This window comes from Lissotriton vulgaris, chromosome 6, assembly GCF_964263255.1.
Source record: "Lissotriton vulgaris chromosome 6, aLisVul1.2, whole genome shotgun sequence".
NCBI lineage: Eukaryota > Metazoa > Chordata > Amphibia > Caudata > Salamandridae > Lissotriton > Lissotriton vulgaris.
In genome coordinates, this window is record NC_141694.1 from 1,170,772,425 (window position 1) to 1,171,060,782 (window position 288,358).

General features: G+C 43.6%; 1 protein-coding gene across 1 annotated transcript; it reads right to left on the bottom strand.

Annotated features, from left to right (window-relative positions):
- Positions 1 to 11,276: 11,276 nt before the first annotated feature.
- LOC147708593 (uncharacterized) lies at positions 11,277 to 209,633 on the bottom strand. Its single transcript, XM_086927264.1, has 7 exons — positions 209,435 to 209,633; positions 125,099 to 125,225; positions 102,454 to 102,561; positions 88,623 to 88,736; positions 82,575 to 82,682; positions 65,486 to 65,596; positions 11,277 to 14,985 (listed from the first exon to the last, which is right to left on the bottom strand). Exons 1-7 carry the CDS (start codon positions 209,480 to 209,482, stop codon positions 14,102 to 14,104), a joined length of 1,500 nt encoding a protein of 499 aa, XP_086783390.1. The 5' UTR covers positions 209,483 to 209,633; the 3' UTR covers positions 11,277 to 14,101.
- Positions 209,634 to 288,358: the final 78,725 nt, after the last annotated feature.

Below are 288,358 nucleotides of genomic sequence, written 5' to 3' on the forward strand. Positions count from 1 at the left end.
TCTAGTAGCCAAGTATATGCCAAGGCTCCACCCATTGGCAGGTCTATCCCAGGGCTCTACCATGGACAGCAAGGGGTTCACTGAGTAGGCCTTCAAGTATCGGTGTCACAGTAGGTGGTGATCAGAGGGTAAGCACAAGGTATTTCATGGGGTCACAAGAGGGCAGTCCAGGTTCTATCATGTTTCCACCATGGGCAGCAAGGGGCCAGGGGGGAATACCGATCAGACTCCTTACTCATGAGCCTTGACCCAGGCTATGAGCATCTAAACCCAGGGGCAGTGGTACTCAGCTTGTCTCAGTACTAGACCATGTTACTGTCCCCTCAGTACAGCATCAGAGTTGCCTCCACACGCCACTTTCAGTGCAACTCAGCACATCTCATGTTGCTGTGTATTGAAGAGGACCAGGTTGCAGCGGAGCTCCACTGACTTTTGTGGCAGAGTGCCAGAGAGTCTATCTGCCCATGTGCAGGCAGACTCCAAGCTCATTCTCCGTGGCTGTAAGCATTCATCGAAAGACGGCATTTCAGTGAGGGGCGACAGAATATGGCAGCTGCCTGGCTCAAAGTCGTCAGCTGACTGTATATTCATGCTGGATGTCTATCGGGACATGCCGAATGTCCCGTTCCTGTGTGTGGGGAACCGTGGCTCCAGGCTAGACCCCACGGTCACCTCCTTCCTCTCTCTAGCGGCAGCGGATCCACCAAACACCGAGAGCTCATTGATCGGCATGCAGCAAGGAGAAGATGGCTACTGACGAGACCCTTATCTCATTTGCACTGACCACAACAGCGATCCTTGGCTTCAGGATTTCAGCACCAAGCTCCTTCCGTCGACCATCTTTGTTTGCACTGTTTTTGAAATTGGAATGATACATTTTAAAAATGCTATGATTTAAAAAACTAAACTTAGCAATACACACAGATAAGTTGTAGGATAGCAACTCAAAAATGTGAATTGATGTCTTCTATTTAACTTTCATTCAAACCTTTACACTGTCATCATAATACTGCTTCAAAACCTTATTTCTACTGTTTCATGATAGGTAACGCTTATGATGTACTTATTGTCAAATTTGTGTGAGTTTATGTGTAAATTATAATACAGTGTCAATTCTTGCTGTAAACACAGACTTCAGTGTTTGCAACACCATACAACCATATAACAACAAAACAAAGGTCATTTTATAAACCTCAGCATAAGAAATTAAATACAGATTCAATCAACATTCCTGACTTAACAGAAGATATACACCAGGGTCTGCAATTATTCCTTAAAATTAACCAATATGTAGCTTCAATGGGATTCAATCTGGTAGTTCTGGGATACAATAAAACTTTAAAATCGGAATATATTAACTTATTTTACAGTGGAACCTAAAAGTAAACCATTAGGAATTCCTAAATACGAATTTCAAAAAATAAAAAATGTCAACTGAGAGGTAAAGATAAAGATTATGGGGCTTATTTACAAGCCCCTTCTGCTGCCATTACATCACTTTTTCCCATATTAAAAATGACGCACCAGCGGCACAAAGAATAACCTATATTGTTAGGCACTGAAAACAGCTGTATTATTGTAAACCTGATTTACTGGCTCTTTGGTGTCCTCTATAACATTACATATAGCAATGTTATCTCTTTCATTTCAGGGTTTTGTATAGTTCTCCAGTCATAAAACAGCTGCTTATGGTAAGAGGAGAGCAAAGGGCGGGATATGGAAAGAGGTATGAAATGCTCTATCAGAATAAAGGCTGCGGGGGACCAGTACTCCTTTGGAATCCCCAAATTTGCGGACATGTTAGTATCAGTTGGTGTGCTCCTCTGCTCCAATTGGGATTGACCCTAAAACCCATATTATGAATATAAAAAATATGGAGTCGATTACTCCAAATACATGTGATATGATATCCTATGGGTATGCTTTTATGAGTATTGCATTGAAGAGTCAAATGCATTACTTGTTGTAAAATCCAGCTTCAATGTTTGTGCAATATATATCAATTTGAAAGCTGTAGATACTAAGCAGACACATTTCTACAAAATGTGCCTGTCCATGATTGTGGAGACGCACCAACAGAGTAGCATTCTGATACTCAGAATGCATTCTATTCTGTCAAATAACTGGTGAAAACAGACACTGCTAGAAGTGTTACAACATGTGACTTAATATAGTCATGAAAAAGCCACAGGCAATGATGGGCCAGTCAGGTAACAACAGCAGACACAATATTTAAGTGGTTGATTGATTTTCAGTCATCAACATAACCCTAGGAAGGCCATTGTGAGGGGAGAATGAGGCCTGAAAACTCTAGAATGACTAGCCTTGTCTGTGAAATCACAAAATTGTTACTTTTTATTTTTAACTGAATCGTACCTCTTTTTATGATACATCCATATTGACTATTCCCCATCATACATTTACATACTGGCAGTCCAATTGTCATTGTAGCCCAACAGCATAGGCATATCATTGTCAAATATAGAGAATAGCACGTCAAGTAACCACGAACATATGATACACTGCTATGCCCAGTAAGTGTACCCAGGCAGTACATAACTCACACAGAGAAGGATCTAAGACTGCCAGGTTATGTCTCCCACGAAATCATCAAACAACCCACTCAATCAGACACATTACAAACCCCTGCCCTGCCCCCTGGAGTGCCTCCCACTCTCCTAAAGCAACTCAGTGGATCACAACTTGGGCAAGTGTACCCCCCTGTGCATTCCGTGTCAGTCAAACCCCTCCAGGTGTTCACCAAGGCAATGTAAAAGGTGAGGGTGATAAGTAGGGGCGAACGTCGGCCACTCAATCGCTCACTAAGGGATTCATCCCCAGTGGGCATCCTAGCCAGCGCCATCTCCATCCCTTTTGTCCCTGCCCCCTTGGAAATCAGCAAAAATTGTGTCCCACGCTCACGTAAACTCTATGGGTCTTGGGCCCTGCCGCTCGTCTCGCAGCAGTGCCGCTCCTTCCGACCCAGCCCAGTGTACAACATCCGCCGTGCATCCCTCAGCTTGGAGTCCCTCAGGACATATACAGTGCAAAGTAATCCGGCATTTAGCAAGCGCCAGGTCAATAAACCAATTAGTGACTTTATGCTTGGAAGGGATATGAGCCCAACTGGATGAGCCTAGACCAGGGGGTCAATGACCGCTCCATACCCTCTGCCAATATGTGCACCATCTAAGACCAATATGGGGCAAAGCGAGGGCAGCCCCAAAGCATGTGGAGAATATCCCTAAGATCATCATGCCATTGCGGGCCGTTCAGTGGGGTAACCGGGAAATAAATGTTGAGTTTTAGGGGTGTTGGGTACGATCAATGCAGGACATAAAAGTGCATGAGCCTAAGCCTGGAATTTCGGGACATCCTACATCTTAGCCCAGCCATCACGGGGGAGCCCAGGTCGTCAGTTTCCCAGTGTTAGCACAACGCTGAAAGGGGAGAGCATAGGTCTCCCTGCAGAACACCATATAGCCTTAAGACCAGCCGGTATGTGTCAGTGGCAGCGCAGAGGAACTGACAGATGCGGACTAGCTACAGCGCCACTCCTCTTCTCCCCCAAATTCTATGTACTGCCACAGTCAGAGTACCATAGAGTAGAGGCAGGAAGGTCAAAGTTGGCACATAAATCCTCAAATCACCGCAACATACCATCCATACACACTGCACCCACTGTGTGTAGTCCTGCCACTTCCCAGTCCTTCAGACATCCTTCCTCCACTCCCTCTAGCTGGGCAACAAGGGCCCCAAGCGGGAGGCCTGGAAAATAAATGGCCCTCATTCACACCTGTCTGAGCATCCTCTGCCAGCAAATTCTACCAAGAGGTCACACCGGCCCACACAAGGGGACCTCCGCAGCCGAAGCAAAAGGGACCATAACTGTGCCACGTCAGGGGGATCTGGAAGCCTCTACATTCTGAGTGTCCCCCACCCCAGAAGCCAGCCCATATATCATTGCAGCTGTGCAGATAGGTAATAAGAATCAAAATCAGGAGCTCTCAGCCCACCATCCAAGGACGCTCACTGCAGTTTGGCCAATGCCACCCGTCGCCAGCTCCTGTTCCAAATTAAATCGATTAGGATTGAGTCCAGTCCTGATACATATACATTGTATGTTTGAGGGAGGACCATCAGAGTGCACTAAATCCTAGGTGATTGAGATTATATTGGAGATCGTAGATCAGACGATTTCCCTCTGCCTGGATTGTACTTATTGAGCCTAATGTCAAGATCAAAAAGACCGGTATTTAACCAGATTTGCTGATTCAACTTTCATACTTTTTAAAAGTTGCATTGCCATGGAATGAAAAGCCATTGGTGCTCCCCATATAGGGTCCTTGTTACGAGATGTGTATAAACAGGCCATGGCCAAATCGAATGGCCTCACACTGGCTCTGAAACAGGGAAGTAGCGGCTCGGCTGGGACTATTTGGGATTTGCACAATACAAAACTAGAGGCAAAGAATGACAGCGGGCCACCTTGAGAGCATAGATATAATAACCCAGTGGAGGCAGGATTAACCATACTGTGACTGTACCTCCATGAAATATTTTCAATATCCTTGTTTTGCCAACCTCGAAGTGTACCAAGAATACATGATCACAAACTGACCTTTTCCATCTCACTACATGTTCTAAACCGAGTGTCATACCAGGGTAATATTGTGGAGGAACCTGCAAGACACCTGTTGTTTCAACAGATAATTGATAGGAAATGATCTAAGGAAATGAAGGCTCTGAGAACCTTTGTACACTTAATCCGCTCACTGCTTTGTTAATGCCCCCCGCTTTTTACATTAGTTTCTGTAAATTTCAGTATTGCTGCTGGCTCTGTTGATTGAAGTGTCTTACTGAGATGGTCCCGTATTGATAGAATTTCCGATGCAACTATAGATTGGTGGTGATGTTCATACTACATGATACTGTTAAATGTATGGGCTATAATGACCATAAAGATATACAATCACAGAAAACCAATAAAAAAAATACTAGAGGACAAAAGAGGAGTAGTCAGCAGAGAACAAGGAAAGGAACGAGGATGGAAGTTCTGGATGTAATAGAATGGGGAGACTTTAATAATAAAGTGAACAGAGTTAGACGAAAATCCAGCTAAGAGTAGGTATTCTGGCCAGTTGTTTTGAGTGGCATTACAGAAGCACGTCAGATATTTCTCTAGGCTCTGAATGACCCTTTATGTCTGCCCGTTTGACTGTGAATGGTAACCTGAGGGCAGAGCTTGATGGATACCCAGGGTAAAGCAGATTGAGTGCCAGAATCATGAAATGTATTGAGAGTCCTTTTCAGTTATTATGGTATCCAAGAGCCCATGTAGGCAAAATTAATCAGTCGAAAATATCCTAGCCATCATGCTGGCTGTCAGATTCTACGAAATAGGGAAAAGTGAACCATCTTGGAAAATTGGTCTACAGTGACCACAATCACTTGGTCTCCACCTGACAGGAATAGGTCCACAATAAAGTTGGTGGAAACTGTGTGCTATGATGAGGAGGAACGGGGAAAGGCTTAAGAAAACCAATTGGCTTATCATGGACTGCCTTGGCATGTACAGATTGAACAGGACTTCGCATAGAGCTCTACATCTTAACAAACTATAGGTCATCAGAAGGAATGCAAAGCAAGTACTGAGGTTGATTTAACTCCATAGTGGCCTGCTACTGCTTATTCATTTTGACACATTTCCAGAACCTCAGTTTGGAGCCTCTTAGTCGGAAATTAACAAAGCCTTTTGGGAAAAAATATAGATTCTGTCAGAAGACCAAGGGGAATTGACTCAACAGATCATGAAGGGCTTCAGGAGATCTCTCAGTGTGAGCGTCCCTCATGTGCTGTAAGAAAGACCTTGCCAGACAGATAACTTTGTCAGATAGCAAAAGGACAGGTGTCTCTCAATCCTCAACCATAATGTCCTGTCTAGACAAGGCATCAGCAAGAATTCTCGAAGTGCTGCAGATATGAGGAACAAAAAAGTCACATTGTAAAAAGAAACAGGTCCAGCGAGCTTGTCTGCGATTTTTACACTACATGCTATGCAGAAACTGGATATTTTGATGGTCTGTCCAAACCTCAAAAGTTGTAACTGTTCCCATTAAAAGACACAACCCCTGCATACAGGCATGTTTCAAGTCCAAAAGCTCACAATCCAAAACAGAATACCTTTGTTCACAAGGGTTCAAAACAAGGCAGAGATAAAAGATGTCCCCCAGATTGTCCTTCTCATGGAATTGAAGCAGAACTGTTTCCACAGAAGAATTTAAAGGCATCAGTTGCCACAATAAATGTCTTGGGTGGTCATGGGTGCCTGAGACTAGGGGCGTGGGTGAAAGCCTTCTTGAGCTTGATAAAGGCCTCCTGAGCCTTAGGAGTCCATGAAGAAATCTTTAGTTGAATTCTCCTTCAGAGTGGCAGAAATGTGACTGGTCATTTCAGCAATTGTAAGAAAAACTGTGTGAAAAAGTTAGACTCTCACAAAAAACTGCATCTCCTTGGCAGACTTGGGGTTTGGTCAATCCAAAATTGTATAGATCTTTAAAAGGTCCATAGATGATCTACCCTCTGAGAGAAATACTTCACTTCTGTTCTCTCAAACTCACACTTCTCTATCTAACAGGATAGATGATTTTCCCTGAGACGAAGAGTGAAGGGTGTCTGAAAGGCCTTTGTCCACTCATCACCTTTCTTAATCTGGAGCAGATAGTAAGTTTTGCACAGAACTAACTGTGTGAAATTTTTTCCACCATAAACAGACGCATGTATGCCTTTGATGAGTGGAAGCAGGTAACAGTCCTTTATGGTGATCTTATTTAACACATGATAATCAATGCTTAGGTCCCAGCTTTTTGAACTTCATAGCGACGAAGACAAGTGAAGCTCCACCAGGTGATGTATACTGGGGAATAAGACTGTTCCGAAGACTCTCATACAAATACTCCTTCAGGACTTGCTTCTCATGTTGAGACAAAGAGTAAACTCTACAATTGGGAATTATGGCTGCAGGTATGGTCAATATGACACAATCCAAATCTCTATCAGAAGGGAAACACACAGAGCTAAGCTTCAGAAAGGGGGAACATCACTTACAACACATTTTTTACAACGCACTACCATTACATCGCAACCATTACAACGCATACCATTACAACGCATTGCGCTGAGGGGCGCTCTAGGATAGGGAATATATTTAATTTACTATCCAACACCTTCCCTGCTATCCACGGGGACTGGAGTTGGAATAGTAAATTAAATAATTCACTATCCAGCGCCTAAAAGCATTATGCGTTGTAATGGACTGCGTGGTAAAAACCGCGTTGTAAAGGCATGCGATGTAAAAGCATGCGTTGTAGTGACACCAATCCTTCAGAAAGACATCAGAAAATTCCTGGTAAGCCCCCGGGATGGACAAAGGCTGACCAATAGTAGCTTGAGACTGGTCATCAGAACAGTCTTGTAGCACAGAAGCCCAATAACTCCCATCTAAGCAGCAGTTATCTCTGCAGAACCTTGATGATAGAGGTACGATTCAGGTCTCCAAATTGACATAGAAATTGTATTGTTTCTGCCGGGGTATCCCAATCACCATGGCATACTTAGTACACATGATTAGATCAAAAACAACCACCTCTTTATGAATGCCTAAAGATGCCAAGAGCGAACCATAATAGAGGTCACAAGACCTAAAGTCAAAGGAGATCCTTCAATTGTTTGTATATGATCTGGAGAATTACTGCTTCTTGATAGGAATTTGGAGTCTCTGGATATAACTCAAGTCCATATATGCTGGTACAAGGGAGTCTTTCATGGCAGGAACAGAAACAGACTGCCCAGGATGGACTTAAGGAACAAGTATGGATTTTATCCATCAGAGGAACTAAAATACTTTAAGGAGAATGGTATCTCCCAACCCTTTCTGTTTACAAACAACAGGACCTGGTGTTATCCTGTGGCCTAGAGGGTCAACCAGCACAGTTGCACAGCAGATGGTTAGAACTTGCAGAATAAAGACACAAACCTCTTTTTCATCTTCATTCTTTTTCAGTGTTAGACAAGGGCCCTCTAGCAGATCTAAGCTGCATCAGTTCATCGTGCACCTCAGAAAAAGGAACAACTAACTGAGTAATTGGCTCAGTCCGCATATAAATGTGGCAACAAGGAGTAAAAGTGAACTTCTGGCTTCTCTGTTTTTCTATTAACCTTTCTTTAAATCAGTGTTCAGTCAGATGTTCAGTCAGGAGAACTTGGTCCAGAAGTTCAGAAAACGAGGAAGCCATAAAAACTCTTGCTAATAATAAAATATTTCATAAAGTGCATAGCTATCTCACATGAGGTGTCATAGCGCTGACAGCAGGTCTCCGCCCCTACGTATCACTATAATTCTCAGACCTCCTGCCTGAAAAAACAGGTTTTAAGGCTCCTTCGAAAAAGCATTTCAGATTGCTCTTGACAAAGCAACAGGGAAAGTCATTCCATTGCCTTCGCACTAGGTAACTAAAAGAACTACCTCCAAAGCAAACTCTCTTTTCCCTAGGAACCGTCGCCAGGACCTTCCCTGCTGACTTTAAGTTCCTTAAAGGTATGTCCGGTTTCACTAGGGATTGAAGGTATCCCAGTCCTTTGTTGGCTACAGCTTTGTGACAATAACGCAAAGCTTTGAAACTGATCTCTGCTTTATCAGTAGGTAATGTAGTTTCCTGAGCACGGACCCAATCGATGCACGCCTCCGCAAATACAAAGGTAGGCGTGTTGCTGCGTTTTGTACTCTCCGGAGTTTTTTTAATTCTTACCTGAGTAACTCCAAGGTACACGACATTGCAATAATCAAGCAGTGAGATGATTAAGGCTTGAATAACTGTTGTTTGGCGGACTCATCCTTTAACCCTCTCCGTAATAAAGCTATCTGAAAATATTTCACCCAGGTGGTATAAGCAACAAGCTCAAAAAGCTGAGTTCAGTTTGTCAGTACTTTGGAATCTATCTCGCAAAAGGGGTCCCCGACGGATACTGAAAGATCTGGCCTCTCAAACATCTTCTTAAACGTTGCAAGCAATTGGCATAATTATTCAGGCAAGGATGTCCAGCTGTAGCTAGAAGAGGAGTTACCCAGGCAAGAACTGCACCTGCCAAGGAACCAATTAAATATCACACTTTTAGATTGTTCAGAAGAAAATTGTTCAAGTTGAAAGTCAAAATAAACCACCAGGCTGTCTAAAAACTCCTTCAACCCCGCAGGATATGGTGTTTAGGAGCTGATGGATCAGATTACAAGATCTGAATTTAATTGCTTGACAGCAATATCGGACCCCAATTCCAGGGTCTGTTACTAGAGGAGAGCAGCCAGGCCATTACCAGGATCCATGACTATCCCAGCCATTCCTATTTACACTTGCCTCATTGAACCAATTGCCCTGTTCATGCAATAAATATTTTGAGGGAAATGTCAAAGTAACAGTCATTTAAAATTAATAAATCATATTGCACTGTTAACATTCTACTGATACAAATTCTGCTTATATTACCAACTCACCCCTATTATTGTCATGAGCAAAAGTAAAGAATTGTTGCTTATATCCCTTGATAAGAGCAAACAAGGGCTGGTAAAGCCATGCAAATAATAGGGAGAGCAACTATTTTACTCTTAAATTTTGGATTGAAGTTTTGGATAACAATGTAGGAATTGAAGTTATGAATTTGATAATCTTTTGGATTTTCTGTTTTAGCAACCTTATGTATACATTTAAAACCAAGAAATGGCCATAGAAAAGCATCAAGAGAACGTCTCCAAGTACTTGTAAGCATACTCCCTGTGTGTTACATCAAGGCATGATTCCAAAATAACATTAACAATCAGTTCATGCAGACATCTGTGTCCGGATCTGCCCACCATCAATGATCTCATCCTCGGCTTACCAAATCAAAATGAGTGACTGTGCCTAGTCTCTGGCCTAGATTTTCTATTAATGAATATAGAAATTGAGTTATAGTTAAGTAGTAGGTAAAGATTCTGGTTGAGGGTGTAATGAAATGACTCAACAGGCGAATCTTTATGAAAGGGGTCGCTGGTCTTAATAACATTAAATTCAGTGGTTGGTGAGGTAATGAAGGATGAACGCACAAACCTCATATACAGTATATTCAGATAATCTCTATAATATGATATTATGGATAACATGACTGTAGAGACTGGGACTGTCAGATGTTATAATGTTAGATTTGCTAATTTTCTATCACTGACAAAGAAAGTAATATTTGTTTTTGTAGGATTGTTATGTTCAACAGTCATGAAGAAGTGACTGTTGTCAAAACACACTTGTTGGATGTTTGTCAAAATTTGTTTTTTTTAAGTTATGAAAACCAAGATCAAGATTTAAAGACATCAATGAACAAAAAGGACTTTTTATAAAAATTATAACAAGAATAACATTTGCGTTGTATGCACTACTTGCAGAATGATTTTCTTAAACAAATACAAATATATATTACTTCTTTCTTCTATTTCCATTGCGTTAAGGAAAACTGTATTATATGTTGGTCTACATTTAAGCTTGTGTACAATTTAAAGAGTTAGTACGCTAAGATAGCTCTTTTAGGATTGGTGAAAGAGATCCCTAAACGTGATAGAAATTCACTGCATTGTTGCTTTTATTAACCAAAAGACAAGTGGCTTGCCACTGGGGCAGAGGCACAGTTATTAGTTTGAGGCAGTGGTTGAAATCTTATGTACTGTAATGAACAGCTCAAGATATATGCGGAGATGCTGCTGTCTTCCTCCTGGAGCAGAGATATCTGGGGTCCCTTGAGGTCCTGCCCACTGTCAGCGACTGCACAGGAATATTTAGAGTAATATGGAACATTTACTTGGAGTGCTCTCAGAGTCTATACATCTGTACTCGAGAACTAATAGCCCTCCTTAATTCATATTAGCTACACTGATGGGTGTGCTGATCTATCTATCAATCCCCCAACTCTCATATTTTTGCTGTCTTCCCTGGCATTCTCACAAGCCATGAAGTGGAATACTAAGATGTTTGTTAACATACTTGTAGCAAAGTGTATGATTACATCGTGAGGTACACTCTATAACCTCACTCTACGCTTGATAGGCTCAGTAAGGTTCGTCTCAGTAACACTGCTCAGTCCTGCGTAGCTGTGGCACTGAAGCAGACCAGCTTACTCAAAGAAACGTGTAACACATTTACCCACACAACAATAACTCAACAAATTAAAGTAGGCGTCACAATAAAATAGGGACACTATTTTATAAAACTAGATGATATTTTTATGAATGGTTAGACACTTTGAAATTTAAAACTGAATGGATGGTTCTGCAGATGCAGATTTTTAGAACATTTAAAAATACAGTAAAAAGTCACATAAAGTGCAGGTTAGCTGTTGCAGAGTCTCGTGGTCCTTGGAGAAAAGTGGTACCTTGCTCAATGCGGTCCCTGTGTGCATCTTAGGACCACAATGAGGGGCGAGCCCCGATCATATCCTGGAGTGAAATGCTGTTTTAAGACCTAGGGGCATATTACCAAGGGGGGCGATAGGCAATTATCGCCAAATTAGTGGCCATTTTCGGCCGCTAAGCGGCGATAATTCTATCGCCCTATTAGCAAGCTGTCGCTAACTGATGTTAGCGACAGCTTTTAGGCGATAGCGAGTGGTTTGGGGCCCGCTTTGTATGTCAGCAATGTTTATCGCTAATGACATGCAAAGTGGGCGTACCCAACCAGTTATCGACTGAAAGCAGTCGCTAACGTCGCTATCGAAAGAAAGGCAGGCGTAGCGTTGGAAATATTCGCGCTAAGCGCAAATATCTCCAAATACTAACACCTGCCCAGACCAGTTCTTAGCCATGTTATCCAATGGGAGGTGGATAACATGGCTAAGAGCATTTCGTTTGCTAATGCGTGAATATCGCTGTATTCTCAGCGATATTCACGCATTTAGCCGCTATCGCTGGATATTTTAGCACAATGGAGAAAAACGTTGCTAATAGCATGTTTTCTCCGCTAACATATCCAGCGATAGTCAGCGATAAAAAAATCGTCGCTAAGCCTATTTAGCGATAAATATCGCTACTTGTTGGTAATATGCCCCCAAGTTCTGTATCTTGTTTGGTCCAGTGGTACCAGAGTGGTCCTGATGCTGCGCTGGGAAGCAGGATCAGTGAGGCTTGTGCCCACTGTTGCTGAGGATACCAGAGGAGTCTTCTGGTTCCCAACTCCTGTGGATCTCGATGTGCACAGCAGTCCTGGGTTTTGAGACTCGCTCGGTCTCTCCGGGTCCTCTATGAGGTTTAGCTGGTGACCAGCCCCCACCTGGTCCTCTGGTACTGTAGGTGCTTGAGTGATGGGTGCAGAGGAATCACTCCTCTGAAGCGCCTCCTGGGGGTTGGTGCAGGCAGGGCTAAGCCTCCGATGCTCCTCAGGGGTCAAGACTACAACTCCCATGATGCACTTGGTCGACAAGGATGATTCCCCTGGAGGGCAAGGTGCAGGGTAGTCCAAGGAACCTGTTGTAGGCCTGTGTTTCAGGCAGGAGCTAGGAGCACTAGCCCTTGGGATATTCGCTGGGGTCCAGAGTTGAATCCTTGCAGTTGTTCCAGCAGATCTGTGTTTGGGTGTGTCCACTTTAACCCTAAGTCCAACTCGGTGAAGAGGGGGTGCCTATTAGCCAATGGACTAGTCCATCCCTGCACAACCCTTCCCACCTGATGACCACTTCCCCTAAACAAAAAATGGCAGAACCCTTCTCTGAGTGTGCAAACATCCCTAGCCTACCCTGGGGGTGTGGTTGGCAGGTTTACTGCTTACCCAAATATACCAGACTGTCTGGAACTATAATAGCAGTAGTAGGAGCAACATTTGCTCACCTGAGTCCGCAGCTTCTTTGAAGCCTGGACTCTTTTGACTCCTTGCCACACGGCATCCTGCCTGGGGAGGTGTTGTGATCTGCACCCTGCCAGCCCTTTGGTCTCCCACCAGAAGGGTTGTTAGCACCTTGGCAGGTGGGAAAACAGCTCAGAGACAGCCGATATAAACTAGCCAAGCTACTGGCAAGCAGGGGCTACTTTCTAAAAGTGCCATTGGTAATAAGTGTACATTAAATCTGATTTCAGGAGGGAGTTGGGTTTTACGAGACATTTTTTCTGATTCCAAAAAGTAACAGTTTTGGTGGACTCTGCAGAGTTAGTCCAGTGGGCAACTCTCATGTTACCCAATGGGGCTATGGCCTTGATAAAGCAAAAACAGCTTTTGGGGAGTTTTTGTTGCTGAGATAATAAAATATGCATTCTATCTTGCACGTTGGCCGCTGGGCACCACAGGCTTTCCTTAGGGGTGAATTACAGGTAACATAAGGAAAGGTTTGGGCTTTGCCACTGGTTTAAATGGCAAAGCTGAGTTGGAAGTTTATAACTGCCTCTGAAGGCTGCAATAGTAGCCTGTCCGTTTTGTCTTGGTCAGCATCGTGGTGGCACAATTGTCGCAGCAGTCCACGTGTGACACATGGTGGACAAGCCCTAGGTACACAGAGTACCACATACCAGGAACTCACATGTAAGTAAGGTCAAGGCAATTGGATGTAAACAATTCTCCTGAACAGTTTTAGGGGTCAAAAGCAGTGGCCCTGGGTCTTGTTAGCAGAGCCAAGGGTACTGTCAGAGTCAAAAACCATTGGAATCAGGCAAAAAGTGAGTGTAACCATGCAAAAAGAAGGAATTTCCTCAGAATACTGGTCCCTTATACTGAATATCACAGGTTTGCATTGTAATCAATATATATAATAATTTTGATTTACATTTATGAAGTTATGCTGTAAAGTTAAAAAGAAAATAAAGAAATATGCTATTAATGTTTTTTAACGTAAGAACAGGCATGTATTAGCGCAGTGTTAGTATCCACCATTATTTTTGTGGTGATGCATTCTTAAAGTACACTTCATCCCACGTTCATTCAAAGTGTTCTGAATTTTCTCTGAACATTTTGTATTGTGTTGTTTTTTACTAAATAGTTTATTTAGGACCAAATAACTGGAGTGTGTTTTCTTTATAAAAAATTAGGTAACATAACCTATTTGATTAGTTCTTGAGCTTCTTCTGAGAGTCACTATATCTGTAGGAGTTAGTGCATTTGCTCTGGCCAGTCATGTGAGTCCTCTGATGTCCAACAAGAGTTTGCTTCCAGCGAAATCTCTTATCACATAAAGTACACTGGTAAGGTTTTTCCCCTGAATGTTTTCTCTTGTGCAATATAAGACTTTGTTTAACAATGTAGCTTTTCTCACATTCAGAACATTGATAAGGTCTATCACCCGTATGTGTCTTTTGGTGCGCAAGAAGAGTTTCCTTGCGGGTGAAGCTTTTTTTACATTCAGCACACTGATAAGGTCTCTCCCCAGAATGTGTTCTCTGATGTCGTATGAAATGTACCTTCTGGCTGAAACTTTTTTCACATTCAGTACACTTGTAAGGCTTCTGTCCAACGTGTATTGTCTGGTGCCTGAGAAGATTTCCCATCTGAGTAAAAGCTTTTCCACATTCACTACATATATATTGTCTACCTTTATTATCTGATTTCTTATGCTTAGCAAGATCGTCTATATAACTGACTTGTTGCTTATTTTCAGTGCCTACGAATTGTCTCCAGTTTTGAGGGGTGTCTTGTGCAGAGATGTTCAAACACCCTTTATCTGCGCATGCACTATATTCATGTGATATCTCTTCTTGGGAACTTCCTTGGAGTAAACTGGAATATGGCTCTTTTCTTAAACAAATTTCACCCTCAATATTTTCAACTCCTTCAAATTCCAGAATATTTTCTGCAGGAAACTGGTATATGGCTCTCGGCTGAGAATGCTGTTTCACCTTCCCATCATCTTTGACTGTTGAAACTTTGCATGACGGTGTTTCAGTCATTTCAAAGGAACTTCTAGTTTGCCTTTTTTTTCTCATTGATTGATTTCCTGTTGGATTAAAAGTGACACGTCATTATCTTTTTATGCATGCATATAAAGGAAATCAGTCATGTATTATAATGTTTTATTATTAGAGATGCATTCCCTACCCATATTTTATATCTATGTTAATGAGAGAGTGCAGATATTAATCACTGACTAAATATTCTCCAAAAAGTTTACACATGTAACACAATACAAGTACAGGATGCATATGCTATTACCCTCCAAGGATATGCATATATTAATTGAGAGTTTTATGAAGTGAAAACATGATCCAAGAAATGAGAGTGCTGTAGAGAATAAACAAGCAAAAACAAAAGTCACATGAGGGTGGTTTAAGGTTGTTATTGCAGTAGAGGGTAGGGCAGATGCAATATTTCTTTGGGGGGTGGGGGGTAGTCCTTAGCTGTAATCCTTATTTATTTAAGCCCAGTCAGTTTACTAAGCATCTTTCAAACATAAGAGATTTCACACTTGTCTTGAAAGTCAGAGACAAAGGATTTGTGCCCATCTCCTGCAACCGGGAGTCCCATTTCCTGGGTGGACTACCAGTTAAGGAGCAAGAGTAGGATCTCTCTTGAATCTGGGCATCTCAAAGAGTAGAGAGTTCAAGCTTCTCTGGAAGTGGTAACCTCCAGAGATGATGAGTTTCTGGGTAAGGTATTTCAGGGTACCAGAGTGAAGCACTTTCGGTGATACAGGCTATCTTTAGAATGCACCGTACTTTTATCAGGAGCCAAGTGAGTGTGAGCAGGGAGTGAGTGACATGTTAAAAGCAACTAACTCCAAAAACTAGTCTGGTGCTGCATTGAGTGACGCCTTTACTGCAGGCAGGTGAGGTAGGGTGTGCCAGTTAGAACTGCATTTCCATAGTAGAGTCTAGAGAAAACAAGTGCTTGTACCACATTTGGAAAGTCAGTCATTAATATAAGGCTAGATTTTTTTGAGTATTTGAGTTGGTATAAAGCGAATCTTGGTAGAAGAATTAATATGAGCACTCATGCGTTGCTGTTTGTATAGACAGATTCCAAGTGATTTGATACAGTGAATGGCTTTCGGGCTGCATTTGAGAGTGTTTAGGCAATTGAGGCAATTTTGGATTGGAGGAGCTGTAATAGGGAGATGATCAGGAATTCTGTCTTCAGTGGGTGAAGTTTTAGATGAGTGTTTGACAGCCAAGATTGTACTTGGATTAGGGTTTAGTTAAGAAATCAAATTTAATTGTATTCACTGTTCGATGAGTTAAAATCATTACTGTCAAAGCATACATTTATGCGCCTCCTACCCTCCACCCTTACAGTTTAAACAAAAAAAAAATAGTGCCAACAAATGAACAAACAAATCAATAAATCGTCGATCAACATTTGATTGCTCAATTCATGTTTGTACACTTTCTTTGGCAGGAGAGGGTCTCATTACTGCCCTAGATGTAACGGGTATCCTCAGTGGAGATTGCATATCAATCAACGGGTTTTCGGTGGATACTGCACTAATCCCATTATTGCACTAGGCATTCTTGACACCTTAGGGCCCTTTTCATTCCTTTCCCTTGTCAGTGGACAACTGCTACGCCATGGTCGTTTGCAGACTGTTTGGAGGCCTCCTAGGGCATAGCACCCCACCCCACAAGCTCCCTTCCATCTAGCCGCCCATATATTAACTTGTTCAGGGCTACAAGATTCGATAGGTTCTAATTTAAGTTGCTTCAACCATGCTTCTTCTTCTTAACAGTATACCTATCTATGCGGCCCATTTTGCTTGCCTGTCTCAACTTTCTATGCCAGGTTTCAAACCTGGTCATGTCTTTATTCCTTCTTTCCAGGGTCTACGTCGAAGTGTCTCATGAGGATTTGCTTGTACCATATGAGGCGGCTTGAGAGCTGGCATGATTCGCATTATAAAAAGCAAATGATGTGTTCCTGCAGGATCGGATGTTTAAAATACAAAACATTGGTCGAAGACAGAGTCTCCTCAGTTGAAATGAACTCTCACAAATGCAGCTCACACTTGTCAGTGTCTCTTCTGATTTGCTACACAATCTGCATTGCTTGTTTGTTTCTTCATTTTGTCGTCCAAACGAGTTAACTTCCTTAAGGGAGCAAGCTAAATCGCTATCTCATGAGGCTCATGTTTGCTCTGATGGTCAGTGACGTGCACAGATAAGTAGGGAGGCAACCTGGTGAATATAGTTCTGCTGCCCAAATACCATGTTTTTTTCACTTGCATCTTCTAGGTCTTCTATCAAGGATAAGGACTTAGCATTCTTAAATGCAAGTTTGGCAATGGTATTCATCGGGAGGCCAGAATTAACAACGTTTTCTAATTCCAGAACCTGGATGGCTTTCTTTAGGCATGCCCCCAATTCAGATTTTGGATCCTGGATTTTCTTCCATAGCAGCTGTAGTTTTAAGCAGTACACTGGCCATGTCGCATGCAGAACCAGGGTTTGCTTCAAGATGTTGAATTCTAGCCTGATTTGGGATTGGCTGCTGCACTCTAGCAAGGCAAACAGTTTTCTATATTACGCGCAGTGCAGCTTATCTAGTAGCTCGAATAAGTGACCTTTGAACATTATAGTGCCATAAGATAGGGTAGGCATTACTTTAGAAGCAACCACGGTCAGCAGATGTTGCAGGTTTGGGATAGCCAGGTTCCTTTTCAGCTGCCCGACTGCCCGTTGTAAATGCATGGCAGTGGTCTTTACTGCATCCTCTTGAAACCTTTTTCCTGTCGAATATTGTTGTTTTTATTTTATCCAAGTTGATTCTGATTGAATTGATGTTTCAATACTGAACGGTCAGCTAGGTGCGGGGCGCAAGCTCTGGCGCTGGTCAAGTTACTTTCCAGATCCACCATGAAAAAAATAAATAGTTGAAGAAGCAAGGTTGCAACCTTGTTTAAGGCCTTTATGAGCATACTTGTTTTTTAGGTTGACCAATTTGTTGTCAGGTTGATTTCTACACAGGAATCACTAGATAGGGACTCCAAGGCTTTGAGGTGGAGAGCAGCGATTCCCGAGCCCTTCAGCTTGCTCAACAACCGTGCTCTTGGTACATTGTCGAAGGCATTTCTGAAGTCAATAAACGCCACGTATAATGGCAGGGCATTTGGCCCGGTAGGGTCCTCTGTCAAACAAGTAAGGGTTAGCAGATTATCTTCTATATGGCAATTTATTTGGAACTAAGATTAAAACCAAGGGATCAGTTGTTTCACATTTGCCCAAGCTTCGAGATCTTCATTTAATAGTCAGGTGTATCCCTTCCCTTCTACATCCAAGAGAGCTTTCTTACTGTTGTTACTTGGACCTTGGTGACAACTTTTCTTGTATATTGGGACCAGAATGGACCCCCTCCAGCTGTCGGGGACTGAGCTAGTGCAAAAGCAGTTGGCATATACAGATGTCAAAATGGGGGCCCATACAGAGGGGTCTGTTTTTGGGAGGGCGGCAGGCACGCCCTTTTGAACCAGGGGCGCTTGACTCTCTTAGTCTGCTTAACATTTCTTTGACGTTTTTTACAATGGGCCATTGCCATGTGACGTCTGAGATCATGTTTTCATGAGTGCGGTGGTCCCTCTTATCCAGGGTGCCTACCTCTGTATCCCCAGCTTTGCAGGCCATCCTGATTAAGTCTGCCTTCGATATGGCCAGTTTAGGAATGCTGATCTCCCCCTGAAGCACCTGGTTATCCTGCCTTCTCTGGTCGCTCTACTTTTGTGATGATATCCTACTTGGTATCCACAGGGGGGTTGGTGTTTCATATAATTGTTGTAAATATCTCCTCCTCTCCTTTGGCGTGATGTTACATTTTCTTTTTGTTTTCCCCGGGTGAGAATGCTAACAAGTCAGCAAAATGTGCTTGAGTCACTTAGTTTCCTGACTGCATGAAGTCCTGCCCAACTAAGTTCATCTTTCTTTACCTTCACCATTCTTATTATTTCCTGTATGTTTGTCTGAGGAGTTTGATCTCTTGTTTCAAGCCCCCACATGTGCCCTGTTCCTTCTATTGGAACGCAGGGTTTTATTTAATTCATTCTTCAACTTCCTTGCTTCCAGCTCCCAGTCAATGAGCTGTTTATGCTCAGGTGGTCTTTCCCCCCTTTGGGGTTACTGGTGGGTTCTTGAAGGACTGCTATCACACTTTCTCACTATCCCTCTTACATTCCAAAAACATATGTTTAATGATGTACTCCAGGGCTGTACACCTTGTTTCACATCAGAGACTTGAATTTAGTGATCTGGCCAGCTAACCCCAGTTTGGATACTCCCCTGGACAATTGCTCTGGGCTATGCTTTTTCTCTCCCCCATCTTGAAAGGGATTTCCTTCAAGGCACATTTGAATGCTTCATATTTGGCCTGGTGACTTTATTCAGCACCCCAGGGTTTTCTGTCAGAGTTGATGGTTTACCTTTATGCTGCTCCATATCTAGTGAAAAAAGTCCCTCCTTTTTTATGTCTTGCGCCTAGCATTGCAGTGCGCAGCATTGCTAGCGCGAGAGACCTCATGTAGGGGGTTTGAAAACGGACCTAGGAATAGCACACGCTTGTGCCTGTACTTTTCCTTTTGGCCCACGCTATTGGCCTTTGCGTGCGTCTTTTTATCAAAGACAGCACGCAATTGTCCAAAGGCGGGCGCATTGCTCCTCCCATGGCCTATTGGTGTATATTACGAGCACCGCTGCCATGTGGTTTTAATTACCGTACCCAGACACGGGCGCGATAATTGAAACCACATGACTCGCTGTGGCGAGCACCCGCGCACCACTCGCGGGCTTGTTCTTTTTTGGATCGATTTCACAAGGAAGAAACTAAATGAAAGAACCGCTGACGTCTCGTTTAAGTCGAATGTGGCCATTTTGCTGCCGTTTTCACCAGCGTGTCTGCCATAAAGAAGGACTAAGCACATTTCCTAATGCTTATTACATGCCTCGTTTAAAAGTGGTCAGTGAGCAACTCTGGGTGTCCATATTTTCTACACAACGTCATGTATATATATATATGTTCGCACATACAAAGTCACATCATATGCAACAGAAAAATAAGAGTCAAGCAAAAAGGTGATTCAATAAAATTCTGTGCGGCGTTGCCTGCCCCTTCCATTTTATTTTATGTACTTGCATTTCTCTTATTTTATCCTTTTCAGCAAATATTGCGCTTGTTTTGTGCCTTTAGAGGCGTTTTTATTGAGAACAATTTCTTTTCAGTTGTTATGGTTTACATTCAGATCACTTTTTTGTGTGCAAGAGAAGCTCAACGAACAAGACCTTACATGTCAGAAAAGAATCAAATGAAACCTGGGGTGCAGAAACCGCGACTTCAAACACTGTGCTGATGAGCGGCACATTCACATTCGACTGCTATTTGATTTCCGAGTTCCTATGCCCTGTATACGCATGGAAACACGATCTTCTGACTGGAGGTCGGGTGTAATATATTCTTCCCATGGCCCTCTAGCACAGAAAGAGCGCGCTGTAGGGCAAACTACAAGGTGTGAGTGTGCATCCCTTTGGAAAACACCCACTCTCATTCATCTGCCATCCTGTGGTGATTTGATGTGCGGGCGCCCCACTGACTGACTATTGTTGAAACGCATTTGATGTGTCTGTGTTGAACGGTGCCTGGGGGTAACACCCTCATTCTTGTGCTAATCTGTCCACCTGTTCGCCAATACAGATGAACAATCACTGGAGTAAACACTTCTGTGTACTCCACACCGGGCTACAATGCAGAGCGAGAGACAGCAGGAACCGAGCAAGACAAAGGGCGGCTGCAAACACGAGGAAGGACAGGGTAGCCTATCAGAGAGACAATGCTATCTATCCTATTAGCGTATAGGAAAGTGAGACAATATCCAGCACCATTTATAATTACAACAAAATTACGGGTAGGGGTATAAATGATGCAGCTGGTGCAGTGGGGCCGGTACCCCAGGCTGTGGAATGCCCACTGAAGGTCAATTATGGGGCCCTGTTACAACCAATCGGGGATAGCGGCCTATTTTTGTTTGTATTAGGGCCCATTGTAATATAGTTACATCACAGATCGCAGTTTAGTCGTACTACAATGCATTACGTCCTTACATTTTACGTTTTTCATGCTTTGCTCGAGCAGAAGCGAATTCCAAAGTGAAGGGGAACCAAAATCCATGGCTAGGGGACTGTCTGTTGGGTCTGTTAATAAATATAGTTTTTATTCAATGTCTTTTCAGTCATTCCGACATCTATGGGCTGTGTTATTTACCATCTGTAGCTCTGTGATGCTCACCTTCTATAATCAATGGAAACAGAAGCAACCTGAATGCACTCGGGTAAATCACTTAATCACTTTGGGTACTAGTAGAAGTACAAGTCATCAATCTTAATCAATTGCGTGCCACAAGGAAAAGGGTCCTGCAAACCCTTTGTCGTTTCAATCAAAAAGAATACTGGACATGTGTCGAAGTAGCCTTGTGCACTGCGTAATCACTCAAAGGAGTGTAAATCAAAACAGCTTTCCAATGATGTTCATTTGATCAAATAATAGAAACTGAGTGCTGTACATATTGTACAATTGAAGACCATAAAAAATGAAACCAATAGTTGTAGTTCTTATTGAAGAATTGTATTGATGCAATCAAAGGAACTTGTAATATCCAAGGACAATGTTGCAATTTCACAAAATCCAGGACATATTGTCACAATCTTCAGATGTGATAAATAAGCAAATCCCAATGCATTTCGGGCTTGTAAAAAAGCCCTTCATCAGGGGATCTAGAGAAATAATAATAAGGCAGTTTTAAACCTCAAATATTTTAAAGCTAAAGACTCATATCTACTCAAACAAGGGTGTGAGGAGACGCATGCCAAGTTGTTGACAAAGAAAACCACATGTGCAAAAACGGCGTGATGAAAATACAAGTGCAGGAATGGAACACAAAAAAGTGTACAGAAGAAGTTGATAGTATGTGTGTAGTAAAAGAAACCATCACAAAAAGAGTAATGGAAGCAAAATTCTCAGTGAGGTGTTGAAACCAAAGAAACAACTGAACCATAATTGCTCAAAACGTGATAAAAACACGAGTGTAGAAGCGATCAGAAACGATGTGTACACATGTCCACATACAGTACAGTGAGCGCGTGCAGGCGCGTGTGACCCAAATGAGCAAGTGTGTATGCGCAAGAGTGGTAACAAATTAAACATGCTGTAATGCAGCTTACTATACAAGTCGGGTGACCGGGAGCGAACGCCATGAACCACTCGCGGTGCGCTGAAACGTTAAAAAAACACAATGGGTGCCCCAGTTTATCAAAATGATGCCTGGACAGTAGTGCAGCTGAAATAGAGCATGCCTGTGACTTACCGAAAGATACTGCGGAACGCGATGAAAACAAACCGGTGTAAGCAAAGAATGAACATGCACGTCATTCAGGCGCCCGTGATATACGTAAGAAGTGAGCCAAGAGGGCGTAGTAATAGAAAAAGGACCCATGTGAAAGTGTTCCTATTCAGCCATATTGGAGTGGGGAAAAGGTGAATAAAACAAAGCAAAACAATTGCCCTGAGGTCCATAACAACCAACAAGCGCCTTATTGGTAAAAATGAAAGTGCAAGCGTAGTATGAGTTAATCAATATGATATGGTGAGCACAATAAAAAAAGGAGAAAGATGATCACTAACAACAATGGGTCTGAGCAAATGGAAACTAGTTAGTGATGAAGCGTATTGAAGCACTTAAAAAACACACTCATAACATTGCCTAATACAGAAACTATCAGAAAAGCAAACTCATAATTCAACCTGTTACAGAAAACATGCCAGTTCAAATGTATCATTAAGACCCAGTGGGGTCAGGGTCTGCATGAACCAAATCCAGTGTGTCTCGCGTTGGGACAAATATTTATTGCAGTCTCTGTCTGGTCGTAAGTCTATTACTTCAAGTACCCCACATCTCAATTGCGCAATATTATGTTTAAGGTTACGCCAATGTTCAGCAATAGGAGAGCTCGTAGTTTGAGTCCTGATTCGGCTTTTATGTTCATTGATGCGTACTCGTAGAGGTCTCTCAGTTTTGCCTATGTAGAATAGGCCACAAGGGCATTTATTAAAGTACACAAGATGATGACTAGTGCAATTGGCATTGAATCTGAGGTGATCTGGTAAACCCATTCACCTCAGATTCAATGCCAATTGCACTAGTCATCATCTTGTGTACTTTATTAAATGCCCTTGTGGCCTATTCTACATAGGCAAAACTGAGAGACCTCTACGAGTACGCATCAATGAACATAAAAGCCGAATCAGGACTCAAACTACGAGCTCTCCTATTGCTGAACATTGGCGTAACCTTAAACATAATATTGCGCAATTGAGATGTGGGGTACTTGAAGTAATAGACTTACGACCAGACAGAGACTGCAATAAATATTTGTCCCAACGCGAGACACACTGGATTTGGTTCATGCAGACCCTGACCCCACTGGGTCTTAATGATAAATTTGAACTGGCATGTTTTCTGTAACAGGTTGAATTATGAGTTTGCTTTTCTGATAGTTTCTGTATTAGGCAATGTTATGAGTGTGTTTTTCAAGTGCTTCAATACGCTTCATCACTAACTAGTTTCCATTTGCTCAGACCCATTGTTGTTAGTGATCATCTTTCTCCTTTTTTTATTGTGCTCACCATATCATATTGATTAACTCATACTACGCTTGCACTTTCATTTTTACCAATAAGGCGCTTGTTGGTTGTTATGGACCTCAGGGCAATTGTTTTGCTTTGTTTTATTCACCTTTTCCCCACTCCAATATGGCTGAATAGGAACACTTTCACATGGGTCCTTTTTCTATTACTACGCCCTCTTGGCTCACTTCTTACGTATATCACGGGCGCCTGAATGACGTGCATGTTCATTCTTTGCTTACACCGGTTTGTTTTCATCGCGTTCCGCAGTATCTTTCGGTAAGTCACAGGCATGCTCTATTTCAGCTGCACTACTGTCCAGGCATCATTTTGATAAACTGGGGCACCCATTGTGTTTTTTGAACGTTTCAGCGCACCGCGAGTGGTTCATGGCGTTCGCTCCCGGTCACCCGACTTGTATAGTAAGCTGCATTACAGCATGTTTAATTTGTTACCACTCTTGCGCATACACACTTGCTCATTTGGGTCACACGCGCCTGCACGCGCTCACTGTACTGTATGTGGACATGTGTACACATCGTTTCTGATCGCTTCTACACTCGTGTTTTTATCACGTTTTGAGCAATTATGGTTCAGTTGTTTCTTTGGTTTCAACACCGCACTGAGAATTTTGCTTCCATTACTCTTTTTGTGATGGTTTCTTTTACTACACACATACTATCAACTTCTTCTGTACACTTTTTTGTGTTCCATTCCTGCACTTGTATTTTCATCACGCCGTTTTTGCACATGTGGTTTTCTTTGTCAACAACTTGGCATGCGTCTCCTCACACCCTTGTTTGAGTAGATATGAGTCTTTAGCTTTAAAATATTTGAGGTTTAAAACTGCCTTATTATTATTTCTCTAGATCCCCTGATGAAGGGCTTTTTTACAAGCCCGAAATGCATTGGGATTTGCTTATTTATCACATCTGAAGATTGTGACAAGATGTCCTGGATTTTGTGAAATTGCAACATTGTCCTTGGATATTACAAGTTCCTTTGATTGCATCAATACAATTCTTCAATAAGAACTACAACTATTGGTTTCATTTTTTATGGTCTTCAATTGTACAATATGTACAGCACTCAGTTTCTATTATTTGATCAAATGAACATCATTGGAAAGCTGTTTTGATTTACACTCCTTTGAGTGATTACGCAGTGCACAAGGCTACTTCGACACATGTCCACCTTCTATAATCAGCAGCCAGCCTCCCGCAGGAATAAGTACTTCAAAATGAAAGTGGGTGAGGTCGAGCACTTTCTTCCTCACACACGTCGTTCCGTTTACATTTGTATGTGTGTGGTAGGGGTCATTGGTGCAGCAGGTAGTGTGGCACCGGGGCCTAGAGGTCTGAGGGGCGCCTTAATAGTAATTATTTTATCATTCAAACAGTAGCCGGGGAGCCATTTCCTCTCTTGCACCAGGGTGCACCCTACTGGTGTAAAACATCCTACTTTCCAACTAATTTTCCAGATTATCACCTATTTTAATATTCGAGGTGCTGTATGGTTGGAGCATATATAAATGAACAGGGGCAAGGGGCTAGCACGCCTACCGTACTAATTAAATAGGAACTAAACACAATGAATCACAAATATGTGGAATAAACACTTTTAAACCCTTCACTGCCATTCTCCACTCTACCATTGCTCGTTTGTTGTTGTTACTGGTCCTATTTAACAATGGCAAAAACATTTAAATAAAATGTCCATCACAACGTGATGGTGCATAAGTGTGTCTGTGTAACGACGCACGCATGTGTGTACATCAACAATCTTGGACCAATAATTTCTTAACGCTTTTTTAAAAACAATTTATAGCACAGGCGCCAAACGCAATTGCGATAGTTTAAGGTATTGACATTGTAAATGACAATGCCTTTTATTTGTCTGTTTTAAAACAACACATAAATAAAACGCTTTGTCATTTACAATGCCTTTTAGCTGTCTGTAGGCAAATTCCTATTGTAGCCCAACATAGTTTTTTTGTTGACACTTATCTGCTCTATATTATTGCATATAGGTCGAATATTTATGGGTGCCTTTGCGTGCGAGGAGTCTATTTATTATTGCAAATAAAAAAGCAAAAGTAAAAAGCATAGTCATTTTCAATGCCAACAGCTCTAACTGTAACAAATGCGAGACCTATTGCATTGCAAATGCTTGTTTCCTTCTGAGGCTGTTCCCCTCCTACAGCCTTGTGGGCAGAGAGACTGGTGTGCCTCCTCCCGCCCAGTGTTGTTCCATTTTTATACTTGTGCGCCTTGAGCGTTCTTCGAAATTGAGGGTAATTTCCCCAAGGGTTGCTCCCTTCAGCAGTATTCTCTTTTTCAGGGAGGGATTGAGGATTGCTGGATGTCGCTCATTCTCGTGACGTTGAAGCTTTATTCCCGAGGACGCCAACAGGGATCTGTTTTGCTCAAGTGTATGCACTATTTGCTTTTCCCTTAAGACTATGTCAGTTTGTTCTTGGAGTTCCACTGGACCGGGTGGCTCAAGGAGGGCATATTCAATGTCCTCAGACCTCACGTACCCCAGGTCCTGGATTTTTTAAGTCAACCTGAGAATGTTTTTCCTGTTGTGGATGTCCCATTTGCAGCCGGAGGTACATTCTGGTTGAAGGATTATTGGATGGGTTCTTTTTTGTTGGACTTCTGGGCCAGCTAAACTCTTGGGGTTTTCTTATAGTATGTGCCCACTCTTTGCTTTCCGGGCCGCCTGTTGCCCGCTCTGGTACAGGTGTTTGTACGCGCCCCTGTGTAGAGGAGAGCCTCCCTATCTCTCTTAGTTCTTCATTGATCGGGCCCTCCTCTGGAGTAGGGAGATGGGCTGTGGTTGCTACTGTGCTGGGCTTTTTTCAAGGGTTACTATTAAGTCTGCCCATTTCAGCACTTCAGTAAGCTCGTCTGTTCCCTTCTCCTCTCCCCTTTATTTCTTTGGGTGCTCGAGTCGATATGGGGCCTTAACGCAGGCGCTTACAAGTTCTCCTGACCTTCTAGCCGGGGCTGGCCTTTGTCTTTTTGGCTGCGGCCCCTGACTTCATCATCCAAATCCAAAACGAGCACCTCCTTCTCTGTCACCTGCTTCACGGCCAGGTCCTCTGTGGCTTTTTCCTCTCCCTTCTGCTCGAACATCCTGCTTCCTAATTAAGCCAGTACATGTTTTGCGTGTGCTCTTTTAGTTCAGTTTCTTTAGTCGTTTTTTGTTTTTCCTTGATAGGCCTTCCCAGTTATCCACCTGCGTGTAGGTTTCATTATTATTGTTGGACCCATGAGCCATTATTTCCCCCTGTAGGTGCATTTGAACTACCTTCTCCATCCTCTGGGGAGGTGACGGTAAATGTCATGATAGCTCCTGAGTTCTCTTTTTGGCTGCATTTTCTCTTCTGTTTTTGAGGTTGTTTTAGGGTCTGGCTATCATCGAGGCCTCTATTGCACCCTCTAGTTCCAGGTTTGTAGTCTTCCCTCTCCCTCTGTGGCAGGCTCGTTTTTCTCGGGTGCTCTTGAGAGGACCCACCTTCTGTTTTTGAAGCTTAACTGGGTCTCAATCCTTAAATCTTGAATAAGAAGGGACATTACTTCTGGTACTTTGGAGATGTTCTCCATTGTCAGGTCTCATTGGCACCAAACCAGCTTATCTTTCGCAAACGCTTGAGCCTATTTTATTAGTTGGGTCAACAGCTCCAGCTTTTTATCACTCTTCATGATAAAGTTGGTGAGTGTTTGAGGGACCTTAATCTGGGTGTCCAGTTTGTCTGCTTGGAGTTTACTGGTGTTTGCGATTTCTAATAGGACTCTAGACAGAGTCTTGTTTCATAATGTGGAGTTTCAAATCGCTTCATTTGTTGCTCTTTCTTTCGAGTTTCTTTCACTTGCTCATGGAGCACTGCACTGTCATATACACCCGCTATGAAGCAAAGGATTTATCTTCTTCTTTCATCCATTTCGTTAAGGACCATTCATTGCTGTTTCCCATTTGCTCACTTCGTAGCTGCCGCTGTTGGGCAGTGAGACTACCGAAAGCCACATTCAGTGGCGTTGTCTTTAGCACTGGCGACATCTGTAGCAGAACCTTGCTGTCCTCCTGTGGGAGTTTGTGTGGACGCACAGTTCTCTCTAATTACTCTTACAGGTGACAATCGAAACGGGGGTGTCGGGAGAATTGTCATCGAGGTTTCATACGCACACTTATTTGGCTCGCCTTCAGAGATACCAAGGCTCATTCCTTACCCATTGCCTTTCCCCTGTGTTCCTATCCACTTCTCCACAGGCCTTGCCCAACAGGATGAATATGGGGTGCTCGCTGGAAGCCCATCACGAGGTTCTCCTTCGAACTTGGAGCCCTAGCCTCTTCCTTCCCACAGGAGTTGTGTCAGGCTCTTCTTTCATTTCAGGTTATGAAGTTAGCTTGAAGAAGTCTTTAACCACTGGTAGGTATAGTTGTTTTGCTTTAAATACTTAAGGTCTCGGAGACCAAAGTTCTGTCTCAGTGGCGTTTTCCATGCTAGTTGTGGAGCCAGCAAGGGTGACCCCCCCTTTTCCTCTGGCCGTGTTGGTTTTGCTGCCACTGCCTTGAGGAATAGAGAAGTTTGGGATTTCATCCGACCCCCTCCCCTGGCCTTTTGGAAATCCTGTGAGAGCAGTCCTCTCCAAACCTCCATTGGAATTATAGCTCCACTCAGTGTGTTGAAGCTCTTACACTGGCAGCAGAATCGTGGGAAGCAGGTAGGTACTGTGACGCTGTGAAGGCCTCTTTGACTTTTTAAGGGTGCTTAAAACTCTGAGCAGACTTCAGAGGCGTTGGCTGTAGAGAGGGGAGTGGAGTGTGCAGGGGCCAAGGCCCGGGTGTGCCTGCAGAAGCCACCCCGAGTACGAGCCGCACTTTTGCTGGTCGATTCCGCGGTACTCGGGAAGCCTGCAGTCTGTTGCTTGGCACCTCCAGCCACCCTGCTGCTTCCTGCTGTTCCTCCGGCGTCACACTGCGGCGCTGTCTTTCCAAGAGCCACCAAGAACACTTACTCTGCGCCTAACTTCCACTTGGGCTCACCTCACTGAAGGGGCCCTGCTGCCTCCAGCCTGCGCCTGCCTCACCCCGATGCTGTCGGCGCCGATCTGCTCTCTACAGAGAAATGATCGCGGTGCCAAGAGCGGTCGCGCGGGCAGCAGGAGGCCCCTACATGACCCTTTGTGGCCCCAGGTGAAGAAGCAACCAAAGCTATGGTCCATGTGGGCGAGCAGAGTTCACCTGGGCCATATCTTCCTGGGCGGCATGGTGGCAGAACAAATGAGCAAGTAATTCGCGTTGCAAGCTCCGAATCTTGGTGGGTGGGGCCAACACACGTGTCCGTCTCCGTTTGATTAAGGAAAAGTATATCCCCTAGAGAAGAGATTTTTGGATAAACCAATTGTATTATTTTCTCCACAACCATTAATACAACTTGTTTTGTTTCCGCTACGTTAATAGCAAACCTGTGCCAATACATTACATCTTGAGCTTTAGCCCTGACACCCAACCCCCTCAAGCCCATAGTATGTCCACCACTTGTCCCAGACCTTGGTGTGTTTTTGCGGGCAGCCCTGTGCTTGGTGAATCAGCTGCTCCATTTGCATTTCCATTCGTGGGCAATGTCTCTTATAGCCATGACTGTGGACACACCACCTATAAACCACTCACATCTCGGGCCGCCCAGGTCCTCCAGTGTGCAAAATAGGCCCACCCATGGAATGAGTTCTACATATTTGTCCAAGACCTCTGACAGTGTTCTCTTCACCCCATTCCGGAAACCTATGACTATAGGAAAAATTCTGCGTACGATTGGGGGCAACGAAAACAGCTTGGTTGGGATAGTTTTCCAGCGTGCCATAGACATTTCAGCGTAAAATATGAGGTATGAAGATAGGGAAATTGGTTCAGCCTCCTCATGCGGCAGATAACAATTTTACACGAGGCTAGTCGGTCGTTGTATCAGTCTACCTCATTCAGCAGACTCACCCATTCCTCCATTTAAGGATGTATTTGTGAATACATCAGGCGCATGAATCGCCAGTGTAAAGTATATTCGGGATGTAGCCACTTTGCTAAGGAGGGCCAGGGGTTCGATAGTGAGGGCGAAGAGAAGTGAGGAGTAGGGGTAACACTGACTGTTTCTACTACAGACTAGGAACGGGTCAGAAAGTATTCCATTCACTCGGACCTTGACCATTGGGGCATTATATGATAGTCAAACATAGGCCTGAAACTTAGAGCCGAAGTCCATGCGATCCAGGATAGAACCAAACAACTGAGTCGAATGCCTCCTCAAAATCTTTAAAAAGAATGGCACTTGGATCTAGGAGGGTCACAGCTTGTGCCATACCTACTTATATAGTTCCAGGTACTAGGGTTGGGCATGAAGCAACACCGGTCAGAGTGGATCAAGATGGGAAGGACCCGCTGAAGGTGGATGGCAAGTATTTTCGGCTAGCCAAAGAACATCGCTCAGGGGGTTGACCAGCCTTCGGCAGGACCACTATTGTGGCCACGTCCAGCTCCGTGGGGAACCATCCAGTACCTAAAGCCTCATAAAACATGTCTAAGAGTTAAGGGCTAAGCAAATCCTGACATTTTTTGATAGAACTCTGGTGGGAACCCATCCGGCCCTGGTGTTTTCCCCAACATCATACCCATGACTGCATCTGTGATTTTCACCAATGTCATTGGCCATTCAAGACTTTTGCAGAGACCTGGGGGAAGTCTCAATAGTGTAATATCCTTGAGAATCGGATAGTCTCTTTCTACCAGAGAATGGGGTTAATGAGCATAAAGACAGTGAACGTAATTAGCAAAAGCTGATGCAAGCTCAGTGGCGGTGCGTCTATGAATGTTCAGTGGGAACTATTTCGGGAACAATCCTAGAGGTCGTTTCTCAATACATAAGTGTTTCACTCTTGTCTCCCCATTCCTATACTAGCTGCATGGACGCTCTCCAGCATACCAGGCCTCCTGAAGTGCGTTTTTTCTCAATGAGGCTCAAAGGATGCGTAGTTGCCAATCTAGACTCATTGATGGAGCGAGTGAGACTTGTTTCTCCGTGTACAATTTCTGGGTCTCTACAGAGGTTATCTGACTGAGTTTGGCTTTCTCTCTTTTTTTATAGATATCTTTTTATTGACTAAATCAAAAGAACATTAATAAATATAAAAAACAAAAGCAGTCCCCAACCAGTTGACATAAAGGAACAGGTCATCACAGCTGGTGCCATACATTGATACAGAAGTATTACACCCAGTTCAAACTCCTCACCAAGCATGGTAGAAGTCATCAAGTATCAGTAGAGTTCACTTCCTCATCTGACGTGAGTAGCTGTGAGCCCCCAGGGCCCCCAGCAGCTTCCCAAATACTCTCAGGTCCTCCTCAGCATTGGCATCATGTCTACACTTTATGATGGACACCTCTGCCACAGCCCAGTCAGCCACATCCTTCGCCAAGCACGTTGGGGCCATTTTGCCCCATCCAGGTAATCGCAGCCCTTCTCTTAGCCAAAAGTAACAGCAGGTGTAAGAACGTAAACTAAATTTAACGACCCTTATACCATCAGATATCTCCCAACAAGCAAACACCCGGTTCTGCCTCAATCAGTGTTCTCACTATGGTAGCTACATGTGCCACAACAATCCTCAGAAGGCATGTACCATTGGGCAGTTCCACGCTAGATATAAGAATGTTGCCATAGGAGTCTGGCAAACACTAGGCTTGTTGGGATCCATTTTCTAAAGAAGTACTGGTGTCACATATGTACGGTGCAAAACATTGAAGTGTAGTAGCTTAAACCTGGCATTACAGGAAATAGATTAGACCAAAGCACAGACACTATGCCACTGAGTGTCCTCTAGTTGTATCGGAAAATCTCTGTCCCATGCCCCCTGGGAAGGGTATGGGGGGCTGGCCAAACATCCGGCATGGCTTCATAAAGAAGGGAGGCCAATTGTATGCTCCTGCGCAGTTCTACTAACCCCCCCGAAAGGTAAGGGATGTGGTTGGAGCAGCAGGGAAGGTGGTCCATATATCTCTGACCATGGCTGCTTTGCTGGCATTTGTTAGCAATTGCCCAGGACCTAATCTTAACCTCTTAAGTGCTGCTGACGGCCAACGGTCGTCAGCAGCGCTACCTCCCCAGTGCTGCGCACGTCCATTGGACGTCCATTCAGCACTACTTCCAATGGACAGCGCAGCACTGGGGAGGGATATTTACACGCAGCTAAGGTGTTATGTCTTCTCATGCTGCCTCGATGGTAATAAACTCCTTATTGGGGTATAGGTCTCCCAGGGTCTCATAGCTGCTCTCCTTCCAGGCATTTATATTCACCCAGTCAGCAAGAGTCTGGAATGCTGGTAGGTCTCAAAGTTAAACTCCCTAATGAAGGGAGCCCTCCCAAAAACCACTATGACAGTCCTTTCCCAAATGGAAGCCGTGTGTCTGACAAGGTATGGTGCAGAGGCTCTATCCCATACCTCCCGTCATCAGCAAATGCAGGAGAGAAGAAAGAAAACGAGTTACTTACCTGTAACTTCAGTTATCCAGTATTGGTATCTTTCATAGATTCACATGCTTAGAATCTTCCCCGCTGACGAGGTGGGAGTCTCGCGGTACAATACACTACACTGGCCTATCTTAGTCCTTTTTCTAAAAGAACCCAACTTGGAGGCCAGCCAATCAGGCATCAGCCCCTCCTAGACCTTCCCCACAGAGAGGCAACCCCTCAGATTTTAATAGCACAAGTGACAATAAGTCTGCCATAATGATAAGGTAAGCCTCTCCGGGGAGGAGGGTGGGTCGCATGTGAATCTATGAAAGATCCCAATACTGGATAACTGAAGTTACAGGTAAGTAACTCGTTTTCTTATCCAGTATTGCGGTATCTTTCATAGATTCACATGCTTAGAAACAGAATAGCTAGCAGTAAATAATACTTATAGACATAGTGGATGGTGGGTATCATAAGAAGTTCAATAGTTACCATGTCAAACTATTGCAATGGTGATGTTTGCCACTGCTGTTTGAAGAATAAATTGCTTCATTGAAAATTGGGGCTCGGCGTCTTTTCTTACGAATCTGTAAGGATACTGTGCTGGAAATATCTATCTATCTATCTATCTATATATATATATATATATATATATATAGAGATATATATATATATATATATCTATATATATATATCTATATATATATATATATATATATATAGATATATATATATACACACACATATATATTTATATATATATATATATATATATACATATATATATATATATATATATATATATATATATATATATATATATATATATACACACAAACCTATACTGTGAGAAAGAGTAAGTCATACATATACACATCATGATTGTATACAATAAAGACTATGTATAATATCAGAAACAAAATATTTTTGCCATCAGGCTTACCTTATTTAAAGGTGTTTCTTAGTACTGCTTGCCCAACTGCTGACTCAGCTTCTGTTGCCAGATTCAGGCAATAATGCCGAGTGAAAGTATGCACTCTCTTCCAGGTTGCAGCTCGGCAAATCTTGTCCAGAGACACACCAGCAAACAATGATGTAGATGAGGACATAGCCTTGGTGGAATGAGGTTTAGGCTTGCTTGACAATGGATGATCTGCCTTGCAATTGCAGAATTGAATGGCGGATGCAATCCACTTCGAGATAGTAGCTTTTGTTACAGCTGAGCCTGGCTTGGGTCCACCATACGAGAGAAATAAGTGATCACATTTTCTGATGGACACAGTCCGAGACATGTAGAATTTGATGCGTCTTTTGACATCCAAGGTATGCAATGACTTCTCCGCTACCGAAGTCGGATTAGGAAAGAATGTTCGCAAAATTACCGGCTCATTGAGATGAAATGAAGTAGGAACTTTAGGTATAAATGTGGGATTAGTCCGCAGGAGGACATAATCATTAGCAAATTTCAAATATGGTTGCCTTATAGTAAACGCCTGTATTTCACTCACTCTTCGGGATGAGATGAGCGCCAACAGTAGAGCCGTCTTCCATGAGAGATACTTGATATCCGCTTTATGAATGGGTTCAAAAGTATGTTTCATCAGCTGTTGTAAAACTAGATTTAGTCTCCATTCCGGAGGAGGAGTTCTAATAGGTGGGAAAGTTCTGAAAAGTCCCTTCAGGAACTGCTTAATGAGGCGATTGGAGCAGAGTGATTTCATCCCAGAAGATCTTCTGTATGTAGAAATAGCAGGTAAATGCAATTTAACCGATGCGAACGTTAGACCCGACTTCGAAAGGGACAAAAGATAAGGCAGAATCTTTTCGGGTGGACATTCCAGCAGATGCAAGCTGTTGTTAAAACACCAGTTACAGAATCTCTTCCATTTTAAGGCATAGGTCCGTAATGTAGAAGGGGCTCTTGCTTTATTTAGAATGTCCCTGCATTCTTGAGGTAAGTCTACATCCCTAAAATCTGTGAGTCTAGGAACCAAGCATGGAGTTGCAGTTGAGCTGGGCAAGGATGAAGAATCTGGCCTTTGCCCATTGTTAATAGATCCGGCAGTATCGGAAGGCGGAATGGCTTGCACTTGGAGAGAAGGAGAAGCTCTGTGAACCAGTGCTGACGTGGCCATTTTGGTGCAATCAGAATCATGCAGCAGGGTTCCTTCTTCATTTTGTGCAGAATTCTCGGGATCAGAGGAACAGGAGGGAATGCGTAGGCAAAGATTCCCGTCCATCTCATCAGGAAAGCGTTCCCGCATGAACCTCTCTCCGGCTCCCAACTTGCGAAGAACAGGCACTTCCGATTGTCTTTGGTGGCAAAGAGATCCAGATTTGGTTTGCCCCACTTTTGAAATACATTGTCTAGTTTTGTTTGATCCAGCTCCCATACTTGACACGATTTCTTTGTCCTGCTGAGAGAATCTGCCCAGGTGTTTTGGGTAAAATTACCGAATATGCTATGTGGGTAGCCAATTTTCCATTGGCACATGGCTTACAGAATCGGTATTTTACCATGGAATACAAATCCATGGTAAAATACTGATTCCTGTGTACATGCACATCTGTGCATGTACACATGTGCCATGTGACAGACAGACGTGCCCTTAGGGCATGTCTGTGTGCCACATTGCACACATGCCCGTTTTGGGGGTGCTAGAGGGTGTCAAAGTGACACCCCCTGCACCCTTGTGAATTCATTAATTACCGATTCGGTAAATACCGAATCGGTAATGCCTAATCATTCCTATGGGCTTCAAAGCCCATAGGAATGAATGGGCATTACCGATTCGGTATTTACCGAATCAGTAATTAATGAATTGTTAAGGATTCGGAAACGAATCCAGATGTTGGGACCTACATCCCATTTACCGATTTTGAAATACCGAATCGGTAAAATTCGGTATTTCAAAATCGGTAAATGGGATTTACCTACATCGGGCCCATAGTGCTGGAGAAGCCACTTACAGAGGTTTTGAGCTACCTGGGACAGAATTTGAGACCTTGTACCACCCTGCTTGTTTAGGTAATGCATGCAGGTGGTGTTGTCGGTCCCGATGAGAACTGTAGATCCTCGGAGACGAGGTAGAAAAGACTGCAGGGCCAGTGAAATTGCTCGAAGTTCCAGAAAGTTGATGTGCATTTTCGCCATTGCTGAAGGCCACTTCCCTGTTACGCTTAGATCTTGAAGATGCGCACCCCAACCTTCCAGGGAAGCATCTGTGGTGATGATAAAATCCGGAACTGGAGGCTGAAAAGTGAGCCCTACTGAGATATTCTTGAAACACCTCCACCAGGAAAGCATTTTTTTCATAACTGGAGTAACTTGAATCATGTTGTCAAATGAACCGGAGATCTGGAGCCACTGTTTGTCCAGCACCTCTTGAATTGGTCTCATCTTCAGCCGTGCCTGAGGGACTAGCAGAATTGCTGACGACAAATCCCCAGAAAAATTTGATAATTCTTACTGAAGCGAACTTTCTTTTTAGGAGGTTCGATGCTAGAGAGAGAAGACAAGATATTCTGTATATGGATAAGAATGCCTTGTCTTGAACAGTGCCCTTTATTAGCCAGTCATCCAGATATGGGAATAGTTGGATTCCTTGCAACCTGAGATGAGCTGCTACTGGAGCTAGAAATTTGTTAAAGACTCTTGGAGCCGAGCGCAGGCCAAATGGAAGGACTTTGAATTGGAAATGTGCACCTGCCACAGTAAATCTCAGAAACTTTCGATGTTTGGGGTGAATAGGGATATGAAAATACGCATCCTGAAGATCCAAGGTTGTTATGAAATTCGCATGGTCTAGAAGCTGAAGAATTTTCTGAAGTGTTACCATGCGCAAGGATTTCTTTTGTAGGTATTTGTTTAGCATTCGCAGGTCTAAGATCGGCCTACAATCCCCAGACTTTTTCTTTATCACTAAAAAACGAGAATAGAATCCCTTTCCTGCTTGAGAGTGAGGAACTCTTTCTATCGCCCCTTTTCACAACATTGATTTTACTTCTTTCCTGAGTAGAGAAAGATGCGGTGGATTTTTCTTTAGAGGTGGATGAGGGGGGGAAATTTGGTGAACTCCAGGGTGTGTCCGAATTGTATAATGTCCCACTTGTCTTTGATTATTTTTATCCAATTGTTGAAATGTTGGGAAATAATAGGAATCTTGAATGTTTGAGGCATGTCTGAAGCAGGTGCAATAGGAATGTCACTGCTTTCTGGCAGAATCTCTGCCTTAAGGTTGACGCTTCTTGCCCTGTTGCCTATAGGCGGCTGTTGGAGGGTTTCTGTAGGTTTGCTGATGTTGCTGGTACGAATAACCGTATCGACCCTGATTCCCCTGCTGTTGGTATTTCTGGTAGCCTCCTCGAAAGGAGTAGGAACCTCTACCTCTTGCTCCTCAAAGGGTGTCTTCCAATATTGCAAGGAACCCAATGATCTTGCGGTCTTGGTGTCCTTCTTTATCTCTTGTAGTGCATCGTCAATATGCTTACCGAACAAGAGATCGCCATCAAAAGGCATGTCCAGGATTTTCGTCTGGATCTCTGGGCGAAAACTTGTGACTTTCAGCCAGCCCTGTCTTCTAAGAGTAGCCGCTCCTGCTAGTTGATGGAATCCAAGAGAAGCAATATCCATTGAGATATCAATGATCTCGGAAGCGGCTCTTTCACCCTCCATGAGAATTTTCCTTGCCTCCATTCTCTTATCATCTGGCAGATCTTCTATGTAGGGAGAGTTGTCCGACGACAGTTGATGGTCATATCTGCTGAGAATGGCTAAACAATTTGTATCTTGAACAGTAGCACCCGCCATTGTGGTAAATCGCTTGCCTATATTGTCCAGGCTCCTTCCATCCTTGTCAGGAGGAGCGGTTATTGGAGCTGAGGGGTTCCTTGATTTTCTTTGAATTGCCTGAGAAATAACAGAGTCAGCTTTAGGGTGACCTGAAAGGCAGGCAGGTGCATACTCCAGCGCTTTGTACTTTTTGTCAATCCTAGGGAGGATTGCCGGAACAGAGAATGGAGTTTTCATAATTTTTATTCCCTCTTTCCATATGTGATCAATTATGGGAATAGAGCGCGTAGATTTCATGCTTTGGTCTTTAAAATCGTATAAGAGGCACTCCGTCGTCTGTACTGGCATGCTTGGATGAAACCTTGTAGAAGCCCTTTCCATAATGGCATGGAATCCTCCTATGTCCTCAGGAGGAGAATCTGCAGCTGGAGGGATCGGTGAAGCTGGAGCCGGAATTAGATATTCATCCCATTCGTCTACGGTAATGGGCAAATTAGGAATTTCTCCAAACCCTTAGCCACCGTGTCCCCGTCATCATCCTGTAGCAGCCGTGAAGGCAACGTCACCTGGGGCTCAGAATTTGGTGTTGCAGGAGTCACCGGTTGCATTTGCACAGGAGAAGGTTGTTGCGGAGGTGGAGCTGGAGGAAAACGGCTGTTGTAGTCCTTCAGCATTGTCATCAGATCTTGAAGCAAGGAAGCAGGCATTTGACCCACTGGCTCTTGATGGAAAACTTCTTGAGGCTCCCTTAGAGACTCACATGGCTCATAATATTCTTCTTCTTCATCATCGTCTTGATATTTTATCCTGAGTTGTGACGGATCATGTGCCTGTTCGTGGGGGTCATCATCATCTTCTGATTCCTCCAAGTAATGGCTAGGAGGCAAAGGTGAAATATGCGAAACATCATGATAAAATTGTCTGGAAGACGACAATTTAGAACTCAAAATAAGCGTAAATTGTAAAGGCGTAGGTCTTTTACACTTCAAAGTGGCAGAAATATATGTCGATGGTGATTCATACTCTGCTGAAATGCTGTAACAGACGGCGACATAGTCGACGATGTGGTCGTCGACGTCATGGCTGAAGTTGTCGTCGACGGTGGACTTGTCGTCGAAGGCATAATCATCGTCGACGGTGAGATTGCCGACAGTAGTATCGTCGACGGCGGGCTCGTCAACGGTATCATCTTCGACGGATGGCTCATCGACGATAGCGTCGTCGACGGAACATGAAGCGTCGTCGACGGGATATTCGTCGATGACGGGATAACTGTTGTCGACGGTGGATGCATCGTCGACGGGATTTTCAACGACGAAGCTGCGTCGACATGATGTGAGTCGTTGATGGCGTATGGACACTCGTCGTCGATGCCGTCGACGGGGATCTCATCGTCGGTATACTTTTCTTCGACGATGAAGATCCACTCACCTTCTGCGGTGCTTTTTTCATCGATGAAGATGTTCTACTCATCGACGGAGGATTTTGAAGAGATTTTGAGGTAGTTTTCTGAGAAACCTTCACCGTATCTCTTGATTTTACCTCAGAAGGGACCTTCTCTTTTTTTGAGGAAGAGTGAGCCACTTCAGAAGAGGATGATTTCAAGGATCTCCTGATCTGTCCCTCTTTTTTGACACAGGGGTGGACACTTGAGGACTGACACTTTCCTCACCTTCAGAAACGACTTCAGATGATGCTGTCAACTTCTCCAACCAAACCAGCAGACGACTCTTTCTATCCTTCAAGGTCTTGGCAGGGAAGATCCTACAAATCCTGCAGTCCTTGACCTTGTGTGCTGGGTAGAGACAATAGATACACTTCTTATGAGGGTCCTAAAAGTGCAGCCTCTTCTTTCCACGTGAAGACCAGGCCAAAAACAAACTCTTCTTAGAATCAGACATACTTTCTTCAAAGAAGTAAAGCTTGAGGAAAAAAACTGAGCAGAGCTCATGGAGTCTCCCTAACACACGAGGTGCGGTAGAAAATCTGAGGGTTTGCCTCTCTGTGGGGAAGGTTCTAGGAGGGGCTGATGCCTGATTGGCTGGCTTCCAAGTTTGGTTTTTTTGCAAAAGGACTAAGATAGGCTAGTGTCGTGACTTTGCTATCTACTATAGCCTATGGTGTAATGTTATTATTACTATAATGTATATATTTTATTTTACCGCGAGACTCCCACCTCGTCGGCGGGGATGATTCTAAGCATGTGAATCATTGAAAGATATCCCAATACTGGATAACTTGTGTCTTGTCTCCTATGAGCGACTGCTCCCAGTTTTAACTGGGAGCAGTCGCTCTTCAGACAGCCAATGCACAGCATGCTGTAGCTGCAAGGCCAAATAATATAGTTCCAGATTGGGGACTGCCAGCCCCCTCCATTAAGGGAAGAAATAGGAAGACCCTTGCCACTCTGCTCCTGCCTCCAGCCCTTATCAGAATAGGAAGAAGGGAGTGCAATCTCCAAAATACCACACAGGTAAGGGTGTCAAGCGAGTGCTGCATAGTATACAAGTAATGAGGTATAAACACCACCTTGGCCTGGGTGCCCTGTATTCCCGCACCAAGAAAAAAAGACTTATTGGCCCGACACTACACACGGTGCAAATTTGGCATCTGGCAAATTCGAGGCTGGGATGGGCTGACGTTCTCACTAAGGCAACACCAGTATGGTGCGCCCAGAAATTGGGCATGCTCTGCTATCAACCAGAGGTGGGATGTAATAGTCATCTCGTCAGTGAAAGATGTGGTTAAAAAAGGTGCAATACTCAAATTTAAGGATCTCCAGAAGTGCTACCAACTGGCTCCAGGAGAGGTTTTCAGATACCTGCAAATGAGGAACGCCTTGATGGCAGCCTTTTCGAGCTGCGAGGACATACCGGACTCGTTGCCTCTGGAGGATCGCTTGCTAGATGGGCCACTGCAGTCTAAGGCGTTCTCCCTAACTTATAAAAAACTGAGTAATAATCTGCCAGATTTATTTGGAAAGCTCAAGGAGCAATGGGAGAAAGACCTAGGGCCAATTGACGAGGAGGATTGGCGACTGGCTCTTATGTCACCCAGGGAAGCGGCCATCACGCTCTGATTTAGACTAATACAACTCAGGATTTTGCACCGCTCCTACCTGACAGGGATTACGCTGGCCAAAATAGGCTCTAGGCAAGATGAGTTATGTTTGAAGGGCTGCCGGCAGCGAGCTACCTTTTATCACACACTGTGGGAATGCCCGCCGATGCGGGATCTTTGGGAGAGGGCCACGATTTATATGCAGTCTGCACTGGGGAAGGCAGTGACCCTGACGCCCTGACTCGGATTGCTCAACATAGGGGAGGACACAGACCTGACTGAAATCGAACAACAACTGGTGATGTTGGGCTACACATTGGTAAAAAGGGAATTGGCTAGGGGATGGGGGGGAATGGCACCGCCTACTGTGTCGGTGTGCCTGAAAGAGCTTGACAGGTGCATGGTAGCAGAGAAAGAAATCGTAATAACCAGGGGATGCCCGAAGAAATGGGATAAAAAATGGCAGAAGTGAAACGCTTACAGGGGGGAGATCTGTGTGTCGCCTATGGTGGAACTTGATATGCAAAGAAATATGGGCAGAGATGCAACTGTTCAATGTAATGGTTTCCCAAAGCCCGTAGCCTATGAGGTGATTAATGTAACCTGCAGATATTCTGTGTAAGAACTGTATACGTGTCTGATATGTCTCACTATCAATAAAACCAATTAAAAAAACACCACCTTGGCAACGGCCACTCAGCCCATAAGCGTAAGGGTGAGGGTAGCCCAAAAGTGGAACAATGCTCACAAACCCCCAGGAATCCTTTCTATGTTATACTGCCTGTTTTATTTGTGGTGTGTGTGCCACAAGGCCTCCCAGATAGCAGAACTGATCAGTCTCCAGCATAGGTGCAATAGCGGCAGAGAGGTCAGTTCCTGGGCAGCCAAAGCGTCCAAATGGAACACCACCAATTTTCTAGGGTTAATTGTAAGACCTGTACGTTCCTTAAAGGCATCCAAGTCTTGCAATAGAAATAGAAGAATCCTCTGAGAGTCTGAGAGATATTAAAGGGTGTTATCCGCGTAGATGGGCACTAGATGGTTGGCAGCCCCCACTCTGATTCCCTAGTCAGGCATGACCTGTCAGATCTGTTATACCAGGGATTCCAGTCCTATATTGAAGAGAAGAGGGAATAAAGGGCATCCCTGATGTGTGACCCTGCCCACTACCCGTGAATTCGAGCATAATCAACCAACCTTCACCCTAGTTTTTTGTTCAGTATATAGGAGACGCACCCAGGCCTGGAAATGCACACCAAACTCCATTTCCTCCAACACCTTCATAAGGTAGTGCCAGTCCACTGTGTCAAAAGCTTTAGCGATGTCAATGGAGACAACTGCAAATTCCCCCTCTACCCTCTACCTCATGGAGGACATGCATCAGTCGCCTTAGGTTCATAGTGGTACTAATACAAGAGATAAAACCACGTTGGTCCTCCTGGATCAACTGAGAAATCACTGGGTGCAGTATAAGAGTTAGAACTTTACAAAGCACCTTCATATTGGTGTTAATCAACGTGAGTGGGCAATAGAGGAAGGGATCTGCAGTGTTGGAGTCAGGCTTCAAAACTACAGAAATGAAACCTTCATGCATAGATGGGGGCAGCACTCCAGTGTCCCGGACTTCCTGGTACACTTCAAGCAATCGTTGCGTGAGCACAGGGGTAAAAGCATGATAAAATTTGGCAGGGAGGCCATCACTAACAGGCACCTTCCTCCCGGGCAAATAGGCAAACGCCATCCAGATCTCCTCTAGGGTAAGAAACACGTTGATTTATTCGATTGCAACATCATCTAATCGCCGAATAGGCAGGGCAGCTAAAAAGCCAGCAATGCACTATAGGTTAAGAGTCTTGGGCTACGACACACCTGCTCCAGATGTCCTTTAAGGATTTCACCAATATCACTCTGTGTATAAACGTCCCACCCTTGAGAGGATTTAAGGTGAAGAGTAGGGTGACAGGATGCTGTCAAACCTGCTAATGGTACCATGTGTTGGAGAGTGACATGTATATTTTCTTGGAGTGGAGTGGGAAGCCCGTCAAATATCACAAATCCCCAGTTTTGCTATAGCCTATCTTAGTGCAGAAGTTTTTTTTGGCTTAGTGTGAAGGCGGGGAGGTTGTCGATCAACGGCACCATCCATTATGGAATTAAAATCCAGCCCACAGGACTCAGGAATCCATGGCAGGGGAGACAACAACCAGCAACGTTAAATAAAAGGACTCGTTGTCAGTATTAGGTCCCGATGGGTTAACAAATGCCACTACATTAAGTCTTCTCTGGAATAACTTGTAACATCCGCCACATCAGCCTCCATGTAGGTTAGGGTAAAGGGTCCCCTAGGAACAAACCAGATCAATACACCCTGTTAGAAAGACAAGTTATTGGCATAGTACTCCTACCCCCCTCCATTTCCTTGCCAGCTTAGCAGCCTCTGCATCCATAAGGTAGGTCTCCTGGAAGCACGCTACGTCAACACTGTGTCTCTTAAGGATTGAAATTACCCGAGAACACTTTTCATAGGATCCAAGCCCCCACATATTCCAATGGAGGAGTTTACAAGTTCTAGACATACTCGTCGTGACCTAACACAATCAGCCAAAACGACTTACCCTTCCTCATGTCAAAATGGCAATGAACCCATGAAAAAAGAAAAACAAATACCACAACGTAAACAGTATGGGGTATTATTCCAGGCCCTCAGTGCTTTAGACATGGTCAGCAAACTATGCCACCGACCAGAGACACAATTCTGCCCTCCTGTTGCTGAGCCAAGTTCGAGCAGGGGAAGGCAGGACAATAGGTTTCCTATCACAGACAGGACTTAGTGTTTTGGGACCTGGTGGGGGTGCTTGCCAGCGCCATTAGACTAAGCAGTCATTTAGTGCCCTCCTTGCACACTCCAGTTGAAACTAGTTCTGGGAGCCGTTGGCTCCCGCTCTGGCACGAAACTGGACAAAGGACATGGGAGTATCCTCCCCTCTGTTCAACCCCTCCTCTGGGAGGGACCCCTGAATCGTCCCAACCCTTTTCTTAAGGGACTTAAGTCTTACCTGTGCGTAGGTCCCTAGATTTGACATGGGACAAGATTCAGATTCAGATCTGAAACCACTTCAACTTCAACCATTTGGACACTTTGGACTTCGATTTTGGGAACTGAGACTGCAACTGAGAAGACTCCTGCATGCTCCTGGTCTCGTCGTCCTGCCAGTTTTTTGCAACGTCAGTCCCTGTGCTCCATACAGGTTCTTCACAAGGCCTGTGGACATCCAGGACACCCGAAGGAATCTCCCTTGGAGTGAAGGAGTCACTGCTCCGCACCTGCAGGCACAGCAACAAACCTGGCCTGTCTACTTTTCCTAAGCTCCTATGGACTCAGAAAGGTTTGCAACACAGGTTGTGGTTCTGCAACTCCCTCGAGGCCTGCACTGTCTTCACAGAACGTTTGAGGCCAGTATCGCTCATCGGAACAGCAGGAGCAGTTTCCCCTGGCACTGCATCGACTTGCTGTTGCCAAAGCTTGTTGACTCTTCTCCAGAGATTTTCATGCTCCAAGAGGCTCCAGTCTCAAGCATGTCCTGTAGCCAAAATCGCTTGCACCTCACACTTTGCAGCGTGGACCTTCATCCTTTGGTGAGCTACTCAAGGTCCTCTTGGGAGTCCTGTAGCTTCGGCCCGTGGGTCCTCTCGAGAGTCTTCTTTGGTTCCAGTGGGCTCCTCTGCTTGCTTGCGGCCAGCTCTGACCTACCTGCTCATGGTGAGTCACTTGGACCTTGCTAGTCCCAACACTGCACCTTTTTCTACTACTAGGTTGGTTGCTGTTGCCGAGGCTTGTTTGTGTCCTTGCTAGACACTGATCCCATGTCTCTTGACATTTGACATGGGACAGCTCGTGAACGGCTCCTGGTCTTCCATAGCATAGCCGGGTCAGCACAACTGCAACTTCAAAAGGACTGTCAACTCTCCTACATCCCCAAACTCAGTGGGCATCCGTCTTCCATGCATCTTGGTCACTCCTGAGTGGCATTGACTCTGTGCTCTCTGCTTGCAGGTACTTCTCATCTTAAATCCACCTTTGGGTTCCACCGACTCTCTAACCTTCTTCACCAGCGGCATCTTTCCTAAAATTCTCCACTGTGGTCTACGGAGGTTTGTGGCATTACTTCACACCTATGCACCGGCTTCCCTGGTGTAGGTATCCTGGTGCCTGGGGTATCACAGGTGGGTTGACTTACCAACCTCCATCTTCTTTAAAACTGAAACCGCAACTTACCCATTGACTTGCATTGAGCACATAGTCATGTTCCCACTCTGCACATGACCTCCGTGGGGTTCCTAGATACTCACCTTGGGTGTTTCCTTGGGTCTCTAACTCTTCTACGTCTCTGGGTCCATTCTCGATATAGGTCGTGGTTCACTTTCCACTATTTTAGTATATGAGTTCAGTCTCCCCCTGGAGACCACTGTGTATTTGTGCTACTTACGTGTTCTATTTCCAAATTATTCTGTGTATTGGGATTATATCTCCGGGTAGGAGACATTGCAATGAGTCAGTGAGTGTTAATAATAAATACATATTTTTTAAAACTACACTGTACAGTTCAAAATCGATCGCTCCTTCATCCAGAGCACTGCAATCATCCACAACCCCCCAGTAACCTCACCTTTCCGCTGGTCTTCTTTCCAGCCGGTCGAGGTTGAAATGATAAGCAATCTTATCGACGCAGCGAAACCCTCCTCTCACTCTCTCGATCTACTTCCCTCGAGACTGACCAAGGACTTGAAGCTCACCCTAGCCCCAATCTGGGGCAAGATCATCAATAGCTCCTTAAGCGAGGGCCTCATCCCTGACTGCCTTAAACTAGGACAAGTCACTCCTCTGCTCAAAAAACCCGGCCTTGATCTCACAGACATGAACAACTTCAGACCGGTCTCGAATCTTCCGTTCCTAGCCAAAATTCTGGAAAGATGTGTGCTTTCACAATTAAACCAACACTTAGAGAATTCTAACCTACTGGATCCTCTCCAATCCGGGTTCAGAAAGGGCTGCAGTACAGAAACCGCTATCCTAAATGTCCTTGATGACTTGCACATGTCACTTGACTCCAACCAATGTAGCCTCTTCATTCTCCTTGAACTCTCGGCTGCGTTTGACACAGTTGATCACTCCCTCCTACTTAATGTCCTCCGAGAAAGAGCGGGCATCGAAAACACAGTCCTAAAATGGTTCGCCTCCTTTCTTAACAACCGCTCTCAAAGAATAAAGATCAATAATTTCGAGTCAGACCCCCTCCCCATCAACAGAGGTGTTCCCCAAGGATCAGTACTCTCCCCGCAACTTTTCAACATCTACATGGAACCCCTCACCTCTCTCCTAAGGAACTCTAACATCCCCTTCCACCTATACGCGGATGACACTCAACTCTACTTGGAAACCACTTCGATCGCTGACATTCACAGACTTAATGCTACACTCATGGAGGTTCAACACTGGCTCTCAGCCAACCACCTCAAACTGAACGAAGAGAAAACGGAAGTCCTCCTAATTTCGAACAAAGATGAAAACCCACAAATAGTGGAATGGCTCAAAGCCTTAAATGCCCTCAATGTCTCTCTTACTCCAACGGACTCAGCAAAATCACTAGGAATCACTCTCGACCCCAAACTGGACATGAAGAAGCACATCTCCAATACCGCCAAAAGCGCGTTCTTGAACTTGAAACTTCTCTACAAAATTAAACCCTTCCTCCCCCCCAAAGATCTGAAACATGCCACCCAGGCACTTGTGCTCTCAAGAATTGACTATGGCATTGCTGTACTGACTGGAACAGCCAAGTCACACCTGGGACCCCTCAACTCCACCCTCAACGCTGCCGCAAGAATGATCACAGGAACAAAGAAATTTGACCACATCTCACCGGCACTCAAAGAACTGAAATGGCTCCCGATTGACCAACGAGCCAACTTCCGCACAGCTTGCCTCACACATAAAGCCTTGCATACAGGCAAACCAGAATACCTGGCCTCTAAACTCAAAAGGGCTGGACAATCCAGGAACCTCAGAAGCTCCAACACACTCCTGCTCATCCCGCTGAAATCACAGAAACGCAAGACCTCAAACAAATCTTTTGCGGGGAACGCTCCCAGGATTTGGAACTCCATCCCCCCACATATCAGAACGACCGCCTCCTTCCCACAATTCAAAACGCTACTCAAAGCCCTCTTCCTTGAACGCTCCGGTGCTTAGCGAGAAGCCCATCTCCCAACAGCAGAAATCTGATAGCCTTTGCGGAACTCAGAACTAACTGATTCGCCCCCGAACTCCGTCTCTTACTGCGTTATTATTGTTGTTGTTCTGTTGGTGTACATGCTATATTTCCCTCCTATCGTTTCTGATTCTTGTTTTCTATGCTTATTGCCCTGGTTGCATCTCTCTATTTGCTGTGAAGCGCTCTGATACCCTCGGGTCCAGCTAGCGCTATACAAAACTTCAATAAATAAATAAAATAAAACCTATACCATAAGATTAAGTACTGGTAAAACAAGCTGCTTTACACTCCTTCCAGTCTAAGCCTGAAGGCTGCTCTCAACACCTACCACTTAGAGAGCTTCCTAAGGTTGTTGAAGACCAAAGAAATCACCATAAGGGTTGTCTGGATTAGTGCAGAGTGCTACACTTGCATAAGTTAGCACCATATACTAAGCAAGCCTCCTACAAGCATATATCTACGATCCATAACTCGCATCTGCTTCTTGACCTCCAAGAACGATTTGCGGAACTCCTGCACTTTCTGTATGTAGTCAGGGTAAATCGCAATGTTTCTATTCTCTAACAGTGGAACAGGAGCCTCCCTGGCAGGTCTCAGAATTGCATCCCTGTCTCTGTAATTCAATATGTGAGCAATGAGTGCCCTCGGGGGCGACCAGAGGAGGAAGCGGCAGCAGGGCCCTGTGCATCCTTGCTATAACAAAAATGGCAGACAACCCCATAGGCCGCAATTCTCTTCTCACCGATTGTTCCAGGAAGTGTTCTGCAGACTGTCCTTCTGCCCTTTCAGGAAAACCCAACAGGCAAAAATGATTCATCTATGAACGGCTCTCAGCGTCCTCAACTCAATCCTCCAAAGTGCCAGTGAATGTGTTTCGACATGTCACATGCTGTTTAAATTGTCGTACCTTCAACTGGAGTGAAGCAATGTTGAATTCTCCATTGTCAACTTTGTCCCTCACTTTGTGCAAATCCACTTGGAGCAGATTAATTTCGATATATACCCCTGCAATTTGGCCCTCAAGCGCTACTCTAGATCCCTGTATGGCTTCCAAGAGGGCAGAACCAGATGGTTCTTCCTGGTGCTCCGGGAAATGCTCTAGGATGCCCCCGCGCTTCTGTCAAATGATCCTCTGGGTAGCCTGGTGCAGGGTGGTCTATTGGATGATGGTGTTTCCCTGCAGTTGCCTCTGTGGCCTACACTTCCCTTTATGCAAGATGTAGGCACTCTTTATGCACTTCACTCTGAAGTCCAAGATGTAAGTGCCCCCAGAAACCCGCACAGGCAGGTAGCAGTCACTTGAGGGATAAGAGGACATTGTGAGCACCCCAAAACACTGGCGACCCATGACCCCTCCAGTAATCTGACCTCAGGCGCAAAGGTACAAAATGCTGGACCCCAGGGGAGCAACCACAGTAGTTGTCAGATGGGACATCCACTCAGGGACCTGCAAGGAGGTGAAAACATCAACCCCAGAGCGGCACCTAGGGGATAGTTCACAGCCATCTCCAGGTCCAGTAGGTCACCAAGTTCTAAAGGAGAGCCAGGAACGTTGGGTAACGGCGTTCTCCCTTTTCCCTCTCCCACCAAGGGTCAACAGGGAAGGAGCAGAGAATAGAGCCTAGGGGAGAAGGGACAATGCTTAGTGTAGCACACCTCACTGGATCACAGCCCACTGAGCTCCAGGATTCCCCCACACCTGATATCCTGGTGAGGCGAGCTTACCACTTCAGAAGGTCCAGCACTGACTGTCTACATTCCGGTTCCTGCACTACTATTGCTATCAGGGCGCTGTGGGATCTGCAAGGGAACTCCTCCTGGGCCTCAAAAAAGTATGGGGGGGGCACCAACTGGCCTCTTCTTTTCTCTTTCTTGTTCTTTTTTTCCTTTCTTTTTTGTTATCCTGTGTGCTCACAGAGCTCTTCTCCGGTGCAGTCCAGACCCCTGCAGCAGGCACTCCACCTCTGCTGGCAGGAAAACGGGACCAACAGATCTCTGCTCAGGACCCACAGTGTAAAGGCACCGCTAGTGCAGAGGGACATCCCCACGTGGCGAGTGAGACTAGCTCCCAGCCACTGCCCCGAAGCATGCCGCACCAGTAGCTCCAAGTTCCAGAAGGGCTGTTTCGGGCCTTGGGGGAACTGTAACCAAAGAGCGGGGGCAGCAAATACTCAACTACCCACCTGCAAAGCTCTTATGTCTTGCAGTGGGAGCCGGTACAAGCTCCCAGTCACTCCTCTTCACCACTTTGGGGTCCCCCAGGACCGACAGCCAGCTGTCACGTTTGGGAGGGTGGGCCTGTGCCGCCCAGATGTCCAACCTCAATCCCACGGGACCCCTGTCATCCACTTCGTCGGAGGGTGGGGCTCACTGTGCAGCTGCAAAGAGAGCTGTGACAGATGCTGGGGTAGGGCCAGGATCATGTTTGCTGCTGCACCACTGGAGACTGTTCTCTACTCCCCCGGGATGAGGGTGCAAATCACTGCTTGTTTGCTCAGGTATCACACAGGAGCAAGGGGAAGCAAGCCACGATCAACGGAGTCAGGATGACTGTCCGTAATCAGTAGGATGTTGCAGAGTTCAGTGGTGGGGAGACAGAGCTCCCTAGAGATGTGTTCTGTATGCCATCTTGGATGGCCATGCCCCACTTGGCTTTCTATTTACGTCGCAGAAAGCTCTGCCCTAGTCCCGTAATGGTAGCTTTCCCCGCTCCCCACAATGTCCCTGCAGATGTGACTGTATCCCTATTATGTGTAAAGTAGGCTTGAAGTCTAAACTGTAGAAAATTGGAGCACTAAGAGTCAACCAGATGCCAGGCTTTAAGTTGCGAAATGGGGTGGAACATGCTACTCTGTTGCCCAAAAGAGGCAGTGATCAAAAATTCCTTGAGGGAGGATTGTAACGTCTGTCCAAAGCATGTGGAGAATATCCCTATGATTGTCATAGCATTGTGTGCAGTTCGGGGGGTCGGCAGGAAATAAATGCTGAGTTTTAGGGGTGTTAGGTACGATCAATGCAGGTCATAGAAGTATATGAGCCTAAGCCTGGCATTTTGAGAGATCTTGGGCGTAGCCTTCCACATCTTAGCCTAGTCTCTGTCCCTCAGGGGGAGCCCAGGTCGGTTTCTCAGCGTTAGCACAAACCTGAAATGGAAGAGCATATGTTCACCTGAAGAGCACTATTTTTCCCTGAGACCAGCCAGCACGAGTCAGTGGCAGCGCAAAGGTGCCGACAGATGCAGAATAGCTGTAGTTCCACTCCTCTTCTCCCCCAAATCCTATGTACTGCCGCATGCAGAGTGCCAAAGAGTAGAAACTGCCTAGTCGGAAGGTCAAAGTTGGCACATGAATCCGCAAACTGCGGTAACATACTATCTATATATATACTGTGCCGAGTCTGTCTAGCCCTGCAGCCACCCAGTCCTCTAGGTTTCCTTCCTCCACTTCCTCTAATTGCCAACAAGGGCCTGAAGTGGCAGGTCCAGAAAATACAGGGGCCGTATATTTGCCCACCTGAGCACCCTCTGCCAGCAACTTTTAAGCACCGAGAGGTCATGCTGTCCCACACAGGAGGCCCTCCATGGCCAAAGCAAAAGGGACTACAACTGTGGCACATCAGAGGGGTCAGGTAGCTTTAACATTCAGGGTTTCCCCAGCCCCGGAAACCAGCCCATACACCATTGCAGCTGTGCAGTTAGGTAATAAGAATCAAAATCAGGAGCATCTGGAGCTTGCTGCAATTTGACCAGCGCCACCCTTGTTCAAAATGAACTCAATTAGGATCAAGTCCAATTACCTAAATGTAGTTCGAGGGCATCACTAGCAGAAGGACCACAAAATAATAAAGGAGGCAAGACAACATCACCATTTTAGCCACCACTATGAGGCCTGCCACCAAGAGCAGCAGGGTCGCCCAGAACTCGACAGTTGATTGAACAGTCATCACTATCGTCCCTATATTAATCTCCAAGAAATCGGGGATTGTGCAAAAAACTCAGATCCTCAAATACCTTACCATCAGCCAGTTTAGTGCATAGGTCGTGCAGGTAGAGTATAATATAATCCGCATTGAGTGAGATGTAGTGGGGAATCCCATGGGTCCTTTCTGCTCTCGAGTGAGGGAGCGACTGATATTCTACATTTTGCAATACAGCACAATAACAAGCATTTACAATGCAACGGTTTCGCCTTTGGAAAAGTTTGAGCTATTGGCATTGTAAATGACAACATTTTTATTTATGTGTTGGTTTTGAAAACAGATAAATAAATGGCATTGTCATTTACATTGCCAATAGCTCTAACTTTTCCAAAGGCGAAACCGTTGCATTGTAAATGCTTGTTTGCATGAGCAACCACGACTAGTGTCCACCACCAAATAGTTGGGAAAGCGATTAAACTGTAACAACATTGTGACTGTGGTAGGGCCCACAAACAGGCACCCTAAAGACCCCTAGCCAAGTGCTCAAAGTGGTTCTTCTTTAAAAACAAAAGTAATACTAGTACACAAGAACATCATGTTCTTCCCAGGATTTGCACCTTCCTAAAGGAATCTGGTAAAGGCCGATATATTCCTAGGATAAATAGGCAGATGCTGCGGTTCCACCGGAAATGGTGACAATCGGAGTGGCTTCCTGTGTCCTGGGCCCACACGACTAGTTGATCCCGAATTGAATTACTAAGTACTCCCCCTTAGCACTTGACTACGAACAGCAAAAAAACAGAGCAGTCCAAATGTTACTGAAGGAAGTCATGAGGCTTATACACTTAGACCACAGAAAAACACGGCAGTGCCTCTTAATGACTGGATTGTCATCAGTGCTTTATTGTCATAAGAAAGCACTTTAATGCACATGAACTGAATGCAGCACATATAGTATAGATACGCAAAAAAACGGTATTCTTTAGCTCCTTACCACCTAAAGATCTAACTCCAGACATTATAGCATCTGCATGCTAAGAACTATGGTGCAGTCTATGGCCAGTGTTGGTTCATGAAGAGTTTCACGATCAGTTGCTAGCTTAGCGAGCACAGAGATCAGTCTCACTGATTTTTGCCTCTTTTCTTTGTGGGGCCCTTTACATGATGTGCCTGCGGCAGTCTAAAGCTGCATGCACAAGCTCATGCTTCCCCTTGAGACTGTTCAAGCAGCTACCAATCAGGTTGCTAGACTAAACAAACTGACTGTATCTCTTTACATTGCTGAGATGTGTACTGCTCTTCAAAGTGATTAAGGGTTTGTTGTATCTGCATCGAACCCCAGTCAACACAAGGCAAGTATTGCACCCACTAACCCATGGACCGTTAGCACTTCCGGAGTCCCTTACACTTTCTTTAAACATTTTGCAGCCCTAATAATTTTGCATCTGGGGCAACCGCCACTGTGGCCACGCCCACCCTATGCCACCGATTGGGGCAACACCTAGTCTACAGTCTCTGTACACGGCCAATGAGTATATTAGCTCAAAGGCTGCAAATGGGGGGCTAAGGATGGTTTGTGTGCCCATACTCTGGAATCCCGACTGAGGGAACCAGATATTTAAAATGCTGTATGTCTTGTGAATCGCTGGCGTGGTACGAATTTTCCAGTGGCTAGAATCTCCCAGGTCTGTGGATCAAACTCAGACAAAACTGTGCGTTTGAGAGTAGTTTCCAATGTGACTATGTCCAGAACCACTTAATGTGTTCTGAAGCAGTCAGTGGTTCTAGACTCTGAGTGAGGCCGCCCAGCTACCTGTACAAGTCCCCAGGCCATGGGTGGCAGATGATCCTCAAGGTTGTAGAAGGAAATTGTGGGAGGTGCGCACAGTTTAAGTGCTTCACAGATGGGGTCAGGGATAAACTCTGACTTCTTTAAGCCCACGAAATCTCAGATGTGCATAGACTGTTGTAATTCCCCGTCACTCACACCACTGAACGGGTCCATTATTGCACAAATCTTCAGTCTCCCTAGACAAACACCCACTCCATCTAGCCATCGTTAAACTAGTTTCCTATTTATCGCAAACCGATTTGTGCAAGCGTTTTATCTGTGCCTTTTCAGACTATTTACACTTCCACCTTTTTAACACTTACAAAACGTTGCACGTTCCTCACACTTTGGACCATCTTCTCGTTGCATCCAAACCGCCACTTCACTCAGTCCTACTCACTAATCTGTCCCCTCCACTGGAACATGCGCCCTCCTGAGGTACTAGATCTGTTCCATCCTCACATTCAAGTTTGCACTCAAAGTACACCTGACCCATATTGTAATAGAACGACTTTTATGTCAGTGGCTTTGATTTACTGTGGGAGAAGATATAGGGGTGCGACCAGAGCTGCCCGCTTTGGAACTGGGAAACAGGTTGGAGTCCCTACGTTAGCATAACATCTTGTCATTCTGGGTAAATCACTTAATCTTCTTGTACCTTTAAATAAAATCTGACTTCATTTAATGTAATCTGTTGCTGAATTAAAGCGCTCCAATGCCCTTGGGCCGAGTTTACGCTGTATAAAACTGCAAAAATACCCCGAATCGCTCTTGAATTTTTAATTTGCACCTCCTCATGGAAAGGTGCTTTGCGGATAAGGTTCTGAAAGGTAGTGACTTAGGATTTCAACCAGTGGGAAAGCCAGTAGTCATATGCCCTTGTGCAGGGAAGGAAATGTGTCCTTTGGCTGCTGCTTGAATTGAAAACCACATAATTAATCAGGAATTGGCGGCCCCCTGGGCCCATCGCCACTGAACTTGCTGCACCAATGTCCAGCTATGGCCCGGTCTCCAACCCACACATATCCCTCACGACCGTACCGGATTCTGACTGACCGCCTGATCTCTGTAAATATATAATGTAGTGTAAATACGAAGCACCTCCAGTTCTATTCTCACATCGACGCCCCCCACCCCCACTCCCCTCCTCATCGCTGAGAGCCTCTTTTAGTTTGCTGCTCTAAATCGAACAGTAACAAAGGCTGCCTCGGGCCCTCACAAGAGTTGACCTCTGCACTTTGCACCTGTTTTTCACTCTGTTTTGTCACCTGCTAATAGCTAGCTGTTGGTAAATCAAAGCACAAATACGGAGTGAGGAGAATGTGCGTGCATTCTCGACTCACGCTTGGTGCAAAGATTAAAAGTGAGCACAGGCTACTTTTAAGATACTGTGTGCCCTGTTCTGAATGAGGCCTTCCATTGAAGTCCTTTCGCTCTGAAATGTAAGCCTCTGTGTGGCATTTCTGGTACACACGTCCCTGTTGCTGTTCAGATAATTAAATCTGCATTCTTGCAGGTTTCGCTGACCGCTCACATTGTCCATCCAACTATACCTCCCTCCCCCGTTATTTGCACACTGTCTGCGTTGCAAGCACATTTTCGGATCTTTCCATGGCATGCTTCCCTGTTAATCATTGATGAAAGCTTCGTTAACCAATGCGCCTGTTAGAGACGCTATGGTTGAGCTCTAAACTGATAGACCGCTGAGGAAAGCTGGCCCCTGTATTGTAAAAGAGTGACCTGGTGAGAGAGGTGGATGGGCGCTGGCTGCAGGGTAGTATTGGTACTACTTGCTTTTGGAGGAGGTGGGTGGGCGGGAAACCCAGAGCATAAAATTCCATTATTGTCGACATAATAAACGACTTGGCAACTCTATGTGGCAAACATTATTTTACAAGTTTAATGATTATGCAGGTCGGGTTAGTTTACTGGCGATCCAGGTTATTTTTTTCTTTTTTATTGCGGGGGCAGTCCGACAATCACAGGAGGATTACTCGAACCCGGTCCCAGCTTTGAGGTCGACTGCTCTGGCCCTTAGGCCACATCCTACCCCTACGTGACATTCTGATCCCCATGTACTGTTTCGGTCCACGTCCCACCCCTATGGAGTCTCCTGCGCACAAAATGAGTCCCTCCTGACTGTCAGGGAAGCAACAGTATGTTGCTGTCCTCTCAATGCCTCTCTGCAGGGACGTGGCCGGCACCTGCCCTTCTTCCTGCCCAGTCTGTGGCAGATCAGACGAGGCGTATTTCGAACCCACACATGAAAGCGCCGGGAAGCCCCGCCGGATCCGCCTTTGTAAATGGCCCCCATTGTCCAGAGGAAATGTTTGTTTCGGCGCCTCAGTGTTCTAGCCGCAGATGCTCTGCTCGTCAGAGTAAAAGGCGCCTTTCTAGTCCCCAGTCTCTGTAAATGCCTGTGGTTCCTGAAGAGATACTGCCCTAGTGTCTTCAGACGCACCCGGAAGCTGCACGTCCTTCCTCTGCTTCACCTCCTGTCTCTAACATGATTACTTCTCTCCTTTAACTCTTTCCTCTCCACTTGCCTCCCTCGCGTTTCCTTTTCTTCCTTTTCTTCCATACTTATTTATTTCTCTTACCCAATCCTCTTTCACATCTTTTCACCATTTCACTTCTTTTTCTTTCTTTAGTTCAAGTTTACTCCTAGTTTCTCCTACACGCCTTGTTGTAACAGAACTCATACTTAGTTTCCGATCCGTGAATCTCACCTTCTTACTTTGGTCGATGTTTTCACCTTTGCCCCGTATATCCTCGTCCGTAGGTTACCGATCCACTCGCCCGCGAGTTTGGGATCCGAGTGTTAACAATGAACACCTCGACAGCCTCTGGTATGAGATGCCCGCAGATGCTGCGGGGCGTGGCATGCCCCTAGTCCCACTCAAGTCTCGCGGTTTATTCTCTAAAATACCAATGCCAGCCCCTGCCTGCAGCGCGCAGTGTACCCGATTTTAAATGCTTGTATTGAGTGAATCTGGCTTCACAAAATGTGTCGCGGGTAGAGCTGCAACGTCTCATTAGAGGTAGCAAGCGCTATATAAATGTAAATGCAGAAAAAAAAGTTCACTTTGACGTCACGTGATGTTTGTGTTTCAAGTGCTCTCGTCGTCGAAGCATCGTAGCACTGAAGCAAAGAAACAACAACAAAAATAGACGCATTCTTTGGAAAGTTAGAAGAGCTGCTTTTAAAGGACAATGTATACTTTGTTTGGCAACCTATCATATGCGCTAGTTTAATCATGGGTCGAAGCCACGGTCGCAAGATAGGGGTTAAGTCTGCCAGGCAGTGTGTGGAATAAATGTCAGGACACTTTAAAAAGAAGGGATGCTAGACTGCGGGCCTCTCTGGCAGAGTGATGGCAGTGCCTGCTGTAGTGTCAATCTGACCGCACACCATTCAGCGCCCTTCTCGGTGGACAGCGCCTCGACATTAAAGGGCTCCTGTTGCAGCAAGGCTCTGTGTCCAGGCTCTGTCACAAGTAGATGTGACATACACAGAGCCCGCAGAACCCCTGCCGCTTCACCTCTCGTAAACATGCACTCTCCGGCAGTCCTGTGCCAATAAGTGACAAGCTCTCACTCCCTCAGCCCCTAATACTTGTTATTGTGTCACTGTGTGCGGCGTCAAATGCTTTTGAACATTTCGGCGCGCTCTTCTATATTACCCTTCCGGTTTCGGCAATGTTTATGCTATATTTAGAGTACATATATGTACATCTATACAATGATCAAAATGCGCGTGTATATACATTATTCATATTTCATTTCTCTGCAACAAAAAGTGCAAGGGCCTCATCGGTCCCAGTGCTGCTCTGGATGTGGTGCCTCGGGTGACTGCTCTGAAACAAACAAGCACCTACGAGGACACGGGGGGGGGGGCGGGAGAGGAACGGACGGCGGGAGGGGGGCTGGAGAGGACACAGGGGGCGGGAGGGGGGCGGGACAGGACACGAACGGCGGGAGGGAGGCGGGAAACGTGCACAGGACAGCGAGGGGAGGGGGACGGCGGGAGGAGGGACACAGAAGAAGGCAGGACAGCAGCAAGCACGGCCCGGCCGGACCAGATTCAGGGGCGTTCCCGGCTTTTGGCTGACGTAGCCAAAAGCCAAAAATTCTCGGGAACGCCCCCGAATCTGGTCCGGCCATGACGGACGCCTCTCTGTTCCAATGGCTAGCCTCCATTTATGGAGCTAGCCAATGAAGCAGAGGGGCGTATTCAAGGCACCCATACTAGAAACTACAGATTTCTCTGGAGGCGGAGCTTACGCTCCGTTCCCCAGCGAAACCTAAAAATGAATATTTTGCATTTCATTTTTTAGAGGTGGAGTCATGCAGCCCGCTCCCCGAGGCTAATACAGTTATGTAGCACAATATCCTTGGTACAACAAAATCAACTGTTGCATGGCTAAACACTTATAAGGCGGCGTTTTGACACCGTGAACCATCAGGTGTTGATTCAGCGGCTGGCAGAGGTAGGGGTGTCTGGGGTTGCCCTGCAGTGGCTGAGGTCATTTCTTACCGGACGAACATACCAGGTCTGGGAAGGCGGTGAGCGGTCTAAATCGATCCCCCTCCAGTGTGGAGTGTCACAGGGCTCCTCCCTCAGCCCGACATTATTCAATGTATATATGGCCCCCGTGGAGGACATAGTTGCCCCGTATGACATCAAAATCGTCAGTTATGCGGATGACACGCAGTTGGTGGTTTCTTTATCCCAACTGGCGGAGAATCCTGACATACTGCACTCCTGCCTGTCGGACGTTCACACTTGGATGGAAAAATCAGCTCTTAAGCTGAATGGCTCAAAGACGGAAATAATGCTGTTAGGGAGTAAAACTCCTCTTCTCCCTTTGACCAGCTGGCCGAGTTGTATGGGAGACCTTCCGGACCCTAAAGAGGTGATCAAGAGCTTGGGAGCCTGGTTAGAGCAAGACTTGTCATTTAGGACCCAAGCTAAGAAAACTGCAGGAGTGTGTTTCGCCCTGTTACGGTCTGCCCGTAAAATGTTCCCTCTTCTACCTGTAATATCTAGGAAGCTGCTGATTCAGGGCCTGATTACATCTAGACTGGATTACAGTAATGCTATCTTTTTGGGCGCTCCTCCAGCAGGTCCAAAATGCGGCGGCAAGGCTGCTCATGGACATTCCTAGGACGCAGTCAGCTAGACCTGCCCTAAAGGCGCTGCACTGGCTTCCAGTGCGGGAGAGAGTCATATTTAAGACACTCTGAACAGCCCATAAAATTCTTTTGGGGAAAGGCCCCCCAATATTGAAGAATTTAGCGGTCCCATATAAAGCGAGCAGAACGTTGCGCTCCGACCATAAACACCTTCTTTTAGTCCCCAGAGTTAAAAGGGCCCGCACTGGCGGGAGAAGATTTTCGGTTAATACGGCGAAGCTGTGGAACTCGCTCCCTTTAAAATTACGCGCCAAGCCTTGTGCACTGCGTTTTCGTAAATGTCTTAAAACCTATCTGTTTCCTGCTTGAGTGCATTAATCTGGCCGTTTTTACTATCTGATGGTGTCTGGATAAGCGCTGGGATGCCCAAGGGTAACTGCGCGCTATATAAAATTTTAAATAATAATAAGGTCCCAAATGCGAGACCTATTGGCTATGCCAATGCTTGTTTGTATTGTTGTAATATCAAATGTGTTTTGATGTGTAGAGTTGAACTTCTTGTTTTAAAACAAAGTGTTGGCCAAACTTTCCAGTGCCACTGTGGGGTCTGCTTCCTCTAGGGGCAAAATGTTAAGGGAGGACAGGCCAGAAAGGGGTGCCTCAGCCGGAGCTCTAGAGAAACACGCCCTACTCCATGCGCAGCTGGCCACACCCCCAACAACATTTTGCACTTTGCTGGACAGATGTCATTTAGGTTAAGGAAAACTAACCTTAGATGACTGGCCACCAAGTAGGATCTGAATATCTTGCAGAGGTAGCCAGAACAGTGCTTGTGTATAATTGAATCGAAATGTATTGTGCTATTTCTTTAATTTTTGCAGTGGACTTAGGCCTGTTAGATTCCAGTGCCTTGTGCTCTGTTAAAATGACATGACTTTGTGTTCCCAAAGTAGACCATGATTTGAGTCTCCATGCCAATGTCTTGTAAAATAGCAGACAGTACTAGCAGCATCTCCAGGGCTCCATGTGAAAGATTGTAGTAAAACTGACAGCTTGTAATTAGACTTCTGCACGATTATCTTTGGCGAAAAGATTGTGTGTTATGACTATTTGAAACAAGACTTATTTCAATAAAGTCATGGTCATGGAACAAAGTACATTTTGCAATACAGCACAATAAAAATGAATATTTAGCATTTCATTTTTTAGGGGTGGAGTCATGCAGCCCCCTCCCCGAGGATAATCCAGCCACTGGGGACACCTCCCTGGGGCAGAGTACTGTATTGGAGGAGGGGGCATGCAGCCTTCTCCCCAAGCCTCTGTAAGGCACTAGGGACACCACCACCAGGGCTAAACTAATATTTTTCGGATAGGCAGGTAGCTCTCTCTCCCCAAGCCTCAGAGGCTTCAGGCATTCCAAACTCCAGAGACAGTTTTTTATGAGGAGGAGCGTTAATCCCAAACCGTACACATCCTCAGAGACCCGGTCTCCTGAGTTTGAACAATCAATGTACTGGGACCCTCTACCCAAGGACACTACTGTTCCATGTTCAGAATAGAGTAGAAGTGTTTAACCAGGAATAATGATTCATAGATGTGTCCATTTGTGAGTGGCTTCTGTTCTTTATTAGAAAGTAGATGGTTTGATGTGCGACGAGAATTGAAGAACAGCCAACACGTGTTTCACCCCCTCAGGCTAATCTGAACAGCGACTTACAACGGATATGAGGCTGCATAGCCGGACGGTCCATATACACAGAGAAATGTAACTTTATATTGACTGAGGAACGTGAAGAGGTTAACTTACACTACTGTTCCATGCCTCGGAAAGTGAAGGCAGGGAACACAAATTTAAATCCCTGACTATTATCTCCCAGACAGAGAACAAAACCTGCTTTCACGTGACAGGAGCAGAAAAAAGCTGCTCCCACCTTGGCAGGAGCCAAGTGATAGTGCCAGCTTCTACCACATCCACTATGGGGGCTGGCTGAGGAGCGGCAACGACCGCAGGGATTATGGGGGTCCCCGTGGCTCCCAAAGATGACCATGTCCCAGTAGTCCAGCAATCAACTATAGAAAAGCACCATCTGTGAGCAATGCTCTGGTAAAGAGTAGCCCTGAGATAACAGAGGTTAACACCTGGCTCTCACCAGGAAAAGGCTTTTTCAAGTGTTCAACCTACCGAGCATGTAGATTTGAGATCAATAAGACGACATACACAAAACCCTTCAGTGACAAGGACTTCGGGCCGATTCACAAAAGTAATCTGAGACAAAATCCTAACTTTACGACTTTCGGTATTCACAAAATGCATTTAGGAGTAGCAAAGTTAGGATTCCTAACTTTACTACATTTAAACTGAGAAAAATCCGAACTTTACAACTTTCGGTATTCACAAAAGGAATTTAGGAGTAGTAAATTTAGGGTTCCTAATGGGATGAAGTGATAAAAAGGCATGAGTAATCTATAAACCAACAGGCAAAAATTGGGAGGGAATACAGGTGAACACCAGCGGACTTGGTGACTCTGAACACCCGATATGGAGACTCATACCAAACAAAAATATTTGAAAAAATGTATCAAATGCACCCAATTTAAAAAATTGAAACATCAATAATGGTACATCCCCCAAAAGTGCTATGTATTATACATGAGCCATCATAATTTTAATCAGGTAACCCATAAGGAATATATAACGGCCCCAGTGGGCAATCACAAAATAGGTCCCATTCTGCTTCTTTTCTTTTCATGTTGTCATGTATTCCAAGATGGTGTTCAAGATATATCTATGTATCTATGTGAAACGGAAACCAAAATTGGGGTTTGCACATGCAATCAAAAAGTACCAAGATACAGTGGGAAACAACAGGTAATTGAAATTAACACTATTACTGTATAGGTAATCAAGGATTTCTCACTTATCCCGCATGAATTTCTAATTCTTCATCTCTGTTTAATTCCAAAGGATGTTTAGTTCACAAAACAATTATGTATTTTGGCTCAAGCTGTAAAAGTGTCCTTATTCAATCTTGGACTTTTGGTTGATGCCAGGGCCTATCATCCCATTTGACATTGTGTCTCTCTTTACTATATCTCCAATTTCTGCGGGGCATGCAGGGATTAATATAAAAAGGGAGGGTGGGGCACCGGGCCTCCCTCCGAGGGCTTAAAAATGCCCGGGGACCACCAGCTCCACAGGGCTTCTAATTAAATGCTGGGGGAGCCTTGCGGACCCACTGAGCCCACCACCTCCCTGGGGCTTTTAAAAAAATGCTTAGCGGGGCCGTAGGGACACCCCTGCCCTGGGAACCACCACCTCCCTGGTGTTAACTTAATTATGGAGTGGGGGGCCACGCAGACCACCCTGAGTTGAGAAAATGCTCTTGCTTGCTGGAAGAGGACGTTTCGTCTTTTTCCCTGCCTGTTGTCAAGCAGGCGGGGAAACAGACGAAAGAATTGCTCTCACAGACAGAGGCCAGCATGTTTAGCAGTTCCCTTTCTGTGAAAACACATGCCCGCTCACTAACCCATACAGCCTCTCAACATAGCCCCTCACTCACCTATACAAGCACTCAAGACACACTCACTCACACCCCACACAACCACTTACATATCCATTCACACATCCATGCAAGCACTCCCACATCTGTTGACTCACCCATACAGCCCTTTACATACAGAAACACTGCAATGCAGCCAGTCACACACCAACTCATTTAACCAAACATCCACTAAAGTAGCCACTCACTCACCCATACAGTCACTTATACAACCAGTCACTCTTTCATACAGCCATTCATACACCCACCTACAGTCAGTCACACACCCACTCACCTACCCATACAGCCGCTGACACGCCCATTCACTCACCAATACAGCCACTCACTCACCCACAGAACTACTTACACACCCACGTATACACACATGCAGCACTCACATGCCAACTCACACACCTATACAGCCACTCAGACACCCACTTACACATAATAAATGTTAGAAGTAGTATCACCCATTATTTGTACACTTAGCATACTAATTTAACTTTTGTAGTAGCCTATAATATATATTTATCAAACAAATTCTTAGTAAAAACACTAAAACTCACTGGATGATGTCATCGGGGATGTAACTGACCATGTCATGAGTGATGTAATATGTAAGGTCATAAGCTGTGCATTACGTGGGCGTACATTATAGTTAGCTCAGGTTACTATAACTGCTGAAGTTCTTTGGTTTTGTAAAAGAGAAATGTGAGCCTAACAATAACATCACTGTAACCTTTGTTTTTCCCAGTGAATTTCTAAGTTTTTTAAATTATATTCCTTACTATAACATCCCTGTAACCTTTGGCTTTTTGAGTGAAATATAAAAAAACCCAAGCAGCTTACTACTCGCTCACTGATAAAACCAATAGGCCCACTTTTTATATTTCAGTGTTTAGACTCTTCGACAGAGTCAGTTAGTCGGCATGGGTGCTGCCAGGACTTGAGCGACCAAATGCATGCTGGGCATGTGTAAAGGCTGTACGTACCAGGGGTTTGAAGGCTTGTGAGGGGCTGAGCACAGGGCCTGGAGTCAGGCTGCTGGCCTCAGAGGTTTTGTATGCAGGACCTGGCTGTAGCCCTGGCCACAGGCCACGCCCAGCGCCCAACCCCATGCCGAACACACCCGAAGGCTCTATGTGGGATGGGGTTGACTGTCCACCAGGGGTTGGACGCAGAGCCTGGGCACGGGCCAGGCCCTCTAGCCAACCCTGTGCCATGGATCAGTGATCCTAAGATGCAATACGTGGATTTGTATTCCTAGATATCTGAACCGACTGTGCATGCACTGGGTTGGCTGGAGGACCAAAGGCTGTGCAGGACTTCAGGTTGGTGTTACGTATGGTAATAACATTTTTCTTTACGTCAAAAAAATACCAGAAAGTCACTGAAAACAACAAAGGTTAAAGTAATGTTATAGTTAGGAATGATAGTAATATTGTAATTTGCATTACAAAATCCCTTAGAAATATAGTGCTAACTACAACTTGTGCCCCCGCCAGGCACTACTTATAACCTCACATATTACATCACTCCTCACGTTCTATGTCATCATCACTGATAATATCTCAAATGACATCATTAAGGACTTCCCTGATAAAAGATAGCGTTTTTGGTACATTGGCACCCAGGATCTTATCTATGGATCTCTTAGGGAGATATATGGCACAGGAGTTTCCTTAGATGGGTCTTGCAGTTACGCGTGTTCCTTAGCCGGATTTTTAGATAATCAGGGGGATTCTCTATAGATTGTTTTACAAGTCAGTTTGAAGATTTGGAAGGTATCCTTTCTTGAATTGGGGAACAATTGTATCTTATATGAGTGATGTGCTGTCTCTTGGGCATATTCTGTACTGACATAATTGTTGATTCTTTTGGCCTCTCAAGCTTCCTGATGTTGAATTTCACTGAACCACTGTATAGATTCTGAGAGAATTCTTAATATACTCTGATGATTGTTATTCCAATCCTTGCACGAGGTCTCTCCTGTAGGAATTGTTTTCCTTGCATCAACAATCCATGTGGCAGGAACTATTCTGAAAGTACATGAGATCCTGAGAGAGTAGGAGATTTGAGTGTGGGGCACTTGGCATAAAAAACTGAAAGCATGGGCCTCAAAGGAGAAGATATGTGTCCTTAGAAAGGCAGTTAAAGGAGGAGGAGAGCCATGAGCTAAAACCCTTATAACAGGAGCCCTCCTTGTTTATCCACAAGATAGTTCTAGGAGCAGGATTGCTAGAGCCAGGATCAGGACACACATCCTCAAAAGTGCATCACTTCAACACAGTAAGACAGAACTGGCTGGGCCCACTACGAAGAGCTTCCACTAAGATGGTGAAGAGAATCAAGATAGTGTAGAACATGGTGCATTGTATCACTGGTTGGACAGTAATCTTCAATTATTTAACAAAGATCATGAGCACTGGCTGCCTGGAAGATTTGTCCCCTTTTTAACGACCACCATTATGCCTTATAGGGCATAAGAAACACATGAATGCTTGCAGGACCCAATACCGCACCCAGATCTGAAAATCTATCTAGTTTTTGATTCCTAAGATGTATCATGCTAATTGAGTAGTCAGCTCATTCAAATGTTATAATGAATGTCTAAAATGCATTATATCCAGAAATCTGAGATGCACCCACTTCTCAGTGTTTTTGAACTAAGTGCATGAACCATTATTAAGTTTGCCATTCCTCCTGATCACAAGTGATTTATTTTAATTCTGTGTTTTAATACATTATTGTCTTTTCATGTTCACTGTTGCAAAAGGACTGTGATGGTCCATTTGGTGGAAGTAGTCTGTACCTAATGGAAATACATGATGCAGACTTGACTGTTAATGATTGTTCTTGACGATAAGGCCAGAATACATGTTTAGAGATTATAGGTGTTAGGACAGGAATGTCCATGCATGGTGTGCAGGCAAGTTCCCCTAAGTGCCCAACTGCATGTATCTGGTATCTTTTTTTTGGGCCTTGGTGTCACACTAATCTAGAAGGTGCAAGGAGACCTGGGACGCTCCCCGACATGAATACCACCCTGGACTTGTCCTGTGACCTGAAGGGCTACACCAAGTGTGGCCTCATTGGCTGACATACTGTCCCACTCATGTAAAGCTCCACTTCTATGTGCTTACCCAGGTACTTGCGGTAAAGTCTAGAGTGTGTGTTATGCTCCTTAATATGCTTAGCCTAAAAGGTACATTCCTGCTGTGCGTGTGAGTGAACAGTTTAATGGAGCCTGTGGGATGGATTTTAGATACCCTTGGTCTGGATTTGCACAAGTGTGAGTGTTGTTTTCCCAGACAGTAGCAGTTTATTGCTCCCATTCCTGAAAGTAGAAGGAGGAAGATGTGAAGGGAATGGAGACAGGGCTCCTTTAGATATTTGATAAGGACTTTTTACATAGAATGGAGCCGCGAATTAGTCTTCCTGATCACTGCCATTTGGTGGATGGTAGGAACGAGGGGTGGGACCGCAAACTCTGTTGTGCAAGGTGAGGAAACCTTTAGGTGAGACCTGTCCTTTTGTCTTTCTCTAATTACTTCTTCAGTTGGCTGATGACAGCCAGGCACAGAAACCCTCACACCTCTTTGTGTCTGTACTGTGGATTCTCCAGGCTGGAGACTACCCTGCTGGGAGAAGCATCACTCTACACAAACTCTGTGTCTGGAAAGGACAAGTGAACCATCCTAAAATGATACTACGACTGCAGACAGTGAATACGCATCTCCTGTCTGATTATGGTGATAAAAAGAGGAACCTCACTACCCCTGTCATTTGTCCAGTTCCAAGACCTCCATGACCAAGGAAAGGGGTGCTCCACAGAGTATTCAGAAGGCTGTTTTGCAACAGATCAATATCATGAAGGTGAGGGGATGTTGCCTGAATCTCGACCTCTTGCCAGAAGAGCTACATACTTGGCCTAACGTGCCTAGAATTCTGACTGCTTGCTGCAAGAGGAAAGGACCCTGTTGGAGGAGTGTCTATCCATGAAGATTATGGTGCAGCACGTTCCCAATGCCTGTGGCGCACCCAGAAGAGAAAGACTGTGCACATGATCTGTTGGACTCCAGTATCGGTGACCCCCGTCTCTCCGTGCTGGTTTCAGGCAGGAATTATAATTCTGTGACTGCAATTGCCGAGGCCTGGTTTGAATTCAGCCTGTGCAACTCAGAAACTACCAGCCAAAGATCGCCTGTGTGTGTGGGCATTTCACCCTGCCCATGTCTGTTACTGCCAAGTATTGTGACTGGCTTGTGTGAGGCCACAACCACCCAGTATAGTGATTGGTCTACGCTTTGTTGCAACCGTCAAGTTTTGCGATCAGGCTGAGACTCTCCTGTGTGGCCTGCCTGCGCGGGGGCTGCAACTGACTATTGTACCCAGCCTGAGCAAGGATGTCTCTACCGAAGTTGTTATCATCAAGAAGAGGCTGGGTTCTGGTCGAGAGTGAGGGACCATGCCTGAAAGCCGGGTAGCGAGGCTGACCTACCTGCATTAGTTCCACTACTGAGTTGTCGGAACTGTGAACTAAGACTGATGGCACACATATTGAGGGTGATTTCAAACTGCTTCTGAGCTTAATTCACTGTACTACTACATACCCCATGGAAAAGGGGGGGCAACTAGAACTAGTGGAGAGCCTGGATTGAGGGGACCTAGGGAGAAAGCAGAAAGAGGTGAAGCACTACTCAAGTAGCAGTATTGTGCACACAAAAGAACAGGATGCCACCTGGGTATCTGATACAAGTAATGATAAAGATATGAGCAAAATAAATTCACCTTTGCTGATACGTGTTGGCACTCTTCTCTCGGGGTCCAGGTGGTCCATGGAATAGAGCTCGTCCTCTTCCTTAATTCTGAATGAAGTTATAGTTATCGTAGTCTCTTGTCCTGTAGAAAAAGAACATGTCAAGTGGATGTACAATTCCACATTTCACTCATTATTTGGTGTAGTTTCAAAGAAAGAAGGAACAGTGCTGCATAGCATCAAAAATCCCACCTGCAAGCCTTCTTTACAGCATATGTCAGTTAATTGAATACAGGTATTTTATAGCTATATTTGATTGCAAATGTGTGCTCTTAAAGGGTGTTACAAAACTGGGCACACTGAAGTTTTGTAGTCTTGGTTATTCAATAGTAATACTCAATGTTTCAGCCACAATTTTCTGAAAATTTAGGAACTTTGCATTGAAAATGTAAGTTGACTCATTTCACAAAGTCTATATTCCATTTCATTCTGAAATCCTGATGCTTTCAAAGGACAAAATACCCGAATAAAAGTGGTATTTGGAAAGGAGGGGGCGGCTATATTACTGACCAGACATCTGGTTGCAAAAAAAAAAAAAGTAATGGTGCACAATGATGAGACTGGAGCCTTTGTTTAATATGGTAAATTGTTGGTGTATAAGGGGAAAGAAATATAATTATATCTTTACTATAAATATGATTTAGGCCCCGATTATGAGTTTGGTGGTAAAAACCACCAAACTTGCAAATAGTGTAAACACCTCCTGGGGAGGAAATTAATTCCTATAGAACAAAAACAGCCAGAGCAATAGATAAAAGCCCCATGGCACACCCTGAAAGAACACTAATAACTCCTTCCTGTGTGGGAGTATACAGACATCCAAGCACCTTGAAACAAGACAATCAGAATCCACTGCTATCCTTTGATATCTCTCAGTCATTACTAGCATTAACCTGGTAGACTCTTTAATTAGGGAGCCAGGCAGAGAAAGGACCTATAAGCTTACTGGATCCTGAGCTGGAGGTCCTGGTTAAGGCGATGATATGACCCCATGACTGTCTTATGTGCCATCTCATGCTGAAGATGCCACCAAACATAACCAAAAGCATGCCTGAGGAAGGGGATAATGGACAAAATCAATACTGAATCAATATATCAACATGGTATATAGAGCATGAAAAACCGGTTCCAGTACGGGAGGAATACAACCTCCACTGCAGTCAGTTTTACTTATATCCTACTGATATGCTTTCACGTCTTATGTTTCTGATCTAGCAGAGCTCCTTGACTAAACTCCAATGGAAGCCTAAGGAACTGACAATCACACAATTCCTGATATTTATAAATCACTCATGGTTAATACACCGGATTCCTTCCCTTTTACAGAAATTATTGATTACGCAGCGTGGGTCCCCTTACCAATGTCGATGGGCAGGAAACCCTAGGATCTCTGCATGTACCCCCTATTACTTCACAATTCCATTCTGTACAGTTGAAGTATCTACACAGGGCGAATTACACATGGGACAGACTGTGGAAAATGTGAGTGACCACTTCACCGCTTTGTCTCCAGGATTCCTTCCAACAGGGGCATCTTTTATTCACCATTTTGAGTAATGGGAGAATAGCTACATTTTGAGAAGTTGTTCTCGAGTGCTTGGAAGAGGAACTGGGCTGGATTCTCCCTAGAGACCATGAACTCATCTTACTACACATCAAGACAGTGTTGACTGTAATAGATACAAAAGGTCCCTGCTCTTCCTCAGTTTGGCAGTAGCCAAGAGTAACATTGCTAGGGCTTGGAAAGGCACAGCCACTCCATCCCTGAAGGGTTGGAGGAGTGGGGTGGACCGTTGCATGGGTCTGGTGAGACCCATCTACATAGCCAAACAGTGTCCCTATAAACATGACGGGATCTGGCGTAATTGGGGTCAGTAACATAGGATATGGCTTAAACCTTGCAGCAGACGGCCAAGGACTCTGGCCAATAGAGGGTTTGCCTTTGAAGCTCATAAGGCCTCAGTTACTGTGTCAGTTGAGGGGGAGGGAGGCAATGGTTTGTAAATTATCCTACTGTGATTAGGCTGACCAAATGTGAGTTTATCAACATAAAATTATCTTAGCTCCTTATGCATTGGATTCTGGTGCTGAAAACCATCAGTTCTTATGGTTACTGGTTTCGAAAATGTCAATAAAATATCTAATTTTTAAAAAAAATGTTCCAAACCACTAAACTAAAGCATGGCAACGAGTGGTAATTATACTCACACAAAAAAGAAGTAAGGATTCATGAGTTCATAATTTTTACTGGTAGCAATATACAATAAAGTGTAGCAACAGCTCAATTACTTTGTAAAAACTGCCCTCTCCCACAAAGCATTGTGGCATGTTTCATCATAGGGCTGCTGCGACGCCTAAGCGCAGACCAACACTTGAGGCGAGCAATAGGGTGGGGGAGACAATACAAACAAGTAAAAAGGAAGAGAATACCCCCCCCAAAAAAAACGATCCAACTGAAAAGTGTAGATTATGAATCGTAAAACTAACTATGGAATATCCTAATAACAATTTTATTCCTGGATTCCCTTGTCAGGGATAAAAAGGTAATTCATATCCTAGGATGGTGGTGAAGTGAGTGTTTTATGCACCCTACACCCCTCCGTTCTGAATGAAGGTGGACATGTTTCTGCCGGAATCCGTATCTCTACCGGCTTTCATCAGCACTGTCGGATCCCTTTGCTAAATTCCTTTCCTGTCCCTAGTATATCAATGTACTAAAGGTTACTCCAGCTGTATTATGTGGTGTGGTCCAGTACACATACTCTTATTTGAGATCGAGTTCAGCCCTACTCTGTCGACCCTTGCTCTTATCCTGAATTACTGCACCATTTGAGGTAATTGATTGGTAGCTTGCTGCATGGTGGTGGCGAAGTGAGCTAACGAACGCTGATGGATTCAACCCAGATCTTTGACTGGGGGTGAGTTTCTAAAAAGCTTCAGCGCTCCGTCCATTATCTCCTTGTGTTTGCTTTGTTTACCCTACGTTTGCACGGTGGGCCTAGACATGGGTCCCTTGCTCACTTTGCCACTGGATACAAGCTAGCTTGGCTGATGAGGGGTGGTACCCCGAAATTGGTCCCAGGATGCTTGTTTCCAGTCCAGGGAAGACCTGGCTTTGCAGTTCAGGCTGGACTGTTCCCATGAGGAACAGGGTCATGACTGATTTGCATATGGCTGGGTCTGAACTGGGGTGGTGAGGTGAGCTAAAGAACGATGATTGATTCAAACCAGATCTGTGACTGGGAGTGACTGGGAGTGACTGGGAGTGAGTGTCTGAAAAGTTTTAGCGCTCCATCCATTATCTCCTTGTCTTTGCATAGTTTGCTGCAGCACAACAGGGATCTGGCAACATGATATAGTGGTCTAGCAGTGCTGCATCCATGTTGATGCACTGCAGAATGGATGTGTGAGCTCCTGCAATGACCCTTTGAGAGCTTCACCTATCCATGGCTGTTTATGCAGGTCTGGCTCAGTGTGCAGTTGTGCGGATAAAAAAAAAACTCAAACAGAGTATCGACTATTTTTTTAACATTACTATGTTGGTATTTTTTGGGGATTACTTCACAGCTTTTCTTTCATTCCCTACACTTTCTGGAATTTTTAACACCTCATTTTGATTTTCTATTGGATTTTAATGACCTCTAATACTTGTGATTGGGTGTTATTAACTGCATGTTATTTTTACATGTGGTAAATGACACATGCAGTAAATAGCACATGCATTAAATAATGCAAAAGCACTACAAACATATTTTGTAGCACATATTGCTGGTGATCAGACAATTCAATAAAGTTCAGCAATATTTAGTCTGGCATTCTGTAATCACCACTAGGCCTAACTCATAATCAGGGTCATAGAATTCATTTTTAACCAACATTGCACACAAAATGGCAAGACTCCCTCTTATGGATAAAAAAAACAACACAAAAGTTAAAACCAGCATTAACAAAGCCAGTCGGTCTGTATTTTGTAGAGGAGGACTGGCAAAGTTCAATACAAGCAATACAAAGTAAAACTGGTGAAAGTGTGGAAATACATTTAGTTCAGACACTAAGACGCAGGGCATTTTTCATAAGGGGCAGTGCTTGTGGTAGGTGACTGTACATAGAATGGAGGATGGGTGATAAGAGCCCCTTTGGTGCCTTTCTCTGTGATGGATCAGTGGTCCTAAGATGCAATACCTGGGTTTGTGTTCCTAGTTATCAGTACAGTATGGCATTCTACAGTCCCCAAGACGCAGTTCTACTAACGCTCTGGAACAGTGTAATGACTGTCGCTGTTATGCAGTGCAGTAAAGTGGGTTAATATCCTTATTATGCAGTGAAAGGACTTTAAATCTCCAGGATACCATGCAATTTGGTAGGTTTGAGTCCACAAGATGTAGTGTGGTTGGTAGGTGTCCCTAGAGGGCAGATTAATGTTACTAACATGCAGTGAATGTGGTGTTTTAGTGCCTTTAGGCTACAGAGTGGGATTATAGTTTGTCTCTGAATGAAGTGCAGTGTTGTGTTTTAGCATTCTTTGGGAGCAGTGGTTGACTAGTGTCTTTAAGAGGCATTGTAATTTGGTGGGTTAGTCTGATGTGTTGGTGCATCAGGAATGTAATGCATGTATTGAGTGTTCCTAGTACGCACTGACATGGGGCAGGTTACTGTTACTAGGGTGCAATGTGATAGGTCAATGTTCTTAAGTTACAGTGCAGTGTGCATGCAGCACAATGTGGTAGGTTTTTCTGGCCATGGTACAGTGTGGTGGGTTAGTGTGCAATGCAGTGTTTTGTGTTAGCACCCATAGGGTGGTGTGGTGAGTTAAGGTCCATATGGTGCCATGGAATGTGGTCGAGTAGTGTCATTAGGTTGTAGAGAACTGTGCTGTATAAGTGTCTCAAAGATTTCACGGAGTATGTGGGTATTGTGAACCGAGGAACCGGTTCTCGGTTTTAAAGTCCCAACGAATTAATGAAATGTGTCAGTGGCTCTCGGATTCAGTGGTCCTGTGGTAGGTTAGCGTTGCTACAATACCGTACCATGTGGTTGGCTAGGGTCTGTAGGGGTCAAATTGCAAATCACTCTATAGTGGTACATTTACACGATTTTTTCCTTTTTACCCTTAGGGTTCTAACTGTATTTGTGCTGGAGGGAATAGTATGTAGCCCTCCTCACTGCAAATTAGTGCTCTTTGGGTCACCTAATGTTGGAAAAGGAATGTTCTCGACATGCTGTACAGTCGTGCTTCCCTGTTCTTAATGCCCGCCTGTAAGTCTATGCCATGCTGGTTTGGGATTTTCACCCTAACTATTCGAGCATCTGTGCAGAGGTGTACGCTTTTCACTTGTCCGGGGCTTGCAGTGTGACCTGGATGGACATATCAAGTGTAACCTCATCGAACAGACAGTGGACTACTGTCTATGTCATGGCTTTAGAACATAGAGTTGTGGAGGCAGAGCCTAAGTTTTGTGAATCCAAAGCTATGATCCAAGTTTTTTTCTCTCTCACTGGAGTGGAGGTCTAGTGGTCGGCATCAATGCGTTTACCCAGATTATAGCATCCTTAGACTTCACACCCTGAAGTCTAAGGAGAGAGAGTATGTGTGTGGGACTGTCTCCTGCGTGGAGTGAAACCCGATTCATGATGGTCAGTGGGATCAATTTTGATTACTCTTGGGTTTCCCCCTTGCACAAGACAGAGGTGAAATTGTTTTCCAGGACAGTGGGAGTGTACAGCTTAAGTTCCTGAAGCTGGAGGGAGGAGATTTAGATATCAAGATAAGGGTAGGGAGGGGTAGGAGGGGAACTGTGCATTGCAACTGAAGATCGCAGAAACCCAGTCGAGGCTGTGATCTGAGTTGACTCGACATGAAGGGAGTGATGTATACGTGACTGATGTGCTAGAAGAAGGCATGCCCTCACCGCTGCCCACACCGGAGACCAGTGAGGGTCCTTCTGGCCCAACTGAGATTGGTCTATGCATGGCCTCACAGCCTTGAAACTGGCATGCGCAAAGCTTCACCAGAAGCATAAAATCGGCCTGGGCTGGATTGCACCCATCACAGGGCATCAACCCAGCTGTTTAGTGTGTGATCTAGACTGCTGGGAAGATCGAAGTCCCAACCTGCAAGACCGCCACTACAGCCAAAGGAAAACATAAAGCATCAATTTTGCTGGATGCATGTCTACTGCGCGGGTGCCCAGGGCCACAAATGAGGCCCAATCATATCTGCTGGTTAGTGTGATCTCGCAGAAGCTGAAGAGGTGAACAACTTGGACAAAGCCAGACAGCTACTAAGGATTGACGACTGTACTGCAGAAAGAGCAACCAAGCATTCCCCATTAAGAATAAAACCTGAATGGAAAGAGACTCAGTGCACTTTAGTATAAAGAGGGTAATCTAAACACACTATAATTTTGACTGGTGGGGCAGCTGGGGAATTGCCTAGACCAGCAGGGGGAAATGGAAAGTAGAAGGTAGATCTGTAGCCGACCTCAGCGCCCAGGACTCTAAATTGCATCTTACCAATATTGTGTGTGTAGTACTTAGTTCCTCTGTCCCTAAATTACTTACTTCTTGAAAAGTAAAGCAATAGGTTGGACAATCAGTTATTGCGCTAATGTTTCAATGTTGAGTGCAGAACTCAAGCAACCCCACACTCGAACGGGCCTTGAAAAAGAGACAAACAACATCAAACCCCATGCTTGAGGCCCTGGAGCCTCTGTTTTTCTTGCGATTCCCTAAACGGTCTCATATCCCATAAGAAGAACCCACAACTTGACCCCCTCTGCATTAGCCCTGGCGAATGACACCATATCCACTGGAACAGACGCTACAATATGCATAGCAATGGCAAATGAAAGGCAACGTAAGTGACGTTTCCTATGAGAATGAAACTGATGACCAGGTTTACGTTAGGAAGTTTGTATTACATTGTGATACTTACAGTAACGTTTTCTAAATTAAGAAACACATATCACAGCGACCTCTTTGTAGGTAAATGATGTGGTGGTGTGTGCGTGCATATCAATGTGCAGCTGAAGAGTTTTCGTTTTAGTTTTATTTTTACGCTAGGTGACCCCATCGTCCCACGTTTCCCACATTGTCTATGTGAGAAACTGACAAATTTTACCATGTGTTATGATGTTTCTATATTTCTCTCTAACCCCTCTTCTGGTTCTAGAATCGCGTCTGCATTGAATGTGTTGATACAGTTTCAACCCTAAGCAGGTCTGTACCTTTAATTATATTTCTGTCCAGATTGGCCAGAAGTCTGTAGCTGGACTTGTGAGTGTAAGATCCTTGGAAGTCGACTACTTGTAGGCAAATGATATAAGGGCATATGTATCAACCGAATTTTGATTCGCAAACACTGCGAATCGCAAAAAAGCAGCGTTTGCGACTCAAAATTCGGAAAACGGTATGTATGAGGATAATCTCAATGCAAATTTAAGGAATCTCAAAATTTGCGATACCTTAATTTTGCCTAAGCATTTAACCCCTTCGATGCTGGTGACAAAGCCAGCTCCTCATGGGCGTTACCTGCGCTGCGCGCATGACGAGCTGGCTTTGTCACGTAACGCGTATTTTTTTAATTTTCAGCGCGCAGCGGGAAAACCCGCTAGTGTGCATGCGGTTAAGGAATCGCAAAGTGCGATTTCTTAAATGCTATGCAGCAACCATTGAAGTCTTGCGATTTGTGAAGGTGCCATGTGGTGCACATACATGCCCTTAGGGCATGTATGTGCGCCATATGCGCACACATGTACATTTCAGGGGAGCATCAGGGTGTCCCTATGACACCCTTGAAATTATTCTCAATTTGCCATTCTCAAATTGCGAATCGCAAATTGAGAATAACTTCCCATTCATTCCTATGGGCCTCCTGGCCCATAGAAATGAATGGGAAAGTATTCCTTTTTTTTAAAACAAATTTTTATTGGGTTTTGTTACACATAACATACTGATTCAATTATGTTTTCTATGCTTCTCCAACATCCAATAGGGCCCCATAGTTACGTTCTCAGGCATTAGAGCAGGATGATAGTCAGACCATGTATGTGAGCCCTCCTACATATACACCCTAGTGTGCCTTCGCCCAGTAAACTAACAAAATATCCTATGTTCCCTCCCCCCTCCCCGAACCCTCATTATTGGTGGTTACGGTCAGTGTCCGTCAAAGCAGTGTGGGTGCACAGGAGCCACTGGGAAGTGCTCTATGTGATGTACCTGTCATGTCTTGGGGGAGTGCTCTGCTCAGACTGTTAGTCCGCCGCTTCGTCATGTGTATCATAATCGCGCAATGCTTGTACTAATGCGTCCCAAGCCTGAGCTGTTTCCAATGCTTTGCCATTACGTTGTCTCAGTGCAGTGTGAAATCTTAACATACTTTCGCCCTGAGTCCACTTAAGAAACTCGTTTCTCCATCTAGCGCCATTGGGTCCTGCCGCTGCCTTCCAGTGTCGCGTAATTTCTCGCTTTGCTAATATGAGCCCCATGCCTATAAACTTACTAGTGACCTTATTCTTGGGGGTATGAGGGAACCAGTGTAGGACACTCACAGCCATGTCAAATTCTAAGCCCCTTTCTGTGATTGTGTTCAAAGTGTCTCCCACCTCCTTCCAATACATCTCCAAGATCGGGCATGTCCACAACATATGGCCTAATTCTATGCCTAGTGTTGCACACCTAGGGTACGCTGCGGTATCTGCGTCAAAATACTTTTTGATCTTTCCCGGCGTCAGGTATGCGCGGTGGAGGACGTAGAAGTGCACTAGCTGGAATCTTGCATCGTGTGTGCTCTTCCAGGCCCTCCGCACTATCTGTGCCCACACTGTCTAAGGGATGTCCTTACCAATATCGGTTTCCCACTTTCCCTTCAGTGTCTCTAGGAGTGAGCCCTTCATTAATCAATCTGGAGTAGAGGCATGTGACTGCCTTGAAGGTTCCCGCGGCCATCATGGCATACTGGCAAGCCATTGTTGTTCTCGGCTCCGTCAGACCCTCTTTCCAATGCTTCTGTATCGCTTGTATCAGTGCCGCATGTAGCAGGAAGCCCCCCTAGGTAGGTTGAATCGTTCCAGAAGTATTGGATAGGGTATTTAGAACTACCTCTTCATATAAGTCCCCTACTACTTGGATACCCGCTTCCTCCCAATCATGTAGTTGTGACCAATCGCCACCATGCGGTAGTGCCGTCAGCATCCCCAATGAAATTTCGGGGGCATATGGATGTAACACACCCGCCCTACGCTGTAAGCGATTCCAGCAGAGTCTGATCGTTTTTTCTTCTTGTATTAGGTCTCTAAGAACTAATTTCTGTTGTAGTGCTATAAAGGAAAGAACATGGCGAGGAATACCTCGGCCCCTGGTATGTTCTGGGCCCCTGAATTCTCGAGCTACCTCTTGCGTGTAGACCTGCAGTTGAGCTGCCAAGTAATATAATTTCGAAATCAGGGACCGCCAGCCCCCTCTCCGTCTTAGGTCGCAGCAGTGTCGTTAATGCCACTCTCCGGCGACCCGATCCCCAGAGGAAGGACACAATCATGGACCTCAGAAGTCGGAAGGCAGCAGCAGGTACCCATACGGGCAGCGTCCTGAAGTAATAAAGGAGTCGTGGAAGAGCCACCATCTTCAGTAGCGCTATACGGCCCGCCATGGATAGTGAGAGGGTGGCCCAGAAGGACATGCTGCTCTTCAGGGCTCTTATTCCGCGGCCTATATTGCCTTCCAATAAATAGGCTGGCGTGTGGTAAATGTACACGCCCAGATATTTCAGGCAACTGGGCTCCCAGCGTACTGATCTGGTCGTGGATGGTTGGGTTTCCCCTTGGCGTACAGGGAATAAGCACGTCTTGGCCCAGTTCACTTTCAGGCCTGATATTTCGCCAAAGCTCGTTAGCAAGTTTTCAGCTCCCACCAGCGCCTCGTCGGCATCTTCGAGAAAGAGCAGGAGATCATCCGCGTATAGTGATATGTAGTGGCGCCCAATCCTACTTCGTAATCCTCTGTAGTGTTCTCCTGTCCGAATAGACATTGCTAGAGGTTCTACTGCCAGGGCGAACAGCAGAGGCGACAGCGAGCACCCCTGCCTTGTGCCCCTCTCTATTGGGTATTGCTGCGATATCAGCGTGCTCGTTTTCACTTAAGCTACCGCTGAGGTGTAAAGCACAGTCGTCCATCTCAGGTAATCCTCACCCACTCCGAAGCGTCTCAATACCGCGTAGAGGTATTCCCATCCGAGGCTGTCAAACGCCTTTTCTATGTCCACCGATAATATCATTGGGTGTCGAGCCTCAGGGTGGTCTCCTTCCAGCAATGGCAGCAAACAGCGTATGTTCGAGGTCGTATTTCGCGTTGGTATAAATCCAGCCTGGTCTTCATGCACCAGTGAGGTCATGTGTTCCAAGAGGCGAGACGCTAGGATGCTACTAAGTATTTTGTAATCAGTGGTTAGCATCGAGAGTGGTCTGTAGGATGCTATGTCTCCACTTTCCCTTCCTGGTTTCAGTAAGGATATTATCAGCGCTTCCCGCATGGAGTGTGGTAGTCGCCCCAATTGTTTTGCTTCTCTATAGACCTCCAGCAGTCTTGGCACCAAAAGGTCAACGTCCCCTGCCATAGAATTCAATGGGTAGCCCATCTAAGCACGGGGTTTTGTTATGTGCCATGTGCTTTATGGAGCGTCGTATTTCCCCTAGTTCTATATCTCTGCCCAATCCTCTTGCCTGGTCATGATCTAATTCTGGGAAGTAGAGCCCTTCGAGAAAGGCCTCCATGCCTGGAGTGCCTGCTGCCAATTTGCTCTTGTATAGGGATTCATAATATCTCGTGAAGCAATGCAAGATTTCAGTCTGGGTGTAGACCTCCTCGCCATCCGTTGTACGCATAGACACTATAGGTGTTCCCCTCTTCGTGGGGTTGGCAAGCCAAGCCAGTAAGGTCTCAGCCTTGTCGCCCTCTGCATGAGTCCTGGCCGTATACGCTTTATAATCGAAGCTACGCAAACGCTCTGTTTCTATCGCTACCGCTTCTTTAGCCTCGCTGACCCTTCCCTGTAGCTCGGGGTGACCAGGTCGTGCAAGTTCTGCATCGCGGAGTTTCTTATCCGCCTTATCCAGATCACGTAAGAGAACTTTTCGCACTCCTCCCTGTTGCCCTATGCAAAACCCTCTCAAGACTACCTTGAAGGCGTCCCACTCCTTCGCCCGTGCCTCAGTCGTGCCAGCATTGTCCTCAAAGTACTGTGTAATTCTTTCCTCTAACGCCTCTTGAAAAAGGGGTCCTCCAATGTCTCAGGGCGCAGCCTCCAAGTGGGGACGCTTGACGCGCTAGGGAACCACTGAAAAAGCAATTAACAAATGATTATGATCTGATACCGCCCTTGACAAGTATTCAGTTCTCGTGATCATTGGCACTAGGTCTGGGGAGCAAAGCATCGTGTCCAGTCGCACATGGAGCTCATGCATACCCGAGAAGTGGGAGTAATCTCGGGTGTGTGGGTGTTGTGCACGCCAGATGTCTATCAGGCCCCATCTCGCTTGCCATTCCATTCTACCCTTGGTGATGCGGTGTGTCGGGGAGTCAGTCAGACAGGGGTGCGACCTATCAAGTGAGACATCCAGTACTGAGTTATAGTCACCTCCCATTAGTAATGGTCCCACCAGAAAGTGAGCTAGGGATCCGGACAACCTCGCCAAAAAAGTCAACTGATCAACGTTGGGTGCATAGACACTACAGAAGGCTATGTCTTTACCCCGCAACCTTCCTGTTATTGCTACTAATCTACCCTCTGGGTCTACAAGTTGTTTGGTTAATTGAAATGGGACCCCAGCTCTGATCCAGATTAAAGCGCCTCTAGCAAACGCCGAGTAAGTAGTATTAAATACTTGTCCCCTCCACCTGCGCTGCAATGCTATCCCTTTGGTCTGTGTCAAATGTGTTTCCTGAAGCATTGCAACTTGCACTCCTCTACGCACTAAGTAGGCATGAATTTTGTGTCGCCGTGTCATGGTGTGGAGCCACCGCACATTCCAGGTTATACATCTCAAGTTAGTCAGATCATCCATTGTCCCACAATGCCCTGTGCATTCCACCATACCCACATCTTGGTCTCCCTAAGCGTGGGAAAACGTCAGCATCGATGATGAGCCCTCCCCCCAACATCCCGAAATAAACCAACACCCCCCCCCAGAACAGGACCTAGCAACCTCCATCTAGTTCCCGTCCAAACATTCCCAATTAACAACATTTGACTAACCCAACAGAAGTCACTGTGGGTATGCCTTAAGGGCAGTACGGGAGGGTTGGTCGCCAACGGGGAGCCGCTCAAGCACTAAGCTCCTTATTAAGCGATCGAGCCCCAGTTAGTGGAACATCTCAAAGACCAAGCGCCTCCCAATCCTAATCAAACAGTCCCTCCCACAATATATGGTGAGTCATCTGCTACAGTCCATATTTGGAACTCATACAGCTCACCGGGTACTTCTAGTCTTCATCTATCATTTCCTCCGCCGTCGCCGGAGTAACCACTGGTAAAGGCATACTGTCAGTTTCAGAACACTCAGTGTCCGATTGTTCACCTCCCTTTACAGATTCCTCGTCTTCATGCGATGGCGAATCTTGTGTTCCGGATAGGGCAGTCACCACCTCCAGGACCCCCAGCCGCTCCGCCGCCGTCTCTGACTGCGATGGCCCTCTCAGACCACTCCTCCTGTTTCGGATCCGCCGCGATTTTCATTGCAGCAACCCTTCGGCGCCCATCCTGGGCCGGTGATCAAGGACGTCTTTTCCGGATTTGTACAGTTCTAGCCAGGCGCAGGCATCGTCAGGAGTGTCAAAGAACCTGGTGGTATCATCCACAATTACTCGCAGCCGATCCGGAAAGAGCAAGGAGTACTGTAGGCCCTCAGCTCTCAGTTCTCTTTTGACCGCCAGGAAAGAGGTCCGCCGTCGTTGTGTCTCATATGTGTAATCCAGAAAGATAGTGATTTTACTGTTCTCCACCTGAAAAGGACTGTTCAGTCGTGCATTCTGGAGCAGCAAATCCCTGTCCCGATAGTGTAACAGTCGGGCGACCACCGGGCGTGGGGGTCGGCCCTGCTGCGGCGACTTGGCCGGGACTCTATGAGCCCGCTCCAGTGTGTAGAGAGGGGAGAGACCCTCTGGTGCCACCGCTGTCCGGAGCCATTCTTCAAGGTAGCGTACCATGTCCTTCCCTTCCACTTTCTCCGGTAAGCCAACTATCCTGATGTTGTTCCGGCGATTACGCCCTTCTGCCTCCTCTGCCCGTCTCTCCAGCGCATCTATGCGGTCCAGCATGTTGGTCATAGTGGCTGTGAGGTCTTTTTGCGCCGGCTCTAGAGTGTGAATCGTGTCCTCCACCAGCTTAACTCTGTCTGTCAATTTTCCATGGTTGGCCCGCAGTAGCCCCAGGCCGGTGGCCACCTGTGCAATGTCCTGCTGAAGCGCCGCGCGGGAGTCCGCTATTACTGACAAAATGTTGTCCAACTGAAGTTGTAATTGAGGGTCTCACGACTGTCCGGAGTCGGTGTGGTCCCCCTTGTCCGGTGCTTCGGTATCCGACGTGGGTTGAGCACCGCTTTTGGTCCCCTTGGGTTTTCCCATGCTGAAGGTAGGGAAGCTCAATCCGGAAGCAGGGGGCTCCGTATAGCTAGCCGCTCTCGAGTCCGTATCCCAGGAGCCTGTTGAGCTGTGGTCCAGACGCTTGGGGCGTAGGGTCCCTAGCAGCAACGCTGCTATATGAATCCAGCAGGAGCCGACGACGTTGCAGTGATGTGGGTGCCAACTGCGGGAGTTCGGGGTAGGATAAAACGCGCTCCAACAGTGTGGCTAGGTGTCAGCTGCAGGCCCTCCCCGGCGGTATGTAATGATCAGGCCTATACCATCCATGAGTACCTTCACCGGCCAGCCAGCAGCGCAGTGCCTGCCCAGGGACGGTCCCCCACCGGGCTAGTCGACGTGTGCCCTTCAGTTGTGTTGCAGTAGTCTAACGACTTCCGTAGTAAGCTCCGGGAGGGCCACCCTCTACAGCAACGCTGCGCACGCTCGCCTCTGAGGTCCATAGGAGTAGGCCATATCTCAAGGGCCTATGGCCAGAGGGGGAAGGAATGAGCCGTGTGCTTCCAGTAATACCAAAAGGCAGCATCAGACGGCCTTCAGCAACAGAGTTCCTGCAGAGTGGTCGTTGCGTGGTTTCTCTCCGCTCGCACGCGAGATTGGGGCCGTGCTAGTGCATTCGCCAATACCTCAGGCCACCGTGTAACACCCACAGGGATCTCCAAGATTGGCCTCATCTGCCCATGGTCGGTGTCCGGGTAGTACCAGGAGCTGTCTCGCGGGGTCCCGCCACCCGTCTTCCCATTGTGCCGCCGTGGGGCCTCACTACTTTGTCCCACCTCCAATCTTCGGAGCGCCTCACCACAACCTCCGATCTCCCCTTAGTAGTCTCAGCTATTGCCCTTAGACAATGATGTCCGTCCCCCTGCCGCAAGTCTGGGGGTAGATTTAATGGAAGCGCTGTCTCACCTCCGGGTCCCAGATCGCCTCCGACCGAGGGCGCCCTCCAGCGCCTCCCCGGAACGCCCAGCTCGCGGGCCTCGCAGTTCAAAACAATTCTGTTGAGTCAGTCCCTCCAAGACGGCGGAAATTAAGCGCAGGGAGCCGCAGGGGTCCGGGGGAGCCACACGTCCGCATTTCAACCGGATTGTAGTGCCACCACCTCCCTCGATTCGGGGATGCTTAGCGTCTCTCTTTCGCTCCGCAGCGGCCCTTGGGGGAGGGGGAGGCCAACGTCCACATTCGCCAATAAGGTAAGCGGGGCTCAATCCCGCAGGACGTAACCCCCACTCCGCCCTCAGCCCCGTAGAGACCGTGGATCGGCAGGGCCCCCCGCAGCTCCGGGCATCCAGGGATTCAGCCCGTCTCCGTAGCCGCCATTTTAGGTGCGCCCTCAGTCGGGATACTCCGGGCAGCTCGCCGGTGATTTTCAGCGTTGTTGGCAGTTTTGATACAGCGCTCTGTAGGTCCGCCGCAGGGGAGACCCTTCTCCCGTTGTATTAGGCGGACTGGGGGTCAGTAAAGTCAATAAAGCAGGATTTATGAGGGCTCGATCGCGGAGCCCAACGCTCAGGCGGCTTCCCCCATCGGCGCTCAAGCCACGCCCCCCATGGGAAAGTATTCCTTAATTGCGATGTCGCAATTTGCTAATCGCAATTAAGGAATATATAGAAATCACTAAAGAATTACGATTTCTTTACATACATCCCTTTTTGCAATTCTCAAATAGTGATTTCTAAAGAATCGCTATTTGAGAATCGCAAATGAGGATGTTGATACATATGGCCCATAGCCTGTTGTTTTTGGGCCCGTTTGGCAATGCTTTGGTACATTAGTGGACTCGACCCTTTGTTGTTTTATACAGGTGATCTGAAATCAGCTTTCCTGGTTGAAGGTTTTTTTAAAAGGCGCCGTCTTAAGCATTCTAGTCTTGAATATGTGATTTTTTGGGGATTTGGAGTGCCTGTTGACACACCGTTTGTTGGACGATCTGGGCAAATTTGCTAGCTCATAATACTCTCAACAGGACAAATTAAGGACCACCTTCCGTAAATGGACGAGTCTCTTAGCCCCAGATGCTCTTGTGTTGGTTCAAATGGCCATTGAATTTCTGAAGCAAATAAATCCACCACAATTCATGCATTTGACATTTGATAGTTCACAGTGAATTTTTTGTTATTGTTCACTGTCAGATCACTGTAATCGTAAATCACTTTCTTTCTCTATGCAACCTTCAACCTACATGTATGCATCCCACCTATACACCCACACTCTTCTAATCATTCACCCTAAATATTCACACTTATCCACCTATACACTCATCTGTTTCCCTTCCATTCATGTTCATCCACCCCTCCGCCCCTAGGTATCATACATCAACCCCCATGCTCCCATTATCCGCCTTCTTTCAAGCTATATAGCAATCACCCGCAACCAAGCACACATTCATCAAGCCACAACAAATCTGTTATCCACCCAGGGCTCGAGTCGGGGGAACCACGTGGGTGGACGGCGTCCCCCCACTTATTATACTGGGTGGACGCCGTCCCCCCTGCCCAAAAGCTACACTTTCAATTATGGTGCAATAGGAAATGTGATTGCTTAGGCTACCATGCTAATTATATCCAGCCGATCCTGGGCCGTGGGCATGACTGTAGTCCTACAGGCATCCTGCTTGTACAAGTATTCCCCTTAGCAGCTGCACTCCATCTTCTTGGAGCACAGCTCTCCCAAGACAGGGACTTCCTTCTTGGCCTTCGTGAAGTCCAGACACAGCAGATGCACGAAGCAGCAGGAGGACAGAAGCCATGTTCGGAGCACCAGGCTAACCTGGGCCATGACTGGGTGTCCGTCTTCTGTGTCAATGCCTAGTAACTGATGTGTGGCGCGCTCTGTAATGAGAGGTGACTACCTTCCGTGACGTCACTTCCTGTCGTGACGTCACTTCCCGTTACACCACTTAACTTTGAGCGTCCCCCACTTCTTTTTTTAGGACTTGTGCCCTGCATCCACCTACATTTAAATCTATCGAGCTCTGCACTTAAAGCCATCTATATCAACACCCACCAACCCTTGTGTTCACCCAAAAGTAAATAAGCATCAATTTATCCTCATATACAACCAGAGACACCTATCGACACATGCATCCAACTTACAGCCACCTGCGTTTACATGTACCTATATGTGTGCCGTCTGTCCTCATATGTATCACCATGTGTAGTGTGGTTGTGTATGTTCACCAGGTTCTTTTGTGTGCATAACTGTGTCTCTATTTGTGTTTTCTGTTTGTACCTCCAAACATTTAATGCAACCTCCGACTAATATAACAAAAACATTTACACCTAAAACAAACCAGACCTTGGGGCTGTGTCAATACTTATTTTCAATGTACCTTTAGTGTAAAGTAATTACTGACTGCCATACCTCTGCAATTCAACTATCTCTGGAGAGCTGATACCCTGGGCACCCATTAGCTCAAGAGTTTACGCCCATTACCTGAGCTGGTGGTGCTTTCTGTTACATCTGCATCGTCATGAGTCATCAAACTTGATGCGAGTTCATGTTCCGCCTTCAAACCATTGTCGAAATCGAGAACCGGAAAGGCTGTTGGGCAAACAGAAACTTTATTTTTAAATCTAAAATTCCATTAAAAGTCAGTTTGCTGGAATATATCAGTTTTAAAAAAAGTGACAAATTCCCTCTGCGCCTTCCAAGAGTTCTCTTCCGCTTCCCATATTTCAACATGAAGAAACTCTCTCACATTACAACGTCCTTCCTCCTCCAGCCTCACGAATCAACCACATTCAAAATGGCCGTTACCTTTGGCCCCTGCATATAAATAAGGCTACCCTTTATTCCAAGTGAGAATCAGGCGAAGAAGGTGATAAAAATACAACCCCCTATGGATTTATTGGCTGTGCTAATTTAGCTATTTCTGTCAATCCTCCATAATAGCTAAAGTTCCCGAGATGGAAAAAAGGGGCCTACTGAGATGAATAATAATCCAAAAAGATATTTAATGAATATAAATAAGGAATTATTGTATGAAGGTGGGTATTAGCGTAACGAAGCAGTGTCAAATAAGCAAAGCACATACAAAAAAGAGATAAAATAGTTGCAGATATTGCAATATTTTCGCTCCACTTAAGCATTAATAATCCATAACGAAACATTTGACAACGTTTCAACACTGTACACAGAAACTAGCAGGGTCGACTGTAGGACAGGGTTGATGTTCCACCTACAATTTGGAAAGAGCCTTATGTAGAAAGGGAAACTATCCCAACTTGATCAGAAAAGGGAAAATCAAATGCAAAATTGAGAAAGGGTGCCAAAGGTTGAGCTCTTGAAGTGATTCACAAATGACAGTAACCATTTTCCCAACAACTAGCTGCAGAGTGACAGAACTCAGGACTAGAGCAAGAATACCCTCTCAAACCAACAAAGCACTTCCTCCCTCTCCACACACTAGCTCTACTTGGTACCATGTACACCCACTATCCACAAACATCCCAAAACATTAGCCTCACAAAATAACCACACCCTGCAATTTTTAATCAAAACACCATACAGGCTAAACAAATTAGTACCTCACATTATTACGCAAACAGCCAGGGGAAAGAAAAGCACATCCCTAACACACATTCACCAGCAACCTGAAGATTCCTCACTTAAACCATCTGTTAATGAGGACTACAGACTCACCATGATGCACTCCTGGTGCAATCTTCAACATGAGCCCCCTCAATACAGTAGCTCCACCTACAACTCTACCCTGACACCGTCACTACATTATTGTTTCTACGAAACCAAACAACCCGGTGAAATTAAAAAATAAGGAACCAACAAAAAGACAAACTTGGCTATGTGAGGATCAACATTGATATAAAAATAAACAATATCCCCTTCAACATAGATCAGGACATTTTTGTTTTCCTAGACTCTGAATCTGGTCACACTGACATCCCAAAGGAGAAAGGGATCCAAGTAGTAGCAAGCTGGCAGAACAAGAAACCCCCACTGATGATGTTTCCCACAGAATACTTGATCTCATTACTACAAATAGCTTCGAAAGAAACTACGTCCAATTCAATGCCGAGTATTACCTTCAAATTAAAAATAAATCCTTCAATTCGCAGACTTGTCTGAGCTGCATGCATTCGAGGAGTGTCACACCTACAGGTTAATAGGGATACATTTGTGGGGCTCCTGCCTCCAGGACTGGTTGGTCAGAGCCTGGGGGAGTGCCCAAAAATGACACTGAGTTGAGAGATGGGTACATTTTGGTATTTAGGGGCCTAGGTAAATGTAAATGTGGGATTCTTGTAAAGCGCACTGTTACTCTACCCGAGTGTCCTGGTGCTGTAGACGGCTGGGGAACCCGTCCTGGTTTTCCCTGTGAGATGCTCCCTTTCTGGGTATCTCCAGGGTGAAACCAGGCATCCCCGGCGTCTGTGGGGGGCCGTTGTAGAGATGAGGCAAGCTTAACGCCCAGAGATACCGAGTGTGTTCCCTGGTTAGAGTAGGCACTGAGGTGAGAATTATCGAGTCCGTTGACCTTGGTCCACGACCCTGCCGCGTCGGGAATTGAACCCTGGTCCCGGGCCGTTCTCTGCTTACAGGTCTGCCGCCTCTAACCAGTGACAAAAACAACAAGTGATGGACCGAATGTGGATCAATGTCACACATTCCCCCAGTCAAAAGATCTGGGCCCAAATCCATCGTTTTTTTGCACTCCACACCACCCTGGGTTAGACAATGGCGATATGCAAATCAGCTCTGACCCTGTTGCCCCATGGGAACAGTCCAGTCCGAACTACAAAAGCCATGTCCTTCCCAGAACAGAATCAAGCATCCGAGGACCGGACCGGTTTCGAGGTAACACCTCTCATCAGCCCGGCTAGCTTGACTCCAAGTGGTGTGGAGTGCCTGGGACCCACGTCTGGGCATCCCCAGCGCACTTAGGGCGGCAATTGAAAAAACAGCAAGTGATGGACCGAATGTGAATCAATGTCACACATTCCCCCAGTCAAAAGATCTGGGCCCAAATCCATCGTTTTTTTGCACTCCACACCACCCTGGGTTAGACAATGGCGATATGCAAATCAGCTCTGACCCTGTTGCCCCATGGGAACAGTCCAGTCCGAACTACAAAAGCCATGTCCTTCCCAGAACGGAATCAAGCATCCGAGGACCAGACCGGTTTCGAGGTAACACCTCTCATCAGCCCGGCTAGCTTGACTCCAAGTGGTGTGGAGTGCCTGGGACCCACGTCTGGGCATCCCACCGTTCTGGGAAGGACATGGCTTTTGTAGTTCGGACTGGACTGTTCCCATGGGGCACAGGGTCAGAGCTGATTTGCATATTGCCATTGTCTAACCCAGGGTGGTGTGGAGTGCAAAAAAACGATGGATTTGGGCCCAGATCTTTGGACTGGGGTGAGTGTGTGACATTGATCCACATTCGGTCCATCACCTGTTGTGTTTGCATATTCTGCCCTAAGTGCGCTGGGGATGCCCAGACGTGGGTCCCAGGCACTCCACACCACTGGAGTCAAGCTAGCCGGGCTGATGAGAGGTGTTACCTCGAAACCGGTCCGGTCCTGGGATGCTTGATTCCGTTCTGGGAAGGACATGGCTTTTGTAGTTCGGACTGGACTGTTCCCATGGGGCACAGGGTCAGAGCTGATTTGCATATTGCCATTGTCTAACCCAGGGTGGTGTGGAGTGCAAAAAAACGATGGATTTGGGCCCAGATCTTTGGACTGGGGTGAGTGTGTGACATTGATCCACATTCGGTCCATCACCTGTTGTGTTTGCATATTCCGCCCTAAGTGCGCTGGGGATGCCCAGACGTGGGTCCCAGGCACTCCACACCACTGGAGTCAAGCTAGCCGGGCTGATGAGAGGTGTTACCTCGAAACCGGTCCGGTCCTCGGATGCTTGATTCCGTTCTGGGAAGGACATGGCTTTTGTAGTTTGGACTGGACTGTTCCCATGGGGCACAGGGTCAGAGCTGATTTGCATATTGCCATTGTCTAACCCAGGGTGGTGTGGAGTGCAAAAAAACGATGGATTTGGGCCCAGATCTTTGGACTGGGGTGAGTGTGTGACATTGATCCACATTCGGTCCATCACCTGTTGTGTTTGCATATTCCGCCCTAAGTGCGCTGGGGATGCCCAGACGTGGGTCCCAGGCACTCCACACCACTGGAGTCAAGCTAGCCGGGCTGATGAGAGGTGTTACCTCGAAACCGGTCCGGTCCTCGGATGCTTGATTCCGTTCTGGGAAGGACATGGCTTTTGTAGTTCGGACTGGACTGTTCCCATGGGGCACAGGGTCAGAGCTGATTTGCATATTGCCATTGTCTAACCCAGGGTGGTGTGGAGTGCAAAAAAACGATGGATTTGGGCCCAGATCTTTGGACTGGGGTGAGTGTGTGACATTGATCCACATTCGGTCCATCACCTGTTGTGTTTGCCTCTAACCAGTGAGCCACACCTCTCCACTGACCCATACAGCAGTGAAACAATACTTCTATAATATGGGTGAGGTGCTGGACGGCCTTAGGTCCTCATTAGGATTTTAGAATATGTTTCTGTTGTAATTATTAGGAAGGATAGCCATTTCTAATATGATGTTTCTCCCTTTCCTCCCACCTCAAAACTCGATGTGGCCGATACTTTCAATGAGATTGGCAGTCTTCTGAGCTCCCTGGGAAGGACGGGTAAAAGAAGCCAAGTAGGCCTGGGGATCCTGGAACCCGATAAAGAAGAAGGATGTCTCAGGTTGCCTGACCTGGAGTTATATTACGTGGCAGCGCACATACAGCATGCCACCAGGTGACGTGGGCATGGAGACAACTAGGAAAAGCGACTTCTACTGGGGTTTCCTTGGGTGGAAAATCTCCCAATGTGCCTAATGGCATGGGGCAGACAGAAAGAAGGATGCTTGTATGTGGTGCAGCAAGTGGCTGAGGTCTGGGTGACGCCTGTGAAAAAAAGGTTCTCAAGATCTCTGTCGATTTGGAGGTTGCAGCCATTCTTGCAGACAAAGATATGTCTATGGCCAGGTGGAGAGAGGGTGCAGCAAGACCCTTGAGGGGGGTCGATAACTTGATCACAAGATAGTGCGACAACGACAAGGAAATTGAAAACAAGAGTAGCGGATTGCAGAAGGTTCTAATTCTACTGTAACCCTAGTTGGGAGGTGAAACGGGAGGGAAGGGCGAAGAAAGGAGGAGAAACAGCATGTAATGTAGAAAAAATAAAGTGAGCAAAAGAGAAGAAACACGTGGAGGCTGAGTGGGCACAGAACGTCAGTGACTGTTCAACAGAAAGGAGAAAAGAAACGCAGCATTATGACGCAAAAGGTCAGAAAGGAAGATGGGGAGAATATGGGGTTTCAGCCTGCTTCCCTGTAAGTAAAAAATAAATAAAAAAGCGAGAGCAATCGAATAAACACAGAAGGGGGTGAAGGAAAGGAAGAGGTTGTGCAGGGCACGGATTTGATTGGAATGGGGGCTGGAGTTGACATCTACTAATAGAGGACAGAAATACAGGGAGAGGAAGCAGAAAAGCTAAATATAGGTGACCTTGAAGGAGGATATTGTCCCTGAAAGAGACAATCCTAAGATGTACCTAGGTGGCCCATAACGAAAATTGAACCTGACAATCCTTACATCATGAAAATCATTTGGTAGGTGTTTAAAATCGACAGGTCGAAATAGTCTTTAAGAAGACCTTCGTTTACATCACCTGGAACCAAAGAGCCCAAAGACCGTTAGAAAAAGTGTGTTATCTTTTGGGCCAAGTCAGAGAAATCTTTGCTTAACTTACGTGACATTTTAGGGTGCAGAGATTGCTGTCTGTGCAACCAAATGACATCACAATTTAGAGGAACTCTTAGCAACTACATACTTAGAGGGAAACTAAATCTGTGGAATGTCCACTAGGTACCTGCGTTTCCTGCAATCATAAATTTAGTTTAGGTGTGGGAAAATGGGATTGCCCACAAAACGTTCAGCTGAGCCAATTATGTTGGAAAACATAAACCCAAGCCTCGTGAGTATTGTGAAACATTTCCTTAACAAGTAAAACAGTTGTTCTCACCATTAGTGGAAAAATACTCAGAAAAAAGCGTTGAGTTAAAAGTGCATAAGAGTTGGAAAGTTCATTAATCTGTAAGCACGCTGCTGTAACACATGGCTATAAAAAACATTGACAAAGCCAAAAGATCTAGCATATGTGAGACCTATTGGCTTTGCCAATGCTTGTTCTGTAATTGAATCAGGCTTACTCAGCTGACAAGGTAGACGTTAAACCATTCTAGAGAAGGAGGGCTGGCACAGTGAAGCTAAGCCTGCTATATGAGTGCTCTAGAATTTGTTTAGCTAGATATTTACTTCACTCCCAGGAATTAAATTCAATTATTTATTCTTTCTATTCAAAACACTGTATTTATTTTTGTATGAAAGTTTTTACCAGTACTTGTAAATTCTGTTTTATTAAAGAAAGTTCTACCAAGATGTGGATTTGCACTCACCTGTGCTGAAAGAGTCATTGGTTATCCTTTCGTCTGTTTCCTGGCATTCCTTCAGATATTGGCTTTCTTCTTTGTTAACTTCAAATCCCATATCAAAGTGGTCCATTTTATCCTCTATTAGACAATAAAACATATCAGTGTTACATCTCAGATGAAATAATTTCCTATTGCTGTTTATTAGCCTTAATTTTCCCCGTGAAGACCAATCTTATTGGGGAATTCTGACAATATGTTTTCGTTTTATCTTATAATTGTATATACACAGACACACACACACAACAACACACACAAGCAGAATTGGAATGAGCAAACCCTGTGTAGTTCCCATGATTTATGTATGGAGCAGCTCCTTGATATGGAGATCCTCGCAACACCGACACCCCAAGTCTGCTCACCTCAAATGCCTGTTTTTTTCTAGCAGAGTTTTTAAACTAAGGATTTTCACAGTGCCAACCACACCAAGCATGAAAAACAAAAAAGCTCCACCCCCAAGCCCAACACCTCACAGAAGGCCAGGCCCCTGCTGGACACAGTCTTTGAACCCATGTGGACGGAGTCAGTAACAGAGGGAAGCCTTTCACGGGACCCTACCACCTCACATTCTTCCTTTTATTTAGTTTTTCCGTTCCATTGGGAGTCCCTCAGTAGCCAGGGGGTGGCTCTCGTGGAACTCCCCCTGGAGTATCCAGGGCGAGTTGGCTCCCATGGGACTCCTGCAGGATCTCGGTACACCCCAATATATTTATTTTTTAAATGCAACCCCAGGTAAGGATTCCCCCACGCCCTAGTCCGGGGGATCAGAGTACAGGGCACCATGCCCTCTTATATCATTTAAAAAAAAAATTGTAGGACACAGGTCCACGTTCCCCAATATGGTTTGAGAGCCATAACGTTTTTGTTCAGATTAATGCCAGTCAATCACAGCGTGAATGCCTGAACGACCGTTTTACACCCATGGGAGCAAAACAGACAAATCTGTTGGGAAATGGGAACTTTTTTTTTTTAATTTATGGTCCCACGGAACTCCAGCTGTCAATATACTGATTTTTTTTCAACCTTAAATTCTCAAAAACTACTGAACAGATTTTCACCAACTAAATCGCAAAAAGCACATTTCCTGAGTAAAGAACTAGCCTTCTACCAAATTCCGTTTAATTCTGTTCAGCCATTTTCTCTGTATTATTATCTAATTTTTACTATGGAAATTGCATGGGGAAATGTGTTTTGGAATCCCTCTTTTTCTCTGCCTTCACGTGATTGATCAGCCAGAGAGATATGGCCAGGCCCCAGGAGATAGGGTCCCCGGGACCAAAATTAGCCCATGGAGGGGGGCCGCACAACCCCCTCCCCACTGAATTTTGGCTGGTCCCAGGGGATGGGGCCCTCAGGGCTTAAATTGGCCCGGGAGGGAGATCGAGCTGCCCCATCCTCCATGAAGTCATGGCCAGGCGCTGGGAATGAGGTCACAGGGGCCGTTCTGGCCTGATGCTCATTTCACAGAAAATAAACCTCAAAAGGAAGCACTTACAAATACAAACACAACTGGTGGCCCAGATGAAGCTCCACTTATGTAAAGGGCAAATTATCCTAACTCTTGGGCTTGGCGGAGGCAAAGCAGGTGTGTTTTCTATGCAATTCCATATTAAAAGATGGTTTGAAATGCTTTATGGAGGTGAATGCATCGTTGATCTACTGGAGCTCCATCTGTTGTGAACGTGATGGGTAGGTCCTTGGAAGCTTCACCGTTTGGCCCCGCCCACCTAAGTAGTATGCAAAGGTCTTACCGCCTTTTACCAGGATGATGGACGGCTTAACAATTTTGATGAGGTGTTGTTGATGCCGAGGAATATGAGCAAATCTCCACCAAACAAAGAAGCACTTACTTCATATAGTTAAGAAAAAAGACCCTTGTTTGGTGGAGATTTACCTCTTTGTAGTCTTGATCCCTTCTCTATAGGAGGCTTTATGTTATCACAAATTTCTGGATAAAGATGCAGCAGGAACAATCACATTGCCAAAACGCACACAAGGTCACTGGTGATATTTCCTCCTGCTCCATTACGCCGCTATAATGTAGAATATGTATTTAACATTTACCCAATGAGGTAGTACTTAGTAAATAACTGGCAGAAAATACTCCACTTGGGTAGATATTTTGTGCAAAACTGTGAACTCTTGTTGGTTAAAGGGGCAGCTGCGGTTCCTTTGTGGCCCACTCTCTCACACAGATACAACCACACAGAGACTTAGACACCCACTCACACACAGGCACCCATAAATCCATTGAGAGACCCGTCAGAAACCAACTTAGACACTCTCACATGCACTCAGAGACCCACTCAAACACTCATGCATCCAATCACAGACGTACTCAGGCACTCATAGCCACTCACTGAACTACTCAGACACCTCACAGCCGCCCACAGACGCATTCAGACACTTATGCACCCATTCACGGACCCACTGACACTCATGCACATACTCACAGACCCACTAAAGAAACTCATGCACTCACTCACAGACTGACTCATACACTGATGAAGGCACACGCAAACCCACTCAGACACTGTGACAACCACTCACAGACCCAGACACCCACTCACACACCCACTCATATACCCACTGACCGACCCACTCAGACACACTCACCCCACTCACAGACCCACTGAGACACTCATGCACTCACTCCTACACTCACTCTCAAAGGTTACAGTTAGGAAATAAAATGTAAAAAAAACCTTAGAAATTCACTCAAAAACAAAAGGTCATAGGGACGCTACAGTTAGGAAATAGAATTTAGAAACTTTGTTTTTTCAGAGAATTTCAAAAAGGTTACAGGTATGTTATAGTTAGGCTTAGATTTCACTCGTACAAAACCACTGAAATTCAGCACTTAGAGTTTCCTGAGCAAACTATAACTTACGCCCCCGCAATGCACTGCTTATGACCTCAAATATTCCATCTCTCATGACATGGTCAGTGACATCACTGATGGCATCTCAAATGACATCACTGATGACATCATCCATAGAACCACTCACTCACACCCCTATGTAACCTCTAATACACCCAATAACACATGCACACAACCACTCACATAGTTATTCACTGACCTTACAAGTACTCACACAACCACTCATTCATTCATAGAGCAACGCACATAACCATTTACTCACCCATACAGATACTCATACAGCCACACACTCACCGTTATTCATGTTTACAGCCACTCCCACTCCCACTTATTCACCCATACAGCCTCTCACCACAGCCACTCGCTCACCCATACAAACACTCACACACTCATACCACTTACATACTCCATTCACACATCAATACAAGCTCTCCCGCATAAGCTCACTCACGCATACAGCCATTCACACATCCAGTCACTAAATTATACAGCCATTCTGATACCCACTCACTCATACAGCCACTGACATACCCACTCAATCATCAATACAGCCACTCTCACCCACACAGCTACTTACACACCCATTTATACACCCATAAAGCCACTCACACACCAACCCACACATACATTCAGACATTTGCACACTTACCTATACAGTCACCCACACAGCCACTACCACACCCACACAGCTACTCACACACTCACTTATATATGGATACAGAGAGTCACACAACCACTCAGGCCACATATGTTGGAAATAGCACCACTCATTAGTAATACAGAAATAATAGCAATTTAACTTATGCAGTAGCTTAGTATACATATTTAAGTCTCAGTCATTTGAGATGTCATCAGTGATATCATTAACCATGTCGTGAGTGATGTAATATGTGAGGTCATAAGCAGTACATTGCAGGGGTGGAAGTTATAGTTAGCGCAGATAACTATAACTGCTGTATTTCAGTAGTTTTGCACGTGTGAAATCTGAGCTTAACTATGACATCCCTGTAACCTTTGTTTTTTTCCAGTGATCATATACAACTGTGAGCAACACCTTGTGGTCGAAACGCGTAGGTGGTGGTGTGCTGTTGAAAATAAAAGAAATTGACACTTTAACTTCCTGGAGTAGTGTGTTAATCCTTTGGTGTAAAAGATTTTCGGGGCCTGTCCGTCTCTGATGCCAGCATCAACGACATGTGTGCCATGTCATGGACCAATTTGGTGTTATATATATATATAGCCCCACCCTATTGGGTCCCATAGACACCCTCACTGATCCGGCCCCAGTGGATGTGGTCCCCAGGGCCCAAAAAGGGTTCGGGAGGGGGGCTGCAGACCCCCTCCCCAAATAAAGTTTATCAGCCCAAGAGGATGTGTCCCCGGGGGGTCTAAGAGGCTTGGGGAGGGTGGCTGCACACACTCACTCCTAAATTTTACAATCACCCCAGGGCCTCAAAAAGACTCGGGGAGGGGGGCTACCTGCCCCACCATTTATTAACCTATTGGGCACGGGAGAGGAGGTCCCTATCTGCCCAGTATCGCTGTTCAATTTTCCTATGGAAAAATAAAAAGGGGAAACACATTTTGGACCACGCACCCCCTCCCCCTTTTCTTGATCCCTGCTTGACAGATCGCTATGAACATTTCCAGGAAGGAGTTGAGATGGAATTTTAGAAAGTTTGGTGAAGATTCTTGAAACGGCACAAAAGTTATGGGCATACTAAAAAAAAAATCAATTGCCAATGGAAGTATGGTCCTAACTAGAACTACCCGGTGGCAAGTGAATCTGGGTAATATATAACTGTGTTTTTTGAGTCACCATGGAAAAGTAGATTGCTCTTTGAGTAAGTGTCTTGGAGGGTATGGGCTAGGCAGTGAATTAAAACAGCAGTAAATCTAGAGATAGCCAAGGTGGCATTAAATAATGGCAACAACGTGCTTCTCTACAATAGCCGTTTCAAACCCTGAAAAAGGATTGGGATTGTCAAGTGAACGAAACAGCACCAGTTATCATATTACTGAACACACCAAAAGTTATTGTCTTGGCTGAAGGTGTGGATTTTCCCCATAAGGCCCTCAATACAAGTTGGGTGGAATACGGTGGAGTATTTACACACACACACACACAGATAAATGGGGAGTTAGGCCACTCTAAGGTATCTGGCAGAATGGCATCCACCCTATGCTCTATAGGATAGGCAGTGCTAGGTAGGAGTACAATTATATGTATTCATATAATTATTGAAAAAATTATGTTAGTTGAATTATTCATCTTCACCATTCTTGCGATGCTGGTTACTATGCTTTGTTTTCTTCTACTAATCGTTGCAGCACACGTATTCTACACAAGAATTCAACAGCTTCAATAAATACTTGCTAACTTGTGTATTTCTTGTGTCTTTCTTTGTGCATGCCAGAGTTAACAACGAAAGGGTAGATCTGTTTTACTCGATTTCCTTGGAGGAATCAGGGTCATCATGTTCTGAATTTGCAGACACCATCAGGTACCATGTAAGGTTTTGGGGTCCAGATGGCGCACTGTGAGCTAGCCAGGAACTAGGTCAACATATTTTGATGGTATGAGCGGACACAGTCCCCCATAATTTTGATGCTTATGTTTCTCAAACCCACAGTCTAACTGAATTAGTAGGAACCGTATGACAGCAACCTCATTGAAACTCCTTTTTGGATTGACAGAGCAGCTGTCTGCATGCTCTAATGCTTACAATACTCATAGAGTTCAATTTGGACCAGCCCGTTTAAACTATTATCTAATCTGATTCAGAATATTTCAGATATTGGTTTGAGTCAATACCATCTTAGATCAGCCCAGATAACTATTTATCTCTCATCTCAGGCTATTGCTGTTTGGTGTATTCTTCCTCCTTTTATTGTGTGCTTACACTGCAATGCAGAAGGGATTATTTTACACATAAAAACTACAGGTGCACATCATTTGTTTTGGCACTTTCAATTTGTTATCTCATACATGCATTGTCTACAGAAAACAACCTTTTGTATCCTAACAAGGACCACGAATGCCACAACTTCCACCAATACCACAATTTATCACCAATACCCCACTAATACCACTACCAGTACCTGATATTACCAATACGACACTACCAATACCATCACTTATAACATCACCAACAATACCATCAACACAAATATCACCCAGGCTGATATTACCAATTCTATCAATACAAATACTGAAACTATATACTCCATCAATACCAACAATATGACCTGTATCACCACCACTACCAAGATGACCAGCAATACCTCCAAACCCAGAACCTCTACTACCACCAATACTACTTCCAGTACCATTAATACCCCCAATGCAACACCACCAATAAAAATGCCAGAAATACTGCTACTACCACCCATACCACCACCATTAACATACTAATGACACTACTAATTCACCGCTACAAATACTACCAACAATAACATCAATACCACCACCACACATACCACCTTCTCTACAAATACCACCACTAGCACCAATGCCACAAAGTAATCAAGACCACCAATACCATCATCTATACCACAACACCACTACAAGTACCACCAATAGCGACACAACAATGCCAAAACCACCAACAACATTACCACCACACAACCAATTCTATAGTCTTTGCCAATACATTAAACGTGGTCGCCTTGCTACACACTAACATACACCGAAGTATAGTAATGAAAATCTTAAGTACTGATATAGTTTATTTATTTCACAGTTCTGGTAAAATTGTTATAATCTGTAAATCTAAAACTAGGTTTAAAGTCAAGAAAAGTAGACTCAGGGCCTCATTTAGAAGAGGGGAGTAAAGGGATAGCCACAAAAAAGGCCTATGTGCTGTCCATTTACCTTTGCATTCTGCTGCCTCAATTAGAGGGTGATGGAAAGTGGTGTTCCAGGTGGCAGGGCCGCCATCAGTTTGACCAACATCCATTTAGTGGACTTGATACTATCGGAAACGGAAGTGCATGATCCGCCCAATTTAGGGTAGTCTTTTGAATGCCATTTTTAGGAGTAGTTTCTGTCCTGTAACTCCAGTTCTGTAGTAGGGGTATCTCTGTTATAGTCATAATCTAGTGAATAGTCGTGCTCATGTGCGTGGACCCCGGCAATCAAAAATAATCTCTTAAGTTGTCAAAAAATGCAGAACTGCAAGACACTTAAGAGAAAATTAAAGACAAATAATGCAGCCTATATCCACAGGCTACACTATCCAGTACTTCAACTAGAAATTCCACCAAAACACCACACACAATACAGCCTGCCCAGTTTCTTTCATAGAGAAACTTGCCTCTACCAGTAAAAGCCTCTGGAATGATAGAGAGGAAGGCATGGACAGACAAGCCCCATAGGCTGCCATTATGTGGCTTACAATAGGATACTGTGCCTTTAAGAGAACTTTCCAGAACTTTTTCCCAGTATCCCAGAATGCACAGCAGGTCCCTTTTACTTTCAGTTCTTTTTGAAGACGTAGCACGCCAGACCTGTGGCATTCCTTGCATGAATCTGTATCTCCACCGGGGAGGAGGGCGGGCGCTTATGACTATAACAGAGATACCCCTACTACAGTACTGGAGTTACAGGACAGAAACTACTCCTTCTGTAGTAGGGGATCTCTGTGTATAGTCATAATCTAGTGAATAGAATGGCAAGCCCATCCCCACACCAAAGCGGCGGTGGAGAGAAGAAAATCAACACCACTATTGTGCGAACAAATTCCGCAGCGAAGCCTGTCCAACCTGAGCATCCGCCCTGGCATCAGTGTCCAGGCAGTAATGCTTAGCAAAGGTATGAATCGACTTCCAAGTGGCCGCCTTGCAGATCTCTGCAATCGGAACATTACGGAGTAAAGCTGTTGTGGCAGCTTTCCCCCTGGTGGAATGAGCCTTAGGCTTACCCCCTAAGGTCTTATTAGCTTTTTGGTAACACAACTGTATGCAGGACACAATCCACCTAGAGATGGACTGCTTAGAGGTAGCAAGACCTGTCCTGACCGATCCATAATTGACAAATAATTGGTCTGACCTACGAATATCTTTGGTCTTATCCAGATAAAATTTCAACACCCTTCTAACATCCAGGGAATGCAGAGACCTTTCCGCTGGAGATTAAGGATTTTGAAAAAACATAGGCAACGTTATAGTCTGGTTGACATGAAAATCAGAAATAACCTTGGGAAGAAATTTAGGGTGAGTACGCATAACAACCTTAGCAGCATGAAATACAGTATAAGGTTCTTGGCAACACAACGCCTGAATTTCACTCACCCTGCGGGCCGATGTAATGGCTACGAGGAACGCCGCCTTCCAGGATAGGTGCTGCAACGAAGCCTTATGAATGGGTTCAAAAGGCTCCTTCATCAATCTGGACAGCACCAAATTCAATTCCCATGAAGGCGAAGGAAGCCTGACAGGAGGGAACACTTTCTTCAAGCCTTCCAAAAAATCTTTGATCACAGGGACCTGGAAAAAGGAAGTCTGTGAAGGGCATTTCCTGTAGGCAGTCAATGCAGCAAGATGAACCTTAATGGAATGAACATTAAGGCCAGATTGTGCCAAATGCAGAAGGTAAGGAAGGATGACATCTTCCTTGCACGTCGTCGGGTCATAGTTCTTGGACTGACACCAGATACAAAACCTTTTCCACTTGTAAGCATAGGAAGTCCGAGTGGAAGGTCTCTTAGACTCCTTCAGTATGTCCATGCAATCTTCGGGCAGATTAAGATGGCCATATTGCACTATCTCAGGAGCCATGCCGCCAAACTCAAAGACGAGAGGTTGGGGTGCAACATCTGCCCCCCGAACTTCGTGAGAAGGTCCGGCCTGCACGGCAGCTGAATGTGAGGAAGGAGAGACCGGTGAAGCAGGTCCGTAAACCACCACTGCCTGGGCCATTCCGGGGCGATCAGGATCATCCGAGCCCTGGACCGGGCCAGCTTGATGAGTACCGCCGGAATCAGGGGAATGGGTGGAAAAGCGTACAGAAAGCTGTTCGACCAGTTGATCCATAACGCATTCCCCAGCGTCCCCTGCTGGTAGTACCTGGAGGCGAAATCTCGGCATTTGCTGTTTTCGGCGGTGGCGAACAGATCTACATCTGGAGTTCCCCACCTTGCGAAGACGTCTCCTAGTACTTCGTCGTTTATGACCCATTCGTGGTTTTCCTGAATCAGTCTGCTCAGTGCGTCTGCCTGAACATTCTGCACACCTGGCAAATGGGTAGCCGTCATCGTCAGTCCTCTGGCCAGAAGCCAGTGCCAGATCGCCTGCGCCTCCTGCGACAGAGTGCGTGATCTCGAACCCCCCTGCTTGTTGAGGTAATACATCGTGGTGGTATTGTCCGTCTGTACAAGCAGAGAGTTGGTCTGGAAGGACGGAAGAAAGGCCTTCAGTGCCAAGTGAACAACTCTGAGCTCCAGGAAATTGATGTGATACGTGGCCTCCATCGGGAACCACGTTCCTTGAATCTGTAGACTTCCGGAATGCGCTCCCCACCCCTGGAGAGAAGCATCCGTCACGACAGTCTGCGTGGGAATATCCTTGTGGAAGGGAACCCCTCTGAGGAGATTCTCCGCCGAACACCACCACTTCAGAGACTGAAGAGCATGCAGAGACAGTTGTATCTTGTCGTCCCAAGATCCTTTCTTCTGATCCCACTGGTCCTCCAAGCACTCCTGCAGCGGTCTCATGTGCAGCCGTGCGTGTGGCGTCAGGAAGATACAAGAGGCCATCGATCCCAGTAGAGAATACACTGTCCTCACTGTTGTAGATGGATTGGTCATAAGAGCCTGAGCCTTCCGAAGGAGTGATAATCGTCGCTCCTCCGAAGGAGACACGCTTGCTGACAACGTATTGATGGAGGCTCCCAAGTACTGTATGCATTGGACTGGAGTCGGGACAGACTTGGACATGTTGACATGCAACCCCAGTTTGTTCAAAAGAACGCATGTCTTCTGGAAGTGTGCTCGCGCTTCCGAGAAGGAGGATGCCTTGATTAACCAATCGTCCAGGTACGGGAAGACAAACACCTTGTTCTTTCTCAGGTGTGCCGCTACCACCGCCATGCAATTCGAGAACGTTCTCGGCGCAGATTTTAGTCCGAATGGGAGTACTGTGTACTGATAATGATTGGCGCCGACTTGGAACCGCAGGAACTTCCTGTGTTTGTGTGCAATGGGTACATGGAAGTAAGCATCCTGCAGGTCTATAGCACATAGCCAGTCTCCTTGTTGCAACTGAGGGTAAATCTGATGCAATGACAGCATGCAAAACTTTTCCCTGCGAATCCATCTGTTTGCCTGTCGCAAGTCCAGAATGGGCCTGAACTCGTTCTTGTCCTTCTTGCGAATCAGGAAGAACCGGGAGTACAGACCTCTTCCTCTCTGAGACAGAGGTACGTCTTCTATCGCCCTTTTCCTTAACAGGATATCTGCCTCCTCCTGGAGCTGTTGATACTGCGAGCTGAATGGAGGGATTAATGGAGGCGGGCTGGTGAACCGAAGACTGTATCCATTGCAAACAATATTCAGCACCCACTTGTCCTGAGTAATTTTTCTCCACTCTGCCAGAAAAAATTGAATGCTTCCCCCTACCGGAGTGGGTAACAGATCCGGGGGAAGTAGGTTCCTACGGCCTAGACCCAGCCTGGCCCTTGGTCGCTGGAGCCGACTGCTGGCCTCCTCTGCCCTTCTGGCGTTTCTGGAACGGCTTACGGAACTGTTGTTGTTGTTGCGACTGTCCCGAAGCTTGGCCACGTCCCTTGCCCTGCCCACCGAACCGCCGTTGGAATAGGCGGCTTATCCTGGGGACGAGGTTTTGGAGTCCCCTTAGGTGGAGTAGGGAGAAGCGGTAGCGACACCGATCTCGGCGGAGGGACAGGGGGTATCACCGGCCGAGGGGTGGGCCCATGCGGCGGAAGCGGTGGTGGTGGCTGTCTGATGGTAGAGGAGGCTTGACGGGAGGATTCTCCTTCGGTATAGGAGGAGGCGGAGGAGGAGACCTTGGCAGGGGTGGCGTATATACCACCGAGTACACCGAGCCTGGTGACTTCTTCGGAGGAGGGGACTGCGAATCAGCCCCTCCAGTACGTGATCGTCGCCTCCGGCGGCCTCCATCAGACCCAGCGTGACTTCTGGCGCCAGAATCCCTTCTGCGCCGCTTCGGGGAGTGCGAACGGCTCCTCGACGCTGACCTCTTTCTCCTCGACTCCGAACGACGTTGTTCCGGTGTCGGATGTCGCCTCCGTGACTCAGGTGTCGAACGTCGCCTCCGCGACGTCGAACTATCCTTCCTCGACGTCGAACGCCGCATCCGAGACGTCGACCGATCCCTTTTCGACGACGAACGTCGACTCCTCCTCGACGCCGTCCTCTTCCTCGAGGTCTTCGACGCCGAAGATCCCCTCGACGGCGACCGTCTTCTCGACGGCGACCGTCTTCTCGATGGCGATCGTCTTCTCGACGGCGATCGCCTTCTCGACGGCGATCGTCTTTTCGACGTTGACCGTCTTCTCGACGGCGATCATCTTCTCGACGGCGAACGGCGGTGTCGTCTTGACGACGAGCGCCAACGCCTGTCTGTCCTCCCTCGACGCTGACGTCGACGATGAAGACACCGTCGACGGTGGGCCCGACGGCGGCCGAACCAGGCTCGACGTCGACCTCTCACGCCTTCTCGACCCGGAGCCCCGGGGAGATGGGGAACACACCGCCGTCATCCCTCTCGACGCCGTCGTCGAGGCAATCGACGCCGGCGGAGACTGGGACCATTTGCTGGTCTTCCTGCCCCTGGGGTATCACAAACACTTTTTATCCAAAAAGTGAACAAAATCCAATAAACCCTTGAAAAAGGGGAGAGCTCAATGCCAGGGTCCTGTTAGCAGGAGCCGGAAAAAAGAACTGAAAGTAAAAGGGACCTGCTGTGCATTCTGGGATACTGGGAGAAAGTTCTGGAAAGTTCTCTTAAAGGCACAGTATCCTATTGTAAGCCACATAATGGCAGCCAGTGGGGCTTGTCTGTCCATGCCTTCCTCTCTATCATTCCAGGGGCTTTTACTGGTAGAGGCAAGTTTCTCTATGGAAGAAACTGGGCAGGCTGTATTGTGTGTGGTGTTTTGGTGGAATTTCTAGTTGAAGTACTGGACAGTGTAGCCTGTGGATATAGGCTGCATTATTTGTCTTTAATTTTCTCTTAAGTGTCTTGCAGTTCTGCATTTTTTGACAATTTAAGAGATTATTTTTGATTGCCGGGGTCCACGCACATGAGCGGAACTATTCACTAGATTATGACTATACACAGAGATCCCCTACTACAGAAATTATGTTCTCTTTTGTGTAGGTTGGCCACTGAAGTAATAGAGGTCTTGGAAAAAAATCTCTGAAAATTGTCCCTACATGTTTGCAGACAATTCCCATAGCATCAACAAGATGTGTTATGTGGGCCCTGGTATTGGACCCTCACTCTCAGATTCTATCTCCACAAACGATATACAGCATCATTTCCACCATTCATGACAGCATCATTTCCGCCATTTATGGCATGGCAGACATGCTTTCATAGGCTCTGAAGCAATTACCGACTGCCCCACTTTGGAAGAGGGTAGAGACTCCAAACAAACCACCACCACTACTACCAATAATAATAAAACTAACACCATACTAGCAATGCTACCACCAAGCTAGTGGGAATTGTTTTGGGTCAAACTGCCTGTCACAATTTTGCACAATGAAAAATCTGGCTATCAAAGGCAAAATGAGGTCATTAGTTTTTAACCACCAAGGTTGTGTAATAGTAAAAACAATGTTTGTTAGAAGAAATTAGGTGTACGAAAATAAAAACGTATATAGAATGAAAAGCAAAGATTGAACTCTGAGAGTTCACATGTTCAGCTTTGAAGAATATTAATACACCCGCTGCAATACTTCACCTTGAATGGTGAATGCTTATCTTCAGGCTCTGTACGGATGCTACTCCATGGGCTAATCACTAGACAACATAGTGTGTTACTGGTGTATTGATACGTTCCACTCTGACATCTCTCTGCCTAAAATTGACTCTCCAAAGACTCCCAGAGTTTGCTTTATCTGCTTTGTGTATTATCATGCAGTGTGCTATCCTAAGCTTCTCTGCATATGTATTCCTTAATGTAAAGCATGTAGGATCAAAGTACTACAAAGTACACAAATCATCATATTTTTCCTAGGTTTTTATATTGCTTGTAGTTACAATTTATCAGACGAATGATAATAAACACACCGACTTAGCTGATGTCTCGCATGTTTGTGGATGGACAACTAGGGGGTTGACACACCCTTCTTTCTATTAAAATGATGGGTACATATTGGATGGGAACGTGCCACAGCAGCAATGACTACCCTAGTAACCACATCAAATGGAAAAGCCAAAACTAGGAAGGAGAAGCTTTCCTAACCTTATCTATCACTGATTGTGTTACAAAACAACTCATGGGCTCTATCTGAGTGAGAGCTGCAATATTGCACTTTGCTAAAGGCACCATAGAGGCAAACTCAGGGGAAATTTCATCTGCACTATAACTTGAATTGGGATCTCTACTCCAGGGTTCAGGAATACCAAGAAAGCACTTCCTTTTTGGAGACTATTTACGTTCAAACATGTGGATGTTACAGGAATAAGAACAAAATAGAGTGCTAATAGCAATGTATATAATAATGAGAGAGAACTCAAATAATGATCTTTCTTAAAAAAGAAGGTATGTGTGTTTCTTAACGCTCATGTTTATCCGTATGTGTGTATTTGTCTAGATTTTTATAAGAGCGCTTATAACCAATGATCTTTCTTTTGTGACTGGGTAACTGTTAGGAAGGTACAACTAAGTCTTACTATGTTTTCTCTACTTATACACATTTCACTTACGTGGGGAACAATAACCACCATGTGCCCTCTCAGAATCCAATTCCACATGATATCTATCCTCCTTTTCTTGACCCCTCAATGAAAAGACAGAGGTGGCAATTACAGGACCTGTAAGTAAAGCAAACGGAAATTCACATTTAATTGAATCATGCAATGGAAGGTAAAACATTTGTTCAATAAAGAATAATTTTCAGTTTGAAAATTATACAATTGATCGATTACAATACTCCAAATCCAATGAAAATATATTCAAAAGATTTTCATGATGCTGCATAAGTTGTTCCTGTCACCATCGTTAACACATTCATGCAACATACTATCCTAAGCTTACCGTGTGAAATAGCTTACCAGGGAAACCCCCTAGTGGGAGGGCACTTACCTGTGCAAGGTGGCCGAGCTGCAGGGGTTTAGACGCTGGCACTTCATAGGAATCTCTAAGTTAGGTGATGCTCTCGACTGGAACTCTATTAAATCTTTTACTGATCTGCAAGTAGAATTCCAGCTTCATCAGACCCAATTTATAAATACTTGCAGCTTCGCCACGTTCTTACACTGTATGTCTCACAATAGAAACTCACACTTGAACATATACCAGAATTTAGTCCTTTGGAAGCTAAGATACTGATTACCAATATCCTGCAACACAAGATTTCTGTCATATACCGCTCTCTGATTGCTAATGCCATGGACACCATTATGGCCCTTGACTTGGACTCAAGACCAGGGCCCACTGAAGGAGGAAGAATGGAGAGAAGCTTTGGCCTCTCCCGGTGAGGCGGCCATAGCTTTCCAGCACTGCATCATTCAACTGCGCTATATCCACAGGGCTTCTTACACTAGGGAGAGGCTGTGGAGGAGGAGACTAATTGAATCGGCCAATTCTATGCGCAGTCTACCTAAGACAGGAGTCTTTGTACATATAGTTTGGGGTCGTGCGGTTCTTGCCCCCTTCTGGGGTGATGAATTTGACTGTTTAGAAGGAGTACTGGGCCTGACCCTGCGGCGGTCTCCGCACATATTGCACATTTCAGATGATATTGATGGGAATAGACACCAGAGGGCACTCTTGTGGCTGGGCACTACTGTAGCAAAAGGCAGGGATGTAACAAACAACCCCGCAGCCCCCGCGGAACTGGGAGCCCCCAGTCTTCAGTGCGTGAAGAGGCCCCTTCAGATCATCTGTAGAGAGCTGTGTGTGTCTTGCTCTAAAGCAGCTGCAGAATGCAGCCTGCTTTGAGCTCCTCTGCGCTGACCCAGGACTGAAGAGAAACGAAGTAACAAGTTACATTGTTTCTCTTCAGTCAAAGCCAGGCCCGGAAAAAGAATGGGGATGAGGGCCCTCAGAGAGAGCATTCTCCACAGGGCACTGCTCCTCTGAGAAGGGACGAGGCAGCACAATGTTGACTGGGGCAAGAGAATGTTTGCAGCTCCAGGAACATTGGCATTGTAAACGACAATGCCTTTTATTTATTTATTTATTTGTTTAAAAAACAACACATAAACAAAAGGCATTGTCATTTACAATATCAATAGGTCAAAGTATCTAAAATACGAGACCGACTGCATTGCAAATGCTTTTTCTAGTTAGTGTTGTACTTTGCACAAATATTTGTCATTTCCATGCTTGCTTGCTAGGGGGCACTGCATGTACTACCCCCGGATAGTTATGTATTGACACACACAGTACTGTATGCACGGAACACCGCAGTGAGCCATGTACTCACTCACTGCACACACATAGTTTTAACATTGGCACATACAACGTTCCCAGTGAGCGCTGTATGTACCGAGTCCGGATAGGTTTACATTAACTCAAAAGCCCTGTATGCACTGCACTCAGATAGGTTCACATTGCCATACACATCTTCCCTAGAGAGCTCTGTATGTGCTGTGTCTAGAGTTGTACATTCACATGTCTTCTCTAGAGAACTCTGTATGATCTCTGACAAGAAAATGTTAAGTTGACACACACAGCTTTCCTAGTGAGTGCTCTACGTACCGTGAGCAGAATGTTTTCTATTCACACACAAGGCGTGTGCCCAGATAGTTTTACTTTCACACACAAAGCACTGTATTCACACACAAGGCACTGTGTGTGTTGTGTCCATATAGTTTTACTTTCACACACAATGCACTGTATTCACACACAAGGCAATGTGACTGTGTGTTTTTGCCCAGATAGTTTTGCATTCACACACAGGGCACTTGCATGTGCTGTGCCCATATAGATTTACATTGGCATACACATCTTTCCTAGTGAGTGCAATGTGTACTGTGCCCAGATAGTACCACATTGACAAGTTGTCTCCTACTGAGTGCTGTATGATTGCAACAAAATAGTTTTTCATTGGCATACACATAGGTAAACTCTGTATGTTATGTGCCTAGTTTCTCATTTACATACACTTCCAGTGCCATGCACATGTCTTCTAGCAGGTGTAAAATGAACTGTGCCTAGATAGCTTCACAATGACATGCACGTTTCTTGTGATTCTACTGTGCCCACATACTTTTTGATTTGTCCTGCACGTCCCCTACAATGTGTCTCTTGCTAACAAATCTTTTACACAACACATGATTCCTTTTGTGTGAAGAGTGTAACCCCCTCCTCTGGCTACTTTTCTAGTTGACGAACCTCGAAAGGAGAAGAGCAGGGTATATTCGAAAAAAGAATTATGACCACAGCGAGTCGCAGCGGAAGCCTGAAGTGTTCCTCTCGCTCCTTCAAGATTGTTTTATTTCTTGAGTGGTACAGCAGACGATCATCAGGGCAGCTAAGTCCTATCAGACGCAAATACACAACATACAGTTCACTCGGCAAGCTTTTCTGATGAATGCCATGGTGCCACCGCCGATGGGAGAGGAAGGGAAAGAACTAGGGCAATGGCAAACGTGATGCCCCGCATAAACAAGCATTTGCAATGCAATAGGTCTTGCATTTACAGGAGACCTATTGCATTGCAAATGGTAGGCTTCATGGACAAAGGGAGAGAGGGCAGGGGAGAAGGCACGGACAACGGGAGGGAGGGGAGCGAAGCCACTGACAACGGGAGGGGAGAAGTCACGGACAACGGGGGGACGCAAGATAATGAGAAGGAGATAAATGGAAAGAATGAGAGTAAGTGAGGCAGAGAGAGAAAGAGAGACAAAGGGTGCGAGAACTAAGAACAGAAGAAGAAGACTTTGAGAGAGGGAGAAAGTGAGAGAGAAGATACAGTAAGATCAAAAGAGAAAACATGTTTTGTGATCTGTTGTTCATGAATTTGAATCTCAACTAGGCCAAGTCATAGTTTCATCATTTTGAGGTTGGTAAATTTGTACAGTAATGTCTTTGAGACTGTAGAAATACAGAACAAAGAAACATTTTATTTTAAGAGGTGCCTTGAGGTGAAGAGTTTTGTCAGAGAGTTCTTCAGGCCAAAGGTGAGTGAAATAAGTGTACAGTGTTTGAGAGTAACTGTGAAAATATAAGACCACAAATCTGAGAAACCTTCTGTTGATGGAATATTATATTAACACTGTTAAAATTTAAATATTTTGCCGACCCATTGATCTTTTATGGTTCAGATCTTTTTATTAATTTATCCAGGAACAAATACTCTTGCCTAAATCCAAAGGCCGAATAGGTAGAATAGTGGGACATAACAGTGGGAGAACAGAAGAAGGAGACAGATGGCAAGGAAGGGAGGATACCATGGGGGACTGGGAAATGAGGGAGGGGAGGGATAAAATATCAGGGGTTGTGACCCAGGGAGCATAACCTCTCTCACCAGAATTAGCACTTTCGCAACGTATTCAGTGTCAGCCGTCTGGGTCTTTTAGTAAGGTGTACCCACTGCGGTAAGTCTTTGCCTTGCTGATCAGGCGTGCACCCTCGTCCTGTAAGCTGGTGTACCCATAAGCAAAGAGGACACGTTCCCAAAAGTCCTGTGCCAGAGATTGGATGCATGGGCCCCTCATTTTGTCAAAGTGTAGCAACTTGTTCTGCAGGAAAGCAGTAAGCTTTTCCATCCCTGTAAGGTCCCACAGTTTATGCAGCCAAAGTGAGACGACAATGTACCTGCGCCCCGTTTAGCTTTGATGACATGTTTAGCCCCACACAAATCCAAAGCCATTATCGTAGCCTTCCCTTTGTTAGAATGTAGAGGGTGTGTCAGCATTGGGAAGTTTCTTTAGGAAGTAGCTAGAAAGACAGGGTATATCTGTTGCAAACATTTCATTGATATCTTTCTGCACGGCCTACCGGTAGCGTTTGAGTTTGGGACAGAGACAGAGGAGAGGAGTCAGTGTGTCTGGGTGGCTGAAGTTGCGCTAACAGCAATTAGGACTGTTGAGTTTCCATTTCACCTTTTGGCTGGGGTGTAGTACCAATAGTGTGTAATCTTAAGCATTGCGTCTTTTCCAGAGGCACAAAATGAGGAGGTGTGCATTTTGTGGAGTATGCCAGTCCATTTCTTTAGGGTGAAGTGAAAGTCCAGCTCAGCCTCCAAGCTGCGGGGCTAGAATAGTGGCACAATTCCCATGTTTTAAATTGTGTACCCAGACCCTCCTTCTCCAGTATTTCTCACAGAAAAAGGCCAGTGCACTCAATGAAATGCACTCACTCTACAGTGAATGTGAGTCTGTCTGTCAGTCTCTCAGACACCCTGGAAGAGCAAGCTGCACAGTGTGAAAGGTTATGTTTGTGACTGGTTCTCTTTGTCTTTATCGATTTAGAGAAATTTGGGGAAGACACCTTGGATTGTTTCTGCAGGACAGTAGGTTGGAGAAGGAGGTTGGTCTTAGTTTTGGGCTGATGATCAATAAACCAGTAGTTGGGAAAACTAGTGAGTCTTGAGTAGCGGCATCACATGTTGGTAGGTTGGGTGTTGGCTGGAGATCCTTGAGTTGTTCTCTGAGAGTAGCAGGTTGCATGGGTGTGATGCTCTACAGGAAGTCTGTTTCAAGGGCTGATGTCAAACATTAAATGGATCATCCCTCTGTGGAGTATTTTAAAGTGAGTTATTGAGAAGACGGTGTGAGGTTGGAACACAGCAATTTTTTTTAGGTGACTTTGTCCTTGATCGATAGTGGTGCTTATCAGTAAATGGCTTTGTGGGGTAGTGGCGTGGAAGTTGAAAAAGAAGCAAGAGCAAGTTGTTAGCATCCATGGAATACAACAATGGATTGTGTAAATACATATGTCCAAGAATGGTAACAGACAGTTGCATGTGTTAAAAATCTTAACCCTGCCTGGTCTTTACAATTTATTATCAGAGTGTGCACACAAATGAATGAGCAAAATTAAAAGACAGCAGGGAGAGATTCCAAGACAAGGTTTACTAATGTCACAGCTGATGGAAAATGTTGATACACGTACTCTGACCACAAGAAAAGTCTACATCCTCTTTAAGCCAATGTGCGGACCTAAATGATGCACCTCAGGCAGTATACTCTTTTTTACCTTTTCCTATGTGGGAATATGACTGGGGGGCTTTGGGAGTTGTGTCAATGTGGATGTCTCTATATATAAGGTATTGACCTGCTGGGAGCTTTTTTTTGTTTGCATAAGAGTCCACAACAACATTTCGATGTCACTGTACATAAAACAACAAGAATGCTGTATGTGTGATAAGGGAAGTGAAGGGGTTTAAACAAGGCTATTATACATGGTCCAAACCAAAAAGTGCTTGTAATGGGTCAGAGGTAAGGATGTGTCCCCCACTCCAGCAAAATCCTCCCCTCCATCAGTGGCCTTTTTGTATGTGTGTGTGTGTGTATGTAGATGGAGAGAGAGAGAGGTTCAAACATTTTAATCAAACAACACTGATTTACTATAAAAGGTAATTGTACAATTTAAAGTGTGTGGCAAGGTGCAGTGTCTTTTTTTTCGGTGTTGTCACCCATACATTGAGCAGCTGTGATGGTGGGCACTATGGGAGCCAGGACAAACAGCACGGAGGCACTGGCACCATCAGCCCTCTCTAGAGACACAAGTGAAGACTCTGGAGTAAACAAATACAACCTTTGAGGTTAGGGGTTCTGGGAGAGTATGAGGAAGAAGAAGGGTAATAGGATCTCAAGATGAGAGATCCAGGTCTGCACAGAATTGATGAAGAGCATAGTGGTAGAAAAGAATGCACTGGAAGAGCTAATCAAGGGACACAGTGAGAAAGTATGCAGGAAAGCAATCACAAGGTTCTATAAGGACAAGGCCAGCTGGAACTCTGATAAGGAAGAGAGGGTGAGGTATAAAAGAGGAAATTAGAGAAGAGAGGTAGGGAGTTGAGAGGGTGACAAAATGGACGAAGGAAATACAAAGCAGATAGCAGAGAAAGGGAGAGAAATATGCACATGAGATAGTAATGCATAGTGTAATGATTTCGACAGGATGGGAGAGATAAAGTTGGAGATAAAAGAGACAGAGAATAGAAAGAAAAAGGCAGGGGTGAGCATGAAGAGAAGATAGGCTGCTCAGAAATAATGGAAAGGAAGAAATAGAAAGCAAGCGAGAGGAAAGAGGTGTGAAAGAGAAGGAGCAGTGTATGCACTTTTAGCAAAATGAAACGATGAGTGGGCCTGATGTTGTATATCATGACAGGAGTCTGCATCAGGAAACCCACCTAAAATAGTGCAAACTTCCCCGGAGTACTCATGGCAGGGACCCTGTAGTGGATAGACCAACACTTATGATAGACTGCTGGCAGACTAAGCTCAACCCTCAAGGGTTACTTATAACGGGTGAATTGGTGACAGTGGCGTCACAAAAGCCCTGCAGCCCCTGCAGTATGGCGGGTCGCTAGCCTGAGAGCTCTTGTCTGGTGCGAAGAATGGGGGGGCCCACCATGTACTTTGCAGGGGGGCCTCCTCAACGTTTGTTACGCCAATGGCCAAAGGGGGACATTGCAAGGGCCTGAAAAGAAGCACTGGCCCCATCATTAGATGTTTGGAAGGAGTGTTTGGATGAGTAGGCCTAGAAAGTCCTATTTATATTGCCAGAGGCTGCCTTAAGAAGTACTTAAAAATCTGGGAGTGCTGGGCTGATTACAGTGGGATGAGGCTGGAACCGTGCTCTCAGCAGGGGGAATCTCTGGAATCTCTGAAATCAGAGCGCTTGTATCCTGAACACCTTACAGAATGGGATTGGGCGGGTGGATTGTGATGCATGGAGCACTTTCTTTCTCAGCACCGACAGTGGATGCCGTGTGGCTGTTATTGTTAGGTCGAGCCTAGCGCAGCGCTGCTCTATGGGGAGGCCTCTTGGAATCACTCCAGACTTTCTCAAAACTTGTCTGTGTGTTTTTTCAACTTCCACACATTCTATTGGCCTTTGCGTGTGGCTTTTAAAAATGAAAGCACGCAATTGGCCAAAGGTAGGTGCAAGTCCGGCCTTTTCTCTAAAGGTTCCATTCCACAGCCTTTAGGTCATGGGAGCAAGCAGCGGCGCGCATTGTGCTAGCTGCTTTCCTCCTTATTGTGGCTCATGTTACAGGGCGTTCGCTTTCACTTTTGCGGCCACGCTTGTGTTTTTTTATAATTGTTGCAAGTGAAAATAGTACAAACGCAGTATTTTCCTTCCGTCGCTGATTCTTTTTAATTTTGGCATTCCCTCTTACGGCTTTAGGTTAGAATCCCTCCTCCCACCCTCCAAGCACTAACGCAGTCCATTGTTTTATTTGTTGCTTTAGCCCTCCCACCTTTTCGAGCACAAATGCATTGTTTCCCTTCCCCCACCCTTTCCGAGTGCTTCAAGTTAGGCAGCAAGAGGCCCGGGCACCCACTCAGCCTTGGATCACTTTCACAGTGATCCAAGGCTGAGTGGGTGCCCGGGCCTCTTGCCCCTTGTACATCTATTATTCAGTCTGTCTCTGTTCCCCTGACCTCTCTGTATGCACCTCTGTTTGTAACCCCTCTATATACTCGCAAATATTACGCCTCTTCTCCCCTATCACCAGTCCAAACTGAAGGAACTACAAATATACTAGAATCCTTGCCCCTTGAAGCAGTAGTGAACTCTGGAGCAACTTCACACTTTGGACCTGAAGCTAATTCTGAGCACCCCCAACAGCCAGGGAAACTGGAGCACCCTCGGCATCTGATTAACTTACCACCCCGGCGCTCCCACCGCCTTGTGTGTAAAGCTATACTTTCAGTGAGCAAGAGTTCAGACTGTGTTTGTAAAACCGCAGACCAGAGCCAACTGCACTCACTTTTATAGCCAGGATCCAGCAGTTTAAACACATTGATACCCATTTATTAGCTGATTTGTACAACATTAAACCAGAAAACCTGGACACATTGTGCCTTCCTCACTTAAATTGTGTTATCAAGCAAATTATTTATTTAACTAAAAATCTTTTTTTCTTCGTTATCTCATATGAAAGCACTTACAGATATGTGATGTCAGAGTACCAGTTGTACAACAATAACACTTTAAGTACTTCCCAATGCAGTGCTATAATGTACCTATTAGTGCCAACGCGTCCACGTTAAAGAACAGTACAGGATGTAGCACCCAGAGTAATGTGCTGCATGGCTAAATACTTATAAGATCCCATAGGCGAGACCTATTGGCTATGCCAATGCTTGTTTTTATTATGCTTATTATGTTTCATCGCTGTGATGAAGATATTCACAACCTACCATACTGCCAGGCAGGATGGCCCTAGAACTCCACTCAGTCAATATTTTTAAGTGTCGACTGTCAGTACACAATGTACCACTTTCTGTTATAAAATCTAATAAAATGTCTTAAAGAAAAGAAAATTGACCATGAGATATTTAGGCATTGTCTATACAGCAGAACCATGTCATAGTCCATCATGTTCTAGGCACCAGTGATGTCAGGAAGAGGCAGATGGATCAATTGGATTCTTAATTATTTCCTTAACAGGATCCTCAGCAATATTTTAGAAATGAAAAGTTATTTATAAAGGACTCCATTACAAAACAAGCATTTGCAATGCAATCTGTCTCGCCTTTCGGACCTTATATGTATTTAACCATGCAGCACATTAGCCTGGGTGCTGAAACATCTACTGTTCTTTCACATGGAGGGAAAATAAGCACCAAACTGCGTGACACGCCAGGTATGGGAACACATGGAGAGAAATATTGCCTTTCATATGGAAATGGTATAGTCCAAAGCTCTGTTTTTAATATAAAATCAGGGCCTTTGGTGGTTATATTAGTGAAAATACAAGATTTAAAAAAAAATATTATTGTCTACAGGTGCTCATGGAAGACAATTTCTATGGTGTGGAACCTAGAGAATGCTATAGTGACTCTGGTATATTACTGACCTTTGCTGGTAGTTTTCTATCAAGAAAGTTTAATCGAGTCAATTGCCAGGAAAAAAGGGAAGGAAAGTCCCTAAGCAGAAAGCAATTCTGGTATTTTACTGACCTCTGCTGGTCGTTTTCTATCAAGACAGTTAAATAGAGGCAGTTAAACAGAAACAAAAGTCCCTAAGCAGAAGCAGACATGTCCTGGAGCTGATCTCCGGAGCCCACAAAGTACATATACATTTAAGTATACTAAAGTATATACAAGAGGTCTCCAATGCTCAACCTAAAAACTGGACCCAGTGAATACTTTTGCAGTGCTAATCCACTTAGGTCTAGGGGCGTGGCCAAGCAGGCTACGATAATAGACGTGCTTTAGCAGCGCACTGTGCCATCCACCCTGCCATGTGCTGAACCTGAGCCCTGGGACTGGCATCTGTGCTGATTTCGGCCCTTAGGAGGTACCCCACACTTTGGAGGCTCACCAATTTTGAGTTTGGCTGTCTTTTGCCCCTCCCTCTTAGCTATTGGCCGGATCGTAGGCCGCACCATCTGCAAGATGGAGGCTGGTGCTGGGATCTAGGCAGCGGCAACTATGCTGGTGGGCTCATCTCACTACCACTTCCTCCCACTCGGCCCCCGAAACCTGCAGCAGGGCTCTACTTCCACCAAGCCTTAGATCCGGGACTCATAGCAGGCCTATCACAGCAATGGGCCTTAATTGAGCTTACCTACATGCTCACCCTTATGATGCGGTGGAACCCCCGCCTAGCAACCCCCTGGGACGTCCTGGCATCTGTGACTTTCGCCACAATCAGGAAAACTACTGAGACTTTCGGTGTCCAGGTCAGGACATGCAGGGACAGTTCTTTACCCCCTGGAGCATTTTAACAGAGCAGGCTTATGCATACAGTAAGCCTTCAGTCGCCTTCCTCTTGGTGGTAGCCTTGGAGAACCCCTCTCTCACCACCGCTTATTATCATTAGGGATCCCCCGGGGGTGCTGGCTGTCTCTAGCCGCCACGGGGGAGCCGGTAGCTGCCACAGCTGGGCTTTGGACCCTGCTGCAATGATGCCCCACCTCACTGAGGTGCCCCTACCTTCAAAGCTCTCCATATTTCACACACTCGCTCCTATACTGTTTAACATAACCCTGTGGTTCTGCGCCCATCCTCCTGCAACAAATCCCAGAGGTAGGGGAGTGCATTCCTGAGGCAAACAATCAAGGGCCGTCTGAAAGCCACCACCCTGTCTCCAAAATTGGTGGTACTTGACCCTCCGTCAACCATACTAGACAGTACACAGCTGGAGAATATGGACGACCTCCCTGAACCCCCATGACAAACTCGATCCGTTGCTAGCGGCCATAGAAATCTCTCGGAAATCTACGGAGCCCGCCCTTGGGTCCCTAATGGCAGAACTCAGATTCCTACAAAATGACCATAAACAACTCACGGATCTGGTGGCCAACAGGGAGAAAACCCAAGCCATGTTACAGCCTCTGACGTCGGACAATCAATGTGCTATTCGTGACCTGCAGGACCGTGTTCCTACACTGGAGGAACATCCGGATGATGCCGAAGGACGCTCATGTAGGAGCAACGTTTGGATCCTGGGACTACCGTAGGGACTGGAAGGCAAAGACCCCATGTCATTTCTGGAAACCTGATTTCGTTCATTAGTCCCTGCCTCAAACCTCACTACTTTCTTTTCACTGGAAAGAGCGCATCACATCTCAGCACACTGACAACCACCAGGAGCCAAACACCAACACACACTGGATAAGCTACTACCCTATTGGGACTTTGGACGTCATCCTAAGAGCGGCTCGGTTTGCATGTCCCTTTAAACTGGAAGACAAACTTTTTTGCTATTTCCAGCTCGTCTCAAAATTCTTGACCAAGGCAAATCTAACTTCTTTACCGACCCCAGAGAAGTCTAGGATTGGATAGATAAAACAATCTGACTCATCCAAGCCCCGGGAAGCAGGGGGACAGGCCTCAACCCCCACACCAGGCCAAAAAAGGCAAGACCTATCCCAGTGGGGCTCCTTCCCGAGAAGACCACCCCTAAAGGCCCGGCACTGGAGCAAATAATAGAAGACTGCAGACAAGCCATCAAGGCTGCAGCCAGCCTGGGGGTGGAGACTGGCCCCTCTGAACTGGACAGTGGCCCACATATTTTTTCCTTGGATGGCAATTCTGGCTCCACTCAGACTACACCCCTACTTCTGCAGGCAACACCACAAACAGCAGACAGTATTATATGACAAAGACACTTACTCCATGCTTGCTGATTACAAACTCATTCACCCTGACATTTGTCACTTGTAATGGCCAGCCGATCCTCCTCACCGCCCAGACCTCATTGCACCCCCCCCTTTTCCCCTTCCCTATATGCACCTTTACATAGCTTGAATATGCAACTCCTGCCAGGACACGGACGGCCACACCACTACAGGCTCACTTTGCCCCAGCTAACACCTTCTTTTCTGTTGCCTGATGGCTCCTTCACCTATTCACTAGTTTTTATGATTTTCGCCTAGATACATCTGATCGACAATCTCAGAGTAGTGACATTCTGATTCATAACGCTCACACCGCCAAGCCCAGATCAACCATAATGCTGACACACAGGGTGGACCACTCTTGCACCCATCTATTCCTCAATATGGCCACCACCCAGAGTGTTCAGTTGGTTATCCCTAACATACAGTTTGGGCGTACCATGCGTTGCGGTAGGCTCTACGTGTTCTTATGTGCATACCTATTCCTACATGTCACCCTTACCTTTACACCACCACGGAGGCAGCCATACATGGGACATTATTTGAGGTGCAGAGAGGCAGACATGGCTGCATGGAGATGCTTATTGACCTTTCCCAGGTACCTTGCGATAGATCACCCATGCATGACATGTAATGGCTCCGCCTACAACCACTAGCTTTCTCGCGCTCACTGTCGGGAATGCAAACAGCACGAAAGCGTTAGTCCATTAACTCATACCTCAAAAGGCAGCAGGCGCTAATCATTTTTCCTTAGGAAACTGACACTACCACAATAGAATTGCAACACCTTCAGAAACATTGGCGTGGGTCTGTTTGCGCTTCCAGTTACTCAGCTTACACCAGGGGGGCCTAGATGTGGATTAGTCAGAGTGTTCCCTTTCAGATAACAGAAACAATCATTGACATAGAGGGGCGTTAATTGCTGCTCGGGGACAGCTAGATGGTATCCCTGTTCTCCTTGGTAGCATATATGCCTTGAACTCCAACTAGGACACATTCTGGATAATACTCTCAGATGTCTTGGCTCACAAAACTCATTTACTGTGGATTCTGGGTAGCAACTATAACTGTCTCCTTGATTAATACGTGGACCACTCCCACTCGCCGCTACCACGCATCCCCCTTCACACAGACAGAGCGCTTTGCCGGCTGGGTAATGACAGATGCGTGGAGAGCCCTTTACTCCTTACCATCGATACCTTCACAACCTATATGTGCGCTTTGAGTGCATGCTATGCTCATAACTCTGTGGCCCTCGATCCGTACTGCAGACTACTTGGGCCGAGTGGTCTCAGACCACAACGCCCATATAGTGGAAATACAATGTGGCGTCCCCCAACCTCCGACCCCCACATGGTGTCTCCCCCGAGATTGCCTGGATGACCCTGTCTTCCGAGATATCCAGGAGTCACACATATGACATTACTTTACAGGACACTTGAGTGGGACGCCTTTAAGGAAGTCATCTGCGGCATTTGTATCCAAGAAATTGGAGGGGTCTGTTGGACCCTTCACAGGGAAATAACGGAGACAAAATTTCGCCAAACTTTGCTGGAGCGACAGGCAGAGCAGGACGCTTCACAGTGGGCCATGATGGATGAGGCAAATCGCAACATGCAGCTCTCTTGGAGCGTCTATGATTCTTTAATCTTACTGCTTATGTGGCTACGGCCCACATGAAAGGATATAATTCTAGTTGCCTCCTTGCCTGGTTGATTCATCAGGAGCAGAGAGCAACTTCCATCCTCAAGCTCATCTCCCCCACTGGCATAACCCTGAGTGCGCAACAATACCCTACAAGAGTTCTCCAGATACTAATTTGAAATTTATACCCATATTAGGAAGGGGTGAGGAATTATTCTTATCACACCTATCTCTACCGCAGATATCTGCAATCCAATTTAAAAGCCTGGATACTCTGATTACCGCCGCCGATGTAATGCAGATGATTCAAGATCTTGCTAGAAATAAAACCCTGGCCTCGATGGCCTTCCTATTGAGTTCTACAGCACGTTCGTTGGCAGTCTGGCACTTTGCTTAGCATATTGGGAAGGGATGAGGAATTATTCTTATCACACCTATCTCTACCGCAGATATCTGCAACCCAATTTGGAAGCCTGGATACTGTGATTACCACCGCCGACGGTATGCAGATGATACAAGATGTTGCTAGAAATAAGACCCTGGCCTCGATGGCCTTACTATTGAGTTCTACAGCACTTTCATTGGCAGTCTGGCACCTCGCTTAGCCCAAACGTACGAGGCTATGCGGTAGGGTGAGCTTCAATTCTCTCTTCAGGAATCTTTGCTTGTTTCTATTCCCAAGCCCAACCAGGACCCTACATGCGCATCCTCATACTAACCTATTGCTATATTAAGGGGAAATTATAAAATACATGGAAAAATCTTGTCCTCTAGGTATGCACAAATCCTTCCAGAACTTATCCACCCAGACCAAAACAGGTTTGTCCCTGGTAGCAGCACTTCCCACAACCTTCGGGGTATTTTGTACGTGCAGGATCAGATACAGTGGCGATTCCCATTAGAAGCCTCCCTGGTTCTCAAGTTCGAGAAGGTGTTCAATTTGCTTGACTGGGAGTACTTATTTAAGGTCCTTGCACAGATGGGTATAGGTAAGCATCTTCTAGCCTATAAGCTGCTCCTGTATAAAAGGCCTCTGTCTCAGGTCAGGTTAGGCTGTTATATCTCCTCCCCATTCTTGATAGAATGTGAGCGCCGGCAGGGGTGCCCTCTCACTGCCCTGCTATTCGCGATAGCTATGGAACAACTCACCATCTGGCTGAGGAGGGATGGTCAACACTGGGGTATCCCCGGTGCTGACCGAACTCACGCAATGTCATACGCGGACGATCTCCTACAGTACCTCTGCAACGCCCGTGCAGACCTAACCCTGTCCATGACTCACTCCAGGCGTTTGCCAGGCACACAGAACTTGTGATCAACTGGGACAAATCCTATGTTTTCCCGCTCCACCCTGACTTGACCCCACAGGAGATCTGTTTGGGTGGGATACCACTTGCCTGGTGGAACTCTGCAGTCCAGTATTTAGGAATTTGCCTATATCACTCCCTGACTGATCTCTTAGATGGCAACATGAGACCCGTACTGACAGCACTGAAATCAGTGGTACATTTCTGGAAGAGAATGCAACTTGCTACCACAAGGAAGATAGCTTTATAAAAAATAGTGAATGACGCCCTTTCCTAACGCTACTTATAACAGAATTCAGAGAATTTACCTGCCCTAGATACCTAAGATTACTGCGTCTAGCGGACACGCCAATCTCACAGGAGAATCCTAAACGCAAGTCCCATAGACCGTGATGAATCACATCATGTCTCGCACTTTCTGTGTACCCTTCCAATTGTATTTACCCTAGTGGACGAGGGGAGGGGGGGGGGGCGGATAGTTGGGGGTCTTTCTTTCCTTTCCCTGTCATTGTATTGTTTCTTACTGCACTACGTTCTGTTTATTTGTAGGCCCGCTCCAAGCACTTACTGAAGTAATATTGCCCAACGGGGCAATTGTTGTCTATATCTAGCTGATCCTGGGAGCCGGGGGCCATGTGCTCTGTTCTATTCTCTGTTTTTTGAATCAATAAAAAGATTTAAACCATAAAAAATAGTGAAATTACATCACCTTTTATGTTACTTTACCAACCTACCGATGATACGTCCCCACAGCTTCTTCCGCAAACTCAATTCACTGTTAATAGAACTGGGGCAGCGGTGAGGATTGCTTAGGCACGCCTCCATCTGAGGCCTTCTTCCAGGTGGCACAATTGCAATGGTTTGCCAGGTGGTTGGTCGGCCAACCACAATCTAGAGGAAACATACCATGGGTCAAAGTCCCTCACAGCTACCACTTTTCAGGGCTTCCTGCTCCCACAACTCTTACCGGATTCCCTACACTCTCTACAATACAAGTGTAGGTTGCGCACAAATGTATCACCAGAGCGTGTTTTCCCATCCTCCATTTGCCCCCGGGTTTCAACTGCTAGCTCCTCATTACCCAGGAACTAACTCTACCTCAGAATTGCATAGCTGACACAACCTACTTTAAGAACCCCTAGTGGAAATCCTCCCGGCTATCCACTCTCGACAGTCTACACTCCCTAGACCTTCTCTTCCTCTCCTCGTTTACACATATTGGGCCTCTCTCGCCGCTCTGCCTACCCTGCTATTTCTATATTATGTGTACTGCCCTCCACCTTATCACATTTTTGCCTGCCTACCCCACCAACCTCTAGTTGTGGATTTTATCCCCTGAAGTTGTATTGGTTTTTGTCATAATGTACTTTGATTGGACCTTGTTGTAGCATGCCATATATACCGGTTGTTTTACTATCTTCAATCAATCAATCAGGGAGAATATAAGCGCGGTACTCACCCATGAGGGTCTCAAGGCGCTGGGGGAAGGGGGTGGGAGCAGCTCTGGTTATTCGAAGAGTCAGGTCTTGAGGGTCTACCTGGAGATGTGTAGGGTGGAGGCGCGCCTGATGTTGATCAGCAGCTCATTCCAAGTCATGGTCGCAATGTAGGAGAAGGTTATTCCACCAGTTCTTGCTCTGCAGCTGCGCGGGGGTTCAGCGAGGGCAAGGTCAGCGGATCGGAGGTTCCTCTTGGGTACGTGGAAGGAAATTGTGTCTTTGAGATATTAGGGTCCGGTGTTGTGGAGGCATTTGTAGGCGTGGGTGAGCATCTTGAAGGTTACTCTTTTCTCAACAGGGAGCCAGTGGAGGTTACGCAGGTTCTGGGTGATGTTTTTGTGTCGGGGGATGCCAAGGACGAGTCTGGCTGCGGTGTTCTGTGTGGCTTGGAGTTTGCGGAGCAGAGATTTGTTCATCCCGGCATAGCGAGCGTTTCCGTAGCCCAGTCTGTTGGTTATGAGTGCGTGGGTGACGGTCTTCTTCGATTCGGGGGATCCATTTGAAGGTCTTTCGGAGGATGCGGAGGGTGTTTAAGCAGATGGAGGCAACGGCGTTGACCTGTTGGGTCATGGAGAGGGAGGAGTCAAGTACGATGCCGAGGTTTTTGGCGTGGTCCGTGTGGGTGGGGGGGGCTGCCGAGGGTGGTAGGCCACCAGGACTTATCCCATGCAGAGGAGGAGGGTCAGAAGATGAGGACTTCTGTCTTCTCCAAGTTGAGCTTCAGGCAGCTGCTGCTCATCGAGGATGCAATGTTTTTCATTCCTTCCTGGAAGTTGAGTCTGGTGGTGATGGGGTCCTTGATGAGGGAGAAGATGAGCTGGGTGTCGTCGGCGTAGGATACTATGCTGAGTCCGTGCTGTCTTACGATAGCAGTGAGGGGGGCCATGTAGACTTTGAAGAGCGTGGGGCTGAGCAACGGTCCTTGGAGTACTCTGCAGTTGATTTCCGTCGATTCGGAGAGGAAGGGTGGAAGTCTGATTCTTTGGGTTCTGCAGGCGAGGAAGGAGCGGAGCCAGTCGAGGGCAGTTGCCTGAATGCCTGTGTAGTCTGACGGTGAGTGTGCAGTGGGAGATGGTGTTGAAGGCTGCAGAGCGGTCGAGTAGGATCAGGGCTGCGGTGTGTGCTTGGTCGAGGAGGGTGCGGATGATGTCTGTGGCGGTGAGTAGAGCAGTCTACGTTCTATGGTTGGTGCGGAATCCAGACTGGGAGGGGTCGAGGATGCAGTTTTCTTCAATAAATTTCGTTAGTTGGAGGCTGACGGTCTTCTTGGTGACTTTTGCCGTGAAGGGGAAGAGGGAGATAGGTCAGTAGTTCTTGAGGTCTGTGGGATCTGCTGATGTCTTCTTGAGTAGGGGTCTGACTTCTGCGTGTCTCCAGTCGTGGGGAAAGATGCCGGTTTTGAAGGTGGCGTTGATGGTGTGTTGTAGTTCTGGAGCAATGGCGGGGGCTGCTCTGTGGAAGATGTACGGCGACGGGGTTCTGTGGGGGCTCCTGAGTGAATGCCTTTCACGGTTGATGCAGTGTCTTCGGTGGTGACTAGGGTCCAAGAGGAGATGGTGGGCTGGCTGGTGTTGCTGGAGGATGGAGGGGTTTCAGAGTCAGGTGTCTGGTTGTTGAAGTTGTTGTAGAGGCCCTTGATCTTCAGGTGCAAGTAGGAGCTGAGCTTGTTGCAGAGGTCCAGGGGGTGATGTCTGTGGTTTCACTGGGGGGTTTGGTGAATTCCTGGATGATGCTGAAGAGTTCCTTGGATTTGCTGGAGTTGGCAAAGATCTTGTTCTGGATGAAGGTCCTTTTGGCGGATCTGATGCGTTGGTGGTATTCTGTCATGGCGTTCTTGTAGGTGGTACTGTGTTCGGAGGATTTGCTGTTTCTCCAGTTTTTCTCAAGACGTCTACAGGTGTGTCTGGATTCTTGGAGGTCGGCGATGAACCAGGTGGCCTTCCGGAGGCGCTGAATGTCGGGGTTACGTAGGAGTGCGAGCTTGTCTGCGCAGCTGGAGATCCATCTGTGGAGTTCTTTGGCTGTGATGTCGACATTGGTCAAGTTGGTGAGGGCATCGCAGTTGAGGGCGGAGTTGAGCTGCTCCTCATGATTTTGCTCCATATCCTTCATGGGGGCGGGGTGCATGTTTGGGCGCTGTGGGTTTGTTGATGTGGAAGTGTACGCAGTGCTGGTCCGTCCATGGGGGTTGTGTGGTGTGGCTGAAGTGGATGTTGTTACCTCCTACGAAGATGGGGTCAAGCGTGTGTCCTGCCTTCTGGGTGGAGGTGGTGACGAGTTGTTTCAGTCCAAGGTTGGCGAGGTTGTCCAGGAGGGTGGTGGAGTTCGGGTCGTTGAGGTTGTGAGGCGGAAGTTGAGGTCTCCGATGAGTATGCAGGCAATGGAGGCGATGGCGTGGGGTGCGACGAGGTCGGAGATGGACGTGCTGAACGCAGTTCGAGGTCCAGAAGGTCTGTAGGTGAGGGTGCCTCTTAGGATCCTTCTGGGGCTGGGCTGGATCTGGGAAGGGAGGTGTGAGGTGGTGGGCAGGCTGTCGCTAGAGCTGGAGGTCGTGAGTCAGCGGAAGATCTTGTGTGCAATGGCAAGTCCTCCTCCTCTTGGCACTGATATAATGCGATCATGCTCAGGCTATTGTATTTCTGATCGTGCTTAATACTTTATGCTTATTTTTATGTCTCTTTTTTGGGAATCGTCTTGCAATACTTTATTTATGTTTCCTACAAACCCTCATAAAAACATATATTTAAAAAAAATAAACTTAGGTCTGCTTATCTCAGATAATTTGTACAATGATTTTTAACCAATAACAAAGAAATTAACAAACGTAGCGGAATACGTAATATCAAATGAAACTCCTAAATGCAACCATCCAGGACATACAAACATCAATATACAAGTATGAAAAAGCTCCCTCTTGATGTTAAGAAACTCCCTTAGCTTGATAACACAAAAAAAGTAATCTTTATGGTGTGATGCCATATTAGGTATTACAATAATATTGGCAGATATTTTAAATGTGTGTTGCCAGTGACAAAATGCAGATTCCACCACTAACCTTTCTCTTTTAGTAATAACAATTGTAAATGGATTTATGCAGAAATTTTATAAATGTTTTACATATATGTTAAAACATTAAGCCAAAGATAGAACATACATAGAAAATACATATTTGCATATATTTAAGCTCATTTACCCAATAGAGCTTAGTGTATTGAGAAGTGAAAGACCCTAAAAGTTGCACACAGATGACTTAAAATATGTAGGTGCACATGAAGAGATTTCACCTTAGCAAACTCCACCATGACAACAGTGGCTGCCAGTCTTTTAACTGTAAGGTTGGAGGCTGGGCTTTCCATCCGCAATGACTCTTCATAATGCTCGGTGTCTTAAACTACCACTGGTTTGGGAGCTCCGGAGGAGATGGCCAGTCGACCCCTGCAGAGGGTTGCTCACCTCTGTTTGGAAGCGCCGGCCACGCCTTCCAGTCGACCCCGACCAGAGGACCAGGCCCTCAGCCTGGGAGCTCCGGCGATTGAGGCCAGTCGACCCCAGCTGAGTAGCTCCCCCTCTCCGTCTTTGGATCCGGCCCTCAGCCTGGGAGCTCCGGCGATTGAGGCCAGTCGACCCCAGCCGAGTAGCTCCCCCTCTCCCTCTTTGGATCCGGCCCTCAGCCTGGGAGCTCCGGCGATTGAGGCCAGTCGACCCCAGCTGAGTAGCTATCTCCGCTCTCCCTCCTTGGATCCGGCCCTCAGTTTGGGAGCTCCGGCGATTGAGGCCAGTCCACCCCAGCTGTGTAGCTTTCCCCTTCCCTCCTTGGAGGAGTTTGGCAGCCTAGCCCTTACGATTTCATCCGGCTCGCCTCTTGATCCTCTTCCTCCAAAACTCTGGAAGGTGTTTCAAGAGGATCTTTTCCAGCCCTTGCATTCCATCTGTTGCCAGTCGTTTGAAACAGGGACGGTACCGGGCTGCTGGAAGAAGGCAGTGGTATCTCCGCTCTTAAAAAAACCTACGCTTGACCCTGTCTGCCTTTCCAACTACCGGCCAATCTCCCTGCTACCTTTTCCAGTCAAAATCATGGAAAAATTGGTTACCCGCACTCTGTCCGGCTTCTTAGAAGGGAACACCTGGCTGGATGAGACGCAATTCGGTTTTCGCCCAGCTCATGGGACGGAATCCGCGTTGGTGACCGTGTTAGACAATCTGCGGGCGCGAGTCGACAGTGGTCGGGCAGCATTTTTGGTGCTGCTCGACATGTCGGCCGCGTTCGACACGGTCAGCCATCCTACCTTGATTTCGAGGCTGGAAGAGTGCGGGGTCAAAGACAAGGCCAGGGACTGGTTAATCTCCTATCTGGACAACCGTCAGCAACGGGTTTCGCTCCCTCCCTTCAGTTCAGAGGAGCGGAGAGTAGGACAAGGAGTACCTCAGGGCTCAGCCATCAGCCCTATACTCTTTAATATCTACCTCCGCCCTCTAGTCCAGCTCATTAAATCATTTGGGATCTCCGCATTTAATTATGCGGATGATACCCAGCTGGTCTTTTCACTGGAGGGACAGGACGCAGTCCCATTGGAGACCTTCCACCGGTGCATGCAGGCTACAGCGGAATGGCTCCGTTTGAACTCGTTACAGTTCAATGGAACTAAGACTGAGGTCCTGTACTGCTCCAATGACCGAGTTCCCCGAGATCTCCCAGACGATTTTTGGCCCCCGTCATTTTCAGAGACGGTGTCAGCCGCACAATCGGCACGTAATCTGGGTGTCATTTTTGGGCCCAACCTGCAGCTGGATCTGCACGTAAATAAGACCACCTCAACGTGCATGATGTTGATCCGCATGCTGCGCTAGGTTTTACCCCTCCTCCCTGAGCAAGCCAGACCAGAAGTAGTGCGAAGTACCATCCTAAGTCGACTCGACTACTGTAACGCACTACTTCTGGAGGCCCCGGTAACACTTCTGGGCAAGCTTCAAAGGGTGCAAAATATGGCTGCCAAACTCGCCCTCTCCCGCCCCTACCACAGCTCTTCCACGGCAGCGTTACAGGAACTCCACTGGCTGCCGGTCCATCTACGCGTACGCTACAAAGCAGCGTGCATTGTGTTCAGGGCTATCCATGGCCTGGGCCCAATCCCTTTGCGGAGAATGTTTGCCTGGTACCTTCCATCCCGAGCTTTACGTTCCTCTTCATCCAGGCTACTAATAGTTCCGCGCTTCCAGAGAGTGAGGATGGGTGGCCGATCGTTCAGAGTAGCGGCGGCCAAACTCTGGAACTCCCTGCCAATATCCCTGAGAAGTCTTGAGGATCTCTTAGCCTTCAGAAAGGCGTTGAAAACTTACCTCTTCCCTAGGACAGGCTGAGCCGCTGAATTTGCTGGATCATGGGTCAAAGCGCCAGGATGCCCTTGGTGGTGACAGGCTGCGCTATATAAGTATACCACAATACAATACAATTAAAAGTGACTTTATGGGGCGGAAGTCTGGGGACAGTGTGATATGAGTTGTTTGGATATTGGTGAAAATAATTTTTACATCACTATCATCATCTCCCTAAGGCAACCCCCTACCCTACTGCTACATCATGAGGAAATGGGCCTTTAATCATCCACCCCCTTTTTAGTCCTGGATGATCTCGGATAGGGCAATTTTCAGAGACACATTGAGAGCTTTACTTTCCAAGGAGGGCACTACTTCGCTTCTACGTCATAAACAAATAAAACAGTTCATATTTGTCTCTAGCTGGGCCCATTACAGGCTACAGATGGGCTTATGGCTAAGTCTACTATTTAGTGAACGGACTAAGAAGTCTAATTTTACATTTTAAGCCTTTCCTTTTTCTTTTTAATTAAAAGATACATCTCACAGTCTGCCCACCTGGTGCAATGGACCCAGTTGAGATGGCCACTGAATTATATTTACATACCAAGATAATGAATAGCTATATAGGTGACTTCTTCCCCTGGTGGGGTGATTTTAATGCCAGGATCAGGAGTCCCACTATGCTACATGAATTGTCTCTGCCCTTAGTTGCGACAGATGCTGAATGGTGCCTACCTGAACAATCAATCTTGAAGACAGAGGCAGGCTCTTCTACAGTTTGCATCTCAGCTTTAGACATTTTAATAACGAGAAAAATGCATCACCCATAAGTGTCTGTAAGTTAATCATCTTTGTTAGTAGAATTTACTGTGGTATGTGGTGACAACAGGATTGTATTTCAAGATGACAGTAACCACCTTCCACGTATCTTTAATCTTTATAATGAACATAGGGCACATTGATTAGATAAAAAACATCGCCGATGCCGTGCAGCAGGTCTAAATACTTTTTAAAAATACTTTGACGTAGTTGCCGTTTTATTTTGTAGTTGATCCATGAGTTCCACAAGGAAGAGAACCAAGATGACATTTTGGCCACTGCCTCCGGATACTGGCAATTACACTGTAACTTTATTGGAAGATGACAGAGTTGATTGCGTTTGTCTATTACAATGTCTCAAAACGAGTGTGAAAGCTGAATTCCACAATATAGCTGAGTACCAGTAGGTACCCCCTACCAGAAAGGAATCCAAAAGATGTAATCAAATGTATTCACTGGTAAAGTAAAAAATAAAAATCATACAACTTTATGAAAGAAAATGAAACATTACCCAGAGACAGCAAGGCTTGGTGAATTTCATTCATCACATTTTTATAAACTTCTTTTTGCCATTCATGTAAGAGCCTCCACTCCTCTTCAGAGAAATTGGCAGCAACATCGTGAAATGTAACTGGTGCCTGAAACGACAAGTTTTAAATCATATTCTTAACCATTTTTAAAGTGTAACATATTATGGAATTATTGATATAAAATCAGATCTTGTTTCCATTGATCTAAAAATTATTTTGCAAACACTGATATCTCAGATATAGTTCCTGAGTGAAAACTTTAGACCATAACATAAACGCTACAGTGACAAAGAAACAGGTCTAGTGCTTCTAACATTTAATCCTGTCTTTTGCATTTGTGAGATAGGTACCCCTTCCTACCCACAGTTTGCAACATATGTACGCTGCCACCTTTTTGCATGTGAAACTCAGGATCCAGAAGATGATCTCAGAAAAATATTAGGGAATCTCATGTGAAAAATATTTTTTCTTTACCAAAATCCCTTGAAGTGCAAATTCACCCTGCCTTTCTTAATAGTACCACAAAGGTAAACAAAAAAAAAGTACTATTACGAAGCAGCACAATATTATTTAGAAGAGAGTTTTATTCAGTAGGTGGAAAAACCTCTGGCCACCTGAGCTCCACGATCTCCCGACCACCACATTCCAACGGTCACTTGAGGCTCGTGTGGCAAGGGAGGTACCAAAAGGGAAGGTAGAGAGGGGCGGGAGCGAAGGAAGAAAAGTGGCAAAGCAATATGCGTAAAATATGACTCACCACCTTCTCTAGGGGCTAATAAGATTATCTCTAGTCTTGCACCTGGTGACACCACGTTTATCAACTAGACATGTAGTTGAAGTATAACTCCAGAAATGCTAAAAAATATATCCGTAATTACTCTGCTTAAAATGCCACTTTAGACCAAGAGAATGATTACCCTAGTGGGGCACAATTTTGAAGAAAGTGGTGGTTTCTCACAAACGCATTTAGATAAGTAACAACTTCTAGATAACTAGAAATCAGGATTTCACGCACAACATGGAACAGAATCAGTACTTGTTTCATTCATGGATAACCTTCTTCGACTGCACATGAGGAATACCTGTCACTCCTTATCCGGCTCATCTGTTGTAGCATTCAACACTGTTGATTTTGAACTCTTTCTTACCTGAATTAAAACTGAAGCATGTTTAAACAAGCATTTACAATGCAATGGTTTCGCCCTTGGAAAAGTTAGAGTTATTGGCATTGTAAATGACAAAATTTGTATTTATGTGTTGGTTTTGAAAACAGATAAATACATGGCATTGTCATTTACATTTCCATTAGCTTAATCTCTGCAGTCACTCTGCACTCTCTAGCACTCCCTAGCACTCCCTACTCATGCTGCACTCTCTCGCACTCCATAGAACTCCCTACTCACTCTGCACTCTCTAGCACTCCCTACTCACTCTGCACTCTCTAGTACTCCCTAGCACTCCCTACTCACTCTGCACTCCCTAGCACTCCCTACTCCCTCTATACTCTCTAGCACTCCCTACTCACTCTGCATTCCCTATGCACTCTCTATGTACTCTGCACTCCCTATGCACTCTGTACTCTGCACTCCCTCTGCACTCCCTATGCACTCTGCACTCCCTATGCACTCCCTCTGCACTCCCTCTGCACTCCCTATGCACTCTGCACTCCCTATGCACTCTCCACTCCCTATGCACTCTCCACTCCCTATGCACTCTGCACTCCCTATGCACTCTCCACTCCCTATGCACTCTCCACTCCCTATGCACTCTCCACTCCCTATGCACTCTCCACTCCCTATGCACTCTCCACTCTGCACTCCCTATGCACTCTGCACTCCCTATGCACTCTCCACTCCCTATGGACTCTCCACTCCCTATGCACTCTCCACTCCCTATGCACTCTCCACTCTGCACTCCCTATGCACTGTGCACTCCCTATGCACTCTCCACTCTGCACTCCCTATGCACTCTGCACTGAATCAAATCAATGAATCAAAATAACACAATGCCTAATGGAAAAGCTCTTAAGTTCTTGGAAACGTAGACATCTCTGCAAAGCCAATAATGTACTCCTCAAAAGTAAACGATGCAACAGGATCTCAATAGACTTGTGCTTCTTCTCAGGTTTTACTTTCAAGGTGTAGAACACCAACTCTGGGGACACCAGAGGCGGCTCCACCTTCACCACGCGTGAGAAACCATCTACTCCTAAGCAAGCTGAGGTTATACTCAGAACCTGGATGTACATTCAAACATGGCTACAAAACCAACGACTACCTCTTGAGACGTCTTATAGTCTAAACATGTTGTGGGCTCTCTCCTGTGATCCATTGCAATGCATGACCGCTACATATTATCGGATGTACTCATTTGATGTTATGCACTTTAACATCCAGTTTGATAATGTGCAAACAACAGAAAACAAAAAAAATACCCATATCTGCAGAATTAACTACGTGTAAGAAAGGGAAATGGCAAAGCTGGAGAATGTCCGGCAGGCGAGGAGTCGAACCTCCCACTCCCTATGAGGCGAATAATCTACAGGATGAGCGTACTTCATGTTCCGTTGTCCTCCAAGCCAAACTACTAGTATGCATTCATAGTAGCTCTTTATACAAGTACAATCCATAACTTCTTGCCACCAGGCTCAAATCAAACATACAACCATATCAAGAGAAGCAACACTCTTCATATTGGAACACTAGAGACCTGTGATCCTGATGAAGACCTCTTATGTACACTGCTGGCCGCCTCATTGAAGGCCATAAGACATTCACGCACATCTCCCACACTTTCAGGAGCTTGACTGGCTCCCTGTTCCAGTTCAAAACTTACTGCAACATGCAAAGCGAATCATGTTAATATGACAGAATACTGGGCAAAGAAACTGTCCATCACCGGCTGCCTTCAGGAAATTTAGAGAAAGCTAGCCTTGCAGAACCAGGAGAAAAACATCTTCAGTCTGTACTCCTGAACTTTGGAACAACTTCTGCGACTTGTTGCTGCATACCCTACCCATCAACGACCCACCAAAGCCGCCTGTATCCAAGCGCTGTATTTCCATGCCCTACCCATCAACGACCCGCCAAAGCCGCCTGTATCCAAGTTCTATATTTCCATTCCCTACTCATCAACGACCCACCAAAGCCGCCTGTATCCAAGCGCTACATTTCTATGTCCTACTCATCAACGACCCACCAAGCCGCCTGTAGGTATCCAAGCGCCTGACACCCTGACCGGAAGGGACATCTACTTCCAGGCAAACGCTGGAAGATTGGTAGCTCTGGAGCACGTTATTACACGAACGGACACACGGGGAGCGGGAGGGGGGTACGAGTCGGGAACGGACACAGGGGTAGCGGGAGGGAGCCTCCCCTAGCCCCAAATAAAACAAATCGACTCACCTGCACCTTGCGACGGCGGCAATCTCTTGGGCACTTCTCTGGTCTCCCTCTTCGGCATGGGAGACCGGCAACGTCAACGGCGGCAATCTCTTGGGCACTTCTCCGGTCTCCCTCTTCGGCATGGGAGACCGGCAATGTCGACGGCGGCAATCTCTTGGGCACTTCTCCGGTCTCCCTCTTCGGCATGGGAGACCGGCAACGTCCTCCGCTTCTCCCGGGGCTCCCTCCAGGCCACGGGAGCCCCGCGTGGGCCGCCATACTTCTTGCCGTCTTCCTTCTTCCCCCAGGCTGCGGGGGGGGCGGGCACTTCCAGCCGGCCGCGCTAGGATTGGCCGGCCGGCTAGTCACTTCCGGGTCGCCGCGGGCAGCGCGGCGGCCCGTCTCTAGCTCAGGCAGGCGGGCGGCGAAGTTTCCCGAGGAGTGGGCTCCCTCGCGGATCACTCTGAGCGGAGATGGGCGGGGGCTCTTGACCAGCAGTGACGTCCACGCAGCTCAACCAATCAGCGCTAACAGGAGCAGGAAGGCAGGTGCCGGCAATGCCGGACTAGATTTGGGGGCGTTCCCGAGGGCTTTTGGCTGACGTAGCGTGACGTCGCCAAAAGCCAAAAATTCTCGGGAACGCCCCCGAATCTGGTCCGGCATTGATGGACAGGCCCGTCTTCCTATGGCTAGCCTCCATTTATGGAGCTAGCCAATGAAAGACGGGGGCGTAGTCCAAGCCACATATACTATACTCATTAGCTTTTTCCTAGCACATGCGTACTTCGTACGCATTGGCTAGGCAAAACCTAAAAATCACTAAGCTGGTTTAAATCTTTTCAAATTGACCAGACGCAAAGTGACACACTCATCTCTGGGAAACCAGCTGCAATTAATGTAGATTGAGAGGTTCCTACACTGTACTCACATCACACCATATTTGAAGGCGTTCCACTGGCTCTCCATTAAAAAATATGGGGAAACATCCTTTACAACGCAACTTTTACCACGCAGTGCCTTTACGACGCAACTTTTACAACGTAAACCATTACAACGCATTGCGCTGGGGGGCGCTCTAGGATAGGGAATAGGTTTAATTTACTATCCAACACCTTCCCTACTATCCACGGGGACTGGAGTTGGAATAGTAAATTAAACTATTCACTATCCAGCGCCCCAAAGCACTATGCGTTGTAAAGGCATGCGTTGTGAAAACCGCGTTGTAAAGGCATGCGTGGTAAAAGCATGCGTTGTAACGTCATACATCCAAAAATAAGCACAATTCAAACCTTTCACCCACACTTTTAAGGCACTAAATAACGCTGGCCCAGCCATATCTCAACAATCACATCTGCCTTCACAAACCTTTCAGACATCTCTGCTCATCCGGATTCCTCCCTGCACAAATCCCACACATTCCGAAAGCCAGATCCGGAAGTCGAGCCTTCTCCTACATCACTCTTAAGGTATGGGCCAAACTAACGCTACATATAAGAGCCCCCCCCCCCCACACTTCTTGAATTCCGCAAGAACCTGAAGACCTAGCTTTTTGAGTAGCTCCACTAGGTACTATGTGTGGCTAGACTCACTCTGGCTCAGTGCCAGTATACCTTCCTGGGTGGTAGTGCATTCTACAAATCTGCATAACATAAAATACTAGAGGTCCCACAGGGATCCTTGCTCTTATCTCCTCGCTTTAATGTCTATATAAGAATATTTCGGGCCAATAACTTGCAACATCATTCCTTTACAGAGGACATACAAATGTGTTTGCATGTCACCGGACTCTATCATGATTTTAGTACTTTGAAGTTAGGTTTAAACAAGATGGCTTCTTAGATGAGCCATCATGTCCTAAAGCTAAAAGAGGGGAAGACCAAGGTGCTAGTAATGAAGTCCGAACTTAAAACTCAAGACTTAACAACACCTCCGAAGCCACCAGAGCTATTTGGCCTAGCAACTTTTATTTTTGCCAAGAAACGTGTGGTTGCATGGGATGATAATCTGAACCTAAAGGAGTACTGCTGAGGGGTCTAACCTTACTCTTAATCCTTAGCCTGGTCAAAGCAACTATGCACCATAAAACTATTGTTGATTCACTTATTATACAAATCTTGACTAAGCATTTCTTTTCCTTAATTTCAGGAATTGTGAGAGCATTTCAAGAGGAATTTGGCTGTTACAATGGCTATCTGTCAACAAATAAATTACTTTCATTTAACATGGCCTAACTCGAAAATATCTCAATGGACTGGTTACTCAATAAATTAAGGAGAAAATCAATGAACACCATCCAACACAAATTCTCAGACCAGCTGATCCCGAGCTCCTGAAAATTCCCAAAATCTGCCTTTAAGGGAAAGGTGACTCTAAATTTTCTGTGGAGCCCAAGAAAATGCAACAGTCTTCCAATTGAGCTAATAAGTAAACATTATCTATAGGCTTCAGAAAAGCAATGATGATACCGCTCTCCAATAGATAGGTTTCTTGCTCTGTGGATAATTTAAATATTTGGTTAATATATTTAATTTATGCTCTGCCCAGGCACCTCATGGTAATGTATTTTGACATGTGTGCCATATAAATATATAAATACTTCAAATAAATAAACGTAGCATTCCTGCCTACAAAGAGTCAGTCATATTTCTTTTCATTCATCTATGGCACAATTTCGATACATCATATGAACTCGATAACTCAAAAAATAACACCACCTTAGTAGGCATGTCCAAAGGCTGCCAGGCACTCTGAGGATGAATTAGGTTATTTCTCTTTTTTCCCAAACTATTTGAACAATTAATCCACTCTCCACCCTTGCATGCAGCTCTATAAAATGCCCCATCACATCATTTAAGAGACAGTTTCGGTGAAAGTTAAGAACACTCTTGAAAATGGTATTGACTTCGAATGGTACCGCCTCCTTTTCTGAATTTACTAACATATTGTATTTAAGATGTTTTTATAAATAGAAAACATTGTACCGTTAAATTCCAGCCCTCAACCCCACCTTTGACAGCCTAAATCCTACCCCTAAACTAGCCTCCACCTTATCCACAGCTTGTTTCTGGCCCACATGTATGCCCAATGCCTTAGCCTGACACTAACCCATCATAGTACAAGCCTTGACTACAACTTGTAGAAATAACCATACTCTGACCCTGACCTCAGCCTGATCCAGATGTATCCTTGTTGCTTTCCCTTTCTCTAACACTAACCTGACTCTGGTCCAAAATCAAATTTTTTCCCTTGGCATACACTTGACGTTAACTCTTTAATTTCATTAGTTACTCTCATCATAAACTGATCCTATCCCCAACTCGAGCTATCATGTTTATTTTGATTCCAACCCTACCTTTATCCCTAATTCTCACATAACCATAGCCTTGGCCCTTACCCTAAGCCTGGCCTTGACCCTAAACATAACCCTAGTGCCAATTAACCTAACCATGTCTTTAGCCGTAATCTTGCCACTAATTCTCAAATTATTATCCTATAACACATTTCTATGATTTGTATTTCTATAGTTTTTAAATTTTCATTGAAACTGTATTGAGTTGAATTGTATTAACATTCTATTGAATTGTACTGAATGAACAGGATGAGTCCATGTATGGTGGCTTACTGAATGCCTAAACTGATCGTTGACTGAGGAGGTATTCTCATTTAAATGTTAAATATTTAGACACACATGCAACCTACGTGCCAAACTGCTATACTGTGAGGCTACCTAACAGATTAGTATGCTCACATTAGCATTCCTGCTTCCAATGATCCACCCACAGGCTCATTCTTGCATTTACTCATTTACACAATCACAGCAAACTCACACAAAACTCAACAACATATGCAAGGTCTATCTAAGGGAAGAAAACAAACACATGCTGCTACCTAAACATGGCAGGCAAATGCTTGTAATAACAAATACAATTCAAAATGGCATCAAGTGGCCATCAGTTCTAGTCTGGCCAGGGCAGGACTGGCTGTAGCGGGCACCGGGCATTTCCCCAGTGGGCCGCCAGGGTGGGGGCGGTTTTAGGCCACTGGGGTGCCGTTTTTGTTACAGGGATGTTTTTGTAGCAGAGCTGCAATATCGGCCCTGTAACAAAATCGTCCGAAACCGGCCCTGGCAAACAGCTCGGCCGCACCCCCAACCCCCAGGGGGGGCCGGCCGAGCACTTTGCTCGGGCTGGTTTTGGTTCCCAGTCCGGCCCTGAGCCTGGCTGCCATGTTTACAACAAATGTGTTGACTTTTTTGGAATGGTAAAACAACGTAACAATGGATAAAACCATTACATGATGGGTGCCTGGTCTAGCAGGCGGTGTCTTGCAGGATGCAGCACACTGCAAATGAAACAAGCATTGGAAAAGCCAATAGGTCTTAGCAATGCATCTGTTATTGGCCTTGTCAATGTGATTGTATTTTAGACATGTTGTCAAGCAGCACATCTGCTGTTCAGCATAGCTGAAAGCCCAGAATCACAGGATGTTGAGCCAACGCCAAGCCTTTCAGGCAAGTTGGGTTTATTGTCCTGATCCACCTAAAACAAAAAAGTGATATGATAAGGGCGGGAAGAAGCAACAATGAAGAGGGAAAAAATACCTTAATTGAAGCCTGATCAGCGTCAAAAATGAATGAGTAATTGTGGACCGCGGGGACTGCCGTACTCACGGTGAAGGTGTGGATGGGGCTGGGGACCGCCACACCTGTTGTCCGACCACCGAAATAAGAGTTCGGCGATCAGACCGCCAGGAGACCGCTGCAACCACCAGGGATCCGTAATCCCTGGCGGATGCGAGGCAGTCTGGGGAAGCATTATACTTCGGGGTGCCAGTGCGGCCCCGCCCAGCATATTACAACTTTCTTCACCGCCAGCCTTTTCATGGCTGTAAGCCTCCCATGAAAAGTGTGGTGGTGGCTGCTGCCCATGTGCATGTATGCCTGCACCCCCTCATGTACCTGCCGGCATGGACTACGCAGTCCATACCGTGCAGGTAAAGGGCTCTAGTGTTCCCATTGCGGTGCCTTTTGAAAGGCATTGTCATGGGACTGCCTTCCAGACTACAAAACAATTTGTAATTTGGTGGGTGGGTGGCTAGCGTTCGACTTTGGCGGTCTGGGTGTGGGACGATGCATGGCGGTCCACTCCCAGACCGCCGAAGTCGGAATCAGGCCCTTATTGATTTGCCTATATTTATGGAGTCCTCGTAAAAAGTAACTAGTGTTAAGGTAAAGCACTTCAATATGCTCGGTGGTATAGGCACTACATAACCATTGCTCAATGTTATCTTGGAAACAAGGCGAATGTTTCAGCCTTTGGCTCTAATATTCTACATATACCATATATATTACGTATTTTTTATTACAAGGTCCTGGGCGATAGGTAATCCTGTAAGACCTTCTGAAGAGATTTTAGAAGGAATTATTACAGTGCTAATTTTCTACCCGAGGCGGTAATAAGCAAATCCTTGCCTACAAAGGTCATCTGTGAGATGGGATTTTCTGTGACAAAATATATATCTACATGCTCAATATGGTACAACAACAATCCACCCTTAAAGGCGTATTGGCTTTATCATATGTGTTTCATAGTAAATAAATGAGTTCCATTGCCTTTGTTCTTTTATAAAAACGGATGGGAACTATGATATCTAGCAGAACTTTTCCCAATGATCCAATGAGGCTGTTAGCCTTTATTACTGACTTGCTATCTCAGACCTACTGTATTGAGCATAAGCGTTTCCACAGGGCAATCATCAGGTAAACAGTAATAAAATAACCAATTTGTACATAATTACAGTGGTCAAAACCATATCAAATCTTTTCTTGTAAGTTCCAATAAGAATAATCAAACTCCATATGTTTTTCGAACATTTCTTTATAGGTATTTTTCCTAGAATAACACAACAGGTCACATTCTGTCTTTCATAAAAACATGAACAATGAAATAAAGATTTAGTATATTATACATAAGAGGGATCTACAGTGTTAGTTAGTGCGCAGGTTTGTCAGTTTCCTTCCATTTCGCAAAATTGGGTAATGCTTTTAAATATATTTCCTATTTCCTAAGGAGGACGGCAGAAGAGTAGTGGGGATTGAAGAATATAATGGAAAGCAGCAGAGGGTATACACATCAGGAACGAAATATTAATTACTTTCCATCTTCTCATCACGTCTGTACCTTCCATACCTTTTAACAAGGAAACAAACATTTTCTGATTCCGTCTAAACCATCTAAGTTGTTCCCTCTTTAGTTTTTAGATACACCGACAGCATCAGCTGTATATGCCAGTCTACTGCATAATATTTGTAGCTGCTTTGTCTATTAAACACAAAGCCATCCATGGACTGCATGGCCTTCTAGATCAACCTTCCCTATCATGCGTTTTATGTCTCATATACTGCAAGGCTCCTGTACCAACAGTCTGTGAAAGTGACACACTGAGGTAAGTTTCTTGACTCAGAATTATTTAGGATAAATGAATCACCCCAACCAGCCTGGCACACCCTGTCTTACCAGGGCAAGCTCACCAACTGCCACCAGTTCTGACTCCCACATTCTAAGAACCCTTTGCTTGCCTAGCAACATGCCAAGCACCCACATGCACATTCTACCCACCAGTCCCTGGATACCACAGTCACCAACACCAGAACTTTTGCCTACAATTGTAGTTTGTGAGATTCCCTTTAAGAAAATACTTGACTAGAGGCTCTGAGCATAGTGTAGTAACAATCCACCATTAAAATTCTTTAAAACATGCTTTGATTTCACAATAAGGTAGGCCAAATGGCTTTCTCATAACATTTCATAATAAACAGACCAAACCTACGAAATGTGACATAATCTGCCCCAATGAACTAATACGGCTAAAGCCTTTACCATTGGCTTGACACTATAACTGGCAAAGACCTCTGCAGGTGCACATGTGCTAGTTACAATCATGCAGATAATTATAGAGTCACAGATATGTGCAAAATTACAGTAGGTTAAACAATATACAACCAGGATTATCACAATGAAAACATTCTAACCCTAGGCTTTATCTTATCAAAGGGGATGACGAAAACCAAAACCCTTGCCTGCTATTGTAATCTGTGAGATTTCACATAGCAAAATACCAGTCTTCAGCCAGTAGCACACAATCTTTTGGATTCCACTATTACGTGTACCCTGGGGACACCCAGTTCTTTCTTTAACGCACATTTGGGCCTCCTGCCTGAAAACTGTGCGCTTATGGATATGAGGAAACAAGTATTAGTTGCATGGCCGACCTCTTATTAAAACCTGTACCTCTGGAGGAAGAGTTATGGCTTCTTTCCAAAGGACTCTGCCTCACCTCCATCAAGAAGGCCAAATTCACCGACACCCACCTCTAACTGTCCAGTTGAACGCTTCCATCGGTACCACCTTTTTCAAACTCAATGCACATTGTCAAATCTTTTTCTTCCTCCATTCCACAACAGATTAACAGTTATGGCCACCATCATACCTTGCTAAAATATGGCATCATTATCTACTTGGGCCTCCAAATCTGCTAAACCATATATCTCCAATTTTATATAAGTAGCCTTGAGGTTATTATTGTGAGCTGGAGGCAGGGAAAACATGTCCTCGCTGTCTGCTGCACTCGATTAGCTGCTGGATTCCTAACTTGTCCAGGTCAGGATGCTTCACTCTCAAACCTTTCCTTGACGCAGTCCCAGAATATCTGGTCTCCAATCAAACCTTCACTCATAAAGCCAAACCAAAAAAGTGTTCTACCAATTCATACTCTTACCAAAATGAGGGCCTTATTAGCCACTAATGTTTGCAATGAACTGTTCAATCTGAGCTTCAGAATAGGCCTCGACCTGGCTCTTCTCCAGCTACCTGTTCCTCCCCCAAGCTCCCGGAGACCTTCCTCTAACCCTCTGGTTCAGTAACGTTTTGCTATTTTACTCTAAAGATATCCCCGCAAAACATATCAAGCTCTTGGATTGATTATAAAAAGTGGAGAGGAAATATATTGCAGGGAAAGGTATGGGTGTGCTAGAACAGCAGAAATATTCTCATAAAGGCAGATTATTCCCCTCTCTGGCAAAACTGATTAGTGGGTAAGGCGCCAACTACAGTACCTACCCCAGCACATGGCCAGCATGTATTTTTTATTTATTTATTGAAAAAGTTTTATATAGCGCTGGCTAGACCCAGAGGTATCAAAGCGCTTTACATAAGGTTCCACAGAAATTATAAAATTACTTTAGTTACACGTTACATCAGTTACTAGAAAAACATTTCAAGAGTGTAGAAGACGAAATAAATGGAGTTTAGAAGGGTAAGGGGGTGGGGTAAAGGGGTAAGCGTAAGATAGAATGTAGAGACGAAGGAGGGTCTGCCTAAACCCCGGCTGGGTTGGTGACGACCGAGGGGGAAGTCCACAGTCCATCTCCTCTTTAGCTATCAGGTAGCTCCACCGGGCTTCAGCCAAACAGCTAGATCTCAACGGGAAAACAATTAAAGAGCCAAAACAGCAGCGGGAAAGAAACAAGACAAATTTCAGAGGTGCGGCTGGGTAGGTGACGGGCTTGGCGGTGTGCCGGAGCCAATCTCTCGTATAGCTGTTGGTGCAGCTCCACCAGGAATCGGCCATGTATGCGTTTCGAGTTCCACTAGAATAGAGAGAGGCACAGGAGGTGATTCAATGACTCGAGAGGGGTAGGGGGTAGGGAGGAGGGGGAGGAGGAAAGTAAGGTCAGGAGAGACATTGGTCCTGGTGTTACTGGGGAGAGCCTTCAGCGACGTTCTCCAGCTGGTCACTGGGACAAAGATGGTGGGAGGAGAGGTGGGGAAGGGACAGACTCCAGGTTCAGAGCACCTCGTGGTGAAAAGTCTCCCCTGGCTGCCATCTTAAGGTCAGGCAAAGAGTGCAAACCCCGTGGGTCCCCAGATCCGGGTCCTTTTCCAGGATTGCTAAGACCCTTCCTGGTGCCTTGCCATTACTACTTTCCCCCCTCAGGGTGCCTCTGGGGTGCCCCTGTGCCAACCTGAAAATGGGAGGGATGGCCGCCATTTTGGAGTCAGGCGGGGTGCCTCAGGGTCTCCTTCCCTCTCGGTCTCTGTTCTCACCGGCCAGTCTCTATGTTTCAGCCCGGAGTTTCTGTTTCAGAGCCCCTTCAATGACTGGAGATCGTTATGTTGCACATATCCCTTCTTTCTCAGCTCGCTGATAGTGTGTTAATTTGCAGTGTTCGTTTACAGCCGCAGCCCTCTTAATCTGGCTTGGTGTATTACGTGCGCGTCTCCAATATGGCTACCTCTTTCTGTAATGCACTGAGCTGCCCCACACACAGCGCTCATATCAGCTCTCGATCCCTGCAACACAGTTTGGCCCGTCTCTGCCCCAGCGCCCCAGGGCTGGATTTTCTCTTCTAAGGCTGCTCAGCGTGTCCCTGAGGAGCGACCTGTGGCGAACTTTGGACATCCTGCTTCCTTTACATGTGAAGGCGACCACTGGGCCAGGAAAGGGCGGCCGCCTGTGCAGCAGCCAGCCGGCAGGTCCACAATTACAATGCCTGCCCCGGCTTTCCAGTCCGTAGGAGGCTCCGGCGTTCTGGAGTAGTCTTCGCGCAGAGCGGCCAGGGAGGGGAATGGGGCACAACGATTGACATAGAGCCTCGTCTCCACCATATATACAGATTATCTACCCCTATTTACTGCAACCAGCGCCAGCAAATTGCCCAATTTAAACAAAAACAACACTTTTAACTAGCAGTATATGCCTTAATTGGCTTTGGAGCACTACAAAAAGAAAGCACTCCTAACAAAAAGATGTCGATATTTCTTCACCCGTTATTGCATTTTTTCTTCTTGGAAAACCTTATAAAGAACATTTCTGAACTTTTAACATATATTTCAATAAAGTTTTGCAAACAAGGATTTGAATTAGCTAAGAATGGGTTATAAATTCAAACTTGTTTCGAATGGGAGACACAAAATTATGTCTCGTCCGAAGCTGCAAAAATCCTTGAGATGGCACTGTTCTCCCCTACAGGGTTACAGGTAAACCAGACCTGTGTACCTGATGCTGGAATCATCGACCACCAAACACCAGCTACCCAATAATCTTGTATCGGGTGAGAAGTCATCTTCAGCTTTGAGCTACCAAGCCTTGGCTCTGCCGTTGAACATCTCAATGGGTTAGAGCACCGTAAACTAGACTCTCAATATTCTCGAGTCAACAAGGTCAAAACACAGAGCAGGAACAAAAGCAGGGGTCGAGTAGAAGAGATTCACAGGCAAGTCAGAAGGATTGTCCAGAGAAACATTCGCCCTCGGAAAGAAGGACAGTAAAAAGTCACAGTGACTTAAACCCCTTTCAGAGGGCCGAGGAGTTACATCAAACACCCAAAAGGTGAAGGGAGGACTGCGGGCAAACAGTCCAAACCCTTGAAAAATGCAAATCAGGCCCTTAATATGTGTTGTGACAGCCCATTAGTTATAGCTAGCTGAGTATTTGTAGCAAGCATGTGGCAATTTATGCCAAGGTTTCTATGGTTTGTCGCTACCACTAGTGATTTTAATAATAATTTTTCCGAGGATTTCACATGTAAACCTGTATTGTGTAGAAGGAAAGAAAACAGAATAGCTGCAAGATGGAATATTAAAATTCAAAGAGGGTCATCCTATGTGGATATGTGCACATGATCTGTACCAGAGAACAAAGCTGCGGAGAGATTAGGGCAAGAAGGCAATGAGAGAAAAGGCTGAGTAAAAGGGTATTTAGTGACAAGATATGATAGTGACAGGTAAACAGTAACAAGGAAAAAGACTGTGGCTAGGGATGGGGGTGAAATCAGATGAAATTACTGTATCTGGGATAGTGAGGTAAAGGTAAAATGAGGAGCCAGAGGAGAAAAGACTGTGAGGAAAATCATAAAAGCAACAGAATGTCCTGTTACTTATCGGTAATATTCATTACTCCGAGTCGTAGACCTCCCCGTCTCAGTCCAAACCACATGAGCATAGCTCCTCCCCCAGAACTTCCAAGCAAAGCTCTAGCCCATCCCTTCCCTCCAGACCACTCCCATAACCTGAGGCTCATAATCCCTGACCCACTGCATCACATCCTGTACCACCAAGCACAAGAAGCCAAACAGGGAGGGAGGGATGGAAACCAGAACTGTGACGGAGAGGTCTACGGCTCGGAGCAATGAATATTACAGGTAACTGGACATTACCTCCTGGTCAGACCTCCCAGTCACAGTCCAAACCACATGAGCAGATACCAAAGCAAGAATCAGCTTCACTCAGTAGCAAAAACAGACCTTATTAGCAAAGCAAAAGTCACACCACCGGATCAGAATGCAACATTGAGTCCCCAAACCCAGCAGGCTCAGTTCTCCCACCACCAAACAATAACGGGACATAAAGGTGTGAGGAGAACACTATGTAGCAGCCCTGCATATCTCAGCCATGGAAGCCCCCTGAAAGCAAGCCCAGGAAGCAGCCACCCCCAAGTCGATCTCCCCTGCACCGACCCAGGCGGCAAGACACACAAGCATCATACGCTGCCCCCACAGCCTGTCGTGTTCTATCTAGGACCCCGATCAATATTGTGACCTTATGCCCCAATAGGGCTATATTCAATCCATACCCCTATAATGGCATAAACGATCAGAGCCATATTTCAGAAACTCGCCTCTGCAGCTCATTACAGTATATGACACAGCAGAAGCCACTATCTTAGATTCCTAGATTACACACCAAGTTCTTCCAACAGATAAAACCCCCAGCAACTTGGGAAAGCCCCGCTTGCTATGTTTTGATTAGTAATAGAACTCTAATGAGCACTGTAAGAACGACCGGTTCTTAGTGACATCTTTATTGACGTCTTATGTCCAAAAACTTACGTCAAACAAGGCACCTCCCAGGTATAAATAATACCAACGTTGCCTTAAGCAAACACAGCGATGGTGGTAGAGAATACAGGAGCAGAACAGCTGTCCCTTGCAGAGCCCAGCAGATATGAGAAGCCCACGGACGCTGCCCCTCCTCTTCCTTGACGCGCTGAGAAATACGCTGTCTTTTCTCCTGCCGAGAAAATCCAGCCCCGGCGTTTCCAGCCTACCCTTGCGGGTAACTGGGATATCGAGTCCTGAGAGGAGATACAAGACCTCCAACATTCTATTCCAGAGGTACAGTGTTGACTAAACCCTTAGAGAGAATTCTTGAAGCAAACCCTTGGCAAAACCAACTTAACTTAAACTGCTACTTACTTACTCCCTTCCAAGTATTAGGCTTAGGTCAGGTACACTGGGGTAGGCGTAGTTAGAAGCACCAGTTGAGGACGTTAGTTAAATGTATATATGAATGTATATATTTTACTCATTTTAACCATTATATGGCTAAGAAACCATATCAATGCTTTTACAGTATTATTTCACAATCCTCCTTTTACTGTACGCACTTTTTATAATAACAAGTCTTGCAATTGTGGCAATTCATTTCTCTTGCATGAGAAGAAAGACTGTTCAATAAATAATATCTTTTATTGAAAACACCCGTCTCTCTATTCTCTGCATCCTGATGAAAGTAATTCTTGCACAACTGACTGAGTGAAATAGCTGTCTATTGTTTCACACGACTCTAGAGATTGACTCTTATTCTAAAGGAGAAAAGTTGTCATGTTTATGCGGTTGTTGGAAAACTGAATCCATTCTTGTCTGAGCCAGGGGAGCTGATCACTCCTATTCAGTCAAGAAAGTTTCCAGTGACCTCTGAGCTAGTTGGTACAAACCCAATTAAGTCTAACATAGTCAGTAGAGACCTGGAAGACCGCACTTCTACGTCTACACTGCTGTTTATGTTATTCCAATGCGCAGGGCCTATAGGGAAAATAGGAACTACACTACATGGCGCCCAACGTTTGGTAAGGCGATAAAACTAACGCAAGACGTTAGAGTAACTCAGTCGTGCGTTTTCACACAGACCCTTTCTACCGTAAATACTCCAATAGACGTCTGGAGTGGGTGAAAGGTTAAAACCCGCCCGAACTTAGTAGGAAGAGATTCCTATGTAAAGCTCTGGTTTATTCAACGTCGGAGGATACAGTGTTCCAAAATATTGTGCACCTAATCTTTGTCTCCATGAAACCCGATCTGCAACAAAAGACCTTCCTGACAGTAAAATGCCAGGAGAAGGCGGGAACAACGGAACCGTTGAAGCCGCAGTAAATGCGACTGAGCAGGGTCCCGATGTTACAGGAATTAATGAACCGGGTGCAATAAACATCCCGGTTAACATAAGAAAAACTATAACGTTAAAACTTATGGAAAATGGACTGACCACACAAGGTGGCACAGCCGTCTTCGTGATAGAGGCACACGAATATCGGCAGACAGAGGTATTCTATTCTTGGATAAAATTTCCAGGGGCAAACGCTGCAACACACGAGTTCCACTATTACAAAATAGAGGATCCACCGGAAGAGTACGCTCCTTTCGAGGAGATTGAAATCCCATTAAAATACCAAGAGCATCTGCTCTGATTTAAAGGCGCCCTAAAACATAATGATCATATTACCAGGCTCGGTCCACTAGGTAGACCAGGAGCAACGTGGCCGGTTCTAGCCAGCTACACACCACACCCGGACATTGCAAAAATGTCAAAAGAAGAACTTTTAGCACAGCTAAAAACATTAATCAAAATATATAGACAATTAGTCCAATATGTAATGCGGACTGCAACAGTCCAAACAGCTGTTAATGTTCCACAGCTGACCCCTCATCAGGGGAACACAAATAAAATTACACCACAGAACATACAATCATGTCTTGGTAAAACACCCATAAAACGGGAACAAATTCCTTTCTGGTTAGCGCAGAAAATTACTCAAATAGAGGCAGTATTTCCGAATACTACCCCTATTGAGAAACACAGAATTCTGACCATCTGCCTTCCAATGGGGGTGGCACCACATGTGGAGGACTGTGACACTTGGGGTACAGTCTTTGCTTCCATTTACACAAAAACACATGGTGTTCTGTCAATGGCGGTAATACCAGATGTGCTAAAACAGATTCAGAATGAATACGGTCCAGAACCTGCTTTAACTCTTGGTATGAAATTACTGAAAGACTTCAAGCAGGTCTCGGCTATATTACTAGCCAATATAAAAGGGGAAGCAGCATCTGTGGCTGTTATGAAGAATTAGGTAGAGACAGTTTGGGTGGGAAACCAGTAAAACCCCAACTACTCGAAAATCCTGAAAAATTATTTATTAAAAATAATTCAAACACTCCTAAAAAGAACTGGGATGGAAATAAACAATCCACTCCCAAGGAAAAAGTTTTCCAGTCCAGAGGAAGGTCTCCTCGACGGAGGGAAAGAACTCCGACTCGAGAACACCAGTCTCCCCAGAGGGAGCCCTCTGAGAAAAGATATAACTTTAGAAATAGGGATAACTTGAAGAAGCCTGATAGATATCAAAGTATTGATACACGTCCCTCTCGATCTTTTTCGCAGAAATCGGAAAGAAGAGGACGGTCAGACCCAGGAGATCACACAAAGTCCAAAGACAAGGAACCTGCTTAAAGTAAAAAATCACAATTTCCAAAGAAGAAGGTAGCCAGTATTAGAGTAATCGAACATGCCGAGAATACTGAGGACACAGCTGAAAAACGGGGAGTGGGCACAGACAATGCTAGACAGTGCAGCAGAAATCACCATAGCTCGCAAGACCCTGATGAGTCATCTGGAGACAGTGGACACGAATGAATACATTCAAGTAGAAACTGCCAACACCAGAGTTAGCGAGCCTCATAAGATATACGAAATAACATTGCGTATAGAGGGAGATAAGACTAGGAAAATAAGGGGTCTATTTTGGGACAAACTCTCAAAAGGCTATGACATCCTGTTAGCTAAAAAAGATTGGCCCCCGGAGTTTGTCAGGGAGTGCCCTCGTGGCGAAGAAATGATTATGCCTGCCTTCTCGAATCACATTCCGATTCACACTAAATGTATATATGCGAGGAAATGGGCAGTAGCCCAAGCACCAGCATTATATAATAATCATGTGGGATGGGATGAGGACTCTCCTCCTCACAAAATCCAATTAAAAAGTCAACCGACTGCACAAAGGCAGCATCCAATTAAGCAAGAAGCAAAAAAACAAGTCAGGGAGATTTTAGATCAACTTGAATACCAGGGGGTGATTGAAACATGCACCTCTCAAATGAACAATCCTTTGTTTCCTGTCTCCAAACCGGACGATTCATATCGTCTAGTCTTGGACTACAGACACCTAAACTCATGTTGCAAAACATTTGCAGTACAAAATTCGCATAGTGCTGCACTAATGAATAACATAGTTTGCAAAAAATATAAAACTACATTAGACATATCTAATGGGTTCTTTTGTCAAAATATTGCACCAGAAAGCAGATACTTGACCGCTTTCTCAGTAATGGGGTCACAGAAAAATTTCTGTAGGCTCCCACAGGGATTCAAGAACAGCCCAGGACTATTCTCAGCCTCAGTAACAGAGTTACAACAAACATATGATGATGAGGCATTATCTTACGTCGATGACATCTATCTCACAGACGATGACTTGGAGACTCACTTGAAATGGGTGAATACCATAATACTTGGGTTCGCAGCAGAGGGTAACAAATTCAACTTTAAAAAGTCAGAAATTGCCCATCTGACAGTCTTATTTTTAGGATACAAATTATCAAGTGAAGGAAAAAGCCTAGCGGACAACTTCTTAGAGAAGTGCGCTGTACTCCAAGCACCAAAAATGCTGAAGAACTTACAATCGATTCTAGGCTTCCTAAATTTTGGAAGAACTTACATTCTAAATTATGCGGAGAGGGTTAAACCTCTCTACGAACTAATTAAACTTGATTTTAAACCAATCAACTGGACTCAAAAACACACAGAAATTTTGAGAACATTGCAAACAGACATGTTAGCAAAAACAAAATTAGATACACGTGACAATACACGCTATCTTGTAATCCGAGTCATCCCTGGAAGATGCGGATTCACGTACCTGACCTCTAATGAGGGAGAAACGGTACCAATAGCTTACAAATCTCACTTGTACACACAAGCAGAAAAAACATTCAGTCTCACAGAAAATACTGTGAAAGCAGTACAAACTGCAATAGCGAATGAACGAGAACTAGCACACGGCAAAAGGATCACTGTTCTCACAGCGGAATCCGCCTTCGAGGCGCTATTCAGCCCAGTAAACCTGCCTACAGTGTCACTGGATCCAAAATGGATACAGTGGGAAAATTCTCTTGCTGCGGAAGACGTGAAATACTATTTCGCCCCGCACATGAAAAAACTGAATGATTTAACTTATGAAAAAGAATATCCTCTGCCAATCGAAATTCTGCCTCTTGAACAGTACTCCTGTATAATCTACACAGACAAATTTGTACAGCACTACAATGTAGAAAATAAATCCTACGATGCAGCCTGTGCGATTGTTAAAGGTCGCTGGCTCTGCGGTAAATTCAGACCGAAAATAACAAAAACTGAATCACTTAGAAAATGTTCGGCTCAGAGAGCTGAAATCAGATCTTTAAAGATGGCGCTTGAAAATGCAGAACGTGAATTCCCAACACTAATCGTGTGCAATTCGCATTTTTGCGTCAACTCCTACAATAATGATTTGCGGAGCTGGATTCAAAATGATTACAAAGATGACACAGGTGCCAAAATCAAGCATAAAATGCTTTGGGAACAAGTAGTTCTTTTACAGAAGGAACTACAAAAAACTCACGTGATACACACTCCGAGTCATCAACGTGATGGCATTCACATTGCAGGGAATTCATTGGCTATTACAGCCACAGCGGAAGCAACTAAACCGGCTTCCGTAGCCACAAAAAAGCGTTCAGAAAAATATATAGACGGGGTAACCATGCTGGCAGTAAAGACGTCCTTTAAAGGCGACTGTGCAGCACTACCCGTGAACTATCCACTCAATTATGCATACGTAATCGATGCAAACTCCGTTCCTTTTGCTCGAATCCCTGGAGTGGGGGATAGGGTAATTCCAAACACGAACCGGAGAAAGTTATTAATAGCAGACGCACACATGGGTGAAGGTCCAAGGCACAAACAGATGAAGGAATCTCTGACTGAATTACAATCAGTATACTGGTGGCCGGAGATGAGCCAGCACCACTATAAATATGTAAAGAACTGTCCCGACTGCGATAGAGATCGCAGCAGCGAGTCAAGCGGAGTAATGCCATAGCCTGGTATGTAGGTAGCGTAATGCTGTCTATATGCAATCCAGCGTCCTATTAATTGTTTAAGACTAGATTCACTTAGAAAATGTGGCCCCAGCGCTCGGCTGACGCCAAAACTGTTATAAAAGATCTGCGAGTCTTTATCGGCACATACGCAATTGCCATGTTCCATTCTGACCAGGGTCCTGCTTTCAGCTCTCGAGCTTATAAGGAGGCCATGGCCAGTATGGGCGTTGGGTTGCGATACTCTTGTCCATCACACCCCGAGGGGAACAGTGTAGTGGAAAGAAAAAACCGAGACATAAAGCAATCTATAACGGCGAAGGTATTAGGTTCGGGTGATGGGTGGGTCAAACATTTAATAAGTGTCCAGCTTAGTCTAAATAATTTGCCAAGAAATTCTCTAAAAGGTTTCAGCCCATACGAACTATTGTTCGGAACTAGAATGCATGTTCAGGACCTCGATAGTCAGGCTTCAGTGGTAAAAGATAAGAATAAAGACTTTGACATCAAAGATCGTTTGGCTGTTTTACAGGACTTGAATGAAACAAGAAAATCCTTAAGCAACATAAAGTTAAAGCAACAGCCAACTACCACTGAAGACACACCACCTGTCCCAGCAAGACCTGTCTGGATTCCAAAGATTGGGGATCTAGTCAGAGAGAAATAGCGGTGAAGAAGGAATTTGCGCCTTCTTACAGAAAAGCAGTACCTGTCTTGGCAATCAACGGAACAAGATCAGTAGTATTACCACCTCTTGCTGGTAAAAAGGAGAACCGAGTTGTATCAATCGACCTGGTAAAACCCCAATCATGTGGCCTATAATCAACAGTAGGCCAAGTGGACTCCCAAGAAATAACAGAATACCCAAATTTGCAACAATCCAAGAGGTTCAAACTGAAAGACTAATCACATTTGATAAACCTGCAGTGCACAGAGAGGGACTATGCAATAATGCAATGGAACTCGTGCCTCTTGAAACACAGATTGAAACAGTTCGTCATGAAACACCAGTCTACAATGATGTGGCATCAGAATGTGCTAATGAAAGACAAATTGAGAAAACAATTCCAACAATTGACAGAACTGCCTCTGGCTACTTCATCAACTTCGATACCTTTTGTGAAGATCAAAACGACCCTGAAGTGAGACCAGAAACAAAGACTTTTAAAGAAAAAGCAACAGAACTCTTTTATCAACTCAAGGAAACTTACCTTATTTCTCCATGGTTAGAGTTTTGGTTTGGGCTAGGTGTATTTTTCCTCCTGCTTTGGCTCATCATGATACTTTGTTTGGGAAAATTCATTGAAGGGAAATACAGTTCAATGGACACAGCAAGTCAGAACATCAACTTAGTTCTAAAACCACACAAATCATCCCACGTGAAGAAAAGAGGACTATCATCAGTAAATGTCACAGCCATTCCAATACCCGGCGGGGTAGTATGGGACAAGATTGACTATGAAGTATATGGCCCGGTCGAGATCTTGAAATATCCTCACCAGTTCAAGGTTTCATGAAGTGACTTTGTAAAACCAAGTACATTCTCTGATGATTGGGATTTTGAAAGTATAAATAATATGATGTCAGATTTAGTGTTGTCAGCAAGATTTACAGAACATGATTATTTACAAGGTTTGTCTAATTATGAACAGATGTACTGCTTCTCACATTACAGAGACCATTACTTACATAAATCTGCACAACCTAGAAATGTTTTTAAATATAACCAATGGGAACATTGTGCTACTCAACCTAAAAGCAGTTCAAAAACGTTTTTTGAGAAATTCCAATACTTCTCAGGGTTTAATACAAGAATGCAGAAACATTTTATAATAAACTGTTGGATAAAACAGGGACGAAGACTATTCTGACAAATACTAAATTGATATATTCAGAAGAATTTTATGAAAAAATGATGACATTTGGTTTTGATTTCTGGAAAAACAACATTGAAACAAAAACAGTCTGGGGTACAAAAGATTGGCAGGTACAAGGCCTAGAAGCATTATTTCGAGCCTGCATGATCCCAGAACAAATAATGTTCTTAAATGACACAATTCACCAAACAACCTGTCTTGGCCTAGCTAAGATTAAAGACCTTAACAAACGTCTATTCCAAAGCCAATACCTGATAATGCAACAACAGAAGTTGAAATAGACGTATCTAAAATTTTACATCTAAACAGAGCACATCCTGATTGGAAAAAATGGTTAATCTGGCCTACTGACACGAATAACTGTCAAGATAGATTCCTGAACAAAATACAGGGGTTAACAATGACCAGACCAGACCCGAGATACTCCCAGAGACAACATCCAGGGATAGTAACAACATACAGTGTAGGGAAGCTTTGCCTTGAATGGCTAGAATCATCCACACTGGCAGAAATTAAGCAACACTTATCTTTACTTAAAGATGGTGCTGATTTGCGCGATTTCATTCTGGGACCACGCAAACAGCGTCAAAAACGTTTCATAGCGGCAAGTGTATATGCGGCTTACAACGAGGCATGGAAAGTAATGCAAATTGAAACAGCTGAAAAAATACGAGAAATTGATCGAATTAATTTGGAAAAAATCACTTTCTGTTGTGGACAATGGGTTAATGACTCTGTCCTCCAGAATATATTCACTGGACAGTATTGTATCATCTGCCATCGATATAATAGATAAAGACTTGCTAATGTTACAGCATGGCCAGTAGCAGTTGCGTTCCATTGTACAGCTAGGCTGGACGCTGCAAAATCTTTGTTCAGGCTATGTGTCATGGCGTTTAATCAACACAACGTCATTGTTTTCCATCTTTAACCTTACTGATAAACAAATCAGCTTGGCACAGAAAGGAGCAGACTATACAATCCTGAGCATCGAAAAACTTGAGAGATTACCATTGACAATGTCAGAAAGACCTGTCATTGAATGGATAATACATGGGATTATCACAATTCCGATAACAACTTTCCGATTTAAAAATTGCCTTGAGTATATACCGACTGGCCAGTATGAACGATTGGGTAAAGGGTACATTAAATCAGCATGGAAATTACCATATACACACACATGCTATAGTGACCGCAACAAAAATGTATTTCTTAGTGGTAAAAATTGCAAACATTCACTAAGCGGTGTACTTTTGTGCCAGGGTATTAATTTACACGGGGCCTGTGAAGGAACTTCAAACAACCTTTCATGCCACCAACATGTCACACCTGCAACACAGATAGAGCCTTTCTTTAAGCAATTTTCTAACGGGAGTTACATTCTAATAACGGATCACAGCTGTTGTGGCTTGATGCCAGGGAAAGCATATCTCGTAAGCGTAACTTGCATGGTCACTTGCTGTATGCAAGCATTGTTTCCAAACGGCCCTGGAGATTCCGAGACGCCGATTTGGCCTCCTTTGAATGTCTGTTCTATACGAATTGATACTTTAAGCAGAATGAAATCTGTGCTTTTACAGACAACAGTGCCCATAACGTCATCAAAAGAGTCGTATGATCTCCAAGTTGCAAGGACAACATCGGAGATACATGACCTTTTATCAACAAATTGCCCCGTGCATTTCACGGAAATGCTTAGCCAAATTCTAAATATGTCAGATACCGTAGGTATCTCAAGCGTATTTAAGACCATTTTTTCGGGACTGTTAACACCATTCAAAGCAATCCTGGGAATTATTCCTAATTTTTTCCATTCAGTCTTTGGCGGCATACCCCTAACTTTGGGACTTGTAGCAGGCATTTTATTTTTGACCCTCCTGCTCCGATATGGCAAGCCAAAACACAGACATGACTCCGGCAAGAATGGAAGAAACGATCCTAGCAGTACGCTACCGGGACCGCATAACTAGAGTCCTTGGATTGGCCAGGCTGAGAGATCTAAACATGACCTGCTTTCTTTCATTCAGACCTATATGGCAGACATGCATCTTACCCTTGCTTCGATGTATGCTATGCGGAGAAGAATGCGTGTTAGACACCTGTCTTGCACTACCATCTGCAGTACCAATGGATATCGATACTTTGCTAAGTCCTGTAACGGCTCACGCATCGTGTTGTCCCCAGCGGCTACCAAACCTGATGACGGCATTCGTTGAGACTCCTGTGCTACGACTAGGTGGCGGCAGTGGAGCGATACAAGAAAGCAACATCACCCAGGTACGGCCTTCTGTGAGCATTGCTGATCCAAACATCGATGATAGCAATCATTCTCACACCTGCCAAGTTACAGTATTATCGAACTTGCTCGAACTATCACCTGAATATGTAGACCTGTTCTTTAAAAGCCTGTCTGATATGATGTTCTCGTCGGAACAGCAACAATGAATTTTTGGAAACACATTCCGGCGCACAGCGTTCTCATGAACTCTGAATTTGGCCTTCAGTTTTGATCAACAAAAACTACTAAAAAGTGTTTGGAACTCCATTCCCCCGTTCACCAGAAAAAAATGTTATTGAATATTTTTTCAAAATATTTACCTTTTTCCTGGCACGAAAACCTTTGCTTAAAGTAGAACTATTCATAAAGAACAGAACTTCTATTTTTAGGTAGATCTAGAGACATAATAACTTTACCTCAGCCTCTAGCACATGTATAGCAAATGCATTTATATGTGATGAAATAGTCTCGCCTTTTTTTTTCTGTATTAAGAGACATTTCATGTGTAGTTTTCTTCCCAAAAATCGTTCTACTGATTACATATGCTATAATTTTTTAATGATTTCTATGCTTAAAGACGTACTGTACCTATATTTTCATGTATTTCGAATACGTCATTTCAAATACAATATGTATTTTGGGGTGGGAAGTATTACACGCGCATCTTATTGCTTTAGTTTTTAGTAATTTGATGGACATAAATTCGTGGAGTGGGTGTCGTGTTCTATCTAGGACCCCGATCAATATTGTGACCTTATGCCCCAATACGGCTATAATCAATCCATACCCCTATAATGGCATAAACGATCAGAGCCATATTTCAGAAACTCGCCTCTGCAGCTCATTACAGTATATGACACAGCAGAAACCACTATCTTAGATTCCTAGATTACACACCGAGTTCTTTCAACAGATAAAACCCTCAGCAACCTGGGAAAGCCCTGCTTGCTATGTTTTGATTAGTAATAGAACTCTAATGAGCACTGTAAGAACGACCGGTTCTTAGTGACATCTTTGTTGACGTCTTATGCTCAAAAACTTAGGTCAAACAAGGCACCTTCCAGGTATAAATAATACCAACGTTGCCTTAAGCAAACACAGCGATGGTGGTAGAGAATACAGGAGCAGAACAGCTGTCCCTTGCAGAGCCCAGCAGATGCGAGAAGCCCACGGACGCTGCCCCTCCTCCTCCTCGACGCGCTGAGAAAGACGCTGTCTTTTTTCCTGCCGAGAAAATCCAGCCCCGGCGTTTCCAGCCTACCCTTGCGGGTAACTGGGATATTGAGTCCTGAGAGGAGATACAAGACCTCCAACATTCTATTCCAGAGGTACAGTGTTGACTAAACCCTTAGAGGGAATTCTTGAAGCAAACCCTTGGCAAAACCAACTTAACTTAAACTGCTACTTATTTACTCCCTTCCAAGTATTAGGCTTAGGTCAGGTACACTGGGGTAGGCGTAGTTAGAAGCACCAGTTGAGGACGTTAGCTTAATGTATATATGAATGTATATATTTTACTCATTTTAACCATTATATGGCTAAGAAACCATATCAATGCTTTTACAGTATTATTTCGCAATCCTCCTTTTACTGTACGCACTTTTTATAATAACAAGTCTTGCAATTGTGGCAATTCATTTCTCTTGCATGAGAAGAAAGACTGTTCAATAAATAATATCTTTTATTGAAAACGCCCGTCTCTCTATTCTCTGCATCCTGGTGAAAGTAATTCTTGCACAACTGACTGAGTGAAATAGCTGTCTATTGTTTCACACGACTCTAGAGATTGACTCTTATTCTAAAGGAGCAAAGTTGTCATGTTTATGCGGTTGTTGGAAAACTGAATCCCTTCTTGTCTGAGCCAGGGGAGCTGATCACTTCCTATTCAGTCAAGAAAGTTTCCAGTGACCTCTGAGCTAGTTGGTACAAACCCAATTAAGTCTAACATAGTCAATAGAGACCTGGAAGTCCGCACTTCTACGTCTACACTTCTGTTTATGTTATTCCAATGCGCAGGGCCTATAGGGAAAATAGGAACTACACTACAAGCCCACCTCAGCCACCGACTGAGAGTAGCCCAAGAAGGCTTCAGACCCTGATCAGCCAGCCCAAAGGTCACAAAAAACAAATACACCCTACAGTAAGGCTTAGTACACAGTAAGTACACCTCCAAAGCCCGCCGAACGTCCAAACAGTGCAGCCGCACCTCCACCTCAGAAAGAGGATCCTGACAGAAAACCTGCAAAACCAGACTCTCCAAGCAGTGAAACGAGGAAGGGAACTTGTGAACAAAGGAAGGATCAGGCCACAGAACAACCCGATCTGAAAAAAAACACAAACAGGGCTTCGAACAATGCAAGGAGCCCAACATCCCAATCCTCCGAGCCGAGGTAATAGCAACAAGGAAAAGCACTTTGATTGTCAAAAACCTCAAAGAAACCTCATGCAGAGGCTCAAAAGGAGCCCCCTGCAAGGCCCCCAAAACCAAAGGAAGATCCCAACTTGGAGCAAAGGACTTAATGAGAGGCTTCTGGAGGACACAACTCCTCAACAACCGGGACACAAAGGGGACCACAGGCTCACAGTTCGAACCACTAAAGGCCTGCCCAGCTGCCCACTGAGTTCTCAGGGAGGACACAGCCAGCCCCAAGTCAAAGCCATCTTCAATAAATCCAAGATACGCACTGGATCCATCTCCAACACAGACCAACCCGCGCCGTACACCAATCCAGAAACTACACCCAATGTCTGGCATAGGGTTTAAGAGTCGAAGGGTGCCTGGACTGTTGAATAAACTAAGCCACAGAAGGAGAACACCCAGAAGCCAGCAGATTCAGCCTCTCAACAGCCAACCTGCCAGTCGCAGACCAGACAATCCCTGGACAGAGGGGGAAACGACAGGGGACAAGGAACCACAGGCAACCTCCAGCAAGGTCCCACCGCCAACCTCAAAAACAGAGGGAACCATGGTCTTCTGGACCAAACCGGAGCCACCAGGACAACCGAGGCCCAATCCATTTTGACCTTCAGCAGGACCCGCGGAATTAGAGAAATTGGGGGGAAGACAAACATCAGGTCCGCCTCCCACCAGAAAGACAAAGCATCCACCTTCCAAATCGTGTCAGACCGAACCAGAGAAAAAAACCTCTCCCTCAAGGCGTTACCTGGAGCTGCAAAAAGGGCCACCAATGGGACCCCGAACCTGGCCATCAGGCAACCAAACACCTCCTGCGTCAGGCTCATGTCGGACAGGGAGGAAAACACCCTGCTCAGGCAATTTGCCTCCGAGTTCAAAACCCCCGGCATATGTAAAGCCCTCAGGGATAACAAGTGCGACTCAGCCCACTGGCAGATTTGCTGAGCCAACAAGTTGAGGGAAGCCACCTTCAAACTCCCCTGGCGGTTGACATAACACACCACCACCGCGTTGCCTGATCGCGTCTTTAAACCGTTTATGACTGTTAAATATGTATACCAATGTGTAGTGGTAATTAGTGGGAATATGAGTGCCTGTATTGATTCAGTGGGTGCATGACTGACTGTATAAGTGAGTGGTTTGGTGTCTCAGTGAATGTATGAATGAGTGACTAGTTGTGTGAATGTCTGCATCAGTCTGTCAGTTGGTATGTAAGTTGTATAATGGGTGTGTGAGTAGGTATGTGAATGGCTGTATGGTTGAGTGATTGGTTGTCTGTGTACCTGTATGATTCCTGCGTGGGTGGGTGAGGGGTGTGTAACTGCCTGTATCGATGAGTGAGTGGGTGTTAGTGGATGTATTGGTTAGTGAGTTATTGTGCAAGGGCTGAATGTGTGAACTAGGTGTATGTATGGCTGTGTGGGTGAGTGAGTGGATATTTCAGCGATATATGGGTGAGTGACTGGGTATGTGAAAGGCAGTATAGGTGAGCGATGGGGTATACAAGTGATTGCATGGGTGAGAGGGTGAATGTAAGAGCAGCTGAATGGGTGAGTGTGTGCTTCTGTCAGTGACTGTACAGGTGAGTGAGTATGTGTTAGCATCTGTATGAGTAAGTGGGTGTGTGTGTAACTGTATGATTGAGCAATTGGTTGTATGATTGACTGTATGGGTGAGTGAGTAGGTGTGTGAATAGCTCTATAGGCGACTGACTCAGTGTGTGAGTAGCTTTATGAGTATATGAGTGGATATGTCAGTGGCTGTATTAGTGAATGAGTGGGTGTATGAGTGGCCATATGGGTGAGTGAGTGCATCTATGTGTAGACCAATGAATCAGTGAATGGGGTTGCAACTACTGGTATGGGTGTATGAATGGGTTTGAGAATGGTAGTGAGGAAGTTGGAGTAGGTGTATGAAAAGTTTAATGGGGTGTGAGTGGGTGCTTCAGTCATTTTGTGGATGATGTCATCAGTGATGTCACTGACCATGTCACAAGTGATGCAATATATGAGATCATAAGCAGTGCATTGCAGGTTGCGAGTTATAGTCAGCTCACCAACTATATCAGCTGAATTTCACTGGTTTTGTACAAGTGAATCTTGAGCCTAACTATAATGTCCCTGTAACCTTTGTTTTTTTTCAGTGAATATATATATGAAAGTCAATCTTCTGAGAGATAACCTCAGCAAAATTAATGAGCAGTTCTTGCATATCGAGTAGAACTTCAACAGCCTGATGAAGGAAGTGGAAGGGCGCCAGGCACCTTAGATATAGGACAATACAACTGAACGACAGGCTTGAGGATAAAAGATTAGGTCCTGTCAGAGTAACCTTTGCTTTGTTGGGTTCTTGGAGCAAACACAGGGAGAAACCTCTGAGTTGTTTTGGGAGAAAAGGCTCTCTAATAAAAGAGAGAGGGACCCCAAAACCAAAGGGATAGGGTTCCACAATTGACGTTAGTCTGAAAGAAATTCCATTTGGGTAAAATAGCGACAGTACTCACAAGCATACAGACAACAATTTACAGGGAAGCAATGTAGATAAATAGGATTTAACCGATATATGTGAAAACACTCTCAAAACATTTCAAATTATAAAAACAATTTATTAAAGATACATTACATTAGATAAAAACAGAAATTTGGGAAACATATAAGGACGGTGCAATAATCAGTAAAAACAACATTCAATTAAAAAGGAGTGTACAGGAAAAAAGGATAGAACCCAATCATAAGACAACAAATTTGGTTTCCTCCTTGGTGTATATTCCTAGATTTACTCCTTAGGCGTCGACGCGTTTCGGCGGTGTAAACATATCAATCCGCCTTCATCAGGACAGTAGGACAATACAGTTTCCCAAATAGATTCTCGGATATATGATAGGTCTGACCAATATTGTAAGGGGTTTTCAGCCTCCTATGCGTCAGAACAAGTAATTCGTCCAGCGAATTCTTTTAGATATAAGTTCAGATATGTGTTCAGGTACTATTTGGATTTTAGTGATGAAAGGCGTAAATACGTCTTTAAGGGTCATATACTTCTCCAGTTAAATGACTGGACAGAGTGATTAAAAATGCTAGTACATAAGCACGCAGTAGTGATGATTTCACTTTTAATTTCGGTCCTGCTTAGGCGGAATCGAAGTACTACATGGGTTCCGGGATTTATCCAAAGATACCCGCTGTGCAAGGGAAGTCTTTTCTGTAATCCCTTAGGCTTTCGATCGTCGGACGTCCTGCGTGCTCCTATCCGTGTCCCCGGCTAGCAAATTTATCTTTAATAATTTGAAATGTTTTGAGAGTGTTTTCACATATATCGGTTAAATCCTATTTATCTACATTGCTTCCCTGTAAATTGTTGTCTGTATGCTTGTGAGTACATTGGGAGTACATTGGGAGAAAAGGCTAAAAGGAATGTTGGGCTCTGGAGAACGGTCTTCATTGTTTACAATGGAAAGGGCTGACATGGCACTAGCACTATAACTGTTGCCCAGAACACTGCCACAAGCCCTTACAGAGCAAATTTTTTATTTCAGAGATTGAGATCATATACATCAATGGAATGAAAGCAATGGTGTCCAAGACACGAACAGCACATCATAAGGATTTTTCCAGACTACATGTGGAAGGTGCACATTCGCAGGAAATCCTTTATGGCCATAAAGCAGATATTGAGAATGATGAACATCAAATGCATGCTTCTGGTCCTTTGAAAGGTGACAGTGAGCTGAAGACAGAAATCCCAACTTTTCAGTTGCCCATAAGTGTTGCTGAAACTGGAGAAGAAATTCTGTAAGTTACAGCTATTGGCAGAATAGAGCACCAGGGAGTAACAATACGTGCTAAATGAAAAACTTCAAGGAAAATTGGATCAATTAGAGAAATCTGTATCTAAGACTGTATTAGTAAATGGTGGGATGGGTAAAGTTATTGATTTTATTTAATTTCCAAATAGGAATTATGTTGAATACTTAAGCTCCTCATTTAGGACAGTATCCTATTTATGAGACACAAACAAACTGTCCTCAGCGAAAGCTTAGTAAGCAATCAAAGGATGTTCCTCAAAACAAGCAAAAACAAGCATAGGCATATCCAAAAGGGATCTCCTTCGGATCTTATAAGTGTTTAGCCATATAACACATTATCCATTACGTTATCCATTAAAGTTAGTGGTCGATTAATGGCAGGAGACATCATTATTATACTGTGGAGAAAACGCCTTCAAATGAATGGCTATATATGCACACTTAGTAATAATTATAGTTTTGTCAGAAATTGACATCAGACCAGGTTTTAAGTATGTGCAGGTTTGCTTCTGTGTTTCGTAAACCTCATGCTGCATGAAAGGCACAGACATACCCATTTATCACTAAATACTCACCTGTTGGACTTCCAAACAGTGCCAGAACATCTACAGCACACAAAAAAGCAGCCTCTACAGCACTTTGCAGAGTACTTCAGCAAGCACATTCCATGTCTTTTGCAGACGAGAGGAGGAACAAATTAATTAAAATAATGGGCAGAGTTGGTTGTCCTTTCTATGTACAGGGGGTTCCACTGCCTTTTTTTTTTAAAAAAACGTGTCTTGATCTAGCAAATTTGTGCATTTTTTTGGCTTTGTAGTGTTACTCAAATCAATTTGGAAAGGTTTACCTATTTAGCATCGCCAGATTGTAAAACGGTGTCATTTGACAGGCTCATGTAAAATGCAAACCAAAATATGACCTGTGCAAATCGCAGATCAGATTGTATGTCTACCTTGCAGACACAGAGAGGTGAAAATACAATATATTAATGCTACAATGATGCAGAGCTGATGGATATAAAATAAAAACGGAAATTACAAACTTCAAAGCAGGCCAGATTTCAATTTCTGGACGAACATACACAACAGTGGCTATTATCTTTCATGAACTTTTCATATAACTTCAGGACACTACACTGTGCATTTAAAAATTCACTTGGATGCACAGAATGCAACTACAACAAGCTCACTTCAAACAAAAACTACCTTTCAAACTTTCAAATTCATATCTCTTCTTTCTTGAACCAAAGTTTTAAAAAGGATTAGCATTTAAAGAGTGGTAATACCATGTTTGTTTTTTTATGGATGATCAGTGTATAAGACATAATTCCGCCCAGCATGGGTGATGTCTTCAAAATGTAGTCCAAAATTTGAATACGTGTTGCATCTGTTATGAGTAATGGACTATTTCAGTATCATAGAAAAACAATTTTTAGGTGGGGATATTTGATAATATTAGTTGAGTACCTTTTTTTCTAAATAACTTTTATTTTTGATTTTAACAGATGTTGCAGCAATCCTTTAAGTACAGCTATCAGATGCACAAAGCGAGCGACACTATGGGATTCCCGCCCACAAACACATAATACAGGCAACAATGAGGTAGTGATTAATAGCATCTTTTGAAGGGAAATCAGGGGTATGTCGTCCAGCTAGCTTTCACTTTTTTACTACTCACTGCTCTCATTGCTATCCCCCTAGGTGTATCCCCATTCGGCTCTGATTCACGCTGGTCATCCTCAGCAGGGTCCAAGTTCAACGCAGAGTTACACAATTACCGCCACTCTGTCAGATTGGCCTGCAGCTAATCATCCCTATGGTTTAGTTTCATATGAGCTTCTTCTTTAAAAGTCCACTTGCGTATGTCCCTAAGTTATGTTGTTATGTCCGGGTCTCTCTCCCCCATCCAAGTGACAGCCATCCTGCACTTAGCTAGAACTTATATCAGTTGTAGCAACTTGTAGGCCAATATTCGCTTACTGTGTTTCTTAAATGTGGCCCAAAAAGCATTGGAATGGCACTTCCTCAAAGATATACTGAATCCATCTCCACATATGCTCTTTAAAGTTGTTATCAAGAAGCAATTTCCTATCAAATATAAAAGTTCTTGGGGAATAACCTACAGAGAGTGCGGGAATTTCTCCAGCTATTGGAGCATGATCTTTCTTAACCACATTAATATTGAAGTCTCCACACACTACCAAAGGGGCCGGCCACGATGCAAGTTCTATATTTAATTCTACCAGAACTCATCAAGGTTAGACCCGTAAATGGTGCAAAGTCTAAATTTTATACTACCCAAGACTAATTACACAATCCCCACCACCCCAGCTTATCGGCTAAATAATGACCAGTAGTCTGCATGGCAGGTTTAGCAAGTATTGCGACAGCCCGTGTCATTGTCGATTGTTGTGAAGTAACTGAGAGTACAAACCCTAAGTCTGTCAACATTTTATGATTCCCCCACAGGATATGCATCTCTTGAATTCATAGTAAGTCAGGCTGGATCGAGCGCAATTCACCTGCAACCCTCTTTCTCTTATTATAATTATTGAGGCCACAGACATTGAAGGAGCATATGTTAACCCCTCTGCTAGCCATTAGAAAAGATTAAAGAAAAGTAATGTGGACTGCTTCTTACTACAGTTTTAAACACTGCCCCACATCTTCCATTTTCAAGAGTTTTTCTGAGAGTGGTACTGTGGAATTTTTTTAATTGGAATGGCAACTACTCAATGCAGAATCCTGTACTGTTCCGAACCCTCGCCACTTAGTTGAGTACCTTTAGCTAGAATAATGTTTTTAGGTGTTTGGAGTGAGTGTGATCCATGAATGGACTTATTTGTAGTGTAAGACTGTGTAGTTCTGTTTTTTTCTACAATCTACAAGATTGTTTTTTCCCCACTGCTCATCGATGATTATTTTTACAGTACAGAGTGTATGATGTACAAGTATAAAAGTTGAGAACAGTAAAAAACTGAAAATTATATATTTAAACAAATATATGTGTTTTACATTGTTACAGTTGTGTACTGCTTTTATGTTAACATAAATATTTATTTTTCAGAAATTTGAACTGTACTCTGAAACGTTTAGACATGTCATAATAACATTTATTTCTGTTTTCTCTCTTTTATAACAGATCAATTGATTCAATGTTTTAGTTATTGTGGTAATTAATTCTGTACACAATTGGTGTAAAACATATAAATAGACAGACCAACAAATGCTGTAGGACTCACTAATGATTACACAACATACCCTTGGAAACACTGATGAATTCACCGACCTACTCACCCACTCACTTATGAACACACTAACACACTCTGGGACTCACTAATACATACACAAACACACCCAGGGGCACACTGATGCATTAACTGACATACTCACTCACTCAGTGATAAATACTCTGACACACCCTAGGTCTCACTAATAAATACACTACCACACCCAAGAACACACTGATGGATTCTCTGACAAAATCACAGACCAACTCATTTGCACCCTGGAACACTTTGGGTCTAACTGATATATACACTGACACACCTATGGACACACCAATGAATTCACTAACACATTCAAACAGTTGCTCATACACACCCTAGGACTAACTGATATATACACTGACACACCAATGAATTCACTAATGCATTTACTAACATACTCTCACACTTACTTCTACACACCCTAAGAAAACCTAGGACTCCCTAATACATACACTGACAGACCCTGGAACGCACTGAAGTATTAAGTAAAATAGTCAATAACTCAGTCATACACACTCTGACACACCCTAGGACTCACTAATGCATACACCGAAACACCCTTGGATACACTGATGTATTAACTGGCGCAGTCACTTACTCAGTCCTATATGCTCTGACATACCATAGTTCTCACTAATACACACACCCATGGACACACTGGTGCATTCTCTGACCAAATCACTGACTCTCTCATATACATACCAAGACACTCTTGGACTCACTCATAGATATACTGACACCCTCATGGACACACCAATGCATTAACTGAGACATTCACACATGTATACACTGTCTCAGACATCCTAGGACTAACTGATTCATACACTTACACACCCATGGATACACTAATGGATTCACTAGCATGCTCACACATTCACTCATACATACTCTGAGACACTCTAGCAGGCACATATCCATTGACTCACTGATACATCAACTGACAAGCTTGCACATGTACACACTAGGAGACACCCTACCACTCATGCATTCACTGACAAAATCACCCACTCATACACACACTGAGACAGTTTGGGACTCACTGATACATACACTGACACACCCATGAACACAGCAATCCATTCACTAACATTCACACAGTTACTGATACACATCCACAGATACCTTGGACTAACTGATACATACACTGATACATACCCAAGTACACAGCAATCCATCCACTAACACACTCACACCCTAAATCATACACACCATGAGACACCCTAAGGCTCACTAATACATACACCAACACACTCATGGACACATTCATGAATTAACTGACATGGTCACACCTTCACTCAAATGTTTTTAATTGGAATGGCACCTACTCAATGCAGAATCCTGTACTGTTCCGAACCCTCGCCACTTAGTTGAGTACCTTTAGCTAGAATAATGTTTTTAGGTGTTTGGAGTGAGTGTGATCCATGAATGGACTTATTTGTAGTGTAAGACTGTGGAGACACCCTTGGATTACTGTTACATATACTGATATACTTATGGACACACTGATGCGTTCTCTGATATATTCACCCACTCATTCATACACACATTTAGACATTCTAGGACAACTCACTCTTACATACACTGACACACCCACGGACTCTTATCCATTTACTAACACAGTCATTACGCATTCAAAAATATTTTAAAAAAATACACACCCCAAACACCTAGTACTCACTGATACACCCATAACGTACACTAATGGATTCACAAACACACTCACACCCTTATACATACCCCACGACACCCTAGGTCCAAAAGCAGTAGTTAGCAATCTGTATGCCCTTCTCCAGTACTCTTCTAATACAAATTAAATCTGCTGGGTGGGGTTTCACTCACATAAAGGTGTGGTACCCATCTGACCAATGAAATTAGCACGTTTTGCTGTGTAAACATGTGGAACCACAGTGCCGATCAGCAAATCTGCGGTGCAGTAAAACGTCAATTCAAGGGAGTTATACATAAATATTAATATGTGAGATCTACTCTTGCTGCACCGCGGTTTTGTTGCGATCACGTGATCAGAGTAGAAAAACATAGAATTGTAGCTGACTAGCATGTCTGGCGGGAACCGTTGTAGTACTGCAGAACTCAAACCATTTTAAAAAAAGAGACCAACGTACTTTCAATAACAAACAAAAATACCGATACTTTTTATTTGAAAAAACAATTCAGAAATGTATTATGAAATATATATAAATCTTTACTTTAAAAAAACATATATATCTACATTATACATATATATATATATATATATATATATATATATATATATATATATATACCCCTTTTTTGTCCCTTTCATCGGCCTGCAGACCCCCTATAATTCAAGCTTCCTGCTCCCCTGAGAAGCGCCACCCGACGCTGCCCCTTAGGCTCACCGGGGATCGCTGCGGAGCCTGCTGGAGCCCTACATGCTGAGCCTCGAGAGTCTGCCGGGGCGCAGGGGCGCAGAGAGTAATGGCGGCCGAGGTCTGAAAGTGGCTGCAGTGGCGCGCCGTGACTGAGGCCTTGCGCGACCCCCACGCTCCACCGGAGGTTCGACGATCGCCGAAACTGGGTCCCGGACTTGCCTGGCAGGACCCGGCGAGCTTCGAACAGGGCTGGGGCCCCCGGGTGACGGCGCTCTGGTGCCGCTGGTGAGCTACGAAAATTGAGGTCCCGGCTTCAGGCCTAGCCCGCGAGGTGCGGCTGGCCTGGGCGCAGCAGTTCAGGCCGGTGGAGGCTGCCGAAACCGGGCCTACAGCAAGTGCCTCCCGAAGTGGGCTGAAGCCGGCCTTCACAACCCCCCAACATTGGGGCGCCTACCGGCGGAGGGCCGGAGCACATGGGTCACCACAAAAATCGAGGCCCAGGCTTGGGACCTTGGAGGTCCTGCTTGGCCTACCAATAGTGGAGCTGAGAACTGCTACCGAGTGAAGGCACCAACACCTACTCAACATCCCGGTCCCCCGGAGGCTACACCCCCTACACAGTGCACAGGAGGGGGGCACGTCGGAGGTGGAAGAGCCCAGCTGCCTGCTCCACAACTGCTTAGTGAGTACCAGGAAACTGTCCTGCACTGCGGAACTCCCCTGGGGCGACATATCCCTTACTGGACTTCTTGGTCCTCGCCGGCCTGCCTGCTTCCCCGGGACGTGCCCAGCCACCCCACCTCCACCCAACAGAGAGGGCTACCCTAACCTACTCAGTGGGGCCGAGTGACAGAGGCGATATGGATAATGTGGGGCGCAGGGGGCCCCGCACTATACCTGATATGCTGGCTAAGGGCACTGCAAAGGGGGAGAAGACCCAAACGCCCCCCTTGCCTACGGCACCGGCCAACGCTCCAACACAGGATGACGGGGGCCCCTATCACGAGGGCCTTCTTGGAGTTGCTATTCAATACCCTGCGGGACGACTTCCAGGCTCTGAAACAGGACATAGCTGGAGAGCAACGCAAACTGCGCAGAGATGTTGACGGCCTGGGGGAAAGGGTGGCTGCGGTGGAAGAAGCGGACCAAGTTCGCAGCGAAGAAGTAGAGTTTATGCGACAAGAGATACTGCGCATCCCGGAGCAACAGGTGGATCTACAGGCGCACGCGGAGGACCTAGAAAACCGCTCCCCAAGGAACAACATACGAGTCCGGGGAGTGCCATCGAAAGCCGAGGGAAACAGCATTACTTGCTACCTGCAGGAACTATTCAGGGAGATTCTGGGCGAACCCGCTGACTTTGACATCCGCATTGATCGTGCGCACAGGGTGGGCCTGGCGAGCCGTGCACCTGCCCCCACCACCGGATATCTTGGCCTATCTCCCTGACTTTCCCTTGAAGGAGCGCATACTGAAAGAGGCCCGTCAGAAACAACCTCTCCACTTTCAGGGTCACCCGGTGGCCCTGTTCCAAGACCTCTCAGCCATCACTCTTCAGAAGCGGAGGGATTTCCGGGTGGTTACAACATTCCTACGAGACAAAGAGGTTCCATACTCCTGGGGGCACCCATTTAGACTGATCTTTAAATGGCAGGGGTCATGCATCAGATGCGTTCGCTACGGGACACTTGCACCCTGCTGGGCATCGAACTAGCGGAAGATGATTCACCGGGAGAGACATCGCCGCAACACTCGCTGGTGGGATTCTCCCAGCCCTCGCGAGATGGATGGCAACAGGTGCGAAGATGACGCCCTCTCAAAGCAGGCCTTAAACCCAGCCCAGCGACCATGGCCCAGGAGCAGGCGGCGGCCATCCAGGAGGTGGTCAAAGACACCTCGAATCCTCAATGAGCCCTCGCGCTGGGGGTCTTGCCTACTTTACACTGAATCTGCGGGACGGGGGGCCGTTGGGGCCGCCACTGCTACATAACCCTCCACATTGAGACACCACAGGTCTGAACTACTTTCCGATAGACCTGGGACTATGGTTTGTTCTTGGGGTTGCTCAGTTGGGGGTTGAGAGGGAGGGGCAGAGGGGGGTTGGTGGGTTGCGGGAGTTGGGGTTTGGTTTGGAGAGGGGGTGGGGGGAAGGTCTTTGGTTGGGGTTGGCGGGCTTCGGTGTGGTACACTGCAAGCAGCGCAGACGAGGTAACACAGCTCAGGATGGCTAGGCAAGACGGGACGACTATGTGCAACTCCCGGGCGACAGTCCCCACAATGCAGGTTCTCTCCCTCAATGTTAAGGGGCTTAACAACCCCATGAAGCGCAGAGCAGTCCTTTCCTTTTTAGAGAATTCCGGGGCGGAGATCTGCCTCCTATAAGAAACACACTTATTGCCTAAGGATTGGCACTGCATGCCGTCTAGGGCATTTCCGACACAATACTACTCTTCCACCACTGAGAAAAAAGCGGGGGAGGCCATTCTATTTGCGCGCCACTTTCGAGATAAGGTGGGGGACAAAGTCGCAGAGATTAAAGGGAGGCTCCTTGCACACAAAATACAGATAGGGGGATGGTCAGCTGTGATAGGCTCGATATATGCACCCAACACCAAACAGGAATCCTTTCTCACCAGGGCCTTGGCAGACACGCTCACAACATCAACTCCACGCTCGTCGGGGGCGACCTCAATCTAGTGATGGACACCCTCAAAGACAGGTCGGGACAGAGATTTGGGTTCACAGGTGCAATCTCCAAGGAGGGGGGGCAATGGCTAGAGAGCAGGGGCTCTGTAGATATGTGGAGATCAAAACATCCAAACACCCCGGGCTACACATTCTACTCCCATGTACATCACACGTATGCCCGAATAGATCACTTTCTGGGCTCCACGAAGGTGGCGGCCTTGATCACGGACACTGAGATCGTCCCTGCAGTACTATCTGACCACGACGCGCTGGCGGTACACGTGCGGATTCCCAAACCAAAGATACAGAAGGGCAAATGGCGCCTCAAGGAGGCTCTCCTCCACCGCAAAGGGGTGACACACCACATCAACACGCCCATTGCCGGGTATCTCGCCACGAATGACACAACGGAAGTATCCCTGGCGGCACTGTGGGGGGCACTGAAGGCGGTGGTGCGCGGGGAGCTGATAGCGATCGCAGCTGCGGAATCTCGGGAACGTCGGGAAAAGAGGCAGGCACTCTCCGACCAGGTGCTCGAACTCGAACGGGTCCATAGCAGGGCCGGGGCCCCGCGAATATGGTGCAAACTCAAAGCGGCCAGGGCCCAACTGGCGAACCTCGACTTGGATCGGGCTGAATAGGCGGCACTACGTTTACGACACACCTATTACGTGGGCAGCGACAGGACAGGCCGCTTACTAGCTATCAAGCTCAAGGCCAAGGTTCTACGCTCGAAAATCGCGTCCCTTCGGGATAACACAGGGCAGGAACAAGGGGACGACGAGCTGATAGCTGCAACGTTTCGGACGTTTTACACACCATTATAAGGCGGATGAAGTAATCTCCGCAATAGCACGCCTTAAGCCGCTCAAATCTCCAGGACCGGATGGCTTCTCAGCGGGTTTCTACAAAACATTTTCCCCCCTGATAGCCCCGATCCTCGCTAGACTGTTTAATTCATTCGAGAGCCCTGGCTCTATCTGCGACATGCTTGAGGCCAATAACATTGTTCTGCCGAAGCCCGGAAAAGACCCCGCTGACTGCGCGGCCTATAGGCCCATATCGCTGCTCAACCTAGACCTAAAGCTGTTTACCGGCATCATCGAACCGGAACAAACGGGTTTTATCACTAACCGGCAGTGCACAGACAACACGAAACGCCTGCTGCATGTCATAGACAAAGCCCACTTCAACGACTCGGACGCGGCCCTACTTTCGGTCGACGCTGAGAAGGCGTTCGACCGGGTCGACTGGGAGTACTTAGACGCCACCATGGCGCGCTTTGGAATAGGGGAACGCTTCCGCACCTGAGTCGCTGGTTGTTATTCTGCCCCGCAAGCGGTCATTAGGGTTAATGGGGTGTGCTCCAAACCGTTTACCATACAGAAGGGGACGAGACAAGGATGCTCCCTCTCGCCACTGCTTTTTGCGCTTTACATAGAGGCCTTCGCACAAAAGGTCAGGGACAACCCTGCGATCACCGGCGTCAAGTTTGGGGGAGAGGCGCAGACCATAAGCCTTTATGCTGACGACATCCTCGCAGCACTGGAGGACCCAATAAACTCGGTCCTGGCCTTCTTGTCGGAAATGGAAACATTCGGAAAAGTGTCGGGGTTCAAAATTAACGTCGGGAAGTCGCTGCTCCTCCCGCTTGGATGTAATGCCCGAGCGTCTAGCATTCTACCCCGCAACCTGGGGGGGCTATCTTCCAGCATGTCCGTGCCTTACCTGGGCATATCTCTTACACCGTCCACGGCCCAAACCGTGGAGCAGAACTATACAACTCTTCTTAGCCAACTACTGGGCGACCTCACGAGATGGCGTCAACACTCGCTCTCTTGGCTAGGACGGGTGGCGGCGATCAAAATGTCTCCACTGCCGAGGGTTCTATATCTATTCCAGACGCTACCAGTCACTCCCCCAATCGGCCTACTCGCGAAGCTCCAGGATGCCATCCAACAATTTGTCTGGGCAGGCAAACGGCCGCGCCTACGCAGGGACCTCACTAGCCACACCACGGCGGGGGGAGGGCCTGGGAGTTACGGACCTCTTAAGAAACTTCCAGGCGACACAACTTAGGTACCTCCTGGAATGGAATCGCCCAGAGTCTGAAAAGAGATGGCTCTTTCAAGACCGAGCAATGGCCCAGATGCCACTGTGGAGAATTCCCTTCCTTAAAAGGCGGGACCGGCCCACATACATGGAAAAATCACCCATTACTCGCACTACCTTGCAAGTGTGGGACAGAGTGGCGGTGATTCGGGGTCTCACCACTTACCCTTCACCTCTGACGACCCTATTCGATAACCCGGCCTTTGCACCGGGTATGATTCGTGGTTCCTTTCCCCAATGGTGACTGTTAGACTGCAGATCGGCTGGCCACTTCTTCGATCTCAACGGCTTTATGACGTTGCAAACTCTACAGGACATCTACGCGCTCCCCAAGCTCCCGCAATTTGAGTACTTCCAAATTCGTCCCTGGCTTACGGGCAAAGACATGTCACCACAGGTCAGCAGGCCCCTCACTCCATTTGAAAAAGGCTCCATACCAAGAAATCGGATAAACAAGCAATAACGGAACTGTACGCAATGCTCTGCCCCCCACGACCCCCCTCCGTGCGATCAGCGGGTCAGAAGAGATGGGAAAGGGAGTTGGGACGATCCCTCACTAATAAGGAGTGGCAAGACATATACTACAGGGCACATCACAACGCCAAGAATGTCGCTAGCAAAGAAGCGGCAGTCAAGATCGCCTACTACTGTCACCTGACGCCAGTAAGGCTGCATCAGGGTAATCCACGTCATGACCCCTTGTGCTGGAGGGGATGTGGTCAACCAGGCACCCTGACCCACATATTATGGGACTGTGCAGAGGTGCAAGACTTTTGGGAACAAGTACTTAGGGACATTGACAGGTCTATTGACACTGAAATCCCCCTTTTCCCGGCATACACGCTGCTTGGCCTGCCCAACAAAATCGCCTTCCCACTTAAATCACCCAGAGGCAGGCAAATGGGCTTAGTGATGGGGGCGGCAACACAGCACATATTGTCTCTTTGGGGCACCACGCGGAAACCCACACACACTGGATGGCTTCACAGGCTGTGGTACACAATGGGGATGGAAAGGATACAGGCCTCCCTGACTCAGACGCAATATACCTTCCTCGAAACCTGGCAACCCCTAGTAGATTTACTAGCCGAGGAGTTCAATGAGCTTACCTGTCCAAAATTCCTCAGAGTCCTACGACTGGCTGATGAGTTCCGGAACACGTCTGGGGACCCTGCCTCAGGAACCTCAACCTGATATGCTAGCGCATAGTTCTTTTGCAGCTGTCCACACCGGAGGGGAGGGTTGGGGGCAAGGGATGAAGGGATGGGGGGATGGGGGAAGGGTGGGGTCGGGGCGGGGAAGGGGGGGTTACGCGGTTGGGGTTGTTTGAGACATGACCGGACCACGCCCAGTCCACACCCGCCCACATGGACACACTGCCTCACCCGGCCACCATGACTTCCTATGGTGGTGGGGGGATGTGGGACTGAATGGGAGCATGCTCCCGACATGCACATTGTTTTACCGGTGATTTGTCCTGTCTGTTTGAAATACAATAAAAATGATTTAAACAAAAAAAAATAGCTACCTGGGAAGGACCAATCCCGTTGTCTAAAATGTTGCATTTGAAGGGGGCAGAGAAAAAAGTGGGGTCCCAAAACGTGTTTTCCCCATGCAATTTTTCATAGGAACCGTTCATTGCGGCTACAGCCCGAACGGTTCAACGGAATTATACCAAATTTGGCAAAGAGGTAGTCCTCGGTTCAGACTCGTACCTTTTACTTAAATGGTGTAAATACATTCAGTAGTTTCTGAGAAAATTACAAGTAAAAGTACATATATATCTATGGCCTCATGGATGCGCGTATCTTGCGCTCACCGTCCTGATCACGCGCTGAATGCTAATTGGTTGTCAAGTGGGTGTCAACATTCAAAACCAGGAAGTGTTGGTGGCCATTTTGTGCCTCGGTAGAAGCGAGGGTCTAGAAATTAGTGGAACAAGTGTTCAAAATGTATAAAGGGGGCAGGTAAGAAATATTTTGACCCTCTAGACCTGCTCAGGGGGTCCCCCAAAAATTATTATTATTTTTTTTTTTTAAACTGAGAAATGTGCGTTGGGTGCATGGATCAGTCATAATAAAAATAAAAATGAAGCACGGGCTCCTGTGCTTGTTTTAAAATTAGCTACCGGGGAGGGTCAAATCCCGGGGTCTAAATATTACATTTGACGGGGGTCCAGAGGGGCCCTGTAGCCCGGGGACCGCCATTCCTTGGTGCTACAAAATAAATGGGTGAGGGAACTCAACGGTCCGTCAAAGCCCCGGGGATAACTACCCTCCGGGGCTTTTTATATTTTGGGAGGGGGGCCGCGTGGTCTGCATTCTGGAGCAGTCGAAAGCCTTGGGGAACACCACCCCCCAGGAGAGGCTCCTGCTGTGTCTCGGGGTATGTACCCCTAGGATACTGCTGTTTGGTATGGCAGGGCAGGAGTCTAGGTTCCCGCTCTGTCATAGGAAACTTGAGGGCATATTAACAAGTGCCATTTAGCCGCAATTTTTTTTAAAAAGCCAAAAATGCGGTGAAAATGATATTGAAGTTTTACTGGGTGACGCTAAGATGCAATAATGCATGTTAGCAGCCGGTTTGCTAAGGGCTCGCCTCGCATCTCCAATGAGTTGCAATGTAGGTGTTCTCAGTGGCAAGGTATGTGTTTCTATGAGAATATAAAAAGGAAGAGGGAGGTATGACAATAGCATTGTATTTACAAGGCGGCCCTGAATTTGAGGACCGATAGGAAAACACTCGCTAATTGCGGTTTAATTTCGGATCCTAACATCTGTTCTGAAGTAGACTTAAGCATGTTTAATATGCGATGTGGCAGATTTACAAGTTCCTTGCGTCACTATTACATCAAAAGTGGTGCAAGGGGCTTGTAAATCTGCTACACAGTGTTCTGTCTTAGTTTGCTTTTCTTTCTGTTATGTAGAGGATCCTGGGTAAATATAACGGTTTCTGTACAGCCTGTACCTTTGAACAGTACCCCCAAACTGGTTACTGCCTGTTACCATAGTAACAGTTCATGGAATACTTAAGTGAGGTTACAAGTTCACCACTATATGTTGCTAATCCAGTTACTGTGCTGGATTTTTTTTTTAATTTTCCATAGGAACCGTTAATCCCCGGTACAGACTCAGTATTATACTCTAGTTATAAACATCATTTCTATTTTAATTGTTAAATGTTTTGTAAGCATATGATTATCACACTAAATAAGAGTGAAATGTCAGAAAAAGAAGACGTATATACTTTTTTAATTAACTTTTATTAAAACAACAATAAATAACTAGAAACGTAACTTTGAAATAACAATATAATACATAACTAGAAACATAACTTTAACATAACAATATAATAAACAAAATGTTCGATGGACTCCAATGCAAGAAGGGTAGGTAATCTGCAAAACAAAGATGAAAATAAGGGTTTAAAATTAGATCGATGTGACTGAATGAGATCAAACAATCACAAATTAAGGTAACACTTGGCAATATTGGTTAATTTGCACGTCTGTAATGTGCCTGATACATTCCACCTCTGTTATAGTCCGCGTTGAAGAGGTGTCTGTAAGGAAGTGCCTACTGCGTCAGATTTACAGTATGGACCAAGAGGTCTTTAAAATGATTCAGAGATGAGACAGAATTAGGTGAGAGATCATGTCATTTTACAGGACAATATTCTTTATTTGCAACGCATTTAATCGGAGGCATTGTGTATCTCGGCCGCTCTGCTTACCTTGTGTAAACACTGTGGCGAACAGAGTTTACAACTTCAACTCAGCTTTGGTTCTACACTGCAGACTGTATTAAATTCAGCTTAGATTTTTTTATCGGCAGAGTGGACAGCAGCGTCCATAACTTTAAAAGAGAAAGAGAAAAAATGTGAGAGAGAGTGAGAGAGAGAAAAAGATAAAAAAAACAACATTAAAAGTGTGAGAGAGAGAAAGTAGTAGATGGAGCAGTTAATACTGGGGAAAATCTTTGTAGCTCACCGTTTTGCCTTGTTGTGTGTTCAAGCACGTGCCGGTTCATAGTGCACCCTCCAGGTTAGTGATCTGAAAGATAGTATAGAGTTAGTAATAGCATAGTACACACAACTGCATACGTATATTTTTGCTTTATGTCTTTGTACACTCAGGATATTGTATTTCATCAACTTCCACTGCAAGGAGGTGTTTGTGCGATGTTTTTCTTCCAAAGTATTATACCCCATGCACTCCCAGGGCATAGCGGTGAGTTCTCATTATTGGGTACCCAGACTGTTGCATCCCATTGATTCCCAGAGTCCAGAGGCGAGTGCTTCTTCTTGTGCACTCAGGGGCAGATTTATAAGCTCCTTGCGCCACTTTTGCGTCACTTTTCCCATGTTAAAAGTGATGCAAAAGTGGCGCAAGGGGCTTGTAAATCTGCCCCTCAGACTGTTGCAACCTATCCACTACCAGTGCCCGGAGGTAATTGTACATTCGTACGCAGTCAAACTGCTGCACACTACCCACTCTCTCCGCACACAGGTGACTTCTCGTTGCTTCGGAAACAAGCTTCTTTGCTCACTCTGTGCCATTGGCGTGATTGAAAGAGGGTGCACCACGTGTCGAAACAGCCTTCTCAGATGTTGTTGCGATGGCCACTCATCATCGCAGAATCTTCAAACGTTGAGCTTTGGAGGTGTTGGGGGGGACGCCAATTTGTGAAACACAACCTGTAAGATAAGAAGGAAGTTAATATTGTGCGTCATTTCTTTATCAAACGAGAGAGGAAGTGAAAGAGTGACTGAAAAGAATATTCTAAGCTCACCTTTCTGTCACCGATGTGTCTTTCACCACGTGCCGGGACATAGTGCACCCTGAAGCTTTACATCTAAAAGATAGTAAAAGAAAGATGTTATGATTGGTAATTGTTACTATCTTAATGTGGAATAGAATTACATCGTCCTTTCACACACCATCCCTCCCGCATTTAAAAAACAACTATTTGTACAGTTCCAAGTTGTTTAATAGGCTTCGATTTTTGTAAAATTACTATAGTAGTAATTTTTTTTATCGGTTGTGAAAGCAACTGGCGCGCAGTGGTACACGTGCTTTCGGTCATCGCAAGCGACGGATATTTGACCGATCATAAAAGCTTTCCTGCTATTGGAAAAAAATACAAATGCAATAAGAAACGGTATATACGACTGCGTACGCCTAAATCACTGCGTCGCCTTTTTGTATCCAGCCTGCTGCACCCCATCTACTCCCTGCGCTGCGCACTCAGGCTTGACTGCTCACCTTTTCGTGGACAGGGCACCTTCTACATCATGCTGTCCCGCTCTGCAACCAAGAATTGTAACATATGGTGTTGAGTCTTGATATCGCTATGGCTAACTACTTACTCGTGCTCCCATCATCATCGGAGGTTCCTCACCTGCTCAGTCCTTGCGGTACCACTAACTCAGTGACCAAAGAGGCCACCGATGTAGTGGTGGGCCCCCCTGCTCTGTGGTTTGGGCCTACATGAGGCGTCGGAACCACTAGGACAGACCATCACAGCGCTTGCGATGGGAGCAACTCTAAAATGGTGTAGAGCACGTGCGCCCCATCTTTTTTATTGGAAGGGTCACGTGTGTGGTGACTCATGTGCTGGATGGGTGTGGTGTGGGTGTATACCAGCCATGAGGGAGTGTGCGTGTGCCGTTCTGACAATTAGACCTGGAAGTAAGAAATCCCTACAATGGAAATCTGGGGCATGTAGTGTTGTTGTGTGGGCTGGACTGACGTATGCCAGTGCTGCACGAGGCTGTGAACGATGACTCTGGAGCTATGGGCGTGGTTCCGTCATGAGTTATTTGATCTACTGATTTGGGTGTCCGTGTTGTAGTGCTGCTGTCACCCGGGTCTTACACGCAAATGTGTCATTATGTCTGTAAAGTTCTACATTATGGCAAACATGGAAGGTATGGGGTATCACTGACCCTATATTCATCCATAGATGAACACATTAAAGATGGTGGACATGACGTATTTCTGCGAACATGAATTTTAGTTGTACATTCAGTGGAGTGTTGTAGCTGTAGTAATACAGGGCTGTGAGAAGTTTAGGTTGCATTTTTTAGCACATGAAGGACAGATAATATATATTCGTATGTGGTCGTTCAGGTATACTGTCAAACTTGGTGCTGGAAATCATTGTTCGAGGCTCGGAGTCGTGTCCACATCCTGTTATTGTAGAGTAATGACGTAATAAAGGAGTGCCTGAAAATGTACTGTAAATACGGTGCTCATGTAAATTGTTGATATAGTTTTAGGTCGACTTCACGCTATATAAATATGCACAAAAAAAATGAAATAGTACACATTTATAAATTGACTATACAGTTTCTTTGCAGTATTGTAATGATCCACTTTGTACGTTCGTATTTGTAGAATGAGCGAGAGAAAGTTATATAATCTAAATTTTTCTTATTGGCAGAGGTAAGATGGTTGCATACACAATTTACAGCACAATATAATGTGTTAGGGCGCAGTAGCAGCATTTTACAAACAATAAGTACACATACACAGATAGATAGTTGAAGTGGGTACGGGCACGTGCGCTCGACTCCATTTTATTACATTGCTGTTGGTAACAAGTAGAATAGTCATCATAATATCATACACAGATATTCAATCATAAACTGTTTATGACTTCTGCTGTACAAAGGTAGGAGCACTGTATGTGAAATTATACACAGAAGATTCTATGGTAAAGGGTTCATGAGTTGTGGTACACTGAGGTAGCAGCGGTTTATGTAGAGCCTGCGATGATGCGTGGTTCAAGCAGAACGCACTGGTAAGAATGTCTTTTGGCAACTGAATTTTGCCTTAATAGGGCCACGTGGCGATTATTTATGGTGCACTGAGTTAGTGGTACGTCTGGTGCTCAGTGTGTGCTCATCCTGCGATGATGTGTGGTTCTAGCGGTCTGTACTCAAAGCATTGACTGTTGTATACTAGACTGCATGAACTTTGAAGGGAAAAAAAACTACTATCAATGGTTATCAATTGCTCTGCAAACTAGGGGGCCGATTAGGATTGTGGTGAATCCCCATCCTCCGGGCCTGCGGAAGCCACCACCGGCAGGGAGGATGCGGATTCACCGCTGCGGTGATTGAAAAGACCCCCCGCCAGATTAGGATGGCAGGGGGGTCATCTGCGGACGGGAAGACCGTCCGCCGCTTTTCTGCTGCGGTCCCGCGGCCTAAAAGCTCTAATATGGTGGCGGTGTCTATCAGACCCCTCCAGCCATATTAGGATGCATGCGGAAACATGCTTTTCCACGGCGGGATTTCCGCCATGGAAAAGCATGTGGTCTTTGGTGTTTGGGGGCCCGTTGCGGGCGGTGCCGCGCGGTGCCTGCCGCAAGGTCACATCCTAATTGCACCGGAGGGACCGCCGCTGCACCTGCGGACGGTCCCTCCACCTTGGGGGTGGCGGACGGACGCAGGTCCGTAAGCCATCCTAATAGGCCCCTAGGTCTGGTGATTGCTTCCCATACCTTATTTAAAATGGGCCTCAGCTATCTGTGGGTTGACCCAGCAGGGAATACATTCCCTAGTAAAAATGCCTATAAAGAGCTTTACTGGGATATGATAACCAAGAAGACCCTGTTGAGGGTGAGCAGTACGTCGCTCACAGGTATCTTCTATGACCACAAGTTTCTAATGAAAGCAGAACCATATTGAAATTTGATCACAAAAATTGGAGATAGGAAACTATATCATCAATTCCGTGTGGGTACCCTCCCATTAAGATCGTTTGTAGCTAAATGGGATAAGGCTCGGACGACTAATTGCCCATTTTGCCACACTAGGGAAGAGAAAATAACTCATCTGCTTTTTGTGTGTCCGATTTATCAGGGTTCTCGTCGTAAGCTTAAGCCACTGTGTGCAAACCTTGGTACGAGATACTGTACGACAGCTATGCGTTTACTGGGAACGAATACTCGTTCAGATATAGTCATTGCTATTGCAAATATTTTGAGCTGGGCATGGGTATTGAGGAATAAAAAACTGATGGCTGACTTGCCTTGGTTACCGCGGGTGGCGCGTTCCAGAAGCGCGTACATGGCGGTCCCCACGAGGACGGTGCTTGAGGTATGGGACCGAGTGGCAGTGTCCAAGGGTTTAACCACGTTCCCCTCTCCGCATACCCCCATTGTGGGTAACCCGCACTTTCCCCCTGCTGCCCGGACCCGAGCTTTCGAGAGCTGGACGCAAGGAGACTGCAGGGTTGCAGGGGATCTCTTTCTTGGTGGATCACCTAAATCATGGCTGGACTGCAGGGAAGAATTTAACCTCCCCTTAACCGCCAGCTTACAGTATGCGCAGCTGCGCCATTGGATCTCGGGAGACGACATGTCTCAGGCTGCCTCCAGGGAGTATACTCCATTTGAGAAGCTGGCACGCTCCCTCGGGGGACTGAAACGGCTCATCTCCCAAATTTACAATATCCTGCAGCACCCTCTCACCCCTCCCGCGCATCCCTACCAGAGGCAGTGGCAGACGGCGACTGGCACTGAACTCACGCCATCTCAATGGTCTAGGCTCTGGAGTGACATTCCCAAAACCTACCGCAGTATCCCACAGAGGGAAAACGCGTACAAGATGCTGACGCAATGGTACTACACCCCCCTGCGTCTCAGCAAAATGTTCCCCGCCTCCTCACCGCTGTTCTGGAGGTGTAGCGCTGCGACTGGTGACTTCATACACATCTGGTGGTCGTGCCCTGCCCTGGCTCTCTTTTGGAAGGAGGTCCTTAGTCACATTAAGAAGGTGTTGGGTTTTCCCCTCCCTGAAGAGGTTTGCACACTCCTGCTGGGCGTCCGACCCCCCACACTCAGAGCACTCACGCGCAGCGATTGGATCCTCACCCTCCACATGTTAGGCGCTGCCAAGCAACTCATTGCTCTGTACTGGAAGCGGGCTGAGGCACCGCCGATAGCTTCCTGGTTCGTGCGCCTCTGGCAGGTCCTGACCATGGAGCTGCTCACGGCGCGGATACAATCAAGGGGGGTGCGATTCAAGGCAGTGTGGGAACCTCTCGTGCGTCACCTGTGCTCCATCAGCTATGCCCGCCACATGCCTCCCAGGCTCCGCGCTCTGCAATTGTTCGAGGACGCCCTCATCCCTGCTGATCCAAGCAGACTAGGCCCTTAGTCGCTCCCCCCAGTGCTGGTTTGCGTTTTACGCCTCTTGTAGGCGACCGTAGCTATACCCCCCTAGCCCCTCTCCACCTCACCACTGCTCTTCTTCTTCCGACTTTCTCTTCTTTCTTGCTTGCCACTCTGGCTTCCGCCCCCCTTTGGGACAGTTTGGTCCCTGTTGGGCCTTTGAAAATGTGACACCACTGCTTTCCTTCCCATACGTGCCTCCCCCGTACAGCGGCGCGTTGCCAGCGCATGACCACCTTCTGCTATATTCTTCCCTAAGCCACGCGGCCGGCCCCCCCGGGGGTTGTAGGCAGGGCGCTGTGTTAAGGATCTCACCTCCCCTGGTTAACTACATCTACAGACTTGCATATGCGCGGCCGGCCCCGATAAGGGGTTGTAGGCTTATCGCTGTGTTCACAATAAAAACAGATTTGAACAAAAAAACTGATGGCTGTTGAAGAACTAGATTTAGTCCTTGACTGTGACAATGTAAATAGCACATTTTAAAAGAGTAACTGTATAGAATTTTATATACGATTTTATTTTTATAGTTCTTGTTAGGATTCAATCATGTTTGGTATCAAATTTCGTACAAATTTTGTATGAATTGTCTGTCTTTTTTGGTGCCAATCTTTTATCGACACTTTTATGTATGTTTTGTGTCTTTTATGATTGTAAATTATCGAATAAAGACTAATGAATTGAAAAATGTAATTGATTGCTTCCCATAACAAATTAAACAATTGCATTTCACGCAGTGCATTCTAACTTTCTCAAAATGGGGACCTATGTCTGGTGGCGATGTTGAAGGTGATGCCCTAGAGGTACTTGGTTTTGCCGGTGGTGGAGGTACATTTAGGCTCAGTCTTCTACATTCTTTGTGAGCATAGTTCACAGGCTGCAGGGTTTAAAGGTGTTTGTGCATACTAGCAGTGCCATAGGAGTATTTTTTGTTTGCGCCTTAAATAAATCAAGGCTAAAGTCCGTACTGTCTGTAGTGTAGATAGAAAGATGAATTCAAGTTGTGAATCCTACTGTGCGCAGTGTACATCAAAGCCACTAGTCAGCACAGTTATAGAAGAATGCTTTTTTTCACTTATTTAAACAAAATCTGACTACATACAGTACAATTGTCTCTGCATTAAGTAAATCAAGGCTGAATTTTCTACTGTCTATAGTGTAGATCCAAAGCTGAATATAAGTTGTAAACCCTGCTGTCCGCAATGTAGATGTTAGGGTGGACTGCATCATCTGCAATCTTGATTGAAATGAAAGATAGAACGTGTATAGAATACATTATTAAAATATGTATGTTTCAGGGACATTTAAAAGGGACAGTATGTCTCACTGTGACATAAAACTGTTCTCTCTTCTTTGCGATGATTTATGGTGAGTTAGTACTTATGAGTTAGTACTATCTTTGGCGCCAAGCTTGAACGTATCCTGCGATAATGCGTAGTGTAGGGAGGCTGCAATGGGAGCAATGTTTTTTGCCTAGTGAATTCTGTGTTAATAAGGCTACCGGAGATGACTTGTGGTGCAGTGAGTTAGTGGTACCGAAAGAACTCAGCGTGTGCACACTCTGCGATGATTCGTGGTTCGGGGGGGTTGCAGTGGTATAATGTCTCTTGTCTAATGGAATGCGTCATGTACAATCACCATTCTACCTGAATCGTGAGCCCTCACAATGTAGATCGAAGGCAATCATCACTGATATCAAGAAATTCTTTTTGTCGTATCTTTTAACAAAATCTGAGGACATACAGTAGAATTATCTCTCTACCTTAAAAAAATCAAGGCTAAATTTCATACTGTTCGTAGTACAGATTCAAAGCTGAATTCAAGTTGTGAACCCTTCTGTCCACGCTGTAGATCGAAGGCAGTAGTCAGCAGAGATATCAATGAATGGTTTTTGTCACTTATTTTAACAAAATCTGAACACATACAGTACAATTGTCTCTGCCTTAAATAAATCAAGGCTAACTTGAATGCTGTCCGTAGTGTCGATGGAATGCTGAATTCAAGTTGGGAACCCTGCAGTCCGCAGTGTAGATCGAAGGCAGTAGTTGACACAGACATCGAGGAATGCTTTTTTGTCACATACCTTAACAAAATCTGAGGACATAGTACAATTGTCTCTGTCTTAAATAAATTGAGAATGAATTCAATGTTGTATGTAGTGCTGATGCGCTTCTAGTATCAAGTGGTGAACTCTGTTGATCGCAGTGTACATTTGAAAGCAGTACTCAGTACAGACATTGAGGAATGTTTTTTGTTGCATCATTTAACAAATTTGTCTCTGCTTACATAAATGAAAGCTAACTTGAATGCTGTCCGTAGTGTAGATGGAAAGCTGATTTGAATTTGTGAACCTTGCTGTCCGCAGTATAGATCGAAGGCAGTAGTTGACACAGACATGAAGGAATGCTTTTTGTCACTTATTTAAACAAAATCTGAAGACATATAGCAGAATTGTCTCTGCATTAAATAAATGAAGGCTGAATTTCCTACTGTTCATACTTTAACAAAAGTTGATGATATTGTACAATTGTCTCTGCTTTAAATAAATCGAGACTGAATTCAATGTTCTCTGTAGTGTTGATGTGCCACTGGTATGAAGTTGTTTCTTCTACTGACCGCACTTTAGATCAAAGGCAGTAGTCAGCACAGATACAAAGAATTTTTGTCACTTATTTTAACAAAGTCTGAGGACATAGAGTAGAATTGTCTCTGCCTTACATAAATGAAGGATAACTTCAATGCTGTACGCAGTGTAGATCCAAAGCTGAATTCAGATTGTGAACCCTGCTGTCCCCAGTGTAGATCGAATGCAGTAGTCGATACAGACATAAGTCTGCTGTGCTGTAGTGCTGAGTTCGCAATCGGCCTGTATCAAGGAGGCACGTGGTCATGGCAGCAGCCATGTGGCAGGGTGAGGACCTTCGCTGTGGCAGAGTCTTTTCTCCTTGCAGAAGTGAACCACGCCCAAGGCGAAGGCTAATTATTTATAGTCTTGCGCTGGAGTTGCGTACGTTGGATCAGCCCACTCCACTTCTGCTTCAAGGAGGGGGAGACAACATAGCAATGTGACCAAGATATTCCCCAGAGTCTGAGATAATATGGTTGCGTCCACTGTGCAGTACACATGTATCAATGGTATATCTACACACTGAAAAGTTTTTGGTTTCTATAGTGAGTTGTGTATAGCATTTCATTGGCAGTCTTGGCAATGTGTAAATTATTGTTGATGTGCGAGTTCCTTTCCTTATACATAGTTGGTTGCCACATCTCTGAACATTGAGCTAGTGTGCTGTTGAGGGGATATATTATTTTGGGAAGGTTCGTTGTCCTGTTTTGTGCTGCCTCTGAGGTAGTAGAGGGGGAGGGGTCAGGAAGGGTAGTTGTAGTGGTGGTGGCACTGGGTATTGTGATTTTGTTGGGTGTCGGAAGTGTATAATTCGTACCTCTATCACATATTGATCTTTAAATATGGGTGTGAGTTGGTTATAATTCACGCAGTACATAGTCGACGTCCTTACACTAGTTAAATGTTGATGTTAATTTGTTAGTGGTAAGTGGAACTATTGCCTGTTTTTTTTAGGTAGCATTGCAGATTTGGTTTCTTGTTGAAGATATGGGGAAGTGGTCAACAATATAATTAGGAATTGTCATTTAAAAAACCTTTGAAATTCACTGAAAAAACCATAGGTTTCAGGCAGGTTATAGTTAGGAATTATCATTTAAAAAACCTTTGAAATTCACTGAAAAAACCATAGGTTTGAAGCAGGTTATAGTTAGGAATTATCATTTAAAAAACCTTAAAAATTCACTGAAAAAACCATAGGTTTCAGGGGTGTTATAGTTAGCTGGACATTTCACTAATACAAAACCATTGAATGTCCTCTGTTATAGTTAGTTGTACTAACTGTAACTCTCGCACCTGCAATCCACTGACATGGTCAGTGACATACATCACTGATGACATCACTGATGACATCTCAAATGACATCATCCAGTGAATGTGGTTTGGTTCGTTATTTAAATATGTATTATATATACACCAATCTGCATTGAATAATCAGTGGATATATATATATCTGGATTTTAAAGATGAATAGACGGCGTCTATAAAGTAAGAGTGGAGCTGTCTCTTTATTGCGGAGCTCAGAATGAAAGAGATTTACAAGTACTCTTTCGATTAATATGTTCTACGTGGGGTGCCGGGAGGTGCCAGGCCCAATTAGAGCTGCTCAGCATGTAGGCAAAGTAGTCTTATAAGTAGTCACACATTAATTCACTGGTCATGATTTTCTCACAATAGTTTGTCTTGACATCCGACCTTCAATATAAGTAGAGAGCGCCTACTGATACTGCTCTCGGCTTTTCTCCTCCAAATAATCCGTTAGGGGCTCCAGGTCCGCGTGGCAGTGATGTCACTGACCATGTCATGAGTGATGTAATATGTGACGTCATCAGCAGTGCATTGCGGGCGTTAGTTATAGTTAGCTCTACTAACTATATCGTTCGAATTTTTCTGGTTTTGTACGAGTGAAATGACCACCTTACTATAACGTCCCTGAAACCTATGTTTTTTCAGTGAATATATTATATATATATATATATATATATCAGGAACTTCGTCGCAGCATCCAAAGTGAGGAAAAGACGAAACAGACCCAACCAGTTAAGTGCAAAGTCTTTATATCTATTCCAAAGATGTGCCACGCACCGCCATGACAAGTTTTGGCCCCAGAAAGGCGTTGATCACATGACGCTGGCAACAGAAGCCATGAAATCTAAAGTGCAAGTGTGCATATCATGTGACCATCGGGCCAATAGACACAGAAAAACACCTCGATTCCTTTCAGAACGAGCCCGCACTTGAGTAAGTGGAATATTCTTTTATTTGGCAGCATGTGCTCAGAGATATCAGGAACAGGTTTCGGCTGTTTTGGCAGCCTTTATCAACCTGAATGAAAGCAATTACATTTGTACTCTGACTTTTTAAATACTACCTGCAGGTGTTGCTTTCTACAACGTCATTTTGTAATTTAAAGGCATATTCCTCTTTATCAGCAATCACTCGTTAAATGCAGTATAATAAAGTTCTTTCATTCTGAATCAGTAGTCTTGCTATTATTAATGTAAAAAGTTCACATCCATTATTGGCAGCAAACACATTGATTTTCTAAAAAAAAATTTGAATGTACACTCCTTACCACTTCTGGCACTCAATTCCGTAATCATATCAACTCCATGAAAATGTGTACATAGATTCATAAAAGACTAATATCTGATATCTGCCTGCCACAGATTGTGTGAATACTTGTCCATGTATCATTCACCAAACTCTGTGCTTGCTCAATTGTATGTTAACTGCTGAAAATAAAACAGGAGAGCTGGGGCTGCCGAATGTCAGTTTCCTTAATCACTCAAGGTGGCTAACGCAAGTTCCGGCTCCGAGCTCACTGGATGTTTGGGATCCCTGCAGGTTACAGAACTCCTCACAGGGCAGCCCATGTGTTGAAGTACTTATATATATATATATATACTTTCCACAAGCTTCTAGGTTCAAGAAGATTCACGGACACCTTGAATCGTTGCAGCAACTAGCTTTATTTGGCTGCACAGCAACGTATATATATATATATATATATATATATATATATATATATATATATATATATATATATATATATATATACATACATACATATGTATATATATTACCTACTGGCGGTCGCCAGTAGGTAGTTATAGTTAGGATTTTTTTCAATGTTAAATCTCAAAATTCTATTTGGAATAACTTTGGCTTCGGTTGACAAATCTGCCTGAAAATTTCCTCAAAATGGCCTCGCGGCGCCCCGGTCCTTCCCTGAAAGTTTGGGGTCCAAGATAAAAGGGGGATCCCAAAACGCGTTTTCCCCATGTTAATTTCCATAGGGCGGTCGATTTCACTTTTAGCTCGAACGGCTGAATGGATTTACACCAAACTTGGCAAAATTGTAGGGACTAGTAGCCCGATGTGCCTTTGCTATGTCTCAAGATATGTGCTCCAGTGGATTTTGAGTAATTTAGGTTCAAAAAAATATATATATCTATAGGCGCGCCCCGGTACGCGCACCGGGGAGCGCACCGGGCGCGCCACGCGACTTGCGCGCAGAAAGCTGATTGGCTCTTGGGTGTCTGTAAACATTCTAAACAGTCTGGAGCGGCCGCCATCTTGTGTCTCGGTAAAATCGAGACACAAGAGGTGGCAAAAACAAAGGGGGGAATTGACCATAAGGGGGCAGGGTAGATCCCCTCCTGACCCCCTAGGTTTAATGTGGGGGCTATAATAGGGTCCTGCAGGGCATTTAAAAAAAAAATCGATTTGCGCGGGGGGAGTGCACCGGGGAGCGAAGTAAGGGGAAAATCCAGGACCATATTTATGAAGGCCTTGCGCCGCCAGTTTTGCGCCACCTGTGCGTCACTTTTTGTGACACACCAGCGGTGTAAAAAAATGCGCATCGTTACGCTATATTTAAAAAGTGACGCATCTAGGTAGATGGGTCACATTTTAAAACCCTGCGCCACATTATACTTGCGTCAGGTATAATGTATGCAGCTAATGTTCCCCCGCAAAAAGCTTGGTAATAGCGACGCAGTGAAATCTATGAGATTTCACTGCGTCAAAATCTTGTGCCTGCCTCACAGCAGGTGTAAGACTGATGCAAGACCTTTCACATGGTGCTTTCCCCATGTGAAAGGACGCATTACTGGAGTTGCGTCACTTTTGTGACGCAGTCCAGTAATGCGTCACTTTTGTGTTTACAGATACGTCAGAAATACTGACGTATCTGTAATTCCTTGCGACATGATTCGTCATACATTAAATATGACACATCTGGAATGTTGTAAGGAGTGCGCACAGAAAAGTGACGCATCGCACCAGCGGTGTAAAAAAATGCGCCTCGTTGCGCTATATTTAAAAAGTGACGCATCTAGGTAGATGGGTCACTTTTTAAAACCCTGCGCCACATTATACCTGCGTCAGGTATAATGTATGCAGAGGGGGCGTTCCCCCGCAAAAAGCTTGGTAATAGCGACGCAGTGAAATCTATGAGATTTCACTGCGTCACTTTTAGGATGCTGTTGCGTCAAAATCTTGCGCCTGCCTCACAGCAGGTGTAAGACTGACGCAAGACCTTTCACATGGTGCTTTCCCCATGTGAAAGGACGCATTACTGGAGTTGCGTCACTTTTGTGACGCACTCCAGCAATGCGTCACTTTTGTGTTTACAAACACGTCAGAAATACTGACGTATCTGTAACTCCTTGCGACATGATTCGTCATACATTAAATATGACACATCTGGAATGTCGTAAGGAGTGCGCACAGAAAAGTGACGCATCGTACCAGCGGTGTAAAAAAATGCCCCTCGTTGCGCTATATTTAAAAAGTAACGCATCTAGGTAGATGGGTCACTTTTTAAAACCGTGCGCCACATTATATCTGCGTCAGGTATAATGTATGCAGAGGGGGCGTTCCCCCGCAAAAAGCTTTGTAATAGTGACGCAGTGAAATCTATGAGATTTCATTGCGTCACTTTTAGGATGCTGTTGCGTCAAAATCTTGCACCTGCCTCACAGCAGGTGTAAGACTGACGCAAGACCTTTCACATGGTGCTTTCCCCATGTGAAAGGACGCATTACTGGTGTTTCGTCACTTTTGTGACGCACTCCAGTAATGCGTCAATTTTGTGTTTACAGATACGTCAGAACTACTGACGTATCTGTAACTCCTTGCGAATTGATTAGTCATAAATTAAATATGACACATCTGGAATGTCATAAGGAGTGCGCCCAGAAAAGTGACGCATCGCTGTTTTCACGTAGCGATGCGTCACTTTTCAGAAATGAGGCCTCCAGTTTATTCACTGTGTCACCTCTACGACCCTTTCTTGCGTCAATACGTCCCTTTTGCATACATTACACCTGACGTAGGAATAATGTGCCACAGGGGTTTACAAATTGACGTATTTACCTAGAAACGCCACTTTGTAAATATGAATAAATAAGGTGCATTTTTTATTGGACTGTTGTGTCACAAAAAGTGATGCTTTGGTGGCGTTAAAGTGACGCATGGCTTCATAAATGAGGCCTTCTGCCTTCAAGTCCAGCAATGCATTTTTTCTTATCCTTCCACACCCCTGTTCCTTTTCAACATTTTCATTGAATATCAACATTCCCCATATTCACTCTTCTCATAACTTTCTTTCCTAACACTCACCTTCCTTCAGTCCTCCTACTTCACTTCCTTTTTCCTCTCATACCTTTCTGTTCTTTCTTACTCATTCTCCTTTCCATTATCAATGCACTCTCAATTTCACTTACTCTTTTTCATTTTTTTAAGAATATAGCTCTTTGATGAGAATTGGAGGTAGTTCTGAAAAGAACTTTTGGTTTTCTTCTTTTTTCTAAACAGGAACAAAAACAGGGAATGGAAACTGCTCAACAGGAGAAAAAAAACAAAAAAAATTAGGGGTGGGAAGGGCAGCGATCGTTTTCTAATGCTCGAACCATGAGCTGTACACTTTGTTCTCCAAAGGTAAGCAGTTGATTGCAGTATCTGCATCTGAGGGCACCATGGTTAAAAGCAGATTGAATGTTCGGAACCAGCTCTTGTGATCTCCCCCTCCCAGAAGAAGTTGCTCCTCCGGTTGATGTAGAGGCCCCATCACTGGGAACCTCTTGTGCCAGAGCCCTGACACTATCCCGGGCAAAATTTTGGGGGTGCTTCCTCTCCACATGCCGGATCATTGTGAAGTTCCCAAAAGAGTACTTTTTTAAAGCGTTACCCCGTGACAGCTCTTCTTTGCAGATCCTGCACTCCACTTTTGGAGCATTCACCTTTTTTTGGCCAGGTGGGATTTTAAAAAAAATTCCAAATGAAATGTTCCTTAACTTTTCGTTGAGGAGGCTCTTCATTGATGAATTCTGGTTCATCCTCACTGCTGGATTGTCTTGCAGCCATTGTAAAACCAAGAAATATCCAGGAGCAAAAAGGCAGGTCTTGCAGTCACAAAAGTGAAAGAAGTGAAGGAAATGGGTGGGGATTTCATTCTTTGTAAAAAAAACTGTTAGCAACCAATGAAAAGTGTTATTTTAAGGTCACATGACCCGACGCGCTCCGGAGCGCTTCCGGGTGCGCACACGCGGCGCGAACGTAGGCGCTTCCGGGGCGCATACGTGGCGCGAACGTAGGCGCTTCCGGGGGCGTATACGCGGCGCGGACGTAGGCGCTTCCGAAGGCGCTTACGTTGCGCGCCGAAGTGACGTCATCATACTTTTACGGAAATGCATAATCATTTTCCTTATAAAAAAAAAACTGATTTTATTTGTATGGTACGAAATGTTTTGCATTATTATTAACTTTCATTCATATTTTTTTCACGAACGAAAGTAGCGCTCTGGGTGCGCTTTCCGGTGAGCTTACCGGTGAGCTTACCGGAAAGCTTACCGGAGAGCTTACCGGAGAGCTTACCGGAGCGCGCACCCAGAGCGCAAAAGGAAAAAATTATATAAAAAAAACTCAAAAATGAATACTTACACAAAACAGCAAATTGTAAAAAAAAAAAAGGTTAGAAACTTGATATAGAAAGGAATTAGCATTTAAAAAACCTATGAAATTCACTGAAAAAAACCATAGGTTTCACACCAGTTATAGTTAGGAATTAGCATTTAAAAAACCTATTAAATTCACTGAAAAAAACCATAGGTTTCACACCAGTTATAGTTACCTGGAAATTTTACTGACATAAAACCATTGAAATTCCCACGTTATAGTTAGTTGGACTCACTATAACTTGCGCGCCTGCAATGCACTGCTGATGACGTCACATATTACATCACTCATGACATGGTCAGTGACATCACATATATATATGTAGTTATAGTTAGGATTTTTTTCAATGCAAAATCTCAAAATTCTATTTGGAATAACTTTGGCGCCGGTTGACGAATCTGCCTGAAAATTTCCTCAAATTTGCCTCGCTGAGCTCCGGTCCTTCCTTGAAAGTTTGGGGGGGATTCGTCAAGCGGGGGCCGAGATAAAAGGGGGGTCCCAAAACGTGTTTTCCCCATGTTAATTTCCATAGGGCGGTCAAACTCACTTTTAGCCCGAACGGCTGAATGGATTTCCACCAAACTTGGCAAAATTGTAGGGACTGGTAGCCCGATGTGCCTTTGCTATGTCTCAAGTTATGTGCTCCAGCAGATTTTGAGTAATTTAGGTTAAAAAAATATATATATCTACGGCCGCGCCCCGGTACGCGCACCGGGGAGCGCAGCGGGCGTGACATGCGAGGTGCGCACAGAAAGCTGGTTGGCTCTCGGGTGTCTGTAAACATTCGAAACAGTCCGGACCGGCCGCCATCTTGTTTCTCGGTAGGATAGAGACACAAGAGGTGGGAAAAAAAAGGGGGAAATGACCATAAGGGGGCAGGGTAGACCCCCCCCTGACTCCCTAGGTTTGATGTGGGGGCTATAAAAGGGGACCGCACCGGGGAGCGGCCCATGGGGAAAGAAGAATGGCAGAGTTATTAAAAAATGTAGCCTTTTTTTATAAATTGGAGGTAGTTCTAAAAAGAACTGTTTTCTTTTTGTTGTTTTATATTTTTTTGTGTTTTTGGAACATTTTGTACTTTTTTTGGCTTTTATGAACTATTTTATATTTTTTTGGTTTTTTTTATGGGGATAAACGAAAAAACAGGGAATTGAAAATGGCTCAACTGGAGCAGAAAAAAAAATAAGAAAAAATTTGGTTTTTTTGGGGCATTTGTGGTTGTCCCCAGCAAGGACGATGAGCTTTATGCTTAGTTCACCATAGGAGATGGTCTTACCACAATGTATACATGTTATACGGAAATCCCCAAACCGTGACTGAATGTTAGGGATCGTCTCCCTTGCCTCTGGTCCCGTTGGAGTGGGTTGATTTCTTTGGGAGGTGGAGCTTGAAGATTGGGGAAGGTTACTGGCCAGTTCCCTCATCTCTGCAGCAGAATAGTTGATTGGATGCCTGCGCTGCATGTGGCGAATCATGGTGTTGTTTCCGAAAGAGTATTTCTTATTAGGGTTTCCCCTGGAAAGTTCCACGCCACAGATTGGGCAAGTCACCTTGGCCGCATTTACTTTTTTCTTTCCCTCTGGGATCGAAAAAAACCTCCCATACAATGTGTGGTTTTGGCTGGTATGGGGTATTGTGTTCTTGCAGCCATCTTCTCCTCCCCTCCTCCTCCTCCTCCTCCTCCTCCTCTTGTTGACCACCAATGTAATCTTGAGGTGGTCCTCTTGGTGGTTGTGGTGGTGGTGCAGATGCTCCAGCTGCTGCTACTATTGAAGCCATTTGAAAGTACAAAATATATCTGAAAGATTGCCAAACAGGTCTTCCTAAGTCAAAGGACAAAGTCAGAAGAAGGAAAAAAGGTGGGGTCTTTCATCATTTGGAAAAAAAAAGGCCTGAACCAATGAGAAGTGTTATTTTCAGGTCACAAGACCAGGGATTTCATCATTATGAAACCAAAACTGTTCTGCACCAATAAAAAGTGTTATTTTCAGGTCACATGACTGACGTGCTTACGCGGCGCGCGCCCGGGGGCACGCCCACGGGCGCGTTGCGTAAGCGCGTCACATGTTTATGTTGCGCGATCGTATTCGCTCGAGTGCTTTTAAAAAACCTATGAAATTCACTGAAAAAACTATAGGTTTCACATCCGTTATAGTTAGGAATTAGCATTTAAAAAACCTATGAAATTTACTGAAAAAACCATAGGTTTCACACTAGTTATAGTTAGGAATTAGCGATTAAAAAACCTGTTAAATTCACTGAAAAAACCATAGGTTTCACACCAGTTATAGTTAGCTGGAAATTTTACTGACATAAAACCATTGAAATTCCACGTTATAGTTAGTTGGACTCACTATAACTTGCGCGTGTAATGAACTGCTGATGACGTCACATATTACATCACTCATGACATGGTCAGTGACATCACTCATGACAGAACTCCTTTCACTGTAACCCTTGAAACACATATTCATTAAAGAAACTAACATTTTCAAAAAAAAGGAGATACCCATACCAGTTACAACAACCAATTCAGTAATTCCACCATTTATATACACATCCACTAACTCATCAACAGTTCTATGTAGTCACTCATATATATACTCATTCATCATATGTAGTGATACACCTACACATCCTGTAACACATCGACAGTCTTCCAAAAGTTACTCACACACATACTCACACATGCAAATAAACTATTGAACATCCATTTATTTGCATATACAGCTATACACACACTACCACCTTACTTCTAAGGAAACTTACGCATACTTACTCTATTAAACAATCACTTATCGAAACACATACTTATTTAAACAGGAACTCTTACAATCTCTCACTCTCACATATACTCACTTATATACATCAATACTCACATATACTAGATTAAAACATATGTAGTTACTGATAAAGACACAAGTGAGACAGTCATTCACTCACTAACACACACATATACACACTCATCCATCCATACAGTCCTGCAAATATGCCGTCTTCCAAACACATACAAACAGTGAGTCAGTCATTGATGCATCTATGTGCTAAGTAATACCCCCACCAAACCATACAGACACTCATACTGATACTACAAAAAACATCTAATAACCCATAAACACACACATGTAGCTACTCACCAACCCATGCAGCCACTTATACACAAAGTGAAACACTGATACAAACATTTAAATATTTAAACAATATTCGCTAATATATGTATTCACTAAAATACACTTAATAAGCCAGTTAACCAATCAATTTTTTTAAAAAAAAACATCCATTAAGACACTTATTTAAACATTTATTCTTCCATTGACCTTTACATATACATATATAAAGCATATTTATTTTTTCATTCACTGGATGGTGTCATCAGTGATGTCATGAGTGATGTCACTGACCATGTCATGTGTGATGTAATATGTGACGTCATCAGCAGTGCATTACACGCGCAAGTTATAGTGAGTCCAATTAACTATAACGTGGAATATATATATATATATATATATATATATATATATATATATATATATATATATATATATATGTGTGTGTGTGCCTGGTCGCGGAGAAGCCCGCTACCTACCCGGCAGATCCAGCACTTGAAACTTCGGAGCGCGTTGGAGCGGAAAGGGCGTTTGGAGGATTTGAAAATTGAGCAGTGCAGTGAACAAAGAGTTTTATCTTCTGCCTACTTAGGATTTTATTTGGATTACATAGCAGATGGTGAAAGTAACCACAAGGGCAATACTATGTGGAACTACAGGCTCCAGCATGCCTAGCAGCACTCAATGTAGGAGGCGGGGCCAGGCGTACTTATTAAGGTGTGTTCCCCATCAATGCTGCCATTGACTGCTTCCTGTGCCCGTGAACGAGAACACTCGCTGTTCGAAACGCGTTGGGCGTTGATAATAATTGGAGAGACACTCTGTTTGTGCCGTACTGCTGCAATCCTACAATAAAGGCTGTCAACTTTCCGCTGAGGCTTCTCTAATGGCCGTTCTTTGTGTGATATATAGATATATATATATCTATATATATATATATATATATATATATATATATATATCCAAACGCAAAGAACCCTGAATTGAGAAGCTGTACACAGCCGTGTTTAACACCTTATTTATTCGGTAAGGGGCAGGGAATCAGACGTTGCCTCCATATCCCAGGTTCACCAAACATGTTTCGGTCCATCGAGCCCTTGATCTCTGGCATCAAATGAGGCACCGCTGCAACAGTCTTTCGCCGCACTAGCAGCGCATGAAGTATCCTCCAGCCCAGTGGGCGTGTCACATTTGCATTCTGGTATCTGTAGTTCTAAGAGTTCATCAGCCATAATGGAATGCAGCAATGTCTCTCCTTGTGTAAAAACTCAAGTAGTTTGTGCATGTAGAGAGCACGACTGGGTCCCTGCTTATATCGCTCACCAAAACGGTTCACACTGTTCCGTTAAGCGCTTCAAAGTTCATTGCGCTAATGGAGCTGCTCTTCCGCAGCGGGGCTACTCGCGACCCAGGCCGGGCCGCAACAATATCCAAACGCTAAGAACCTTGAATTGAGAAGCCTCACTCAGCCGTGTTTAACGCCTTCTTTATTCGGTAAGTGGCAGGGAATCAGACGTTGCCTCCACATCCCAGGTTCACTTGTAAAACATTTTTTTTTTAAAACACACTGTTAAGACCACTGAATTATTCTTGGAAAACTGCTACTGAAATAGTGCATAAAACTAAAAACCAATCACAAAAAATGTGAAAAAAATTGTTAAAAAAATGAAAAGTTATAGTGAGAAAATTTAAAATGAAAAAAGCCTTAGAAACTCACTGAAAAAACAATGGTTACAGGGACATTATATTTAGGCTCACATTTTATTCATAGAAAACCAGATAAATTCAGCCATTATAGTTACCTGAGCTAACTATAACTTACCCCTCACAATGCACTGCTTGTGACGTCACATATTACATCAATCGTGACATGGTCAGTGACAACACTGAAAACATCACTGATGACATTTCAAATTATATCACTGATGACATCATCCACCAAAGCACTCACACCCTCATAAAAACCTCTCATACACCCACTCCTACTCCCACACTACTCACATACCCATACAAGTACTCACACAACCACTCACTCATCCATAGAGCTATTCCCACACCCACTCACTGACTCATAGTCACTCACAGGGCCACTCAGTCCCTCATACAGCCACTCACCCACCCACTTATACACCTACACAGCTTCTAACATACCCACTCACTCACCCATGATGCCTCTAAACAGAGCCACTCACTCACCCATAGAAGCATTCAGACACTCACTCACACACCCACTCAACCATTTACATACCCAGTCACACATCCATACAAGCACTCACACATCTGCACACTAACCCATACATCCATTCAGATAGACACTGCAATACAGTCACTCACACACCAACTTACTTAACCAAACATCCACTTACACAGCCAGTCACTCACTCACACAGCCATTCAAACACTCACTCACCCATATAGTCACTTACACACACACACTCACTCACCCATACATCCACTCACACAGCCATTCACTCACCCAATACAGCCACTAACACACCCACTCACTCACCAATATAGTCACTCGTACAGCCACTCACTCACCCATACAGCTACTCACATACCTACTTATACACCCAGCCACTCACACACCAATACAGACACCCACTCACATACGAATACACACAGTCACACAGCCACTCATATAATATATGTTAGGAATAGTATCAATCAGTAGCACAGAAAGTATACTATTTCAACTTTTATAGTACATTGGTATACATGTGTAACACTCAAACTTTAGGAAAACACTCACACTCACTGGATGATGTCATCAGTGGTGTAATTTAAGATGTCATCAGCGATGTCAGTGACTATGTCATGAGTAATGCAATATGTGAGGTCATACACAGTGCATTGTGGGGGCATAAGTTATAGTTAGCTCAGGTAACTATCAGGTAATTATAAATGTTGACTTTCCCTGTTTAGGAACGTGTGAGTGTAACTATATTGTCCCTGTAACCTTTTGTTTTTTCATGAGAAAAAAATATATACATATAATTATTTCTTTCTGTATTTATTTGGGATTTCTTGGACTTTGTCCCTTTATAATTTTGCACCCAGTTGATGAATCTCCCCAAAACCTTGCAGACCTGTTGCACCTGTTACATTGGAGGAGGATTGAAAGTGTTCACTGCATCAACGTCTCTGGGTATGCTCATGTTTGGCATTTGTGGATGGATGTAGTGGGCCAAGAGACTGTTTCATTGCCTTAACAGATGCCGGGGTGATGGAAAAATCTGTAAATATGACCACTTTAGAATGAAACAGCCCGTACTCACCTTGAGAGGCACAAAAATCAATGGGCTTGAAGAGATATTTTTCCCAGTCCAAAGTGAGATGGGATTTGCAGTCCATGATGAGGCGCTGCGTGATGGTTCCTCAAGCGAAGTTGGGTCAGCTGTGCACCCACCAATGGGAATGAAGGAGCACAGTTTAAAAGTAGAACAGCAAAATAGACCTCAGGTGTCAGAGGCATTTGAAAAAGGCTTATCGCCGAAACACATCATGCTGTTGTGATAATAAATGGTTTCCTGGAGACCCATTTGTGTTCCCATGTCTACCTCACAGAGGAAGAGATCGTTTGAAATATATATAATTATTTCTTTCTGTATTCATAATTTATAGTTAGGGTTAACAGGATTTATCGGGATTTATTGTATTTTGCAGCCGTTTGGCGAATTTCCCCGAAACTTTGCTGACATGTTGCACCTGTCACATTGGTGGAGGATTGAATGTTTTGTGGCGTTTGAATTAGAGGGTGCAAAGTAAAAAGAGGGGTTCCATAACACAATGCAATCCAATGCATTTTACATCGACTTTTGTATTTCACTTAGCTGCAAAATGGCTGAACGGATTGGAATGAAATTTCACAGCACTGTACATTAGACTATGTAGATGAATATTTGTGCTATTGTAATTGATGTTATGAAGGGGAGCCTGTAAATCTTACTGCTCTATTGGTGCCGCCACCTCCGCCAGAGTCATTGCGGCCATTCTCGGATCCCTGATTCCCGGTCCATGGAGCTGACAGGGAACTACCTGCCCAAGCAGCACATGCAGCGGGCACGCCACACACGCCAGTGGACAGCACCGCACCCGGGCCAAGGGCGGGCCCAATTGCTCCCGTCAGCGACCGGAGGAGGCTGGGCCACCCCCTTGATAAGTGGGCTACATTTTTGGGCTACGTTACTCAAGCAGCAGTTATAACTGTACGGTAAACCGTTTTTCCTTTATTTTTCTTTTATTTCTTTGGGTGATTACTCACCACTATTTGCCTCAGACTGTAGTATTGTGTGGTGTTGTCAAACTGTTGGGGCTTTGATCAAACATGAGTAAGACAATGGCCAAGCGAAGAGGAGTGGCAGGTACCCTAGACGCTTTTATACTTAGGGCAAAATCGCTTCTGACTCACAAAATAGAGATAACAGAGCAACAACTTTCATTAGATCCAGCAATATTGCAAAGACGTTCATCACTGGGTCGATCAAACCCGGGGGACTCCCTACAACCATCACTACCAACTACATTGCAAGTGACACCTCCCGTGGCTTATTTGGATATATCACCAACACCACTAACAACAACGTTGAATGGGGCGAGAACACGAGCTTCTAAGCTATCTGAGGAGACTGAGGGGAGACCATTACCAATTAAACGAAGGTGGGGGAGACCCTCAAAAGGGGGGTGGCCCCCAAAAGAAGCAGAGGAGTACAAAAGGAACTAGACCCGTTGATCATACAATAACCCATACAGTCTATTCAGTTGACCCACCAACTCCCTTGGGAACTCTATTACTTTCTCTACAATGGAATCGGTTTTGGGAACTGTGTTAGCTCATATTAATGAACTATTTGATAAGAATTGTAATCATCTAAGAGAAATGTTGGAACAGGTGAATGCTGTTATGGTCAAATTGAGCGGTAAAGCTATGAATCCCAATGTAAATGTTGCTGAGGGGGAAAACTCTCCAGTAACAGTTCCTGTATCAGTAAATATGAACTCATCTGATCATTTGTGTAGTACAAGTTGTGAAACGAAAGAACCCCATATACTTAAACCTAGATTGAAACCAAGGATGGGAGAAGGAAACATACAGGGAAACATACAAGGAGTGGTTCCAGACTTAAATATAAGGCAAGGAGATGTATCTGAACGTCTACCCCTAGGAACAACACTGGGCAACCCGAGTAGTAAAATCATAGATGGTCCTACAACAAGTAACCTAAAACCCAACACTGACATCTTGAGTCTACCTCCAGCTTCGTGTCCTTATGTATTGATTCTGTCCGGTGTTCCTGTTATTAAAAGCAACCAGAAGGAATCTTGGGTTAACCTGCGTAACAAGACGGTAGATTGGTTAGTAAAATATAAAAGATTCTGCCCATCTGACATGAAAGAGGTCATTATGGTTCATAGAGTTGGGTGGGTAGGCCAATCTCCCAAGAACATGTAGGGTGACTGTGTAGTGGTTAACTTTCGTAGGCCACAGACAGTTCAGAGTTTACTAAGTTTAAATGAACAAACCTTTAGTCAAACCACCAGAATCTGTGCTTTGCCGTTAGGTTACTTTTACAAACCTCCACTTAAGGTTGGTGGACATGACGGTGCTCCTGCTTTCTTATCAAATAGGTTTCAGGCCCTATCAGATATAGATACTCAAGACTGACAATCAGTCATAGTAGAAACTGAATTACATATTTTTTAATAAAGTTACTAAATCACTCTCTGCTAATAATACACTAGATGATAATAGCATCTCATCAACAATAAGATACGGTCAGATGTAAGTATCCTGAGTGAGAGTCTAGAAGATTTACAAGACATAGTAGAGTTTAAAGAGACACAAAGTATGCCATTAGTGATAGTACCTAGTGAAAAGGTGGTGACATCTGAACCTAATTGGACCCCATAAAAAAATGCAATACTTCCCTCTGATTTGGTAATTGAAGCCCAAGTGTTCACGAGACAGGAATAGAGTTGGATATCGTCGTGAATCTAGGAATGAGGGAAAAGGAGTTAATGGAAATATGGCTGACGTAATGGAATATTGCAAGGCTAAAAAAGAATTTGCAGGATGCGGAATGGCAGGAGTATATAGACCATAGTGACATATTTTTCTTTCAAGAGACATGGGCTTCAGAAACCCCCCCTTGGTTGGGTATAGAACCTATAGCGTTAACGCTATTCCCTCGGTTAGAGGTAGGCCCTCAGGTGGCCATGTTATATGGTTAAAAGTCACCATAGGTACTGATATATCTCAGTTGGATTTCCCTTCACCAGACATAACTGGTGTGAAGATTCGAGCATAGGATAAAACTGAGATATATTAAATAAATCTATATAACAGACCAAGCCTGCCTAATAAGGAATCTATGGTGATAGACCAGCTTGACCACTTTTTAACAACAATTGATTCAAGGGCTATGATAATAGTGGGAGGAGATTTAAATCACAAATTTGAGCCAGTGGTGGGTCTCAAAACAATCTTCGAAGATGAAGACATGGCAAATAATATTCCCCCCTTAGAAAGTAGTCCAGTAGTACCTTGTTCAGTGGCAGCAGCTCAAATTATGAGACTGGTAGCAGGACACGGGCTTAGAGCTTGTAATGGTAGACTACCATCAGACAGCCCAAATGCCCCAACATTTAATAGAGGTAATTTTAAGAGTAGCATCGACTACATTATAACATCCATCGGAATGTAAAAGACCTGGTAGTCAACACTAGAATTGATAGTGCTCATTACCCTCTGCACCTGACACTAGCAGCGGATACATTTAAAATAACTTCAGGGGACAATGAAGATATAAACAAAACTTTATTTAATGAGCCATTAGTAAGTAATAACCGTAGAGCGCTAAAATGGCCAGTTATAGTGGGCAATATGGAGGCTATGACGCAAATCTTTGTTATGTTCTCAGCCGTCATTGCCCCATATATTGATTTACCCGCTACAGAGTTCCCTGTAACAACTGTACACCAAGCATTGGTAGAAGCGTTAAAACCTATTTTGAGTAAAATCCCTAAAGTGACTGGAGGGAAAACTCAAGCTTGGAAAATCACTGGAATAACAAGGAGTGCCGTGAGGCAAAAAAAGCGCGTATACTGGCAGCAAAAAACAATAACATTATGGCCTTAAGTGAAAAACGGTCTAATTACAAGAGACTACTGGTACAAACTAAGAAAAGCTGGGATTAAAATATTTGGTTAAAATTAATTAGTGCAGCAAAAAGTAGAGACTATGTTGGATTCTGCGGTTGATAGCAAAAGATAATAAAACAGGAAGATGCAGTAAAGACCTTTTCCTGGATGTAAACACATAAGTCAAACATTTCTCCCGCCTTTACTCTGTATCCACAATTGAAATAACATATGACCAACAAGATTGTGTTTTCGAGATACAAAATGAATATGTGGTGGTAGTGTTTCTCTAGCAGAGAAAACGTCCGCACATGCAAGTAATACAATTCTCAAAGCATGTATACGTGTAATGTAAATTATTATGCAATTATTCATATGAGGTGCACTATTATCCTGTTCTACACCCACCACCAGGGGTGTTAAACTAGCAAGAATTGCTAATATTGAGAACCAAAGAAGTAAACAGGTATGTCAAGCACTCTCAAAATTATGTAATGTTCCCAATGATTATTGTTATCATTCACAAGTTTTCTGGTTAAAGTTCATTGATAGGAAATGGACTTCCAAAATACGGATCCAGACCAGATGTTAGACTTCAAATCTTTATTTATTATACATTAAGGGTATTTCCAGCTTGTCCTGCCGACACGTGTTTCGTCTCATGGAGACTTTTTCAAGGCAAAAGGAAATTGCGCATTGATGTTAGAGGACACGAGTCTTGATTCCCAATATGGATGTAAACGAGTTCTAAAAACACACAGGCAGTATGAATCCCAGAAAGAGTTTTTCAAACGGACGCAATCCCTATAGTCTTGGTCACTAGATCCTAATAGTGTCGATCATGGAACGACGTCCAAAGTGATTGTTCAATGTATAATATGGTCGACTTGATAAATTCAACTGTATCACTGCGTGGAGGTGGGTTCGTAATTCTTAAGTACGTGAGTAGACCATGATAAGTCAATCTTATCAGCGCATCGTAACGGGGGACCTCCACTGCTATCAGTAAGATTGTGTTTTCGACTCTAGTACAGTTCGCTTGCACTTTAGACAGCAATTGACGCAGTGAAACCAGGGAAAGCACCAGGCCCCGACAAGATACTAGGCGACCTACTGAGACACAACAAAACTGTCTGGGGCCTTTACATTAACTTTCTTTGCAATTCAATAGCAGAAGGTGCACCGATCCCCGAATCATGGAAGGGGCGGAAATGACTACTATTATTAAAAAGGCTAATCGTTACGACCCCTCAAATTAACGACAGATAAGCCTAATTGATATTTTCCACAAAAAAATTGCTAGGCAAATTTTAATGAAACAAAATAACTGGATTGAGGATAACTGTGTTCTTTCGAAATTTCAGGCTGGACTTAGGACCAGAACCAGCACAATCGACCAGATTTTTAGATTTCTTTATATAAACTGGAAGTATACAATTTAAAAAAAAGGTCACCTATATATTGCCTTTGTTGACCTAAAGGCCACATTTTACCTTATTCCCCAAATGTTACTATGGAAATCATTACAAGACCAGGGGTACCATGTGAACTCCTCATGCAAATAATACGGTTGCACAAGGATAATTATGCAAAGGTCAGAAGGGGTCCGAGGGGCGAACTTACAAAGGCAATACCAGTAAAAAGAGGTGTGAGGCAAGGATGTGAGCTGGCTCCTACCCTATTTTCGTTATATGTTAACGATATCCCAGAATATCTAATGGGTTATGCACACAATTCACCAAGGCTAGGAGGGGGTCCAGTACCATCCCTTTTATCCGCAGATGATACTATAATAATATCCCAAACCCCAGAGGGCCTACAATGTTTATTAAATAAATTTTGCGCATACTGGGATACCCAGGGCCTAGAAATGGATACAAGCAAAACGAAATATATGACAATAAACCCACACACATCTTTTAAATAGAATCTTTTGGTCAAAAGCCAAAAGTTAGAATATGTGCACAATTTTAACTACTTAGGTACAAATTTTGATACTAAAATGACTTGGAAATCTCAACTGGAGAAAAGCAAGGCTGTTCTGCTCCAAAACTCCCTACCGATAGTTAAAAAACATGGGAGTAGTACTTCTAGAGCAGTGTCCCCAGATCTGGAGATTTTTAAATATAAGGTACAATCAGCAACCCTGTATGGGGCGGAATAATGGGGACGGTGAAGCAAGAACATCTTTGCGGCAGGGGAAAATAAGTTTATTAGACCTTTAATCCCCATTGTTATGTACCTAAACATTAAACGTTTAGATCACCAAGCCATACTGAGACAGCTATTGTTTTGGGTGCGATTGTGGAGAAGTGTGGCTCACTGGTTAGAGCAGGCAGACCCTGAAGCAGAGGTCAGACCCGGGACCAGGGTTCAATTCCCGACGCGGCAGGGTCTTGAGCTCAAATGTCCACAGACTCGATAATTCTCGCTTCGGTGCCTGACCTAATCATGGGTTCACACTCTGCAACTCTGGGCATTAAGCTTGCTTAATCTCCACAACGGCCCCCCGCGGCGGGATGCCTGGCTTTCACCTTGGGGATGCCCGTTAGGGGCTATCTCACAGGGAAAAGCCAGGACGGGTTCCTAAGGCAAGCGCCGAGATGCCTCCGGGTAGTCGAGCTCTATATAAGAACATACAAAAAAAAAAAACAGAACTTGTACACTACAAAGATGGCTTAAGAGAAATACTAAAGTTTGATCATAGTATGAATCTCCAGTGGATTAAGCATGTTTTCCACTGGTTTGGTAAATTGTGGTTGCAACACTTTTGGGACGAACCATTAACTCTGACTCTGGCTTCCAAGAAATTATTAAAGTCCACTTTTTAGACTTATATCTAAAAAAGTGTATCCCACAATTCTAAAACCAGCAAACTAACCACCTAATTTTTATTAATGAAGCCAATAGCAAGTTTCGAACTATTTTTGGATGAAGTGCAGCCACAGTTAGCGAAGTCATTATATCTGAAATTCCGATATGGTATTTTACAAACTACCTTTAATACATCGAAATGGGTCAGTAACTCTGGAAAAGAGAATAGTGAGTGTTGCACATTATGCCAATCTGACACTTTGGAGGATGGTTTACATATTCTATTCTTCTGTCCTGCTTATGACAAACCCAGGAGGAAATTGATTAAACCCATATGTAGAAACATGGGAATTAGGGTCTGTTTGGAGGCAGAAAGGATATTGAAAACTGATTGTTTTCAGAGTTAGTAGGTATTTGTTTAATATTGGCATAATAAGAGCAAAAGTAGGTCTGAAACTCTAAATGACTCTAATGCTTGTGTATATGTGTATCCGAAAATATGGCTTTAGATAGTAATGCACTTGCACTTTAAAACAAGCGTTTACAATGCAATGGTCTCGGCATTATTAAAAGTAGAGCTATTGGCATTGCTCATGATTTATTTTTTTTAAATCATAAATAAATGGCATTGTCATTTACATTGCCAATAGCTTAATCGTTAAATAAATGGCATTGTCATTTACAATGCCAATAGCTTAATCGCTCGCAAATGCATGACCTATTGCATTTACACCCACACAGAGCCACACACACAAAGCCACCCACACATACATAGCCACCCACAAAGAGCCACACACACAGACTCATTCACATAAAGCCACCTACACAGAGCCACCCTCACACAGACAGAGCCACCCACACAGAGAGCCACCTACAAAAAAGCTATCCACACAGAGCCACACACACACAGAGCCACACACACAGCCACACATCATATATCATATACTCTGGCCACTCCGCCATATCCCCACCCTTACAGGTCTGTGATGATGCCACGTGTCTGGAAGGCTCAGAGTGCTGTGTGCTCTGTTGGCAGAGATGTCCAGGTCAGCGCTTCTGGGTGTTGGGCATGATGAAGGGTGGGTCCATCGACCACGTGGCATGGAGGTGGAAGGTGGAAGTTCTCAGACATCTGGGAATCTTACTTAGCCTACACAGAACTTGCATGAGTAGTGCAGAAGTGCTGAAAAGCTCTCCTTTACTTCTATTTATTTTAGAATGTATTTAAGGAGTACGATTTAAGAAAAAATCTTAATGTGAAAAATAGCACTAGAAAAAAATGTATAATCCACATCCTTCACAACCTTGCAGGTGTGAAAAGTATGCATCGTCAAAGTCAAACAACTATAGCAAATAGGAATCTCCTACATCTACTTATTGCTTTGCTGGATGATTGTGAAGGCATGTCCCTTTGCTTTTTGTTTCCATACTCTATAAAGATCACATCCATAAAATCTTTAGAAATGGCGGAAGTCTAACGCACCATTGTCCATGCTGAAGGTATAACATGCAGCACAATGTTAAGGTATAACAAACAGCACAATGTTGTTGGTGGGCGCTCCTAGGAGCGTGGATTTATTTTCTAGTGCAGGGAGAGGATCTGGCTCCTTTCAGTGAGAATGGTTAGGAGAAAAGGAGTAATACAAAACTGATGATTTAAAGGGAGGGCGAGACAGCAGATGGGAGAAACTCATGAAGTTGGAGGACGTTCACTTCATGTAGCAAACACCAATTGGACGTTTTTTAAACTATCACGGTGTGACAGATGAAAGCGTAGACTACCTTTATTGAGATAAATTCTAAAACATGATGTGCAAGCGTTCTGTCTAAGGGCCTATCCAGAAGATATAGAAGGGTTGGAGAGAATATTAAAAGGGTTCAGCAATGAGGCGAGAAGTTCAAGAAAAAGGATTCAAGAAGGTCACAGTCACCAAGAGCAGTGCTGTCAATACTGAAGACAGAAGCTTTTAGCAGGTGATGCTGAATTTCTCTGTGATACCTGTAGCAGAACCATCTGGCCGCAATTATTCGGATCTAAGGCTTTTGCTAATGGTAAGAAGGGAGTTAAATGGAGAGTAATGGGGAGGTGAAAACTGAAAATGAAACTATGTTGGAAGAAATTGTAGGAGGGTAGTAGAATACCATGTTATGTTAATAGGAAAAAGGGAGGGTCTCTAGCATTTAAAGTATTGGGGTTGCAGAGAGGGGAGAAGAGAGGAGGGCATCCATCCTTCGACTGAGATAAAAATTACCAAGTGTTTTGGCTCCCCCCTCAAATGTGGCGAATGCCAATCTGGATAGGGTCTGAGCATTCACAGGTCTAGAGCTGCTCCACCTGGAGATCATCTGCCTTTGACACCCTTCAAAAGTATGAACATGGCTGACTCAAAATTAGTCTTTTCAGCCTAGAGCGATTAGGTAAAATCTGGTTGTGTAAAGTGATAGTTGCCAACTTTGACCGGCAGTTCATTGCATCTCACGTGCTTGGGGAGGGTCCTTTACTAACCAGTGTGTTTAGAAATACACAGGAAAATCTTGGGTCTGCACCAAACCAGGTGGGCAGGTTAAATCGTGACAACCAGAGTCCCCACACCTTCCCTGGCTAAGAACCACGCGCACATCCATGCTGCCCCTCCATGTCCTTTGTGGTCCAACATGAAAACGTGTTTCAAATAACTTTTAAAAGCCTCTCGGGCCCCTCCAGGGAAGAGTCGGCCCTTGCTGGGATAGCTCCCTGGGCAGAAATATATTTGGTGCCCTTCCTGCAGCTGGTGAATAAAATAGGGTAGCAGGGGGTCTCTTTTGTGTATACTGGTCATTCACACATCAAAGCAGTAATTCAACCACCCCCTCAACACAAACTTATCGGCACCTCCCCCAAATATACTGATTCACTCTTGCATAGCCGGAATATGCTAATGCTGAGTTGTTGGTGTGAATGGAAGTGATGGTGTGTGTAGGTAGGGGTGAGAGGGAGATGGGAGAGGAAGAATGGGGGTTGCAAAACGGCACCTGCAGCAATTAAAAAAAAATAAAAGACTCAAAACAGTTTAGACTGAATAATGGGAGTCAAGCCAGAGGGGTGCTGACTAATGCAGACAGTTAAGTACGCCCTTCTGAATTGTGGCGCCCTGGACCAGGCTCCAGCTCGCCCATCACAAAAGCCGACCCTTCCCCACGGAGTGGAAGACACCACACCTGTAAATATTTATTCTTTGTCATGGCAAAGCCCCGCACTGATCAAAGCGATAACCACACACGCGGTCCTCGGGTAAATGAAAAGATCGCACAATAGGTGTGCGCGCTCTCAGCTTATACGTCTTTTGGTTGTTGGAGTCCCTTGTCCAGTTTATTCTCGCATTTTTTTATTCAAGTGCACAGAATTCAAATTATGAAAATCACAGTGAACACAAGTTTTTGGAAAACATCACTTTCCTTTTGTAAAGTATTGTTTGCTACCTCTTGCATTTTGTTTGCTTTTTATACTCGCACAAGTGCCACCATTGCCTACGTAACGTTTGTTCTTCCCACACAGCAACCCTTCACCTCACCCCACACAGCACCCTCTCACCTCACACAGCACCCCACACAGCACCCCCTCACTTCACACAGCACCCCCTTCCCCAGCCCTCCAAACATCGCATAGAATGGAATTCAAGCACCTCTTACTTGCGCGGGTCATGATCTTCCACCGAAAACTGCTTCTCCCAGAAGTAGAGGTTGTCCATGAGGTCGGCCGGCCCTCAGACGCCGCCCCGCGGGACTCCACTTCCTGGCACTGATGTGCGCTGGTCCCTGACGGCCCCAGTTCGGAGCACTCGACGAGGGGGGCGGAGCGCTGACCTTAATACGGCTCGGAGCGGCACAATGGCGGCCCCCGCTCTGAAGCCAGTATGTGCTGAGCACAGGGGGCGGGCAGGGCTCTCGGGCGGGCACACACAGACAAGCCCCAATGACTCCATAAGCCCTAGTCTGACCTTACCACACCAAAGGCTCACCCCAACACCTCTCTACTGCCCATCACGCGTTCCCGCGGCAGGAGGTGTATGCGAGGAGTTTCACTGCTAGGCGTCTGCCGAGAGAGCGCCCACGTTAGCCAGTCCCTGTCAGAGAGCTCGTAGCGGGGCAGCAACAAAAACAAGACCATTCCGCTGAGTTTCCCTGGGCTAAGGCTTCGCAATAGACACCTCCAGCAGCCGCAGACCACAGTTCCTATGAGAGGGGGGCTCTCGAAACAACCTTAAGCCCGCGCTAAACACAGAAGACGGAATGGCGTCATAAAGATAGAGGTGAGACTACAAAAATAAGGCGCTGCGAACAGAGAGAAGAACGGACTGCCAAAGAAAATATGAAACAAGCAGCTGCCATATTTTAAATGTGTACTGAGGCAACGAATAGTGCTTAACACTCTTTCTAATATGTTTTTAATACAAGATACCCTGTCCTCGACCTAAAAAAAAAAATGGCGCCCGCAAAGCTCTGCAAATTTCGGATTCGGGGGTGTGTTTGGCCGTCCCCAAAAGAACAAAACCAACACGCCCCCGAATCCGAAAGAGACGGAGCTTCTTTCGAGGGACGCCTCTCTCTTCCAATGGCTGGCCTCCATTTAGGAAGCCAGCCAATGGAGGAGAGACAGAGGAGAGAGGCGGGTTAAATTGCCCTACTGAAGATCATTAAATCCCCGACTTCCGGCTGGCAAGCCAGCCTTCGGTCCTCGACCTAAAAAAACGATAGAGCACAAGGGTTAAATTACTAGTTGTTTTATTGCACAAAGATACCTGCACTTTTCGTTATCGAACACTAACCTGGAAGTGATATCAAAAGAATGAATGCATAGATAATTGTACCCTACTCTATCCTAAAGGAAGCAGTACTCTGTCAAAACAGATCTCTTTTAGGAAACTCTATTGATAGGCAGCATAGACAGTTACTCATAGTGCTTTGTCAGAATAGGGTCAATGATTGATTTATGTTATCCCTCAAATGGTTTTAGATACTAATATAGCCCAGTTTTTGATGTATATATTTATTTATATTTAGATATTTTTATTAAATTAGTACAATGGATGGTTGGTCTTATTTTTACCTTGATAATGAGCTACCTGTTTTTGAAAATTGTTAAAAGTGGACCCTCCTTGGAGTAAATGTGTATGACAGTATTTTTTTTTAATGTAATGTGCTACTTTTTGTGTGCATCTTTTATGGTTTAAACTAAAAACCGAAATAAAGAATTAATGAAATTAATGTTATGAAGTGGTTATGAAGTTATATGGGCCAACAACTCAGTGATTCTTGGCCACTAGTAAAAAAAATTATAATCTCAACTTTGATAACAATAACAACGTTTGCATTTCATTCACTTTGGCCTTCATATGTAGCACAATACAACTATAAGTAGCAAGGAAGCCAAAAAATAAACTAGACTGCTAATGTAAAGTTTTAGATTTACTAAAGAAACAACTAAAAGATCCATTTATGGTCACCTCAAAACCCTCCAGACCGGTAGCATTTTCTACATTTTCAGATGATGAAACTTTTCGTGCCGGATCCTTAAGGGGTGCAAAGATAAAAGGGGGCCCCAAAATATGTTTTTTCACCAATGCATTTTCCATAGACTAATATATTTAGCGAAGCTTGAAAACAGCTGAATGGATTTACATGAAATTTGGCAGGGTTGAACATTATGGTGCAGAGATTATGCTTTTTGGGTATTGCAGTTAAGTAGGGTCAGTATTTTTTAAGACATAAGGCATTTACACTTAGTGATATTTGTCACCACTGTACTTTTGCTGAATTTCTATTTTTTTTCTTTTTTATTATTTTATATTTAATAATTCTTTAGCCATAAGTAAGACAGATATTACATATATATGTTAAAAGTGTTAACATCACATAATTCCGAATTTGTGACTGACACTACAGTCGAAAAAGAGGCAACAGATAAACCAGGTGTGAGAAGAAAACAATCCAAACTGAAATTTAAGAAACAACAGCATTTTCCCATTTTAAAGGTTTAGAATAAACAAGAAATTGATATCCAAAATAAAGCCATATAGTGCATATTATAAAGTGACAGTGCATCATTACTTTCATTGGAGATCGGTCCAAATCCTATTAAATTTAAGCCAAGAGCGCGACCCTCTGGCTTTGGCCAGAGCAACTTTCATCTTGTACACCTGTCTGAGTAGAACCCAAACCTCATTAACATTTGGACTGACATGGTCAATCCAAACTCTAGCGACACATAATTGAGCACATGCTATAATAATGGTAGCCAACAGGTTCACACAGCTAGCAGCTTTGCTTTTAATCCACCAGAATATTTATTTCTCAGTAAACTGAAAGTTTGGGCCGAGGAGTGGATTGAGAATACTGTAGACCCCACTCCAAAACCTGTTCAGCCTTGGGCAGTCGACAAACATGGGCCTAAGGTCTGCAGTGTAAAGTTGACATTTCGGACAGAATGACTTATCGGAAGATCAAGAGCACACTTAGACATAATCTGAAGTGTATATTACAGTTTATATACTATCACGTGCTATTGTAGCTTGAAATTAACTGATGTTACCACTCGATCTAATAAGCCCATAGACTCCTGTATTTCCTCCGCCACTATTTCAACCCTAAGAACCCAACTTAATTTAGCCGCAATCTATAAGCTATCATCACTGGCGATTGCAAGAAATTTCTTATAAGCTACACCAACAGCACCTCGGCCAGAGCACGTATATATTCCGGACAATATTCCAGATGGGTTCGGCATTACTAATATATTTTTGCTTTATATGAAAAAGTCCCTAATTTGTAAATACTTGAAGAATGTGCTTTGTAGAAGACCAAACTTTGCGGAATTTCAAAAACGTTTGAGAAACTACAGCGGTACATGGCCGTAAACTTATTTAAAAATATATATAAACAAATACATTTCCCTACCTATTAGCAATTTAATAAATTGGTAATAGGTAGGGACCTACTATTTACATATATCTAAGGCCCTATATCTGAACACAACCAAAGAGCAGTAAAAACAATATGGATGCTTTTTCATTCTCTAAAAACTGCCATTACCCAATTATATCTGGCTTTTCATCGCCATGTACCACGGTATACTGCAAAGTTATCATGTATACCGTGGCCCAAAATAGAACTAAGGCCTAGCTGTATCATTGGGTTGCAGTACCCTTGCGTCATGCATGGTGTCGCATTGGGCAATGCAATACTTAAGTCAGATTTACAGAGGAATGCAAGGCCACCACGCATGACCCTGCATTGATTGGTAAATCTGGAGAAACGCAAGGCAGCGCAATTGGTTGTTTTGCGTTAATCTGCACACCATAATCGACATTGCGCTAAATTTCCCATACATCCGTATGCCACGCCACTGTAGCCTCTCCAGTATATGCTATTCCACTCTACGACTCTCCTTTGTACGAGACTTCACTCTACATTATTACACTGTACAAAACACCACTGTACGCACCTCTACTCTACGGCACTCAACTGGACGCCACTCCACTGAACGCCATCCTACTGTATGCCACTCCACTCTATTCCACTGTATGCCACTCAACTGTACACAACTCTACTGTACGTCAATCCAGTGGTCTTCTACTTCACTCTACATCACTTAATTCTATGCTATTGGATTGGACCCCACTCCAATGTACTCCACTCCACTGTATGCTATTACACTCTACCCCACACCACTCCAGTCTACACCGCTCCATTATACACCAATCCACTATTCACTATTACACTGTACATCACTCCACTGTACAGCACTCCAGTCTATGCTATTACACTATACACAACTCCACTCTACGCTAGTCTACTCTACGCTAGTCCACTCTACTCTATTACACTGTATGCAACTCCACTCTACGCCTCTTCAGTGTATGCCACTCCACTGTATGACACTTTGCTTACATAAATCCAGTATACGCTATTCCATTCTATACGCCATTCCACGGTATGCCACTGCACTCCACCCACTTCATTCTGGGCTATTCCATTGGACAACACTCCACACCACTGTACGCCACGCCACTCCACTGTATGATTTTACACTCTACCCCATTTCAGTGTACGCCACTCCAGTCTCCACCACTTTACTGTAGGCGACTGAACTCTGTTCTACTATACTATATTTCAATCTACGCCACTCAGTTGTACACCAACCACTCTACGCTATTCCACAATATGCCACTTCACTATACCCCACTGCACGCTATTCTACTCTACGCTATTCCACTCTAAGCCACTCCATTCTTTTACACTGTACACAACTTCCATCTTTGCCACTCCACTGAATGGTATTCCAATCTACCCCACTCTACAGTATGTTATTACACTATACCCCACCCCACAACTCCACCACTCCAGTCTACACTACTTCACTCTGCGCCACTCCACCGTACGCAACTAAACCATACGCTATTAAACTTTACACCACTCCACTGTATGCTACTACACTATACGTTATTACTTCCTATGCCACTCCACCCCACTCCATTCTCATCATTTAAATAATATAATATAATATAGACATTAATCTTACTTGAGGTTCCAAGTCATAAAGGCTTCTCCAGATCACCTTATAACTTTAAGAAATGTTAGAAAATCGACAAAAGCACATTGCACCTCTAGTAACGCTCAAGTCCACAAAGAGCAAATGCCTATCATCACAAAAGCAGATGTACTGTGAATTATCAACAATCCTAGTCTTAGCAGGGTTCGGGACATAAGAGTACAAATATGCTTAATTTATAAGATCAAACGAATGTTCTTTTTCAAGTACAATTTTTATGGTGTATAAGTTTATCTGAATTAGCCAAAAAAGAAGTAGTTCCTCTAGCAGACGCATGTATTGGTGCTATCGGGCCAGAGTGTGGCTGAAAGATCTGTTGCTCAGATCGTAATGCCCTCACACACCGGTTGGGGTGTCATGCTTCATCATTGGGCGCTCCTCATCCGGCTCGCGCTGCAATGTCTGACGGGCCTGGTGGTTGCTTTAGCGGAGTTCTTTTGTTCTGAGGACGCCGTAAATGATGAGTGCTAGTGGGCAATGTGAGTGGTGAGTTCTAGTGTATAAAAAAGTGACTTAAAATATGCACAGGAGTCCATAAAAAACCTATTTAATCAGATATGAGCCCCAGGGCTAAATAAAAACAGTGGTGCTATTTGTTGGTATCAGGATAGCATTAGTAGAGAGTGGTCAACATGTTTTATGCCGTTTATGCCCAAACGTCGGGCGGGACTTCTTCAGGACCTAGTATGCTGGTGACCTCAGTAGGGAGTAGGTGACATTTTCCACCTCAATTAGAGGAGTTTAGTACTTTATAGGAGGACTGGAGGGCGCCAATAAATTTTCAGGCTGGATGGAGCAGGGCAGGTGAGACTGCAGTGAACGATCTTCTAACCAAGTGTCCCTTACCACGATCGGGACACTCCAGTCCTCCTATGAAGCACTAAACTCCTCTAATTGAAGTGGGAAATGTCACTGGCTCCCTACTGAGGTCACCAGCATACTGAACTAGGTCCTCCTCGAGTTGCGGGGAGACCTCCAGCCCCAACTAGGGGACTCCATTAATCATCAAGATCCTGAAAATGCTGCCCAACGGTTGGGCATAGACGGCACGAAACATGTTGACCACTCTCTACAAATGCTATCCTGGTACCTAAGAACCAAAATATAGCACCAATGTTTTTATTTAGTCCTGGGGCCCATATCTAATTAAAAAGGTTTCTTATGGGCTCCTGTGCCTATTTAAGTCACTTTTTTATACACTAGAACTCACAACTCACATTGCTCACTTGCACTCATCATTTAGGGTGTCCTCAGGTCAAAAGAACTCCACTAAAGGAGCCACCAGGCCCGTCAGACATTGCAGCGCCGGCCTGACGAGGAGCACCCAATGATGAAGCATGACACGCCAACAGGCGTGTGAGAGCATTACGATCTGAACAACAGATCTAGCAGCGACACTTACTCCGGCCCGATAGCACCAATTTGTGCGTCTGCCAAAGGAACTACTTCTTATTTTTGATAATTCTGATGTTAGTCCCAGGAGGAGCGCAGAAGTAGGACCTCATTAAAGATATGCTCGTCCGTCACTCATTTTTAATTAAGGTATACGTTTATCCCAAATGAACTTTGCATAAGTTTTATTGTTTTTTTAAGATTTTTTGTAGCGTACTTTTATGGTTTTTATTAACCGAATAAAGTGATTATGACTGACTGACTGAGTACACAGTTGAATCGCTAAATTACAGGCATGTCTCAAAAAGGCAGTATGTAATTTGAACAGACAATCTATAACCAGCCTGTAAGGACATCAGTCTACCTGTCACTCCACTCACAATTGTCTGGTGTCACCCTTTATTTACTTCTATTCACCTGCCTGACAAACAAAATGCCTCAACAGGTTTAAAAGGAGTGGCCATCTTTTGAAATCTATATCACCCTCCAAAAAAGTGTTAACTTCTCATTAACCTTAATAGGATCACCTTCTTAAATGCCTCACTGTATCCGCATTTTTTAAGTAAGTGGTTGACAGGTATGCAGCAGGCCTCTGTGTTCTTATTTCCCATCAGAATCTGGTAAGCACGGCTGACGTTTGAGAATTTTATGGCCAATAATTAACCTGAGTAAATATTAGGACCTCCCTTCTTTAAAGCAGACACTATCCTGAGACCAACGAATGCCTATAGTGGTGGAAGATTTACACTTGCTTAAAAGGGATTCATCTTTGTTTGCAAGTCTTGTTTATACCCATTGGTAGCTCGTTGAATAAAATGTAAATACTAGATGCGGCATTGAGAGTAACCTGCATAAACTCTGCAATCTCTTGGAAGAGAACGTATTTTTTAATCCTATATAAGGCACAGTGCCGTATTTTTTTCTAAATTAAGACATGATAAACACCTCGCAGTACATAAACATAAGAAGTAAATAGTAGGTGTCCTAAATATGCGAGTGAAACACAACCACGAAATTAAGGGAAAGTTTAACTCGCCCATAACCAGAGCTGCTACGCAATTCGTCACTCACCTTATCTGAAAACTGATGTGACAATACTTTATTGATTTTCAGAGCCATTTTCGGGTTAAAGTTCGGTCCCCGGGTTGCTGCTGGGACGTGGGAGGAGAAAAAACACAACAGCCTATTTCAAAGGTCTTAGGTTGCGGCGCAGCTCACTGAACGTGCTCTGAAAACATTTGTAGTACGAGCTGTCACCTTGAAAACCACCGCGCATGCCCGGTGTTTCAGACACTACTCACCAGGAGGTACGTATTCGGACAGCAAGTTTACTGTAACTACGCGCACGTTTTACATACATGTATGTATGTAGTAGAAAGCGGGCTAGTTAAGCAGTTTCAAGGTGATCTGTTTGAGAGCTCAAACAGTGTTGTAAGGGTGTCTTTCATTCAAAATCAGGCTGTTTTAAAGATATAATTTAGGCAGATATTAGGGTTTATGGAAGGATTACTAGTCATACAGTGTTTGAGTGCTAATCCCCTTACCCCTCCTTGAATAAGTCTGCAACTTTTGAGACACAAGCGTACACAATGAAAACTCTGGAACCCAAATGTAATCTTAAACTTTGGAGCACCAATGGTAAATATCAGACTCTACCACGCGCACCGCCAGCCTACTGTAAAATGACCTGGTCCAGTGAATTTGTTTTAGCCATAATGCCCAGTAACCACAAACCGCCACTGTACCCGGTTCAGTGAATTTGTTTAAACCAAGAAGGAACTTGGGTACTTGACATCTAAACCTGGCCTCCTATTTGGGAAAATGGTACACTCTTGGGCAATCACGTTTTCAACTTTCTTTTTGCAGGTTTATATAGCACAAACTCGACCTGAAATTATTGGAGCGCTTTCTATGAGCAGTAGTTTAATTGCACAAGGTGACGTTGGTGTTTTTTAGGTACGGGGAGATTAATTGATTTGCCCAGAATCACAGGATGTTGAGCAGACACTGAGACTGGATTCGGCACCTCTGGCCATAACACCACTTATTTCTCTGCTCCTATTTTGGCAAGATTGGGAGCATTTAGAATCGAGGTAGAAGTTGCTAGTAAAGTGTGTAGTTGAAAAACATTGACTGTATATTAGCTGGGGTAATGAAGACAAGCTCAGTCTCATGGTATGTTCCATGTGAGCCCTGATCTTATGGCCCTCCACCACCACTGTTGAAACCACTACTACTATGAACAAGGTTTACTCAAGGGCCCCATCTGACCCTTGCCCCTACCACTCCTTCACTAAAGGACTCCTACCGATAAATAAAGCACTAACACTCATCCTCACCTCCTCCATTGACCCAGCCACATTCCTGGACACCTGGAAACGCACTGCCATCAAGCTCCTGTTCAAGAAACCATCAGCTGACCCAGCCACGATCTCCATCCACCTACAGACCCCTTACCGTCCTACCACGCTCAGCCATTGTCTTAGAGAAATTAATCAACCAATGCCTCTCCAACCACCTCAGCAAACACCACATACTTGACGCCACACAGGCCAGATTCAGGCCCAATTACAGTAAAGAAACATCACTTATTGTCACCACAGACGACATCCACATGACAGAGGAGACGTGTAAGCTTTCATTCTCCTGCACCTCTTTGCAGTATTCAACAGTTTCACATCCCTTCCTCATCAGGTGCCTGCACAAGATTTGCATCCAAGGACCCACTCTCAGCTAGATCTGCTCCTTCTTAATCGATAGAACACAAGCTGAAAGCTTAGCACCTAACTTCTCAAAAGCCTGCAAACTGATCTGCAGAGTGCCTGATGGTTCATCGCTCAGCTCCATCCTCTTCAATGCATACACAAACCCTCTAGCCAATGGCATCCCTGCACACAACATCAACATCCTCTCCTACTCCAACAACATGCAACTCACAATCTCCCGCTAGGACAAGACCCCCAACACAAGAAACAAGTTCACCACCTGCATGGCCAAAGTGGCTAACTGGATGAAAGCTAACTGTCTCATTCTCATCACTGGCAAGACAGAAGTAGTGATCTTCAGCAAGCATCACTGTTATACATATTTGTTAAATTTGATCCATTTGTACTTATCCACTGTATTGTTGGTATGAGTATGAGTGAATTCCTGAGTCACAGGATGTGTTGGTATGTGAGAGTATGAACCAGTTGGTATGAATGCGTCTGGTTCCTGGGACGATACAACGCCCGTGAATCTTGTTTGTACAGTTGATGTGACAATCGACAACCAGGCGGAGAACTGCTTTTTCAGCTGGTACGAGGGAACATAGCTGAATAAGGCTTCCTTTTTAAAAATGTCGGAAGTGGGTGCAGCAACAGAGTAGTGACCCTGATGAATCTGCCATAAAGGTTAGTGGGCAGTGAAACATGTCGGTTACAGGTAGTGGTATGCGACATTAAGCTACCAGCCTTTTTATTTCAACTGTGCACACCCCAGTCATTAATAAAAGAAGTTCAAGAGGTGTGTCTGTTGATTTAACTTTTCACTCTGTTTTGTTTGTTTAAGGAGTTACGCTCTAAGCTCCTTGCTATGCACCGTCTCTTTACCTTTTCCTTTCTTTCACTTATTCACTAAATTCTGGAATAGGAATGGTCACCTATGATGAGAAAGGGGCCAAGTTTCTGGTAAACATCTGACCAGATCGCCCCGAGGGTGTTCGCCCGTGAGGTGCCTTCCTCTCCGCCACACATTTTTCTCTTGATTATTTTGGTGTATGTGTGGGTATGTGTATGGTCCTATGTAGGGCTGACACCTTTTTTTTGGTTGCGCCGAGTTGAAAAACATATGGAACCCCCCACAATCAGCAATATTGACAGACTAGATCGTCTGTTTAGGGACAGTAGGGCATTAGAGACAACGAACACCTAAATATAGAAATAATATCAGTTGTTGTCCGTAATTCTACGATCTGAGAATTGAAGCGGACGAGCATCTCATGCCCGCTAGATAATTACTAACTAGAGTCCTGGGTACTGGGAATTCTTTTGGATTGTTATCATTGAGTGGAGGGCTTGTTCCTATTAGTACCCATAATTTTCCCTCTAAGCTCCTCTTGTTATTGAATGTGAGAGTATGAACCAGTTGGTATGAATGCGTCAGAGAGAGTGACGTTGTGGGATGCTGTATACGTTCATATTATAAATAGATGCTAATGAATTATAAATACATTTTGATATGTTTCTAATCTGTTTTTTTTACATGCCTTTGTCCTCTTGGCCAGCTCCCTTGGTGTCTGTATATTAGCGACTTATAGCGCATGTTAAAATATTATGGTAGAGATATATTTTTTGGAGTAGCTTGACTTTTTCCCCCTGATTTTTCTCTGCCCTATCTTTTTCAGGGGCCCCCTCTGATTGAGTAGCCATCTTCAGCAAGAACACCTCGCCATGGGACTCCAACTTGTGGATGTCCAAATTCGTGCCCACACCCAACACGCATGCCAGTAACCTAGAATCATCATCAACAGCAAATTGGACATGACCGTACAAGTCACAGTCATCATTGCATCCTACTTTCATACCCCAAAGATTCTGAGGAAGATCTTCAAATGGCTACCAAGCACTCACGCCGCAGTCACCAGCAAGTTGGACTACAGAAACACCCTTTACGCTCAGATCACCAAGCAACTCAGAAGTCTACAAACTATCCAGAACTTGGCAGCCAGACTTATGCTCTACCTCTCACACAGAACTAACATTACACCACACCTCAGGAAGCTCCACTTGCTCCCAATACACAAACAAGCTAATTTCAAACTCCTCACACATACATTCAAGGCACTACAGCTCTTGGGACCTGTGAGGAAATGGCTCTTTGCAAGTTTACCTTCACTTTGTGCCCCACTTTTTGACTATTTAGTGCTGATGTAATAAATATGAGTGTGCACCGAAGCCAGCTAACCAGACCTCAGTGTCAGTGCTCCGACCCGTAAAAGTGTATGTTTAATTGGCTTATACCCAATTGGCATGAGTTAACTTGCTTATAAGTCCCTCGTATACGGTACCAGTATCTATCTAGGACCTGTAAGTTAAAGTGTTCCTCATAGGCTACAGCACTCATTGTGCCATCCTGAATGTAACAAAGTAAAATACGTCTCCCAGCCTGTCACTGCAAATGGTAAAGTCAAGACCTCCCTTTTTTGCATATATAAGTCACCCCAAAGGTAGGCCTTTAGGGCCTTAAGGCAGGGTGCTGCATATTAAAAATTAGGTCATGTTTTTTTATATGTCCTAACAGTGAAAACCCCAAATTGTTGGTTTTACTGTAGAAAGGCTAGTAGCCCCATTGGCATGTACAGAGTTACATGCTAACAACTCAGCTGTGCTAAGTTCTGAATGGTACTTCTAAAGTTGCTACTTCAAGATATCAAAAGAATCATAACATTAAATCTGATTGAAGCCCAAGTAAATTTGTTTATTTTGAATAAAAGACACCTTTAGAATGTTGCCTCTCTGTTGTCAAGTTTTCCAGTTGCCATTAGCAGATGCTCTCCACCCGACAGCCCTCTGCTCTTCTGGGGAGAGGTGTGAACGGCCATCAGGAAGCGACACAATAGAAGCCTGCCATTGGAAGAGGTGTTACCTCCCCCTGGCAGGAAGGCCCACAGGGTATGAGCCCAAAAGGCGTGCTTGAAGAGAAAGCTACTTTTCTAGGGCAAATGGGGACACCCATGAGAGGGGGTACTCTTTTGTTCTGTTAGACAGGTTGGCGCTGGGGACAGGTTGGCGTCAGAGAAAACAGTTGCCACATCGATTTTCTGTGGGCATGTAACCCTGAGATACCAACACCTCTAGGGTGGGCTAACAAGCTCCACACACCGACAGAAGGGTTCTGCCTTATTGGATGTGGACAGAATATTGCACTCTGGGATAGCTAAAGGCCACACATTGCAGGAAGTCATCATCAGGCGGGATGGGACTGAGCAACCCATTAGCCTGTAGGCACCACATCCCGAGAGAAAGTTGTGGGCATAAAAGTAGCACCCTGGCACCCAGACCTGAGATCACATCTGACTGGAGAGAGGACCAAAGAAGGTCTACTCTGCTGTTCTCTGATCTGGCACAGAGAGGCTGCATCAAAGCCTGCACTGCACCTTGGCTAGCAAAGAGAAGACAACAGTTGAACTTTAAGAGTCAGTTGGCTGAGTTCCTTCTACAGCTCTAGGGCCACAAAAGCTGAAGAAGCAGCCTTGTCCAAGCTGGTAGCCACAATTGCTTGTTCGCCACTGACTGTCAAACTACAGCCCGGGAGACCAACCCAGACACTCAAAAGTTGCACTTGAGTCTGATAGACCAAGGAGAGTCGTAGTAGAGCAGTTTGGATGCCCAAGATGGATATTAGCCTCAGTTAAAAGGAACTGCTGGTTTTGCTGTGACCGGAGACCAGTAGACTAGTGGCAGCTGTTTTTTGGTTAGACTTCATCAGTACTTAGAGAGACATCGACCTATGTGGCCAAAGTCACCCCACTGTGTTTGTGGACCTAGAGGTGACCCCATTAAGACCACTGTCAACGGGATTAACATCTTCCGCTTCTTTAGCCTCCTATATCCTATGAATCAGAACCACTCCATTAATGTCTATGGCGGTTTGTCCATAGACCCAGGAACTGCACTAGAGACTGCTTTGACTGCAAGTTTACTGTCCTGCTAAGCCTTACTGCCCCCCGACTTGATCCCTGCCAGAGTAGGTTTCCCAAAGGGCCAAACACAACTTTACAAAAGTTTTCAAAGTAACCGCTAACCACTGTGGTTGCCAATGTTTGTTTGCATTTTGAGTGAAAAGCAGTGATTTACGATTTGCTTAAACTATCATATCTTCAGAATCCTCTGGTGGATTTTGTTTGATTTGGTGTCTACAAAGTCATAAAAAAAGGATCTATTTTTATAATTTAGGGTTGGATTTCCTATGTGTCGCATTTCTTTATTATTCAATTGTTTTGGTATTTCTAAACGCTTTGCACTTGTTGCTATTTTAAAGCCTGACTGCTCATAGCTAAGCATAACTAAGCATAACTAAGCCTCAGTGCAACCGGAAGCTACCGGAAGTAGCGCTGGAGGAGGGGCAGCATTCTAGTTGTGTGAACACAGCGAACTACATAAATGGGGCCGCGGCGTGGCCCCGCCACGGGCACGAGTATGGCAACCCCGTCTGCGCCCGTCCACACCCGAAAGTTGCCAGGGGCCAGGAACCCTGCACCTTTCACTCAAAAACCAAACATTCGCCACCAATATTCCAGAGAGATGCTTTTGAAACTAGCAAAAGCACAACCAGATATCCTAGAACCTTGTGTGAAAACTTCCCCCGGAGATAAGGAGGGACCTTTCTCATGCCTACATTGTAAATGGGGCTGCCAAGTAATATTCGAACAGCACACTAGGAATGACATCAGCTCGGGTGGCTTTCAGCTGAACTGCATTTATTTGAACGTCAGATCAGTGCCCAAACATTGCCTTCAGATCTGGGACATCGTAGCAGATGTAAAACCTGACCTAGCATTCATCAAAAAAGACTTGGTTGGATGATAACAACTCCCTTGGTATTGCTTCCGCCCTACCGGGAGGCTATAAGCTATTCAAACGGGACACTGTCTTATTTAAAGCTTGTTTTAGCTGCGTTCCTGAATCAATGGCCCAACTGGGTGAACATGAGATTTTGGCTTTCTCAGTGTCATGGGGTGAGCAAAAACTACTCGGAAGGGCAGTTATTTATAACCCTCCTGGATAAGTCAGAATTTAGCTCTAACCTGTAGTCCCAATTGTTCCCTGCCTGCCTAAAACATAAACACTTTCTTGCTATTGGCGAGTTCAATGTTCACTTCGAAAACTCTATGGACCCAGCGGTGAAACACTTAAAAAGTGACATGTAGATACTGCAATTAAAACAATGGAATAAAGGACCAACCCATACGGCTGGACATACATTGGACCTTCTATTTTCTAACATAGAGGCTACCAACATCTCAGAGATCACACCTCTGTCCTGGACTGACCACTCCCTAATCTCCTTTTTCCCTTAACCTGCCAATTATGCTAAACAAGGTAGCCATACAATCAACAACGGTAAAAAGAACTTGGAAGCTTATTACCTCTGAGTTGTTTGCGTCCCATTTTTTAGCATGCGACCCAAGCATTGCGGATACAATGCGCTGGACATGTGCACCCCTAGATTAGGGAATAAATTTAACAGGAAAACACTATCTGAGAAAAGGTACTCATTAGAGTTAAAAATAAAAAAAAGGAGATGTAAATCCCTAGAACACAAGTGGAAACTATCCAAAGAAAACAACAATAGTCTGCTCTACAAAGAGGATTTAAAAATCTACCATAATGCCCTCAAAAGTGCAAAAAAACGTTACTATGCAAAAGGAATTGAAGATTATTGTAACTCCTCCAAAGAATTTTATAAAATAGTGAAGGAACTCTGCAAACCGGCTAGTATGACCCACACTATGACCCCTTCCGCTTATAATTGCAAGTGAATTAACAACTTCTTTACTGACAAAGGGCCCCATTAGTATGTCGGGCAGATCGCCACCCACCGCCACCCATTTCCCCTCACCATATGAAACCCTTTTCCGCCCGGTCAACTCGTTGACCAGGCGGAAAAGCGGCGGACAATCTTTCTGTCCGCCGCGGTCCCCCCCGCTTTTCCGCCTGGTCAACGAGTTGACCGGGCGGAAAAGGGTTTCATATGGTGGCGTTATCTGTCCATATTAGGATGTGGGCGGGAACATGCTTTTCAGTGGCAGGCATGCAGGAATGTCTTGTGATGGCCCTAAGGGACTCCGGGGGGTGGGGGGTGCACATGGGGGGTACCACTTCACTGTACAATGTGGCAGGCACCGCACTGTGCCTGTCACATTGTGCATTGAAGCGCGCAATGTTAAAAATGCGGACTGCGCCCAACAGTGTGACGGGCGCATCCTAATGGCCCCCACGGGACCGCCGCCCTTATGGCGGACTGCCCTCTTTACGTCGGCCGCCGGCCATTCTAATGGGGCCCAAAGTCTCCAAAATATATTCCTCCTTCAATAGCCAATTCACTGTTAACAGATAGGATAGCGAGCCATCAGCTCCACACACCAAAGCACAGGCTTTCCTAGGCAACCTGGCCGCCTTTTCAGAAGAAGTTACAAAAGCTATGACGGAGGTTAAAGCAGGATCTCCACTCGACCCCTGCCCTCACTTTATGTTCTCAAAACTTGTCTCTGTCCTAAGTCCGCATGTCACTCGCATCTTTAATAAATCCCTGGACTCAGCATCATTCCTGGATATATGGAAAGAAACAATCGTATTCCCATCATTAAAAAAAAGCTGGTATAGAAATTAATAACCTTGCCAAGGTGTTGGAGAAACTGGTGAATAAGCAACTGGTAAACCTCTTAGAAACCAATGAAATGCTAGACCCCTCTCAGACGGCTTTTAGAGCTGACAACAATACATAAGCCACTGTACTTGCAGATAACATCAGAACCCTGATAGACCAAGGAAAAGCTGCTGCATTGATCCTTCTGGACCTAACGGCAGCATTCAATACTTTTTCCCATGACCTCCTGCTACACATTTTGTACGAAAAAGGAATATATTCAAAAGCCCTTCAGTGGTTTGCCTCTTTTCTATCTAATAGAGCTCAAAAAATCCAAATAGGCCCCTATTCTTCCAGCTCTCAAAATATTAGATATGGATTCCCACAGGTGGCCTCTTTGAGCCCCACTCTCTTTAACACGTATGTCTCCTCCCTGGCGGAGATCAGTAGGAAATGGGGCTTCAATATCTGCTCCTACGCGGATGATACTCAGCTGCTAATCGCCTTCGAAGAACAGCATGAAAATACCAAACACAATCTAATCAACTGTCTCACAGAAACAGCAACCTGGATGACGGAACACAGCCTGAACCTAAACGCTAAAAAGTCTGAGATCTTGCTTTTTGGAGGAGCACACTTAATCTGGGACAACTCTTGGTGGCTCCAGGTGCTGGAGGCAGCCCCAGAACCCAAGAGAGTGGCAAAAAACTTGGGCATCCTCATCGATAATGCTGTAACAATGCAAGACAAAGTCCGAGCGCTATGTGGAAAGAGATTTGCTTTGATGAAACTATTATAGAGACTCTTTTCATGGATCCCCTTAAACTGTAGAAAGTCCATTACTCAGTCACTACTTTCGAGCAGACTAGATTATGGGAACGCGCTCTATGTGGGCAAGTCTGACTATCTTGTCTCCCAATTACAGATGGTCCAGGTGGTCCACAATGCAGCTGTCAAACTGATCTGCAACAAGAGCAAATACAGCTCGGCATCCAAAAGTCTGAAAGAACTACACTGGCTGCCAGTACGCCAAAAAACTAAGTTCAAGCTCCTGTGCTACGCCGATAGAGCTCTACATAAGAATAGCCCACGAATCCTAAGGGATAAAATTTAATTTTATATGCCGAAACGAAATCTGAGATCCGGCCACCAGGCCATGGCCAGAACTAAATGGATCAAAAAGTATAGAGCTGGAGGGCGGTCTTTTTCCAACTTGGTGGCCTTCCACTGGAATGAGCTACCCTTAGATCTTCGCCTAACGGACAAATACGTATCCTTTAGGAAGAAATTGAAAACATGGCTGTTCCGTAAAACATAAAGCAGAACCAAAACCATGTACTGCCATATTGACTGAAGTCGCAGGCCCTAAATAGGCAGGACATTTTCACTTTTCAAATTAGAATAACGCTTTTCTAGCACCGTGATGTCCATTGGGATGAATATTGTGCTTAAAAATACAAATACAAATAGCCACAGCTACCCAATGTTGAGCTAAGGTTTTTACAAACGAGTCTGACTGGTTACAAGACAGGTTTGTGAATTTATTACATGGTGAGGTCTCACTCAAACACACCATATAATAAGCTGCATTTCCTCAAAGGTCCCACCTACCTGAACAGTTGCATCTCTTTCCATCAACTACCCGAATATCTCTGCCCCGCAGAAATCCTACTCATACACATTCCAGACATACACAGAAACAGATCCAGAGGACAGACTTTTTCTTACATCACTCCTAAAATGTGATCGACCTCCCACTCCACTTCAGAGTTTTCTCCTCTCTTATTGAATTCCACAAGAAGCTGAAGACCTGGCTTTTCAATTAACCAACCTTGCTTAGCCAGGGCTACGCTCACACACCAGCTCGGAGCCAGGATACATATGTGATAGTGTACTTTACAAATGGCATGTAGGAACCCTAAATTGTGATTTGTTTACACAAAACCAAATTGCAATTTGTGTTTGTGAATAAATACTGAAGCAGTATTTTCAAGGGAAATGATTAGGGCGTCCTTACTAAATACTGATTCGGTATGGGTTGTATAGATATTTGCAACCAAAATCTGTCACAAAATATTACTATTTTACAGACTTTGCAAATGTAATGGTATACCATTTGCAAAGGTAAGGGGTCCCCAGCGGACCTCTTCCCTGTTGTGAATGTTGATAAAAAGCATTTGTTAAGATAGGCAGCGGCCCCACAGACCACTGTCTATCGTTAAAAGGTGTTACCTCAACTTTTCATATTTTTTAACGCATCCGGTTTTCCTTTTAAAGAAAACAGGCTGCATTTAGGGGATGATTACGAGTCTGGCGTTCCTGGGATCGATGTACTCGCGATAGTTGTCCACCCACCACCACCCAGCGGTTCGACCGCCATATTACGATGGTGGTGGTTGGACCGCCAGCAGCCCGACAGAAGGCCACTACCAGGATCCTGGATCCCAAAGGGGTAGCAGTGGGAAGGACGCGGTCTTCAGCGGGGGTGCCCATCACAGCACTGCTGTGCAGATTACAACCTGCCTTTCCTCCTAACATTTCATGGCAGTAACCCTGCTATGAAATGCTTGGCAAAAAGGCATGTAAGGGGCCTCTGACAGGGCCCATGGCCGGTTCTCCCCATGGAGGTCTATGTGGGGCACATCATGTGTGCATGTTTGTGCGTGCACTGTGTGGCATGCACGGCATGGTGCATGCCACACAGGGCATCCAACATGGCAGTGGTCCCACAGTGGCTGTATTACTGCTTGCTGGTCTCCTCAGCCAAAGCATGCAGCTGGAGTGGGACCGCAAAAACAACACCGTCCTTATGGCGGTGTTGCCATAATACTGCGGGAAGAAAACGCAGCCTATGCAGTGTTCTCCTACTTGCGGCATTGGCGATCCGGTGGTCTGACCGCTAATGTCGCAATTAGCCTCTTCTAAAAAAGTTGACTATATTTAAAAGCAATCACAGCAGTGGTGGTCTGCTGACCCTAGCAGGCCACCATTGTTGTGATGGTTGGAAGACATAGTGGGTCTCAATTAGTGGTCTACCTCATTAATATTCATGAGGTGGATCAAATTGCTACCCACTAAGATTTGGTATTTAGCAATCTGATCTATTAGTACATAGGTCGTTTTGCAAAAGACCACACTGGTTGTAAAAAATACTGGTCGCAAACTGCAATTAGTTTTTTGTGACGAGTGCTTCATACCTCTGGCCCATAGTTTTAAAAGTATAACATTGTTTTTTTAAATATCATACATAAAAGTATTTTATGAAATGTAGTTGTACAAAATTAACTTTTTAACTATATTAGTTAATATATTATGTAAATGTATTAGTATTATAATAATACTAGCAGCCCGCCGCAGCGTTGCCTGGGGCAGAAGAGGGCTGGGGGCAGCATTTCAGGCTTGCGTGCACTCCTGCCCCGGCCCCCCCCCCCGCCACGACATTGTCTGAGTCCCGGACAATGTGGTGGCGGGCGGGGGCCGGGGCGGGAGTGCACGCAAGCCTGAAATGCTGCCGCCTGAGCCTTACCTCAGCCGCATTTGTTCAGGGCCAACCTCCCGCACCGGCTCCCTCCCGCCCTGACATTTCCAATGTCCCAGAACCTTACCTGAGCCGCCGCTCCTCCCCACGCTCCTCACTTCACCGCCGCTCCTCCTCGTCATGACGCACCTGAGCTGCCGCTCCTCCCCGCGCTAATCACTTCACCGCCGCTCCTTCTCGTCATGGCCGACGCTACTTTCAGGGGACTACTTTTTTTTAAGTTATATTTTTAAATTTACGTTTTTTTTTATTTTTATTTTCTATAGCCTATGTCCCTCTGCACACCCTGAGGATTACAACAATGTATTGGGTGTGTGGATTGGCGCTGTGGTTCCCGAGTTTACCTTGCCAAAAGGTTTGTGTTCTCTCTTTATAATAGTAGTATAGATTAAAATGTTATTTTTTTTGTATAGTTTGTAATATTTAACAAAAAATCTATATAAAAAATTGAATTAGAAATTCTCAAATTAGCAGCAGGTTGGTAAATTTGTGGGATATTAGGAGAAGAAGGGATTTAAATTGTTAATTATTGTTTTTCATTTTTAATACAAAAATGTACGTGAAATAAATTATGACTTGATAATTAAGTGAATTATTTAATTGATTCATTTTGATATACTTATATGTTGATTTTAATTAATCATCATTGCTTCATCAGTTTATTTAATTATAACATTTTGCAAATGATTATATATTAATAATATTTTGTAATTGTAATTGCTTTATTTAATAATTTTCTAATATGAATAATGTTGCATTGTTCTAATTTACATAAATCAATTTTATTTGTAATATAAAGTTGGGTTGTCGGACACAGTTTCAAAACCAAAAACATCATAATAAAGAAATATTGTTTTTATATACATATAATGGTATTGACAAAAATAGCAAAACAAAATCATTTTACACTAATATCCAAAAATATAGACAAAAATATATTTTTAACATTATATGTAGTTTAAATAAGTAAAACCTAAATATTTTAACATATAACATTATTTCTAATGTAAATTAACTATGTTAAATAATATTTAAAAATATATATAAATATTTGCTAATTTAAAAAAAAAACACATATATACCAAAGTGTGTATGTGAATTGGGGTGGTGAAGTGAGCTAAAGGATGATGATGGATTTAACCCAGATCTAATAGTGGCTGGGGGGAGTTTCTGAAAAGTTTCATCACTCCGTCCATCATCTTATTTTTTTTACTTTGTTCGCCCTAAGTTGGCAGGGTATACCCAGACGTGGTTCCCTTGCTCACTTTGCCACTGGATTCAAGGCAGCCTGGCTGATATGGGGTGTTAGACTGAAACCGTTCCCAGGATACTTGTTTATGGTTCATGGAGGACCTGGCTTGGCAAATCAGGCTGGACTGTTCGCATGAGCAGCAGGGTCAATACTGATTTGCATATGGCTGAATCTGAGGTGGAGTGGGGAAGTGAGCTAAAGAACGATGATGGGTTTAACCCAGCTCTAATAGTGTCTGGGGGTGAGTGTCTGAAAAGTTTCAGCACTCCGTCCATTATCCTATTGTATTTTCTTTATGTTTATATACACATATATGTAATGTAAAACTATTTAAAAAAAAGATTATTTTAACTTACATTATAATTGTATAATTGTTTTTAAGGTTATCAATATAACAATGATATATATACATAGACATATATATTTTTTTTACATACACATGAGAAATTAAAGTGACAACAAATAAACTGTAAACAAAATGTAAATATTTCCAATATAATTATACATAAAAAGTAAACGATATATAAAAAAATGGTAGGTATGACATATCATGGTGTGACATGATGAGAAAAAATATGAGCAGTTGTCAAGTTGTCATATATTGAAAGAAGGAGGGTTCATAGAAAAGAAAGAGACAGCCTAGTGTCATTAAACAGTGCAAAGTGGAAGCGTTGGGGGATTTTTCTGTTTGCTATCTATCCACACCAGTTAGGAAGACAGAATAACACTCAGCAATATTCACATTATGTCGGCTAAGAAAAATCCACTATCGTGCCTTGTGCACATTTTCTCATGTTATACACTCTCATGTTATATTAGTAGTTTTGCATATGTTATTACAAATATATGCAAATGAGAGAAATTAATCGAGCAGATTTTATATTATAAAATCATGCTCCATCAATCCCCCATAAGGTGATACTCGAAACCATCACAACAACCCTTATCAGATAACAATTTCAGAAAGCAGTGTCCATTTTTCTCATATGTTTTATCCTAACACCCTCTAAATCTTTCATCATACTATAATAGGTACCCTTTCGATCTTCCAATTCTTTTTCTTCTCTTTTCCTTTTTCTCGCTCTCCGTTTTGCATCTTTTGTTTTATTCTTGCAACATTTATAAAGCAAACATACCATTAGTATGCCAGTAGCAACAGCAACTATTGGTGTTCGTATCTTTCCTAATAAGCTATTAGTATGTGTTAAAATCCAATTACCTAGAGAAGAGAAAACCTTACCCAGTTCTCCCCAAGCACCATCAACCTTCAGTTCTACTTAATCATTATGTAATTTAGTAATTTTGCTGTTATATCCCTCTAGATCTCTACTTCTGTCTGGAATATATGTGCAACATTGTTGAATTTTCAGCATGCTATATACTGCCTTCTTTTGCCAATAATACATCTAAGGCAAGTCAATTTTGTAATACCATGGTCCTCGTAGCAACCATTTCTGTATCAACCATTAAGAACCCACCAGCAGTATCCGTTGATAAACAATCAACCACTGTAGATAATTTTCTAATCTTTTGTGAATTTAGAATCACCCCAACTGAAGGTATCAATGCTCCAAAAATATCTCCCACAATTTCTGCAGCACTCAAACCCCTTTTATTCTGTGATAGACCCTTTCATTGTTTTTTTACAAACACAATACATTTTTGGAAAAGCTATACCCATATAACAACACCCATACCGATGTGGTGGCAACCTATAGTAGGCATTTCTCTCACACATAAAATAAACTCCAGGGAACTCAGGATGAGTACCACCCCTCAATCCCCAACTCCCTGTAACAAGGAAAGTATGTTCACATTCACTGTAATCAAAACAATTATTATTGTAGTCAGTCTTCTGCCTTAGTAAGCAAAGCTTCCCTCTATGAGGCCAATCCAGAGTCATTGCAGCATAAGTCTCACCCTGTTTATAATTGCCTTCTTAATGTGCCCATGGCGGTTCTCTGCTTTTCTGCTCTGCCGCTCTTTGTTTAAAACTTCTATGTCTATCTTCTACTGTATTAATGAATTCTATCTCTACACTACGTAACTTGCAAGTTAAATTGTTTTGATGTGCATATACTGTGTCTATTGTCTTTGTAGAATGGAAAAATTCACCCACGTACTCTACATTCCTAGCACTGTACACTATATTCATATTCTTTCTAATAGGAACTTCTGAAAAAATTAAGTCAAAGTTCGAATAATAGTCCTGAAACAACTCCTTACCAAAAAATAAGTTGGTTAGTACACTACACGAAATACCAAATGTTAGAGGTATGTGATGGTAAGTCACCCCTTCTGACACAGAGGTAGGTAACTGCATGCACACATAACAATCTCTTGCATCCATAGTGTCAACCTACTCATAGAGAAGTTTAGTAAAGACATTTAAAGAGAAATCATGAATTGATTTATCCACATGTAAAACACTACCAGTTAATTCTTTAATATTAGTCTATGGATCCTCTTTCAGATCTCTTTTAACATTAATTGTTGCGTGCTCATTATTATTAGTAGTATTTACTACATTAGTAAACATAAAATATGGTACTACAAATGTTAATACTAACCATACAAACATTGTTAGCGTAACACATGCAAGACAAACATTAAGACATCCTTGCCTACATATAGCCTGATTCTGATTACCAGTCTCAAATTTAGTTCTATCCATTCTAAAATAAAAAATACAAATAATCTAAAAATAAAAAATGAGTCAAAAATATTCAAAATGTAATCAAAGTTACTAAGCTAAATTTTGCAAGATTACTTTTAGGTTGTGTACCCCACACCTTTTAGAGTCTTCAGCTCTCCCTCAGCTCTCCTTCAGCTTTTGGCTTTTGCTCTGAACTCATTTTTCCCCAAAACCTTTATTTCATAAATCTCCTCTCTCTTTTTCTGCACCCTTTCCAAAAGAAACACAGTTCATCTAGGGAAGCTTGTTTAAGCAACTGCCTTGTGAACAAAACTCGAGAAATTATTTTTCCCAATCATCCGTTGAAATAGTCTCCACGTATGTCCATTCAGGTGCTCTGTATTTCTTATGTGGTACTTTAATTCTCTTTGTTCTTCTCACCTGCTCTTTTTTTTCTGCTTCACTCTGTTCAGATTGACTAGATATTTCAATTACTGTCTCTGGTACTTTTGTATTCACAGAGTATTTTAATCTCTTTACTCCTTTTGGCCACTCATCTCTCTTTTTTGTTCTTTTTCCATTTTCATTGTCAATATCACTTGCAATCGATCCAGTACTTGTACTTTCTCCCAATGAGTCTCCTTTTCTCTGATCTTTATTACTGTTCACAGTGATTATTTCATTCTTAGCAGTAACAATCACAGCATTATTTTCTTCAGTCCCAATATCTTGTGCCCACTCTCCTCAACTTTCATCTTGCCTCTAAACATTATTTAATTCTCGTTTTTTTTCTTCAGCAAGCTCTTTACTTTCAAGTGGACTTGGAACTCTTCTGGTGTGGCTTTCATGTATCCAGTTTGGCAAGTTTCCACACTTAACACTAAGGAAATCCTCAGCATACGTCTGTAGTGTATCAAAAACAATTATCTGCACATTATATGCATAAATATCAACCCAGTTTCTTGTTTCTCTTTCTATATTCTTTGGTATTTCTTCAGCCAACACGTGTTTCATCGCATACAATGGGAAATCATCCCGAAAATTCCTCAAGGCAGTATAAACACAAACAAAAGACCGAAGTAACACCATACATATACTGGTGTACATAATCATATTAGAAATCTGCCCTGTGTATGAGGTAAAATTACACACCTCAAAGGAGAAACATGTAATAAACACACAGAAGGTAGAACAAATAAACAAAAAACCCGATGCCAGTGATATGTCAAACCATATTAATAAACCATATGAAAAGGGAAAAGGAAATCCCTGATCAACAGCTAATTGTGACAACACAGTGAAAAAGACATAAGTACCCATCTCTGACCGTGTGCTGGCCAAAACCGTGAAAAAACGAACTGACATTTATTAGAAAACAGCCTAAGATGATGACTGTAGATTGTCAGACATAAGCAAACATATGGACACGTGGTGATGGAAGAGTGATCTGCATATCCACCTTAAAGCCAAAAGACATGCGTATGTGAAAACTCATTCAAAATACCTCTACAATCTTTGGTATAGTCATCTGTAAAATCAAAAGAAACCTATCATTAGAAAATCTCCTCGTATATATGCCTGCTTCTCTTTCAAAATCTGACAGACAAATGGAACAGCTACTTCTTATGTGGTGATAATTCCGACCCACAATGGGTAAAATATATGACCTCAGCCAACAAATCCGTTCTTCATTTAAAGAAGGATCTCTGTCTGACCAATCCACAAGCTCTGAAAACATATATATGAAGGGATGTAACAATGTATAAGCTTCTCCAAAAACACTGCTTGTACCTCTCACTCTGTGAGATACGTATTACCCGTAAATCCACATATAACCACTCTCGAGCCACAACTCACTAGGCACATGTGCGCGTTGCCACCTTGTACTTCTATATCATTCACAGGAAAGCAATAAGCTTGCTATCATCACACACCACACAGCCACAACCTCTGTATAGTCATGCTTACTTATTTATGACACATGCCCGTGTTCACTGTTTATATACCCCTTTCCCATTATCGGAGTACAGCATGTGCACCACCGTATTCAACCAGTTTTTGATATCTAAGAAAGTATCCACTGTCACTTATATCCTACTTAACGTCCGCGGCTCGGACAATGGAACTGTATATATCCAATCAAGATCGCGTAAAGCATCCACATGCACTGCAAACTAATCAACATCTGAATATTAGAGTAGTACCTTCTTTACTAATGCCCAATTCACATTTAAACATCACGCAAACAATTACTTCTTATCGTTGGAACAACCACTTAGTCTTCAACATAGCCCAAAACGTGACTCTCTAGTGCGAGAACACAGAATAAATGTGTGTTGGCGCCTTTATACATTCTCTCACTGTGGGGAGTCGTAAAAATAGAAGGAGGACAAACAATGTCACTAAGGTGGGTGCTATCTTGAAATTTATAATAAGCACCCTCTAGCGGGTGCACTGATTCTACAGCTATTCCAGTCCTCTCTGACCCAAACTATGTTAAATGTTTGTAGTGCTTACATTCTTATTGTGTGCAGTGCATAAAGTTCAGCCAAATGATCATGATGAAAACGGCATTATTAATGGGCGCCATCTTAAAATGTGTATCAGCATGTCTATGATAACATGCTCTCCAAAATAAGGAGGCATTCACCACCCTTTTGTGTAAGAACGGGTGTTTGGTCAATGTCAAAATATACTGAGATGATGTGATGTTATTCATCTATAACCAGTGTTGTTTATGATATATTAGCGCTACATTTCTCCATCCCCTAAAAGCTTAAATTAAATGTAGGTTCCTGTATTTATTTATAATTAGGAAAAAAAATAAACATCCGGAAGTAGGCACAAATAATTTCACAAAAGAGAAAAAAGTACAATTTGAGATAAGAAACGGGGCAACATACATTTTAATTGCCTTCATTACATAATTATGATAATTGTTATCCACACAGAAAATGCAGTGATCGGCATTTCATATTCCCAAAAAATAATGCAGCTCCTGATCCACATTTAACCCAATCTCAGTACTACGAAGTCTGAAAATCCAACGAGTCTCACGTCTTCGTAAGGCAAGTTCCCTGTTACCGCCTCTGGGGTGTCTCTGAGTTTGTTCAATGCCATAGAATGAGAAGTGTTTGTTAGTGGTTTGTGAGGGGCAGAGTGCTATGTGTGCTGAGATAGGATATCTAATATCACCTTGTTTCACCGCTCTCATGTGTTCCCCTACTCTTTCACGTAATGTTCTTATGGTGCTGCCCACATAACTTTTGGTACACTTGCATTCAATAATATATACACCAAATTTAGTCTGGCATTTTATATCAGAAACATTCCTATACATTATGTTTCCCGGGCCCATAAAATGTGTATTTTTGCTGCAGGCCCATTTGCACGCATTGCAATGTCCACAGCTATAAAAACCTATTGTACGTTGTGTGAGCCAGCTCTCTTTAGTTCCAACTCTAGGATAGCTTGGGATCAGTACATTTCTCAGTGAAACTCCTCGTCTGTATGTAATGTCTGGTCTGTCTGTAATCGCATCACTGAGGGATTTGTCCGCCCTCAGAATATGTTGATGCTTGTTGAGACTACGTACTAACACCCCTGACCAGGCATTGTAACCAGTCACCATATGTATCTTCACATTTTTCTGGCTTGGTTTGGTGCGTTCTCGCAAAGTATCTTGTCTTTTTACATTACTTATTCTCTGCTTTCATAATGTTATTTTTGCCATAGCCCCTTCTCTGGAAGTGGGCCAACACACCTTTCTTGGTTTCTTCAAATTCAGTATCCTGACTGCAATTCCGTCTCACCTGGATTAGTTCTCCAAAGGGGATAGACCTAATATGGTGAGCTGGATGAGCATTGGACACATGTAAGAATCTGTTGCATGCTGTCTTTTTACGGAATAATCAAGTATGTATCCTATTCTCTCTGATATAAAGTTCAACTTCCAAGAATGCGATCTTCTCAGTGCTAAACACAAAGGTAAACTTGATGTTATATTAATTTCCATTGATGTATTTGAAAAAATCCATTAGTCCATTAGTTTATTTTCCGTGCCTCATCGATGCACCTGCCCCAATACAGGATAGAGTCATTACATTCAGATTTCATCGGACCTCAGATTGTCATCTATTCGAACCAACCCATGAAAAGGTTGGCATATGAAGGAGAAAATCTGGAGCCCATGGCAACCCTCCTGTTTCTGCCTGTACCACTTTTCTTTGAACAAAAAAACATTATTGTCCAAAATAAGCTCAATCATATTGATCAACATCTCTGTGTGGTTCCATGCACTAGCTGACCTGCTGTTAAGTATCTTTCTAATAGCACACAACCAAATCTCTCTTCTACTGCTTGTGTACAAAGCAGTGACATCTAGGGTAACCAAAGTCATGTTTTCTTCCCAATTTAGGTCTGTCAAAATCCCTAAGATGTGTTCCGTGTCACAGATGTACAATGGCAAGTTCTTAACCATAGGTTTCAGAAATGTGTCCACGTATTCTGATATTCTTTTGGTCACCCATCATTCCCAGATATGATGGGTCTCCCCGGAGGAAACAGAAGGTCCTTGTGTATCTTGGGAAGCGTGTAAATGAACGGGTACCTAGGATGGTCAACTCTCAAGTAAGCCAACTCATTGTCATCCAGCAAACCAAACCCATGCCATTGTCTCAAATGTCTATTTATGTGATCTGTCAGTGCCCAAATAGGGTTGGTTGTAAGAGGCTCATAACACTCCTGATCATTCAATTGAGAGAGGATGTCACGTTCATAGTCAGTACTTTGCATAATAACTATATTTCCCCTTATCTGTTTTACCTATCATGATGCTCTGATCACTCATAGGGTTCTTTAGTGTGATGGAGCGAGTTTCAGAAATTATTTTATTCTGGCTCGTGAAATTAATTCTCTGTAACATGAACTAATATATTAATGATTTGTTGTATGATTTATTGTATTAATCAATCTAGATTAAAAGTTTTACATTACATCACACGCGGGTTTAATATAAATGTGCTCATGTTGCATTTGCGAGTCTGTTTTGTAACTCATAATTAATATTGTTTTGTTCGACCTTTTGTCTTTGTCAACACTAATGCGGCTGATTATTTAATGGCATGTGCTTATTGTATGTGCTTATGTGTTTGTCTATGTTGTGCCTGTTTATCTATGTTGTGTTTGTCTATCTTTTTTACTCTTTCAGATATTTGAAGACTCCAGCTGAACTTTATGAAGAATGGTAGATATTAAATGTGCTGCTTTATTTGTGCGCTTCTGCTAGGTGACATATATTAATGGGTTAAATATTAGCAATGGAGGGTGGGTAACAGAAGGGTCTATTTTGCTTGAATTAATCATTCTTTTGTGTTTGTTTAAATACTAGCCCGAGAGAAAGGCTTGAGGCCTAGTTCAGGAAAATGATGGTTAGCCTGTGTGTGAGCAGAGCCAAGCACAGTCGTGTTGGAGTTTTTCCACAAAAACTATTCGTTGGAATAAACTGAAGTTTAAACAAAGAGACTTGTGCGTTACGTGCTCTGGATGATATTTCCACAAGGCCAAGGAAGTGACAAGGGATGGTTTGGCCGAGCTTTGGAGGATACTGTAAAATGACTTTGGGTACTGTATCAATCCTTCGGAAGCTGGTGTCGCTTCATGTCAATGAACAATGATGAAATGACGTTTACACGTTGGAAGCGGTGGCCTTTGGTGGTCAGCAACCAATCAGGGTGCTGTAATGTACTAAAAGTATATCATTTAGTTAGATTAGTGAGTCGAAAAGGGTATAAGAACTAAGCCTTTTGAGGGGAGCGGGGCTGACTATTCCAGAGGGCGAAGTGCTGTCCGTTGTCCCTTGGACACGTAAGGCAAATGCTATTCAAAATATAAATGTTTTACTTTTCAGGTTTAGAAAGCTTAATTTAGGGAATTAGGTTTTGTTTACTTTACTTTTCATTAAAACTGTGCAATTTTGATGTGCCAGACTTTTGTGCCAATAAACTAATGGATAAAACTGATGTAATAAAAATGTTTGAGATGAATAAATAAGCTAATAAAGATTTTGAAATTTTGAAACTTTAAATAAAAAGACTTAAAACATCAAGCTGGTCTTGATTATTTAGTCGTTACCATTAGCTGATTCATTGGCCGTAGTGGTCTAGTTAAATGTTATTTCTTTACTTATGAATAAAATGTTATACTGCAGTTGTATATATTGTACATATGAGCTTAATAGTGCGATTAATTAGGCCACATGATTCAGCTTCTCGAATTTCTGTCTCAAATTTATGGGCCTTGTTAAATATATAGTAAGGTGAGTATTAGGTAGTGAATAGTGATGCTATAGAGAATGATGCTATAGAGACAGAATTTCTATAGTGACGCTGGATCAATTCATTTAGTAGCAGAGTTCGGTTGCTATGGTAACTGACATGTTACATGTTAATTACATAGGATACATGTCTAAAACATGTTGTTAGGTTTGTTCACTTGTTGTATATAGTCAAAAGAATTTTTCCTGCAGTGTGAAAAATTTCTGGTTGTTTGCCGGCAAAAGAGTAGTGTGGCTAGAAAAGTTACACAGTGCATTTGTTCTGTTTCAAAAAATTGTGGTATAGAATATATCGCAAGGTGTTGTGGACGTACGACACAAGTTTAGGGACCTTAGATGTGACTGGTTAAATGTAATAGCGAGGATTGTCTATGAAATCGTAGCATTAAGCATAGGGACCTGGTGAGCCCGTTTTAAAACTTTTTGTGAAAAAAGTAATAGGATTTATCTATTATTTAGTGAAGGGTAAGATAGCGTCGTCTATTTTTATTAATGTTTGTCGATTTCTGTGGTTGGTTCAAGTCCTGCCAAGATTTCGTGTGTGCGTGTTCAGGGTTTCTGTTTGAATGTGTGGATGATTTGCGAAAAATAGCGTTGTCTATTATATGTGAAAAGAATTCTGAATGTTTGTAAAACCATTACTTTATTAGCAAAACAAACAAGTGGTTTGTTTAATTGTGGTTATTAATTGAAATACATTGGAAAAGTATTGTTTAAAATGGCGCTGTGAAAATTTTTTGTGAAGGAGGGGTGAGTTTACGGAGTAACACGCAGAGAAGTGGCAGCGGCAGTGTACGTCATTTTGGTCCGCGCTGTGATTGGCTAACATACGTCACAGCAAGTGCACTGATTGGTACATGTGACAGTGACGAGCTGATACCAGAATGGTCAGTTCTGAATATTGTATTTCTATTGGTTGAGCAAGGTGGTGACGTGGCTCAACCTGATTAGCTTGTTGGTGTCTTTCACGCACGGATTGGCTGAAGTAGCGGAACACCGAGAAAACATTTTGAACGTTTCGGATTAGGAAATTTTGATTTAAAACATGAGTTATTGGTATAGTGGAGAGAAAAAGAAGCCTTCATGGTTTCAGAAAATGAAAAATGTATTTAAACCTGACAAGAAAATTGAAACGCGTGGTGGTAAACTACTTCATAAGTACAAAACACCCGCAGCCTATATGGAAGGCGAATATGGTTATCATACTGTAATTTGGTTTGAAAATTGGATGCATTATACACAAAAGGATGGTGTATTAGCATGGCCGGAAGATGGGTCATTTAATATGGAAGTTTTGAGAAACTTGAGAGAAAAAATGATGGATCTTGTGGCGAAGCCTAGACCTATACAATTTGAGGCTTTAGTTGAATGGGAAGTTGAGATGATGGAACTTGAACGTGAAAGTAAATGCTTAACACCTAGAAATTCAAAGCAGATTCTAAATAGAGAAACACATGAGGACAAAGTGAGACGCTGGAGAAAAGCAGACATGTATGATGGTCTGTATCCAGTGAGAATAATGGTCACTGATGATCCAGAACAAAAGAGGGCTCAGAAAAGACTTGATGATGAGGAATTAGATGATGCGATTTTAGAAGACATTTATGCTACTAAACGCAAACCGCCACCTTATCAAATAGATTCCCAATCTACCCCGAGAGTTTCTACAGGAACTTCTCCAAGTGCACCTCCTAGAGAAGTTGAGGAAGGTTCACCCAGATTTTTAAAATTACCTGAAAGAGTAGGGTCAATGAATAATTGTAGCACACCCAGAGAAAATAGAATTCCTGATCAGGGAAATAATTTTCCGAGAAGCCAGGAAAGAATACTTGCTGATATGCCAGAAATTTCCAGTTATAATAAAGCGAAAGAAGACTTAATTCAACAATTAATGAAAAGCATGGAAGCAGTGACAGTACCAGTAACAATTGGTCCTGTTGTACCAGTTTTTTATCAAGGAGAGAATAGACATTTTGCTTTGACAGTTCCATTAAATGCGGAAATTCAAAAAGTGGCTGAAAGATTTTATTCGTAACTTTCAGAAATTCATAGAGAAAAATCTATGATGCCAAATCTAACTTTAAATGGGAGATTGACAGGTTCTCAGACACCATCTGTTGCAGAATCAGATCCAGGTCCGTCAGAGAGAAGCCTAAACAGAATAGATTTAACTCAAATTGCATTGTCTCCAGAAGTTCCTGAATATAAAAAGCTTGATGTTGCAAAATTAAAGGCTGATTTAGAAGAATTAGTTATTGGCACAATTGGTACTGACAGTCTGAAATTGTATCAGGAAGATGAATTACTTTTCATTTGCAAGAGCATCCAGTGGAAAACGAAAAACAGGTATGAACAACTGGAAGAAATGGCTGTTGAATTAGAAATTGATTTGAGCAAACAGAAACATTTACAGAAACATTACAGAGTGGATTTTTCTGAAAAGGATATTGACAATCTTAATGTTGCTGGAAGGATGACACATATTAAAGAATTAATACGTTTTCTCAGGAAATTAGGTGAAATAGGTAAGTGGAGAATAAAATGGTCAAAGAATAAAGATCAGGATAAAAGGGTCAGAGGTGAAGTAGTTTCAGAATTTCCAATGAGGGAAATAGCAGGAGGAGGGTATCTGCATGTTCCTTGGTCAAGACCGGATATTCTGTTGTTTACCAATGACTTTCCTTGTCTGAGAGAGAAGCCAGTTGAATGGTATCGTCAGGTATACAGATTTATTAAAGTGTCAAAAGTTCTGTGGATTGATCTGGATGGATTCTTTGACATTGCTGTCCCATCAGATCTTTGGACAGAATGCAAAATTTCTGTGGATTGGCCAAAAGAAGAACCTGCCCGAGACACAATTACAGGTGCCCCATCAAAAGATGTCATGGACATTTATAATAAAGTAATTTATTGGCTGAAAGGAAAAATTCCCCCAAAAGAAGTGGACTGGGTTAAGATAGACAGAACAAATCAGGAACCAAAAGAATCAGTACATTCATTTTATGAAAGATTACTCTTAGTCTTCAAACAGTACAGTGGCTATGAAAAATTAAGTGAAAAGGACATGAGCCACTTCATTTACAGATTCGTTTACGGCCTGAGACCTGAAATTGGTGATATGATTAAAAATGGAATTGTGTGCTGGCAATCACTTTCAGTTGATGACATCCTGAGAAAGGCAAAATATTGCAGTGATGAGATAGATGCTAAGCAGAAAAATCTTAAGGAAAAAGCCATGTGGGCACAAGTGAAGGTAGCAGAACAACAGCAGATGGCTTTTGAGAATAAAAATGTGCAGCAGAATCAAGGCAAATTTAAGAATACTTTAAATAATAAACCTAAATTTAATGTAAATGTTAAAGAGTTTAAACAAAAGCTCCCATGTTTTAATTGCGGCGAAATTGGACACTAGAAACGCGAGTGTAAAAACCCGCCCAGAAATTTTAAAAATAATTCATTGAATCCACAGGTGCAGTGTGAGTTAAATCAGCAACAACAGCAACAGCTACAGCAAAAGTTAAATGAGTTAAGTCAGCAGCGACAGCTACAGCGACAGGTAGCGAATCAGCAGAGCCAGATACAGCAGAGCCAGATACCGCAGAGCCAAATTCAGCAGAGCCAGGTACCACAAGCACCATTACCTAACTGTGCAAATGCTCAGAGGTTCACACCTGAAACAGGTTTCTGTGGAGGAAATCAGGTAAACAATGTGCCAAGAGTGAATATGTCAAATGCTTCCCAACAGTTCTGGCTGAAAAATAAGGAAGAGAGTGATTTATCTGAAGATTATTCATGACGGTGCATGAGAGAGGAAGAAGAGTGTGTGCCTGGACCCACTCTTGAGGTAGATCAGTCTGGTCCATTTGTTAATGGTAAAGTGAATGATGTAGATATCACTTTTCTTGTGGACACAGGTGCTACCCGTTCTACTGTTAGATCAACAGAAATAGAAAATCTTCCTCTCTCTAGTGAGTCCATCCAAGTTGTAGGTGTAGCTAATCAGCAAATTAAAACAAATCTGACAGAACCACTTAAGGTTGAGATTGGAAATTACAAAGATAAACACAGATTTTTGGTTTGTGACAGCAGTCATGTAAATCTGTTGGGTCGTGATATATTATGCAAAATGAATTGCAAGATATATTGCTCACCAGATGGCATTGAGATGCAAACTTCAGAAGAAGATGGGCTTTATAAATTAACGATGTTGATGATTGAAGAGGAAAAAAAATATTATTTCCTGTCTTTGATAAAAATGATTTACCAGAAGAGCTCAAAAAGCCAGTCAAACCAGAAATTTGGGACCTAACTGGAAATGATATGGGTCTTATGAAAAATGTAGATCCAGTAAAAATTACTGTAAAGCAAGGAATAGATTTCCCAAATGTTCCTCAATATAAAATGAAAGCTGAGACAATTGAAGGTGTCATTCCAGTGATTGAAAAGTTCATAAGTCAAGGTGTGCTAAAAGAGATTGAGAGCAGCCCATGTAATTCACCTATAATGGGTATTAAAAAGCCAAACGGAACTTACAGAATTGTTCAAGATTTAAGAAAAATTAACCAAATTGTTGTTCCATGTTGCCCAATTGTTCCAAACCCTGCGGTAATTCTTTATAAGATTCTGTATGATGCAGAATGGTATACGGTCATAGACCTATGTAATGCCTTCTATGAGATCGCAAGGTACTGCGTAAAGAACAATTATTCAATCAATCGGGAAAAAGACAAAAGTCACATGTTGAATTCTCTCATGCTAATTTCTGTAGTTGAAACATGGCAGGGAGTAAAAGAATTACAAGATGAGGCAGATGATGAAGAGAAAAACACATGGTTAAAAGCAGACTGCAGACAAAGAGAGGAAGATGGAGTTTGGGTCTACAAAGATGGCAGACCAGTAATGCCAAACTGTATGTTAGCTGACATGGCACGGATGTACCATGGTCCAGGGCATTTAGGGAGAGATTCAATGATTAGACTATTCAGAGAAACATGGTGCAGTCCAAAATTCAGAATCATAGCAGAGTCACTTTGCCAAAGATGTTTGACCTGTCAACAAATGAATCCGAATAGGAAAACTGTTGTTAGTATGGGAACCATAGGACGGGAGGGCGGTCCATTTACCAGATTACAAATGGATTTCATTGACATGTCGAAGCACAATAAGCTCAAATATGTGCTTGTGTTTGTTTGTCTGTTTTCAAGATGGGTGGAAGCTTTCCCAACACGTCATAATGACTCAGTCACTGTGGCAAAATTGCTTCTGAGGGAGATCATACCTAGGTACGGATTTCCAGTAACTATTGAAAGTGATCGCGGAACGCATTTTGAAAACAGATTGCTAAAATTGATTTGTGAAGCTTTGAACATTGAGCAGAAACTACACTGTACATACAGGCCAGAGGCATCAGGTGTTGTTGAGCAGATAAATGGAACTATCAAAAACAGGATCTCAAAAATGTGTCTAGCCACAGGAGTGAAGTGGACAGATGCTCTTCCACTTGTTCTGATGTCATTAAGAAGCACTCCAGAGAAAAAAACAGGCCTTAGTCCTCATGATATCTTAATGGGTAGAGTAATGAGGCAAGCATTTGTTCCAGTTGGCAAGCTATTGAGTATTAATGATAGTGCAATCATTGAATACTGTCAGAACCTTTCTGATGTAGTTAATTCTGTATTTCATCAGGTGGGAACAGATGTAATTACAAAGGAGAAAGAACAAGCTCATGATTTGTTGCCTGGAGATTGGGTGAGAACCAAAGTTCATCGAAGAAGAAACTGTTTAGTACCAAGGTGGCAAAAGGCAAGACAAGTTATTCTTGTCACAACAAATGCTATCAAATGTAGAGGTTTGAAAAGGTGGGTGCATGCGAGCCATACTATTTGTGTACCACCTCCTGAAAATTCTGATGAAGAAAGTGAGACAACAACTGATTCAGATTCAGAAGGAGATCCTGAGGATCCAGAGTCTGATGATCAGCAAGAAAATCAACATCTGGAGAATCTAGATGCGAATCAGAGCTTGAATGAAGAAGATCTGGAAATCGGTACTGGAGATCAAGATGTTGATGAAGACCTGTTAGAAAAGGAATCTCAAAAAGAAAAAGAAAATTCAGAAGCAGAAGATTCTGAGCGAGAAAGAAATCTAATCCAGGAGAGTATTGAAAGGCAAAGAAGTAGCTCTGTGTGCAGGAGCAAGAAACCTGAAACTGGGAAGCTAAAGGTGATCCCTGAAGAAGAAGAGGAAGAATTACCAAGTACCAGCTGTAAGGATGATGTTCCTAATGGAGTGAAGTTGTCGAGTAAAGAAGTTCCTAGGTACAGATTTGAAGTCTCAGATACAGAAACGGATGGGAGTGATGAAGAATCTGAAATAAGAAAATTCAGAAAAAGATCTTGGCAAAGTGAGTCTAATGAAACTGTGCCAAAGAAAAAGGTCTTGAGAAAAGGAGACATTTGGCCAGAAGATAATCTGAAATTCAAATTAGTTAAAAATTCAAAAGAACAGATTAACGAAGTGTCTAGTCAGGGAGGAGACTCTGTTAAGAAAAACGAAAATAATAAGAAAATTGAAGTGATCACTCGTAAGACAAAAAGAGTGATAAGGCCGAATCAAAAATATAAGTCCCCAGAGTGGACTTACATCATTATCCCACCAATTGTTGAGGTAGGGAGCAGCAGTCAAGAGGATTTAGAAGAAGCTAGTGACAATGATTAAGCATGTATAATTTTTAGATAAGGTTTTAAGTTCCTGGCATAAGGCTGAAGAAAACTTGTTCGGTGACACAAGGTTGAAAAAAACTTGTTAGCCGGAAAACACATATTCATGTGACACAAGGTCGAAGAAAAACTGTTTAGGGTTCATAAAAAAAAAAAATTAAAAGGGGGGAATATTTAGTATTTAGTTTAGTTTTAGTTTTGTTGGTTTATTATAATTCACATTACTTACATTATTTTCAAAAAAATTGTTTTTCATTCTTTAAGATGCCTAGTTCAGATACTTCAAGGTGTTCAATCATTAGAAGATGTTGCAAAATGTCTTCAATTTGTGTGGTTCTATTAATTTGGGTTTGGTTAATATTAGCTGTAGTGTACCCATTTGGTATTGACAAACAGAAACTTAAGACTAATATAACGAGTAAGGTAGAGTCTAAACATGAGAAACATGCTGGCAAGCCCAGCAGAGTTATTGAGCATAATCCAGAGATCCATCAAGACAGATCTGTTGGAGATTTTTCCAGCAATTCATTTTCTAGGCTTTTATCTGAATATGTTAAGGTAATGAATGTAAAAGATTGTTATGTATGTGTGAAGCTGCCTGCTTCTGTTTCAGGGGGGGTTACTTATAATATGTTACCTCTCACTTATGGCATCACTTGCAGTGTAATTGCTAGCCTGTTTTAACCTGGACGTCTGGAGTATTATTATTCAGACTTTGATGAGGTTTTTGCAAACCTCAAAGTTGTAAATAGCTTAAACAAAGTTAAGCCTGCGAAGCAGATGAGGGAATTCTTTTTAGTAACTAATGAACTTAACTATGAATATGCTTACAAAAACAATTTAACATGAAAAATGAGAGCTGAGGAAAAGATTTTCCTGAATATGGTTGAAGAGAGAAGGGCTGTTTATAAAAGAAATGAAGTCCTTAAGCATGCCAAGTCAAAATATTGGCAAATGGAGGACGCTAAGCTTAATGGTGTTAACACAAATGCAGCTATACACATAGATGAACCAGTTAGTGGTAAATTTTGTATTAGAAGAGATAATACTCTTTATGATAACTTTTTTGTTGGTGCAAGTCAATGTGAGGATACATATCGTATCATAGGGGGTTGGGGATTTAAGAGTGGAAAAGATCCAATTTTCCCTGGGATTTATTTTATCTGTGGTAACAAAGCATACTTTAGCCTCCCAGACCATTGGTATGGGACGTGCTATCTTGGACTAGTTTTTCCCCAAAAAATTAATGTTGACAGAAATGAGAAGGGTACATTTGAATTTGGTGAACACCTGAACAGGTTCAAAAGGGAAAGTTTTACAGAAGTTTTGGGAGACATCTTTGGTGCAGTCATTCCTATGGTTGGAATAACAATGAACTCAATCAAGATCAGAAAATTCAAATTCAAATGATCTTTATTCGGATTAATACATCCATAAAAGTACATACAGAATGAGAATACATTAGAAACATTAAAAACAACTCATACACATAAGACAATAATCGAATTAGGTTTTAGGTTAAGCAGCAAGATGACTTAAAGTGCATAATATAATTTGTAAAGTGCATAGTGCCTAATACTAAAGAGTATTATTTCATCAATATCCACAGTTGCCCAATATAGAAATATCTCATAAAATCATTCAATATTATTGCTATTTAGTGACTGATACTCAAATACGTGAACCAACATAACTCTGTTATCCATTATCCAGTTTCCATGGTTGCCCTAGATTTTACACAGGCTTTTATAAAACAGCTAACAGAGTAAATAACATCATCCATATGCAGCATTTGCAAAAATTGTAGAGCAGGAATAGATTCCCGTAGATTATATTTACGTAAAATTGGTCTTAAGTATTGACATGTATACAATTTGTAATGGCCACAAAAGAAGAAATAATGCAGTAGATTTTGTCGTCCACCTAAAGAACAGGGACAATCCAATTCTTCTAAATTTTTATTGTAGCCAATGGGGAAGCTAAGCAGATAAACTAAGCTTCCCTCCCGGAACCTAAATAAAAGACTCCGGTTCCATCTACCTATTGGCAATGTCAAATATCTAATAAAACTGTTAGGATTATCAGCATCTGGGTCACAAATGCGTGAATATTTCATGACCACAGGTTTACTAGATTCTGATCTCATCCTTTCCTCAGTATATACCTCCAAAAGTGCCCGTTTAATGCTGTTTTTATGGGCGGGTACAATTAAGTCAGGGGAACTAAATAAAGATCCTAGTCCCACCTGTTGCAGGCTAGTTTTGACTGCTTTTAGCCAAGGTATATGTTGAGATCTATCACTAGACAAACAGTCAGATATAATACTACGAGTCAGTGTTGCTGCTGGGTTTAACCAGATTTTAATCCAAAATAGGGCAGGCCTTGACTTTATAAAATCAGCAATGTATGGCAGCCTCAATTCATTATGGCAAATCAAAGTGGGAGCACAGGGGACTCCCCCTAGCACCCTCCTACAGAATCTATTTTCTGCCACCTGAAGGGCCGAGCTGTTACAATATCCCCATACTTCTGCACCGTAAGTCCCAGTAGGTCGACATTGGGTACGGTAGATGGAAAGAAGAGGGGTAACAACATCAGCCAGTTTCGGTTGGCGAAGGGATAGGATCGAGTTAATCGACTTGCCAATTTTGTTACTTGCAAAGGCTACATGTTGCTGCCATGAGCCTGAATTAGAAAATGTCAACCCTAAATAAGGAAAAGTGCTGGTGCATTTTAAAATATTATTACCAGATTTAATGGATGCAATGTTATACTTCTTTGGTCCACAATTCATTATAAAAGATTTTTTAAAATTGGTATTTAAACCAAGGTCGGACATGAAGGCAACAAAGCTGGAGATTGAAGTGCGTAATGCATTCGGCGTACGCCCCATCAATACAGCGTCATCCGCATAGAGAAGAGTGGTGATGGGCGAGCCGTTTATTATGGGGACATCCTTAACAATCTCACTCAAAGTGTTGCTTAACCTATTAATATATAAAATAAAAAGCAATGGGGCGAGTACGCAGCCCTGTCTAACACCTCTACTAATAGGGATGTCGTCAGACAGATCACCATCATTGTTAATTCGTACTCGTGCTTTTAGATCCCTATGTAAATAAGAAAGGAAATACACCAGTGAATCGTCCAAACCATAATCAAGCAAAACTGACCACAACCTAGAACGGTTAACAAAATCAAACGCAGAACTCAAGTCCATAAAACCTAAATAAAGAGGGGATTTTTTAACAATAATATATTTAGCCATAATCAGGTTTAGATTTAAGCATTGTTCTATGGTGCCCACCTTACTTCTAAAACCCAATTGACTACAGTGAAGAATATTGTTTTCTTCAGCCCAATCCCTTATCCTTCTGAAGATTACTCTTCCCAAGACTTTTAACGTATTGTCGATTAGTGAAATCGGGCGGTAGCAAGCGGGATCCGACCTATCGCCTTTCTTAAAAATAGGCACGATGACACTATTCGACCAGGATTCGGGGATTGAGCTGTCATTTAGGTTATTAAATAGATTGCATAAAAGAGGAGCCCAAAAATTAATTTCTGATTTTATTTGGTCGATGGAGAGACCATCAGGACCCGGAGCTTTATTGCTAGCACTATCAGTGATCGCGTCCTCGACCTCAAATAATGAAAAAGTCAAGGGTTCATCATTAAGGGATGGATGGACAGTGTCTGAAGGGGTAGCTGGTGCGGCATAAATTTGGGAGAAATGATCTACCCATGCCTCGCCCGTTATATTACTGTTAATTTGGCTGATGTTAGAGCCAAACGATCTTAACGACTTGACTTCTTTCCAGAATCCCATTGAGTCCTTCAGTTTGGCGGTGCGCGTGAGTGATTCCCAATGTTTAATTACTAGGGTTTCAGATCTAATGTATAAGACCCTTTTATATTGTGATCTTAATGTTCTCACAAGTTGAGGGTCCCTCGGGCTGGTGTTAAGTGCAGCCCTCAAATCCCTGTTGGCCTTAGAGCAGGAGGTATCAAACCATCGGGGTCCCTGCGAGATGTTCTGCCTAACAGGTTTAGATGATTCAATTTTAATTGCCCTACATAGATCACCAAAAGCGCCAACCACCTCATTGCCAGGACTTGTATGCGACAGGCAAGTTTCAACTGTCTCAGGGTGTTTTTTAATTACTCTGGAAAGTATCCCTTTATTGTCAGCTCCCTTCCATGCTAGTCTCAATCTATCGGTTGATAAAGCTAGGTTTAAAGGACCTACATCTGGTTTCGCTGCAGCCCTTGAGGTCTGGGGATTGTGTATGTTAACTTTAAGCGGATAGTGATCACTGTATGCAGAACAGACGACTTCAGCTTTTAAGGTTATTTCACTTAACTCAGGGCATGTGAAAATATAATCAATCGTAGAAGCACAGCCCTGACCTATGAAAGTGGGGGTTGTTACATTATTTATACCTGTACCTGCAAATTCCATAGCATTAACTAAGTCATGAGAACCTATAAAATCTTTCAATTCTGCCCCATTCTTACATATTGGGTTATGGCGATACAAGTGTGCATTAAAATCCCCTCCGATGCAAATACCATCGAAAGATCCATGCTTTTTCCCCCCCATAATTTCATCGATAAAATTAAACAATAATATAAAATTGCCATTTGGGCGACTAACAAAATCATTATTATAAAAGTTTATAATACATAATTTCAATCTGTTAATGTACTTGATGGCCATAAAACAACAGATACCTGGTGTAGGGATCAATTTAGTATGCACCCCGTATTTTATCTTGGACCAAATAGATAGTCCCCCGCTAGGTCGACCCATGGGTGACGGCAGAGCCTTAAGATTGTGGCAGCAGAAGCCCTCAATTGTTGGTGACATTGTACTCCATGTTTCTTGTAGCAACAATATATCACAATTATTATCAACCCACTTAAGCCACTCCGAAATTTTCAATTTAGAATTTAGGCCAGCTATATTCCAGCTAACAATAGACAATACTGAGTCCAAAGGCAAATGAGCAAGGGTCTGATGTTGTTTGCTCAGGGTTCTTTGAGGCGAGTTTTCCGGGGCAATCAGGAGTTCGGATACCGGAGAAGAATCGACAAAGGTAGTCGAAGATGGTCAGTCTTGCATATCCAGGTCCGAAAGTGGTGCATATCTATTGTACATTTGTAATGGGAAATAGGGTTGGTGAAATTGCATAGGAGGTGGGCGAAAATGCACAGGTGGTGGTTGAAAATGCATAAAAGGTGCTGGTTGTGAATGCGTTAGTGGCACTGTGAATTGCATAGGGGGTGGGCGAGGTTGAGTGGCCGGTTGTCTGTAGAAATAACTCAAGGGTAACATAGTTGCAACAGTTGGGATGGTTGAATAATTGCAATTTCTGTTTAGGAGGTTTCTTACTGTCCCAGGATTATTAAAGTTGAGGACTACGCAGTCACCTTCCTTGTCCTTGAGTAAAGGGCCAACCCACGATACCCTACGCGCAGATATAATCTCTCTAGAGATATCAAAACCAACACCTTTGTGTTTAGTTAGCCAGTCTATGCTCTTATTCCGCAATTGCACCCACGATTCCCCCTGATCCTCCCTCAAAGGCGGGACACCTGCTAGAACCAGAACAAAAGGACAGGCATCCGGCGGCAGATGTAATGCTGGTCCTTGATGTTTAAAAGATTTAGTAGACCCTTGGGAGCCAGTGCCCACGTTGTTATTAACCGCTGTCGGTTTTGAAGCTGCACTTAAAATGGTTGGGCCACTATTGTTGCTTGGAGCAGAGGTATTAGAAGTCAAGGGGCAGGTATAGGAGTTGGTTTCGTGGATGTGTTAACCTTACTCGTAGCTGGCCCCTTTTTAGTGGTTGTGGGTTTTACTGATAATTGTTCCGTCAGTGGAGAGGCAGAAACAGAATTGCTTAGTGCCCCACCCGAGGTACTGATGTTAACCTGTTTTTTTGATGACAATATATTGTTTGCATTTTCCAATTCCTTCAAAAGGCGATCTGCTCTAACTTGATCCAAGATGATTGACCCTTTCCTTTTTGTTTCACCAGTTTTAACCAGGTTACCCAATCTATCAAGTCTTTTAAAAACATTATTAAACTGGCTGATCATTTGTTTTTCAATTCGATTAAAAATAGTATCAACTATGGTTTCTATCATATTTCCATTCTGTCTTGATAGATTAAAATTATCACCCATTATTGTAGTTTGGGTCCATATGGTTTTAGAGTTCCCACAAGAATTAGTGATGGATACATCAGAAAAGCTGTCCAGGTCCGCGGATTCTTTATCCACTTTATCCTCTGTCAAGACGATTTGTACCCCCGATGATTTGTTTTTATTCCACAGACTTTGAGGTGTTGGTTGGTTTTTGTGGAATACAGTCTGTTTTCTTTTATTCGCACTTAACTTGGATGTGCCTCTTTTGCGTTTCTCCCTGCCCGGCTTGTTACTACTGGAGTCGATGATGTCCACATTAATGACATCATCCTGCGAGGCAGTTACAATTGTAGTAACACTCTCTGTCTGAGTGGGTACCGGGGATATCATTGTCAGTGTTGGCTTTGGCGTTGCTGCCACTGGTGATGTCGAGGCAGAAACTTGTGCTGTGTAGATGACTGTATTTTCATCATCCTGAATTATGGGCACATCAACACAGGGATATGATGGTTTTACCACGGTTATTTCTGGATTTATGTGTGCATTACCATTGATGCCACTGGAGCTACTTGTGGAAGTTGTTTTACTATTGATAGAAACCATAGAAAACCTTCGCTCGGTCTCCACTATTTCGTTAAAAGCGGAGTCTATCATTGACTCAAAGGAAGTAATAAGGGAAACAGAGGCGTCAGCAATCTTGTTTCCTACATCATCATTCTCGTTGTCGCCCATTTTAGTATCCGTAATAAGTGCTCACCTTTAATAGAGTTGTTAGAGGGGTGGCCCGCCCGTCCACTGCAGTCCACTGACGGCCACAGACGGCCCCGCCCTTGTCCCGGGCTTCTCCCGGGACGCTCCCGCTTAGCGGGAACTAGCCTTTACTTATATAGGTGGTCCGTAAGGTTACAGGCGGGGCGTGTGTCCAGGGAGAGCGGCCAGGTGACGGGAGGCGTGGTGTGCAGGGACTTCTGGGATTTGAAGTCCTGCCCCGCACGCTCGCAGCCCTGGACCTTCACGCACTGGTGCAGCAAGACTCCCCTGTCGTGCTGATGCGCAGCGGGACCCGCGAAGCGGGTTCCGCAAGTTGTAGAACCGGTAGCGGGAAGAGAAGGGTCCAAGCAGAGTCCACGACCCACAGCAAACACAACCGCTACGGTGCTAAGGTTTCCCGCGTTCTGCTGTCCTCACAAGCCTTTTGATGGTTACAGGCGGGGCGTGTGTCCAGGGAGAGCGGCCAGGTGACGGGAGGCGTGGTGTGCAGGGACTTCTGGGATTTGAAGTCCTGCCCCGCACGCTCGCAGCCCTGGACCTTCACGCACTGGTGCAGCAAGACTCCCCTGTCGTGCTGATGCGCAGCGGGACCCGCGAAGCGGGTTCCGCAAGTTGTAGAACCGGTAGCGGGAAGAGAAGGGTCCAAGCAGAGTCCACGACCCACAGCAAACACAACCGCTACGGTGCTAAGGTTTCCCGCGTTCTGCTGTCCTCACAAGCCTTTTGATGGTTACAGGCGGGGCGTGTGTCCAGGGAGAGCGGCCAGGTGACGGGAGGCGTGGTGTGAAGGGACTTCTGGGATTTGAAGTCCTGCCCCGCACGCTCGCAGCCCTGGACCTTCACGCACTGGTGCAGCAAGACTCCCCTGTTGTGCTGATGCGCAGCGGGACCCGCGAAGCGGGTTCCGCAAGTTGTAGAACCGGTAGCGGGAAGAGAAGGGTCCAAGCAGAGTCCACGACCCACAGCAAACACAACCGCTACGGTGCTAAGGTTTCCCGCGTTCTGCTGTCCTCACAAGCCTTTTGATGGTTACAGGCGGGGCGTGTGTCCAGGGAGAGCGGCCAGGTGACGGGAGGCGTGGTGTGCAGGGACTTCTGGGATTTGAAGTCCTGCCCCGCACGCTCGCAGCCCTGGACCTTCACGCACTGGTGCAGCAAGACTCCCCTGTCGTGCTGATGCGCAGCGGGACCCGCGAAGCGGGTTCCGCAAGTTGTAGAACCGGTAGCGGGAAGAGAAGGGTCCAAGCAGAGTCCACGACCCACAGCAAACACAACCGCTACGGTGCTAAGGTTCAAGATCAGAAAAGTTTCTACAATTGTAGACAGATTGTCAACAGATACTGCAAGTGGTTTTCAATTAGTAAACACAGAACTTGTTGCTACCAGGAGCATGGTTATGCAGAATCGTCTTGCATTAGACATTCTGCTTGCAAAAGAGGGAGGAGTCTGTGGGGTTTTACATGTCCAGCATTGTTGTACTTATATTCCTGACAAGAGCCGGAATATAGAGTCGCTTATTAAGAACATTACAGAGTTTCATGAATAGATAGAACCTCTGGAGGAAGAAAACTTCACTGAACGTTTAGGCAAAAGAATTGAGGCGATTAAAGAATGGTTTTCGGAAATTGGTGGCTCCATCATTGGCAAAGTGCTCTGTCCAGTAATTGTCATTATTATAGTGATATTGCTGCTAAAAATAAGTTGCATGATTCACAAGAGAAAGAAGCATCAGAAGGAAAAAAGGAGGATTTTTAAACTCAGAAAGGAACAGGAGAAGGAATATGAGTTAGAAGACATGCGAAGGGCTCATTTTGAAAGAATCGAGCAAACAGCAGAAACAGGAGTTTAGGGAGACTAATACTGAAAGAACTCAAAATGTGACGTCTCTAAATTGGGTTTAAAATTTTCTAAATTTTGGGTGTTGTTTGGTGATTTTGAAATCACCAGATGAGGGAGTTGATGGAGCGAGTTTCAGAAATTATTTTATTCTGGCTCGTGAAATTAATTCTCTGTAACATGAAGTAATATATTAATGAATTGTTGCATGATTTATTGTATTAATCAATCTAGATTAAAAGTTTTACATTACATCACACACGGGTTTAATATAAATGTGCTCATGTTGCATTTGCGAGTCTGTTTTGTAACTCATAATTAATATTGTTTTGTTCGACCTTTTGTCTTTGTCAACACTAATGCGGCTGATTATTTAATGGCATGTGCTTATTGTATGTGCTTATGTGTTTGTCTATGTTGTGCCTGTTTATCTATGTTGTGTTTGTCTATCTTTTTTACTCTTTCAGATATATGAAGAATCCAGCTGAACTTTATGCAGAATGGTAGATATTAAATGTGCTGCTTTATTTGTGCGCTTCTGCTAGGTGACATATATTAAAGGGTTAAATATTAGCAATGGAGGGTGGGTAACAGAAGGGTCTATTTTGCTTGAATTAATCATTCTTTTGTGTTTGTTTAAATACTAGCCCGAGAGAAAGGCTTGAGGCCTAGTTCAGGAAAATGATGGTTAGCCTGTGTGTGAGCAGAGCCAAGCACAGTCGTGTTGGAGTTTTTCCACAAAAACTATTCGTTGGAATAAACTGAAGTTTAAACAAAGAGACTTGTGCGCTACTTGCTCTGGATGATATTTCCACACGGCCAAGGAAGTGACAAGGGATGGTTTGGCCGAGCTTTGGAGGAAACTGTAAAATGACTTTGGATACTGTATCAATCCTTCGGAAGCTGGTGTCGCTTCATGTCAATGAACAATGATGAAATGACGTTTACACGTTGGAAGCGGTGGCCTTTGGTGGTCTGACAGACAGCAACCAAACAGGGTGCTGTAATGTACTAAAAGTATATCATTTAGTTAGATTAGTGAGTCGAAAAGGGTATAAGAACTAAGCCTTTTGAGGGGAGCGGGGCTGACTATTCCAGAGGGCGAAGTGCTGTCCGTTTTCCCTTGGACACGTAAGGCAAATGCTATTCAAAATATAAATGTTTTCCTTTTCAGGTTTAGAAAGCTTAATTTAGGCAATTAGGTTTTGTTTACTTTACTTTTCATTAAAACTGTGCAATTTTGATGTGCCAGACTTTTGTGCCAATAAACTAATGGATAAAACTGATTTAATAAAAATGTTTGAGATTAATAAATAAGCTAATAAAGATTTTGAAATTTTGAAACTTTAAATAAAAAGACTTAAAACGTCAAGCTGGTCTTGATTATTTAGTCGTTACCATTAGCTGATTCATTGGCCATAGTGGTCTAGTTAAATGTTATTTCTTTACTTATGAATAAAATGTTATACTGCAGTTGTATATATTGTACATATGAGTTTAATAGTGTGATTAATTAGGCCACATGATTCAGCTTCTCGAATTTCTGTCTCAAATTTATGGGCCTTGTTAAATATATAGTAAGGTGAGTATTAGGTAGTGAATAGTGATGCTATAGAGAGTGATTCTATAGAGACAGAATTTCTATAGTGACGCTGGATCAGTGCTTCACGTTCTCTATGTGTCAAATTGTTTCTCATAGTATCTGTATGTTTCCTTTTGTCCATATGTTTGTCAAGGTCTAAGAGCACCATTTTATGAAAGATGTCTATGTTATTACCTGTAAAAAGAGTAGGTGTGCATTTTGACTTCTCCTTCAGGCTAATGGTGATGCTAAAATCACTAACTATATTCAGGTCTCACATTATCATATGAGAGGTCACCACCTCGTCTTCACAATCAGTTAATGATACTAGTAATCTGGTGTCCAATACATCCTGTATTGTAAGTTTAAGTGTATTCATTAGCCTTGGCCACAATTTTGCGGGAGATTGATTGTTCTCCCCACCTTTCAGCACCGTCCAGAATATATGGCGTATTTAGAGTAATATTTGTGTGATTTTCCTGCATGGCGCCATTGTACCTAGCTTAATACCACTGTTCATTCAAAGGTCTTCCACATTTAACAGCTGTCATTGTCACCAATATCTCTTCATAGGGACCATACCAATGTGGTTCTAGGCAAGACTTCCTAACATGCTTCTTCACAAGCACCCAGTCCCCAGGACCCAGATCATGTCCTTGTTCTTGCTGTGTTATTGTTGCAACTTCTCCAATCTGGTGAGACACAGACCGTACCACATCAGCCAGTCCTTTCAATAATCCAGTACCATATCATCAGTTATCTTCATTAGTTGATTTTCTGGGATTGTCGGCTGTCTCAGAGTCCTGCCCATCACAATTTCATGTGAGGACAGTCCTTGTCTCTTGTCAGGGATACTTCATAGACTCATCAACACCAATAGTAATGCAGCAGGCCATTTCAGTGTTGTGGATGCACAAACCTTAGCCAATCTAGATTTTATTGCGTGTTTCATTTGCTCAACCACACCTGAAGCCTCAGGTCTGTAGGCACAGTGCAACTTCTGTTCAATTTGTAATGCTGCACAAATCATCCACATTATTTCATTGTTGAAGTGTGTTCCCCTATCTGAAGACAAACTGCCTGGGAAACCAAACCTAGGTATTATCTCTCTAAGAAGCAATTTAGCAACTGTTAAGCTGTCATTACGTCTTGTTGGATATGCTTCAACCCAACAAGAAAACAGAAAACAATCACAAGAATATATTTTAGTCCCTGGCAAGGAGGCATCTCAATGAAATCAGTCTGCAGACAGGTAAACGGACCGTCAGCTTTTCTAATTCAACCCATACTGACTACTGTTTTTCTCCCTGCATTTTGTTGTTGACATACTGCACATTTTTGACTGAGACTTTCTGCAATAACCCTGAATTTTGGGGTAAACCATGTTTGATGAAACAATCTAATCATTTCATCTCTACCGATGTGTGTTAGACCATGGTAGACCCTTGCCATCTGTGATAACAGACCATCGGGCATTACTGGTCTTCCATCTGTATGGATCCACACCTCATCCTCTGATCTACATGTACATCCTGACTTAATCCACCCATTTTTCTCTGAGTCACTTGCTTCTTTCTGTAATTCTCTCACCTCATCCCAAGTTTCAACAGATGAGAACATCAACCTGGATTCTGTTTGGCCAATTTTATCAATTTGTTGGTCAGTGTTATTAGAATATGTATTTGATGCACAAAATCGTGCAACCTCGTCAGCATATCTATTGCCTAGTGTGACATATTCACAACCAGAGCGATGTGCTGAACATTTCACCACCCAATTTGTGCTAGCATCTGTAGTGTCATCAGTAGATTGTTCACATACTCTCCTTTTCTGATTGGTGAACCCCAAGAGGTCAAAAATCCATGTTGGGACCACAACTAACCAAAGTCATGGACCACCCCGAAGCCATATTGGCTATCAGTATATATTGTCACTCTCAACTGTCTCTCTAAGCAACATGCCGTAGTAAGAGCCACCAACTCAGCCACTTATGCAGAACTCACTCCTTTCAACCATGATGCTTCGATCACATTTACCTCAGTGCAGATTGCATATGCAGCTCGCAAACTTCCTTCTGAATCTCTCAAACATGACCCATTTACATACAACACAACATCAGACTCAACCAATGGAGACGTTTTGATATCAGGTCTTGGTTTAGTACACAACTCAGTCACATCCAGACAATCATGATCAACTTCATCCATGACCTGTTTACAGCCGGGTGTTGGTAATAACGTTGCTTAATTCAATGTTGTACATCTTGCTGTTTTTACATTCTCAACAGCCAATATCACTTGCTCATATTTTGTTAACCGACTGCTTGTAAGGTGCTGTGTGCGAGTCCGAGGTAACAAAATCTCAACCGAATGTGGCACATATACTCTCAAAGCATGTCCCATTACAATCGACTCACTCTGCTCAAGTAGCAGCAACTGCTTTTAGACGTCCTGGTAAAGCTGCAGCCACTTGATCCAACATGGCAGAGAAATATGCCACTGACCTTTGTGCTGTTCTTTGAGTTTGTGTTAGAACTGACAGTGCACAACCATCACATTCATTACAGATAAATGCAAACTCTGTGTCAAACTCTGGCATTCCTAATGCTGGTGCTCAACTTAAACTGTCTCTCAGCTCCAGGAATGTTTTCATGCTTTCGACGTCAAGATGTATTGGATCTGTTACATCTTTGTGTGTCAATAATTTTAATGGCTTGGCAATCAGTGAGAAATTCATAATCCACTGCCTACAATATCCAACCATTCCCAAAAACAATTTGCATTATAGCATTGATACGATCCTGGGACACTTTTCGAATTCCCTTTTCAATGACATGACCTAAACAAAGAACTTCTTTTTACAGAATTGTAGCTTCGCTGGTGACACTTTATGACCACCTACTGCCAAATGTTTCAGTAAAGCAGTTGTATCTGTCACACAATCTTCCCTCGTTTTCGATGCCACTAAAAGGTCATCGATATATTGGACGAGAACTGAGTCTTTAGGCAATTCCAAAGACTCCAGACATTTCTTAAATTTCTGATTAAAAATTGAGGAGCTTTCTGTGTACCCTTGAGGAACTCGGCACCATGCCAATACACGGTTTCTGAACCGGAACGCACACAAATATTGGCTATGTGGATGTATGGATATCGAGAAAGATGCTTGACACAGAACGATTACTGTAAACCACTCTGCATCACATGGGATTTGATATACGTTCACAACTGGGTTTGGTACAATTAGACAACAAGGTATAACAATTTGGTTCACATTTCTCAGGTCCTGTACAATCCAATATTTTCCATTCGGTATGCAAATTCCTATTATAGGGTAACTGCATTGACTTCTAAGGGTTTTCTTTAGTATTCCAAAACAACATAAGAGCGTCAAGATTTTCAAAACACTACCCCTCAAAAAAAATAAAAAAACACAATCTTGCCAGGAGGAAAAAAGGGTAATGAAAAAGCACAGCAGGGAGAAAAGGTGGGATAAAATAAGAGATGGGAAAAAAACCCTCAAACACCAAACAAGTAGGTGTTTATTCTCATCATTGGGTTCTTAAGTGTGAAAAGAAAGGGGCAAACCATTAAGCCCACAATAGAAAGTATAGGTTTAAAAGGAAGCATAGCAGTTCCTGGTATTAATTTAATAAAGGGATAGCCTACTTCCATTAAAATCAAGTGAAAATTTGGACCTATTAAGGTAATAGCAATGAAAAACCTAATGTCCTTTATGAAAAAGATATATATGTGGTCAACATGTTTCTGCTTAAATAGAGAATCATTCACTCAAGCATTCGTCAGGACCAGTGAGAAGTACAAAGAAAATAAGCATAGACAAACAAGCTCAGGTACACACTCTAACGTGTGTCCATTCCTTGCTGTCCTAAAGGGTGATTCACCCACTCACGGTACTTCTTCCATGAGTTTCCTTAGTCTCTATTAAGGCGCTTGTATTTCTCAAGCGTAGCTGTAAAATATCCTGGGTGCATGGCAGGGGTAATCTTCACGCTCGATTGCAATGTTTATCGGGCGCCTCCCCTCTCGTCACTTACTGAGTTCACATCCATGCCCCGGAAGTATACCTTGTTCAATCAACATGGCAATCACAGGTGTCACTCCTAGAATCGTCTCGACTCATTTTATACTGACTTGTTCTTTAAAATTCTGCATCAGACTTTACTGTTATTTGAATCGCTGCAACTTCTTTCATTAGTCCGATATCTTTTCCTGTAAAATCACACAAATGAGACATTGTCTCGCTCAATTCAACAGGTAAATAATTTGCTGTAAGCAATGGATGCAACTCATTCCCTTCTGTTCCTTTCCTTGACATCTTAAAGATCACATCCTCATCTTTCATATGAAATGCTACTCCATCTGGGTTACAATAAATGGAACAGCTCATCTTACATAACAAGTTCCTTCCTATAAGATTAACTGGACGTTTCTCACACTCAACAAATTTGTGCAGTTCTTAAAAATTGCCAATTTGACCTTTCATTGGTCTTGTTATTGGTGTTTTGATTAATTTATTTGAGACTCCTACAACTTGGATATTTTCTCCCGAGAGGTGCAGGTTTGTGATTTTCACAGTGGAATGGGTAGCAACAGTATCTACGAGGAATGTAATGACATGACCATCAACCTCCCCATCCACATAGGGACCTGACTGATCTACCTCTAGAGATGTGCCAAGAATGCACTCTTCCTTCCCCCTCAGGCACCGTCATTGTGATGTATCTGAAACGTTCTCATCTGTCATCAAATATTGTGAAGCTACCTGCACATTTGAATTCATTTGACTATTAATATGAGAACCCAGATTCATATTGTATCTTTGCATTTGACCATTCACATCCCGATCTGGCATAGGAGCTTCTGGTATTTGTAAACCCTGTCCTCTGTTTGTTACCTGCATTGATGGACTTTAATTATGCATCTGATCATTTTAATTCTGTATTTGCATTAGATCACTATTTCCTCCCTGTCCTGAATTATTTAACAGACTCTTACACTTGCGTCACCAATGTCTAATTTTCTGCAACAGGGAAACCTCTTTTTCAATTCCTCTTTATCTCTGAAATTACCTCTACCTCTCCCTTGACCCATTGGGATCATTTGCATTACAGCATTGCCATTTGAAACTACACCTTTTATTCCAGTAGTCCTTGGAACAATATTCTGAAAGTCATTTGGTGAATCAACACTCAAGTACCATCCTTTCTTTGCTGCTTTCATCTGAGCCAACATACATTTTTCTTTCAGTTTCTTGTGCCTCATTTCTATGTCACCCCCACAATACTTTGCATATCGAAATATTTCATCAACTGATTTACTCTGCCAACAAATCAAATGCTGCTGAATCATTGCATTTATCTCAGGTCTCAATCCATACACAAACCTATACACAAAGTGTCTCATATCTTTCTATGTGATATTTTCTATGCTACTGTACTGTTTAAATACTTGAAGAAGTCTCTCATAATATGCATGCACTGATTCTTTTAATTCGTTAATAGTTCTGTCTATTTTCACCCTATCTGTTTCTTTTGGAGAAATGTTCCCCTTTCAAGTACGTAATGACCTGATAATATTTTTTCATGACCTCTTCTGAAGGTGCTCCTTTTTTTGGATACTCTTTATAGGCCAATCTACAGCAAATTAACACTTGAGCCACAAATCAGCTGGAGCTACAACATCAAAAAGATCTTCAAAATCAACCCACAAAACCTTTGAAACTTTCACGAATCTTTCCACTTGCCTGTACCACTTAACAGGTTTTTCTCTCAACCTTGGGAAATCATTCATAAGTGATGAAATGTCCTGTCTTGACCAAGGAATGTGCACAAAAACACCTCCTGGTACCTCTCTCATTGGATATGCTGTAACCACATCCTCTGGTACTGACACTTTTTCTGCTTCTTTTACAGGGTACTATGAAAAAAGCAGTTTTTCTTAACACACTCGCTTCATCCTTCTTTTTGTCCATCTTCCTTTCCATCTATCTAACTCTCCCCAACGCCTTAATATGTAAATCAACTCTTTAATCTGTAATCATATCCCTGATATATTCAGATTCTCTAGATCCGTGTCTGTGAAAACCAACCTATATGTCTTTCGCAAAGCTTTAGACTTTTCAATGTCAACTCCACACATCTGTGCAACTTCAGCAAACGTCTCATGCAAACTTCTCGCTTTTCTCGTATTATTCTTACACAAGAATAACAACTCATCTTCTTGATATTTACTCAATCTTTTTGGACTAATTGTACCTGCAATCATCTCCTCCAAATCTCCTTTCAATTTAATCACATCTATGTAGGTGTTAATATTTTGAATACTACATCCAGGTGCTATCTCTCTAATCTATAACACAAAAGATATGTTCCTTAGGCGTATTATTCAAAATTAACTTCACAGTTGGAACATTTTTGTCACTGTAGGGAGCATGAATTGTATAATATTCAAGAGGAATACATACAGTATATCAATTATTTTTATTCAATCATATTCATCTCAAATCATAAGAATATGTATATCCATCATATATCAATCCACTTTTGGCAACAAAAAGGTATACTGTTTCCTCAGTTTCTCAAAATATACAGTACCATATGACACTTTTGTATTGAATATGGATAGTATTTACATATCTCCCATATATACAATAATTTTGCAAAAATATATACAAAATTAAAGTTCAGTCAATGCTGATACTATTTACAAAGAAGTGTCGTTGCGTCGACGTTTCGGTCTCATATAGTACAGTTCATGGAGACCATCATCAGAACATGTGTTGCACCATGGACCTATTACAAACAATGTACATAGAATCAAACTCTGTATGTAGATAGTCTTGATAGCATAGTCTAGATCGACTGCCCACACCAAACCAAATAGTGAACATAAATAAAAATAAAAATAAAAGTGCCAACAATATGTGCCAAGGGACTAAAACATCTTATTTACAACTATATACATGGTGGTCATGTACCAAAACGACATGCACCCACACCTCTAGTGACAACGTGGGAAAAACAAATCAGAAAGAGTACTCACAGAAAAGCAATGAAGGTATCACTAATCCTATTTGGAATGAAGTAAAACAACATTAGGTCTCAAAACTGTCCGAATAGTATACACAACGTACACAGGAGTAACCACAGAATTGTATCAGTCAAGCAAGAAATCGTCACAGAATATCAAAATCGTACCTTGAGCCACTGTAAATTGGGCGCTCAATTCAAGGACAACTCGAAAAACAATTGAACCAGCTTTGTCGTATCTGTGTAAAAACAGAACCACGAAGAACCATTAAGGCACTAGTAATAACCACCAAAACTAGTGAATATCAGCAATAGTTAAGGGGGCAAGACTTACTTCTAAGGGAATAAATCACCACTCGATATCCAGCTACTGCCAGGAAAACGCGACCTGATTGAAGCGTTTACCCGGAATACTAAGCTCTAGATCGCGGTCACGTGATTGAACGTGCAGCGTCCTGGTGGCCATATTGGGTCTGAAAATAGAGCCTGACTCTACATAGGGCTAACATTGGAGGTCAGGCAAGTCAGACCTAATACGGTCACGTAGTAGAACATACAGCATCGTGACAATCATCTGGGATTGGGGTATTAAAAAAGGTTAAAGAATGGAGCTTGACTCTTCATAGATGAAACATAGGGGGTCCTGCAACTATGTAAGGAAAAGTTTAGAAAAATATTAAAGGAATTGTCTCACAATCAACATGTCGATGTTGCAAAATACAGAATCAACTTCGAGATTTATACTGTAAGGTTGTACCTCAATCCAATCAATACAATCTGAAAAATAGGTAGCAACCAAGTTCCATGATCTAACTAGAACTTAACCCTAATGAAAGAGTGATTCAGACAGATACTTCAGCGGAAAGTTGCAAAGACTTGCCATTCTACAAAGGAGTTTAGTCCCTTGGCAACAGTGTTAGCTGACCAAATCCACCTGTTTTCTTTCTGTGTAAGCAAGCGGTCAAGATCACATCTTCGTTTCAACTGTTTAACACTTTCTAAAACAAACCATTGCATCTCACATGGAGAGTGTTGTTTGTGCAAGTAGTGTTCAACCAGAGGTGCTGTTTCAATTTTACATCTTATTCTTGACTGATGTTGTATAATTCTCTTCTTTATCTCTTGTGTGGTTTTTCCTATATAATACAGGGCACACGGACATTTGATGCAGTATATGACATTTTTTGTTAGACAGTTAGTGTGGTTTCTCATAGTCCAATTTTTTCCATTTATACAACAGGTCTTCGTTATTGTCGTTGTTTGGCATGCAACGCATGAGCCGCAGGGGTAATGTCCCACTATAGGTGTTAGGCCCCAAATGTTTTAGATGGAATTCACAGTTGGTTCTCTGTAGGCTTTTACTAAGTGGTCCCTTAGGTTGCGTGCCCTTTTGAAAGCAAATCGTGGTAGCGATAATTGGGGTTCAATCTTTTGGATGAGATGTCAATTTTTTGTCACTATTTTCTTGATACGATTGGATCCTGATCCAAACGTAGTGCATACATGTTACTTGATCATTTACAGGGTCGTGTTTGGTGTTTTCTTCTAGTAGCGCCTGTCTGTCATAGTACCACGCTCTTTTCATTGAGCGTTTTACTAATCTGTATGGATAACCTCTCATAGACAATTTAGTTTGTAGCACCTTCGCTTCTTTAAAATAGTCACTTCATTTGGTACAGTTACGTTTTATCCTTAAAAACTGTCCAAAAGGCAGATTATCACGTAAATTACGTGGATGGTGGCTAGTGTATTTTAGAAGCGTATTACGCGCTGTTGGTTTGGTAAAGAGACTAGTTGATAATTGTCCCTCGTCATCCCATATTTTGAGATTCAGAAAATGAATACATTCCTTGTCATATTCTATGATGAATTGTAAATTACTGTCTTGAGAGTTCAGCCACGCATGAAAATCCTGTAGTTTAGATAACGGACCATTTGTCTCCCTTTATTTGGCCATAGGTGTTTTCTATGGCCAAATAAAGGGAGTCGCAATGGGGGCAATTTTTGCCCCTGATATAGCCAATCTTTATGTAGCTGCATTTGAAGAAAGAGTTATTTACAACAATAACCAATTTGAGAACTACATTCAAGAATTCTTACGTTATATAGATGACGTCTGTCTAATTTGGGATGGTCCGTTATCTAAGCTACAGGATTTTCCTGTGTGGCTGAACTCTCAAGACAGTAATTTACAATTTACCATAGAATATGACAAGGAATGTATTCATTTTCTGGATCTCAAAATATGGGATGATGAGGGACAATTATCAACTAGTCTCTTTACCAAACCAACAGCGCGTAATACGCTTCTAAAATACACTAGCCACCATCCACATAATTTACGTGATAATCTGCCTTTTGGACAGTTGTTAAGGATAAAACGTAACTGTACCAAACAAAGTGACTATTTTAAAGAAGCGAAGGTGCTACAAACTAAATTGTCTATGAGAGGTTATCCATACATTTTAGTAAAACGCTCAATGAAAAGAGCGTGGTGCTATGACAGACAGGCGCTACTACAAGAAAACACCAAACACGACCCTGTAAATGATCAAGTAACATGTATCACTACGTTTGGATCAGAATCCAATCGTATCAAGAAAATAGTGACAAAACATTGGCATCTCATCCAAAAGATTGAACCCCAATTATCGTTACCACGATTTGCTTTCAAAAGGGCACGCAACCTAAGGGACCACTTAGTAAAAGCCTACAGAGAACCAACTGTGAATACCATCCAAAACATTTGGGGCCTAACACCTATAGTGGGACATTAGCCCTGCGGCTCATGTGTTGCATGCCAAACAACGACAATAACAAAGGCCTGTTGTATAAATGGAAAAAATTGGACTATGAGAAACCACCCTAACTGTCTAACTAAAAATGTCATATACTGCATCAAATGTCTGTGTGCCCCGTATTATATAGGAAAAACCACATAAGAGATAAAGAAGAGAATTATACAACATCAGTCAAGAATAAGATGTAAAATTGAAACAGCACCTCTGGTTGAACACTACTTGCACAAACAACACTCTCCATGTGAGATGCAATGGTTTGTTTTAGAAAGTGTTAAACAGTCGAAACGAAGATGTGATCTTGACCGCTTGCTTACACAGAAAGAAAACAGGTGGATTTGTTCAGCTAACACTGTTGCCAAGGGACTAATCTCCTTTGTAGAATGGCAAGTCTTAGCAACTTTCCGCTGAAGTATCTGTCTGAATCACTCTTTCATTAGGGTTACGTTCTAGTTAGATCATGGAACTTGGTTGCTCCGTATTTTTCAGATTGTATTGATTGGATTGAGGTACAACCTTACTGTATAAATCTCAATGTTGATTCTGTATTTTGCAACATGGACATGTTGATTGTGAGACAATTCCTTTAATATTTTTCTAAACTTTTCCATACATAGTTGCAGGACCCCCTATGTTTCATCTATGGAGAGTCAAGCCCCATTCTTTAACCTTTTTTAATACGCCAATCCCAGATGATCGTCACGATGCTGTATGTTCTACTACGTGACCGCTATTAGGTCTGACTTGCCTGACCTCCAATGTTAGCCCTATGTAGAGTCAGGCTCTATTTTCAGACTCAATATGGCCGCCACGACACTGCACGTTCAGTCATGTGACCGCGATCTAGAGCTTAGTATGCCGGGTAAACGCTTCAATCAGGTCGCGTTTTCTTGACAGTAGCTGGATATCGAGTGGTGATTTATTCCCTTAGAAGTAAGTCTTGCCCCCTTAACTATTGCTGATATTCACTAGTTTTGGTGGTTATTACTAGTGCCTTAATGGTTCTTCGTGGTTCTGTTTTTACACAGATACGACAAAGCTGGTTTAATTGTTTTTTGAGTTGTCCTTGAATTGAACGCCCAATTTAAAGTGGCTAAAGGTACGATTTTGATATTCTGTGACCATTTCTTGCTTGACTGATACAATTCTGTGGTTACTCCTGTGTACGTTGTATATACTATTCGGACAGTTTTGATACCTAATGTTGTTTTACTTCATTCCAAATAGGATTAGTGATACCTTCATTGCTTTTCTGTGAGTACTCTTTCTGATTTGTTTTTCCACGTTGTCACTCGAGGTGTGGGTGCATGTCGTTTTGGGACATGACCACCATATATATAGTTGTAAATAAGATGTTTAGGCCCTTGGCACATATTGTTGGCACTTTTATTTTTATTTTTATTTATGTTCACTATTTGGTTCGGTGTGGGCAGTCGATCTAGACTATGCTATCAAGAGTATCTACATACAGAGTTTGATTCCATGTACATTGTTTTGTAATAAGTCCATGGTGCAACACATGTCCTGATGATGGTCTCGATGAACTGTACTATATAAGACCGAAACGTCGACGCAACGACACTTCTTTGTAAATAGTATCAGCATCGACTGAACTTTAATTTTGTATATATTTTTGCAAAATTATTGTATATATGGGAGATATGTAAATACTATCCATTTTCAATACAAAAGTGTCATATGGTACTGTATTTTTTTGAGAAACTGAGGAAACAGTATACCTTTTTGTTGCCAAAAGTGGATTGATATATGATGGATATACATATTCTTATGATTTGAGATGAATATGATTGAATAAAAATAATTGATATACTGTATGTATTCCTCTTGAATATTATACAATTCATGCTCCCTACAGTGACAAAAATGTTCCAACTGTGAAGTTAATTTTGAATAATACGCCTAAGGAACATATATTTTGTGGTATTGAACATACCCAGTTCCTTGGGAATATTGGGTTGCCCTATTGAATTTTGTTCTCTCTAATCTAGTCATCTAATTATTCTGGTGATGGACCCAATGATCTCTGTACATTCTCACTCGTGTCATTCCTTGACTTATTAGGTGTCTGGGTATTCATTCTCCTTTTTTACTTGCATCAATCTCCTTGGGTCAGGATTTATAAATCGTTTTGATGTCTCATTCTTCTCTGAAACATCAATCAATTGTTCCACTTGTTTGGCAGCTGTATTAAAATCCGTACTACTACTGCCGTTCACTTTTACTATCTCTCTATTATCTATGTAAAAATGTTCATTACTCTTTCCTGAAACTGTTAAGGCATGTACTCGAGTAAGTACCTGCTCACTATATATTGGAACTATAGGACCAATTGTCACTGGAACTGATGAAACATCACGATTCGTTATTGAATTCATCCTTACTATTTCTTCGCTGTTAACATTTTGAATCTGACTCACCACTTTAGGTAATCTATTTATTTGTTCTTCAAGCTGAATTAAAGGAGCACTTGGTGAAATGCTTGAAGCACTTGCACTTGTATTTGTATTAATCTGTTCCTCTTGATATGGAGATGGTCTGTTCATTAATAATTCATTTAAGAAATCCTCATCAATTTCATCTGTATCCACTAAGTCTGTATTTTTCTCTTGTGGTTCTGTATTATTCATTTTCTCTTTGGATTTTCCCCATTCACTCGTCTCAACTTCTCTAACTGGGAAAATGTTAAAACCTTCAACATCTCTCCTCCACATTTTCTTACAAGCATCCCATTTTTCTTCAGAATACCTACTCAATGTATTCTTATATCTATTTTGGTGCCTGTCTCTCTTTCTCTTATATGCTTTGTATTCACAGTCTTCCAAAGCCTCATACTGCATTGGTCTTGGGTTTGGATTCAAACTATTCATTTGAATCTCAAATTTGATAAAATCCTGGTATTAAAGGTACCATTTTCTGGAAAAGATAAAATAGCATCGTTCTCTGTATATTTCATCCAATTTTCTAACCATGTACAAGTATGATAACCCCTTTTTAACGCCATGAATGCTGCAGGCGTTCCTTCAGGAGGCATCGGAATTCCTTCTCTGCTTTGTATTGGTTGATCCGTGCTAAACAAAGTCTTCAACAATTTAATTATCTTTATGATTTCTTTTTAGCTCTGTAAAATTCGTATTAGTAAATAAATCTACAAACTCTCTTCTGTGTTGTTTTCTCTGCTTCCAGTCAATATTATTTTACGCTGTCCAATCTCAGCGCGACTCACACCAATTAACCTATATCAGCGCGGTACTTTTGTTGTCGTATACTCACCACTGACCAATACTAGCGCAGCTTTTTGCTACGTCAGTATCACTCCTTCCACTGACCCTCCCTTTACAAAATCAGTGTCATTGTCTTTGAAGTCTTTAACAAACAATTACGAGCTACATAAACACAGCTTGTGTGCTCCACTAAAAGAAATGCAAAAGTATTTTCATGTCTTCTAAGAAATCTCTACACTCCAGCCATAAACCTCAACAAGCGTGATTTTCTTGCTCGCTTACAAGTGGAAAATTCTTAGTATTTCCCCAGTTGCGCTTTCTGAAGTGACCCAAATTCATCCCCACTACCTCATTCAGCAAAGTTCTCTGTGCAGTAACTTTCTGTTCGACGACCTCTTAGTACTGCATCACCAGCAGACAACGCACATAAAGCTTAGTGTATGCCACACTAAGATAGCCCTTAGGCTTATCGCGGGCTCTCAGGCCAACGACGGACTAGTCAATTCCATTGAGATTCAACAAACCTCAACGTACATAAAGGTATGAACTCACATATATCATAGACTGTTTAAATCTGTCCTGTCTCTAAACTCCGTCTCTTCATTACTTAGTATTTTAGTCTAAACTAACCATCCGAATCAACTACCAAAATCTGATGCAGCTGAAGCGTTGGCAGGATTTTTCTGTTAGCTATCTATCCACACCAACCACTATAATATAATCAGAATATAATATAATCAGAAGCATAACTCTAATGATGGACCCTAAGGCATTGTCTCACACTGAGCAATATCAAAGGTCCTCCGATAAATGTTTGGTAGAGCTAAAAGGGAAAAAGCAGTAAAAGAAAGAATGCTATTTCTCTATGAGGACCTATAATGAAGAAATATGCTAAATATTTGTCATTATAAACATTTCCAAATAACTCATTAACACTGAAATAAAGACAGACTCTATTCTTTTCTATTAGTTTTCTTGTTATTTCATAATATGAGTGGTCAAACACAAACGCAATACATTTCGAATGTCATATATTGGTTCATAGAATACAGAATAGATTCACAATAACCCTCACAGATCATTCAATAAACATCAGAAAATCAGGTATAGAGGAGTGAGAGGGAGGGAAAAACATGAGTGAAACAATAACTCAGATACAAGATGAAATACTAATGCACAGCAAGCAATTAGTTCGCAAGGCTAACTCCACGGTTGTTAGAGTATAGCAAAGGCAGCACTATCAGCCGATGATGTCCAAAGTCTCTGAAAAGTCTTTTAGGAGCGGTAGGATCTGCCAGCCAGAGAATCAGGAATCAGCACGGCATGCAGCATACCAAGATCGCAGGACAGGTCATGAAAGAACAAGCCGAGGAAGATTTTCCCACAGGAAATTTTATAGTGCGCTACTTTCCTTAGCTTAAATGTTACTTTCTCCACTCTCTACAAAATTTTTATTGGCTAAACACGATGGTGTGGCTGTCTTCTGACAATGACCTAAGTAATATTTCTGAAACACTCTTTGTCTGAAATTGTACCATTTCCAAGAGAGGAAGAAGGAAGCACCTAGGGCCATATGTATCATAGTTCCGTTTTGCGATTTCTAAATAGCGATTTTTAAAGAATCGCTATTTAGAAATCGCAAAATGGTATGTAGGTAGAAATCAGCTTCTATTTAAGGATTTCTTAAAATTCCTTAATTGCGATTAGCAAATTGCTAATCGCAATTAAGGAATAATTTCCCATTCATTTCTATGGGCCAGGAGGCCCATAGGAATGAAGGGGAAATGTGCGATTAGCAATTAGCTAATCGCAAATTGAGAATATTTTCAAGGGTGCAGGGGTGTCCAAAGGACACCCTGCTGCACCCCTGAAAATGACATGTGTGCGCATATGGCACACATACATGCCCTAAGGGCATGTATGAGCGTCACATGGCACCTTTTGTTTTTAAACAAATTGATTTTTGAAAAGAATTCGCAGCTTTCCAGCAACTAGAAGTTGGTGGCAATTGCGATTCCTTAGGGACAATTAGCAATATTTTTTTGCATGATACATTGCATTTAAGGAATCGCAAATTGTGTGATTCCTTAAATGCAATCGCAACATAAGGAATCGCAAATTGTGCGATTCCTTATTTTTAACCACATTTGCTTAATACATACCATATTGAGAATTCGCATTTGAATGCGAATTTCAATGATACATATGGCCCCTAGATACATTTGTATAATAAATCTAGCAATAGTTACATACAATCCTCGCCTAGACAGGAAAGAACTATACAGTTTTCTTCATTCTAAGGAAGTATTAGTTACTTTTTCGTCAAGGGCAGAAAGCACAAGAGCACGGCAGCACATCCCCTAACAAACATTTGCTGAGGACTACATTTATTTTAGCAAGAGAATTATTTATAAAAAAAACCTACACTACTTTCACGAAGAATAAGAGGCAGAATCTTTGTCGTTTATTTTCTGCAATTAATGAGACAAAATAACACTCCCTTAGCAATATTCACATTATTTCAGCTAAGAAAAATCAACTATCGTGCCTTGTGCACATTTTTCATGTTATACACTCCCACGTTATATTAGTAGTTTCGCGTATGTTATTAAAAATACAAGCAAATGAGAGAAATTAGACGAGCAGATATTATATTAAAAAATCGTGCTCCATCAGGAGATGTTCCTCACGTCATTGTTTTCAATATTAGGACACATGTGTTGCAAAATGGGAATAGGCAGCAAAGGAAACAGAAGATTGGCAACCTTCAGAGGTTGTATAATGCTGCTTTGGATACGCAGTTGTGTGGAATTATTCAGAAGAGGTGACGAGAAACTATGAGATCCCTTTAGGACTGGTGTGTTGACAGACAGGAGAGAAAGCACACAGTGTTAAAAAACAGCATTATTGTGACCACAAAGCGGTCAAGTTATCTAGCAAGTCCTTTTCAATATATAATAACTGCCCATGTTTTTTTCTCATCATGTCATATCATGACATGTCATACCTACCATGCTGTTTTTCCTTCTTGTTTCTCCATTTTATTTATTTTTCTCTAGCCGTGTACATAGTGTGTCACTTACAAGGCTCAAGAGAGGTATCTAATTATCACTCATTTTGTAAGAATACCCAATTTACAATTTGTATTCCTCCATTGTTGCTATATTTGCAGACCTTTCTCTGTTCAACTGAATGAAACACATGAGTGATAATTTCTCTGTTTTGTTTTTGTTCTTTTGTTGCTTTTGTTATTCAGATAATATGGTGGACCCATTCCTCTATGAACTAATGGGCCATTGCTCACCTATACAGGCTCCTGAACTGTGGTGGCCAGTATACACTTTTTTATGTTTTGGATGTGGAGTGACATACCATTTGGTCCTGAAGAATGCGCCCAACCCGCTTTTGGGGTCATTAGAAGGCCGAAACTGTTGATCTATTGTAGGGGTATATTTGCTGATAATCCCTAGTTCTCTCTTTCTTTTTAATCCTGTCCTAGGAGTCAGCAGAATACAACTTTGGCCTCACAGATACAGTTTTAAACCCACACCCATTTTGTCTTTGCACTCTGCCCTTCACCACACTTACTCTTGGTCCCTTTCCTAAAACACCTCAGCTCCTCTTCTAATCCAGAAGAGTTGCAGGCAACACCAGTGACCTTGCGGCCCTGGTGTAAGGAGGGAACCCTTTGATGAAGCATATCTCCATTGGGTGGGTGAGGGTTCTTTTCCTGACAGAGGTCTCCTCCCATTCAACAGGGAACCTTTTTGGGCACAGTACCTTCATTATAGTATAATCAGCAAGCCTTCCTTTTCTCCCCCCCCTTTTCCACGACTAGTGAAACGTACTTCTAGTTAGTTCACATTCAGACAGGGAGTAGTATGGTCTCCCACATAGGGCCTCTCCCTTTGATTCCTTGTGTGTATTAGTAAAATTTACTACTTTCACTCCAGTCTGTGCAACTATAAAGGAAGCGTTGGGTTCAGGAGGGGTAAAACCTACTATTCCCATTCCAGTCTGTGCAAAAATAGGGAAAGAGTTGGACTCAGGAGGGTTTAAGATATACTATTCTCACTCCAGCCGGTGCATCAGTAGGAAAGCATTGGACTTAGGAGAGTTAAAATGTACTATTCCCACTCCAGTCGGTGTAACAATAGGGAAAGTGTTGGACTCAGGAGGGTTTAAAATATACTATTCCCACCCCAGTCTGTACAACTGTACGGAAAGCATTGGCTCAGGAGGGGTAAAATGTACGAATCCCACTCCAGTCGGTGCAACAGTAAAGTGAAAGTAGTCTACTTCATACAAAAAACATATTTCAACAACTGTATTAAATAACAAAAAAATGAAATATTTATATTGAAAAAAATATGCCTAAAGTTTAACAAACATTTAACAAATTACATTAGTATTTTTAATAATTATTATCAATAAAAAAATTAAATGCCAAACTATATTCCCACAAACATTACAGCCAAAAATTCAAATGTAAAAAAATGAAATAAACAAAGGATAACACAATTAACACACCAAAAATACAATTTAACTAATACGCTCAAATCACAATTAACTTCCCACCGTGCAATCCTAAAAACACAACACACACCTAACATATGTAAAAGAGGAAGCAGAGAACTCTGGGCAGTTCTCAAGTTTAGGTGGAAAGCAACTCTAGTGTAGAGTACTCTCAACACCAGCGACACTCTAAATGACTAATGAGAGTAAAACACGTGTCAGGGGTAGCTTTTATTCATTTCAGGTTGGCTCAGATGGTATTTTACCAATCCAAAGCTGTAATACAGTGCCTGGAGTGGTAAAAGGTTTTGGCCATTTTACAGCTTGGCATGGATAGCACTGTGCTAATTTTATGCTTAAAGACTTTGCTGTAGAAATGGCAAGATTCTTTGTCCCTTTCTATCTCGGCGTGGATGGCACTGTGCTAATCCTATGCTTACAGACTTTGATAGAAAAGCAGACTTTTGAGGTGAGCAAATCTAGAGTGTCACTGATATTGAGGGTGTCTATACTGGAGCATAAGGATCTAGTGAACCCCCTGGGAAGGCCTATAATATCAACCATAGGCAGTTTGTTTGAAACATCATCCAGGTATATAGATTACTTCTTGCAAGATCAATTAAAGGGTCTCCCCTCCTATATTCAGGATACAAGATATTTTTTAAGGAAGATACACAACATAACTTGGGATAAATCATGCCTTTTAATCACATTTGATGTAGCTTCACTATATACAAGAATCTCACATGAAGATGGGCTTAGGGCCATTAGACACCTGACCGATAAACCTATACCAGCACTCCAAAATGTTACTTGAAATGGCCAGATTATGCCTCGAGAACAACTTTTTCTTGTTTGGTAGAGATACATACAGATAACTGAGGGTCAGGGGCATGGGCACGGGCACTTGCTTCACCCCCAGCTATGCGAATCTTCACATGGGCTGGTAGGAGGAGCAGGTGCTCAGGGTTGATGGAAGGAGAACATAGTGGTCTGGTCACATTTCATAGACAATTTGTTTATTCTTTGGAAAGGTCCACATGAGATAGCTGATAGGTTTGTGTCTGACTTAAATGAGAACTCCTTGAATTTGAAGTTTACAAGTACCACCAGCGAGTCTCAGGTGTGTTTCCTTGACCTTAAGTGTTAATCAACAATGAAAAAGTACATACACACACAACCAGAAAACCGATGGCAGGAAATTCCATTCTTCATAGTTTTCATCCACAAAAACTCAAGCAAAGCATGCCTTATGTGGAGCATTTCCACATGAAGAGAAATTGTGGTAAGCTGTCTTCCTTGAGGGATGCCCAGACCGGACTACCACAGAGATTTATGTAGCGAGTGTACAGCAATCAGGTCCTGAACCACGCACTCCATAAGGTGGATGGAATTTCTAGGGACTCACTTCTATTCTCGGAAAAAGTAGGAGGGGTAGAGATCAGTAGTAAGAAGGATGACATTAGAATGATCACAGGATACAATGCCTATCATGTCAAGGTGAGAGTTTGCACGAATACTCATTGGCATTTAGTGGGGAATGATCCTATATTAGGCAACAATGTTTCACGCAGACCACTTCTGATATTTAGGAGGGCGATATCTATGAGAATACAACTAGTAGTGGGCAGCCCTGGGGTGGTAGAAACTGAAGGATGGCTAAAAGCCAATCTGGGATTTAACAAATGCCTGAAGTGTAAGGCTTGCCAACATGGTGTGAACAAGAAAGAAATTCAATTGCCTTTGTTAAATAGACCTTGGAACGTTCCCCACTTCTTTAATTGTAAAAGTGATCATGTAATATATCTCCTTCAACGCACATACCCTAAAATCTACGTGGGAAGCACAATGCACATGGTGCATTTGAGAATCCTCCAGCATTTGAGGGCTGTAAAGAACAGAGACAGGACCTACCCTGTTGCAAGACATATGAATGAGGTCCATGGGGGAAACACTAATGAGCTTTTTTATTTTGTGATTGATTCAGTCCTGAAGAACAGGCCAGAGGGGAACAGAGAATTAAAGCTCAGGCAGTTAGAGGCAATGTACATAATTATGCTAAATACCAAGATCCCCCAGTGCCTTAATTCAAAAGAAGATATGTATGTAGACATCTAGAGGGCATGTGTCTTCATGGCTGTCAACCCGTACTAAAATAGATAATGAGGTTACATTAAACAAGAAGATGCCATTAGATACTTACTTTTTATTTTTATTCTCAGAAGCGTACATGAAAAGAAAAAGCAGAGGGAGTGGGATGAATAATAGTCATCAGTATTTGCACTTTATCAAGCTCTGAATGTGTCATATCAGGGAGTTGACATAGAAATAGGCATTTAATATTGATGAAGTAGTCATGCAATTTGTACTTGCATTTATACCTAGGACTACAAACAGAAATATTTAAGCATTTCTATGAGATTTTTACAACAGCACTTGCACTTTCTTTGAAAACCGCGCTTACACTTTCTTTGAAAGAGCTATGTAGTTGGTTGAGGAACTACCTATCTGAACAATGCTCTAAGGCGAGATATGAAAATAGTTCTTAAATAACTCGCCCTGAATAACGACTCCAAGATATATTGCACGAGAGCACTTGCACTTTGATCTGTAGGCATGCACAAGCACTTTATTATCATCAATTTGAGCCAAGGTGTCGAATGAAAAACGTAGCAGTGTGAATATTTAATGAAATATTGCACAATTGCACTTGCACTTTACTCTACAAGAATGCACTTGCTCGCTATCCAGCATCAATTGGAGCCAAGGTCGTTATGAAAAAGATGCTTAGCATACATGGGTAACACACAGAAATATTGGAACAGACAAATAGTGAAATAGTCAATACGACACAGGACGAACATGAAATAAGAGTTTAAAGTGACAGTGATACAATTTGTTTTTTAGAGCTTTTTTTTTTTTCCTTTTTGAAAATTTTCGGGTTTTTTCCTTTTTTATTTTTCCCTTTTTTTCTTTTGTGTCCTCATTTTTGCCCTTGGTATATCGCATCAGGCTCTCGGAGAGAGGAATATACTGTCACAGATATACTGGTAGTGCTTTCACCGATAATGCAATGTTGAAACAGTATTATCACATCTCTCCATAAAGCACCACAATATAACCATAGCAGGGAGATGTTGCTGCAATTCAATACCCACTGCCGTTTGGATAAGCCATTGGGTATATCGAAAAGAAAAAAGAAAAATAGAGATAGACCAAGCAGCTTAATCATAGGACAGTGGGGAAAAAAAAAACCACAGTCAAAAGCCAACTAATTCAAATTTAGGAGAAGCCAGAATTTACGTTTTTCGGGATTGCCAGATCTTGCGAGGTCAACTTTGGATGTTTGCGGGACTGAGATACGCCAGTCTAACAACGTAGGAGGTGCTGAGTCTTTCCATTTCCTGCAGATTTCCCTTCTGGCCAATAACATGCAGTAAAAAAGAAGGTTCTTAGCAGGGCCTCGAACTCCAGAAAATATTCCAAAGATTGCGGTCATTGCATTGATTGAGATTGCTACCCCCATAGATGGATTGGAGCCAAGGCCGTTATGAAAAAGATGCTTAGCATACATGGGTAACACACAGAAATATTGGAACAGACAAATAGTGAAATAATCAATACGACACAGGACGAACATGAAATAAGAGTTTAAAGTGACAGTGATACAATTTGGTCCTTAGAGCTTTTATTGCATTGATGGACCATAAGTATGATTTGTCAATATTCGCACTTGTGAACTAACAATACAAATGTCAATGCAAATTTAATGATACAAATACAGATAAATTGGTTAAATTCACATAGAAATGTTTTATATGACTTTACATTTGGCACATTGAGTAAAACCATACAAAAACATAAGCAAAATGTTCAAAATTGAAAAAAAATTCTTTAAAAGTGATTGGTAAAGGATTTGATCTCTATTACATCTGCTACAAAAAAAGCGTAATTTTTAGTTTTTATACTCTCTTCCTTACAGCCATACTGCTCATGCGCCTGTTTCGGAATGCGTCCTTCGTGATACCCATGTATTTCATTACCATTGTGCCCTGCCCTTGTACTCTCCCTCCCCCCCCCCCCAGAAGACCCTCCCTCAGGAACCCTCCCCCCCTACGGGCAAATAGGTCCATAAGACCTATATTTGACCGACGCATGCTACCAGGATGTCTCACCCCCTCCCCCCTGACTTTTCTAGGTCGTATATATCATTTGAAGTGCTCACCTACTAAGAAAAAAAAAATTCATTTTAAGCTCTGTCTATCAAGTCTTATCTCATACTACCTAATTAAACAGCAATATAACAACATATCAGCAGTTTTAAGCGAATTAAGCTTACCCAAAATCTTCAAAGTAAATATAATAAGAAAAAATAACATGCACATGTGAATATACAGTCTTCACTTAAATTCCCTGAAAATTCTAGCTCTAACTGGTAGATTGATAAACTGCTATTCCATAACGTTATTACCCTGTCCTCTACTTTTTACTTTTTACGAGGTATATTTCTGACAACCCCAGTTTGTGTTTCTTGTGATTCTTGGACCTCTGGGGTCTTATGATAAGACTTTTGATGACCTTTACTCTCTCTCAAGAAAGCAAGATATTCTTGCGCCATAATTTCGGAGTGGAAGACTCTATATTTTCCATCTAAGCCAACTTTTAGACGTGCGGGAAACATTAGATAAGCCTCACACCCTATATTTTGGAATGGGGTAATAAGTTGCCTCATCCGCCACCTTCTTTCCACAGTGGTGTGGCAGAAATCAGGGCGGGCAAAAAATTCAATCTCCTTGTAGGAGCGTTTAGACTGTGGTTTTGCCTTATTGATTATCTCTTCGCGTAAGAGGAAGTTCCCAATATATAGCAGTATTGCGCGGGGCTTGCCCTGTGATTCTTTTCGAAACATCGGAAAACGGTGCGCTCCTTGTACCTCATGCTCCCAGTCCCATGAGGTCAGCTCTGGGAATGCACCTTTCAGCAAATCGATGACAAAACCACGCATGTCCCCACTCTCTTTTCCCTCTTGAATTCCAATTAATCTAACATTGTTCCGCCTTTGTCTATTTTCAAATTCCTCCAACTTCCAAAGCATATCTGCTGTTGTCTTATCGTGATCCTTGTTAGCATCTTGCATTTTAACAAAGTCATCTTCCAATCTTCCCGTTCTGACCTCTATCTCAGATACTCTCCCAACCATTTCTTCATACATTTTATTCACCTTGTGAAGAGAAGATTGTATTTTTTTATCCGCATGTCTGGCCCTCCTACTGGCTCTCTGGCTCTCCGCACGAGCCTCGCTTTGGATTTGTTTTAGGGTAGAGAATAGTACTTCAAAATTCGCAGCACCTCCTTCAGAGCCTCCCTCAGCCCCCCGTGGGCTAGCCTCATGCATATCTGCTTCTGCTCCGACATGCTCTCCAGACTGAGGTACACCACTTTCAACTGTATTGTCCCAGACAAGCTTTTTAACAACTGTTTTCACATGCCTTCTGCGAGGAGCTCTAACTTGAATCTTTCGCCTGGGATTGTTATTTTTAGCCTTACCCTTATACATAGGGTTGTTGTCCGTCACAGTTTCCCTCATCTCTTTTGTGGCATTTTTTGATTTTGTTTTTATAACCTTCAGAGCTGTCTCTTGCTCTATAGGTTCTGTATCGCTATCAGAGGTAACAGAGACACTATCTGATTTCGATATATTGGTTTCTGTGCCTGAACCTGCTACAGAGTCCACTGAGCTGCCCACTTCCGAGTCTGAATCCGATGGAGATTCTCGAGCAGAGCTGGTAAATTCACTTCCGTCATCCTCTTCATCATCCACCTCGTCGTTTCCAGTGAAAAAAATCTCCTCGCCAGGTGATGCCAACATAGATTCAGGGATATTTTGCGCAATCATTACATTCATGTCCCTTCTATTCTCAGAAATAGAGCTGGTTACCATCTGCTGTGATGAGGTAGTTGCTATCTCCTTGTCCAACACCTTTATAGCTATCTGCTCATCTGCACTCTTACTGGCTCTCTCATCCTCATTATCATTGTTTCCAGTGTGGGCACTGTTCGCACTTGTCTCAGTACTAGGACCCTTAAGTGTTTCTGGAGTTGCTTCTGCAGGCACATCTGCCGTTTTATTTTTATCTTTTTTTTTATCTTTGTCTTTATCTCCAATTAGAGCTCCAACCGGCTCCTGGCCCTTTAAGCTCTCAACCCCGCCCCCCACTGGGACTGTTGAAGAGGCGGTCTCTCCCACAGGCTCTGTAACTTCATTCTGACCTTGGAGCTCCGTCATGCTGCCTGTACTCCCAACAGCTCCACTGGTTCCAGCACTCTCCGTGCGCGGGGGATTCTGCTTTGCCCCACACAGTGCTGCTAACGTTGGGACCGAAAATGTCAGGTGTGCTGTCGCTGCCGGCTGGATACTTATTGCCGCTCCTGCTACAGGTAGAAAAGACTCCACAATCGTAGTCTGCCGCAATGCTGCCTCTCTTCCCACCACTTCGCTGGAAGCAAACTGTGTCTCATTATTTCTTTTGACCGATCTAGGCAGTGCTGCGTTTTTCTTTGTTTTTTCCCCCGTATCCTCCCGCAGCTTCCTTGCTTTGGCCTCTTTTGCCGCCTCTCGTCTCAGCTGCGCCTTTGTTCTTGATTTGGCTCTGAGATTAGAGGCAAGATCAGGGCCGTCGACCGATATATCTTCTTCCTCATTCCCAGAGGCAGTGTCGTTAGGTTTCCTGCTTGATCGGTAAAGTTTAGGAGCCATTATTTTTAAACAGTATGAGCGCCCTGCCCGATAGGACCTCGCAATTAAGGCAGCTAGACTTTTCAACAGAGTTCTTCTTTCCTCAGTTTGAGGGGAATCCTTTAACGGTGCAGACCAATCCAGTAGCGCTCCAAGCATTTCAGTTCAAAGGCTTTGATAGTTTATAGCTGGGCTGTTATTGCTGCTGTATATCAATACTCCTTAATGCCTGCTGGTACCGCCCGTTTTTCAGTTCAGTTCATCAAAGCCTTAGTGTGGTAATGAAACATTATCCAAAAACTGCACAAAAGTTACGAGCAAAGTGTGCACTTTCAAATTCCATCAGTTCTACTGTCAGGAGCGGATCAGGGTGCGACTGATCCCTACGGCGTCTCGGCGGCCATCTTGCCCCCAGAAAGCCGTAATAGAGATCAAATCCATTAAAATAATAAATACAAGTGAACAGGCAGTCAGTGGTCCCGGAAAAACTTAAATATGACATTTAGATTTGTAACATGGAATGTGCCTAAATGATGTCCAAAAAAGGCAAAAGATAGGTATCCGATTACGCCAGATGAATGTAGATTTCATACTCCTGCAAGAGACACATATAACGAGCACGCAAGAGTATTGCCTCAATCAGTTGGGTTTCCATCTAATAGCAAGTTCTAAACAAGGTGCAAAAAATAGAGGGGTCGCTATCTTGTCAAGGAGTAAAAATTTGACAATAGGGAGAAAATTAGAGGATAAATGGGGAAGGTGGGCGATGGCGGAGATTGTGATAGAAGGTGTATGGACAACGCTGGTGGCAGTTTATGGATTGACGCAGGATGACCCGGAGGTATTACAGTTTCTAGACTCTGGATTGGCCACTTGGCCCCCCCCAGGTCATCATAGGGGGAGACTTGAACATTGATGGGGCAGAAGTATTGGGAATAGGACAGACTAGGTGTTATAAAGGACGAAAGAAAAGAGTCCATAAGGCTCTTGTGGATCTTCTGATTAATAACAACCTGATTGATGTCTGGGGTACAGTCAGATCAGCACAAAAAGGATATACATATTATTCTGCGCCACATCAAGTTTGTGTTAGATTGGATTATTTTATGATTTCTAACAATTTAATGTCAAGGGTTAAGATAGATAGGCTCCCAAGAATCCTGAGCGACCATAACCCAGTACTTTTGACGATGAAGTTAGAAGGAGGAATAAGAACTAATCGGGTATGGACATTCGAAAGAAGGCTCCTTTTAGAGGATGACTACATATCACATATGTCAAAATGGATCACGGAGTTTTTTTAAAACAATAGAGGAAGTGCCTCGGCTGGAGTTATATGGGATGCCTTTAAGGAGGGTGTCCGTGGCGAAACATGTAGCTATAGCAGTTATAAACGTAAATTAGAAGGGCTCCGGCAAAGGGAGTTAGAGAGAGCTGTGTCAGAGGTAGAAGAACAACTTAACAACTGTGTTATCAGAGGGGAACCAGCAGAACACTATATCTTAGATCTTATAAAAGTAAAAAGTGAAGCTGAAGATGAATTGGCGAAAAAAGCGGCAGTATATTATACAATTAGAAGGGAGAGGTGTTATGAATATAATGAAAAAGTTGGGCATGTACTCGCCATGCGCACTAGGCAGATAGCAGCAGAAGTAACAGTTAGGGAAATTAGGGATGAAAATGGTAATTTGCAAAAAGATCCAGAAGAAATCAGGGAAGTTTTCAGGAAATTCTATCAGAACGTATATGATTATCAACATCCGTGTGGGAGTAATGAGATTAGGGAGTATCTTGAGAATATCCCAGCGGAGAGGGTTCTGGACGAAGATGCAGATAGATTGGAAAGTCAGTTAGACGCTGAAGAGATCAAAGAAGCTATGTGTAACCTCCCTTCAGGAAAAGCTGCTGGGCCGGACCAGATACCCTTAGAATTCTATAAAACTTTCTGGGGAATGCTTGCTCAAGAGTTAACCAAAACGATCCAAGCCGCTCAGTTGGGCGAGTCTATTCCAAAGTATTGGGGGGGTGCAGATATTGTGTTAATTTAAAAAAAAGGAAAGCCGCCGACTGAACCTGGGTCATATCGCCCCATTACATTAATGAATAATGACACCAAAATATATTCAAAAGCTCTGGCAATGAGATTTGCCGGGGTAATAAGCGCTTTAGTAAGCTATAGTCAGCACGGATTTATTCCTGGTAGAGGAACAACCCACCACACCAGGAAAGTTATAACACTGTTCGATGCCGCTGGGGTCACAGGAGATTCGATGGCAGTAATGTTGCTAGATGCTGAGAAAGCATTTGATCGGGTCTCCTGGGACTATCTGTGGCACACTTTAGTAAGAGCTGGATTTAGGGGTGGTTTTGTAAAAGCTTTACAGACCTTGTATAAAGAACCGATCGCGGCCCTCAGAGTTAATGGGGGTGTTACGGGTCGATTCATGATTAAAAGAGGAACACGGCAGGGGTGCCCATGTTCCCCCTTACTGTTTGCCATGTATATGGATCCACTGATCCGTAAGCTAGACCTATGCCCAGAGATAACACCGTTACCAACATTAGTGGGGCCATGTAAGATACTGGCCTACGCTGATGATGTGGCAGTGATAACACCAAACCCCACGGAGGCAACTGTATTTATAGAAGAAGAGGCTCGTAGATTTGGTCAGATTTCGTGATACACCCTAAATGCCTCGAAGGCCCAGATCATTAAAAACTCAGCGACCATGTGTGAAGATAATCGAGTTGTCCAGGCAGGGACTTATTTAGGAATAAATATCTCAGCTGATATAAATAATTTGGTGGAAAATAATATTGTTCCAATAATAAATAAAACAAAGAAAGACCTGGATCAATATGAAAATTTACACCTATCGTTAGTAGGCCGAGTTAATATCATCAAAATTATGGTGTTGCCAAAATTTTTGTATATTTTTAGGGCAGTGCCACTTCTATTTGACAACAAATGGTTTAAAATATGTGAGCAAATGATTAACCGGTTCATATGGGCCAGAGGAAAGACATGCAGGGCATTGAGATACATGTCACTCCCACGAGAGCGCGGGGGTTGGTCTTTACCAGATCTAAAATTGTACTATTGGGCTGCTGCATTCCAAAATATGTTGGGATTGGTTGGGGGGGCAGAGGTGGATGGATGGGACAATATTGGTTCACTTGCTATTTATGGTTTGGTTTTGGGTAAAAATGCGGAAAATATTTTCTTACGATTCACTGAGGAAAGTTATTACAAAAGAACGCGGTTTAAGACTATAATGGCTGCTTACAACATATGGAAGGGAATATCGAAAAAGATAGGAATTGGGAAATATAATGCTTACACCAGGTTTAAAAATAACCCCTCCCTGCCTCGTATGGTCTTTACAGGAGCTGTATTCCAAGACTGGGAGAGGCGGGGGATAAGAAAGATTGGAGATATCCAGGGACCTCATGGTATACTACAATTTGTAGAATTACAGAGTAGATATACTTTAGATACAAAGCATTTTTTTAAGTATCTCCAAATAAGAAGTTGTTTAACAAATAGAAAAGGAGGGCCTCTGGGTTTCGAAAGAAATGTACTGATGGACCTTATAGAAGCAGGATCCGACTGTACCATAAAGAGATTCTACTTTGAGATGACAGCATTAAAGAATGATGATATGGAAAAATGGATTAATAAGTGGTCTGAAGATCTGGATATAACCAGTGATATTTTTTCAGAGTCGCTAGAGATGGGAAGCAAACTGTTGTGCTCATCATCTCTACAGGCTCAACATTACAAGATTTTATATAATCTGTATTACACACCAGCGAAAATTGCTCAATGGGGGGGTCTATCGGGAACCACCTGTTTTAGGTGTGGTAGCGCAGAGGCGGATATAATGCATATTTTTTCACTTTGCCCACAATTAGATAGTATAAAACAGGGCATTGGGAACTTTTTGCAGAATGTATTGTCAACCACAATAAAATTAAATCCAGCTGTAATGCTACTAGGAGTTAACCCGGAGGGCCATGTGAATAATGAAAGTTTTGTATTTGTTATAATGGCTATCTTTAACTGCTAGTGGCTTCGGCTTGGCTTGACCCTAATCCTCCCACATATCATCAATGGTTGGGTAAGGTGTTATCAATCCAAAAATTAGAATCCGCCATATATGCTAGGAAGGGGAAAAAAGGTAAGAAACTTGGTCCGCAAATATGGGAACCCCTTATTCGATGGAAGCAAGGTTCCGATCATTGATTATTGATTGCTGGGGGGGGGGGGGAATCGAAAATCTGGTGTATAGCATTCCGTGTATCTATTGTGTATATGGTTTATCTTGGAATAATTTTGTATGATTTGGTATTGTATATGTATATTTTTATACTCCCATTGTATATATGAATGTGCGCTGTATTACCTTGAATTCTATTGTGCCCTGCTCATGTTTTAAAGGGGAAAAACAAAGATCAATAAAAAAATTTAAAAAAAAAAAAAGTGATTGGTAAAAGAAATGTGAAAAAGCTGTAAAGGAAATATGTAACATGAGGAGTATTTCTATTTCGAAGTGCACTTTTGAGTCATTTGCACGAAATTGTAACTATTGAATTTTTGTAATATGTTGTTTATGTCAGTTACATCATGTGACCGAATGCTCCCAACAAAGAAAGTGGAGTAATGGAGCTCAGTGTGTGAGCAAGGCAGGAGATACTGCTGAAACGTGTTACAGCAAGCAGTGAATAAACAGTGCTAAAAATGTAACAGAGTCTGCAGTGTCGGTGTCCTCTTCAGAAGGGAAACTGGAGATTGAGTTTGATATTTATATTTATATATGTGTGTGTGTGTATATTACCTACTGGCGGTCGCCAGTAGGTATATATAGTTAGGATTTTTTCTCTATGGGACTTTTGAAAATTCTATGTCTAATAACTTTGGCGTTTGTGGACGGAATCGGCTGAAATTTTCAGGAAAATGGCACATTTTGTTTCTGAGCAGCCCCTGAAAATTTGGGGGGTTTCGTCAAGGGGGGGCCGAGAAAAAAGGGGGGTCCCAAAACGCGTTTTTAACATTGAGTTTTCCATAGGGCGTTTGGCCTCACTTTTAGCTCAAACGGCTGAATGGATTTGCACAAAACTTGGCAAAATTGTAGGGACTGTTAGCCCGATGTGCCTTTGCTGGGTCTCAATATATGTGCTCCAGTGGATTATGAGAAATTAACGTTTTAAAAACAGATATATCTGTGACAGCGTCCCGGATAGCGCTCCGGTTCGCGAACTTTTCGCGTAACGAAACTTTGCGAAGCGAAGCTGATTGGCTCTCCGGTGTCTGTCCACATTCTAAACAGTCCGGAGCGGCCGCCATCTTGTCTCTCGGTAGGATCGAGAGACAAGAAGAGGAGAAAAAAACGAAGGGGATCAGTGATGTCATCAGTGATGTCATTTGAGATGTCATCAGTGATGTCATCAGTGATGTCACTGACCATGTCATGAATGATGTAATATGTGACATGATCAGCAGTGGATTGCGGGTGCGCGATATATAGTTAGTGGAACTAACTATATATGAAATTTCAATGGTTTTGTGTGAGTAAAATAAGGTTTTGTAAATGCTAATTCCTAACTATATATGGTCTATAACCTATGATTTTTTCAGTGAATATATATATATATATATATATATATATATATATATATATATATATATATATATATATATAATTTAATAATTATACACTTTACAAAATGATTTACCAATTAAACAATTGATAACAAATAACTTATAATTAATAAATTATAATTATTGAACTTCTCACCCTTTAGCCCTACAAACACAATCCACACCTGAAATATAACTTAACAAAATGAATAACACAATTTACATAATTAATGATAAATTAGATAATTAATAATCATTACAAATAATTATGAATTCATTCTATTTAATGTACTTAGGAATTCATTATTAATATATTTTAAATAATTTACTTTCTCACTCTGTACCCCTACAATCCCCACAAACTGCACATAAAACATAACCAAAAAATAGATTAATTACATAATTCACATACTTAATTCTCAATTAAATAATGAATATTATTTAAAAAGTAATTAATAATTCATTATAATTTATTTACTTCTCACCCTGTACACCTAAAACACCACAACCCTTTATATCACTAAATAACACAATAATCAATTAAATTAAATGAAAAAAAATTACAAACTATGTTAAAAAATATTAACAATAATTATACAAACAGTTTATAATATATACAATTAAAACATATACAAACATATGTTACACTAATTAATAAGCGATATTACCAACAATATTTTTGTAAATGATATTAAGAACATAGATATTTTTAACATCGATATTAATAACATAGATATGTTTGTAAAAGATATTAACACCGTAGATATTTTTGACATTGATATTACTTTAAAAAAAAAACATTTCTTGTCAATCATATTCCTGCATCACGATATTTGTGCATCACAATATTAAAAGCTCAATATTTCTGCATCTCGATATTTTCTATTCAATATTTTGCCTGATCACCATAAAGTTTGTATTTTTAATCTAATTTAATTTCATTATCTTTAATTGATACACTATTTATTTTAAATATATTTATACATGTTTTTGAATTTAAATGATTTTTTAAAAAGTTTTTAAATTGGGTGTAATAAATAGATCCCCTCCATATTCCAGCACTTTACCTGGTATTGCCCATATTGGAGTGGGAATATATCTAATCTGTGTTGTAGAATAGAAAATGTTACCCCTCCAAAGTCCATTACTTTCCCCTACTAATTATATCTTACCCTTCATAATCAGCCCATCCAAGGTTGAACATCTGCTTATAGCCTTTACCCTCTGAGGAGCGGGGCCATATGTCATGGGGCCACTTTCAATTTAATTTCCTGGTTTGTAACATTAGCTGCAGGGAAAGCACTTCAGTTTCCACCTAGGTGCAGAGAGCTAGAGGGGATTATGTACCATGGACTTCAATAACATCCTCTTGTCAGAAGCTTACCCTTACCTAAACAATCAATACCAGTTTGTCCCAATGAAGATATGAAGATCAGATTGTATCCCTTAGATGTATGCTACCATACATAAATTTCCAAATGGAATAACTACCTATTGAATTTATATGGAAGTAATAATTGTAATACAATATAGTAAATAAACATGGCTCCTTTAGTTATCTAACTTCAGAAAACAGCATCAAGGAGATTATTAAAAACAGTAAAACCACACATGCTCCTGGTCCGAACAGATTGTCAAATGCTAACTTAAACCTCAGCATAGAGCGTTGGTACTTACTGCTGGTTCCTATCATTCATATCACTATACATTATGGTCTTGACATCCTGGAAGGCCTTAAAGGCATTCTAAATAGTTACCGGCCAATCACTACTTGAAGCAAATAGAAAATAATTTGCGACATATAGCCTTTCAAATCTGGAGGATTGGGTGGAAAATGCAAATATATTTTAACTTCCCATCAAACAGGCTTGAGTACTAAGTGCTTTTCTTTGCATAATATTGTTGTAATCACTTTTTTGCCACAAAAAATAGGAACAATAATGGTAGAAACGGGGTCTCTAGTTGGAAGTTGTACCCTTTCCAGGTAGGGACCCTCACTCTAGTCAGAGTAAGAGGATTACACAGCTAACATAACCCCTGCTCACCCCCTTGATAGGTCGGCAAGAGCAGTCAGGCTTATCGCAGAGGCAATGTGGGAAACATTTGTGCCAACACACACAGAAACACAGTCAAAACACAACAAATAGACTACACGTCAGTTTAGAAAAATAATCAATCTTTATCTGAATAGAACAAGACCAAAACGATAATAATCCAACACACACAAGCAAAGATATCACTTTTAAAAGGGTTAAAAATAGTTTTGTTCGTAGAAAACTATGGATGCGTTACTTTTATTACAAAGTAGCTAGGAAGCGTCAAAGTCAAGGATGGAAACAGGCGCAGGGGAGATAAGGCACGGAAAAACAAACTGATGCATCCGTTTCTTACTCGCAGTGGAGGTGATGAGTCGATTCCCTACTGCCAGGGGGGGTGATGCGTCGATTCCTTGCTATGTTGCAGAGAAGGTGATGCACAATTTCTTACTGCGAGGGAGGTGATGCATCTTACTGCTGGGTTATGTCGATGAAGAACTTGGCACACATGTGCAATGCTTTGAATATCCGGATGTAATGGGCTCGATGCGGTGACGAAGCAGGCGCTGCGTCAATGTTCCAGACATGAGCAGGTGATGCATTTATTCCTTCAGCCGCACTACAGGGCCTGTGTTGAGTCAGAGCTGGTGCATCTGACATCAGAGACACAGTGCTCAGGACGTGGGCCGTGGCACACTTTTCAGTCACACAATAGGTCCTGCATCAATTTTCAATCGCAATGCAAAGCTGCTGCAGAAAAAACTGGCGCTAAAGGTCGATGTATGGATATTTGTCTTTGCAGCAGAACCACCTCCAGGAGCCCAGGAATTGGCACAACCTGGCAGGTCTGAAATCCCAGCAGAGGAGTTCAGGAGCTTCAGGTAAAGTCTTTGATGGCCCTGAGACTTTTTAACAGGAGGCACACACACACAAGCCCTTGGGGAACCATCAAAGCAGGATGCAGAAAGCAAAGTCCAGTCTTTCACTCTCCAAGACAAAAGCAGCAAGCAGCAGAGACAGTGGCAGGTCTGATACAGGATGCAGGGCTACTCATGTGTATGGCACAATCAATACTGCAGGCCCACTAGTAGGATATTGAATTGCAGGCCCTGGGCACACACAGTGCACTTTACTAGGGTCTTACCAGTAAGTCAAATATGCCAATCATGGATAACCAGTCATTTTCACAATTAACTCTGGAGCACTTGCACTTTAGCATTGATTAGCAGTGATAAAGTGCCGAGAGTTATAAAACGAAAGGCAGCACACAGTCAAAAACTGAAGGTCCGAAGCAAAAAGACAGGGAAATCTTGCCAAAGATGCCAGGTCTAACAAATAAATACTAGGAACCTCTTTGTTTGCTTAATAGACGACTCCACAGATAGGGTAGACAGAAATCAACCATTAAATATTAAACTGTTGGAGCTTGGATTCAGGTCTATGACATCTATTGTCGAACTACACAGAGATATGTTGGTCAGGGTAAAATTGTGAGAGGATAAGGGGGTTACACCAAAGATTTATGCCTATAACAGTTTCAATCAAGCGCACATTTTTGCACCACTGCTTTTCTTTATTTACCTAGCTGACTTAGCTGCAGCATTACATCTTAGCAACTGTAATGCGCCCAAACACGTCAATGTAGTGATACTGTTTTTAGCGTAAACATATGACCTAGTCATCCTTTCTACTAAAATTGATTTTTATCAGCAGCTGAGTCAGCTTCATGCTTATAACACCAACAATAACCTCCATGTCAATATAAAATTGAAGGCCAAACTTCAACTGGGCTATATGTGCAACAAATATTAAGCCTATGCATCAATATAACTACCTTGCAACTATTGTAGATAAAAACCTCAATTGGAGCTCGTACATGGAACAGGTACCCTGCCAAATCTCCACTCTAATACTATAGGAATGATAGAATACCTATATCTGAATTCAATTTGAAATTTCTTCAATCTAATAAGATTCACTCACCAAAGCTGTTTAAGACTAGAACTTAGGCTTACATTACAGAAGGCTATCATAACCATTAATCAATTAAACTCTGGGCTGATTACAACATCAGCGGTCCAACTGCCGGACCACTGGTGCCGGGGCAGTAGAACACTGCAGCCTGTGGTGTCTCCCATGCCATATTACAACACCTCTTTGCAGTCCCACTGCAGCAGCTTGCTTCGACTGAGGAGAACAGCCAGTAGTAATGCAGCCGCCGTGGGATCACTGCCATGTCGGATGCACAGTGTGGCATGCACCATGTAGTGCATCACCCACAGTGCACTCACAACCATGCACTTTTAGGAGGACACATCATGTGCCTCATCATTCACCCCCATAGGGAGAATTGGCCAGGGGCCCTGATGGGGGCCCCTTTACGTCCCTTTCCGCCAAGCATTTCATGGTGAGTTACCGCCATGAAATGCTTTGAAGAAAGGCAGGTCATAATCTGCATGGCGGTGCCATTATTGGCACCATAGCGGCAGACATCTGCCTTCCTCACTGCCGCCCCATTGGGATCCAGGATCCTCACTGTGGCAGCGGTCTGCTGGTGGGCAGCTGGTGGTCCCACCGCCACCATCATAATACAGTAGTCAGACCGCCACCGTGAGTATGGTGGTCACAGGACCGCCATAATCGTAATCAGCCACTCTAGATTGTCACTCAGCCAACAATAATAGTTCAACAGTAATTTAGCCAGACTAAATTTCATTGTAGTGGTGGCTGAAAAAAACGTAAGCAATGAGCTATCAATAAATAAATAATATGCCTTCTCTCAGGGAACTAATGAAGTGACAAAGATGTGATACCAGCCATTTTAGAACTTGGGGACTTAGTCCCCTGCCATGAAACCTGAAAACAGTTAAAATAAATAAGCGTTCAGGGTAGGTATACCCTTTCCCCTAGGCTCAGCCAAAGCAACACCCCTCCCCCGCCCTCTGGGGCTAAAATTATTTTTTTCTAATTCTACTGCAACTTCATGTAGGATACGCAGTAAAACTTTAGAAAGCATGGTTCCCGCACTTTAAAAAAAGACCCCGGGGTGGGCAGCGCAACATATTTAGAAATGGAAGAGCCCATTTCTGGGCCCCAGTGGTCCTATTCCCTGTGGCTGATTTATTAAAAAGGGTAGGGGTGTGCAGCACCAGTGCCCCTCAGTTTAAAAAAAAATCTAAATATATTGCAGGCTGCTTTGCGGCCCTTAGGGCTGCTTGCAGGGAGCTGGCAGGGTCGTGGAGGTCCTCGGCCTCCCCACTGTGCCTCCACAAAATGTTAAGCTATGGGTGTTCTGGGATGGCACTGGGGAACCCAGAAAATAAAATAAGAAAGAATAATTATTGAGCACTATTTATTATTCACTGCACCTACATGGAGCCCATGATAATGCCATAGGAGGGCTTATTATTTCAATTGTTTGGATTCTGGTGATGCCCCTAGAAGAAGCAGGGGCACCAACAAGCAGTTTTAATATGACCCCAGGAAAGCTTACCATAATCTTTTTAAGCAGTCTGAGCTGGTTTTACAGCTGCTTTTTGCGGGCTGACAATTTTAAAACAAAGACTTATGGCCTCTGCCGGCTCCCTGTGACCGGTCTCATGGCGATGTAGAAGCAAGCAACACATGTAATAAAAAGGTTTTTGGAATAATCTGGGACGCCCTCGAACACCCCACACTATTATTTTTTTGGGTGGTCTAGGAGGGAGCCCTAGGGCGCCCTCAGCCCACAAGCTACAGCAGGAGTTGACATCTTTAAAATAAATGTCAATGGGTGCCTCGGTGCACACCTAAGGCACCCCACAACATGTCTCCCAATGGGGGTTCTGGAAGAGGCTCATGGCCCCTACAGCCTTGCCGGCTCCCATGCTTGTACCCATCACAGAAAATTGTATAAGCAAAAGGGGAGGTGGACTAGCTGTTATAGTCAAGCAAACAATGAATCTCACCAAAAATGACAACATTTCCATACAAGGTTTTGAGGCCTCTATCACCAGATGCAAACCTACACAAACTTCCTTCTCCTTTACCGACCACCATATAACAATGCAACATTCCAAGACACATTTGTAGACAGTTTTAAACTTTGTAAAACTACACTCCAACCGATGCATTCTTGGTGACTTCAACATTTGGTTAGGCCTAGACACACTGAATCTACATCAGATCGCCCACAAACCCACAGACATCGCTGGACACATCCTAGATGTCATTTTTGCAAATCAGAACTAGTTACCTTTCAAATGATTACTCCAGTCACATGGTCAGACCACCATCTGCGGGCTTTCCAATACCAAACAACACAAACCAACACACCAAAAACTACATTAGATGCACCCACCTTTCGACCTTGGAACAAACTCAATTTTGAATACTTAGAAACACAAATAATATCCAACAAAGATCTAGACACAATAAATTATGTTCAAAGACTTTAAGTCACTACAGGAGACTTTTGATATCCTAATACCTACAGGAGCATAATCGGACAAAAGAAAACAAGCACCTTGGAAAAATGCAGCACTAAAAGAAATAAAACAGCAACCTAGAAAATTGCAATGCTCCTGGCTCAAAACAAACAGCAATCAAGATAAACTTCATCTACAGAAACTTTACAGAATATACAAGTCAACAATCAAAAATGCTACAGAAACGTACTATTCAGACAGAATTCAAACTGCTAATTGTAAAGAATTTCCCAACTAATTTCGTAAACCGAAATTCACAGAAGTAACTTATCCCATTACTGAAGAATTCACTGACAAATCATTACATAACCAAAGCAGACATGTTGGACTCCTAGTTGTACAAATGAAACCCACCAGCACCAACCCATTTCCAGAAATCCCCTCCAAGAGGAGGCTAACCTAGCCTCTGCATTCCTTCCAACAAATATCACAAAGTGAATTTATGGATCTCGTCAAAGCAAGCAAGCCTGCCGGTTGCCCTTATTACCCTTGTCCACCACAAATCTTCAAAAACATATTTTAACTACCTCCGCTGCCACACCAGAAAAAAGAATCATCAAATATTCTTTAACTACAGGAATCTTTCCTGAAGACCTAAAAAAGGCATACAAATGTCCATTATTAAAGAAAACAAACCTGGACCCGCGTGACCCCAACAACTACAAACCATTTACAAATGGGTCTTTCCTGGGCAGACTAATATAAAGAGCTGCTTTTGGCCAGATGTCACAATTCATTGAAGATAATACCATACTTTCAGACTACTAAACAGGATTCCACCCAGGCATCTGGGATGACCTTAAACGCACAGTAGACCGGAACAGGGTGGCTGCACTACTTCTCTCAGCCCTCTCAGCTTTCTTCAACACAGCTGATCATCTACCATCAACTATGAAAAACTAGAAAGGATTCAGAACTCTGCTACCAGACTACTTCTACATTAAAAAGCCACAATTTCACATCTCCCCTGCCTTGATGGCACTACATTGGTTACCGGTTGCCAAAAGATCCACCTTCAAGCTGCTTTGTATCACCCACAAAGCAATACATGGAACAGGATTGCTATTCATTACCGATAAAATCACCAAATACATTCATTAAAGGAATCTCCGCTCCTGATTGGCACTCTGCCTCAAAGTCCCATTGAACAAGAAAAAATCCATAGGTGGCACATCTTTCTCTGTTCAAGCAGCAAAACTATGGAATTCATTACCCTCAAGCATAAGATCCACAAATAACTATCTTATCTTCAAAAGACTAGTCAAAAGTTGGCTCTTTCCTACATAACCACCATACTCAAGCACTAATGTTCAGAATATCCCTACGTATATAAACATTTATAATTTGGTTTTATGTATGTATCTACTAATGACCATTTCATTGTACACATATGTATGATAATTATGTTTTTTTAAATATATAGATATCTTTAGGTCTAGTTAACAAATGTATGTGTTACTTATGGTTAAATATATATTATTCTATGCTTATAATGTATATAGGATCATAACATTTTAAATTAAAAGACATTTCTTTTTCGTACTCTAAACATAGCACTAAACACACCACAAAGATACTTTAAGTTATATATATGTTTAATTTATACATTTCATTTGGTGAAAGAGGCTGTCATACAGAACATAAACAAAACAACCAGTTAATCAGTGACTGATGTGACATATAGTGAAAAAAGTGGTTCATTTGTGCTTTGGGCCCAACTTTGGTGGGTGGGTTAGACTCCTTTACAATCAACCCCTAGCAAGGGTGAGAGTCAACTCTGCGGTGTTGCATGCTTTCGCGCTAGAAAAGGTAACCAGACAATAATGCCTGCTATCCCCATTGCTCTTTACCCTGGAGCTTGATACTCTGGTGGCATGGGTGAGGCGGGAACCCCTAATCTGGGGCATACCAACGAGGATGAGTGGGTAGAACACATTTCCCTGTATGCAGATGATATCCTGCTTTACTTCGAACAGGCCGACGCAGTCAGCAGACAGGATACTTCAAGTTTTCGTATTCATGAGGAATACTCAGGGTATTGCATCAACTGGGACAAATCTGTGCTGTTCCCGTTGGTGGGAGGCCCCCCGGCGCTCACAAGGGAGTGCATAGTGCCGGTGGAACATGACGGCTTTAAATACCTAGGCATTAACATCACCAGGGACCCTCAGGCATTTTACACTAGAAACGCTGGGAAACAGTTAGCCCAATTAGTGTCTGACATAGCAAGATGGAAAACACTCACTCCGAATCTGATGGGCTGGGCAGCCCTATTCAAAATGATGTCCCTGCCCAGATTGATCTTCGTCATGCAGGGAACTTCTCTTCCGGATGCATCCCCCCTATAGCATAGGCCATTGACAAAGCCATTGCAAACCAAAACCATCTCAATGATATTAAAAAAGATTACCAATAACTCACCGGACCCTCCAGAGGGCCTAAAAGCCCAGTGGGAACAAGACCTGGGTACACTGGAGACAGAAGAATGGGTGGAGGCAATGCAGGGTCCGAGGGGGGTAGCTATGCGCGCGAGATTTCGGTTGGTCCAGCTACACAGGGTTTACTACCCCAGAACCACACTACACAGGATGGGACACAGTGAAACGGGCCAGTGCCACAGGAGTTGCAGGTGGGAGGGACTTTCTTCCACCTGATTTGGGAATGCCCAAAGATACAGGCATACTGGAACACTACCGGGAACAGAATGGCAGAGGTGGTGGGAATGGAAGTCCCAATAGATCTAAAGAGGTTTCTTCTACTGATCTCGACTGAGCAGTCCTGGCGTAAATACACGACACAGTGGCTAAAGATAGAAGCAGTGGATGTCAAAAGCAACATTGCTAAACAATGGGGAACCAGCGCTCTCCAAGAGAAGCAGACTGGGCCAGTGACTTGGACTGGTGCCAACAGGCGGAACATACAATTTATTTGAGTAGAGGGTGCCCGAAGAAATGGGAGAAAATATGGACGAACTGGAGAGCATATAGAGGCATGTAAAGGGTTGACAAAAGGGGGTGGGGGGTCACTGGGTAACACCTATTGTAGACTGCTGAATCAAATGGTGTATGCTGGAAATGTAGCCTGTAAATTCGACTAAACAATGTGACTATAATGTTGAACACTGAACATGTTAAATAAAAAGAGTTTAAAAAAACAAAACAAATGCAAGATGTTGGGTCCACGTTCACACATGTCTGAAATATCCGAGCTGAACGTGAGGTTACGTCAGCTCGAAGAAACGGAAGTGATAGTCGGAGCACGGTGTGTTTGAAGGGGGTCATAAAGAGTATTAATCTTAAAAATGGTACGTGATGCTAATAGGAACGGTTGCATTTTGAAATAC

Bases quoted from the DNA above. Each gene is read 5' to 3' on its own strand.
- LOC147708593 (XM_086927264.1), bottom strand. From the start codon at position 209,482: ATGGCTCTGAAAATCAATAAAGTATTGTCACATCAGTTTTCAGATAAG. The intron at 82,683-88,622 runs GTGAGTGCAAAT...TTTGCCCAACAG, and splicing joins CAATGACTCTTTCAGCACAG to CCTTTCCGGTTCTCGATTTC. The intron at 14,986-65,485 runs GTGAATTTATTT...TTAATCCAACAG, and splicing joins GCCAACACGTATCAGCAAAG to GAAATCAATCAATGAGAAAA.